The sequence below is a fragment of the Vombatus ursinus genome, unplaced genomic scaffold, assembly GCF_900497805.2.
Source record: "Vombatus ursinus unplaced genomic scaffold, bare-nosed wombat genome assembly UNPS02014768.1, whole genome shotgun sequence".
NCBI lineage: Eukaryota > Metazoa > Chordata > Mammalia > Diprotodontia > Vombatidae > Vombatus > Vombatus ursinus.
Genome location: NW_020954546.1, coordinates 8,842,324 through 9,056,318, shown reverse-complemented (window position 1 = coordinate 9,056,318; position 213,995 = coordinate 8,842,324). Strand labels below are relative to the sequence as shown.

The following is a 213,995-nucleotide window of genomic DNA, read 5'->3' as shown; positions in this document are numbered from 1 at the left end:
CCTCATGCCTGCAATGCTCTTCTTTAGCTCTGCTTCTTGGAGCTCCTGACTTCCTTCAAGGTACATCTGAGATGTCTCCTCCTTCAAGAGTGGCTTTTTGATTTCCCTTACCTATTAGGGTTCTCTTTCAAATCACTTGTATATATGCTAGGAAGGAGAGAAAATAGATTTCTATTAAAGAATTAAAAAACAGAGAGGCAGAGGTACACTACAGATGTGAAATGTTGCCTACACTCCCAGATGTTTTACTTTGTTACGAAAGACCTCTCACAGAGTGGAAACTGTAAATGTAATATGGAGCAAAACACAGCAATGAAACCTAAAAAACACTTACTGATGTGTTAGCCTGTTGAGTCCCCCCAGGAGAATGTAAGTTCCCTTAAGCCAGGAACTGTATTTGTCTTCATATTCCCAGTGCCTAGAATAGTGCCTAACACTTACCAGGCACTCAAGAAATATCTGTTGATTGATTGACGACTATAACATACTACTGATGTGAGGGCCTCCCTCATTTTGGGAACAACGCCTCTCCAGGCAGCCGAAATTCATTCTAGTTATTTGGTTGCCTGTCACACTATGGACCCACAGTGAGCTTGCAATCAATTAATGTCACACACACACACACACACACACACACACACACACATTTTTGTTGTTCAGTAGCCATCACCTAGTCTGACAGGTTTGGAGAGGGTCTTCGTTTTTATCTGGGTACAAGCCCAGGAAGAAAGCACACCACTCTCTTATCACTGTTGTTGAGTTGTTTCAGTTGTGTCTGACTCTTTGTGACCCCATTTGGGTTTTCTTTGGTTTACCATTTCCCTCTCCAGCTCCTTTTATAGATGAGGAAACTGAGACAAACGGGCTTCAGTGACTTGCCCAGGGTCACACAGCTAGCGAGTGTCTGAAGCCAGATTTGAACTCAGGAAGATGAGCCTTCCTGACTCTAGGCCCAGTGCTCTATCCACTGGGCCACCTGGCTGCCCTTCCATCTCCTTTATACATCCCGAAAGACTAATTTGGTTGATATGCCTCTAAATCAGTTTCTTTAGATGGTAATAAGCAGCAAAGTATTCACGCCCAGGCCTTATGACTCCACATCTTCTTCCATACACCATGCGGCCTGTCCGTTGATTGAATCCTTGGAAATTCACTCTCCCCAAACCTGAGGAGCACATCAAACTGGGACCAGCTTTCCTTTTCCTTTCTATCCTTAATTCTAAAATGGAGTGGTCACTTTTACCCCAGTTCTCTCCTAGTTGGTCAGAATTAAGTCAAGAACCATAGTACTCTTTGAGGTTTCCTCTACCCACTAAATAATGAAGTTATTATTATGGCTGGTCAAGAATTCATCATGACTAATGGGAAAATATGCTTAATATGAATGTATAAGTAGAGTCTATATCAGATTGCATGTTGACTTGGTGGAGGAGAGGAAGGGGGAGAAAATTTGAAACTCAAAATCTTATGGAAGCAAATGTTGAAAACTAAAAATTAATTATTTAAAAAAATAATTCACCGGCTGCTCAGCTCTTGGCAGAGGGAAAGCTCCAGAAGATGTCCGGATCATTGACGTCCTCCATGACTATTCATTCCTTGCCAGGTGTGTGACTTGTTTACCCAAATCTTCACTTGCTTTTTCTTTCTACCTAGGTGGTTTGATGACCATTTATATTTACGCAACACTTTAAGGTGTGCAAAGCACCCATCCAGTCATCACTGATCAGATGCACTTCGCCATGCTTTCCAGTGTCGGTTCCTGGATCTCCTAATGCCTGGAAACAAAGTTATTCCATTACCCCTTCTATCTAGTCCCTTTCTTTTAAAGGAAGACATATTTCATAATTATATTTCAGTCTCATTCCATTGTTTCACTGATACTTATGAAGTCAAATTTGCCTCCTTACATTAGAACTCTAGTTTACTTTTTACCTATATTTAGTGCATTTGTCCATGGGGTCTCTTCATGGATGTCTTCTTTGAATTACAGGTTTTCTCTGTTAAGTCTTCAAAGGTATCAGCTACTTTCTTTACATAAAAATCAGTCAAATGAGACACCTGATTTCTCCCTCTCCTGCCTTTTCTAGCTTAAAGCTCTCTTGATCAGATTTGGAGGAAGGCAGACAAAAATATTTTTGCTAGCATGCATTATTAGCTAAACTCTATCCCTGTTCAAGGGGCCATCATTTCTATATTTAATGCGTTCCATAGATCCAAATCCTATATTCAGATACAGCTTTTTAACCAGCTGTTCACATTGCAAATGAACCTTTCTTGTCAAAGCCCCTACTTCCAACTGATAGCAGTGATGAAAACACAAGCTATGCTCCACCATGATCTTCAGTTTCTTCCCTAGGACTTCATGACTCTTAGCAATGCTTATTAGGTTCTTTCTGGTGCTACCATTTATCACCACGTGAATCACCAGGAATGAGTCGGTGACAATCAGGTTTGCCAAGACTCAAGTGGCTCTCAATATATTCACCCTGAAGATAGCAAAAGTCTCTATTGCCTATGCCAGATAAACAAATAGTCATCTCAGTATCCCTTAGTGTTAGATCTTTCTTAGTGGATTCTTTCTCTCCTGGTGGCAAATATGGGTCTGCATTCTACACCACCATTTTCTCTGATGACCTGTGGATTATGGAGGCATTCCATTCCTTTCACCTTTCTATTGAGGGGGAAATACTCAGGTGTGCTTGTGGTATAATTATCTGATACTCAGCAACCAAAGAAACAAATGTAGGGCACTTTACATAAATCATGCAAATTCCCCTTACTATTTCTACTTGCTGGAAACATGATTTCCCAGTCATTCTTTTCAGTAGCTGTCATGATCAACTGCTATTGTAGCAAACTGCCTGCTGACAAATTGGGAGTCCCGAGAGAGACTTTATTTATGTATAGTTGATTGTACTTTCTCCAGATGATGCTAGTTTGATGGCCTGTCTTTGATTTTCATAATAAACAGTTTTCTGCCAAATTCTCTTGTAAAAGAAGCTATCCACCACAGTGGTTGTCCTTGGGAATTGGAGAAACCAATTACTACTTCTTCCCTTCTATCCCTTCCTATGGATCAGAGTTCCAGAAGGCTCCTAGATTGCTACCGAGTTAAGTAGAAAGGGGTAAGATTATTTTGATGACAACAAGTATATTACAGCTGTCCACCAACTGCCCACTAAACAGCCAGCAACTAGGACATTATGATACTAAAACTGCTCTGAATTTAATTTTTTATGAATATGTTTTTGTTGATGCCTTTTTTCTTAAATTATCATACTTTTCCTAAGTGTCTCTCCCCTCGCTCCCAGAAAGCCATCCCATATAACAAATAGTATTTTTTTAGATGGGAAAAAAAATCAGCAGAACTGATTGGTACAATGGGAAAGTCCAAAATGTGTGTAATGTAGAAAAACTGGACTTCTCACCTTCATGAAAGTGTATTGGGGAATTACTCTCTTCATTCAAGTCCTGCTTGGTTTTTGTAAGATTGTTGCACTCTTTTTTTGGGGGGGTGGGGTGAAGCAACTAGGGTTAAGCAACTTTCCTAGGGTCACACAGCTAGTAAGCGTCAAGTATTTGAGGCTTGATTTGAACTCAGGTCCTCCTGACTCCAGGGCCAGTGCTCTACCCACTGCACCATCTAGCTGCCCTGAGTTGCATTCTTTTTTATTTTAGGGTGTGTCGTTCTTTCTGTTTACATTTATGTGGTCATTGTGTATATTGTTTTCTTGGTTCTGCTGACTTCACCCTGTTTAAGTTCATGTAGTTCTTTTTATGTTTCTCTGAATTCATTACACACATCATTTCTTATAGTGCAGTAATATTTCATTACATTCATGTGCCACAATTTAACCGTTTCATAATTGATGGACATCTACTTTATTTCCCATTTTTTGCTATAACAAAAAGTGCTGCTATAAACATTTTTTGTGTATATGGGGACTTTTTTCCCCCCTTATCAATGGCTTCCTTGGATCCCAGCAATGGAGTCTCTGGTTCAAAGAGTATGGACATTTTAGTCATTTAGTTGCATAATTCCAAATTGCTTTCTAAAATGGTTGTACCATTTCATAGCTCCACTAACAGTGTATTAGTGTGCCTATCATTCCATAACATCTCCAACATTGCCATTTTTGTCAATTTGTAGGGTGTGAGGTGAAATCTCAGAGTTGTTTTGATTTGCATTTCTCTTTTATTAGTGATTTTCATGTGGCTGTGAATATTTGGCAGTTCTTCTTTTGAGAACTGTTCATAATACTGACCACTTATCTATTAGGGAATGGCATGTTTGTGTGTATGTATGTGTGCAAATATATCTACACACACATATATATACATAAATTTAGTATATATTTATATATGGGGTATTCAAGGAGGTCCTCTAGTGAGAGGGCTTGCCAAGCCTTTTCAGGGTTGCTCATCCACCTGTCACCCAACTCTCATCTGTGTTTCCAAGAAGCTGTCGTATAGCGCTTGGTCAGACATGGAAGATGCCAAGATCATCCACTGCATCTTACGCCATCACCAGTCGTCTTGACTTTTGTCTTGCCACTGGACTTGGATGACGTTGGAAGAAAGAGTGAGGCTGATGACTTTGTGTAACTCTGCCTCATTTAAATCCAATTCAAGTCATTGGTCCTCTCTGAAAACGAAGGATAAACAACAACAACTATGCTCCAGGCATTATGCTAAGTGCTTTACAATTATCATCTCATTTGTTCTTAAACAATCCTGGGAGGTACAGAGAAGGAAACTGAGGCAAAGTTTGTAGAGGTTAAGGGTCCTTAGGTGTGGCCTTCTGAGTCCAAGTTTTATAGAACAAATCTTTTTATTAAGGGGATTTCTTCTGTGAAGTTTGGGTTCAGTCAAAGGGCCACACTTGAGGACCTAGAAGGCCACATGTGGCCTCCAGGCTGCAGGTTTCCCACCCCTGGACTTACTCATGGTCACACAGCTAATCTCTGAGACTGGATTTGAACTCAGGGTCTTCCTGACTCCAGGCCCAATGGTCTATCCACTGTGCCACCTAGTTGCCTACATAGTTAGCTAGGTGTCTTAATTTCATCAGTGTGGAAGCCTTTTAGTTTCATGTAATCAAGATCACCTTTTGTATTTGCCTCTATCTCTTGTGTGATTAAGAATACATCTCCTACCCAGAGCTGTGAGAGGTATATGATCTATTTTTTTATAGCATGATCTTTAATATTAAGGTCACACATCCATTTATAATGTTTTGTGGAATATGACATAAGATGTTTGTGTAAGCCTAATTACGGCTAGATTGCTTTCTAGCTTTTCCAGCTGTTTTTATTAAATTTTTCCTAGGTAATTTGTGTTTTTCACTTTATCAAACACTGGCTTATTGAGTTTTATTGTTTTTGATTCTTCCTTGTCTAGTCTGTTCCATTGATCTATTTTTTAAAAATAAATAACTGCTTCTTTGTAAAAATAGTTTGAGGTATGGATGTGCCATTCCTACCCTTCATGTCTATTTCATCCTTTTCCCTTCATATTCTAGATTTTCTGCTTTTTTTCAAATGAATTTTATTATTTTATCAATTCTACAACATATCTCCTTGGTAATTTGATTGGTATAGCATTAAAAGTGTAAATTAGTCTTGGTAGTGCTGTCATTTTCATTCTATAGGCACAGCCTAGCCATGAGCACTAAATATTCCTCCAGTTAATCAAGTTGTGTTTTATTTAAGGAGCACTTTGTCTTTGAAGCTACATAAGTCTGTGGTCTTTGTTAGGCTGATCCCCAGATAGTCTACGCATTTTGTAGTTATTTGGAATGGGAGTTCACTATTATTGCTTTCTATGTTTTGTTACAACATAGAAACGCTGTGCATTTCTGAGGATTTATTTTGTAACCTGCAACTTTGCTGAAGCTATTGTCTCAATTAGTATTTTTGTTGATTCTCTAGAATTTTCCAAGTATACCATGATATTGTCAGCAAACAAGGATGATTTTCTCCTCTCCACCTATCTTTATGCCTTTAATTTTTTCCTCATCTTATTCCTGTTCCTACATTTCCAAAATTACATAAAATAATAGTGGGGAGAGTGGGTATCCTTGCTTCACTGCTGTATTTATGGGAATAGGTTCTAATATATCCCTATATGATGCTTGCTCTTGGTTTTAGATTGATGCTTTTTGTGATATTAACAAAAATCCCTTTATAACTATAATTTGCAGGGCTTTCAGCATAAAAGATGGTTGTACTTTGTCAAAGGCCTTTTCTGCATCCACTGAGATGGTCATGTGATTTTGGATATTTTGATTTATAACATGGTTATGTTTACTGTTTTCCCAGTGTTGAATTATCTTTGCATCTCTGACATAAATCCCTCTGATAGGCCATAATGAATGACTTCTTGGATAAATTTGTTGTAGGACTTGACAGGATTTTGTCAAAAATTCTTGAGTCAATGTTCTTTAATGATATTGACCTATAGCTTTTTTTCCCCCCATTTTATCACTCCCTGGTTTAGGTCTTAGAACTATATTTGTCTCATAAAAGGATCTGATGGCATGCATTCTTTATCAATTTTTGAAAATAATTTAATATGGGTACAAACTGTTCATTAAAAATTGATATTCTTCTGTGAATCCATTAGGATCAAGAAATTTTTTTTCTTTGGTAGTTTCTTTATATCTACATTTATTTCCTTTTCTGATACTGGGTTATGTAAGTCAATCTGATCTGATAGTATAGGTATTTTGTACTTCTGAAGGTCTTCCTGTTTCTTTTATGTTCTCAGTTTTCTTAGCATGTAACCATGCACGTGTTCTGATTATTCTGTTTATTTCTTCAGTTTTGTTGCGATTTCACCTTGCCCATTTTCTATTTGTTGATTTGATTTTCTGCTCTTCTTAATCAGATTAGCTAATGGTTTATCAATTTTATTAGTCTTTTCAAAGAACCAGCTTTCAGTTTTACTATTTCGATGTTTTGTTTCCAACTTATCTATTTCTTGTCTAATTTTTAACATTTCCTCCGTGTTTATTTTAGGTTTAATTGTTAGCCTTCTAATTTTTAAAAATGTATAGTCAGTTCATTAATTCTTTTTCTATTTTGTTAATGTATTTTGTAATGTAGGGATGTGATCTCCTCCAAGGACTACTTTAGCTGCATCCTAGAAATATCAGCACGTTGTTTCATCAATTTAATTTTCTTTTATATAGTAATTGTTTTTATGTTTTGTTCTTTAAACCCTTCATTATTTAGGATTTATTATTGACTCCACTTGGGTCTGCACCCTCTACTTGTGATCACTGAACCAATTACTATTTTTATTGCATGGTCTGTAAAGGCTACGTTAACTGTTTCTGCCTTTTTACATTTGTTTGTAATATCCCTGTGCCTTAGTTCATTGCCAATTTTTGTAAAAATTTCTGAGAAATATGCATACTTTGGTAGTCTCATTTAGAAGTCTTTTAGTTACTCCAGAAATTTTAGTTCCATATTTTCCTTTTTTGTTCTGTTCCAAAACTGAGAGGGGTACTGAAGTCTCCTATCACTACTGTGTTACTGTCTGTAACTGCACTGTATTCTTGTAAGTCATGTTTCCTTTATGAATTTGGATGCTAAGCCATTGGAATATAAAGGTTTATTACTGATTTTCCTTCCACTATGGCTTTCAGCTAACATAGTTTCCTTGTTTATCCCTATTAATTTTTCTGAATGTTTGTTTTTGTTTGGTCAACATGACTGCAACTCCTTTTTTGGATTCACTCAATGAATGACAAATTTTTTCTATCCCCTCAATTTTATTTTGTGTCTTTGTTTTTGAAACGTTTCTTGGAAGCAAGAGATTGCAGGGTTTTGTTTCCTTATGCAATCTGTTACTTTTTCATTTTATTGGATTTTTTAATCCACTTACATTTAAAATTGTTAGATTTATGTTTTCCTCCATCTGTATTGAACACTGGTGGTAGTGGGGTATTTCCAAGCTTTCCCCCCTTTTCTGCAATAAACATAGTGCTTTGTTCCCTCAGTTTACCTCAGTCTTTTTTACGGTGGCCCTATTCCCACTTTCTTCCCCTCATCTGTGATCCCCTCCTCTCACTTGTTACCCCTTTCCCATTGGAGTTACATTTATTAGTTCCTTCTTTTCTCTTGCATTTAACTGGTTATATAATTCTTTACCCTTTTTCTTCCTCTGTATATTATTGTTGTTCATTTGTTTTTCAGATGTGTCTGACTCTTCATGACCCCATTTGGGATTGTTTGCAATTTCTTTCTCCAGTTCACTTTACAGATGAGGAACCGAGGCAATCAGGATTAAGTGACTTGCCCAGGGTTACCCAGCTAGCATCTGAGGTCATATCTGAACTCAGGAAGATGAGTGTTCTTGACTCCAGTCCCATCACTCTATTCACTGCAACACCCAGCTGCCCAGTCCTCTCAGTTAGACAAGTTGATTTCCCCTTCCACTTCTCTTCTTCAATTGGTCCTGCTTGTATTTTAATTTTTTTTGCATCCCTTTAAAAAATTCCCTCCCTTCATTATCTATTCTGTCTGATTATTCTCCGATTCATGACCCTATAGTTATCTATTCCTCATACAATAAACTTTCAAGGTATCCATTCTAGGACCTTCTCTCGAGGCAGTTTCTGCCACTGCCTTGTCGTTTGTCCAATACATTCCCTTTTTTACATTTGCCTCACTCCCAGAACAATGCTGGTAATTGTAAGAGTCAAACAGGACACTGCTCTATAGTGAAGCCCTTCCCCCACAACATCCTTAAGTATGCAGCCAACCATTGATTCATGCCTGGTTATCTTTTGTCCTCATTTGCCTTAAAATCTATCTCCCTCCCCCCACCCCATCCCAGGTCCATACTTTTCTGCTTCCCCAGGTGCCAGCTGCCCTCCTTACCCTCCAGAGTTTCCAACTCCCCCCTTCTGAGGTAGGATGATCAGACTTTTCAAGCACCAAATACCCTGGACCACTCCCTGTGCAAGGAACCTATATCCTTTCACATATCATCTCTCTTCAACCATAAGATCATTCATTAGTGGAGTGCCCTTCCTACCATCAAAACAAGGTCTTCCTTTCTTCTTCTTTTCAATAACTTCTTTCTCCTTCCCCTCCCCTGAAGGCTCTTCTCTTATCGAGACCACAAGGATCACCTTCCCATCATTGCTAGCCCTTGAACTGGGGACATCACACATTCCTCTGTCCCCCTGCTCCCCTTTCCACTTTCAAGTACACTCCCATGTTGTAATATATTCCTAAAAAATATCTATTGGCCTGTAAGCTAGGAGTCAACTGGTTCTGTCCATAATACCCCAGGTCTCCCTTTTTTTGTTACTTTCACCAGACTTCCGTCTTCACCCTTGTCTTGTGTAAATTTGAAAAAGTCTCTTATCGGTCTCTGATGTCACCCTGATGGTATTGCTGTCCTTAGCTGCTGCTTTTATTCACTTCTCTTGTATTTGTTGTTTGAGGCATTCAAGAACCAAATAATTTCTTCAGGTCAGTTTTCTTTCTAAAATGTTTCAAATACTTCTTTATTGCTGAAACATCGATCTTTTCTCATTTATGGTCGAGCTCGTATTTGCAGGGTAAGTCACCCTGAATTGCATCCTGAGCTGCACTGCTCTTCACAACACATTATTCCACTCCCTCCTATGTTTTCTGATGGGTACAGAATAGAATAATCTTGAATTTCTTTTCTTGAACTTCTTTTCCTTTGTATTTGAAGATCTTTCTCCTGATCACTCACAGAATATGTTATTTCTGAAATGAATTGTTAAATTTGACCACTCTGTGTCTTAAGAACTTGCAAGCTGAGAACTAAAAAAAAAAACAAAAACAAAAAACTGGAGATGTTCTTTAAATTCTTCCAATTGGTCTCTTTTTTTTTCTATGTTTGGTTCTGGAGAATTGTCTCCTATTATTTCCTGCATTATGGTGTTGAGATTTTTTTGTCCTGTCTTGTTCTGGGAGACTTTTGGTTGTCTCTATACTTCCTGTCTTCATGATCAGTATGTTAACTGGTTGCACAGTGAGCTTATCTTCTTTTAATGTTGTTTTTGTTTCTCTCCTTCTATTCCGTCCTTCACTTTTGGACATTCCCTATCATTCTCCTTCATTTCTTTGGTGAGATTTGCCAATGCAAATGTTTCTCTATTCTACCCATTATTTTTGCTATGCAGGCCATAAATTCTGCTTTCATATTCAATTTTCTTTTGTACTCAGAACAGCATGCTCTGGTTTTAAGTTCTCCTCAAACTTCAGAGTCCTTTCTTCATCAAATGTTGGAACATTTTCCTTTGTTCCACAGTATTCATAGATGCTGGAACTCATTTCCTGGACCTGGAGGCCATTACTTTTTTCTGCTGTTAATGATTTCCTTGTTGATTTATCTGAGTATCAAGGTGCCATCTTCTCATTTTCATTTATCTTAGGTTTCTACTTCCTGCTCACCATTTGTGTTCTATATTTCCCAGTCCAAAGATCATACTACTTGGAAGAGACAACATAATTTGAAGAGGTGAGTGATTCAGCCTGGTAACCAGCTTCCTCACCTCCCAAGCAACAAACCTTTAATTCTCTTGCCTTTTTTTTTTCAATCCATATTGTCACCTTTAAAATTCCATCATCAGCCTTAGCTCATTCTGGACTTAAGTATTCCTGACACAATTCTCTGAGGATCATGCTACAATTTTATATTCATCCTCAATTATTTGCCTTTGCTTTCATCCTGTGCACATCTTTTAAAGATACTCACTTTTAAGTCCTTGATATGCATTTATCAGAATCCTTGCATAGTCTCAGGGAATTTCATTTTCCCCTTCTCAGTGGAATTTGAATGTTTTCAGAATTTCATTCTTAAAAGCTTCCTATCCCCCTTGGGATATATTCCACTTCAAAATATTTGACTATAAGAGGTTATTTTTTCTTTCTTCAAACACTTGGAAATCTGCCCAAATGACACCACCTTTGCCCTTCCGCTCTACCAAGAAATATGTGGGTGGTCATTTGCTGTCAAGATTTCCATTGTCTCTCTTTTGGCAATAATTTCTTTCTCGTTGGTCAGAAACTCCAAATAAGCTTGTTTTCCTTCCTTCTCTAGTTCACCAACTTCCAAAATAACTTTCCTAAAGCACAAATTTGTCTATATCACTCTCTGGCTCAAAAACCATCAGAGCCTGGTTAGACCAACCACTTCTAAGACCTCCACACCTTGGCCTGGCATTTAAGTACTCCACAGTCCATAACCAACATGTTTTTCTAGCTTTATTTCATATTGTTTCCTTTTGTGTTCATTCAAAATCAAGAGATTTTTTTTATTGATATATTTTAACACCACCTACATTTTCCCTTTGTTTGCTCCCTCCCAGGGAGTTATCCCATATAAGAATTTTAAAGAGGAAAAAATCCCCAGCAAATCCAATCAACATTTTGAGAAAGTCTGATGTTCCACACAAATAATATAGCTAATACGTGGATCTCCAACTCTGTGAAGGAATGGGACGTATATCTTCCTCTATCTCTCCTTTCTGCCCCATTTATTAGCTGTTTTAACCATATGCAAACCACAAATCTCTAAGCCTCACTAATAATACAAGGTTGTGAGAACCAGTTGAGAATGTAAATTATGTCTGCTGTTACTGGTGCTCTCTTCCTAGTCAAATGATCTTGAATGAATTATTTGTGCACCTGTTACATCACAGAATTTCAGCTTTAAAAGAGGCCTCTGTCACTACCAAGTCCGACAGAAACATAAAAAGGATCCTCCTGCAATATATCTGAAAAACAAAGGGTCTACCAACCTTTGCTTAATGGCTTCGAGTGACGAGGAACCTGCCAACCTTCCGGGTGACAGCCTGTTTTGCTTTTGAAAAGCTCTAAATATCAGGAAATTTCTTCTTTTATAAAGTCCAAATATGCCTGCGTGCAACTTCTCTCCGCTCCCCCATCCCTACACTTTGCTCACCTAGCGAAGTAGCTGTTGCATGTAGGAAGCCCTTACTGGGGGCTGAAGAGATCTAGCTTAAGACTGATCTTTATAAATTTTATATATATACATGTACATGTGTGTGTGTGTGTGTGTGTGTTATGAGTGTGTGTGTACACACACAGAGTACTTGTAAGTACTTGTCTCAAACATTTGAATACAAGTTCAATGTGAGTAGGAATTGTTTCATTCTTGGTATTTGTCTCTGCAGTGTTTAGCACAGAGCCTGAGACACAGAAGGTGCATAATAAATACTTGTTAACGGACTGATTCCTTAGCACTACCCTAGGCCCTCTGGGGGCTATAAAGATAGCCAAGACTTGCCTTGGCCCCAAGGAGTTTACAGTCCCACAGGGAAGACAAAATACATCCACAAACCTCTCTCAATGTATTGAGTGTTAATCATACAGTAATTTTAGCTCCTAACAATTTCCTTGGGTCAGGTTCATATACCACACGTTTCTCACGGTTTAACTGTATTTTTTAAACCAAAGATCAGGACACAGATGATAGAGAATATTTCTTTTGCAAAGTTTTTTTGAAAACACATTTTCTCTGCTTAAAGGCAGGACTGTCCTGGAAAACATGGGACCTACATATCTGTGTGGTCAGCACTCCTTTAGCTTCTATAGGAGAATTACACGGTTCCATGCAAATTGGTGCTATGGATTGGTTTACACACACATCAACCATACCCTAAAAAAGTAATACCCAAATACTACTAACTCTCTTCTCCCCGAGTCCCGTGTTCTCCTTCTACATGTTGTAGCTTCCCAAACGGAGTATGACGACCTTCTTGTGAAGACAACAAGCCTGGCCCGTCTCTGGAACTTCAATGAGGACTCTATGGAGACACTCTTCCTTCTTCAATCCCTCTGCCGAATTCTGACAATAGGTAAAATTCCTTTCACTTTTAAACTATTTATTTTTAAAGCACAATCTTTTTGCCAGTTTAGTTTTCTGGTGAAGGAAAACTTCTCAAAAGTGAAAATTTACAAGGAAAGACCACTTCTCCCTCTGGCAAATTTGTTCTGCCAGATTTTTTTTTAAACTGGGTCATTATTTCTGGCCCCCCCCCAAAAAAAATTGGAAAAGCTTGCTTCAGGCATATGTTTGTTTTTCTTCCCAGATCCTCCTGCAAAATGTCTCAAAAGGGGACTTCAGTGTTTCAGCCACAGGAGTTACTGACTATTCTCTTGTTAGGAACTTAAATTGAATTACATTTTAAAAAAAAAACAGTGATGATGATGGAAAATGGAAAACCACCACAGTAAAGCTATGTGGACCTGTCTGTCTCTTTTAAAAAACACCAAAAGGACTGCACTTCAGAGTCAAACAAGTCATCACAACTAATAAAAGAAAATTTATTGTAGCCATGTGTATTACACAGTTATGTTACACATTATCATACAAATACACTGGGAATCTTAACACACAAGGAGATCTTTTAATATTTAATATTTCCTTTGCTGAAAAGTTGTTTATTATATGTTTCCACTCATAGTGAAAGAACTTGCTTTCCTTTGGGTCAGCCATGGACCAACTGCATCCTTTCCCTCCAGATCTTAGATTTTAAAGATTCTAGAGAAAACTTCCTTTTTAATCCAAACATATGCCTGCTATTCTCAAATGCTCTAGGGGTTCACTTAACTGTCCAAACATTCCAAGTCTTTGCAAGTTAAATGACTGGTATTTGTGTTCTGAGCATGCCATGCACTGCACCAAACAGCTTTCTCCTCTTTCCCAGATGGATGAATCTCACATTCCAGCAAGACTGTTACGATCAGATGGGCCCCTCACTTAATTCTCCCTTTGGGACATACTTCACACCTTCCCTTGACTCAGAACACCAGCTGGGGCTGTCTGGGTGAGCCCTTACTTCTGACCATATAAGACACCAAGGGCTCCGAGTTTTCCTCCGGGGTCTATGCTGACCAGTTCCTCCTGACGGCTGTCAGATGCCTCTCGGTTCTGTATCGCAGATGGACGGTGGGAGGAGATCAATGGAATCTGATGTCTGCCGCGTGCCCTGGGCACCTGCTGCTGAATAAAAGCTCTTCCTCATTCGCTTGGCTTCCGTGGACTTCGCTCTTCTCATCATCTGTGTGTTCTGATGCCTCTGCTCACAGCTGAGGGGCTTCTCTGTCTTCCTCCACTGAACAAACACATGCAGGTCTATCTATCTCTGCATGATTTCTTTTTTCTGCGAAGTGAGCTCCCCAACAGATCTGTCTGAACAGGTCTGAGAGCTCGTAGAGATGGAGGGGGACCGTGACGCCTCCTTCAGTCTCCCAACCAATGCAGGAATCCTTTCCTTGGGCCTTCATCGGGAGTTTTGCCTAAGAATAAACAGCTTTCAAGCAAGTCCATCGGCACGCGCCACGCTGTAGACAGCTGCTTGCAGACAAGGTGCACGTGGCAAAAGGGTGAGCCCACGGCTGCATGCAAGGGAGCCGGTGGAGGCGCCCACACACGATGGTCCGAGCGGCTTCTGCCTTCTCCTCAGGCCCGAGGCTTCTGGCTGCTGTTAATTCCCATCCAGTTAAGTGCATGATTGGAATGTTCAAGCTTCTTCCTGCCCATGCGCCAGAGTCTTCTTGGAGAGAATGGCTGGTGCCTCCTAAGCGCCAGGCCACACCGGGGGTAGCCAGCCAGCTGTGCTTCTCCCCGGCGGCTCCGTTCTCTCCCACAGATCTGATTGCTGCAGCCAGTCAGACTCAGCTCAGGGTCCCAACAACCACGTGGGGAGGTCCCGGCAGGGCAGCTGTCTCTCCACAACAAGGCAGGTCAACGCTGCCACTGTCACCTCCACCGCAGCTTTCCACGTGTCACTTCTGGGACAATTCTTCTTGCAAGACAACAGGGGGAGCTGCCAGTAACCTCAGAGACCACTGGTGGTGCTGATTGTGCAAGCAGCCCCAGAAGCCCTGCACAAGCACTGGAGGCTCCCACGGAGGTGCAGTGGAAATAAATCAGGGCCGTCCTAGGAAAACCGGATACACTTCCAGCCATCCCAGTTTTGGGGCTCCCTTACTCTGGAGTTTTCAGATGGACCACTTAAATCCAAGTGGAAAGAGTACGCTGACCCGCTCCCTATTTCACTTAATGGACCCCAGCGCTCAGGTTGTGGTCAGCTCACATGCTTTGGCTGAGTCTTCACACCATCCTACTTTTCTGGGGGCCTCTTCAGTTTACTGCTCCTTACTTAATACTCCCATATGTTTGTTAGTGAGAAAATCAAGAAAAGGAATATTGCAGATGGCCTGGTGAATATTCATCACTGTGATTTCTCTTGGAGTCCTGTACCAAATGAATGAGAGGATGTTATGAGGAATAATTGACCCAAGTAACTCATGAACTGAATCAATGAATGTCTCAATGGAAGATGTCATCAGCCCATGTCCTCCACACGAAAGGGCTATCAGGATAACTGCAGGGAAAGCCCCAGCAACACCTGGGGAACCAGATGGGGAGCTCTGGGGACTCACTGCCACCTTCCCTCTCCAGTGCAGATCTGTTCTACACAGTCATTGGAGGAGGAAGGGGCTCCCGAAGGTGCCCAGCTGCGAGCAAGAGGCTCTCTCTGGCCTGCTCATGGCCTGCTTAGCCTTATTTATTAATCCCCAGGTGACTGAGGATAATTTGTCATGGCCCCTCGCTGAGAGGGACAAAGTCCTCTGAAAGAGGATTAGGAAGGGGACTGGACCCCAACCAGCCATTTCTCCAACCACATACTGCAAACACAGACAGGGGCTGTGTGAGCCCCTTAACCTTAAGCGGCTGGTTAGAACCCTTTCATGGGGGTGTGCAGGTGTTTTCTGTCTCACATGACATCCTAACATCCTATTCAGCTGCTTTTATTTCCATGTCTGACATCATTGTCAGAGATGACAAAGTCTCACCTGCTGTGAGATGCTGTCTGGTACCCAACAGCCAGAGCCTGTCTCAGGATGTCACTCACTAGCTGCTCTGTCGCCTGTAACAGAAGAATCCGTTATTCTTCATCCTGACCACTACTTGTGGGCCCTGTGCTACAACCCCTCCTCCAGAACTTCTGGAACAACTAAGCCTAAAGACCACAAAGTTACCAAAGGTCTGAACTTTGGATCAACAAAATGCAATAATTTCATGATTCTCGAAAATGATGCAGCAGGATGATTTTTGGGCAAATTAGCAATTTTCTTGGAAAAAATTACATATGATTACAGATAATATGTATGTACATATGGGTATGTGTGTATAAATATACATATATTCATATGTCTGTATATGTCTGTATGTATATATTTTGTGCACTGGAATACTAGATGGGTTAGATTTTAAAATGAAAAGACAAACCAATGGAAAAAAATTCTAATTAGATTATCAAGAGGCAACCCCAGTCATATTCATTATAATCTGAAATGAAAAATATACATAATTGGAAGCCATTAATCAACAAAATGGAAATCAAGAATTTAACAGGTCCCAAGATCCATTGACAGCATCTGAGATGCAGAGAAATCAAGCAAATTACCAAAAATGTGGGATGGAAATCTATAAAATGAGTGAAACAAATTCTCATCTATGAGAGGGAAAGTGCCAGAAGAAATAAAGAAGAAATAAAACCTGAGATTCCACCATCTCTAAGAAGGAAGCACTCAAGATACTCAACCTCTCAGCAAGTGGGCTGGCTGTTAAGATGGGGACAAAAGCCCTGCACAGATCCTGTCGTTAGAGAGAAGTCCAATGGTCAGGTCTGGGGTGTGAAAAGACTAGTTGCGAATGATGAGGAAAGTTTCTGGAAGAGGATGGGGAAACCCTTTCTGGGAGGGTACAGCCTCCTAGCCGCTGAGCTTTGGTTTCCTGAAGGGCCAGAAGCAGCAGGTGGTCTTTACTGGGAAAACCTACTGAGAAACTATATGAAAAACTGTCCATAGAGAAGGGAAAAAGGGGGTGCACATGCAAGGCTGCCTGTACTAAGGCGTGTGCAATATTCCCCACAGTTCCAAAATCTGAGTCCACGAGACAAAGGGACTGTCCAGGATTAGTAGATCTGAAGGACGACTGAGGAAATGAAGTTTGGAAGGGGGCCCGCTCCAAGCGGGCACTAGATTCACAGCACGGACAGCTTAGCTTAGCTGGGCTTCTGCTCACCCACCTAGGTGGGACTTTGAGGCCAGGCCCCAGCTTCTGGACAGTGGCCCTCTCCTACATGCTTGAGTAACAGTAACAATAATAATGACAATAACAACAACTAACATTTATGTAAGCATTTCACAGTTATCACTTCATTTGATCCTCACAACCACCCTGGGAGGGATGGGGCTATCACTGTTTGAAGGATACCCAAAGAAAGGTGTGATTGACTTGGGGTCAGGTCAGCTGGGGGAGCCTGTGTATCCTGTCTCTCCTGGTCCTGGGATCTTGCTGTGACATCTGGTAATGAATCGTCTCTGACTGTGTTGTGTGGGAACTCTGTGATAAGCTGTTTGCCTAACAGCCCCAACTTTAGTCTCATAACAATGCTGTCTGTATTATATTTGCTTTTATATGACCTTCAGGTAAATGTTAATATAGGAAATAACAATATATATATAAAAAAGTAAACGTGATGAACTAAATTCCTAATCTGGACCTCTTTAAAGAACGTTTTAAATGGAACTTAACTTACTGAAGACTTTCACTAGCTGTGTGACTGGGCAAGTCACTTAACCCCAATTGCTTCACCAAATAAATAAATAAATAAATGAAGGCAGCATTAGTATCACTCAGCTTTTGGGGTGTCCCAATCCTAGCTAATCTGTGATTAGCATAGAAACACAAATGTTACATCCACAGCTGGAAGGGAACCCCTCCCCTAGACACCGCCCTGTCCGCCAGGTACACTGGAGGGAACTGAGAAAGAACGGAAGGTGGAGAACCAAAGAGGGCAGGACCCCCCTGTCCTGCCACCCGAGGAGCTTCCTCATCCCCTTTTAGCCCGGGGCCCGCTCCACGCCCACCTTTAGAATCATATCTTCAACAACAGACGCATAGGTGTTCTTGTGAAGTTCCACAGGCTGGAGGGTGATGCCGATCTGAGAAGAGAGAGGAAGGAAGAAACCTCATCCACCGCAATGTAAACACTGTTCTCATTCCAAAGGAAACACAGCAGAGTGGGGAGAATCCTTTAAGAGTACTTCAATTAAAATCAATGGGAAAATTAATACAGAGAAACATCTGGGTTTTCCCCTATGTTTCAGTTTAGTCTAGGACAAGTTAAAGCCTGGCTTTTCACACTGTGGGTGTCCTGGCCACCACCTGGAATCCATCCTGGGCTCTGACAGGGGAGCCTTTGCCTATCTCACTCAGAACCGAGCCTTCACCTCACCTCCCAACGCCCAATCACAGGCAGGGTGTGGACCCCCTCTTCTAGTCCCTTTTACACGTGGTCTTTCCTCATTCGGAATGTAAATTCCTTGAAGGCCGGTTTAGGCCATCACACAAAGTGCTTAATGATGCTCTCTAACCTTTAAAGGTCACAATCTTTTATCCTTCAGGTAATGAATACGCCTTAAGTCAGACAGTGGCCTCTGACCCTTTGGAAGCCCCGGAATCAAATTCAGTGGCGCCTCAATGGCCGAGAGTGAGAGAGCCAATTCTGACCCTTGTATTTTGTCTCTGCTTTCCAGAACTCTCTGGACTGTGGGCGCTATCAGCACAGGGAGGAGATGCTGAGAAGCCGCTTCTCACCCCAGTCGGTCAGTCTCTAGAAGACTGGACGCAACAAGCACACAAGTAAGAGGAAGTATCTCATCTCCTCCTTCTACCTTTTGTGCCGTGTCACTGACAAACTCGGACGTGGGCAGGGCTTCCAAATAGAACTTCACTCCAGCCTGCTTCTCTTCCCGTTCTTTCTTGATGTTTGCTTTCAGGGGCTCGGTGACACTCAGAATGTCCACCTCCTCGTCGTTCTCTGGCTCTCTCTTCTGAAACTGCTGCAGTTCTTCCAGTCTTCGGCAGAGATCATCAGCGGTGGTGAAGGAGGATGGACACTCTAAATGAGAAGTCGGGAGTCTTACGATGGAGCAACAAGAGAAAGCGTCTTTGATACATTCATCCCCAATCGTCTAAAAGCTAAGAAAGGAAACTGAGGAAGCACGGACTAGGAGGGTTCAGCTAGAAAACCTCTCTGGTCCTTTCAAGCTTTCAGTAAACGCAACGAATGGGAGAGGAGAAAAGTCTCTAAATCTCCTCTATGAAGCACAGGGCGACAGTCTTTACTCAAATGGATTATATGCAATTCAGAACTGGCCTGCCAATAACAGGGCCAAAAGAATTCAAATGCCACTGGTTTTCCCATGTTGACTTACAGACAGCCTTAAAATTAATCATGGAGCTGGAAAGGCACCTGGAGATCCAATCCGCTCATCCCCTCACAGAGAAGAAAATTAAGATCACATAGATGGAATGACTTGTCCCAAGTTTTGTCTACTGACAGCCAGCTCAGAGAGCTTTAGCTACAGTACAATGCAAAAATCAATCAAATATATTTAGTCTTTACTCTATATTAGGCACTGTGGAGACTGTAAAGAAGTATAAGATATGGCCCGTAATTTTAAGAAGCTTATAATCATTATGACTGGGAAGACTGCTACATGTAAAAAAAAGGTAAAACAAAGCAGTACATGACAGTGATTAAGTGGTAGAACTGATGGTAAATGGCAGAGACAGTGTACAGCACAGAATTTGAAAGGAGGAAAGGATTTTATGGACTCAAGTGATCCAAAAAGGCTTTGGATAAAACCAAATCTGGAGGGACAGGCAGGAGAAATGGGAGAGATCTTCCAAGGAGAAGAAACAGTATGAGAAAGACACACAAAAAGGAAAGAATGCAGCATGTTTGGGAGCATTTCTGGGGGGAAGTGAGAGATCCAAACAGAGGACAGACAGGTCGGGGTGAGTTCTGAATGCCTGTTCAGACTTGAATTCTGCAGTCCACGGTCAAACACTGAAGCCTTCTGAGCAGGGATAATTGTGAAAGTGAGACTTCAGCAAAGTTGCCTGATGGGGACATGCAAGATGAAACAGAATCCAGGGTTCTGGGTGGCTATGACAATGAGAACAAAGGACCAGGGTAGGGAGAGACACTTTCTCTGTTAGAAAGTGGTCAGTCACTGGACAGGAAGGTGAGGGGAAAAGGAAGAGTCAAAGGTGATGTGGAAGGAAAGGAGTCAGGCAAGGAGTTAGTCTGGGAGCTGAGTATGACAATGAGTGAGATGCTCCATCTGAATGGAAATGATGAGAAAGCAGTGAGAATCGTGGGAATGGGCTCCCTGCTCCCTCCCCCCTAGCCACCATGTCTGCATTCAGCTCTTCCCTGCTGGGCTCCAACTTCTCCATCGTACTTCCCAGACATCCCCAGCCGTGCCGTGGCGAGGGCCCTTCCCACTCCCCTGTCCATGTTGTCTTCCCCTACTAGAACGTAAGCTCTCTGAGGGCTGGGGCCAGCTTATGTCTCCAGTGCTTAGTGAGCACAGTGCCTGGCACCTACCGAGGGCTTAATATGTGCTCTACTGAGTTGCCTTGTGGAAGTTCATCGTTGGACACACAGATTTCATAGTCAGAATCACAAAAAGATATGGGAGTGAGGCCATGGAGAAGATGATATGATGAAAAAACAATCCACATTTACACAGTTCTTTGAAGGGGAGAAACAATACATGAGGGTAGACTGCTGAGCCTCGCAAAGACAAAACAGGCCTACTCTTAGCCCAATATTCTTGGCCACAGTAATTCATTCACAAAGGTCATATATTAAGGCACAGACGGTGTACAATCTACTCTGCTAGGTGAAGAGGCAGCATCTCTTTACACAGGACAGGTCATACCATACTACCTTCACTTCCTTTTTCTGACAGGGTAATTAGGCTCACAGATTAAAGTTGTAGACAAAGTACTCTTAGTTTTTAGCAAAATGTATGACAAAGTCTCTCCACACTATCCCTGTGGAGGAGATGGAGATAAGGGTTAGATGCTAGTATGGTTAGCTGGATTTGGAACTAGTCGGATGACTGGCTTACAAATGTACTCATGAACTGATGAATGTCAACCTAGGTCAAGGTCTTTAAGCAGAATGCCCCGGGGACCTGTGCTTGGCCCTGTACTGTTCAACATTTTCATCAGTGACCTGGATGAAGGCAGAGATGGCATTGCTTGTCAAAATGGGCAGAGGACCAGATGCTTCCGGGATGTCCCAAACTCTGGACGAAAGAACTGAATCCAAAAAGGTATTAGAACCATGGATCAGATGAAATCAAATCAGATGAAATTTAAGCAGGACAAAATATAAAATTCTATAATTGGGTTAAAAAAAATAGTTTCTGTGAAAAAGATCTGTGAGTTTTAGAGGTCACATGCGACATCCAAGCTGAAAAAGGAAATGTTCACCTTGGTTGTGGAGAGTCTCAAGAGGAGTATCCCAAAGGAAGGAGGGAAGCAAGGCTGTCTTCTGCCTCGGTCAAGTCACAAAGAGAATACTGTTCACTTGTGGGACTACCTTTGGGGAAAGAGAAGCTGGAGGCTGTCCAGAAGAAAGCAGGTAAGGACAGTAAGATGACTAGAGAACATGCCACAAAGACCCGTCAAAGGGATGTGCAGCGTGGAGAAGAGAAGACTTGGGGAGAATCTCATAACCTCCTGAAGAATCTGAATGGCCATCACACGAGAGAAGAACGAGCACTGCTCTGCTTGGAGTCCAAAGGGCTGAGTCCAGAAAAACAGGTGGAAGATGCGGAGAGGAAAGACTTCTAAACAATTAAAGCTATCCCCAAATGGAAGCAACGGCCCTGGAAAGCGAGCGCTCCCTCACGAGGGAGGCAGGGCTTCTTGTTGGGGACGTGGCAAAAAACGAATCCCTCGCTCCGTCTGCGATGGAAGCGGCACCGCCTCCCTTCGCTAGCTCCTTACCTGGCTCACTGTCTATCTGCGTCAGTACGTCCTCGATGGAATCACCATCATTTCTCAAGCTCTCTGGGTCTGGTGGAGTGTAACCGTGGCAACGACACCAATGGACAATGTGCTTGGTTTTGAGGGGCGTCACATTGTGAAACCTGGGGTTCTTCTCCAGAATTTCTTGTAAGACTTTTCTCATTGTCATTGCTCGTTGCCACTAGGGGAAAAAAGACGGAGTTTATATTCTCCAATTCATAAACATGAGAAGACATGAAAGTTCTAAAATGGCAACTATGTTTCTGCCATTTTGGGATGGGGAAACTAGAAACCCTAATTCCATGTTAGAGAGTGAACAATCTAAGAGGCCTTTCCAAATGCGATTTTTTTTTTGTATAAGGGAAAAAAATATAATTTCATAAAGCACTCTAACCAAAGTACTGTGTAAAGAACCTCATTCTCAGCTCCAAAGAGGCAAGGTTTAGGCCAGCAGGTTGGCAGCCAGAGTTCGAAGGAGTTGCTACCTTTTCTCTCCAAACGGTTTTTAGTTATACCCTGGTGAAAGATAAAGACAAGATTACCTCTGCTGCCCTCCGTTTCCCAATGTTCCAACTATAATACTGCTCCACAGAACTTGCACAGAAACAATTGGCATCTTCACCTAGAAAGCATACCGCCAGCAAAGTCTGAATTAAGTTTTGGTTAAGACTCAAGGCAAGTTATTGATATTAGTCATTGGGAATGAATGTGCTTGTTGTAAAAAAGCACAATATGGAAAAAAATGTGCTAAGTGCAAAGGATTTAATGGACACCACTTGTATTTTAAAATCATATTGTTAGTAATAATACATATGCTGTATAATAAAAAATTAAAGAAAAAAGCCTAGAAAAGTAGGCTGTACAGAATTGAGAAGTACAATTTCACGTGTAACATGTTCTTGAAGACAGAAGTGCTCTTGCTGATGTTTAAGTTCAGAATTCAAAATTGGGGAAAAAATAATAAAGTGCCCAGATAGTCAAGAAAAAACAGAGAGAAGAGAACACAAGTGTTCAAAGGAGGATGCAGAAAAGCAAGACAGTTTTGAAACTAACACGGAGATTTTATCATGTTTTAAAAAATAAGCTGGAGGCAAGAAAGTCACTGTTCATGTACATTCTTCTTTTTCTGTTTGTCATCTATAGAAATGTCCGTGTGTTGGTGTTTTTTAAGTTCCCAATAACAAAAAATAAAAATTTTAAAGGAAAAAAAAAGATCCAAGCCAAATGTGGGTAGCTAGAGCCTGCTCCTGAGTCCCTTGGAACCACTTTACTTGATGCCACAATGAGCAGCTTAGCATGGGAAGAACGTGGCCACTGGGATGAGGCAGTGGAGGAGGCAGGCGCTGACATTCACCTGCCAGCCCCCTACAGAAATTTACTTCTGTTCAGCCGAGGAAGGAAATCTATTCAAATAAAGATATCTCCAACAAGCAAAGATAAAGAGTCTGAATTTGAGTGACCTCTGAGCTTGGACCTGGAGGGACCTACAGGGAGCTGTGAGAATGTCAGTGCCAGGAATGCCAGGAATGCAGGTCTTAGTTCAAAAGAGTCCTTCTGGACACGAGAAAAAAAGGCGACAGGAGCTGATTTCAGGAATAGGATGGCGGATTCAGTGTGTGTCTTTGACAAAAGACTGAGAGAGCTACACGTTTTCATGAAAGGAATGGGAGAGCCTCCTGCCTTGCTCCTCTAACTCCATTCCAGCTAGGCCCATGACGTTCTCTACCTGCTGCCAGATTCATCCCTATCACACCCTGCTCTGATCATTGCTCTCATCCATGGTCTTCCATTCCCCAGCGAGAAGCTCAAATACCTTAACCAGCTTCCAAGGCCTTCCACAGTCTAGCCCTAACCTATCTTTCCAGCTTTGTACTGAATGCCCTTCACATCCCTACCCTACACCAAACTGGAGACTGTCCCCCAACACACACTCCACTCTCTCATCTTTAACCACCTCTGACATACTCCCCCATCTATCTCACCTTCAACACCCATCTCCAAAGTCACCTCTCACAGTCAACCTTCCCTAACCTTGCCACACGAAAACAACCTCTCCCTCTTTCGACGTCAGGGCACTCAGCTACATTATCATGTATTTGCCACATTCTAAATGGCACTAGATTTATCTATGTACATGTTTTGTCATCACTGAGAGGCCCTTACACACCATGTTAATCTTTGCATCCTTCCAGAATCAAGCATAGCATATCGAACATAATGGCTTCATAAGCACTGGCTGAATGAATGATCCCGCCCTGTCAAACCACTGTTGTTGAGTATAGATAACTCGCAGGGTTGCCTGCCTCACAATCTAGGCCACATACTTTTAATGATTAAGGTGCTTAAGGATTTGCATAATTTGGGCCTAACACCAAGGATCACAAAGACAGGATTGTGCTTGGGGATGCAGTTCCACTTTCCAAATGTAATATATAACCAAACACAAATAAACACTAACATAAAACACTTAAAACTTCCAAATAATGAGCACAGAATCCCTTACTGCCATGTTTTTCTTTTGCTTCCAGTTTCCTCTTCAAGACCTTTCATGTCAAAGATTAGATGCCAGGAAGAAAACAATATTGTTGATAAATTTCAGAACTAGAATGCAACAATAAATGTATTTTCCCAGATCAGTGACAAAGGAAACAATAAAAGACCAGCTAGCTGCCCAAGAAACCACTCATTAGAAACACTTTTTTTCCTGACTAAATTAAAAAAACAAAACAAGAAGCCACTACTGTTAATTTAAATTACACTAACCGTGCTTAGTACAGATTCTAAAGGGAAAAAAATCATATCTTTTCAGTATCATTTACTTACCCTTTTTAGTGATTAACGGGATCTTCTTTACTATTGCTGTTAGAAGCTGTTGGGTATTTTCTAAATGTTCTATGCTACAAGGGATTAAAAAAGTAAAAGCAATAAATTCCACATACCAGCTTTAAGCCTCATTAGACAGAAGACTGTTTTTTTTTTCCTGGTAAATTACAGGAACAAGGGGCAGCTAGGTGGCATAGTGGATAGAACACTGGCCCTGGATTCAGGAGGATCTGAGTTCAAATCTGGCCTCAGATACATAACACTTAGTAGCTGTGTGACCCTGGGCAAGTCACTTAACCCCACTGCCTAGCCAAAAAAAAAAAAATTATAGGAACAAGGGGGAAAACATTCCTCTTGTCAGACCTTTTCCAAAAGCGAAGTTAATATTCTTGGGCTTCCTGTACTTTGCCGAGTGTTGGAACCCCCCGGCAGAGCAAGCCCCTGAGCATCCCACAATTTCACCTGGTCGTGATTTTCTACTGCACAGCCAGGCAACAGTGAGCGTAGAATAGCTGTTGTTACAACAGAACAAGTTCCACACCATCAGAAATGTTGGGCTCAGACGGTGGATACGCCTGGTAAGCGGGAACACACACCTCACTGGGCTGGCTGGGTTTCTAAACCAAAGCCTCCCTTTTCCTGGAGTGCTCGGTGGTTTCCAAAGCTCTTCACACAGACGGGCCCACTGTATGCTCCCCACTCCCCGGGAAGGTGGATGGACACGATATGGAAGGTCCAGAGTCAAGACACAGTTTGTCAGTCTTTCTACCATTCTAACATACTTCAGTATGCAGGGGGAGAGGAATACTTCTGGAAGGATAAATATTGAACAGCCTGTGATGCCCAAGAAGCAGAGGCGTCAGGATGACATAGATGCAGACACCTCAGTGCCACCAGGCTTCTCTTTCTGGAGCGGCCAGAGCACACTACAGGACTGGCTGAGCAACTCCATTCTAGAACATTCACAGAGTGCACAGGCTCTGGGGCGGAAAGAGACTTCAGAGAGCCTGTTGACCAGCTGTCCCCGCAGCCATTTTACAGAGGATGAAGCTGGGGACCTGAGATGTCACACAGCTCCTAACTTGGATTTCAGGAGGTAACAAACAAAATGGCAGGACCAAGTCCTAGTAGGTTATTAGTACCTGGGTGGAAGCACGAATTAAGGGCCAACCTTGAAAATAAATTAGCATTAATGAGATAATATATAAAAACGCTTTCTAAAGCCTTTAGATCTATGTAAGTGGTGGCCATTATCCTCATCATCTTATTCCTGGGGCAGGCCACTACCATGCTAGTACAAGTTGGTATTTCATATTCCACACACCAATGCACAAGGTATGACCTGCTTCTTAGAATGGAAAACATTTTTAGGATGTAAACTCGTCTTTTGTCAGCTCACTGGAAGCATCTTTGTTGTGACTCCAGTAGAGGGCAGGGTGGCAAAGAGGACGGACACAAGCTTTAGGCTATTCTTTTATTTGGCTAGGCAATGGGGTTAAGTGACTTGCCCAGAGTCACACAGCTAGTAAGTGTTATATATCTGAGGCCGGATTTGAACTCAGGTCCTCCTGAATCCAGGGCTGGTATTCTATCCACTGTGCCACCTACCTGCCCCGAGTAGGCTATTCCCACATGGTTCTGAGTCCTCCACCAAGCCTCTAAACTTTGAGGGCAACTTTGGCAACTTTTCTTGGAAAAATGTAGTTCAGAGATCGTGAGTACTTGGCATGGTAAAGCATATTTAAAAGGTCATTCTTCACAATGTGAACGGAGAGAATTGCTACTACAAAACAACTGACAGTGAATACTGCAAAATTACAGAGAACAAGACTGACCCCCAAGTCAACTCAAGACAACAGATACTTATTAAGCACTTACTGTGTGCCTGGCACTGTGCAGAGAGCTAAGAATACAAAGGCAAAAACCAACCCTGCCCTCAAGAAGCTCATACTCCTCTCCTTTGGAAAGGTTGAAGGGTCTGCTGGCATAAAAGGTTGCCAATAACTTGAGTTTTTCCAAGTACTGATTGATTTTACTGAATTTTTTTCTCTTTCTCCTTTCTTTTTAAAAAATTCTTAGTCTCAATTTTTTTTTTTTGTAATACGGGATGCCTTGTTGGGAGGGTGAGGGCAAAGAATACAAATGAGATAAAAATATACAACATTTATGTAAAAAATAAAATCCATCACCAAAAAAACTCCATTCTTACTAAATTGTTATTTAACTATGTTAGCTCTGAATGGGCAACTGTTCTGTGATAAAGACTATACAGTTTATGTGCTGACTTTTCAAGTGTAGTTTCGGGTCCACATTGAAGTATGGGGATTTGTCATTGGTTCGTTTACGAGGCCACCTGATCAAGTCTAAGTATTCAGAAGGTGGTCAATTTTTGCAGCCTAAAGTCATATGCTGCATATGTTCTACCATTTACCTGCATCATCTGCTTTAATCATAAGTCTGGGCTATCTTAGGGTTATGGATCTTGTGCAGATTTTTATTAGGATGCTTTTCTCAATCTATCATCCATTTTACTGTTTCAAACTCTGTGTTAAGACTGGCATTACACAAGTGTTAATTATTCTAAATGTCCTTCTGACTGAGCTCTGGCTTCTGGATGCCAGTAACTCTCTTAACATAGCTGGCCGTAGCTTTCTGCAGAGGACCTTTATGCTCAATGTATCTTGCCTGAAGAAAACCAAGCTATTTGTACAAACTGCCTTCATTCACTGGTTCCATCTGGCCTCCAGATTCAAGCTCCAAGCTTTTCAGTTTGGTATACATTAGTTTTACAAACGACCTTCTGGGCAATGGAGAAAGCTTCCAGGGGTGCCCAAGGTGTTGTTTAATGTGGTTTCTACACAGGGCCGTTATGACTTAATGTCACCCGTGTGCATCAAGGGATTAATAATGTTTCGGAGCAATTCCCTCTTCAGCTTGGAAACTGCACTCATCTCTTGATGACAGCCCTTAGACTATCTCCCAAAAACTGGCTATGCATTATTACTGTTAAAATCTGCAAACGCCAGTCATTCAGCAGGTTCACAGGTACAAATCTTAACCAAAGGATGAATGAATGAGGAGAAAGGCAGAGCCCAAGAGTCCGGAGCCCTAGCGGTTTGAGTCCTGGCTAACCACAGGACCTTGAGCCAGCTTCCTCATCTGTAAAATGGAGACAACGGCCCTCGTAGTACAGGGATTGCGAAGCCAGTGTATCTGAGCCCTGGAGGGCCGTTGGGTCAGTGCGAGCGCTTTTACAAAGACGTCACTGCCGTGCACAAAGCAGGCCCTTCCAAAAGCCCCCAAGAGACCCGAGCTCTCTGAGAAAGAAGAGAAAATGTTACTTGATTGCATAGCTCCCCAGTTCAGTACTTTCTTCCGTCTTCACTTCCGTCTGCACTTCCTGGGACACCAAAGTGAGACCATTTGGTCCTGGTGTTTCTGGCTCTACCTTCACTGCAAAGGGAGACAAACACCAGTCAGGGATGAGTGTCTGAGGGCCACGTGCAGGACCATGTCAGCAAACACAAAAGTCTTTTCACTTGTGGGGACTCCAGGGCCCCCCCATGGTGGGCGAGTGCCCCGCCCATAATGATGTCAGCATTGAGCAATGAACCATCAGGTAAGGCGACAAGGGGCGAGAGCGAGAAAAACCAAGGCAGGAAGACAACTAAGAGAACGCTAAACAAGCTGGCCCCACAACGACCTCCTCTAAGAAGTTAAAGGCACTGAATCCAATCACTGCAGAAACCTGGGGAGAATCAACTCTCTCTTTCTTCACCTGCTGTCCTGCCCCACGTTCCTCCCTCCCACAACCTACAGCCTGATTTTTTTGGTCTCTTGTGTGTAATGATCGGCACTTCCCGGCTAGTGATCCTGAGATCCCAGGTTACCTGCTACAGGAGGCTGGCAAGGCCTCTCCTCCCACGCTTTCTTTCATTCCCAGTGCTACCGTCAACCTCCACCAGCCCTGCTCAAGCTGATCTCTCGGCATGTCATCTACTCTGCACATTTTGCACAGAGAAGCCTTTTATAGCACCAATTTCATTATGATGTGCCCCAGCTTAAGAACTTTCAGTAGCAACTTATTACCTACCAGCAAGGAAAAGGGCAGAAACCAGTAAATGAGGAGCTATGGATACTTCTTGAAGTCTCAGAGAAGAGATTTTCCAATCAGCTCCTCCTGCCTCTCTGAGGACTGATTCTGGGACTCCCGAGCAGGAAGCAGAGGGCAGTCTGGTCCCATGCATTTCTTTGAAAGAGCTGCTCCAACCTTTCTCACTGACCACAAGGTTTCCCACCTACCTATCCTTCGATGCTCACCACAGACGAGAAGTCTCACACTTCTTGACATATCATCACGCCTTGAATTATGAGTGTCTACTGCATCTTGCCACGTGGAAGTACCACGTAGTAATGCACTTTTCTGCTGTTCTTTTTAATAAGGAAGATAAATACTTTACCTTTAGTAACAGTGGTTGAAGTAGAGCTGACAGGCGCCACGCTGGGGGCGACCACGGAGGGCATGGCAGGTGTCTTGTTGGCAGACAATGACTGAACTACTGAAAGGTGAAAGAAGAGAATAAATTGCAATGTTCAATAGCAAAAAATGGCATTATAAACACAAATCTTTTACATAAAACCCCCCTCCAATCGGAGGACTCCAGACTCCTTGCTTTGACATCTAGGCAGAGCTAGGGCCTCATCATCTGCCTGCCATCCTCCCTGTCCATAATGGCCTTGAGTTCAAGGGTAAACATCCTCCTTGGAATAACAGTCACACCTCTCCCCCATCCCCCCAACTCTGGGTAGATAATCAGCTCAGCTGTGGAGTGAGCCCTGGAGGACAGCTGACGTGACTGGGGGTCACTGATATCTGTACAATCAATCAGACCCAAGAGCTCGTGTGTGTGTGTGTGTGTGTGTGTGTGTGTGTGTGTCTGTGTGTGTGTGTGTGTGTGTGTGTGTCTGTGTCTGTCTGTCTCCAATGATTTCCTTCGCAGCTTTCAGAAGATCCCAGATCTAGAGAAAAGGATCTCAGAGGGCACCAACTCTAACCCCTTATTCCACAGCTAAGTTTTCCATTTTTTGCTCAGGCACTGCCCATCAAATATCAACCTTATGAGAAATGATGGCTGTGACACGTGGCTATCCTATGATGTCATTCAGAATTACTTTTATCTTAAAGCAACATGAATTCAGGATGAAAAAATTCTCAGATGGCAAAGAGATCATTAAAGTCCTTTCACTTGACCGAGATTTCAACAAGTTTACATGGTGGTACCAAGTTTGTTACCTGCAGCAAAGCTGGCTGGAGACAAGACTAGATAAATTAATCCACAGATAATCCAAAACCTTCCTTTGAGTAAAGACTTTAGACTTCATAACTTCCTCCCTAATTCATTTTTTTGAGCCAGAGCTGCTAACAGGGAGCTCATCACTGATCCCTTTTTCTCCTAGGCACAGAGGTGCCAACAAGAAGTAAAATGGCCAGCATGTATGAGGCTCTTCATATCTAAACTTCTTAGATGATCCACATTTTTTCCAAATGGACAAAAAACCCTGAGAATTATCTCTTTGCCAAGCAAAGCACACTGATACAGCCAACATGCAGAATCCCAGAAGCTCAGAGTTGGAACATATTTAAAATCCACATAGCCCAACTCCTCCCTGAACAGAAAGTCCTTCCAGGACACCCCCACGACTGTCCACCGAACACACGCCAGAGCTCTTCTGCCCCTCCCCAGGCAGCCCTTCCTCTCTGGGGGCTTTTTCAGGCAGCTCTACCCCCTCGTCTTCACTGCAATGGTTTGTGCTTCATTCTCAAACCCTCTCTATCCCTCTAACCATCTGTTCTCTGAACTTCCTGGAAGAGAGGGGAAAACCCTGTCTCTACCACAACCTCTGCAGCAGAACGGTGGAGAGCAGAGCCAATCCCTGCCACCCAGGCTCTTCTCAACAAGACCCAGGAAAAAGCCCTCATGTTCGAGCACACGTCCGGAGGCTTCACCTTTATTCATGGGCATCAGGATGGTCTGGATGCCTCCAGATGCAGCATTCACACTGAGTGGTTTGAGCTGGCTGGGTATAGTCAGGACAGCCTGCTGAGGACTGGACTGGTTGGAGTGGATCTTTAACAGGCCTGAAAAAAGCAGAGAAAGTTCCACATGAGGGACTGGGAATGTTCATGCTTGGACTACTGCAGTAATTGCTTGGGGGGGGGGGGTCGACTCTGCCTGCCTCAGGTCTCTCCCCACTCTAGTCAACCCTTTATTCTGCCACTGAAATGATCCTCCAAACGCACAGATCTGATCAGTTCTCTCTGTCTCTGTCTGTCTGTGTGTCTGTCTCTCTTGGCTCCTTATGGCATCCAAGAACAAATACAGAATCCTCTGCTTGGCTTCACAGTCCTTCACACCTGGCCCCTCCTCCCTTCCCAGTTTTCTTACACTTCACTTCTCAACACGTCCTCTTCCATCCAGTGACACTGGCTCCTGGCTCTTCCACAAACAAGACCCTCCATCTCTTGGCTCTGACCATTCTCTCTGGCTGTCTCCAGGCCTGGAATACTCCGACCTCCCCAGCTTCCTATAAGTCCCAATGAAAATCCCACCTCCTACAAGAAGCCTTTCCCAAGCCCGCTTTTGGGCAGCTAAGTGGCACAGAGGATGGAACACCAGGCCCGGAATTAAGAAGAATTGAGTTCAAATCCAGCCTCAGACACTTACTAGCTCTGTGACCCTGGGCAAGTCACTTAACCTCCATTTGCCTCACTTCCCTCATCTGTAAAAAATAAGGTTAATAACAGCATCTCCCTCTCAGAGCTGTTGTGAATATCAAATGAGATAATAGTTGCAAAGTGCTTGGTGTCACACCTGGTACATAGTAGGTGCTATATAGATGCTGGTTATTTTTATTTATTCTAGTGCTTTTCCTGTTAATTATTTCCTATTTATGCCATATATAGCTTGTTTGTACATATTTATTTGCTCGTTGTGAGCTCCTTAGGGGCAGAGACCATCTTCTGCCTCTTTTTGTAACCCCAGCACTTAGTACAGCATTGGGCACATAGTAGGTGCGTAACATATGCTTGATGACATCTGGCTTTGATACAACAGACACGTCAAAACCACATTCAATCAACCTTCCCTAATTAATACACACCAAGCACATAATCTGAAAATCTCCTACAGAATCAAACAAACAAGTAGTTGTTAAACACCCATGAAGCGCTAGGCATTGGGACTATACAAGGACAAAAACCCGAAACAATCCCTTCTTGCAAACGGCTTCTGTTCTAATGAGGAGACAACAAGTACGTGGGGAAATACGCACAGCACAAGCACAAAGTGAACCCAGGGGAAGAGGAGAACGGGAGTGTCGAGGGCACGGGGCAGAGAGAACAGTCTGGGGGAGGGCGGAGTAACGTCCAGTGAAGCTGCCTGGAGACCTAAGTGGGAGACAGCTTGGGTCGGGTTTGGAAAGCCCGATCCATCGGCACTGGTTGAATAAGGAAACTGCAGGCTCACATGGAAGCTGATGGAAAGTCACGGGGGTGGCAGCGTGCGGGATGGATGGGGGGCAGGAGACACGAAGAGACTGAGAGCCTGAATGAGCACAGTCGCTGTGAGTGGAGACAGGGCGTCTCACGGGAGCAGGATGTGGCACCAAGGAACCCACTAGAGAAAGGCAATCCTCCAAAGGCCAAAATTTCATGTCCTAGCGAATACACCGGGACGCAAATCAATCATCCGGCATTTCTTACGTGCCTCCTATGTACTAAGTACTAGGGCGTCAGAGACAGAAATTAGTACGGTTTTTGCCCTCGAGGGGCTCATATTCTTTGGTGTTTGGGAATGGAGATAAGGCATGGGCTGAGAAGCAACACAATTTGGGGGCTGGAAGGAAATTGAGAAATGATGAGTTCAAACTCCATATTCTCTACATGAAGAAGTTCTGGCTCAGGTTGGTTAAACAACCTGCCCAAAGTTATTGTGCAGGGCACAGTCAAGGCCAGAACACAAGTTTCCCATCACTAGGAAATGGAACCTTAAAGACACAATAAAGGACAAAGACGGGGCCTATAAAAATCAACTTTCTTACAGCCCAGATAAAGAGCTACTTGACAGCAAGGCTAGGGAGGAAAACCACTGCTCACTGAAGACAGCATCAGGAAAACAGAATTTTCTCTATGAATACTTCATCTCCACCCAGTTTGTCAGGAATCTCATATGAAGTGAGGCGTGAGCACACACGCACGCGCACACATACACACCCCCCCCACCTCTCTAAGCACATAAATACTTTTTGGTGACTGAAATTTCCAACCCATCTGTAAAATCAGTGGTTGGATGAGACAGCATCTAAGGACCCCTCTGGCGAGTCTCTTCAGCTGTCAGGGCCCGAGTTTCCTCATCTGTAAAACGGGGGCAGGGGGAGTGTTGGGACTAAAGGGTTTCTAAAGTCTCCTTTTGCTCTGTGCTGTGATGCTATGGAGCCAACCTGGGATTAGTTCACAGCAGCACTGGCGGTAGTAGCTACCGACTACTATTTCTGGAAACTCCAAAGATTTGCAGAGCTTCACAGAGAGATCTCGTTTGATCCTCACAACCCTGAGGAAGGTGTTCCCATTCTCCTTGCTTTACAGAGGAGGACACTGAGGCTCAGAAAGGTCAGCTGGTTACCCAGCTGGTAAGAGATCCATCTCGAGATGCCGGAGCATGGTGCAGACAATGACTAAATGCAGGCCGAGCAGCTGTCCGACCTCCCTGGGGGTATCACAGACTAATCCAAGTGTGTAATATCAACGATGGGGAATCGGAGGAAGCCTCATGGGAACTGGGGACGGGAAGAATGTCAGTCAGCAGGCCGAGGGGTCTGGGGGAGGGGAGCGGAAGGGCACCGTGCAGGCTGTCCAGGAAGAGGGAGCGGCACGAATGCAGAAGCCCGGAGGAGCTACCCAAGGTACGACTGGGAGAGCGAGCAGAGCCAGATTCCAGAGGGCCTTGAACATCAGAAAAGAACAATAAAACAAGCGGGAGAAGCCATTTACCCGAGACAGCGGTCTTGCCAGAGACAGGGGTCGCTGTGGACATCAGAGACGTGGTGCTGATGACAGCCGAGGCGCCGGTTCTGTTGGCTCCTGTGGGCCCTGCCGGGGCTGGAGTCACACACAGTGACTGCTGCCCACAAGCTTTCCCACCAGGTCCCACTGCTGAGCTGGAAGCTGCTCCTTCTGACTACTCATCAGCAGCACCAGGAAGAACAGAAGGTAAAGGAAGAGAACATTACCTTTCCACCTTTTAATAATTTTTATCAGAACATGAAAGGCAGTGTGGCATGGTGGCTAGAGTGGCTTCAAAACCGAGAAGACCTGGGTTCAGATCCTGCGCCCATAACATAATGTCTGAGAAAGTCCCTAAATCTTTGAGTTCACCAAGGCAGCTGTTTATGACTTCAGGAAGGTCCTTACCTGCACTGCTGGAAGGAAACTCCTCACCTGGGAATTCCCTACAGTAATGAAATCAAAGGCCCAATCCCTTTCCCCATTTGTCCCTCAGTCAAGGGACTGAAGGGAATCAAAGCCCATTTTAAATCAATGCTGTTTGCCATGTAAACTTGACCACGATGACCCTCCCTTGCCCCATTCTTTCCCCATGCAAGCACTCTGAGCATTCAGAGAAGGTAGGCTTTATCAGTCCTCTCAATAGCAGCATTAAGAAGACCAGGGAGGCATTCAGGCTCCTCCTGGAGTAGGGAATGGTAGAGGACAGAGGCAACAAGTGAGGTTATAGTTTGACCTCAAAAGACAAGACAGAAGCTTGAGGCTGTGCTAGAGAAAACTACCTTCCAGGGCCATTTCCTGAGACTTCATATCCTATGAACGAGCAGAGAAATCCCCAAACTTGAGCCCCTCATGTAGGAGAAGGTGAATTTCTAAATCATAAAGGAAAAAGTCTTCTCCACTTCAAGACCTGTACAACACGGCTCCTGACTGCCCCTTTTGGGGCTTACCACCTTGACAGGTGGGCACTGCTTCTTAAATCCACATTTCTTCTGACTTAGTTGAAACCCATTTCTACTTCTTCTGTCTTCTACGGATGTAGAGAACTGTTTAACATCATCCACATAAAAACTTTTCACACCCTTCCCTACAAACACTGAATTTTCCCCTGAATGGAATGTGTCCTACTGACCGATCTTTTGGTTCACCACACGACCCAGGCTGACCACGCTACCGTTAAATAGCTTTAGGGAAATGTTTCTTCACCTAATATTTACTAATCTCACAGCAGTACAGCTAAAACCATACATTCCTACTTTGTCGTGTTAACAAAGTCACCCATCTCAAAGCTGTCTTCCTTTGAATGATGGGGCATTCTGTAATAACAGCGCAGACTCACAACTGGAGAAAAAAAAAAAAAAAGCCCCCAAATAACCACTGCCCTTAAATCATCGACTGAGCAAAGCTACACGCACCAGCCTCAGACTATGTCAAGGGGTAGAATACCCCATGGTTTGCTTTGAGAAGGTTTAAGAGCTGTGCAAATGCCAGGGAGTCTGACGTCATTAGTCTGCGGCAAGTAAGGGGCTGTGTCACTGGGCCAACAGAGTCATCACTGGCTTTGGGAATCTGAGAGGAAGTTATTTGTAAGCTCTTGTAGCCGAGGGAGTGACAGATTCATAACTTCTGGGGATAAGCGCGATGTAAACCCTTCTGAGAGCTGCAGCATTTCAGGTTTTTGCGACTAAGGCACATCAGCTATATTTAATCCCCAGGACAACTTCTGTCTGAGCAATGTTTAGTTAGCTGTTGTCGTCCTGTTAACCCAGAATGCTCAGGAGGCCCAGTGCCATTTTCCTGCTTCCTGCACAGTTCATTTTCCCGCTACCTTGCACACCTTATAGCCAATAGAAGCACATCATGCTCAGAATTTTAAGAGTGCTATGTTGAGGGCTCAAATACTGCTATCAACGTGTCCGATTTCTCCTTGGAAGAAGTTCCATCTCAAAATAACCAAACATGGACCAAACCCATCCTATTAGAACAAGGGGGCTCTTCTTAACAAATATACATTTAGGATAATTAAGAGAAAATACTACTTGACACAAAAGTAATAACCTCAAGTCATTACTCTTGTGTGCAAGAGAATTTCTGGCTCAGATTTCATGCTGCCATTGTGATAAGAGAAAGACTCTGATGGGAAAGAAACTGGCTCAGACTTCGTGCCACAACTACAACAAGGAGAGGACATGGCCTGTCACAGCAACTGCAAAATCAAGGTTGGGAAACAAAGTCGCAGCTCCTGTTCTCAGCAGCTGGCAAGGGTCCTATCTTCCCCCATCTCATGTGTAAATCCTTATTTTCTCCTCCTGCTTTCTAAAATTCCATTTTTTCTATGATGCTTCCCCAGTCACATCCTACAAGACTGATGAAGCTGATGCTCTGGGCTCTCTGACTCGAGAGCTGTGCATGTTCAGGACATGCTCCCTCACTCTCGCCATCGCCAGGGCACCAAGGTGAGCAGTCATTCACAAAAAAGGCCATCTCAGTTAGGCAGTGCCGGGGCTCATTCTCCAAGCACAAACCAGAACTGGCTACAGGTGCTATCTGGGCACGCTTGCCTTTCTCACCATAATGTTGTCTCCTCTGCTCTTAAAACGCTCAGCCCATAAACGAACACCTGAAAATAAGGTAAGAAGGCCAAAGCAAAGGGAAGGGGACGAAAGCAGGAATGGTCATGGAGTCCTGAGGGGCTGTCTGTCTCCACTGTGCCCTTGGGAGGGAGGCCACCCTCTGTAGTGCTCTGAGGCAGCAGACGGGATGGCCGCCATGTTGCTCTCACTGTGAATTTTGCCCAAAGTCCCGTGATCATTCTCCTTGCCATCTCAGTGCTCCTTACCTGCTGTACAACTCCATTGGCAGAGAGAGAGACAGCTGGGGAGGTGGCAGTAGTGATCACGCCACCTGCAACTCTCAGAACGGTGGTCCCGGGCTTGGAGAGTGGGGCGGTGGCCGGCACAGACTTCAAGGAGCCATCAGATATTTTCATCACAGACGCCTGCCCACCAGGGTTTGCCTGTACAAAGAAATCATGTGTAAATAATGACGATGCAGTGGTTAGCAGGTGCCTCAATTACATTTATACGGTAGCTTGAGAACTAGAGCAGCCCAAGGATAATCATGGCCTGAGCTACATGAATATAAGACGGGCAGTTGGGTAGGGGTCCGTGTACTCTTGCAGCAAAGTCACAGTTAAAAGCTTCTTAACCTGACAATGTGTTGGTGCCAATAATTTAGGGCGTGTGAATAAATGCAGGTGGAAACCAGAATTTGGAAGCACAAATCAACTGTGTTTTTAAGGATGCAGGCTAATCTGTCTTAAAAAAGCAGCTCACAATACATGTCCTATTTTTCCCCAGCGTGGAAATTCTTTCCACTATATAATGGATGTAACTCCAACAATTCCTCTGTTCCTTACAGACTTAGAGAACTGCCTGGGGTCCTGAGCAGCCGGTTAGAAGGCTCACCCACAGTCACAAAGCCAGCACAGTGTGCAGACTTGAAGCTGGATCTCCTGCACCCCATGGCAGGCCTTGTATTCACTACTCCAAGCTGCCTCTCCTCCTAGTTTCACATGGATCAAATGAAGAACACTCAGGGACAAATACAACTGAACGAAATAGTGAAAGCACACACGTGCTTCACGCGTTCTGATTCTAAAGAACAGGTGAAGGTTGATCGGGTGTGTTCAGTGATTGGAGAGTGGGCTGGAAGAGCTATGGCGCCTCCCGGCACGCTGAAGACCCAGCAAACGCTTGACAGATTACTTCACACAAAACATTAGTTGCTATTTATGTGATTTACGCACTTGACGAGTCATCAGTCACTCTGTACTGGACAAAATTCCACTTCCTCATCTTGGCCCTTGAATCCTGGCCTCAGTGCTCTGCAGAGGCCTCCCTCTGTGTCAGGAAAGCCCCCTTTTCCTCACCTCTGCTTTGCAGGATCCCTACAAATCACGCTGAGAGGCAGTGCAGCAGTGAACAGAATGAGTCCCACGGCTGACCCTTATTAGCCATGGAGCGTGGGCAAGTTCCTGATTTCTCTGAACCTCAGTTTCCCCACATGTAAATCAGGGATGTGATAACAGCACTGGCCTGGCAACACTGGGGTGAGAGTTGAATGAAATCCAGTATTAGGCAGAGCCAACGTCTCCTGCTGGTAGGAGAGGAGACACAGGCAGCCTCCTACAAAGCCCAGCTCCAGGGCCCACATCCTGCCCAAGGCCCTTCTGGACCCCTCCTGTTCTCAGGGCTCCCTAAGGCATAGTTCTCACACATGTTGTCTGATGTACCGTCTGCCACCAGGGCCACAAAGCAGCTTTCTGGAGGTGGAGACCGTTTGGTTTTGTCTTTGTATGTGCAGTTCACACAGGAGGGATCAAATAAGACCCTAAGACCATGTGAAGAAAAGTCGCCCATAAGGTGTGCATTCACTATCTCCGACTTCAAGAAGAAGCCATGAAAAAACCAAGGGCTGCCTCATCTCTTCTAGGAGACACCTAAAAATCCCTTTACCTAGTCAAGTGCTCTCTGCTCTATTTTCTTAGAAAGAGGCAATAGTTCTCCTTGTCAATATTTACTGTTGGATAAAACTGTTGGACGTGTAGAGGACATAGGATAGCGGTCTCCTGGGAGAACGGTATAATGTTCTTCAGAAGGATCGAGTCAAAGACGGAAGGAAAGGAGGAAAGAAGGGAGGCAGGCAGGGAGGGAGGGAGGGAAGAAAGAATTGAAAGAAAGGACGAGAACCTGGGGAGAGGGAGCAGGGAGCACAGGCATGTTACCTGGGTGAACAAAGCTGTTTTTTGCCCAGATATGACTTTTAATGCTTGCTGTCCTTGAGTGGAGGATGCACTGACTCCCAAATTGCCCTGAACCACGGATCCAGTCGCTAACTGCTTTCCTGAACTCTGAGGGGATGGCTGGCCAACCAAAAATGTGCCCTGGAGACAAAAAAGGAAAAGTCAAAAGATCGGAGTCACTAGCACCTATCCTTAAGTCACAAAAGGAGGCTCTGTTATAGGAAACAGAGCTTTCTTTAGATTCCAAAATTCCATCAGCACTGAAATGTAAAGCTCCCCAGCACAGTGCATCACTCACAATATTTAGAAAACAAACATCAAGTGAGCCAGCTAAAATACCTCAATCTTACCCAGATGATTGCTCCAGGTGATTCTGAGAGACAACAGGACGGTGGAGGAGTGGGCGTCTGCCCCCTTCTGGTCCCCAACCACATTCTCTCCCACCCTCTTCCCAGATAATGAGCTAATGACTTTGCTATATGCTAATGCTGAAGGCCACAAAAACATTATAGCAAGGGTCTCTAAGAGACAACAAAAATGCTTGTTTGCTTTTCCTAGTGTACAGTTATCACTTCCACAGCTCAAGGGATGCAGGATTTCCTCTGCCATCCAGCAGCTCCTCCATGTTCGTAACTTGCTATGGATAAAAAATGCCTCCTGTAGTGACAACCTGATGATAGCCAGCTGGACTGGCCTTTTCCACTGAGACACATAATCTGTTACTCAAAGTCTCTCCAGCTTCAGAAACCCTGACAAAGTTGGCATTACACTGGAAAGACTTGGAAAACTCAACATGGTTCCTACACCAGTTAGACGGCATCAGAATATAACTTAAGTGGAGGATGTAGGATTCAGTCTCCTTGAAATACCAAGCTGTATCAGCTGATGCAGTACAGTTTTTAAATCCATAAGGTTTTGAGACAGTAGGATGAAAACTTTTATTTCAAAGTAAAATTGTAATATTTTCTTGTAACTGTTTGCATCTAAAAAGTGTATCTCCACACTTAGAAGAATTTATATTAAGTTATGGTAAAATTACTTAAAAATTTGTGTGTCAATACAAATGAGATGGTTGGTCCTTGCAGTGTTAAAAATACTTTTGTAAGGGGTGCCATGAAAAAATCTATTTTCAGTCAGACCCTTATTTAATTCCCAAAATTAAAGTTAAATGAAATTTAATTAAGTCTTAAAATAAAATTTTCTGTACAACAACAACAAAAAATCAAAAGACAGAACAGATTGGGGAAAGTATTTATAGAAGACATAAGAGATAAAAAACAACTTGACAATTAAAATACATAGAGAGCAATAGAACATTTACAATGGCAACATTCAATCCTCAAAGGATGAGAACAATTTTCAACTAAGAAATAAATTCTTAATAATTAGCTGAAAAGATGCTCAACCTCACTAGTAATATTGACATGAAAATTAAAACAACTTTGAGGTACAACCTCACACTCATTAAAATGGCAACAAAAAAATTAATAGCAATAAAACCAAGTGTTAGAAGGATAGGAGAGAAAGAAGTAGATGAACAGGCATCCTGTTCATTGCTGGTAGGTACAAATTAGTAGGATCTTTTTAGAAAGTAACTTAGCATTTAGTATGCAATCCAAGTTACAAAACAATCTGATCATCTTATCAGAAACTGGAAACTCATAGTTGTCCAACCAGAGGGGAATAGTGAAACCAACTGTGACCCAGGATTACAGTGTTACTAAAATCAATAATTATTTAGAACATAAAAAAAATCTGAGAAGAGCTTTACAAAATCACATAAAGTGAGAAAAGCAGAACCAGAAGCACCAGGCACACACAACAGATATAAACTAAACAAAAATGAACAAAAACCCAATGGAGATTTGCAGGGAAGAGCTACGGAAAAGCTACCAGAGTCTCTCACAGGTCTTGGGTTGGAAGGACCTTATGTTGATATTTAATGCTAGGTTTACAATAGATTTTTTTTTTAAATGTAGAAGATAGCATCTGACCAGATGGGTAGATCCTCTGTGGAGCACAGCTATGGGCTCGGAGGAAGGGAGGATCCCTATTAAGGAGATGTAAAACAGACCTTCCAATGCTGCTCAATTCTATGTGTACATGACCATTTGATGGGTCAAGTGACACCTGCCCCAACCTCCCAAATACAGCACTGGCTGGAGATACAGAGATGTGAACCCTGGCTCCCAATGGCAGTGTTCTAGAGGAAGTCAACTGTACCTAAAGGCAGATCCTAAATAAGCCCCCCAACTTTGTAGTCTCCAAGGAACTTCAAAAGAGCAGAAATGAAGGACCCAAACCTGCGGAGTCTGCTTGAGGATGTAGGATGTGTAGGTCACATGCGGGGACACCCCTCCTGGGGTTGCACCCTGCGTTCCGGCACCCCCACTGCTGCCTCCAGCTGCGGAAGCTCCTCCCTGGAGGTCTAGAACACAAAGAGGCGCCATCATCCCACATGTCCTCTGAGTCCCCTCTCCCGCCCAAGTAGACTTGATTTTTTCCAGACTGACATCCACTCTCCTGAGCCTCTTCATTATCTACCTGATAAGGAAGTGAATGGACAAATTCCAAACACGGCAGAGACACATCTGAAAAGCTCTTTGTGCCTTGGGATGGGAGAGCAGGGAAGGAAAACTAGATATTGGCATTTTCCAGCCAAGAATATGACTGCTCTCCCTCAAGTATCTTACCATTCAGACAAATTAATGGTCACCAAATCTGGGGCCATCCAACATCCTCAGAGAATGCCTCTTGGATTTTACGGAAACTCAGAGATTGTGTTCTTCCTATTTGCCTTTCCCTCCCTCGACTAAATTCAGAATTTTTTTGCATTTACAATAATTGCAAATGCCCATTCTTTTCCAGACCTCTCTTCCCAATTCCTATACCTCAGCTTTTGGCTTCTGTTTCTCCTCTCCAGGAACAGACTTTTCTGACCCATATCCCATTATCTCTCCTCCCAATAACAGAAGTTTCCAGTCCTGGGGGCTCTGGCAACCGATCAAGAGCAGATTCCTAGAGATTTAGGAGGGCATTCTGGGAAGATGGTGAGATAAGACACGAAATACTGGGCTCTCCAAATTTCCCCAACAAACAAGACAAAACATTGCCTCAAAGTGAACTTAGAGTGGTAAAAAATAATAGAGTCTGGGTAAAGCAGTTATTCTCCTAAGATAACTTGGGAGGACCTCAGAAAGACCAGAGGCCTGGCCCTGGTGAAGCGCAAACACCTCCAGGCCAACTCTGCCCTGGGGGCAGCCTCGCCACAGTGTTGGGGTTAGAGCCTCTGGCTTTGTCCAGCTGTGCTGACCAGACCCAGTTCTGGGCTGCAGTTGTGGACTAGCAGGAGCGAGCAGACACCAGGAGAGTGCAGTGGACGAGGGGAGGGAACCCTGTAGGCTGTGGGCATTTGTCGGAGAGCAGAGTCCAGGGCAGAGGAGTAAGCTAAAGTTTGCGGCCGCAGGAAGGATGGCAGAGAGCGAGAGCATCTTCAGTAACAGCATGGCTGGGGTCCTGGCTGTGGCTCAGGGGCAGAGCAGGGCAGGCCCCCAGACAGAGCTCAGAAAACAACTGTAAGAAAAACCTGAAGCTCGAGGCATCACTCCCCACCCCACAACATCTCCCCACCTTGGGACTAGAACCTGACTATAACAATTAGCTGCTTAAGAAAAAATGAGTGAGCAAAGGAGAAAGAACTCAACCATAAATAGTTACTATGGGGATAGAGGAGATCCGGGTTCATACTCAAAAGAGAGTGAAATTTAAAAAGCTACTTCTACTTCAATGAAAAATGTCAAATGGTCACATGCCCAAAAAGAGTTCTTGGAAGAGCTTAAAAAGGACTTTAAAAATCAAATAAAAAACATTGAGGAAAAATCAGGGAAAAAATAAGAACCATCCAAGAAAATCAAGAAAACTGTGAAAAGAGTCAACCAACTAGAAAAAGAAATCAAGAAACTTAAGAAAATAACCCCTTTAAAACTAAAATTAGGCAAGAGGAAGCTAATGATGTTATAAGACACCAAGAAATAATAAAACAAAATCAAAAGAATAAAAAAATAGAAGAGAATGTGAAACGTTTCACTAGAAAAACACACTGATCTGGAGAACAGATCAAGGAGAAGCAACATAAGAATTGTTGGACTACCTGAAGGCTATGATCAAAAAAGACTAGATATGATATTACATGAAATCATTAAGGAAAATTGCTCTGAAATTCTAGAATGAGAGGGTAAAACAGAAATAGAAAAAACCCACTGATCACCATCTGAAAGCAGTCCCAAGATGAAAACTCACAGGAATATTATAAACAAGTTTCAAAGCTCCCAGGTCAAGGAGAAGATACTACAAGCAACAAGAAAAACACAATTTAAATACTATGGAGCTACAGTCAGGATGATGCAAAATCTAACAGCTTCTATATTAAAAGACTGAAGGGCTTAGAAGACATTTTAAGAGCAAAGGAGCTGGGGTTGCAACCAAAAACAACTTACCCAGAAAAGCTGACTATAATCCTGAACAAAAAAAAAAAGAGGACATTTAATGAACTGAAAGACTTTCAGTATTTATGACAAAAAGACCAGAATTCAATGGAAAATTAGACACAGAAGATCTAGGAGAAACATAAGGTTAACGCTAAAGACCAATTATAAGGAATTAAATAAGGTCAAATTGTTTACTTCTTATATGAGAAAACGTTATCTGCACTCTTAAGAATGTTACCATTACTTGAGTAGTTTAAAAGAGCATACACACATAGAGAGCTTGGGGCAGAGTTAAGTATGATGGGATGATTCTAACAAATAAAATTGGGTAGGGAAAGGTAAAACAGAAATTACCTCATGCAAACTAGGTGGGAATGGAAGAACTGTTACAGAGGAAGCAGGCAGGGGTGGGGGGCTGGTAATACTGCAATCTTATTTTTACTGGAACTGGGGTGAAGAGAGAATACCATCTAGAAGGGTATAAAAAGTCTTCTAAATTTATAAAGCAACAGAAGGGTGAAGGGACAGAATAAGGGAGGGACTTTTAGAAGGGTCTGCAGACCAAGAAGCAGGAGAGAAGGCCTCTGAGAAGAGTGGGTGGATTAAAGAACAGGAGTGTAAGAGTTGAGCATAAGGGAGGGATTCTTAAAAAAGGTGTGGGTTAGGGAGGTAGTGGTTAGAAGTAAATTAGACTTGTGTAGAGGATAGGGTAAAAAAGAGGGTAAGAAGGGTAACAGTATGGAAAAATGGGATGGAGAGAGACACACAAATAGTTATTATAACTTTGAATGTAAATGGAATGAACTCACCCATCAAATGGAAAGGGATAGCAGAATGGATTAAAAATCAGAATCCCACAATATGTTGTTTACAAGAAACATATTTCAAAATGAGAGCTATACAAAGAGTTAAAAATAAAGGGCTGGAGTAGAATGTATTATGCTTCAGCCGATGTAAAAAAAGCAGGGATAGCAATCATGAGCTCAGACAAAGTTAAAGCTAAAATAGATTTAATTAAAAAAGATAAACAGGGAAACTACATTATGATAAAAGGTACCACAGAAAATGAAGCAATATCAATACTAAAGCTATATTCACCAAATGCTATAGCATCAAAATTTTTAAAGAAAAAGTTAAACGAATAACAGGTGGAAATAGTAGTATTATAATAGTGGGGGACCCTAACCTTCTCCTCTCAAAATTAGATAAATCAAACCAAAAAAATAAATATGAAAGAAGTCAAGGATGTGAACAGAATTTTCGAAAAGCTAGATATACACATATATGGAAAAAAATGAATGGGAATAGAAAGGAATACACCTTCTTCTCAGTGGTACATGGTATTTTTACAAAAACTGACCATATATTAGGGCATAAAAACTTTATAGTTAAATGCAGAAAAACAAAAATATTAAATGCAAGCTTTTCAGATCAAAATGCGATAAAAATTATATTCAATAAGGGACCACGGAAACACAGATTAAAAACTAAGTGGAGACTAAACAACCTAAACTTAAAGAATGAGTGGGTTAAAGAACAAATCATTGATTGTTAAAGAACAATCAATAATTTCATTAAAGAGAATGATAATAATGAAACAACATATCAAAACCAATAAGATGCAGCAAAAGCAGTAATAAAAGTAGAAAATGTGTGTCTCTAAATGCTTATATCAATAAAACAGATAAAGACAGACAAATGAATTGGGTATGTAATTAAAAAAACTAGAAAAAGAACAAATCAATAATCTCCAATTAAGCACCAAATTGAAAATCTTAAAAATTAAAGGTAAGAGTAATAAAATTGAGAAGAAAACCACTGAATTAATAAATAAAACTAGGAGTTGGTTTTATGGGGGAAAAAATAGATAAGCCATGGGTTAATAGGACAACAAAGAGACAGAGAATGAGAAGAAAACCAAATCACTAGTATTAAAAATGAAAATGTGAATATACCACTAATAAAGATGAAATCAAAGCAATTACACGGAGTTATTTTGCCCAATTACATGTCAATAAATCAAACAATTTAAGTGAAATGGAAGAATATTTAAAAAAATATAGACTGCCTAGATTAACAGAGGAGGAAATGGAATATCTAAATAAAACCTATTTTAGAAAAAGGAACAGAACAGGTCATAAATGAGCTTACTAAGAAAAAATGATCAGTACCAGAAGGATCTACAAGAGAATCCCACCAAATATTCAAAGATCAACTAACTCCAATATTAAATAAATTATTTGGAATAACAGATAAAGGAGTCCTGCCACACTCCCTTTATAAAATGAATATAGTACTAATGCCAAATCAGGAAGAGCCAAAACAGAGAAAGAAAATTAAAGACTAATTTCATTAATGAATATGGATGCAAAAATCCTAAATAAAATATTAGCTAGGAGACTACAACAATATTATAAATATTATATATTGTGACAAAGTGAGATTCATACCAGTAATGCAGGGAATAAGGAAAACTAATAACATAATTGAGTCTATCAATAACAAAGTAACAAAAATTATATAATTATATCAATAGATACAGAGAAAGCTTTTGATAAAATACAACACTCATTCCTTTTAAAAACACTTGAAAGCACAGGTATAAAGAGATTATTCCTTAAAATGATAAGTAGCATCTACCTAAAACCATCAGCAAGCATTATTTGTAAGGGGGATAAGCTAGAAGCCTTCCTAGTGAGATCAGGAGTGATCACTGTCATTAATATTATTCAATATTGTATTGGAAATCCTAGCAATAACAATGAGAAGAAAAAAGAAATTGAAGGAATCAGAATGGGCAATGAGGTAACAAAACAATCTGATATGATTATATACGTGCAAAATCCTAAAGATTCAACTAAATAGTGGAAACAAAAAGCAAAGTAGCAGGATAAAAAGTAAACCCACATAAATCATCAGCATTTCTATATCACCAACAAAACCCTGCAAGAAAAGATAGTAAGAAATACTCCATTTAAAATAACTGCAGACAGTATAAAATACCTGGAGTATAAACTGCCAAAACAAACCCAGGAACTACATGAACATAATTATAAAACACTTTTTATATAAATAAAATTATATTTAAATAATTGGAGAAATATTAATTGTGCATGGGTAGGCAGAACCAATATAATAAAAATGATAATTTTACCTAAACTAATCCGTTTATTCAATGCCATTCCAATTAAATTACCCAAAAATTATTTTACTGAGCTAGGAAAAATAACAACAAAGTTCATTTGGAAGAACAAAGATCAAGCATATCAAAGGAACTGATAAAAAATGTAAAGGAAGAGGTTTAGCAGTACTCGATATTTATACTCTATGGCATTAACTATCAAAACTATCTGGTACTGGGCTAAAAATAGAAAGGTAGATCAGTGGAACAGAGCAGACATACACATACACAGTAGCAAATGATTATAGTAACCCTGCGTTTGGCAAATGTAATGTTTTAAGCTTTTGGGATAAGAATTCATTATTTGGTAGAAATTATTGGGGAAGGTGAAAGCAGTCTGGCAGAAACTGGGCATAGAAGATAAAATCAAAATGGACACATGACCTAGATACAAAGGGAGATATCACAAGGAAATGAGAAGAACATGGATCATACTGCCTATCAGGCTTATGGACAGGAGAACAATTTATGAATAAGCAAGAGATAGAGAGCATTGTGAAATGTAAAATGGATAATTACATTAAATTAAAAAGGTTTTGTACAAATAAAACCAATGTAGCCAAGATCAGAAGGAAAGCAGAAAAGTGGGAAAAAAATTTTATTGACAGTTTCTCAGATAAATGTCTCATATACCAACTACATAAACAATTCTGTCATTTACAATATGAGCCTTTACCCAATTGATAAACTGTCAAAGGATATGGCAGTTTTTCAATGAAGAAATCAAAACTATATAGAGTCAAATGACAAAATATTCTAAATCATTATTGATTAGAGAAATGCAAATTAAAAACAACTTTGTGATATCATTTTACACCTATCAGATTGGCTAAAACAAAAGAAGACGATATAGACAAAGTGGGACACCAATTCACTGTTGGTGGATCCGTAAACTGATACAACCATTTTAGAGAGCAATCTGGAATTATGCCAAAAGAGTTACTAAACTGCTTATACCCTTTGACCCAATAATACCACTATTCGGTCTGTTTCTTAAGGCAATTAGGGGAAAAGGAAAAGAACTTATATGTTCTAAAATTTTTATAGCAGCTCTATTTGTGGTGGCAAAGAACTGGAAATTGAGGGGATGCCTGTCAATTGGAGAATGGCTGAACAAGTTGTGGTATATGGTTGTGATGGAATAATATTGTGCTATAAGAAATGATGAACAGGCTGACTTCAGAAAAACCTGGTAAGACTTGTATGGTCTGATGCTGAGTGAAGTGAGCAGAACCAGGAGAATGTTGTGCACAATAACAGCCACATTGAGCGATGACTAATATTGATAAACTTAACCCTTCTCAGCAATACACGGATCTAAGACATCTCCAAAGGCCTCGTGATGGAAAATGCTACCCAAAAGAAGAAAGAACTATGGGGTTTGAATGCAGATCAAAGCATACTATTTGCTATTTTTTTTCTTCTGTTGTATTTTGTTTCCTCTTTCTGGTGGTTCCTCCTATTGGTTCTATTTCTTACTTACAACATCACTAATGTGAAAATATGTTTAATAGGAATGTATATGTATAGCCTGTATCAGATTATGCACTGTCTTGGGGAGGGAGGTGGGAAGAGAAGGGGAGAAAAATTTAAAACTCAAAAGCTTATGGAAGTGATTGTTGATAATTCAAAATAAACTAATTAAAAAAAAACCCATAGTGCCTTGCAAAAGTGCATGCTCAATAAATATTGGCTTAATGGTTTTTAAGATTTTTATTTTTTAATTGACACATAATGATAAAATTTCATATATTATCTCAAAGAAAAAAAAGAAATGATGAGTTGGTGGTTTTCGAAAAACATGGAAAGACTTGCATGAAATAATGAAGAGTGAAACGAGCAGAATCAAGAAAACATTGTACACATTAATAGCAATACTGTTCTAAGAACAACTTTGAACAACTAAGTCATTTTGAGCATTATAAATACTCAAATCAAGTACAAAGGAGCTATGAAGATCCTATAAAGTACACACACACACACAACTGTGTCTAATGGAAGCCTTTTCTAAGGCAGGGTGAGGGTAGAAAGAGGAAAAAAAAAACAGCATGAAATGGAAATTCATGGTTTTACATTGAATCCTCTTTTTAAGTTGTGCTGAGTACATGGAATTTTTTTTGTCATTATGTATTTAAGTTAGGAATAAATTTTACAAAAATTTTTAAAAAGAGATTTAACTAGATTTCAATTATACTGGTGTTCACACAACAGAAGAAAACGCCAGGTAGGGAGAGTGTAAATCCTCCACTTTAGAGCCACTACCTCCACAGACTAAATATACACACTATTAGTTGATAAAGTGTCATCTCTTAGGACCTATGAAGATGACCATTAAATTCAGATCTCACACTACAGGCTTTTCTTCCTACGTCCCACCCATTTGGCTGATTTTCTACAGTGAACCTAAGATGACCACCTAGAGTTTTTGTTTAGACTTCGCCCAGAATGCCCTTCCCTACCTATAGGCACTGGCACATTTCAGCCCACCTGGCTTGTCATGGACAAGGGAGGAAAGAGCCCTGTTCCCCACCCAGGGCAGCCAGTCCACATGGGTGGGCTGTGTGCAGGGGCAGAGAACAAATAAGCTTCACCCAGGATAATACCACCCACAGGCAGCTTGGCTCACAGTGGCCCCTAAAGGGATGTAAGGAACAGCACTAAGCAGTGATCTTGGGAAATGTCTGACATTTATCTTGGAGCTTGTATGAAAGCAAGAAGGGATACAGGATTGGGGTGATGGAAGAGTAACAGAGGATACAGGATTGGGGACAGTGGAAACTGTGGTACATGGACAATGCTAAGACTTATCTCAGATGCAGGGGTATGCCATTGTGTCAGGAGGGACTGACTTCTGATTAACAGTCATAATTCTAGGTTGGGAGGGAGGTAGCGAGCTTTTCTTATCTTTTCCTTCTTAGTGTCACCTGAAATTAATGATTCCTCCCAGGCCCCAAGCTCTGCCACTGGAATATACCCAAAGTATCTGATTTTGTTTCTTCATCCTTAGTGACACAAAAATATTATTTAGAACGAGCACGTTTTTCTGGTATCAGAAGAGACAAAAATTAGAAAGAGAAAAAGCAGCCGAGCTGAGACCCTCAGAAAGGATACCCGAGGAGGCTTCCCCTCGTGCTTGTCCCACACCACTTGACCATGAAAATGGATTTCCTGCTGGATGCACACTATGGAGAAGCTCCCCCTAGCAGATCAGAACTGCTGCCCGCCTCTTAAGTCTGATCCATTCACTTCCCAGACCCCTAGATGAACAGGCCCAGTACCCCAACAACAAGATTCAAAGACAGACTCACTAGCATTGTGTGTGGCTCGCAGGATGGCCCCTTGAGGGATGAGCAGAAGTTTTCCTTTTCCAGAAGGGTTCTTGCTGTTTGTTGTGAGGTACAGTTTGGTGCCAGGAGGTAAATTTGCCAAGTTGGCCAGATTGGTGGCAGGCAGCTGCAAAGTAGCCATCACTGAAATGACAGAGAAAAGCAGGTGGTGATGAAACACTGAAAACAGAAACATCGGTAATAAATAAAACCTATTTTAATTGAATGACCAGTGGAAACAGGTGACTATAAATGGTGGCCATTATTTATTTAATGTCTGTGACTACAGTACTGGTGCCAGAGTCAACACTGATTATATATAGATAGATATAGACAGAAAAATTACACACATACACACACACACACACACTGCATATATAGTGGGAAAGGACAAGGGAGAAGAGAAGGAAGAGAGAGAGATGACAGAGAATGGATAAACTCTTGCTAACACAGAGCTCCAAGCCCATCTAGGGGCTGTATGCATTTTCAGACCTGAGAATCTTGAAAAGTGCTCTGATGTTATGCTTGGGCACATGGCCAAGTTTCCTGTCCAACACAATGGAGCCTCCAGTTGACTCTCTTTTTCAGAGCTGAATTCCTCATTGTCTTGGGTCAGCGAAGAGGAATGTTTATTTTGGTTCAAACCAAGGAAAATACTGTTCAATCAAGATCCATCCTCTAGACCAACAGACCACATCCGGGCAATAAAGAGCGAAGTCACAAGGACCGTGAACTCTCACTTTCCAAGTCTCACACCGCTGTTGGAGCTGCTGCGTGTGCCCTCTGGCTCCAACTCTAGAGGCCGCTATAAAGCCCGTCGATGAGCAGCAGTCAGTGCACCATGAACCTCCTCGAAGAAAAGCTCAGTCCTGCATGGTGCATTTGACAACTCCACTCCTGGCATCAGGAGGAGTCACACCACGGCATGGGGATCCTGGGGAAGCTACCTATCTTTTTACAGGAAATGCGGACAGTGCTAACTGTTCAGAGTATGGTTTACCAGGGAGCCAAGAGACCTCATAACCTCATAACCCAAAGGAAAAAAAAATTGCACAAAAAGGCAAAATATGTGTTAAGGCATATCAGAGTGATAAGTTACTAAGAATCACAGATTTCTAGTGATAGAAGAGGGAATTCAATTCAAACCTATCTTAAGACACCAGGCTAGATGGGACACAAATTCTGCCCTCAGGAAGCGAACATTCTACTGAAGTAGACACACAAATACAGCATATATACAAAATAAATGCACAGTGCCTGGGAGCAGAGGGCACAAATGACTGGGGAGACCAAGAAAGACCCTTGGAAGCAATGGCACTTGGGCTCAGACTGGAAGAGAGCTGGGGTGCCAAGAGGAAGAGCCAAGGGATAGAGTAAAGAGAAAGGAAGAGATCGTATTAAGGTCGTCACTGGATTAGGGACGGGGTGGGGTAAATGAGGGAAGAATTGATGATGTCCAAGTGTGCAAACTTGGGAGACTAGAAAAATGGAGGTACCGTTGGCAGAAACAGGCAAAGAAAGAGGGTAGTTTTAGGGAGAAAAATAATGAGCTGTTTTGGACATGAGACACCCAGAGGATGGTTGGAGGTATAAGACTGAAGCTTGGGAGAGATGTGGAGGCTGGATATGTACATTTGGGAGTTACCTGTCTAGAGATGATGGTTGAATACATGGGAGCTGATGAAATCACCACGTGAATATAGGCAAAGAAAAGGTAGGAAAGGGCACTGGGCAGAGCCTTGGGGTACACCCACACTTAAGGGTCAGGAAATGGACAATGGACCTGTAAAGGAGAAAGAGTAGTATCCATCTGAGCAGAAGGAAAAGAACTACAAGAGAGCAGTGACACCAAAAAAAAAGAGGGAGAGGAAGTATCCACAAGGAAGGAGCCGTGGGCAACAGAGCCACACTTCAAAAGGCTGAGAATTAAGAAAAGCCCACTGGATCTAACAATAAAGAACTCGCTGGTGACTTTGGAAAGGGCAGTTTTCATCTAGTGGGGATGGAAGTCAGACTGCTGAGGATTTAGAAATGAGTGGTGAGTGGGAGATGAAAAAGTGGAGGCCAAAAGTGCAGCCAATTTCTTCTACTGAGCCTGGCTGTGACCAGGAGAAGGTGTAGGATAATGGCCTAGGAACATGGTAGGGTCAAGTGAACATTGTCCAGGATGGGTGAAACCTGGGCATGTTTGTAGGCAACAGAGAGCAAGCAGATAAGGAGAGACTGAAAACTAAGGGAAGAGAATAAGTTCAAAGAGGAGAGAGAACAGAGGCTGGTGTTAGCAAGATGGCGAAACACTTCTTCCTCTGAGAAAGGATGGTAGATGTGACACCAAGGTGTTCTGAAGTGGGAGCTTTCAATGAAAGGCTAAAAGGTTTCCAGCGAAGTATGAGTCAAGGTCCTTTAGTGAAAGGGAGGGGATGATGGACGCAGTGGGGCAGTGGGCATGGCTTAAGAAGGGAAGAAGTTGGAAAGAACCACATTGGAAGAACACTAATGAGGAAAGGGTAAAAGGATTTCTGTATAGCATGAAGGGCCCATTTGGGATTGGATCACATCAGCCTGGAGTGGACCCAGACTCGGGGCTATGTGACTTCCTGTTGAATATGGCATTCAACAGGATGTAAGCAGGATTGGTGGCAATAGCGGGAGTAATTCAGGGATAGGGGCTGGTCACGGAACTCAAGGGTTGAAGACTGTCTACAGCTGAACTGGATAAATAAAGACGAAGGGAGTAAAGCGAAATCCAAACAGGGATGATGGGTTGGGAGGGAAGACAATGGATTGAGGATGAGTGAAAGGTAGATGGACAAGAGGGTTTAGTCAGAAAGGGCAATGTGCTAAGCTCTTCATCTGGGGACAAGCTGCTCTCTCTGCCACAAGTCTCTCCACACTCCAGGCCTTCCTCTGCTCAGCTGTTAAACTGATTTTCCTGAAGTGCAAATTTGACCATGTCACCCTTGTATTCAAACAACTCCAATGGCTCCCTGTTACCTCCAGGATCCAATCTAAAATCCTCTGGCTTTCAGAGCCCTCCCTACCTTTCCAGGCCTTGTACACTGTACTCTTCAGTGACACCGGCCTCCATCTCCCACTTTCAGGTGTTTCACTCACTGTGCCCCCCAAACCTGGAACTCTCATCCTCCTCATTTCTGCTTTCTGACTTCCCTGGCTTCTTCAAGCCTCAGCTAAAACCCTACCTTCTAGGAGAAGCCTTTATGCTAGCATCTTATCTGTTGGTTATCTCCAATCTGTCTATACACTGTTGTTTATATGTTGTCTTCTCCATCGGACTGTGAGCTCCTTGAAGGCAGGGACTGTCTTTTATCCTTCTTTGTATCCCCAGAGCTCAGGACAGTGCATGGCACATAGCAGGTGCTTAATACATGTTTGCTGAGTGATTGATGGGTCAAGCTGCTGGGAGAGGGGAGGAATGGGACCCAGGGCACAAGGCAAAGGGTCATGGCTCCAGCAGAGCCTTGGCTAAAGAGGAGGGAATGGCAGCGGAGGGAAGATGCTTCAGTGAGAGCTCCTGTTTTCTCGACAAAGCAGGAATTAAGGCACTCAGATAAGCTGTGGGGACGGCGCTGCAGTCCTTGTTGAGGGCAGTGTCCGTCAAGGTGTACGGGAGACCAGGTAAGAGAAAGAGAACTCCCTGGAGCGATTCTATACCTCAGGAAGCATATTAAAAGCCAACAGGGGATGGGACTGATGGGGTATGAGGGTCAGAAATCCAGAGTAGAGGGAGGCCACTGCAGAGCTGACCTTCTCAAATATAGTGAGGAAAATGAGACCAAAATGGGATGAAATGCTGGAAGGCCTAGCAGCTCCAGTGAGGATGATGAACAGAATTAAGAGCAATGAGGCAGAGGGAGAGGTGGAAGGTAGGAGGTTTTAACCAAGAGAGAGGAATTGCAGAGCTCAAAATAATGCAAGTGGCACAGCTGGGGTGTCGGTGAGGTTCAAGGTGTGGCCATCCCTATGGCTGACAGCGAGAGTGAATAAGCAGGTCACAGCCCTCAAGTCTGATGACCTGGCTGCCCAGGGCGCTCAAGGGGACAGCAACACGAATGTCGACATCCACCCTTGTGAAGCATGGGCTGTGATGTTGAAGAGCTTGTTCAGAAAGTAGGCAGAATAAGGGTAGCAAAAGCACTCAGGGTCCAGACACTACAATGGGAGGAAAGGATCCAGGATATCTGGCCCCGCATGGCTAGGGGGCATGAGGAAAGGAGAAATCAGTATTAGAGAAGATGGGCAGGATGCCAGTGCCATCTTAAGAAAGCTGGGTTTCTGTGAGCCCAGAAGTCCGAAGGCGGCGTCCAGGAGGAAGTCTCAATGGCAAAATGGAAGTTATAAAGATGAAAGGATGAGAGGGATACGTGAAAGGTCAGGCAGGAAGAAGAGGTTTTCACTTTGGCTTCCCAGGGACCAGGGGAGTAGGAGACGGGAGTCTGCTCACCACAGAAAAGCGAAGCAGCAGGACCAGTGTCCATATGGATGGTCACCTGCTGAAGGAGGCCACCAGTCCTGGACAGTCCAGGCTGGAGGCCTTCTCTGTACAGCATAATCCTGGGTCAAGGACACTGCAGTATGAAGGATCCCTCCAGTACTAGGCAGCGAGGGGGCCTCCACTTGTTACTGCCCCTCCACAACCAGCTTTCTCCGACTGAGGGCAGCGGCACGGATAGCACTGCCTATCACCCGTCTGGCCCAGGGCAGGAAGAGCAGGCTGAAGGCAATGATGGGGCTCCAGGGGGGGCAGAGGAGGGTAGTGGCTGCCAGGGCCCCGGGGGTATTCGTGTCAGAAGCATCCCACTCAGTAGGGGCGGCTCTCGCAGGGATGGACACATGAAGGTACTATTTCCTGAGGTAGTCATTCCCAGGAGCGACAGAGAACAAAGCCCAAGCTGCCGCTGCAAATAGGAGCTGGGAAGAGAGAGTATGGCAGCCTTCAAAGGGGCCCCTGAGAGGAGCTGGTCCTGGACTCCCTGCCCTGGCTTGAGGCTGGGGGAAGATGGCCTCAGCCCTTCTCAGCAGGGGCAGCGCCCCTCTCATTTGAACAGATAAAGACCCTGACAGAAGAGGCCTACTCAGCACAAGGCTGTGGCAGAGCTAAGACAGAGGCCCAGCTTTCTTGACTCCCCACGGGTCACCCTTTCCACCATACCACCTTCTATAGAAAGCCCAGCTGGATAATGATACATTTTTTTTTTTAAATGATCTAACTAGAACCTGAGTTTGGAATGACTCTTAGGAGAGGTGTTAGAAAAACTGAGAATTATGCTTCATACTATTAAGTATGATTTTTAGTAGTCCTGCAAGATGTTATTTTTAAAAACCTGAAGTAAACTTTAACTCTTTCTGTAGCATTCTCCACAAATTATTACTGGGCCAGATAAAGTGAATGCCTTTCAACACGCCTCCAATGCCGTCAGATCATCAGGATACACAGCATTTATTACCAATATGGATGTCATGCAGAATTTTACTCCTTGATTATGAGCGACGGCACGGCTGTACCTTCCCCACGAGGCTTCCTAATCTGGCCAACGACGTCATTACCTGAGCCCTGGGATCCACTTTTTGGGGTCCCAGTGGAAGTGACCTGAGCCTTGGTTAAGGTCTGCACAGGCTGAGCAACGATGGTTCCGCCACCTCCACTCACAATCGCTTTGGCAACTCCTTGGGTCACAACTTGCTTTGGAGCAACGGCCTTGGCAACGGCGGAGCTGGCCTTGGCCACCAGGATCTGCCCACCACTGATCGCCATGGCCTGCTTCACTGTGGACTGCAAAGCAGACCCGACTGGCACACCAACCACCTGCATAAAAGAAAGCAGACGTCACCTGGGCCCCTTCTGGGCCTCTGCTAAAGCCCAGACCTCTCAGAGTGAGCTATTAGTGTATGCAAGTGATTCTTCATGGCTCAGACTATTCCCACAGGAACAATAACAAGAAAATCAGGTACCTTAAGCACATGCCATGGATCAGTCACCCAAGAGCAAAATGGCTAGCTGCTGTGGCAATACACATTCTTGGCACAGGGATTCAGAATGGTATTTGGGTTAGATGTCAACTATCTGTAAGACTGCTTACAACTGGCCCTGATTTCTTTTTCTTTTTCCACTGAAAAGCCTGGGATATTTAGTAACTTCTATGGACAGAATGAGATCAACGGCATGACCTCATCCCAGAAAAAGTGAAAGTCGGATGGCATCCAGTAAGCTAGGTAGTATGAGTGTTCCCAAACATCTTCAGGTAGATCAATTTTCAGACTGTTTCATTTCTTGTATGCGTATCCCCAGTGCTCAACACAGCCTTTGGCACACAGTAGGCACTTAGCTGCTTGTTGACTGACTGACTGATTAGTAGGTGTGGAAGAGAAATAAATTAAAGGCTTCCCACACTTGGAATATTAGCTTGGCAGGGATACTATTCGTAACTCTAATCAACATTAATATAAAACTAGTGGGGGCTTATAAGGTGCTGTATAGAGTGCAGTACAGGATTCAAATGACCCGACTACACAGAATGTAAAATCTAAAAAAAAGGCAATGATGACGAGGACAGACTAGGACAGAAAGACAGTCTGTTGGTGAGTACCAAAATGAACACACTAATTCAGATAAACGTCTATGGGACAAGTCAGAGAACAATCTAAATTTCGCCACATTTTTACCTCTGTTTTATAACCTGAGTGAGCATGCATTTCTTCCCTCTTCTAGCATTTGAAATACGGATGGACATTGAGGAAAAAGACCCAAATTTGCTTCTGAATAGCAGCACACTCACTGCTGCATCATTTGGCTTCTCACATAGAATTGAAACCAAGAAAATAAATATTTTGTCTGGATCTCTGCTTGTCTTGCTATCCTGGTCAAATATCAAAAGGTTTCCCCTCCTTCTCCATGTCTATTAGTCCCTGAATTGGATTTCGCTAATTAAAAAATAATGATGCTAAAAATATAGTTTTTAAATAATTCTCTAGAATGCACATGGTACCTAGAACTGGAATACCTGGCAAGTAATGGAAACAATCTAAGGCTAAATGCTCTCAGGGAATCACCTGGGGTAGAGACAAAGAACCACGAGCCTCAGTGAACTTTGTAGAGAGGAAGGATACGATCTATTTATCATGTGTTTATGGTCTGCTGTTGGTGCTTCTTCTCCTAGCAATACATACATTTCTCCTAAAATCTACACATGTAGAAAACTGCCAAAACCAAGAGCTTTCAAATACCAGAAGAGGTTTAAGTGAAAACGGAGAGCTGTGAGTCCCCTGTCTTCATCTGAGGAGGGGAATCCAGGTTCAGGGAAGCAGGGCTTTGGTTCGGAGGCAAAGGTGACATTTTCTCCTTCTGCCTCAAACTATTTCAGGGCCCCCAGTAGTGCCCTGCTTTTAATCCTGACCTCAGACTGACACGTGTCTTTACGACCAGGTCTCTGGCTGTAGGTTCTCCTGCCTTTCTGGGGTACCCCAATCTTCACAGCAATTGTCAGCTACTCCTCATAATCACTGTTAACAAAACTAGGAAGAGTCCCATGGACGCAATGCCTCAGTGACATGATCTGACTGATCCCAGGGAGGCAGTAAGAGCACTTGATTTGTGACATTCAGAGGTGGGTTCACAGGAGGGCTCACAGGGAGTCACTGACTTGCCCCAGGTCACCCACTGGCAGCCAGGAAATGTGCCCGGGCTCATCTGATTCCCAGTCGGGTGGGTTTTCGGTTGGCTCATACAGTGCAACGACTGCCCTACCCCTTCCTCTAACAAACCCTGGAGGGATGTTGCTTGTACCTTTGGTGACTGAGCAGTCCCGTCTCCTGCAGCCATGACCTGTTTCTGCGGGGACACAGCTATCATGTGACCCCCTTTCACCGTCACATACTGGGGAAGAGGCGGCTGGGAGGGGGCTCCTGAGGTGGGCATGTGGGGGGCTTCTCCAGGCTCCTGCTTGATGATCACCTTGTAACAAACACAAGCACACTAAATAAAGCACTCCATTGTGGAGACATTCTATCTGCTGAGGTTAACAAATTAATGAAATGTGGTCTGCAAGAAAAGGCAAAAAGCTACCTGGAGAAAGCTCACGTTGGACACAAGTGTACAGAAATAAAGCATTCACCCTGTGAATATGCAAACAAAATCCCTTCACCTACTTCCTTGCATCTGTGAGGGTTCAGGCATTCTAAGGGTCACATTTTAGAAAGGACTCTGTGACAAGCAGAGCAAGTCCAAGGAAGGACAACCAGCATGGGAAATGTGATGCCCAAGGGCCTGCTCAAAGACCATGGAGAAGAATGACTTGCTGAAACATGAGGGCTGCCTTTGAGGATAAGAGAGTCCGTCATATGGACTAGGAATCACACTTGGGGGGGTGGGGAGGGCACTCGAATTGAGAGCAAGGACAAAAAGCTACAGACAGATTTCTGCTTGAGCTAAAGCTGGCCCCAAGGGGAGCGAGCTACCCCAACATTCCAAGTGGGTTTCTTTTCACCTACCTGTGAGTGTGTTAGACGGGCCTCCCTGCTCAGGTCCTAGACCCTGGGATAGAAAGGGATCAGCACCAGAACACCCACATCTCCTTTCTTTACCATAGAGACACAAGACAGGAAAAGGGAGGGCGCCCACCCTCAGGGTACTCCAGACAAAATCCTGACACTGAACCTCACTTCCCAAGGAGCTGAGTGAAAGGTGGCACATTACCCCAGCCAACACTGAGCTAGCCGACCACGGGCAGAGACCTACAACAAACACTCACCTTGGTGAAAGCTCCGAGGCCTCCGGTGACAGGTTTAGGGCTCTGCACCTTGGAGTGACTCCCAATCGGGCAAAGAGGAGGCATAGACGCAAACAAGGAGTCCTCCTGCTGGGTAGGCAATTGGACACGTCACATAATTAGGCAACCCCAAAACCAGGAGTCGATCTGATTCAATTCCAACAACCTGCACTGAGTTACTGAGGTTATACCATCCTGGAAATCTGAGAAATTCAACCTGAAGACCAGCTGCTCAAGAATATTCTCTGGAGGCGCAGCTGGAGCCGAGATTTAACACTATTTAGGAGTCAAAAGTAAACAGGAGACACAACTGGATGTCCTCTATTAATAGATTTCCTTTTAAACATCATTCAGAGCTTGGTTTGGAAACCACTGACTTAGAAAATATTTTACTAAGCACGGTAAATTTTTTTTTCTTTTGAAGATTAAGACAGTTTTTCAATGACTGCAAATAAAACAAAAAATATTGACTTTCTGAAGCTGCATAGTTTTTTTTACTGTATTATTTTTATATAAGCTTTTCTAATTTGTAGTCATCTCATTTTTTAATTAATAATTTTTTTACACCAGTCATTTCTTTTATTTTTTTTTTTGGCTAGGCAATGGGGTTAAGTGACTTGCCCAGGGTCACACAGTTAGTAAGTGTCAAGTGTCTGAGGCCAGATTTGAACTCAGATCCTACTGACTCCAGGGCCGGTGCTCTATCCACTGCGTCACCCAGTTGCCCCCTACACCAGTCATTTCTGACATACACTTGTACCTCCATTTCCTCTCCCCTCCAGAACTGAACCTTCTCTTGTTTTTGTTTTTTAACTTTCTAAAAATATTTTATTTGTTTTAATCAGTCAAGATCTTCCTTCTCATCATCACCCTCCTCCAAACTGGGAACAAAAGAAAAATAAAACCCATTATAAACACGGACAGTATAGTCAATCAAAACAAATGTCCACACTGGCCTGTCCAAAACAAACATATGTCATTCTGCGTTCTTAACCCTTCACCCCTCTATCAGGAGGCGGAGAGCTGCTTCTTCATTACTCCATCATTAGTCCTGTTCGTCATCATGCTGATGAGAGTTCAGCACAACAGTTGTCTCTAAATTTACACTAAATGCAAATTTTGAAACTTAAAACACAAAATGCACCTGTCCAACACAGTTAATTTGGAAACATAAAACCTGACATGTGAAGGAACCTCAGGCCTTCTAGCTCCACCCAGAGCTAAGCAGGTATCACATGGACAGCCTCCCTAAGAGATAGTCATTCCAGTACTGTTTTAAGGATGTTTGTATTAACTGCGATACTACAAAACTACAAAACAGAGATAAAAGGCATCTAAGCCAGCTCTTTCTATAAGAAAAATATGCTAACACCCAAAGGAGGGAAAAATCAGGCATAAAAAGAAAATTATTAACTAATATCATTAGTAATTAAAGTAAAAATATTGAATTAAACATCAAAGATATAAGTGACCTATTTTAAAAACTTATTCACTATGGAGTTCTAACATGACTGTAGGAATAGCTCAATATTCAATCAACAAAACATTTAATAAACACTTTCTATGTGCCAAGCACTTTTATTAGAAAGTCTGTAAACATAACAAAAATAATATAAATCACGATCATATCAACTGATGTAAAAAAAACCCTTTGAAAACAATACTAATTTATGTTAAACACATTAAAAGACATAGGAATTAAGGAATCTTTTAATATGATAAACAGCATCAATCTGAAACCAAGTACTAACATCATGTCTAAGAGAGGAACATTAAAATCCTATCCAACAAGAACTACAGTCACTACTATCAATTGATTTCATTCTAGAAATGCTAGAAATAGCAGTAAGACAAGAAAATAAATGGAAGGAAGATTAGGCAAAGAAGAGAAAAATGGTCTCTGCTGGCAAACGATATGATGGTTTATTTATATAACACCAGATCCAATAAAAAATTAAGAGACAAAATTAATTGCAGTAAAGTGGCAGGTTATAAAATAAAGCTGAAGGAAATAGGGATATTTCGCCTACAACACAGGGGCATTATTTATTATTTCAGAATACCACAGTAAAGATGGGTGAAGGGAAAATTTTGGCTAAGCATAAACAAGTAATTTCTTTTCTTTTTTAAATTTAAAAAAAATTTTTATTTTTAGTTTTCAACATTCACTTCCGTAAGATTTTGAGTTTTAAATTTTCTCCCCTTTCCAAGGCAGTGTGCAATTTGATATAAGCTGTACCTATACATTTATATTAAACCTGTTTTCACATTAGTCATGTTGTAAAGAAGAATGAGAACCAATAGAAGATACCACGAGAAAGAAGAAACAACCACCAAAAAAGAGAGCAAAGAGTCAAGCAAGGAGTTTTGAACAAGCTAAAGCTCCTCCACAGCAGGGCAGGTGTGCTACCTGCAGAAGCGACAGAGCTCCCTGTTAACAGAAGAATTTAAGCAGAGACTTGATGGCCAATCAAGATCAAGGAATCCTCGATCCAGAGCTGGGAAAATCCTCGCAAGCCCTCTAGAAGTCCCTCGTTTTACAGATGAAGAAACTGAGACACGGGAAATTAAGGTCACCCAGAGAGTAAATGGCAGTGCCAGGATTTATAGGCAGGTTTTCATAATGTAGCAATCCTCTCATTGAAGGATACTGTCAGGTATCTGACAGAATTTATACAGTCAACTGAAAAGACACACTTTCAACCGTTCCACAAGCATGTATTAAGTGTCTACTATGTGCCAGGCACTGGACAGCCAACATCCAAAGTGAAATGGCCCCTGCCCTCAGGAAGCTAACATTCTACTGGGAGAGACAATACGTCTGCGTGAACTTGCTAACTTTTGAAAACAGACACACACGAGCATCCAAAGAGGGTGTTACCTTGACTGTCGAAGTGACGAAGCTACTTCCGTGGATCTTAGGAATGGGAGACCCTGTTCCGTGGGCAGTCTGAGAAGCACTGGACGACTTGCTGGTGGGGCTTCCTGGGAAAGAAGAGAGCAGATTGAAGCCTAAGGCACACAACATGAGATCTTCAAGTATCTGACATTTTCTCTCCCTCTACCCCATTCCTAATGATTCAAGCAAAGCTGAAAAAGAAAGGATTTCCAAACTACTGTGGAAAAAAAGTGTTTCAGCTCCCCAAACCGCTCCCTTCACCAAACCACAATGACCTAGAGAGGGAGATAAAGGGATAAGAGAGTAAGAAGAGAACAAGTGGACAGGAGGTACTCTGAGGTGACTCTCAAGCATGGTTTTTAAAACAATCCACTGAAATGCAATTCAATAAACGATAATTAGGTATCTGTCCCCTGGGGGACCACATATTTCTCAATCTGCTGCTGTCATTCAAAGCCTTCTGGGAACCCTTGTAGAATTGCTCTCAGCACCAATTACAGTCAGGCTCGTTACATGGTGGGGTACACTTCAGTCTGACCCCAAACACCTGGAAGTTCGCTTCTTGCTCCTGTGATGGCGCCCCTTCCTAGGCCTGCAGCGGTGTAAGCAAAAAAGACAAGCGCCTCAGCAGCTTGGCCGCTGCCTTTATCCAGCACACCTGGCTCCCAACGACTTTACTTCAGAAAAAATAAAATCCGACTTCAAATAAAGATGACCTACCATTGAGAAGAGTCAAAGAGATGAAACGTGAGCTCTGAAAAGGGATTCCCAAAGAGATTTCCAGTAATGGTAGTGTCTGTGGAATCAGTATATAGTCTCCCAAAGGGACTGCTTTGAAAGGAACAAATCATTTTTCTAGGCAGGCATGTCCTACCCAATGTTGTTGACTGATTACACAACATCACAACCCTAGCTGGAAGAGGACTGCTGAGAACATTCAGTTTCCTGGCAACAATATTATGGCAGGTTCTGGAGCAGCCACGATTCAGACTATGAAGGTTGTCAATGGGTCGTTACAGAAACCTGAGACCACGTGGAATGTCCCCAAAGCCCGAGTGCCGTTTGAAGTTACGCAAGCTTAAGTGTACTCAGACTCCTGGGAGGCTCCAGCTGGCACCGCAGCATTGTGGGAAGGGACAGCATCAGGGCTCTCTGGCCTTGGCCAGTGATTCTGTCTCTATATCCATATAGGACTGTGACTAGAAGATCTTGACAGCGGTCTCCAGCTCCAGATCTCAGAGAGCCAACAAGGCCCTGGAGAAAAGAACAGAGGCTTTCAGCAAGAGAGGGCAGCAAGCCGGGAGTGGGGAGGAGCAGCTCAGCTCCCGCTGGGAGAGTTGTCTGGTGCAACGAAGCAGGGAGGATGAAAAAGCCAGGGATAGACTGGAAGGGAAATGGGGAGAGGGGATCCCTCCTTTCTCTTTAGGGATCCCCTAATTCTCAGTTTAGAAGTCTATCACATGAGTCCAGGCATTCTTTTCCACGACTGAAGAAGGTACACCTTCCTCAAGGAACACCGCCATGAAACAAACAGAGCCTTGGAAAACATCTGGGGGGAGGGGTGGAGGTGAAGCTGCGGTGGAATCCCAAGCCATCCTCTCTTCTTCAAGACACCGAGAAACAGAGAGATTCAGTTTGAGTCAACAGACATTGCGTGACTAACAGGTCTACAAGTCAAGTAGAATTCACTCATCTAAAAGTTCAACATTTTTTATTGTCTCTAGATTTCTACTCTTCTCAAAGCAGTGAGATGGAGCGTTAACATCTGCTTCTGTTCTTAATGTGTGATGGGAGTGCTGCAGCCCTGACTCTGACTATGAAAGGCTGCAGAGGTCACTGGGAACCCACTGATTTCAAACCCTCACTTGTAAATGGGCATCTGATGGTCGCTTCCTCTCTGACCATTCAAGTTACAGCAACACAAGTTCATGGCAGGCACACCAACTATTCCCTCCCAAGCCCCACAAAAACACTACCAGGCTCTTCTGAATGACCACAATTAGAGGCAGGCTCCTGCTGCAGGCCGTGCTCCAGCAGGTAAGCCATCCGTATGGGTTCCCAAATTCACCGAGGTCTCCTTGGCCTCTGCAGCTGCACAGGAAGTGAAAGCAGAAGGCTGCATGTGTGAAGCGTCCTTGCGATGCCGGGGAAGGGGACTTCCAACCTCGAGTAAGGAAGAAGCAGGGACGATGAACCAAGACACGAACGGGAACGGTTAGAGCCGAGCATCTCTCAGGGGCTGGAGGACTCCGGAGAGGTGTGCTTAGGATGTACACACGATGTTACCTCGAAGCGATGCTGGTCAAGGCCATGCTCTGGGGTGCACGGTGAACGAAATTCTGAACGGCTCGAGAGTGTCTCATACTTTGTATTCTTTGAGCTGGGCCTTCTATTTTGTTTTCACTCTCCTGCCTTGTAACAATGGGCACGACAAGTCTTTCTTACTGAAATTCAGGTAAAGATGTCATCAATGAAAACTCATTTAAAGATGAGGAATCGAATAAGGAATAAAAACATACTAGGCTGTGACTCACAAACAAGTCATTACAGGCCTGGGGAATCAGCACGTGGCCCTCTAGGTCCTCAAGCGCAGCCCTTTGACTGAGTCCAAACTTCAGAGAGCAGGCCTCGGGCAGCAGGTTCCTCACCCTCCTTGGACTCTAAGCTCCCTGAGGACAGGCCATGGCCTTGCTCATCTTGGTGCCCCGTCGCCTGCCCAGTCTGGTCCTGTGATTTCATCGGTGTGGGGCACTACCCGAGTGATGACTCTTTACCAACATAATCTCATTACACCAGCTTACACCAGGGCAGCAAGACTCCAAGTGCTCCCGGCCCCCCGCTAGTACATGCTGGCGGCAGGACTTCACCTTCCTGACTCCAAGGGGCCTCCGCCACACCACAGGGTTTCCCACCTTGCATATCACAGGTCCTTGATAAAGACAGTTTAAACTCAATCATCATCATTATGACTCCAGGGTGTTCTCATTCTGGTCATCATTTAACATTTGCAGGATTTTTGCCCACTGGTCTAAGCAGCATTTTCCTAACATCGCCAGCTTCTTCAGGGATAGACTTAAAATTCTGAAACGCTCACGATTTCTGGAGCACTGAGAGAGAAGCACTCAAGTGTTCTGAGGTAAAAGGACAACGTGAGTGAGACCAACTTCTTGTCGGGTTTCTTGAGGAGGGTAAAGAGAAATGTGCCTTTTAATCTTCCAGGACGTAGGGCAAAGCCTCTGAGGCATGACGATACACCTGAAATGGTGGCTTTCTGCAGCCCGTTCTCAGACACTATCTCCTCCTGCTTCTGCTGTACCTCCTTCCCACGCTTCTGTCCGAAGGTAACATTTTCTGGCCCCCACTAGATTTCTAGTGACCAGTTCATGCCAAGGCTTCAACTTTAACAGAACAAATAAAGCGTACCATAAGTTATTTGAACCAAATCATACCACACACCTGCACTGGGAGCTGTGGCTCCAATGACCTGCCCAGGCTTGTCCGGGAGAACGTAAGGATTATTAATAACAGAGTTGACGGTCCCTTGCTTCATGTGAACTGGAGTGGAAGGTGGGGTCCGAGGTAAAGGAGATGGACTCGGAGTAGAGATTGGGGAACCTTTATTAATGAAAAAGAGGGAAATAAAATGCTTATGTCTAAGCCTTCTACAATGCCTGAGAGAGGCAAAATCCAACAGCTGCACAGGAAGAGGGCTGCCAAGAAAGGGACGGAGACCCGAAAACCTAGCAGCAACACTGTCATGAGCACGTGGGCCGCAGGGACCAGCATGCCTCCCTCTACACCTAACCGCCAGGGACTGCTGCCTCCTGACACCAGCAGGTGATTCTGGCCCTTTTCTATCTGATGAAATCGAAGTGCTAGAAGGTCAGTGGGACCTCAAAGAGCCTGAGATACCTCACTTCAATGAACTAGGAAAAAGGTGTGCATCTCTTATCAAGCCAATCTACACTTGAGCGAGCGACTGCAAACATTCAGACTGCTAACTGCAGCACCGCGCAATGGTGTGGGAGAGAGTACAACTGTCCTTCATGGGAGCAAATCATTAGCGTTTACTGACATACCACTAATACCCCTAAGTTTCCTTGGATTTATCTTCCAAGAATTTTTCTCAACTTCATACCTGTACTTCCAGCTCAGCACCAATCTCAGAGGTAACCAGTTTTTAATTTATTGCCTGCCATTTGAAATCACACTTCCTTCCTCCTTTTAGGTAACCTAAATTCCCTAAACTCTTTCAGAATTTAAGGGAAAGTCCCTTGGTCTAAGATGTCTAGGCTAATTTAAATAAGTTCCCTCTACTTTCCATCATTTTCTAGCCATAGAACTCTACCATATAACATATAATACATAAATCAACCAACCCCTTTAAGCCTTCAGCTTCCCAGGCTCAGAGTCACCTCAGAGTGGTCCACGAGGAATCTTCTGTACCCCTTTAGCCTCAGAATTATCCCATCCCAGGACCGTCTCCAGGCTTTATGGCCTGCTTAAACGGAGAGCCAGAAAATGCACACTCTTAAGCGTAGGCACAGACCCATGCTGGATGTTTAGTGACTGTCAATGTGAGGAAGCGATGGAGTCGGCAACTTTTCCGTCTTAATGAAAATTAAGCCAGAAGGACTAAGAGATAAACTTCACTGACTACATGAGACTGAGTATATAATATAATAATATATTTATGTATAAATTATATATATATGAAATAATGTAAAAATAAATATAAATAATATAAATTACTTCCCCTTCCTGGGCCTCAGTCTCCTCATCTGTACATAAGGACAGATTAGATGACCCTTGAGGTCCTTCCCACGGTCCATGACATTAAGAGCAAAATGGCAGCATGGAACTGTGGGCAAAGCCGGCCTCAAAGCCACAAAGATCCAGGTTCTAGTCCAGCCTCAGCCACATCCTGGCACTGTGTGACCCTCTCGAGGCCCAAGGCCACACTCAGCCAAAGAGAAGGTGCTGGCCTTGCATTGCCAGGAGGCGTTTCTTCAACCTGTGTTACCAATTTCAATGAAATCCTAGGTTAAGTCCCTATAGATTGGGCCATTTTTAAACGAAATCAAGAGACATTTAACAATCTTTCACTGTTTAAAGCTTTCAATTATTCACTGGAAAGGGAAAAAGAATTAAGCTCAACACAGATGTGTGAACTCACCAACGTGGATGCTCCTTCCACCAGACTGCAGCACTGAGAGCACTGCCCAGCCGAACAGCAGGCCCTTAATAAATGCCTGCTGACTCTACACAGCCCCTCCAGGCCTGTCCTTCCCAGGTAACTCTTGCCACGTCTGCCCATCAATTTGCCCTCAGGTATTTCTCCAGGATTGGGGGGGGGTTTCACTTTCTCCTGATATTCTAAGGACACCCTCAAGCACCGGGGCTCTCCACCTGCTACTGCTTACTCATCTTCTCTCCCCATCATACTTTATTTCCTTGGCACACTTTCAGCTGGTTCTCTGTTGACCTTCCTAATTTATCATGTACCATACCCTGCTCCTCCTGAGCCCGAGCACCTACTCTGCCCTCTGTGGGACACTCACTTTCTGTGGAGACAATGACGTTTGGGGACTAAAGACACACACGACCTCTAGTAGAATACTGGTGGGGAAAAGAAACCCCCAACAGAACTTGGAGATCATAAAGGAACTCTGCAATTTCTCCAAGGCCACTCATCTCAGCTGCCTCTTGTGTTCAATCCCCGATCCAACTCACTGTTCATTTGCGCTGAAGTCCAAGTTAAATCAACAAGCATTTACATGTTAAACACTACTAAGTACCAAACACTGTGCCAGGGCTAGGGATACCAAGAAAAGCAAAAATCAGTCCCTGCCCTCAAGGAGCTCACAGTCGAATGGGGAAGACAACATGCAAGCAGTTATGTAAAAACAAGATCCCCACAGGATAAATGAACATCATCTCTGATGGACAAATAAGTTATACATCTAATGCACACTACAATCTGAAAACAGCCACTCATTCTTTAGCCACTTCCCTCGTCCTGTGCGGAAGCTTGGGTCAATACTGTTGAGTGGTCCTGGGTCCCCCCGAGGAGGCTCCCTCAGGTTTGACACATCAGCTCTATGCCTGGGACCTCACCCCGACAGCCCGGAGCATCTGTCTCTGTTTCGTGCCTCATCTGGTATCTCCAATCAAGAAGTCGTCCCAATTCTATATCCCTCTGAGTGATGCTCCCTAGAGCCTGGGTCTCCTCTATACACACTCAGCTCAAGCCAACTGCTTTTCCCCTCTTTATTTTCTATGGTACCATTTCTATTTCCTCTACAACCACATCTAACACCGGGATGTAAATGGTCCAAATATTTTGGACTTAATGTTCTTGACGGGTTTTTTTTTAAAGTCCAGTAAAATTTTTTGCTGATCTTTCCCATTTGTCCCTAAATGCCTCTGGGATAACTTTGCTTAGCTGGTTCTCTCAACAATGTTTCTTTAAACTGGTCTTATTTTCTGTTGCTTCTCTTTTTTGAGGTTATAGGGCTCATAATCCTCAACTGTGTTTCTCAATGAGCTTTCACAAATTTTAAAATCTGTATATTCAACCATTTTCAATCTGGTGTTACCAGTGACTATCGTATCCACCAGTTGTCAGGTAGGTTAGGTGGTGGCACACTAAAAGACTTTTGAAGCTCTTTGTTTTCATCACTATTTTACAATGTTTTAAATTTCTGCATGAAATTATTTGTCTATATCTATGTCCTTACTTCTAACTATATCCTAATTTCCAACAATAACTTGCCTGACAACAAGACCTGAGTTGTTTCAACTACATCCCATATAGCTTTTCTCCTTTTTCTCCTATCTTTCTCCTTTTTTCTCCTCTTTCTCCTATCTTTGCACTAATTTTGGTCTTTGCTCTAACAAGTCTGTGGTCACTAAAAACTGATTCAGTAATGACTCATACATCAGTAATGAGTTATTTCCTATTTGTTAAAATATAGCCAGCTTCATGTTCATGATGCTATTCCCCTACTGATTCTTTACTTAAGAAAGTACCAGAGATATCTAGGCACACGGCTTCTAGGGAAGTCTTTGGTCTCTGGTTCCTAAAACCCTATTTTCCAATATAGTTTCTGCTGTCCTCACCTACTCCTATCCTTGCACTGAAGTCATTAACAAAGTACAAGCTAATATCATTTGGAGGGCCCAGTTCTTCCCAGAAGTCTGTACTCCTTCATTCTAAGCTAGATTATTTTCAAAGTCGTCTTTTTGCAAGTACTGAAATACGAGTTGACCAAATGGCCCATGACATGATGTTTCTTGTGGCCTTAGGGCACGTGTTAAAAAATATTCACCCAACTGCGTTATTTACTAAGGCTAACCTATGAGGCATTCTTCTTAGACAAAACTTCCTTCTTTCTTCTAGCTTCACTCACAAAAGAGGTTCTTAACCAAGGGTCCGTGAACTTGTTTTTAAAAATTACTTTGATAACTGTATTTCAACTGTACTGTGTTTTATTTTATGCATTTAAGAAAATACGATTTTATGTAAGATGAATGTATGTATAGTCGAAGGAAAGGAAAGGATAAAGATACTATTTCTTTACTACAAAATGTTGTCTCTGCAGTGGATTGTTTTCTGATATTTTGCCTTTAGGGGAGTCACAAATAAAAGCTTTTTGAAATTTAAAAAAAAAAAGAAAATATGATTATGATAAGGGGCCTATAGGCTTCACCAGACTGCCAAAGGTTCCAAGACATGACAAAGATAAAAGAATCCTGAGCCACAGCAAGAATGTCAAGAACGACAGCATCCAGCGCATCCAGGGTCGTTTCAATTGCTGGTCACAAGTACCTCACATTTAGAAGGCCGGCAGCTATTTGAAAGTTCAGCCAGTCTAAAAACGGTGATTTTTCGCACCCTCTGCCCCTTTTCCACCACCTTGCCACTGTCACGACAGAAACGGGAGGGAGATGCAGAGGACCAAAAGCCATTTTATACTCTCTGTTTCGCAGGCCGTCACGGCCCAGGGAGTCACGACCCAAAGTGCCTAGGCCAAAGGTGAGAAACGTCTTTATGTTTAGTGAGCCTGGTCTATTGTGGGACCACCCTTGAAGTCCGCCCAGACTGGTGTAACTTGGTAAAGTTGGTACTCTGCTGGCTGAGCTTTTGAGAACTCAGTCATTACCACACCAGGAGAAACCAGCAGGCAGAACTTTGTGAATGAAAAGAGCTCTTCTGGAGAAATCACTGCCTCCAGGACCAAATACAAAGTCCTCTGCTGGCCATTTAAAGTCCTTCATAACCCGGCTCCCTCCTACCTTTCCAGTCTTACACCTTCCTCCCCTCGCTGACTGTCCCCAAGGTTTGGACATCTCTCCTCCCTCACTTGGACCTCCCGATGGCCTGAAAGTCTCAGCTAAGATCCCACCCTCCACAAAAAGCCTTTCCCAGTCTTCCTCGATATTGGCGTCCTCCCTCTGAGATTCTAATTTATTCTGTATATATCTTCCTGGCAGATAGCTGTTTGCACGTTGTCTCTGCCCACTAGACTGTGAACTCCCTGAGGGCAGTAACTGTGTTGCCATTTTTGTCTCCCTGTATATAGCACAGTGCCTGGCACACACTAGGGGCTTAATAAATGCTTGGTGACTTGCCTCCAGAGAGTATTTTTGCCATCATCTCAACCATCTATCCAAATAAGCAACGGCTCTGTACTATTATAAAGTAACAAAATCACAGTTGTGAATTTCACTTCTTCTCTTTCTGCTTACATTTGAACTGAGGTCCTAATTAGTACTAAAACAGTCAAAATGTGGGAGAAATAATCTTTGGGAAAATAAGCCCCTCCACAACAGAGATGACTAAATCAGCCAGCCCTCACACGTAAATAGAAGTTGGTAGAACATCAAACTAAAATCACTCTTTCCTCTCAGTGGCCGTTGATAACTACACAGAAAACAATTTTTCAGATGGCTTCTCCCAACCTGCCCACAGCCTAGAGAAGCACAGCAGCCTAACCAAAAGACAACTGGACCTGAATGAGATGACATGAGTTCAAGGCCTACTTCCACCTCTCGACACTGACCTTCGTGTTCCTCATTCTGTAAAACTGGGTTAATAGTTAATAATACTGATCTCAGAGGGCTGCTATGAAGAGACCAGTGTCAACCCAAAATGCAGTATGAATGCAAGGTGCTGTTATCACCACCACCAGCACCACCGCTGCTGCCATCGCCAGCATCATCATCAACAACACGACCTCTGGCCTACCTGAGACAATTTTGCAGCTCATAGTGATCGGCTGAAAAGATTTTCCAGGAGACTCAGGATTTGGAACTTGACCTTGCGGCACAATTTTGCAACTGGCTGCTATTGGCTGGAATGCTGAATTACCATGAGAGCCAAAGGTTACCCTCTGCGATGATACCAATTTTGTGGGTGTACGTTCCACTGAGGATGGCAAAGAGTAAAATGCTGTGGGTCTGTCAGCTTCAGTTTTTGCTTGAAAACCTGAATAAAACATGAAATCATGATACATAACACGAAATAATGATACACAGTGCCTCACCACCTAACCAAGAAGAAAAGGATGAGTCACATAAATAAAACACCACAAATTTCCTGTCAGCTTGTGCTCCCTTTAAGATATTTGCTAGCAGTAAATGAAAGAAGCAATTTTTTCCAGTTGCTACTAAAAGGTATTATTTTCATGGAAAAACCAGTGAATGTTCTGGAGAACTGAAAACAAAACATACCTTTGTCACGGCAGAGAACTGAGGGACTGCTAAGACAAAATATTGTCTATACTGCCAGATGCGGTTACAGTGGCAGGTATTTTTACTTGTTTTCTTAGTTAAAAAAAAAAGGTTCACTCTAGAAGGGGGAGGTGAGATACGTGATGTAAAAACAAAGGGAATAAATGAAACATTTTAAAAAGTTATTATTCTGAGGGAGTAAAGAGTTAACTAGAGCTAACTGCATATTCTACTCGACACACAAGAAATCAAATTAACTGCAACCCACATGCACGGCACAAAGTCACTCTCTTCTGTTTTGATTTTTGCTGAAAAACTGCTCCAATTCAGTAGGCAACGTAACATCAAGAGAAAATATTCATTCACACTTCAAAGACTTCAGCCAACATCCATAAAGTAACCACTCCATGAAAGGCACTGTGCCAGATACTAGACATACACAAAGAATGAAATCAGTTCCTGCTCATGAGGAGCTCCTTGGGAACATGGACTGCCTCACTTTTGTAGCCCTCATGTGTGGCATAGGGCCTGGCACACAATAAGTGCTTAATAAATGCTTGTTTGATTGCTTACAATCTATTCTAATAACTTAGCTTTTAACCAACCATATCTGATACATCACTCGTTAAAAAAGTCTAACAGAGGAGGAGTGATATCTGGAGAATAAAATTAAATGGTAAGAGAGGATTATACTGAGAGAAGGAGAAAGGGAGAGGTAGAATGGGTTAAATTATCTCACAAAAAACAGAAAAGGCTCTTAAGGTGGAAGAGAAATGGGGGAAAGTGAGAGGGAATGAGTGAATCTTATTCTCATCAGATTTGGCTTAAGGAGGGAATAACATACACACTCAATTGGGTATGGAAATCTGTCTTACCCTATAGGAAAATAGGGGGGAAGGGGACAAGAGAGCAGGAGGATGATAGAAAGGAAGGCAGATTGGGAGAGGGAGTAATCAGAAGCAAACACTTCTGAGGAAGGACAGGGTCAAAAGAAAGAATAGAATGGAGGGCAGAATAGGATTAAGGGTAATAGAGTTAGTTTTTCACAACATGACTACTATGGAAGTGTTTTGCGTAACTGCACATGTACAACCTGTATTGAGTTGCTTGCCTTTTCAACGAGGGTGAGTGGGGAGGGAAGAAGGGAGAAAATTTGGAACCCAAAGTTTTAAAAACACATGTTCAAAAAAAAAAAGTTTTCACATGCAACTGGGAAATAAGAAGTACAGGAAATGGGGTACAGAAATCTATCCTGCCCTACAGGAAAATAGAAGGGGAAGGGGATAAGAGAAGGGGGGGAGAGACAGAAGGAAAGGCAGACTAGGGGAAGGGGTATTCAGAATACATGCCATCTTGGGGTAGGGTGAGGGTCGAGATGGGGTGAAAATTTGGAACTCAAAATCTTGAGGAAGTGAATGTTGAAAATCAAAAATAAATAAATTTAAAATATATATACATATCCAACACACACACACAAAACGTCTAACAAAAAAGACAAAGAGTCAAATAATGTCCAAGCATCCACACTAAATTAAACCAAAGGCTGTAGAAGGTGCAGCGTTCTTAAGAAGAGATGCATGGAGGGATGCTCTGTGCCACACCTGTGCTGCCTAGAGGGATGTTATGTGTCACACCTGTGCCGATGTTAAAACTTCAGAACCTTGATGAAGTTAAGCCCGGCTCAAAGAGGAGTGAAAGACCTGACCCAAAGCCAGGGCTCTCCTCTGTGGCCTGGAGACACCATTCCCACTCTGGGGTGGCACAGCATTCTAGACAGCAGAGGCAAGACCTTGACCTGGCCCAGAGCACAATCAGCATGGAATTGGACACAGAAACCCTTCGCAGACATGGGATGGGCTCTTCTTTTCCCTTTTGGGCAGCAACAAAGGAGGACATCCTGCTGGACCATACAGAATGGCACTGGGGGTCAGTTTCCTGGGACCCCCCGGCAGATCTGATTCTCAGCACACTGGTCTGCCGGAAATGAAGACTCCAATGGGGCAGAACTTGCAAAGAACTCAGCCGAAGCCCTCTCCACTGAGCTGCGTGACACCTCCACTGAGATGGAAGGAGGCAGCAGGAAGTGGGGGAGAGGGAAAAAGTGGTCCTTGTCTGCCAGGAGCCAGACCCTTGTCACCCCTGAAGGGCTCTGAGCCACCTGAATGATCTTCTGAGCTTGTGTGTGTGTGTGCGCACGCGCACAAGTGACCTGCCCTGCTCTCCTCCCTTGGCATTTTGTATGAGGCTAAGCTGGATGTCACTTCATTGGGTGCAGATCAGGCCTCTGGCACTGCAAATGTGTAAGAAAAAGGCCTTCCTGATACCTGTTTGAAATGCCACCCATTAACCACTCAAGAGTCTGAATGTCCTAGATATAATACTGATGAAGACACTTCATCCGTCCATTGAAAAACTACCTAATAAACACAAATTCTACATGAAGTATGCTAGACACTGGAAGAAATTCTGATAAAGAAGACCTAATTGTTGCCCTCACAGAGATCACAATCTAGCAGGGTTGACAGTCAGTGCACAACTGTCAGGAACCTATACTTTTATTACTATTTCGAGGATTGTGATTTCTCCAGGCAGAGATGGGTAAGTTCACAAATAGTTCAGTTTGCCTACACTGGGTTATACATGGAAGGACACGGACGGGGGAAGGGGGGGATGGTTTAGCAGTCAACCAAGGACCAGGCTATGGAGGATAAGGAGTTTGGTGTTTATCAGGGGGATGCAAGAAGAGAAATGGCACGACTAGATTCATGCTTGGCAGATGAATCCGTGAGTGTCTAAACCAGGGGAAATGCTCCAGCAGAAGCAGTCGGCAAGGAGGCAACAGCACCCAGAAGAACACACATTACATTACCTTTCTCCACAGCAACATCAGGCATAGGCTCATGTGAAGGTTTTCTAGGAGAAGCAGCTTTCACTGGGGCTGGCATGGGCAAAGGCAAAGATGAAGGGGCATCGGAGACATCGGACTCTGAGGACTGAGGATAAAGGTGGTCTTCTCCAAGGGAATGCCGATGGAGCTCAACATCCACCACCTGGAAGACATGAAAACATGTGCTCAGATCACTCACCAACAACCTAAAAGGTACCAGGGCCTGCCTGAGAATGTGGCGCGCTAGACCTGCGAAGTGACAGATGCTAGGCCCATGATTGGAAGGGGTGGCAATGAGACCTCTTTTTAGAGGGCACCAGGTCTGTATCCACAAAGCTACCCACCTGCATGTCTCACATGCAAAAGGGGAGGCCTACCCTTGAAACACGGCTTCCCATCCCAGAGTGACTCCTGAGACTGGAAAGGAAGCTTCCATGCCATCTGATTCAGGGTGTTGCCATCAGAAACATCATACCTATGTCGTCCAGCAGTTAAGAATTTATGACTTCAGTGAAACGTGGACCACATCTCATTGGCATGGGCACTTTCTTAATAGAGTGGTACAAATGAACCCATAAAGAATTAACAACAACAAATATCTGCATAGTGCTTTAAGGCTTGCAATGAAAGATAAAAGTTTTTCATAAACTTAAAATGAAGTTACACAAATACCAATGCTATACTAGGTTCTCCACAAAACATTACTGAAAATATTAGACTACTCAAGTAGAAACGATGCTTTTTATTCATTAACTTCAAACAGAAGTAATGATTTCGCCTAACAGTATTTTTTATTATTTTATCCCACTCAAACATTTTTATGAACACTGTCATAGATTTTTTGTAACATTTTAGTATTCACATCACCTGAGATAATAAAACTGAGTCACAGAGACGTCTAAGTTCCTGTTGTTCAATGATCGGTTCTGGATGAAGTCCATAAATAGGACTTCAGCTTTTTAGACTCCCAAAAATTTCAATGCCAATTTCTACGTTACAAGCTATTGGGCTCTGAGAAGGGAATACTGTCAGACAGTTAGCTCAGCAGAACACATTACTAATATGACATCCAGAAGTTTGATTGCTACGTGGTCCCAGTTATCCTTACAAAGAGAAAAATTCCAGACCATAATCAGACTAGACCCCTCCATGTAATCTCAATTACTCATGTCACGTGCTTGTGACTGGTCATAAAGAAAACTACACTGTCTCTTATATATATATCCATACACAAACACATACACACACTATACACACACATGAATGAATTCAAGAAACCAGTCCCCACTACTGGAAAAAATAACTCAGAGCATCCCACTACTACAAATGGGTCAATAGCATCTTACCTGACTCTTAAGGGCCACTGGTATTAAGGGACAGAAGAGAGCTTCCAGTCTAAGATTCTGACCTTATCACTATGCAAACTGCAGCTCAGGGAGGTAGTATGCCCAAGTTAGCGTGGGATAAGCTGCAGAGCCAGGATTCAAAAACTAGCACCATCTTTTAATTTTTTTCCTATTTCAATATTAGGATACTACCCTGCTCATCAGCCCAGTGATATTTTCCTAAATAAAAATGGATTCAGCTTTCCTTCTGCAGTTGTTAGAGCAACTGCTTTAGTAAGCAGTGCCTTTTAGAGGACTGTATCATATCACAAATGCAAAAGCAACAAGAACATGACATTCAATCCACTCACTCACAACTATACAGAACATTTTAGGAAAGAGCGTACCGTCTCAGCACCTAGAGTCTGCAGGCCAGTGTAAGTTCTGTCCAGCTATGGGGAGAGAAAAAAACAGAAGTCATTTATGTCAAGTGCCCAGGGACCCATAAACTTCAGAAAACATCCAGTACTCTCGAGAGCAGGCCTCCACACACAACAGTCTAGGGATATTTAAAAGTCTGCCGGCAGGAAACCCATGACATGCAGTAAAAACACTCCTTTTCTGCTCAGAGGATTGGGAAATATGGCAAATGGTGGGAACATTCTGTTACTATCTTCTTAATCCTTCAAGGATCTGAGCCTTTATTTGTGTTGGTACTCCATTTATGACTTTGGACGTGGTCTTCAGGAACTACTATGGCTGAAAGATTCCTATTCCCATAGCCCATGAGGGCTAAGCCTCACAAACCTTAGTCAGGCTGGTATTGGCTGTCAACAGCCCACACGCAAGGCAACCCTAGGTCAATGGGACCAGCCTTAGTTGGTGCTGTGGATACGGTCTTTTTTTTCTTTTTTATTTAATATTTTCCTTCCCAATGATATACAAAAACAATTTTTAACATTCATTTCTTAAAATTTTGAGTTCCAAATTCTCTCCCTTCCTCACTCCTCTCCCCCCACTTTAAAAAGACAAGCAATTTGATATAGGTTATATGTGCGTAGTCATGCAAAACATATTTCCATATTAGGCATGTTTTAAAAGAAAGCATAAACAGCCCCCCCCCCCAAAAAAAAAGAAAAAGGAAAAAGGAAAAGAAAGAAAAGCTTAAAAAAAAAGTATGCTTCAATCTTCATTCAGACTCCATCAGTTCTTTTTTTTGGATGTTGATGCATTTTTCATCCTAAGTCCTTCAAAACTGTCTTGGTTCAGTGCATTGCTGAGAATAGATAAGTCATTCACAGTCAATCATCATACACTGTTTCTGTTAGTGTGTACAATGGTCTCCTGGTTCTGCTCATTTCACTTTGCATCAGTTCATACAAATCTTTTCAGGTTCTTCTGAGGCCATACTGCTTGTCATTTCTTACAGCAAAACAGCATTCCATCATAATCATATAACATAACTTGTTCAGCCATTCCCCAGTTGATGGGCACCCTCTCAATTTCCAATTCTTTGCCACCAGAAAAGAGCTGCTATGTATATTTTCATACATATAAACCCTTTTCCTTTTTTTTTTTTTAAATCTCTTTGGGATACAGACCTAGTAGTGGTACTGCTGGGTCAAAGGGTATGCATGATTTTATAGGCCTTTAGGTGTAATTCCAAATTGCTCTCCAGAATGGTTGGATCAGTTTGCAACTTCACCAATAGTGCATGAGTGTCTCAATTTCCCCACATCCCCTCCAACATCCGTCATTTTCTTTTCTGACATAGCCAAACTGATAGGTGTGCAGTGGCACTTCAGAGATTCTCTAATTAGTAGTGATTTAGAGCATTTTTTCATGACTATAGATAGCTTTGATTACTTTCTCTGAAGACTGCCTGTTCATGTCCTTTGACCATTTATCAACTGGGGAATGACCTGTGTTTCTCATAAATTTGACCGAGTTCTCATATTTGAGAAATGAGGCCTTTATCAGAGAAACCTGCTGTAAAATTTTGCTGAGTTATGATTACTGTGTATTTCCCTCCATCCTATTTTTCCCCATTTATGCTACTCTCTCTCTCTCATCCTCTCAAAAGTCTTTTGCTTCTGATTACCACCTCATCCAATCTGCCCTCCCTTCTATCAGCACCGCCCCCCCTTCTCTTATCCCCTTTCCCTCCTACATCCTTGAAGGGTAAGAATGATTTCTATACCCAAGTGAGTGTGTATGTCATTGGCTCTTTGAGTCAATTCCAATGAGAGTAGGGTTCAAGCCCTGTTCCCCAGCTCCTCTCTTTCTCTCCAATGTAAAAGCTCTTTCATGACTCTTTTGCTCCATGTAGTTTCATTTCTTGAAATACAGCACTGGAGGTCCCGACTTTGGAGCTACTTGACCATGCCTTAAACCCAAATCATTCTGCTGTCATTGACTGGCCAACAATAGGTCTCAGCCCAATGCCTCACTTGGTCACTGTTTGGGTTCCCATGGCTCAGAGTGAGTGTAAATTGCAATTGTTTCTGTTCTGGCCAGAAACCCTGAGGGTCTTCCCCTCTCACATTGATTTTTTTTTTTTTGGCTATGTAAAAGAGGCCATCCTTTGCCTCATTTCTTACCTAGCCTTACTCACTGAATGGACATTGCCTCAGACAAAATGAGACCTGGAAAAGACCTTAGCTTAAAAAAGGCAAGGTCTCCCACTGCACTGGGGGCCACCTCCAGTTCTCCTGATCTATATTTTGCCCCTACACCCAGATGGCTCCTGAGGAGCACAGCCCTGCCTCACTTAAATCTAATTTATTTGCAAGTCATGACATCACCTTCCTGATGTCATTGGTCCTCTTCAAGGACAAATAACAATGTGAAATAATTTACCTCCCCTTTCCCTCTTCTCCCAGTTTATTCCTTTCTCACCCCTTAATTTTATTTTGTAAGATATCATCCCATCATATTCAACTCATATCCATGCCCTCTATTTATGTACACTCCTTCTAAATGCCCTAATAAATAATACAGTTCTTAGGAATTACAAATATCATCTTCCAATTTAGGAATGTAAACAGTTTGACCTTATTGAAGCCCTTGTGATTTCTTTCCTGTTTACCTTTTTATGCTTTTCTTGAATCTTGTATTTGAAGGATAAACTTTCTATTCAGCTCTGGTCTTTTCATCAGGAATGCTCAAAAGTCCTCTGTTTCATCGAATGTCCATTTTTTCCCCGTGAAGGATTATATTCAGTTTTGCTGGGTAGGTGATTCTTGGTTGTAATCCTAGCTTCTTTGCCCTCCAGGATATCATATTCCAAGCCCTCTGATCCTTCAAAGTAGAAACTGCTAAATTGTGTTATCCTGACTGTGGTTCCATGATATTCTAACTGTTTCTTTCTGGATACTTCAATACTTTCTCCTTGACCTGCGAGCTCTGGAATTGGCTATACTACTCTTAGGAGTTTTCATTTTGGTATTTTTTAAATTTTTTTTTTTTTTAGGCAATTGGGGTTAAGTGACTTGCCCAAGGTCACACAGCTAGTAAGTGTCAAGTGTTTGGTCTGAGGCCGGATTTGAACTCAGCTCCTCCTGACTTCAGGGCTGGTGCTCTATCCACTGCGCCACCTAGTTGACCCACTTTGGGATCTTTTTTAGGAGGTGACCAGTGGATTCTTTTCATTTCTATTTTGCCCTCTGGTTCTAAAATATCAGAGCAGTTTTCCTTGATAATTTCTTGAAAGATGATCTCCAGGCTCTTTTTTTCACCATGGCTTTCAGGTAGTCCAATTATTCTTTAAAAAATTATCTATTTCTTATTTATTTTCCAGGTCAGTTGTTTCTCCAATGAGATATTTCAAATTTTCTTCTATTTTTAAAAATTCTTTTGATTCTGTTTTATTGTTTCTTGATGTCCCAGGGAGTCATTAGCTTCCATTTGCTCAATTCTAATTTTTAAGGATTATTTTTTCCCATGAGCTTTTATACCTCCTTTTCCATTGGGCCAATTCTACTTTTTAAGATAAGTTCTTCTCTTCAGTGGATGTTTGTGCCTCTTTTACCATATTGATAATCTGTTTTTTAAGACACTATTTTCTTCAGGTTTTTTTTTATGCCTCTTTTACTAGGTTATTGACTCTTTCTTCATGATTTTCTTGCATCACTGTCATTTCCTTTCCCATTTTTTCCTCTACCTCTCTTATTTGATTTTTAAACTCCTTTTTGAGCTCTTCCAGGAATTCTTTTTGGGTCTGAGACCAATTCCTATTTTTCTTTGAGGCTCTAGATGTAGTACTTTTGACTGTTGTCTTCTCAGTTTGTGTTTTGATTTTCCCTGTCACTAGAGTAACTTTCTATGATCAGGTTCTTTTTTTGTTGTTAGCTCATTTTTCCAGCCTATTTATAGAATTTTAATTTTATGCTAAAATTCAACTCTGCTTCTGGGGTAGAAGGGGCACTGTCCCAAGCTTCAGGTTTCTTGTACAGCTGTTTTCAGAGCTAGTTGGGGGGGCAGGGAGGAAGGGGGTGAGGCTATTGAGAGTGACTTCTGCCCTAAAACTACGGCCCCACTCCCCCTGCGCCACAACGTCTGGTGTGCTAATCGCTCCTCCTGTCCCCGGGACTATAACCCAGATCCGCATATAGGCAATGCAACAGAGACCTGCGCCCAGTGCCAGTAAAGGAAGCCCTGTAATCTCCTTCTGGCAGGCTAACACCTCCCCCTGCCCCCCCAGAGCTAGCCTAGAGCTCCAGAAGCCGCCCCCCCAGGCCTGCTGCTGGCTTGCCGGGGCACAGCTTGTGTTAGACTGTGCTCTAATCACACCTCAGTGAGAGAGACCTTTTCTTCTGACGTTCTAGGTTGTCTGGGCTGGAAAAACTGTTCTACCCCAACCTTTTGTGGGTTCTGCTGCTCCAGCACTTGTTTTGAGGCATTATTTTAAAGTCATTGGGAGAGGAACATGGGAGAGCTCAGGCAAGTCCTTGCTTTTTCTCCGCCATCGTGGCTCAGTCAGCAAACTTTCCTTCAAACTCCTCTTTTACCTCCTCTCTCATAAGTCCTTGCTTCCAAGAATGAACAGAAGGATCATCCCTGCATCTTTAGGAAGACTGAATCAAATTTCCCAGGCCTCCCCTGAACACAGCCTTTGAAAACCCACGGTCACCTCCACTAAATACTAAAGTATGAGGGTAGGAAAGTATAAATTGAGGAAAACTAATAAACCACCTGTGAAAGTGCTTGCTGTAGTCCAACATCAACGAGAATAACAAATTATTCTTTAGGTAACTGGCAAAGTGATCGTTTATTACCTTTTCTCATATGTGTAATATGTTTCCCTACAGTCACTTGTTCATCCAAGGGCACTGCTTCTTTGAAATAAATCAACTAGAAAGTAATCAAGATAATCCCTGGCGCTTCTGAAGGGGAGCACCTGGGAGGCCACATCTGCACTGTCTTTCCTCCCGATCTTTCCTATTAAACTGCCCAGTTTACAACAATGCGGAATGATTCAAGGACTCCAAACATCCAAATTCCCTTATAATCATGCACATCACCATAGAAGAAGAATTTACCAAACACCTGCTATTGTAAAGCAGGGTGTTAGGAACTGTGAGGGAACATAAAGACACATAAGGCATAGTCCCTGACTTGAAGAGAATCAATCAATCAACTGACAAATTTTTATTAAGCCCCTATTCCATACCAGGCACTGTACCAAGTGCTAGGGACAGAAAGACAAAAATGAACAGTCTCTCCCCTAAAGGGACTAGTCTCACCTACGGCAGTAATAAGGACGTTCCTAAGAGGGGAAGATCTGGAATGAAAAAGAATGCGTTCAATCCAGACAGAAAGTTTAAGACGTCGATGACATCCACTGTGAAATGTCCAACAGACAACTGAAGATGCAAGACTGGAGGTCAGGAGAGAGATAAGGGCTGGATAAATAGATCTGAGAATCAGAAGAGAAATGATAACTGAATGCAACAGTGCTGATGAAATCACCAAACAAAACAGCACAGAGGAGGAAATGAAGAGGGCTCAAGAGAGAGTCCTGAGGAAACCCATCATCAGCTGAGGCAACCTGGATGAAGATCCAGCAAATGAGACTGAGAAGGAGAGGTCAGGGAGAGGGGAGGAGAACGAGATGTTCAAAGAAAAGAAGGGGATCAACGGTGTCAAAGGTTGCAGCAAGATCAAGAGTAAGAACTGAGAAAGATCACCAGACTGAGAATCAGGAGAACTTTCAGAGCTTCAAAGAGAATGTTAAGAGAGCGGTTTCATCAGACGCTGGACTACAGAAGTGAAGAAGAAGGTGAGAGGAAAGGAAGCAGAAACACTGTAGACAAGCTTCTCAAGGGGGCTAGCCACAAAAAGGAGAGGTACAGGATTATGGCTCAGGGATGGAAAAAGCATGAGGGTATTCTGAGGCCAGGAGAGACACAGGCATGTTTGTAGAGAGTGGGGAAGGAGCCTTTAGATGGGGAGAAACTGAAGATAAGTGAGAAGGTGGAGAAGGGGGAGGATGAAATGGAATGGGGTCACCTGTGCCCGTAGAGAGGTTTGCTTTGGCCAGGGGAATGACCACCTCTTCTTGTGAGATAAGGGTGACAGAGAAGGTCGCTGCATAAGGCATCCGAATGAGATGAGATGAGATGAGGAGGGGATAACAGGAAGTGGTCTCAATTATTTCAGTGAATGAGGCCCTCCTCAAAGTCCTGACTGAGAGAGAAAAGGGCTTGTTCTAACAGTATTACAAGTATTTTTCTTTTCTCTTCTGTGTGTTATTCTCCTTCCATTACTGCCCTTAAATGCTGTCAGGGTGACTTTGCCAAGATCCACTGCTACTCTGCCTTATACATGACTATCGCTCAGAACTGTCCATACAAACAAGTTTAAGTTCTAACTGGTGTTGCCTTTGCTGGCCATCTTCGGCCTGTGCTGGCAGCTAAGTTAAGTGTTTGCTGACTAAGGTGCTTTCTGGGCTCTTGCAGCCTCTCTGCTGTGACAATTAATTAAAACTGGTTATGCTCCAAAACCTCCTGGTGGAGATCTGCAATGACCATCCACCCTGGAAAGACCAAGTGGATGGAAAATGTTTATTACCCAGATTACAACACGCACTGGTCCAGACAGTATTATAGATCCAGTGAGAAGGGCCCAGAGTAAAAAGGAGGATAATGGACTACATTTCCTTCAGCAAAACGAAAAGCTCCTTTAATGATCCCAGCTTCCCAGGAAAACAAAGGTCAATCTTTTTAATATCAACATTCTACCAATTTTGCTGCTATATGGCAGCAAGACTGGAAACAGACAAGCCTCTAGAGTACTAGAAATGATTTAATGATGAAAATCTCAAATAGAGATAGAGCAGATCATGGTGGGTAAGATTAGATTGAAACATAAAACCAACGAGGAATTCCAAAGATGAGCAGCAGTAAAAGAAGTCATCAAGTTAGTATATGACAAGAAGAGAAGAAGGGAGGGTTATGTGGTGAGGTGAAGGATGACAGGTATGGACAGCCAGAGTACCTGTGAGATCAGGAGAAAGCAAGGAAGGCCTCGAGCATCGTGGGTGGACAAAGTCACACCAAACAGGCAGGCAAAGATGATTCAGATCCACTAAAATATCTGCATGTGACACTTACTGATATATTGATATATTAATATATTTATATATTTACAGCATCAAGTGACCATGCGCTTCTCTATTTAGGTTTAAAGAATAGCACCTTGAGAAAGCAATTTAAAATACCAAGATACCAATGCCTATCTCTAACTTAGTAAAGACATGCCTCAACGGGGCTGTGACAGCATTCTCTAAGGCTGACAGCTGTGAATGCTATAAGAAAGGAAGGAGTTCCAGATATGCATGCTCCAAAGAAAATATCCACCCTGGTCACAACCAAGGAGAGAAGAATAAGTTAATTCTAAATTTATGAAAATTTATTCAGTGGAAAATGTGCATGATATCAACCTATGAAAGGCAAGTGGGGAAAGACTTCACTTATAAGGCTCAAATTATGCTACCCTTTGCATTTAGGAAAATGCCCCTTTCAGAGCCCTCATGACACACAGACTAGGTAGGACTTCTCACCTTAAATGAACATAAGCATAAGAATGATTTAAATGCCCTGCCCAAAGTCACATGACTAGCAGGCCTTTCTACTAGATACAGGCTATTTCCAAGAGTTCTGTTCTTTGAGAATTCACACCAATTCTCTGGAGCCACTTACCCGGGCTCCACCATGCCAGCTATAACCCAAGTGGTCTTCCTTTCTGCTTCCACAGCTCAGATGCAGGGACCCTACCGTCCTCAAGAACCTTTCACCCACCTCCTCCCGCCATGCCCATTCTTCTTCACCATAAAGCATGTCTGGGAGTACAAATGGTGCCCACAAGCTGTTTCGGGTAGCGTCATTCCCATACAATACCTTCAGGTTATGGATGATATCTATCCGCTTGTTCTGGTTGTCCTTAAAGTGAACTTGAACTCTGACTGGAAATTCACCCCAACCTCTCCTGGTCAGGTGGAAAGGAGGCTCTCTAGAGAAAAGCAGACACAGAGATTTCACCCAGACTCTTTCCTTCCTTCCTCATGAAGTAGACTGATAAACATTTCCCAATGAGAATTCTCTTAAGTCAATTGATTATTGCTGAGTTTTGCTAAAGTTAACAGGAGACAAATACGGAGTTAAATGAAATTTACATTTGGTGTCTAAGTTCAAATAAATATGGAGTTAACAACCTAAAATATTTCTACTGACACGTAAATTAAATCTTAGGTATTTTAAAAACTGAAGTTAATGATTCAGGTTTTCCAGCAGCATTTGCTTGTTGATCATATAGGAATCTCAGGTAGCATACCAACAGCTAAGCTCATGTTTACAGACAGTCTAAAAAATAAAAACTGCTTCTTAGCAACCCCTGCTTCCTTTGCCACAGTCACTACAGCAGAAGAAAGGGCCAGGTGATGGGGATGGACTGAGGGCTTTGGGCACTTTTCTTTGTTTAATGAGTTGCTGTCGCCAAAGAGGTCATCACCAAGCAGATAATCTAATGGGTACTGAGCTCTCCGTATTACAGCAGGCTGTTCCTCAGATAGCAGACATGGTTTGTTGCTGAGACTATACTTGAAAGGAAGAAAAATCATGGAAAAGAACCCAGTTGGGTGGGCCCTTCCCCTTTGATGGATTTATGGGACGACAGAGATGAGTCACAAAGGGTGGTTAGGCATGAACAAACTGGAATTTACATCTCCGGAAGGAGTACCCATATTAATGAGGTCACAAATTTACTGCAAGATTAGAGAAATACAAGATAAGGGGAAGAATGCCTTTAAAACACAAATGTAAATTCCTGACCAAGGAAGAGGAAAATATGTCCGAGTTGTGAGGAGATAATCCTTAATATCAAAGAAACATAAAATTTTGAGTTCTAGTTGAGAAGAGTTAGGTAGGCTCCAGCAAGCATGACCGAAAGTAAAGGACAGAACCCAAAAGCATATACAGCCTCACAAATACCAGGACAGCACATGTGAAGCACAAGGCAAGAAGACAGAGCCTACCACTAGGGCAAACTACTATCATCAACACTATTAAGACTAAAAAGGAAAACTGCTGAAAAATAAAATATCCAGTACATTTCAATAAAAAGAACAGGGCCTGCATTACAGACCAGAGAAAAGAGGAGATTCTCCAGGCAGGCAAAACCAGCAAAGACACCAGCAAAAGTACCGAAGGAATTGGCTAAAAGTCAGCACGGTTTCAAGCAGCAGCTGGAAAAGCAAACTTGGAGCTAAACAATAACAACAACAACAAAAACTCCAATCAGTCCTCCAGTGATGAGAACAGAGACTCTAGGGAGTGGATCAACTGGGAACCAGGGCATGGAAACAGTATGAATCAACCAAGTGGAGGGAGCCCAGGAGCTAAAAAAGAATCATGACACAGGCTCCTGTCCGTGGTGCTAAGTAATGTCAACACTACTAGTAATCGATCTCAACAGAAGAGAGTTTGGATCTAGGAAGCCGGTCACACTATCATGAAGTTTACTTGTATTCTCAACTGTCTGCATGCACTAGACCTTTACAGAGAAATGAAGGTAACGGTCAGGCCCCAGGGGTGGGGTTTTATATGGGAGACATAACCTCACATCTTAGAGATCCGTCAGCTGACATTGCTTAGGAACATTTTCCGTCAGAGACTTTTCAGTCAAGTGTCTATTTATATTCATGGATGCCTTTATTTGACAATAAAAAGCTGGTTCCTATCAACTACACTGCTAAATTTCCCATAAAAGTTAAAGAGAAACAATGGCCAAGAGAGTCAGGCTAGGGACATTCTGTTAAAAACAGATGAGTGACTTTAATAGCCCCAGAACAAGTCCCACTATGAAGGCAGGGCCTGGACAAGGCAGCAGCCAGGAAGAAAGCTTGGGAAGGCAACACCGTGGTAGAAGAGTTTTATTTCCAAAACATTTTTCCACCTGTGATCTCATTTGGGAGGAAGCATGCCCACAGCAGAAAGACCAAGGAAGACTCAAGTTGAAGCTCTGCCCCTTCTGTGGCCTTGGGCAAGTCACTCAGTGGCAACTCTGAGATCCAAATTAGAGACAAATTACTGATGTGCATGGGTATAAGAAATGTCCACACCAGCCCTTCCTGATGCTGAGGGATCCTCACAACATCCCTGTGAGGTGAGAAGGACGAGGACAAAAACTCTCACTGACTTCAGACCAAGGCACAGAGAAGGTAACACAGATGCTCAAAATGAAGGGCGAAGCCTGACTCCCAGGCCTGGCGCTTCCTTCCCCAAGCCCTCTGAGTCTCTGCCAAGACAAGGTTTGGGCTCCGTGAGGCAAAGCTAATTGATGCCGCAGACAGTCCAGGTAGGGGCAGCAAAGCCAGGTCCATTCAGAACAACTTTGCCAACTGGCCAGTGGAGGTGGGGAAAGGGCCAAGTCTTCTAGAGGATTCACTATTTCCAGAGAAGCCTCAGATTTGCCAAACGGGTAAACGCAGAGAAGAGCCCCCTAAGGAGAACATCAGTGTCAGCCTACAAACCCTGAGGCAAGAATACACTCCGCTCTCAAGAAGATTCTCTGAGTTAGGGCCAAAGAGAACCAGAGCAGACATTTACGAGTTGCTGGTGAGCAGGTCCCCCCAAACTATCCCAGGCCAGCTTCAGTGGTTCCAGATAAAGGAAGCAGCCTCAATTCGAGGGTTCTCCTGATCAGTCCAGAATGCACCGAGCTACCTTGGCATAGTATAGCACCAATGTGAAAGTTGGGAAAGGGCATGGGATGGGTAAGAGTAGAATTTAGAAGGGGGGTGTCATCAGAAACTGTCAAACAAAGATGGACAGAGAGCACACCTGGCAATTCTGTCAAATGCGAAAAAGACTTCACAAGAAAACCACCCGACTCTGCCCGCTCCAGCAGGCACGACATGATTCCAAGCAGTGTGAAAGCAAATCTGTGCTTCTGATCCAGACATACGATTAACATCAGCCTTTCTTATGGCTGCAACAGCCCCCTGTTAGTCAGATTCCCATCATATAACTGGACTGTGAACTATGGTTACATTTAAAATCAGAGCTCAGGAGAGGGATTCCAAGTCAGACATCAAGAAAACGGGATTAAATAGAGAAAGTATGGGGAAAATGAGCACAGTTGTCTGTGTGAGCGTGTTTGCGTGAGAGATCCATCCTGTGGCATGGCCACTACTGCAGTGAGAAGCACAATCAAACGTCCCAAGAACGACCACCAGAAGCTGCTAAGAACAAAGCTCCTGTCAGCTAGGATGCGCGAAGGCCTTCCTTTCGCTTTTGCCCAATCAGAGACGCTCACATTTTGAAAAGCTGCCCCTTAGCCCCCTCTGGAGTGAGGGCTGGATTCTCCACTTCTATCAACCTCAGGCACATCTGGATGCTGGTGCAGCCCCACTCACCCCCAGACAGTGTCCATGGGGCACAGGAATCCATGACGAGTGGCACGCACTCCTGAAGCTAGCTCAGCTTCAAACTTCTGCCTTCCCCTCTCCCTCTTCTCTTGCTACCTTTCCCATCTGATCTTATTGGGTCAATAGAGTTCTTCCCCTAGAGCAAAGCTTCTCAACCTACTTAACCCACTCTTTGGTGGCGGGCTGGCAAAGCCTTCTGGGAACTTTGTTTTTAAACAGATAAAACAAATGACAAAGACAATGTTGTCAAATAGTTAAAAAATAAAAACAGCCCCCCAACAAAAAAAAACCTCAATCAAACTGAGAGATCCAAATTCTAAAAAACAGAAACAGGAACAAACAAGCTCCTAGGCCCCAGAGAAAGCACTTCTGCTACTCTATGTTTTAGAATCCCAGGGGTGGAGAATCTGCAGCCCTGAGGCCACGTGTGGCCCTCTAGGTCCTTGGGTGCGGCCTTTTGGCTGAGTCCAAGTTTTACAGAAATAAATCCTCTTATTAAGGAGATGTGTTCTGTGAAGTTTGGATTCAGGCAAAGGGCTGCACTTGAGGACCTAGAGGGCGACGTGTGGCCTTAAGGCCGCCAGTCTCCCACCCCTGCTCTAGACCTTCTGCACAGAAGTCTTCTATTTTTCTTGATTTTCTTTCTTCTCTCCTTTTCCTAATTTTCCATTCCAGTGGTTTATTCCTAATTACAACAGACCTTAAAATAACTCTTCTTCTTTTTTTTTTTTTCCTGTTGGGCAATGGGGGTTAAGTGACTTGCCCAGGGTCACACAGCTAGTAGGTGTTATGTGTCTGAGGCTGGATTTGAACTCAGGTCCTCCTGAATCCAGGGCCAGTGCTCTATCCACTGCAACACCTAGCTGCCCCTAAAATGACTCTTCTTACTGTTAAGTATTATTATTTGAAGTTTAGTTACAAAAGTTTTACTTGCCGCAGCACTATTTTTCCAAAATTTCCATTTCAATGCTTAAGGAGAGAGATCTAATAAAAGTTCATTATTTTTACTGAGAACATGCAAGCTAAACATTCTGAAACAAAGATAAACTTTACAACAACTGGGAATTCAGAAAAATGCTGACACAATTAGTGTTTATACTATTTTCTTAGCACAGACAAGGCAAGAGAGCATCGGCTTAACTGCTAGGATCTTGGACATTTAGCCAAAGCTACTTCTTCAGCACCAAAAGAAAAAACATTTTAAGTTCTCTCCTCAAATCAAATTGTCTTTTTTAATCACTAACACAGTTTTGTGAGAGTTCCGGCACTAACAGCTAATGAACCATTCAAGACTTCCTTAACAGAAGCCTGCAGGAAACAGCGAAGCTCACTGAGTGAGGTGACAAGGGGACTTCAGCACACAGGCCTCCCCTTAGTCAGCAGCACCATCACTGTCACCGTCACACAGGTCTGGGGCCTAGCACAAAGTCAGTTACAAGAGCAAGGGCAGGTTAGGTCTGGGAACTGCCCCAGGGAGAAAGCCTACCCCTTCCACCTCCCTCCTGGTGCTAAACCCTGTGGCAAAGCCCACATCACACTGCCCTAGTTACAACTCTGCTACTTATATAAAGGTGTCTGGCAAAAATAGGGACCTGAAACTATTAATCTGGCAAAGAGCTAGATCCCTGAGAAGTGCTTCTAATGTAAGACATTATGGTCAGCACGTTTCTCTTCCATTTCAAGATAATAGAGTATAGTAGAAAGACCTCTAGAATAGGTATCCCATTCAAGCCCCAGCTCTACCACTAACAAGCTGTGTGAATTTGGGCAAATTACTTAATCTTCCTCTGCCTCGGTTTCTTCATGTGTAAAAAGTGGCTGGGTTAGATGACCTTTAAAGTTCCCTCTGCTTCCGCAATTTTATTAAATGTTTAATGCTCCATTACATAACAGGATAACTTCCATCGGCCACCAGCTGCTCTGTTGGGTTTCCACATCACCCCCAGCACCATCGTCCCCCTACTCTAGGAAGCCTCTGGTGGCTGTGGGGACTGTCTTTCTCATTTGCATCCCCGGCGCTTAGCCCAGTGCCTGGCCCATCGTAACAGCTTACTACATGTTTATTGTGTGACATTCTGCTCACCGAACTTCCACCAGGTCATTTGGTTTATAGCTGGGATGCAGAAAGAACCACACTTTCTTCACAAAGTGATTGATGCTGGGCTCTCTCCGGGAGCCCCGCACATACACCATCCACTTGTGAGTTGACTGGTCATTGTCTTCTCTTTTATCAGGCGGAATGTACCTAGCGAGAAAAACAAAATTGAGTTGTTACTTTTCAGAAGACATGCTCAAAACTACTTACTCTCAGCCGTTTTCAGGAAAGTTGGGGTTCAAGAATCTTCCAAAGCTGCATCAGTGGAATAAACACAACAAAACTCATTCAGTTTCTTCTTTCCAGAAAGAAGTCTGGATGTCTACAGAACAAGCTTACGGTTAAGGTAAAAAAAAAATGTCAGCATGTATTTTTAGTTAATAATAATAAAAAAAAATTCCATAAATTGCTTTGCCGCCAGGGTACACAGGTGACAAAATTAAGAGTTATCCTTTATCATGGAATGGAGAACTACCAGCCACGGACTAAATCTCATCCAGACCTTGTTCCTCTCCATCCCTAGAACACCACGATCCTGATCACTATTGATGTAAATAAAACAGCAACAATACCTAGCTTTGAGGGTTACAGAGTATTTTACATATATTATCTCATTTGATTCTCACAACAACCTTGTGAGGTAGTTCCATTATTATCTCCATTTTACAATTGAAGAAACTGAGGCGGAAGTTCAGTGACTTGCCTAGGATCACACAGTTTACTCTAAGTAGATGAGGCAAGATTCAAATCAAGTAGGTGGTGAAACGGAGAGTCAGGAAAACCCAAGTTCATTTCCAGCCCTGGACACACGATAGCTCTGTCTGCCTCAGTTTTCTCAACTGTAAAACGGGGATCATGAGAGCAACTACCCCCCAGGGTTGTTGTGAGCATCAAGTGAGATCCCATGTGTAAAGTGTTTAGTACAATTCCTAGCACACAGTAGGCATTTAACAAATGTTGGTGTCCTTCTTTTGACTCCTGACTCCATGTCCCAACACTGTTAACCTAGCTGCCTCAATTTCTACTGCCAGTAATCTACTTTGGTTATCCTATGCAGAATGAAGGCCCTATCAATGTAAGGATTAAAAGAGTTAAAAGGCTATGGACAATGTGGTTAACCAACAAATCAAAATTTCAAAGGATACTACATAACAGTTTAAATAACGTAAAGTACCATAGTAATATAGGAATGGGCTATCCTAGGATATAGGTGAAAATTGGATCTCTTTGAAAGGAAAAAATGTGTAAGTAAATGTGGAAAATCAATTACATAGAATTACTGCTATTTTATTTGGGAGGAAGCTATATCTTTTTCAAAAAACAAATAAGTTGCAAGAACTTAAAAAGAAAGCCAGGAAAGGGATGAAATTCAGAGTGACAAACAAAAATGGAAAGCCGATTTTTTTTTCCCTAGCAATAGCCTTGAGGAAGAAGCAGGCAAATCAGAGGAGGCATCCAGGGAGACAAGTATATGATTAGTGACCTTGGCAGAAACGGGGCCACAATCACAGGACAGCATGAGATCACCGTGTTCTAGAAACATTCTTTTCCCCCAGAGGAGCTCAGCCCCCACTGCCTGAGGGTGTAACCCTGAGCGCCACACTGAAAAATAATATATATGAGGAGTAAACACATGTGCATGAGCTGCAACGAATACTTATAGGCCTTACCTAGGGCTCTACCTAAAGGGGAGAACTGGGGAGCAGGGCCCAGAATCCGGCAAAATTTTTTAAAAAAGTGTTTTGTAACTGTGTTCATATAGTTCCTGGGTTTGTTTTGGCAGGTAGACTACCAAATATTTTATAATGTCTACAGTAACTTTACATGGAATTTTTCTTTCTATCTCTTGCTGTTGGGCTTTGTTAATAAAACAGAAATGTCGATGATTTGTGTGGGTTTATTTTATATACTGCCACTCCGCTAAATTTGTTTATTATTTCAAGTAATTTTTTTACTTGATTCTCTAAGTATACCATCATATCATCTGCAAAGAGTAATAACTTTGTTTCTTCTTTGCCTATTCTAATTTCTTCAATTTCTTTTTCTTCTCTTATTGCTAAAACTAACATTGCTAAAACTAACTATGCTTTTTCTGCCATCTATTGAGACAATCACATGATTTCTGTTAGTTTTGTTGTTGATATGGCCAATCATGCTGATAGTTTTCCTAATACTGAACTAGCCCTGCATTCCTGGTATACATCCTACCTGGTCATAGTATATTATCCTCAAGATAAGCTGCTGTAATCTCTTTGCTAATATTTTATTTAAAATTTCTAACATTTACATTCATTAGAGAATCTATAATTTTAGGGTCTATAATTTGCTTTCTGTTTTGACTCTTCCCGGTTTAGACAACAGCACTATACTTGTATCATAAAAAGAATTTGGTAGGACTCCTTCTTTGCCTATTTTCCCAAATAGTGTATATAGTATTGGAATTAATTATTCTTTAAATGTTTGACAGAATTCACTTTTAAATCCATCTGGCCCTGGAGATTTTTTTCTCAGGAAGCTCACTGATGGCTTGCTCAGTTTATTTTTTCTGAAATGGGGTTAAGTATTTTATTTCCTCTTCCATTAATCTAGATAATTTACATTTTTGTAAAGATTCATCTATTTCACTAAGATTATCAAATTTATTGGCATACAGTTGGGCAAAACAGCTCTTAAATATTGTTTTAATTTCCTCTTTGCTGGTTGTGAATTCACCCTTTATGCCCACACACTCCACATTCACAGAAAGCACACACATTAAAGAAGAGAAGGAAAATTCTCTCTTTGCCCCTTCACTACCAGCTGGCCAGCTAGGAGTTGACTTGCACAGATCTGTACACCAGATTTATCTGGCAATCTCTCAGGCATGAGGACTCCTAGAGTTCCCTCCCCCCAAGACAGTCATTATGAAGGGATAGAATCTGGGGTCCTGACGATTATGAGGAAATAACACGTGAGAATTTAATCAAGTACCAACTCGAGTCTATGTTGGCTTCCTCACAGTGCTAGAAATTAGTATCTCTTTCACGGGCAAAACCCAAAGTCACAAAGTTTTAAGTTGTGTGAAGAAAGTAGAGATCAAGGCACATCAGAGCGTCTTCTCCACTGTCCTCCAAACAAGACCAGGAACAAAAGCCTATATCCATAACCACACATTTGAGTGGTTAAAGCTGTGAAATATGTCGATTCCTATTTTGTTTTGAAATTTTTAGTCAATGGATTCTTAATCTTCTTCAACAAATCTAATGAAATATCTGCAATGTCTAAGGTTGTGGTAAGCATGCACTGGTGTTACAATTACCCCAACAAAATGGTCACCCTCTGGGGAGGGGGAAAAACAACATGGAGGCAGAGGAGTAAATACAAAAACTCTATAGTGTAATTCCAAGAGGGATGAGCTGAGCTGGGCTTTGGGACACCAGGGATTCCAAAGGCAGCAGACAGGAGGAAGGAGTGCATTCAAGGCAGGGAATCTTAACTTCAAGGTCAAGTTGACACTTTATGTGAGATCATGGTGAGCACAATTAGCTAGCTGCTAATTACAATTTTTGCAAAAGTTTAACTTCAGAGATGGGTCACTGTAGAACTCCCAATCCAGAATGTGTCTTTCCACAAAGGAAAAATAAACAGTTGTGCTGACTCTGGTAAATCACGGGAGCCTCTCTGAGGTTCAATTCTGCATCTTTAAAATGGAAAGGTGGGGGCTGGACTGGATGGTCTCTAAAGCTCCTTCCAGTCCACAGATAATAGAAACATAAGACGCAGAACACCTACAGCGACAGTCCAGTTTCATTAGCTCCTTTTCTAGGAGAAGACCCAGCAGGGTCCTGTGACTTGTCAGGTGGCAGAGCTAGGATTCCCATACAGACCATCGAAGTGCACAGCCCGCTCTCCTTCCACTCTCCTGTGCACCCTTCAAATGGTACCCACTTCTTGATCATCACTGGCATCATGCCCCATTTATGGAGTACTCAAGTGTCAGAAAGCATTTTCTTGAGAGCCAGTTAATGTAAGAACACTTGTGCCCCTTTTACAGATGAGGAAAGAGGTTCAGAGGGATTTGAGTGACTTTCCTATTATCATTCAGTATCGGCACTAGAATTCTCACCCACTTCTCCTGAGCCCAAGTACATCACTCTTCCCACTAAAGTGGGAGAGATCATCTTTCTATTCCTCATTATCTCTGAAATGTGCTGGCTTGGTAAAATGGGGAGACACAGTCCATGGGAAAATAAGCAGATATTTCCGATCCTGTATTTAAATTGTTGAGGGACCTGTGGCTACCCAGGCCAATTGTCCACTCACAGACAGGAGAGAATCTGTTACTTCCTTTGCTTTTTATTGCTTATGCAGAAATGTATGCAGCATATAGCTAAATGTTATGTATGCCCTGAAGGCCTGTTACCTGGGAGTCAGGAGACCAGGGTTCCAGTCACCATTTTGTCCTATCTAGTTGGGAGGCTTGACTAAATCACCCTCCGTACTTCAGTCTCCACTTCAATTGTCAAAAAAGTTTCCCCAGCGCCATCCTTCTACAACTCAGATTGCATTATTTCTACTCCAGCCTTAGTAAGTGCAAACCAAAGACTAAAAATGGGATGGAAACAAAAGCTTCTGGGTCCAGCTGCATACTCACTTCGACACATTGCCAACTACTATGGTTTTCTTCACAAAAAGTCGTGAAACTTCTTCTGAAGTGAGATCAGAATTCTGCTGGTTTGTTTTCCGGGAACTGGCTCCACCACTGGGGTCCTGAAAGAATCCACAACAGCTACTAAGTGATGTCCAACACTGTCAGAAAGGGCAGGAGTGTAGGAGAAGCACCTCTGTAGAGCGCATTCCAAAAAACTCGCTCTCTAAGGTAGAAAGGGGTATGGCGGCAAACACTCTTCTGCTAATCGGAACAGAAGGCAACCTTTCTTTCCCCGCCCCCCAATTTTTTTTAAAAGTAGCATTTGTCAGGTCTCCAGGTCCAATCAATCCCTGCATGCAGTGGGCCTAGCACAACGCCTTATATCTGAAAAAATGCTCAGGAGCTGAACTGAAGAACATATTAAAGTAAATGAGCAGCAAATAATACACTTGAGACTCAATGGTATGGCTGAAATATTTGGGTTTGATAAAACAGTTTTCCTCCTGTGAAATTAAAATATTTGCTCGCTCTCATTACTCTGCTGTAAGGAGATCTTTTCCATTGGCCAAATGTTCCAGATAATCAAGATCATTTGGTCTTCTAGCATCATTTGACTATGTAACTCTTTAAAAGACATCTTCATTAAGACCCATGAAAATCTGAAACCTATTTTCATAAATGTTGTTCCTCAAATGAGAGAACTGACTATTTCAATTTCCATTGCGGTTCTTAACCTTTTTGTGTTACAGAACCCCACTGGAAGTCAGGTAAAATCTAGGAACGCTTTCTCAGAATGTTTCCAAAAAAAATGAAGTTAGAGCTTAGTGAAAAGAAAGATGCGATTTTTTTCCCATCCAAGTCCATAGACCCCTAAAATCTATCCACGGCTCCCTTCTGGGTCTGTGGATTTCAGATTATGAACCTCTGATCAAGAGTGTAGAAATCATAGCATGCAACTGGCAACAATTATGAATTTGTTTTTAAAATAAACTCTACAGACAGGCAAGTGGTATAACAGGAAGAACACTGGATTCAAGAGGCCCTGGTTCCCATTTCATCATTACCCTTTATGAGCTGTGTGATCTTGGTAAGTCACCAAGTTCAATTTTGTCATTTAGAAAATAGAAATAATACTTTGCCCTCCTGACCTCCCAAGCTGGTTGTGAGGATTTGTTGGGATCATTTACACAAGAGCACTTTGCAAACTATCCAGTACAGGGCAAGACATAATGACAGAAAATCAACCCCCATGAATCACTGACAGGACTTCCCTGAGTGCAGGCTGAAGGCTGCAGTGGCCCCCATCAGGCCCACCGGGCAGCGCCTCAGCCTGGGCCAGAGCCCCGGACACAGCTGCCACATGTCCCAGTCCCACACACCTGGCCCACAGCAAGGAGCATCACGGGGCTTGGGTCTTTCCCTTTTTAGACCTAGGACTCTGTACTTTTAAGCAGCTAAAATGCCTAAATCTATTAAAAGAAACATCTTGCATCATTTGATTCCTAGAAATCTGGGACATGGAAAGGATTGCCCAGTTCATCTGTTATTGCCCTACTCTTTTGTCCCCCAAACCACCCTTTAATCTTAACCTTACCCGCACTGTATTTCTGCCAGGCCTCAGAGGCTCCATACTGTTGGACAATCTCTCCTCCAGGTCCAGGTTGCTGCTATTGTCTTTGTCAGATAAGAAGTCATTGTGTTGAGATAAAGAATCACTTTCTGAATAGTTAAGAGATGGCGTTTCTGATCTCTGATTAGCAGGAGATGATGACCTTGATGGCGATTCCAAAAATTTCTTGATAGCAGGATGATTAAAAACCATGGTGTCACAGGTCTTTGATCCCTGCGAAAGCAAAACAAAACAAAACAAAAAAGCAAAGAAACAAAAAACCCCAGATACTTTTAACTAGGTCCAAGAAATTAAGTACGTTTGAACATCTTCTAACGAACAGCAACACCAGAACAAAGTATACAAGAACAATTTTAACCCACTTTCATAAAATCTGACAGCACTAAGCAGAAAGACATGGGAATATATATTAGGGAACGTGTCCTTGCCACCATGAGTTCCACAGATACATTAAAATCTTTGTGTACAAGTTTTTAACTATTGGCCAGTTCTTTGTGCTGTCAGCTGGAGCTAAGGGACTTTAAGCCAGAAACTTCGGCATTGTCCCCAGCCATTTGAGCATCAAATTATATTCTCAACGCACAGGAAACTGACTGGATTTTTCAAACGTCAGTTTCTTCAAGGCAGCACTGGGGATGGCATCCTCCCCTGTACATCAAGGTCATAATGAATGACACAAGCCTGGAGTTCACTTGGTCAATGCTCACCCTCACCAAGACCCTTCCCTCATCCCCAGGGCCACTCTTGTAGTGGCAGTGGGGGAAGGCAGGTAAAGTCATGTTTATCTTAACTGAACTAAAGCTGGTTTTCCTCAACACAAATGTGAGGACATTCAGATAATCAAAATGACAATCTAAAAGGAATTCTTCTCTTTCAGCGGAATCCTGTTTCCTTGGCAACAAACCCATAAAAATAAAATTTCCATAAATAGTGTTAAGAAAAAAAAAAAGAAGAAAAGGAGAGGAGACTTATTATTTCACAATAGAAAAGTTTCCAGAACTCTAAGTGGGAGCCAGAGATTCTTGTTCTATTGCTTCTTTGTCAAAAACACACTTAAGGCTTGCAAACGGGGCCGAGCTGTCAGAACCAAAAGCGTCATTCCTAGGAGTCTGAGTTCATCAAGGAAACACTTGTTTCAGAAGCCAACTGCTCTTATACCCCACTAATGTCTCCTAAGAGGGCAATGAACAAGAGAGGCCCGACCCAGAGGAGACGGGAGGTGAGAAGCTTCTATAAAGGATGGGGTCTAGACTGGGATGAAGTCTGAGTGCACATTCACTACATGAAGTCAGGAGAAAGATTCAAGAGAAATGAGGCCCCTTCTTCCCAAAGAGGGCTATTCTCAACTTGGTGTTTCCATACCGAGCAGGACTGTTGACACAGACGATGCACATAACAAACAGGTGGTTGAATGAGGCTGAGTGAAGCTCTTCCTGGGTCTCCCAAGCACTCAGCCCACGGCCTGCCAAATAGTGAGGGCTAAATCGACCCTTGCGGACGGATGGAAGTAAGCCACAGCTCCACTTAGGAGACCAAAAGGTCCCAACTTTAAAGCCAAAAATGACCACACAATCCAGGGAACACCAGAAGGCAAAACTCAAAGGTTCTCTAGGTGGGGCGGGGGCAGGGAGTTTACCTCCGAAGCTTTGAAAAGACCAGCAGAAGCGTAGTAGTTTGCCACTATGCAAGCTCGAAGTTTATCCATCATTCTCCGGGCCTCAATCAGTCGCTAAAAATAAATTTTAAATGTTTATTTCTTTAAAAAGAGCAACAAACAACATTGAACTTTCCACTCCACCCCTAATGAGAAGCACTCGTGATTGATACCTGATCTATGACTTCAATTTCATGCTCCTTGTTCTTCATTTCAACAGCAAACTGCTCCTTAATAATCGTTTCGATCTTCTGCACAGCAGCATCTCGAGCTGTCCACAGAACAAAACCAGAACAACAGTGAAACAATTCTGCTTTCTCAAAGATCCTTGGATCCAACTCCGAAAGCACCAAGACGACGGCTCTGCAGGAGACGTTTCTGAGCCATCACTCAAGAAAAGGGAGAGATGGCAAGAAGGGAAGCACACCTGACCGGACAGGTAAAGAGCAGTGGTTCAGGTTGGTGGTGGGCAGACTAACATCCTTGGACAGATTTTCTTTTCAGCTAGAATTTCTTTTTAAAATGCAACTAGGATTGTTCTCTTTTCACCTGGATTTAGAGGACAGTGTTTTGAGTACCTAAATTCTGCCAGTTCAATGACTGTATTAATCTGTTGGATTTTACAATCCCTTCTCTCCCTTCTTCTAAAAGTATTCCATGACATCTATTTTTAAATCAAATTAAGTTAAGATAAATTATTTTGTGATCTGGGGAAGCAAATTTTGCAATATCAATTCAGATATTATGCAAACTGGGATGATGCAAAACTCTAGTTGAGATCATTACTCTAAATCAGCTGTTCTCAATTATCTAGGCAACCTTCAACAAGTTAATCTTTCTGGGTCTCAGCATTCTCCCTCTGTAAAAATCAGGGAAGGGACTGGATATTGCTAGCTAAGGTCCATTTCAATTAAGATTTTAGGATTACAGTTACCTGGAAGCCACAGAATGCCTGCCTTGATGCTAAGATTTCCTCTGGCCTGGCAGATTCCATTCCTGGCACAACTTCCCACATCTGCATCCCACCTCCCCACGTTACCCTATTATTTGACTGTCACTTAAGGTCTGAGCCTCAGTTTCCTCCCCTGTAAAATGAGGGAACTGGACAGACCACTAAGATTCCATCCACCTCGAAGCCTTCAGCCTACAGCGAAGCATTCCTTGGCCGGTTTCTCTTAGGGAAGCGTCTGTGTCAGTTTTCCCCAAACCCAAGTCTAGTGAGGTGAGGATGAAAGCTGGAGTTCGTTCTACACGTAGAAGTTCCAGTGACCCCGAGAGCTCTACCTGAATCCTCCATGGCTCGATGCCGTTTGTTTGGGGGCGCCACAGAAATGTCCTCATAGTCGGGGTCATTTTCTTTGAGCGTTCGTTTGATTCCGGACATGATGACCTGCAGCTGCTCCTTGCTGTGCAGAAAGAGAACGGAAAACGCTGCCTTTCAGAACATTCCCAAAAAGAAGGCCGAACAACTGGCCCAGCCAGCTTTCACAGTGCTCTCTAACAGAAAGCCCACTGCCCTTGCCCTCCACAAGGGTCTCCAGTCAGTGCACCGCTTTCCAAAGACCACTTCCCCACGCCTAGAACACAGTCTCGTGCAGTTCCAAGGGGGAGCAAAGACTGGCAGATACTTCTCAGTGAATGCTCAGACCCCACACGGAAAAGAAGCAGGTGGCACAGACAAGCCTATCTCTGCCTTCAAACGAGCCTGAGGACGCCCACAATCAACAGGAACTGGCTCCATCTTTCCTTATTCCAGACTTCAGAAGCAGCTGGAGTCTCTTCTGAGCTCTTCTGAACAACTGCGGAATGCCAGGGGGAAAGAAAGAAAGAGGGAGAAAGAACAGAATTGGGGAGGGAGGAGAGAAGCAAGCATTCCGGGATTCCCTGGTAGTGTTTTTAATTTCTATCTGCTTTGCACTAAATACTTAAGATGCATCTGGTTTTAGGTGCCTGCTAGAACTGAAAGGGAGGGGAGGGGAAGAGCAGAGCGGCCTTCACAGTAGGTCAGGATAGAGAACCTCAGCTGGGTCACTGAGGAACTCACTCCCCACAACTACTGTTTCAAACCTTTCCCTCTCTCCAGAGTTCCCCAAATGCCACCTTTACAGTGGCTGTAAACGGCTCGAGGGCAGGGGCTGTTTCTTTTGGTTTTGTACCCCCAGGGCTTAAGCACAGTGCAAGGCCCAGAGTGAGCACTCTTCCCTCCTCCTCCATCCCTCCCTTCCTTCCTCTAGCCACTGCTTGCCTTAGACATGCCATATCCCCTACGAGAACCTGAATCTCTGTGTCATGGCATTAGAGATTTAGAGCTGGAAGAGATTTTAGAATCCATCAAGTCAACTCTTGTCCTATTTTTTGAAGATAAGGAAACTGAGGCACAGAGAGGTTAAATGACTTGCCACACAACTACTAGGTATTAGAGGCACTATCCGAACCCAGGTCCTGCCGACTACAAATTCAATGTCTTTTCTACCACCCCAGGGCCCGGCACATCATAGGAGCTAAACAAACAAATGTTCTCTAACTGGTGAGTTCTACTTCTGCCATTTCACACAAAAACCTTTAAAACACACGAAAATAGCTACCCTGTTCTTTGTTCTCTTTTCCCAGCCAAGTATCTCCAGTTTTGTCAGCGGTACGGCTCCTCTCTCTGCTTGGCATGTGCTACCCTGCCTGGGTCCCTCCCAGTATAAACTCCCTCCTCTAATCTCCCCACTAAGCCTTACTGACCCCACCTCCTCCAAACTCTTCTCCCATCTGACTGGAGGGCCGGAGGAGCAAACTCGGCCCAAAAGGGCAGAAACGAACTTTCAACAACTCGCTCCACTTTGCATCTTCTGTCCTACCAGGTTTTAACTGCAGGAAACAAAATGCCCCCCAAACTGGGTACCACCTGGTGTGGCCCCCCCCTCCCCCAACCACTCTCCCACCTCCTTCTGTACACGTCTCCCCACTTTAGATAGGACACTCCTGAAGGGCAGGAACTGTGTTTTTATTCATTGTACACCTAGAACTTAGCACAGTGCCAAGCACACAGTAAGGACTTAATAAATGTTTATTGGGTTGGATGTCTTCTGCATGGCTTCAGATCACTCTTGCCTCTGGACAAGCATAAGTTTTACCCATGTTCCACATAAAGAATGCACTCGAACTTCCAGGTCAAGTGACCAATAAGATGGAAGACCAGACATTGTTTCCTATCCTCTCACCCCTCAAGCCTCTCCCAAATGGGCATTATGCACAAGAGATAAAGCACTTTCGGTTGTTTTATCCCATGGTTTAGGACAGAGGGCTCAAACACAAGGCCTTCAAAACTTCCCAGTACTTAGAATCAGATTAAACTGTTACCTGGGAAATGTTTAACAAAATAAATAAAAATACAAGATAACACAGATAACGTTAATTTGTGGTTTTCTAAGTCAGTATGTCGCTACAGGGATTCACTTCTATTTGAATTTGACAAGAATCCAAAACAGGGTAAAAATCCAACGAACTAACAGAAAGCTAATCTCTCACATCTAAACTTCTCCACTGCCCACCAGGCTCCAGCAACAGGATTACATAAACCTGTCCACAGGCTTGCAACAGAACTCAATTCTACTCCTCCCTCTTCCAGCCACAACCCCAAAGGCAGAAGCTTATCCTGGCTAACACAACAGCATGGGAGTGCTCTGTGATGCAACAAACCTCAGCCCGAGATAAGAAACAGGGAACTGGAGAAGGACACGCGTATGTCTGTTTGGCACTTCATTAAGCCTGAGTCAGACGACTGACAGCCAGCTGAGTTCACTGTCTAATGAGAAGTCTCTTAGGGCAAAGACTGAAGCCAGGACGTATGGTGCCTAGCATGGTAAGAGCTTGAGATAGCCGACCTGGAGTCCTCAAGAAAACCACAATCAAATGAGCAGTCAGAAAGTGAGCGATAAGGGAAAATAAGAAAAAAAGACTGTGGGGCAGCTAGGTGGTGCAGTGGATAGAGTGCTGGTCCTGGAGTCAAGAAGTTCAAATCTAGCTTCAGATACCTACTAGCTGTGTGACCCTGGGCAAATTATCTGCAAAACAGGGATAATAATGGCACCCACTTCCCAGAACTATTCTAAAGATCAAATGAAATACTACTTGTAGAGTGCTTAGCACAGCACCTGGCACATTTTAAGAGGTATATAAATGTTATTATTATTATTATTACATTGCTCCTAAGAAGGGTGCTGGGCTTTCCATGGAAATCATTAGTTAGCAAGTAAACACAATTAGAAGAGATGAGACCAGGTGGTTTGAACAGTATTCTCACTCAGCTATTTATTTTACTCTAGCATAGTCCCAGGACCCTTTCTATCTTCTTATACCTCCCCATGCTCCCCATACTCTGCAATCCAGTGACACTGGCTTCTATGCTCTTCCTCACACAAAACACTGGGCATTTCACTGGCTGTCCCCATGCCTTACATTCTCTCTCTTCTTCTACCAGCCCTCCTGACATCCTTGGCTTCTTTCAGGTTCCAGCTGAAGTCCCATCTTCTACAAGAAGTCTTTACTGATCTTCTTTGAGGCTAACACCTTCCTTCTCTCCTTTATCTCCAATTTATCCTGTGTGTGTGTGTGTATATATATATATATATGTATATATCTTGCTTGTACACAGTTATTTTCATGTTTTCTCCCCCACTAGAGTGTGAGCTCCTGAAGAACAAGGACTATCCTTCACCTTTCTTTATATCCCCAGTGCTTAGCGTAGTGGCTACTTAGCATAGTAGGTGCTTAATAAAGGCTAAATGACTGGCTGACAGGGATTACTGCTATTAATGCACACATCTCATTCTTCTACAAGATTGTAATCTCTTTGAGTGCAGAAAAATGTGTCTCTGTGTGTGTGTGTGTGTGTGTGTGTGTGTGTATCCCTTGCACCTCAAACAGGGCCTACTCGACAATTAATATGGTCACAGAAATGAAAAGTGCCATGGTCACTCAGTCCTTGAGGGGAGATCGATATAAAGTGGCCACATCTTCGCACTGCCTCCAGAATCCTACCTAAGCTCTTTCTCTACTTTTGTTCACAAGCTGAAGCACAAATTTTCTCCCACCTTCAGTAATGAAACATCTTGGGTGTGACTGCTCCCCCCTTCTCTTACTTGTAGAGCTCAGGGTGAAACGGATCACAGTCATTAATAGTGAGTCACTAGTTGATACAAAGGACTCAAGGAGATTAACTGATGTGTCTGAGTACAGACACTTCTCCCTTTACGGTGGACCATTCTCCAGACCTCTATGTAAAGGGATTTTTACACACTGTAAATTTGCCCAGGAAGGTAAGGAAGGGAGAGAAGGAAGCAGGAAAGGGATCCAGACCCATGGCCACTAGCTGCCACATGGTTCAGGGACACATGGGGGCCAGGGGCAGAGAAGCGAAAGCAGGGGCTTGCAGCAGAACGGTGTCTCTTCTGCTTTCACTTAGAGAGTTTATTGATGTGAGAGGCCGACGAGTGCTGATGAAAGGGGCAGGAGCAGAAAGAGAGCACAGTAAAGTTAACAGTGCTTTTTTGGAATGTGGATTTCTTTCAGAATTCTTTTAAGTAAAGTCAAATCTCTGTAATGCAAATTTACCTAAGCAAGAACTGTATGTACTGTCTTGTCCAGTCTTTTATACAAGAAATCCATGGTGGGCAACTTCCTGATGGGAAGTACCTGTGAACCTAGCTCTCCTCATTCTTAAAACAGGGATAAAATCATCTAGATAGAGCAGGGGCCTGGAAGGAAGACCCGAATGCAAATTAGTTCTCAGACACTAACTGTGTGCCTCTGGGCAAGATACTAAAAGGACCCACCTTAGAGGGTGGTTGTAAGGGTTAGATGAGATTTGAAAAGTGCTCAGCACAGTGCCTGACGCAGTAAACAGATGCTCCATAAATGCCTGTCCCCTTGCCCCCTTCCCCACTCCTTACCCAAACTACCTCACATGGTAAGAAAGCCAGGATCTGCAGACATCTAGACGTCAAACATGAATTTAACATTTGATCCCAGAGGTACTGATGAAGTTTACTGAGTGGAGTGGCGGAGGGACCAGGCTAGAGCGGGCATGGGAAATGGCATGATCATACCTGAAGTGTAGAAAAATCACCTGGGCAGCCTGTGGAGGATGAAATGGAATAGAGAGAGGTCTGAAATAGAGAGACCAGCTGGTGGACTACTGCAGTCATCTCAGTGCAAAGTGATAAACTGGAGAGTTGAGGGGGAGGAAATGGTCATGTCAGTGGAGAAGAGACTCAATGTTAGAGATTCTGCGAAAGGAGGATTGACAACTAAGAGGGACAAGCTGTTCAGAGTTAAGCCACAGCCTGGAACTCAAGAGAACCAGTCATTCTGCTGCTGTGGAGTGTGGAGAAGCCCCAAGATAGTTCCTGTAAACAATCGCTAACAAGCCCTTAGAAACACCAGGCAAAACACAAACACACGGAAAGAGCCGGCAGCAACAACTCTCACCCCAAACATCTTCCCCTGTAGTGGATGCCACAAAAGTGGGAAATAACTACCCTGGAGCCTCCGGTAGCACTGTCCTGGGGCCACTCCTTAGATAAAGTCAACTTACAGCAACCTGGAGCCACTTCTTCTCCTGCCCTCTTATTATCTGATCTCTACCTGAAAGATTCACCTGGCACTCGAGTCTCACTTGGAACCACAGACTCGGGCGAATTTGCATTAACACCTCCTCCCCATTAGTGTCCATCTACACCACCTGTGAGTGAGAAGGCCCAAGAAGCCAAGCTCAACCACTGCACAGTTCTAAAACTGGCCCTTCTTCTTTCCCATTTGCCCGACAGCTGACTTTATTTTTCATCAAACATAGTTCCTCTTTAGCCCATTGGAAAGCCTGTGACAGAGAGATACAGCACTTCATCACATCCATCCTCTCACTGATGTGGTATGAGCCTACAGGTTACAAATGATACTTTCTCATTCTGTACTATTCTTGTCCATACAACAGAGTAACAGTTCAATTAGGGGCAGCGAGGCGGCGCAGTGAATAGAGCACGGGCCCTGGAGTCAGAAGGACCTGAGTTCAAATCCGGCCTCAGACATATAACACTCACTAGCTCTGTGACTCTGGGAAAGTCACTTAACCCCAATTTCCTCACCAAAAAAAAAAAAAATTATAAGTATCTATATTAAAAATCTGGGTCTGTTTCTTTGGCGCATCCTCTGCCAATAGTTTTTACCCTCCCTTTCATCAAGAAAGCAAAGATCTGTTGATATTTCTACCTCATCAAAAGCCTCTCTCAGCTTAGATACTTAATTTAATGATGAGTTCTTTCTCTGCTACCTCTCACCTCTTCCAACTTGCTGTTGGCCTGTCTGCTTAAAATCCCTGCCTCTTCTCACATAATGACAACCTGGCTTTTTGACCCTTGACTTACCAATGGGCTGAAACTGCTGTCTCTAAGGTACCAACACAGCTGACCTACCTACCAAATCCAAAGGCCTTTGCTTGGTCCTCATTCTCTCTTTGGAGAACCCTATCATCCCTCCTCTGAGGCAATTCTCCCTTAACTTCAGTGTCACTCACTGCCCTCTCTTACTTTCTTCCCCTCCCCAAATGACTACTCCTTTCTCCATCTCCTTTACTGGATAATCATCCATATCTAGGTCCCTCAGAATGTGTGTCCTTCCAGGTCTCCAACTTGGGCTCTTCTCTCTCTACCATCTCCCTTGGTGAGCTCATCTGCTCCCAAGGGTTGAAGTGTCCTCTCCATGGTGATGATTCCCTAAACTATCTATTCGGCCATCATCTTTCTCCTCAACTCCAGCCCCCGGTGATATCAACTGCCTCCTAGACATCTCTTCCTGAACGTCCTGAAGGCATTTCAAGTTCAATGTTCATCTCCCCCTTAAACTAGCCTCTCTCCTCCAGAAAATCCCTCATTTCTGTTAAGTACACAAGTTCACATCCTCAGTACTATCTGTGTCTCTTCCCTCTCCTCCAATCAGTCAAGTCTTGCCGATGCCACCTCCGCATCTTTCATCCTTTTCTCTCTATTCCTATGGCCACAACCCTGGTTCAGATCCTCATAACCGAGACCACTGCACCTGCTCCTAAGTGGCCTCCAGACTTTGAGGGTCTCGCCTCTCCAATTCATAATCCAGAGCTGCCAAGATAAAGCTGGCTTCCTAAAGCCGGCTCCAAAATCTTCAATGGCTCCTTTCAGCCATGGCCTCCATGACCTGGATCTCACCTATCTCTCTAGGTTTGTTTTTATTATTCCCCTTCAAGCGTACTTCAGACAAACGAAAGCTGTTCCCCAAATTCAGCATTCTATTTACCTCTTGACCACATGCATTCACACCAACTGTCTTGAGGCAGCTGGTGTTTCAGTGGTTAGAGAGCTGGACCTGGGGTCAGGACGACTAAGTCTTAAGAGGAGTTGGGGGGGGGGGAGGCAGAGAGACTTGCCTACGGTCACATAACTACTCTATGTCACAGGCCAGACTGGAATTCAGTTCTTCCTAATCCCATGCCTGGCTTTTAACCCATCACGCCACTCCCAAATTGTTCTTGTACTATAGTCGACTTGGTAGCGGGATTTACAGACTGACCCAGTCTGGTGACCCTGGGCGAGGCACTTGTGCTCTCAGTGATCTAGATGGCACCCCTCTAGGAGGAGATGGAGCAGCTGTGCCTGGGAGGTCTTTAGGTCAATCCTTTTCCTTAACAGTGTTCTTTCCTGGACAGCAGGGAGTGTTTTGTTTTCATCTTTGTATGTAGCCTGCTGCCCCCTTCAAAGCATGAGCTTATTTCCTCCCATGGCCCTCAGTGAAGAAACAGAATAAGAAGCCTCTTCCACACGACAGTTTTTCAAACTCTTGCTGAAAGCTACATCGCCCACCCAAGTCTTCCTGTCTCCAGGCTAAAATGCATCCAGTTCTTCCCCCATATGGCAAGCTCTTAAGGCCTTTCCCATCTCACTGATGTACTTCTTGAACCATGGCCAAGATTCCAGTTGTGGTCAGCCCAAGGCATAAGCCAGCAGGACCAGCACCTGCCCAGCCTGGACACTCAACCTCTCAATGCGGCCTAAAATGGCCGTTTGGGTGGCTATATCCCAAGTCTGGAGGGAGCATACCATCAATGAAATGACAAATCCTTCTCGGTAACAAAGTATACAAGAGTGACCCACATTAAACTTTCAGGCCATTTTTTTCTTAGAAAAAAATGTCCCAAGCCATGAGTCCCCCCCTGAACTTGTGAAGGTGATTTTCTTGAATCCAATTTAAACACTTTACATTCATCACTACTAAATATAACCCAACATTATAATATGTCAGCTGTCCCTTCCAGTTTTCTGGGATCTTCAAATAGGATAAGTATTCCCGAGAAACCTCCCTGCTACTTCAATAAGTTGGGTTCCCAAGCCACATACTGAAATCCTGAGATGCTCAGAGTCTGATCATTAGATACAAGGAAGACCACTCCAATAGATCTAAGAGGCACCTCAGTAAGTAAAAGAACACCCTCAACTCCTACTCCACAAGGGCCAACTAAAAGTCACAAAGCTCTCTGATGACTAAAGTGTCACTTTGTCTTTCCTTTTCAAGTCAACGATGTGAGAGGAAGGCAGCATTTTTTTTTTGACAGCACTTTTAACAAACATTTAAAAAGCCTCTGGGGAGATGTCTGGCAAGTCCATCATAAGACATGGACTTACAGCTCCTCAGCCTCCCTTCACTCAAAACCGAGGAGGTAGAGTGAGAGACAAACAAAAAACGAATGCGAATAAAAAAAAAAGAATGTAGAAGAGCTCCCCATCAGCTTATCACCCTCAAATGCACATTGTGTGTAGGGGTCATGTAATGAGACCCAGGAATAAAGGAGAGACAAGCTCAGGGGTGCTTGTGAGTACCCCTCTATTACTAAGAGCAAGAAGATAGTCTCAAGTACACAAGACAGATCTTCTATGGAGGATTTATGGAACAATTTCCCTCCTTTTACAGTCAAACACCTAAAAAAAAAAATCTATCTACACCGATTGCCTTCACCTTTTCACCTCTGCCTTACTTCTTAACCCTTTTCAAATTGGCTTCCAAGGCCACCGCTGAATGGAAGGGGCTCTCTCCAAGGGCACCAGTGATCTCTCAAGTGTTAAGTCCAATGACCTTTCCTCAGCCCTAAACCACCTTGACTTCCCTGCCATGTCTGACACCGTCGACCACTACCTCCTTTTTCATCTTTCCTCCTTGGGTTTTTGTGACACTACCTGTATAACTGATTCTTCTCAATTTCTTTGAAAGGAATATCATCTATAGCCTATCCTCCTTATGTGAGTTTGTGTATGTGTATGTATACACACACACAAATATACGTGTATATATGTATATGTGTGTATTTTATTCACATATATATGCATATGTATATATTATATTGTATTATGTTATACTAATCTCAGGGCTCTGCCTGGGCCCTTTCCTCTTATCTCTATACTCTAGCTAGGTGACCTCATGAGTCCTTGCACAGGTTCAAGTACCTCTGTAAATGAATCACAAATTTACATGTCCATCCCTCATCTCTTTTCAGAGCTCTGGCCACGCATTTCCAAATGCCTGCAGGACACTTGCACCTTGATGTCCTCTAAGCATAAATTCAACATGTCCAAAACAGAACTTATTGTCTTTTTCTCAAAACACACCCTCCCCCAGGTTGAGGGTGGCACTATTCTTCCAGGCACCCAAATCTGCACCATTGGGGTCATCCTTGACTTTTCCCTTCTTCCAGCCCCCAATCCAATCAGGTGGCAAATCCGGTTGACTGCACTCCACCATCTCACCCATCTCTCCCCTGCTCTCTACTCCAGCTTCTCATCTAGATAACTGAAATACTCTTCTAACTAGTTTCTTTCCTAGTATTCACTCTACCCCTATCCCCAGTCCAGCCTCCAAAGCTGCCAGACAGATATTCCTCAAGCACAGGGCTGCCCATGGCCACTCCCCTGCCTAAAAAGCTTCAGCTGCCTTTAGCAGAAAAGCCCAACTCCTCTGTCTGCCACTGAAAGCCCTTCACAATCTGACTGCACGCTCTACCCTCTAGCCCAACCTTTGCTACTGTTCCTCACATCTCTCATCTCTGTGCCTTTGCCTAGGCTGTTACACATACCTAGAATGCACTCCTCCTTCACGGTTACCTCTCAGAAACCCTAGCTTCCCTCAAAGCTGAACCCAAGTGTTCCTACAGGAGGCCTTTCCTGCTCCCCCAAATAGTCACTTGGTCTATATTTTGCATTTACATGTACATGTTATTTCTCCCTAATTGAATGTAAGCTCCTTGAGGGCAGGCGCCATTTCATTTTTGTCTTTATGCCCCCTGTACCTAGCATGCCTGGCACAAAGGAGATGCCTAATAAATTCGTGCTGACTGAGGAAACAAAGACAAGCATGGCATTGTAAGAAAATCAAAAGGATCACAGATGCAGACCCTAGAAGCCCTGTAACCCAGGCCCATCAAGCTCCCAGCGCAGAGACACTGGCTTGTCACGGTCACTCAAGTGTCCCAAGCAGGCTCTGAATGTCTTCTCCGGTACCAGCTGCTGGCCATTCATAATAACCTCAAGCTGAGTTCTGGAAGGTTAAGGAGTGTCGTTCTCAGCACTACATCCACCTCCCTCATTCTTTCGCTCTTCTGTCACTGGTGATGTGGAAGCAGAGAAGACTGCAAAGGCCAGGGAACATTTTAAAAGCTTTGGCTTCCTTTGTCGCTATGGTCAAAGAACTCATCACCTACTAGCCAGGGTGATAATAGTGCAAATCTCCCTACTCAGGAAGGCTGGTCATTCAAGGGTCAAGCTCACCCTCCAAGCCGCTCTGGCACGGTAGAACCTGCTGGAGCTTGGGAAATCCGGGCACAACCTGACCAGCATAAGGAATGAGTGCTACCGGCAGGGACAATCCTGATGAGGGCAAGCCAGTAAATAAGAATGTGAGAATATAAGAATAGATTTGTAAAGTGCTTAGCACTGTTCCTAACATGTAGCAGGTATTTCCTTCCTGACTGATATATATGCATATACATGTCTGGATACACTTGAATATACACATGTAAGACCAAAAACCATTTCTCAATAGCTAAGTAGTCAAAAGATGTGAACAGTTCTCAAAAGACAAATTGCAAACTGCTAACAACCATGTGAAAGAATGCTGGAAATCACAAATAAGGGAAAGCCAAATTAAAACAACCCTGAGATTTTACTTTACACTCAGCAAATTGGCAAAGATGACAAAAGACAGGAAAAGGCAATTGTGAAGGGGTTGGGGCACACCAGTGCACTGCTGGTGGAGCTGTGCATCAGTGCAATTATTTTGGAAAGCAATTTGGAATTGTGCAAAGAAAACTACTAAACTGTTTCTACCTTGAGACTGAGAGATTCCACTCCTAGGTATATACACACCTCCCCCAGGAAGTCACTGGGGAAAAGAAAAAAAGTCCCCCCCCCACACCAACTATTGATAGCTGCCCCCTTTTCTAGGGACAAAGAACTGGGAGCGAGCGCTTTCCCATCCTGTGAGGAACAGGTAAACAAACTGCAGCCCACGAGAGTGATGAAATATGCCTGTACTCTGAGGAACAACAGAGATGAAAAAATACTGAGAAGCCTGGAAAGACTTATGTGAACCGATATACAGTGAAGCAAGCAGAGCCAAGGAAACAAAGACAAAACGATCATAACAATGTCAATGAAAAAATAACCACAAATCAACTGAAAGTGAATGTTACAAAATTACAAAGAATAAAAATGACCCCAAAGAAGAGATATAAAAGGACACCTCGCCCTCACGCCTTTGCAATGGTGGGAAGTCCAAGGGTGTGGGACGTTACATGTTATTTTCAGACTTCTTTGATACATTGATTGCTTTTGATTATCTTTCTTCCTCTTTTTCTTTCAAAAAAAAAAATAGTCTCGTAAATCACATAGGATGACTCTCTGGGAAAGGGGAAGGGAAAGGATATGGGGGAAATTTAAGTAATGTAAAAACAAAAGATGTCAATGATAATTAGAAACAAAACAAAACATAAGAATAAAAAAGTTTTATAAATATTACCAAAAATGTCTATCTAAAACCAAGAGTAAGTATTACTTATAATGGCAAAATGGGAAAAGCTTTTCCAATAACATCATGGATATTATGGGTAGGAAAGCCCTCCACTTCTACTATCCAACATCATTAGAAATACCAGCTGCAGTAATAATGAAAAGAAATTAATGAATAAGCACAGCAAAGAGGAGGCAAAATGGTCACAAAGTGCAGACAATATAGTTTGCTTAGTGAACCCTACAAAAAATTGAGACATCATCTTTGGCTACATAGAAGGGTACAAAATAAATCCACAAAAATTATCAGCATTTCTGTATCTTACTAACAAACCACAGGAAGAAAAAATAGGGAGATTCCATTTCGACGAGTAATCATGTGCACTAAATATCGAGAATTTAACCTAAGACACAAAAGAACAATTTAAAAACAGTTTTGAGGTCAGCTAGGTGGTGCAGTGGAAAGAGCACCAGCCATGAAGTCAGGAGGACCCGAGTTCAAATCCAGCCTCAGACCAAACACTTGACACTTACTAGTTGTGTGACCTTGGGCAAGTCACTTAACCCCAATCGCCTAAAAAATAAAAAAATAAAAAAGCTAACAGTTTTGCCAAAAATAAAAGATAACTTACATAACTGGAAAGACTTTCAATTTCCATGGCTTTGCCACACCAATACAGTAAAGGTAATAACACAACAAAAACTAAAGATTTCATGGTAGGCCAGTCAAACTGTCAAAGGTATACTTTACAGCATTTGACAAAATAATAACAAAATTCATTTAGAGGAATAAAAAGTCAAGAATATAAAGGGACATAATGGATAAAAGTTCGGAAGAAACAGGGGCTAGTACTTCTAGATTTTATACCCTACAAACAGGAGTTATCAAAACCATCTAATACTGTATAAAAACAGGGATGATCAGTAAAAGAGATGACATAAACCAAGACTTGGCAGTTGAAATCTATGCAGTGTTCAAAAAATTCGACACCACCAACTACTAGGGAAGGGGCTAATTCACAAGCCCTGCTGGGAGAACTGAAAAGCAGGTTGGATGTCCTCTCCCTAAAAAAGAGAGGTTAAAATCAACAGCTTGTAAATTACCTAAATATGAAAACTTGCTTGATTAAAAAAAAAAAATTAGAGAATGGAAGCTTACATTGTTTACAAATGTGGACAATCTTAATTATGTAAGATTCAAAAGCTTTCACACCAATAAATACAATGCTGCTGGAATCAGAAGAAAATACAGATTGGAAAGAAACTTTGAATTAAAGTTCCCTAATAAATTTAATTTATTAAATTTACGTGAAATTGACACAGATACTATAGGCAATTTTCAAAATAAGATATACAAACTCTCAATAACCACCTAAAAAATATCCCAAATCACTAATAAAAGAAATTCCAAATTAAAAAGGCCCCCTTCGGTGCTACCGGATGCCCATCATATTCACAAAGATGATTAAGTGGGAACTTATTACTGGAGAAGCTGTGGGAGACGGACGGCTACCCTAATTTACTGCTTGAAGGAGTAATAGATGGCTTCAGTCATTTTGGGAAAAACTGGAATTATGGCAGGTATGTAATTGAATTGTTTATACCATTGTCTCAGAAATACCATCACTACAACTATAGTCTAAGGAAATTATTGACAAGAAAAAGGAGTGGAAAAGAACAAGTATTTATTGAGCACCTACTAGGTGCCAGGCACTGCGTTAAGTGTTTTACATATGTTATCTTATTCACAGCTCAGAACAACCCTGTGAGGACTTTTATTATTTTATTCTAGACCCTGGGAGGGTGCTATTATTTTCTCCATTTTACAGTTGAGGAAACTGAGGCAAGCAGAGATTAAGTGACTTGCCCAGGGTGTCACAGCTGGTAAGTGCCTGAGGCAGGATCTGAACTCATTACCTGCTGACTCCAGCTCAGCACTCTCTCCACTGCCCCAATAAGGAATTCTGAGAAGCTTGGGAATACTGGAAGGAACTGACATAAAGCTAAATCAACAGAACCAAAAGAACAAGAACCAGTCTGGGTACAATAATGTCACTAAAAGGAAACCAAACCCCACGTCCCTGAAAACCAATTGGAGATCCAGAGATCTGACAAGATCAAGAGACCAGACAAGGACACGCGGCCCCTTAGGAGGACCAGAAGAACATTACACACAATAATGAGAGTATAAAGTCAACACTGAGAGGCCCCAAAATTCTGGTCCAATACAGATTGATGGTTTAAAAAACCTTTCAAGATCAAAACAAAAAAGACACCCAAGGTCTCCAACACCTGTGATTGGTGGTGTGTCCTTAGATGACGAGATAAGTTCAGTTTCAGGAATAGGTCATGGTGGAGATGTCCCCAGGGCAACTAAAGATGACAGGCTGGGACTCAGGTGATGGGGCAGACACTGACCTGGGATTCATCTGCATCAGGGCAAGAGCTGTAGTCACCAGAGGAAAGGAGACTGCCAAGGAATAGCATTTAGACAAAGGAGAAGGCCGAGGACAGCGGAGAGAGAAGGAACAGCTGTCAGGAGAACCCGGGTGCCCAGAATCTCTGAAGCCAAAAGGCAAAGAGCATCCAGAAGAAGAGTATGGACAAGAGAACCAACAGGAACCAATGTTTCAGGAAGGTTAAAAAAAAAAAAAAAAGACAAGAAGGTCAACTGAGTAAGTGGGACCTGAGGGAAGACATGGGCAGGTGAGGTCGGAGGGAGCGGTCGGAAATGAAAGGACAAATGCAGACAGTTTTTTCAAGAAGAGATTATTCATAGCACGACTAGATGGTATAGGGAGGTTTCCTTAAGATTGGGAAGACCTGATTATATCGAGTTCTACTCTAAAAATTTTTTAATCTAAAATTTTCAAATAAATATTTGCTGACCATCGCACTATTCTTCTGTTACTTATCTCTTAAATTTCAGCATCTATGTAGATACATAGATATGTAAACAAAATATAATATACTGTATAATTTGTTATTTATATGTATTATATATGATATTCTGTGTCTGTTTAATATTATATATGGTATGTATATACATTCATAAACACACACACACACACACACACACACACACACACACACACACACACACACACATATATATCTCTCTGCACACACATACATACACACATGTATAAAATCTCCTCATCTAAATAAGTTTTGAGTCCAGGGGCCCTATCTTGATGCTTCTTTGAATCCCCTCCTGGGCAGCCCAACCATGAATATTCAAAGTGGTCACTTAGGAAATATCAGTTGAATGACAAAAAATGCAGACTTTTAGGTACAGAATTCTACAGAAACTTAACCAAGACATAACAATGTCTAGGATAACCAAGCCCTGCTTATGATGCAGTTTGGCCTGTATTAAGGTCTTGAGAAATCAAGGATTTCCTGAGCATTTATTCCTTGCTGATGAGAGGCAGCCTGGAACCCTAGGTAGAGGGTGAGAGCTGGCCCCCTAGCCAGCCTGAATTGAAGGCTCACCTCCAACCCATCCTGGCTGGGGGACCCTAAGCAAGTCGCTTCACCTCTGGACAACTCGACCACACTAGATGTTGCAGAGAAGGTTCAACCTATGTAAGTAGAGGGAATTTCCTCACCAGCGAGTTCCCTCCATCAGCGTTCAGTCCCTCTTGCTAGTGTGGACACACTGCTAAGTACATGAGCTACAACAAGAAAAACCTTGCACGGTAGAAAAGAGTTCCTCACTTTGTGTGTGTCACAGACCCCATGGACTTCTCAGAACGTTTTCAAACACCTAAAACAAAACACACAGGCCTAAAAGGAAACCAGTTACATTGAAATAAAGATGTCATTTTTTTTTTCTGTCCAAGTTCTCTGACTCTTTCAGACCTGAAATCTAGCAAGAGATCCCCTTGAAAATCCCAGGTTAAAAACCCCTGCTCTAAGAGTTCATGACCCAGTTAGCCATGATTAAAAAAACAAACAAAACAATCTAAGAAGGGGTAAGTGAAGTGATAATTATGAGCTCCTGAACGCTGGAAGACCTGGACCTTAAAGGATGAGTGAAATGTGGCTAAGAAGAGAGTAGGGGTCCCACTTGGTCAGCGTACAGGGTAGTAAGGGGGGGCAGGTGAGGCCAGCCACAGCAGCACCCCAGGTGCCAATCTACCTGCCCCCAGGGTGCCCACCCCCAATGCTCCCTCAAGTGTCCCAGCAGACAAAAAGTCCATACAGACCTTACCTTCCAGGGGCTGAGTCTTTCCCAAGACATAAATATTTAGAGTAAATACAAGAGCCCTTCCCCCCTCCCACTCTGGGGAATTGGGAAGACCTCGGGACTAGGGATCATGTGCTCAGAGGGACCCCATCTAGGCCAGTTCCCCTCATTTTACGATTGAGGAAACTGAGGCCCAGGGCAGATTTGCCTGGGACTCACAGCTAATGGGTGTGGTGGGATTCGAATTCAGACTTCCCTGGGTTCAAATACAGCGCTCCATGCGTGCTGCCTCACCTCCTCCACTGTAAAAAGAGGGGGTTGATCCAGATGGCCTCAACTCCCTTCCAGCTCTAATAACAAAATCAATAATAAGAATAAAAAATAATCATGATAGCTGCCATTGACATAGCTCTTAAAGGGCAGCTAAGGGCTTTACAAATACAATCTCATGGACTCTCACAACCACCCTGGGAAGTACCAAAGAGGAAACTGAGGCAGGCAGTTTCAGTGACATCTGCTCAAGGTCACAAGACTAGTAAATGCCCGAGTCGAATTTGAATTTAAGTCTTCCTGATAAAGTGTGAACACACCAACAGGAGCACCCCCATGCGAGCAGTCTTTTGCCCTTTGACCTCCCCCAGACCTAGCCCCCTCCCTGGGCCTCAGTTTCCCCATCAGTAAAAGGAGAAGGTGGAACTCGATGGGATCCCTACAGGCTCGGGCTAGAGACAAAGACAAGAACGCCTGCCCTCGGGGAGCTTACCTTCTATGGGGCAGGGGGAGGGGTCACAGGACCAAGCGCACGCACGTTCCCTAAGACACACAAATACCGGGATCTCCCGCCCCCAGCCCCGCCTCCCGAGGAGGGGGAGGGGCGCCCGCCACGCACGCGCACACGCCTGCCCTCCTCCTCCGCCCGGACAATGGCTCCCGCGGGAGGGCGCGCGCGCGCACATGAGCTGGAGCAAGCGCCGCCGCCCCCCGCGCACGCGCAGAAGCCAAAGCAAGAGCACGCGTCACTTTGCCCCCCCTCCTGCCCCCCGCGCACGCACCCCCTCGCCCCCTCCCTATCCCGTCCTCACGACCCCCGGGCCTGGGCCCCGGGCTCCCGCGCGCTCTCCCCACACGGGACACTTACGCTCCGACGAGTCTGGGGCCAGAAGCCTGCAGCCGGAGCCGGTAGACGCAGGGCGGGGAGCCTGCCTAGACCACGCCCCGCCACGAGGCCCCCCGCTCGGCGCGGCGCCCGACGGGAAACGGACTGCGCCGCTTGGCCCGGCCGGCCCGGCCCAGCCCGCTTCGGACGTCACGCACGCGGAGGGGCGCGCGCTCGGCGGCGGCGTCGGAGGCGCTCGCGCCCCCCAGGGGGCGGGGCCGGACCGGGAGGAGGTGCGAGGAGCGGGGGGGGGGATGGGCAGAGCTGGGAGAGTGTGAGCGAGAGCTGCGCCTGTCAGGGCCCGGTAGGGGGCACTGCAGCGCGAGTCCGGGACCCCTTTGGGGCCTAGGGACAATAGGCCCTCGTTTTGCATTGGAGGAAACTGAGGCCCAAAGTCCACACCAGCGTGCATCTTTTAAGCGCCTGCTGCATGCGGGGCGCGGCGCTCAGCCCCGTCCTCTAGGAGCTCACAGTACAATGCATGAAGCCTTTATTAAGCACCTACTGTGTGCCAGGCACCGTGCTTTGCTTTGCGCGAAGGATGCAAAGGAATCCTTCCCTCAAGGAGCCTGCAGTCCAGTAGCTGACAATAGCCCAGCAACTGCGCACAAACCAGATGCAGTCAGTGCAAAAGGGGGAGGGGGCATCAGCAAATGCAAGGTGGTGACCCCGGCGGATGGGAAAGGCCTCGAGCAGAAGGCGGGGCTTGCAGCGGGACCCTCTACTGCAACCCCTCTGCAGCATCCCTTCTGCCCCCTGGACCGTGTCCCCAAAGAGAGGGGCGCCAGGCCACCCAAAGGGACCCGAGTCTAGCCTCTGTTTCCTCCCAAGGGATTGGCCTCCGAAGCCTTTTCCCATTCTCCACGTCTAGTCTAAGCCCCCTCTTGTCTTTCATCTGCCTGTTAGAATGGAAGCTCCTTGAAGGCAAGGGCTGTTTCAGCTAAGTCTGGGGCTTAGCACGTCCCTGGCTCCTAGTACAAGCCTTAATAGATGCTTATTAACAGGCTGACTTCCTCCAAAGCTCCACCTGAAGCCTCTCCTGATGCCCTAGCTATCACATACATTGTATGTGATATAATTGTGTACAATGATACAATATATCACATTGGTCTTTGAATCCATAGTGCCTGGCACTGGGTGCCTGGAACACAGGAGGTGCATAATAAATGCTGGTTGATTGACTTTGCAAGGTCACAGAGTATCACAGCTTGAGGTCGGGGATTCCAAGGTTCAGTACAAGGAAGGCCTGGGCACCGTAAGACAGGACACACAGCCTAAGACAAGGTCAGCAGGGAAAAAGTAAAGCCGGCCAGTAAGGGTGGTCAGGGAGAACAGAAACAGGGCTGCAGGGGTTTCCTATAGAAGGAGGCAGCAAACCCCGGTAAAGACTGATGGATTTTTTGAGGGTTCTTACCTGGACCAAGGGTTGGGAGGAGGATTGAGGAGCCTCGCCCAGAGGCCTGGAGAATATCGAAGTCCTTACACATCAGAAGTGTCAGGGTCAGGATTCAAACCCAGCGGTAGATTTAGAGCTGGAAAGGATCTTAGAGACCGCCTAGTCCAAACCTCTCATTTTACATTTGTGGAAATGGGCTCCGAGAGGGCGCAAGGTCTTCCCCAGCAGGCACATGCAGTCAATAGCACAGATGGGGTTTGAATCCAGGTTCTGTGGTTCCAGGATCTGTCCACTGCCCTACTAGGGCTCACTCGGTGAATTACCCAATGCCCCAGTTGACAGATGTCCAGTTAGACCTCAGTTACTGGCACGCAGTCCAGAACCGTGGACCTGGACTCAGAACCAGCTTAACTGTGTGTTTAGCGATGGGCAAATCCAGTTCTTCATCCAGCTTAGTATCAGGGGCTTCCCTGGGCCTGTTGCTATCCCAGAACCCAGCCAGGAGGGCCAGAAGGCAGAAAGACCCACCATCACCATGGACTCTCCCTTGTTCCTTTCCCCCTTTGCCCACTATCAAGAACCCATCCTGTCTGCCTGCTTCAGTGGTTCACCTGGGAGCTGGGAGCCAACAGCTGTATCCCTTTGAGGGAGATGGAGACTTACCCTCTGCCTCTAGCCTGGTCCTCGAGGCCTTACTTTCTGCCCCACAGACTCCCAGCACTCACTTCCCTGCTTGCTGCTCTATGGCTGAACTTTGCTTTATGTCCTGGCTCTCCCCTCCCCACCCCCCACCCCCATCGGTATGTGAGCCACCCAATAGACAATGGAATTTTACTCTTGGGGCTGGGCCAAATGCATCAGAGTTGAGATCCAATAACTCTCCCTCTCCTCCTACTTCCTAAAATGTCAAACCTGCCAACCTCCAGATCCATTTAGCTTTTTCTATGCTCAGACTCCCAGAGCCCTCAGGCTTCCCAAAGCTACTCAGGTAAACACTAGCCTCCCCTCAAATTCCAAAAATACCTCTTCATTCTCTCCCCCTCTTCTCCTATCAAGACTTTCATTCCTTCAGTGCTGAAGCTGATAGGAAAGAAATCTGTGTAATAATTCATCCAGAAGTGTGAACAAACCAATAGGAGCATCCCTTTCCAAGTAGTGTTTTGTCCTTTGACCCAAATAAAAAGATAGTTTGTAAGATAGATAAAACATGTTTTTGCACAGGAAAACTTCTGAAAACCACTTGGCTAGTCTGGACTGGCCCATCCATATTCTAATGTGAGAACCTGGAAGGCCTCTGGTTAGAGAGGTGGGGGGACTGATCTGGGGGTGCTAAGCCTTGCAGGTTACCAGCTGCCTAGACATAAAGCCTCACTTAGCATCTCCATCCTGCTGAACTGTGTCTGATAACCAGCTGCCACCCAAGAGTCATAGAATAACATGCCTACAAAACACCCAGTTCTCCTACAGGGTAGCTTGGCTATGCAGCAGATGGAACCCAGCCATCTCAATACTCAAGAATAGTTCGGATGTGCCGTGGGGTCACTGCCCCATTTCCTCCTCCTCCTGTTATGGCCTGAAGATCACACCACTGTAGATCTCGCCTTCTCTCTCCAGTCCCTAAGAGCTAGCTGCACCTTTCACTCTAGACCACTCTTCCTTCGCCCATCCCACAGGCACCTTCTTAGCTTCTCCATGCGAGTCGAAATTCATCACTAAGAAAGTCCTGTTGCTTTTAATGTCAGTGGCTGGTCTGCCTCTTCTGTGAAAACCACCTAAGCCTCCAAAGCAGCCGCAACAGACTAGGACCCCTACAAACCACATCTTCCTCCCCAAGGTCGGGGAGCAAGGGGTCAGATGTGGCTTCTTAGGAAAACAGGTTCAGAGACAGTGCTGGAACGAACCTCCAACTCCCGCAAGGCCACAGCCTAGTACCTCTCAGGGGCTCTTAAGTGGCAGATGTGGGATTTGAAGTGAGATCCTCAGAATCCTGAGTCTTTCCACTGCACCATGTTGCCCCCCCTTATACGAGTCTGCTAACCTTAAGTGTCATGAGAATGCTGTCAACCTCAAATGCAATGAAATTGAAATTCTGTATATTTCAGTCTTGGAATGTCTGTTGAGATAGAAAGAAAAAAAAAGGTGACTGTCATAAAGACAGATGTAAATGGAAAGGTGTTGGTCGCCATGGAGTTGGAAAAAAAGAAATGGAAAAGTCAGATTTTTGACCCTGAACCTCAAGCAAAAGGGGAGGAAACTTACAGCCTCGAGGCCACGCATATACAGTCTTCTAGGTCCTTGGTTGCGGCCTTTTGGCCAAGTCCAAGTTTCACAGAACAAATCATTTTATTAAGGAGATTTGTTCTGTGAAGTTTGGATACAGCTAAAGGGCCAAACTTGAGAACCTAGAGGGTCCCTTGTGGCCTGGAGCCCACAGGGTGGGTTCCCCAGACCTGCTCTAGCATCCGCAGGGGCTCTGGGTGGCTGATACAAAGATCCAGGCCACCTGACACTTCAGTTCTCTCAGTGGAAAAAGGTGACTCACCGTCAACTTGGTGAATTCAGCTAGCCCGAATTCCAACCAACCCTCCTCTTCCTTTTCTGTGTTTGCCAAGGAGCCCTTTGGTCTTAATTTGGTTAAATAGGCTTCCTCCCCACTCCCCCAGGAAGAAAATGAGCCATGGAGTGACTCAGCAAGAACAGTTGGTCTACTTAGAAACGTTTTGGAGGATTTTGAGCTAGGGGTGACCCCACGTATCACAAAGGAGCAAACGGAGGCCCAGAGTAGAAATGGTCACAAATTAAGTACCAGCTGGGATTCAAACCAGGTCTCTTGACTCCAAATCCATTGCTCTTTTATTATACTATAGCTGAATAAATGAAAAAACATTTGTTATACAACACATCTTGGATAGCTAGGGAAGAAAGAGAGAAAGAGAAAGGAGAGAAGGAAGAAAGGGGAAAGAAAAAAGAAAAGACAAGGAAGGAAAGGAGGAAGGGAGGGAGGGAGGGAAGAGAGGAAGGAAGGGAAGGAAAGGAAGGAAAGAAAGAAGGAGAAGACAAACCCTGCTCTCAATTAGGGGAGACACAAAAAATGAATGGATGGCCAGGCCCCACAGTCCCTGCACTAGGTCAGATGACAGCCCTGGGTCTGGAGGATGTAGGCACAGGCTGGATGGTGAGGTCTGGTAGACCACCGAGGCAGTGGCAAGCCTGATCCACCATCTTCCTATAGGGAACAGAACTGGGGATTCAACGTCTCCTTGTAGTTTGGTTCTGAGCTGCTGGGAGCTGGGGAAGAAGAAAGGGCACAGAGAAAGCCCGGACAAGCAATTCCATCATTTATCCCTATTTGCTCAGTAATAATGTCTGTGCTTTGCACACATTGGGATCTTCAATTTTTGCTGAATTTGAATTTGCCTGTACTCAAATCATCCCTTTTATGTCCACAAATAACAGCTGGGCTCCCACACAGGCAACATTCTTTAAATTGGGGGGCTGCTTCTGCCTTGGGTTAACTGACCCTTGGCTGACCCTTTGACCAAGTCCCTTCAGCCCCAAATTCAACATGATTTGGCGTTGTTGACTCTTACTGGCAAAGGGGCCATCGTCTCTTTCGGATTTGCTTTTATTTTGCAGAATATCAAGCACAAACGTATCTGTTTTAGCAATATACATATTAATTGATTCTTCTGAGTCAGGAAGAGGGGTGGAGAGCGCAGAAATTACCCCCAAAATCAATCACTGCTTGACAAATTGCTTCCCAAAATACTTGACGTTTGAGGGAGACATCTCAAGAATGGGGTCAATGAAGCCAGAGCCTTTACTTACTTCACAAGGTTTGGACGCTTTCTCTGCAGAGCAGGGCACAGCCCACTACAACTTGTTATTTTTTTAATATCTTCTGATTTCAGTGTGATTTCATCCTGCTCATTTGATACTTTATTGATTTGATTGTTTTTGTTTTATTTTTCGGGTTAGGCAACTGGGACTGAGTGACTTGCCAACAGCTAGGAAACGTGTCCGAGAGTCCGAATTTGAACTCAGGTCCTGCTGACTCCAGGGCCAATGCTCTATCCACTGCGCCACCTAGCTGCCCCAGCCCATTACATCTTAGTCAGCTGACTGAGCACAGTCCCTAGTGATTCGTAAGCCTGTAATAAAAGGCCTGTTTCCTGCTTCTCTTAATAGATGGGAACAGATAGGTGGCATGGAGAGATTAGATTTGGAGCCAGAATGACTGGTTTCAAATCCAGACATAGTAAATGCCTGTGTGACCCTCGGCAAGTCCCTCAATTTTTTTCAACCTCCATTTCCTCATCAGTAAAATGGGAATAGAATTTTGCATCTACCTCACAGGGATGTTGGGGCTGGTCCGAAATGGTTCCTCAGGAGCCAATGCTCCAAACTTTTCCAGCTTAGCCAACCGTTTCAGCATTCAGGCTCAGCTAATACAGCAGGGTCACCTCTATAAACCTAGGGGAAGTTCCCTCCTGTTTCCCATTACACACATCAGGGGCATTTAGGTATCAGAAAAAAGGGATTGGAAAGGCATGATACACACAACCCATAATTTAACCCAGAACATTTAAATGATTGTAAGCTCCCAAGTTTAAAATACCAATTTTTCTTCCAGAATATTTTCTAAGAGTAAGCAAATTATGTAATTTCCCCAAACCATTCTCCTGTGCTTTCATATCTCATGTCTGCTCTGAATAGTTGTTTGTTCTAAATGTATGCTAAAGATGCAGTTAAATATTAAATTTAAACATGTAGGTTAGAGAAAGGACAAAGGATTACTTCACAAATAACCCATCACTCACAATGCATTTGGACACCACACCTGGTTTCAATGATCCAGTTTGTGAACCCTCCTCCCTCGACCCCAAAGGATCTGGTGTTAGAGGCTTTCCTGCAAGACAGTATAGTGTGGGCTATTCTAATCTTCCCTTTTCTAGACTTATCACAGAATCCATATTGTAAAGAACCTCAGAGGCCAGAGACCTTGGCCATCCGTTTATTCGATAGTTATTTCTAGTGAAGAAAAACTTACGGCAAACACAAGTTAAAAGATAAAATTTATTAGGTACATTACATTTTTTTGAATTTGAAGAAAACTTTGCAAGTACATTTAAATAGAACACAAGTACTGATGGGCTACAACAGAACCTTAAAGACACTGAAATACAAGGTCATCTTTGTCAACGTGGAGTCAACCTGGAGCTCTGAACTGACAACAGAAAAGGCCGTCACTGCTCCAGATGCCCGGCAAGGCTGCACTTGTGTCTAATTGGATAACTTGTTTTTTACCAGTTAACCCCTAAAAAAGGATTAGCTCAACTGTTTTTAATTTTCTGTAAATAAATTGAGAAAAATCAACAGTTTTTAAGAAAGAAGAAAAGAAAAACTCTGGTGAAAGGCGGTGCTAACGTACAGCGGGATGGCAAAAAGAAAATTAGTGGATGTAATTTCTTGATATGCAAGGATAACCTCTACGTATTTCAAATGAAGTTTATCAGGTCAGGAGGCTATCTGAGTGTCGTAATAAGCACCTTGGTCTGAAGATAGAAGAGAAATAACCACCCATGACATTCTGCCAAGTAATTGTTACAGCACTACTTCATACACAATTGAAGGAATCCCTGGGACTAAGATGCAACCAACTAAAACTATGGAAAATGCAGGATACGAAGGGAAATCAATCATAAGCCTCAGGCCACAGCTGCAAAGAAATAAATTATCATCATTTAAAGTGTTCTCATCTTCTCCCATCTTGCCTAGCATTCACCACACAAAATTAAAATGTGGGGAACCTCGTTTGCACTACAGGAAACAAATATGACATTTACCTAAAGCGATAATTCTGTAGCTTGCGAGTATAGTTATTTGGGTTTGGAAAAAAACCTAGGAAACATTAGGCACATCCAGCAAATTCAGGCACAATTCTCTCTGAAACACAAAAATTCAATTCAAACAGACATTTATTAAGCGCCTACTATGTGCAAGGCACTGTGCTAGGTGTTGGGGACACATAGACATGAAAATGACAAAGTCCCTGCCCTCGTGGGGCTTACAGTCTCTTTGGAACAAGAATGCAAAATAAGTTACTACACACTTGTGACCGTCATCTTCATCATCTATCACTCTGATCATCCTGAGCACTAGAGTATCTAGGTAATCACACAAAATGGAAAACATTCATACCAAAAAAAAAAAATCCCCGCACTTCAAAATATTGTCTAAAGTATGATGAAAAAAAGATAAGCTATTCTCCTAGTTTTTTGGAATTATTGATGGATTCACACTCTCCTGGCTCATGTGGTCTCTGGCACCTAGCATTCCAAAGTAACATAGTTCAGTTAGTCCAAACTGCTGTCTTTGGGCCAAACTGCCCCTATGTTAATTACAGTACCTACTAAATTCATTTATTTAACTAAAAGACTAATGAGGTGAGTGAACATGAACTTGGTTTCCAACGACTTGGCTTAAAATATTTTTAAACTAACATGTTCCTAAAGGCTAACAGAGATTGAGCAATGTTAACTCCTGGTAAAGATGCAACTGGCTCCTTGCCTTTGCACAAAGGCTGACCTAAGGCAGCCTTGAACAGACATCCAAGAGTCTTGTTAGAATGAACAGACAGCAGATTATCTTCCCCTTCAAGAAAACTGTCTGAGGTCAAAGATGCCTCTTGAACAGAGGAGCCTCGAGATGCTTCCTTACACACACCCCACACCATTCAGCCTCTACTTTTCTCATGAGTTAGTACAAAACAAAAACATGGGCCCAGTCCTTAGCCTGGGCCCTCACAGCAAATTTTTATTGCCTATTGTCATTTCCAGACAATATAAAAAACCTGGTATGCAGACGGCCAAAAGTAAAAGAACTTTTGTCATCATTTCCTGAGTTTCACTGGGCACTTGACAGTCGAACTAGATGGGGGAACTAGACGGTGATCGCTAGTAAAATAGAATGCACCAGTCAAGAAAGCATTTTCTTTCTTTTAAGAGGAAAGAATGAATGATAAGCCACTATCAAGGTGAAGCCGCTTTTCCCAATCTGCCTCAAAGCCTAGAATTACAACTTTCTGAGAGTAACTAACTAGTGACAGAAGCCCAAATTTGAAGAAAAGGGAACAAATTAATTTCCTCCCCAAGTATTTTTCTTTCTTGAAAACAAAGTAAAAAAAAAAAACCCTCCAAATTCTTGTGACATATCTGAATTTTTAAACTTTTCCAGGCTTCTGGAGATCCAAAAGGCTGCCACTCTATGCCCATTCAAAGGGGAACAGGGGATTCCTGAAAATGGAGAAGGAGCCATCAGTGGTGCCAGGCAGTCAGACACCCTCAACAAGGGCTAATGGTTCTCTTTAGTGGGACAAAGCCCAGAAGTGTCTCTGCCGCTGTAACACCAAGAGAAGAGAGCCTAGCATTTAAAGGGTCTTTTCTCTACTGATACAGAAAACAAATTCACTGGATTCCTTCCTCCCCTAGTGTAGCACAACTGAATAAGCAGAACACAGCACTCACTCACTCTGATCATTCCTCCTCTTGACTGATTTGACCTTGCAGATGTAAACCTCAAAGTGGCTCTTTGTTATAAAGATGGTCATGACCTTCCTTTCACATGTACATGGAAGATAATTTCAAACTTGCCCTTGGCAAGTAAAAAAATGCTCTAAGAGGTACATGAATTCTCTTCCATTTTATTTAACTGGGGTCCACACAAAATTCTCCTGCCTTTAACCATGACAGATGGCTAAGAATGATTCTTCATGTACAAGCGTGTGTGTGTGTGTGTGTGTGTGTGTGTGTCCCCACATGAACAACAGACATGAAACCCTTTAACAGCACAATGACAGCATGAATGCAATTTCTGCTATTAACCTAAGTGGCACTTTGAATGTCTACACCAAATAGGGGGCAATTCTCCATAGCTGATTGGTTTCACTGAGGATGACCCATAATTCTAGGACATTTCAAAGAATTAGTTGGGTACCTCTAGCTCAAAAATAACAACTTCATCTAAATTCACTGGGATAAAAAAAACACCAATTCTTGGTGGTCTTTTAGTTGCTAGTTGGAAGTTTCAGGCATTGATCAAGGAGAAAGAAATCACATACTGGGAGGAGCTTGAACCTCTACCTGTAAGATGCACATCTTGTTCCTTAGAATGTCTCGAGTCGGCACACAGAAAGGTTTAAAAATGAATGCACAATAACAAAACCCAAGTAAACAGGTTATACGTAAAAGACAAAGAAGCTAGACCACATAAGTCATTTATCTGGAGAAAAACATTTCTGTATCAAGTGCCTTTATTTACAGATGGGCACCAATTTACAAATACACATAACAATGCAAATGAATCCCTGTATTGCTACCTTGGATAATATTATGTACAAAAGAAATTATACAGCAGTTTAGTACAAGCACAAATTCTTTGCTATGATGAGGGTACATTTATCCCCTAATTTCGACTTAAATGTTTCCTGTTTAAACTCTGGCTAAGAGACTGTTTCACACTTAATTTTTCTAATGTTCCTGGGTGCCTTTTTCAAAGCCTCTTGTGATCTGAGAAGCATCCTAGAGATTTCCAGGGAAGGGTCTCTTTGTTTGGTTGGTCTTTGCTCTAATACATTTGCAGGATTTCCTTTGCATAGCAAGAAGATGCACAGGATTCAGTTTCTAGCTAAGTATGAAAGAGCAGGTAGTGGAAAGCAAATGTTTGCACCCTCCTAAAATAAGTGAAACAGTCCTGCATTCTATGCTTCCTGATAATAGCTCTATGGGTAGCATGGATGGAACATAGCTCCATAGCATTTCAAGTTTGTGGAGCTATGTTACATTGACATAGAAATAAAAAAGAATCACTTGTAACGAGATCCTTAGATGTGCCCCAGAAATGTAATGCAACCACCTCTCCTTCAATGAAAGCTAGTGGGAGATTAATGAAGAAGTGCTGGAGAACGGACCTGGTTTTGGGGGAAGATGACATTTCTGACTGGTGGTGGGTAGAAAGGATACATAAAGATGACACTGACCTTTAAATCAAGGTGAAAGGTCCTCATTTTTTTTTTTTTATAAATTCATTATGAAAACATGACCCACTGTCATGGGTGGTCCCTGAATGTGAATTCTAAAAAGAGGCTTTCCCCTTCACGGGAGTGGCAATACTTTGAAGCTAGTGAAGATTCCACTGAGATCCCTGGACTCCCCCATCCAGAAGCTGGATCCCCACCAAATGAAGGCACCCATTTGTGAGATGAAAGCAGTTCTTGACCACGTGGGCCCCATTCAGGGAAATGAGCAGCTTCTCTGGCTTCCAGGGTCTCTCCCAGGGCTAGAAACAGTTAGTCCAACCCAAGAGCCACTTACTAGGCCTCTCCTTGATGTGAGGCTATTTTCCTTTCAAGGGTTTCATACTCTCCAAACCAATTGGCTTGTGTTTTCTGGCCTTCAGGGATTACTCCTATGAGTCTCCCCAAATTACCTTTTTCAAAAGAGAGCAGTATTTGATCACAATCGCCATGGCGATGCATCTCAGGCATTTATCAAACTGAACCAATCACCAAACTTTCATCCATAAGAGAAAAATTCCATTAATAAAACTTTTCATTTTAAAACCTACTTTCTTGTGATGTAAGTTTTTTTTTTTTTTGAAAGAAAGGTTTAAGCATCGAGTGAGCCAATGTAGCCAAGCTGAACAAGGAAGCCCTAGCTAGCTTCCTCTAGAATGAATGTCACAACTAGGCACACACAGTCTAGGGAGAACAGACTTACAAGGCAGAGACTATTCACAAACAGTGCACAGCTGTGCAGGAAGGTGGGCAGCACGTGCCACAGTCTACACAGCCCTACCCACACCTATAAAGGTCACCTCCCCCGACGGCCTCAATGGGACAAGAGCGGAAGCAACATCAGATCATTATTACCACCAGTCAGAAAGAGTCCTAACAGCTAGTAAGGCTTTGGACATTTTACTATTTACAATTTGGAGACGGGCACTGGCCCAGGTCAGGGAGGCACAGGAACTCTCTTGTTTGCATATAACATGTAAAAACCAAAAACCAAAAACCTCGAGGGTCTGTTTGGGGCCCTTAGAAACATTTCCATTTGTGGTGAAAGTGACGGCGGCGGCAGCTTCTCAGCTTTACAGTTTAAAGCACTTCTCGTTGTATCTGTGAATAGTCACGCAGCCATGATAGGACACTGGCCGCGGCATGGCGGCCACCCCAGTGATAATACTAGTGGCAGGATCGTAACATAGAATCGTGTCTGTTGCTTCTCCATTTTCTCGTCTTCCACCCAGGATATAGATTTTGCCATTACACACAGACATACCGCAGTTTTCCTGTTTAATCAAGTATGTGAAGAAAAAAATTAATTATTTGAGTAGTTGGAGCTGGAAGCAGAAGTATGCCATAAATAATAACAATAATGAGTACTTGTACAGTAATTTCAGGTTTGCAAAGCACTCTACAATTACCCGCTCATTCTCCTGAGAACTTAAGTGCTGTTATTATTATCCCCATTTTACAAATAAGGAAACTGAAGGCAAAAGAAGTTAAGTGAGCACCTAGGCTCATACAGCTAGTAAGCAAATGAGGCTGGATTTGAACTCAGGTCTTTCTGACACTGGGCCCATCACTCTGTGCACTCTGGCCCCTCTGAGCCATCACTGTGCTACATGATTACTAAATACCTGATAAAAACGCTATGATCTATGGCAATTCTCTAATAGATGTTTATAATATGCAATTCACATATATATATATATATATATAATGGATAATATACAACATATAATTTGTTTGTGTTCCAAACAAGGTTTAAAAGTTAAGTTGCTACATTTTAGTCTCAAAGATTAAGCTGAACTTTAATCAATATAGCTTCTGGATGTATAAAAAGGAAGTGGCACTATATTATAGAATCTACTGGAGAGACATACTCATTAGCAAACCAGATTTCTATTCCTGAGCAAGACAATTAAAATTACTATACGACACTGGACAAGTTATTACTTTATCGGCACAAATTTAAGGCTATCACTTTCTTCCTCAAAAGAGGTTAACTGTCTATTTAAAATATTAAAAAGAAAAATGACTTGTAAATGAATTCGGATCATTACATCGTAGTCTACATGGCCAATTTCATTATATGATGAAATTGCTAAATTTATATATAGTAAATGCCAAATGCCAGCTAGATCATGATGGAAAGGAGTTCACTGTAACATGCTTTTCCTTCTTGTGACTTCCAGTCTGTAAAAACTGTAGATGAGGACAAGCAGCTAACTCTATAGCAAATAAACAAGCAAAAAAGAAATGCTCTGAGAGAGAAGGAAAAGAAGGAGGCATCCAGAGAAGCCCTTCGCCCTTATTAAAGTCTTTCTTCCTTTAAGCTTTTGGACTTCTGGCAAGCTATATTACCGTGGTGTCTTTAGGCAGTTTAGGGGTGTGTGTGTGTGTGTGTGTGTGTGTGTGTATGCGTGAACGTGAGAACTAACATTTATACAGCACTTATTATGCACAAGGCACTGTGCTAAGTGCTTAAAATATTATTGCATTGGATTCTCAACAACTCTGGGAGATAGGTGCTATTATAACCCCCTTTTACAGCTATGGAAACTGAGGCAGACAGTGATTAAGTGACTTACCCAGTTAGACAATGTCTAAGGTTGGATTTAAATTCAAATCTTCCTGAGGCCCTGTATTCTATATCTGGTACCACGTAGTGACCTCTACATACAAGTAAATCGTGTGTGTGTGTATATATGTGAGTACACACATGCATGCATATATACACGTACATACACAGATACATGTATTTGGTGGGAACAGCTGTGACATTTAACACAGTGAAAGCAAGGCCAGAGGCCCTGGAAGGGGACACACTGCTTTGTGACCCCAAGCCTACAGGTTCACCGTTCATCATTACCAAGATGGCCCGAGAGTGGCCAGGAGGCCAGTGTGGGATGAACTCCCCCAAGATGCCCTCTCTGTCACGCTGTGGGTGGGCTGGGACATCCAAGAGGCTTTAGAAGAATCGTTTCAGCTGGATTTCATATTCCTCACAAAGAGATTTTACTTGAGTGGCCATCTTTCTTGGTTTCAGTTTCCTAACTAAGAATCTGGGTGCTAATAAGTGTTCCCTGTAGGCCTAAGATTCTGAGGATCAGTGACATAAAGACTCAGTGGTCTAGGCCCCTCAGAAGAAAAGAACTAGAATCCAATCAAGCTGTTTAAAGTGCCTCATTCTTCCTTGATTTACCCAAATTATGCCACTGCTTATTACCTTTTCATGTTACAGAGCTATGAGGAATTATCTTTTATCAAGCAAAGGCATTTAGTAATTATACTTTATCCCATAAGACTAATTAAAATCATAGCCTACCATCTACCTCAACATTCTATAGAAAGATTTTCAGGGTTCAAAGTACATACTTTTGAAGGCCTTAAATCACTGGTACCCTAAGATACAGTTTAAAGAGTCTGTGAAATAAGATGGTACCACCCCTCTTTCTCCCACTGTCTGAAATAATTCATCTTCCTTTAAAGTGCCTACATTAGCTTTTAGACCCAAGAAATTTACCCACAACGGCCCCTTACTATTATCACCGTGTTGGTGTGAACATTTGACTAGAATACAAATTAAAAGTTGTTTTCAACCTAAGACAAACCATTGTTACTGGACACATTTGCCACATGGGGGGTAGGGAGGGAGTGAGAAGGCCCTATGTGAAAGAGAGGAAGAAGCCTGGTGGTTGGGTGTAGCCAAGAAAATCTGGGTTAGAGGAAGGACTGGTGGAAGAGGGGTGCCAAGGAGGCCGCGGGGCTGAGCAAGGAGAGCCTATGGGGAATGCCAGGGGAGGGAGCAGGGCTCAGTGGGCTTAGAGTAATCACACTACAGTGAAGGTTTCAAGAAGTAGAGTGGGGATGAGGAGCAGGGTAGGTCCTCTACACATGACTTCTGACCCAACCACTGGGCCAAGGCTATCCAGGGTGTGCCTGTGTACAGTGAGCCTCCAAATCACTTTCAGGTCATTAGAACTCAAGGTGTTGGGGAACACCAACTTCCATAACAAGAAAACGACAGAAACTGAAAGCTGTGCATCATCACAGCCACACTGGGGCCCAAGAAGAGCCCTAAGAAGGCGGCCCTGCCTCTGTTACCAGCAGAGGATGGTGGCCGAGGAGCATAGGGCGCATCATCAGAGATCACGTTCTCAGAGACCCCAGTTATTTTTGCTGAATGCTCTGGGCTGTCAGGGATGGCTCAGGGTTGGGGGTGGGGGGGGGAGAAGGAGAAGGGAGGATACATTAGCAATATAAATAATGTAAAAACAAAGATAACAATAAAAGTGTATTGCAAAAATAATAACCAGTTCTTCAGCAAAAAAAAATTAGTCTTAAAAATACAGGCACCATATCCAACTTATATCCGGGCAGTCTATGTAAGTCTGGTGCCCAGCACCTAGAGTTTCCCCCCCAAAGCAATAAGGATGGAGAGGGGGGGAGAAAGGGGGGTAGGAAGGAAAGCAGGAAAGGAAGGAGGAAGGGAGTGAGGAAAGGAGGGAGGAAGGAAGGAGGGGAGAGAAGGAGGAAGGGAGGGAGGGAGGAAAGAGAGGAAGGAGAGGAAAGTAGGAAGGAGAGGGAGGAAGGAAGAAAGGAAGGGGAGAGAGAGAGAGAAAGACAGAAAGAGAGAGAGAGAGAGGGAGGGAGGGAGGGAGGAGAGGGAGGAAAAGGGCTTCTTTGAAGGGGTGAGTCCTTGACCTCCAGGCTATGTGTATTTTTATCTAAGAAAGGGCAGGACTTTTTAATAAAACCCTAGAGAAACAGTCATAACCATATTGACATTCACAGTGTTTTAAGGTTTACAGAGCAATTTACCTTCCTTCTTATTTGAGCTCCCCAACCACACTAAGACAGGCACAGTGGAACTTCTTTTTCCTCACTCGGGGTGGGGGGAGGTAATAAAGTATTATTTCTCCCATTTTAGAGAAAAAGGAACTGAGGTTTAGAGAGGTGACATTACAATATTACTTGTGTTCAAAGACATGTACATAATAATGGCTGAAGGGAAGAGACAAACCCAGGTCTGTCCTGACTCCAAATCCGGTGCCGGAAAAGCAAGTTACAAGTTAATGCCCATGTTTTGGCTGATTTTAAGTAGTATATTTTATCCAGATGGTAAGAAGTACAAACAGAGTTTGGTTAAGTTCTCATGCATGGAAAAAATCTAGTGGACAAGACAGGAGATGCAGACTGAATAATAAAAAGGATTGAGGACATGGTTAAGAATGCTAATTAACAGAAGTCAAATGGAGGGGTCTCCAGAAAAGGGCTTTTAGGCTCTATCACTGGCCCTTGACTACTGAATATTTCTACCAATGACTTGCACAAAACCACAGATGGAAAGGATAGCTAATGCACTGGACAACGAAATTGGGAAATGAAGGTATCACAGGCTAGAATGTGAAGCTAAGCTGAAATTTAATAGGAAAAAAATGAGCTGCACTTGAGTTCCCCCAACAAATACTAGTACAGTGCCAGGGAAAGATGGCTAAAAGTTATTTCGTGGAAAAAAGTGTGAGGGACAGACCTGGTGGTGAGCAAGCTCCATGAGTCAGTGCAGTGACGGGACAATCCAATTAGCTGCATGACCCAGAGGGCAGCAGCCACAGGACTGAGAGCCATTTCACATTTTCATCCTTTTTATGGGCTGCAATTAAATGAAAATAGTCCCTTTTGGCATCAACTACAGAGATGCCTGTGGTCCTCCCAGGGCATGCACTTGGGATGTGATGGAAAGGTTCTGGAAGCTGGTCAACCTTGACATTACTCACTTGAGTCGCCCGTGGAAAGGAAAAAGGTGCCAGCACCAAAAGGAACTGAGAAAGCCTTACAGAGGCTGGCTAAGACCTCAGGGGTAGGAGGGGGCATCTCTGCTGACTGACGGGGGGTGGGGGGTATTCCATAGGAGAATGGCAAATCTGGGAGGCAAACAGCTGGCCAACATGTTTTGTGAGAATAAGGTTTGGATTCAACCTCTATTCAGTCACCAAAGTGATTTCCCTAAAACATAAGGTCCACCATGTCACGTCCTACTCAATAAAGCCCCATGACTCCCTCTGACCTCCAAGAACAAACACAAAAATCCTCGGCTTGGCAGAAAGCCCTTCATAACCCGGCCCCCTTCTACTTTTTCAGGCTCCTTACGCCCCACTCCCCAATACATGCCCTTGGACCCAGTGGCACCGGCCTCCTGGCTGTTCCACCAGCAAGGCCTGAGCTCCATCTCGAGCTCTGGCATTCTGTCTGGCCGTCCCCCATGCCCCGGAAGCTCTTCTTCCTCTACTCTACCTTCTGACCTCTCTGGCTTCCTTTAAGTCCCAACTAAAATCTCCCCTTCTACAAGAAGCCTTCCCAATCTCTCTCCACTGCAGTGCCTTCCCTCTGTAATTGTTTACCAGTTTATCCTATAGAGAGCTTGTTTGTACCTGTGTTTCCTTGTTGTCTCCCTCATTAGATTGTGAGCTCCTTGAGGGCAGGGCCCATCTTTTGCTTCTTTTTGTATCCCCGGTGTTTAGCACAGTGCCTGGCACTCAGTAGGTACCTGATGAATTCTTACTGACTGCCAGAAAAGATGGGCTCTTGCCAAGAGACAACACATGCTTGACAAAACTCAGTAAGAACAGATTTGTGCTGAGTCTTACAAATCTCACCAAGAAGGAGGTGAGGCTTGTCCCTTGCCTGCCCACACAGATCTGCCAAAGTCAAGCACGGCAGCAGAGAGAAGGCCCCGTAAATCGCAGGAGACAACATTCAAGGAGAGAGTCAGCGAGAGAATTCAGATCCTATACGTGAACAGACAAGAAGCGCAGCATAAAAAGGTAAATTAGAAATCCTAATGCAAGGAGGACCCTGCGACATTGTCCATAACTGGAGAAAGGCTTTGGACAGGATAATCGTTATGTTAGACCTGATTCTAAACAAAAAGGAGAAACTTGTTCCTGAAGAAGAAACAGGAAGCACAGAGGCAAGTGATCGTTTTGTGATGAGAGAGGAGTCCCAGGGAAAACCGGATATTAAGCCTAGATATTAGGAGGAGAAATTTCAAAGAATTAAGAGAAAGCCTAAGTAGGACTATTCTTCAAACAGACTATTTTTCAGGGAAAGCGCTGCTAAAAAATGATGCTCTGAAAGCAAAAAAGGGAAGTAAATCATTCTGATGAGCTGGAAAAGGGCCTAATACGATTGTGCAGAAAGCTTATCAAGCAATGCAAATTTGGAAAGAACCCATACAGAGGCTGGAAGCAAGGGCAAGTGTTAAGGGATAAATCTGGGCCTATAAGAAGGATCACGTCTAACATAAGCTGAAGCAGAAGCTGAATGCCAACTATACCACAGAAGGGAGCTCCTTAGTTACGTGAGGAGAAGAGCATAAAAGAAGGGATTGGCTGCGACTTGGCGGGAGATAGCCACAAGGCCTAAGTGGCCGGAAGAGTCTCGGGGGTAGGTATCATTGCCCTGGCGGGAGGTCATCAATGGCCAGGGCTCATCTCCTCCTCCTTGCTGCAGCATTACACACAATATCATTCCTTATGAGACTCTCAGCCACTGCACCTCCAGAGCCCACAGCTCTCCTCTTCAAGAAAAGCAAGCCTTATCTCTTTTTCTTAGCTCCAAACATTCAGGGGTCCTTCCAGGTGAATAGAAGATAGAGCATCAGGTTTAGGGTTGGGAAGACCTGACTTCAGATCTGGCCCCAGAGGCTTACTAGCTGTGTGACCCTGGGCAAATCATTTCATCTCAGCCTGCTTCAGTTTCCTCAACTGTAAAATGAGAAAAATAACAACACTTCTCTCCCAGGATGGCTGCAAGGATCAAATGAGATAATCTACGTAAAGTACTTAGCACAGGGTGTAAACGAATAAATGAAAAAGGATTTTTATTACTCCTAGGGCTCTGGGGCATGCGCTAGTGGCAAGGAAGGTGGGCCCTTTTCTGAAGAGAGTGCCCTCCAATGACGGATGATGGGGCCTGGGCCCAATCTTTCACTCTCCAACCTCCTGACACAGGTCAAGATTACCTTCCGCCATCTGACACCCTTTTTCTTCTGGTCCTCCTCTCTTCTGTTTTTGCTACCGAAATCCTCCTGGATCCCCTTCCCTTTCCATCCATGAGCTTCTCCTCTGCACACAGGGAGCAGTCACACCCTCACTCCTCTGCCTGCTGTCCTCCTGACTCTCCAGAGTCTCCCTTCCAGGCCACGAAATCCTCCTCCCTGGAATCTCAGGCCCCCTGGACTTCCTCCACGGCAGGGGCCCTCTCCTTCTGTGGCCTCTCTGATTGGCTGGTTCCTCCCAGAACCTCTGATTTAAGGGGGACACCAACAGTAGCCACGCCTGGATTCCTCTCCAGATTGCACTCCTACCTCTGGATTTTCTCCACCACGCCCCTGTGCCTGGTGCCTTCATTCTGTCCTGCACTCCGACCTCCATCCTCCACCCCAAATCTCTTTCATGCGTTGTCTTTTCCCCTTAGAATAGAAGCTCCTTGTGTGAAGGAACTGTCTTTCTTTCTGCTTTGTAGCCCCAGAGCCTGGCACAGAACCTGACACATAGTAGTCTCATCAGTCAGTAAACATTTATTAAGCAACTACTATGTGCTAGGCACTGTGATAAGTGCTAGGGACACAAAAGGAGACAAAGAGAAAGTCCTCACCCTCAAGAAGCTTACAATCTAACAGGCTGGAGACAACAAGCAAACAAATATATACAAACAGGATAAACAGAAAATAATCAATCAGGAGAGGGAAAGCACTGGAATTAAGAGGCCTTGGGGAAGGCTTCCTATAGAAAGTGGGATTTTAGTGGGGCCTTAAAGAAAGCCAGAAAGGTGGAATTGAGGAAGAAGAGCATCCCAGGCAGGGGAGTCAGAGAGAATGGCCAGCGGGGAGAGATGGAGGGTCTGGTTCATGGAACAGCCAGGAGATCAATGTCAATGGAATGTCAAAGAATACGTGCTGGGGAGTGGGGGGGGGCTAGGTTATGAAGGGCTTTGCATGCCAAACACAGCATTTTGTATTTGATTCTGGAGGCAACAGAGAGTCACTGGAGTTTACTGAGCAAGGGGTGACATGACTGGACTTGTCTTTGGGCAAATCCCTTTAGTGGCTGAATGGAGGATGGACTGGAGGGAGGAGGGACTAGAGGCAGGCACAGCCACCAGCAGGTGACGGGGGTCTGCATTCAGGGTAGAACAATGTGAGAGAAGAGAAGGGGGTATTAGAGAAATGCTGAAGAGATGACATTGAACAGCCCTGGCAACAGCTTGCACCTGGGGCACGAGGAAGAATGAAGGCTCCAGAGTGGCTCCTAGGCTGGGAGGCTGAAGACTGGGAGGATGGTGTCGTCCTCCACAGTGACAGTGAAGGTAGGAGGGGGAGGGTTTAGGGGAAAGAGAACGAATTCTGTTTTGGATTTCATGAGTTTAAGATGTCTACTGGTCAGCCTGCTAGAGAAGCCTGAAAGGCAGCTAGAAATGTGAGAGTGGAGATCAACAGAGACTGGGAAGAGACAGGGAGATCTGAGAAATATCAGCAGAGATGGTAATTAGAGCCAGGGAAGCTGATGAGATCACCAAGTAAAGCAGTGCAGAGGGAAGAGAGAAAAGGGCCCAGGAAAGATCTGATGGAGCCCAATGGTTAGAGGGTGTGATCTAAGGGAAGATCCAGCAAAGCAAACAGAAGGAGTCGTCAGAGAGGCAGGAGGAGAACTAGGAAAGTCTGGAGCCACAGGCCTAGAGATGCTTTTGTTGTTCAGTCATGTCTGACTCTGTGACTGCCACAGACCACAGCACGTCTAAAGGGCTTGTTTTTTATGTCTTTTTTTTTTAAAGCGTTTGAATACTGTCCATGGGTTTTCTCGGCAAAGATACTGGAACGGTTTGCCATTTCCTTTTTCAGTTTTATGTAGGTTAAGTGATTTGCTCAAGGTTGCACAGCCAGTAAATGTCTGAGGTCACATTTGAACTCAGGTCCTCTTGACTCCAGGCCCAGGGCTCTGTGCAACTGTACCACCTAGCAGCCCTAAAGAGAAGCTTAATAAATGCTTTAATAATAAACTCTTTAACTCATGATGGAAAATGCTATCCACATCCAGAGAAAGAATTATGGAGTCTGAATGTAGAGTAAAGAATACTATTTTCACTTTTTTTGGTGGCTTTTCCTTTTTGTTCTTTTTCTTCTTTCACAACACAACTAATGTGGAAATACGATTAATATGATTATACATGTATAACCTATATCAGATCGCTTACCGTCTTGAGAAGTGAGGATGAGAGGGAGGGAGAAAAAATTTGTAACTCCAAATCTTATAAAAATCTTATAAAAAATGAATGTTGAAAACTATCTTTACATGTAATAGGAAAAAAATAAAACCCTATTTATCAAAAATAAATAAAAACAAGCTTTTAAAAAATGCTTATTGACTGCCTCATTTGGCCATAGCAGAAACAGACATTACCTATTCAATGCTGGGCACCACAAAATTTCCCCTACTGCATGAAAGTGAGATCCGGAAGTTTTGCTGTTCTTGGTTGCAGCTCCCACAGAGAAAATGCTGCTGCAAAATCAAAGTAGCTGACATTTCTACAGAGCCCTGAAGTTTTATAAAAGCATCTGCCTCATAACCCCTCGTGGAACCTCAGGAGGTCAAATCCAACAATCCAAGTCAGACCCAAACCCAGGCTTCCTGATCCCAAAACTAGGCCTTTCTTCATGATACCAAAACATTTTTCAAGCCCTAGAATATGGCAGAGCCTACAAGAACCAGTAATAATCAACAACCACACAAGAAAAATCACAATGAGGAATGTCTACTGTCCAGGTTTTGGTAATTAATACAGATGCCTAGAGAAACTGCAGAATCCCTAAACACACATATCCTGGATAGACACTATATGAATGATGACCTAGGCCTAGGGATAAATAAGAGAAATAAGTTAAATTGCTTTTGAAAAAAGGAGATTTTTTTTTTTAGGCAATTGGGGTTAAATGACTTGTCCACGGTCACACAGCTAGTACGTATCAAGTGTTTGGTCTAAGGCCGGATTTGAACTGAGGTCCTCCTGACTTCAGGGCCGGTGCTCTAGCTGCCCCCTGGAGTAGATATTTTTAATAACTCTAGCTTCTCCATGAAACATACACCCGTTTTTAATACTCCCTTCCCATGATACTATATAGCTCTGAGTCAAAGACTACTAGAATCCTTGAAAAATTAAAGTTGTAAGTCCTCCAAAGGGCAATGAGGAGCAAAAGGGAGAGGGCACAGCATATTACCAGTTAAAAACTGGGCAAGAGAGATTGTAGAAAGGATGCCAAGAGAAAAATGGTTAACCAGAAAGGAAGTGTGCTGGTCTACCAGAAGAGGGGATGAAAGTATCCATGTAACTGTCTTGACTCTGGTGTATACATTTCAAAGTTCCTAAGCAGTTTGAAACTTTGATCAGAAACACCATCACTTCATTAAAGATCCATTTTTCCCTTGTAAAATTATTCTGAGTCTTGCAGGGTAAGTTATCCTTGGTTACAAGACTTAAATTTTTGGGAAACTGTATTCCAAGACTTTCTTTCCTAGACAGTGGCTGCTGCCAAGACTTGTGTGATTCCGACTATGGATCTGATGCATTGATTCCTTCTGATGGCTTACAGTATCCTTCTTTGATATGGAAGCTCTGGATTTTGGCTATGACACTCACGAGTTTTCAATATGGATTTCTTTCCGGAGATAACTGGAGGATTCTGTTTTCACTTTGCCCTCTGGTTCTAATAGATTTGAGAAGTTTTCATTTAAGATTTCTTAAGATAGGTATGTAGGTTTTCTGGGTTTTGGGGAGGCACAGAGTTGGAGGGAAGTCTAATCATTTTTAAATGAGTTGTCCTCAACTTATTTCCTAGGTTAGCTGTTTTTGGTAATAGTAATAATAATAGTTAATATTTTACAGTGGTTACTATGTGCCTGACACTATGCTGAGTGCTTTACAATTATTATCCCATATGATCCTCAAAACAACCCTTAGAAGTAGGTGCTGTCATGATCCACATTTTACAGATGAGGAAACTGAGGGGAGACAGTGATTTAGTGACTTGCCCAGGGTCACATAGCTAGGAAGTGTCTGAAGTTGGATTTGAACTCAGGTCTTTCTGATTCCAGGCCTGGAGTTCTATCCACTGCACCTCTTTGCTGCTAGTAGGTATACTGGGAAATATTTTGAACATAATTCAAATTTTGAGTTTGTTTCTGCACAATCTCCTTCTCAAGAAATACCAAGATAACTCATAAAACTGTCCTGCTTCATAACAACTCACAAGCTGTCACTGTTCTGATGCCCACTTCTACAAGCAAACTTTAAGGTTTTATCATAGCAAAATGGCCTATTTTTGGTATAACTTGGTGCAGAAGAAGCTGAGAGTGGAGAAGGGTTGGTCCACATCATCTGCTCCGTCCTGTATCCCCTTCAGCCAGGACCTCTAGTCCAAGGGCCAGAGTTGGCCTGTCCAGCCCCAGGTCAAGCCAGGCAACTGCCCAAGGCTAAGGAGGGGCCACTTTCTATTGGAGTATGACTGTATTTCTTCAACTATTTAACAGGCATGAACCGGTTTTTTAAAATTTATATATTTTTATACATAGTATTATTATATTTTATATATATTTTTACATATTATTTATAATAAACTGCTAGTATTAAGTTCCTACCTTTTTTAATGGGTCACCGATGCAATTTTTCAGTGTTGTTGCCCTAAGCTCATTTCTCCCAAAGTTCTGTGGTTTTTACTGCATGATTTTACATAACTTGGCGCTTTCTGGAACTCCAATGAGTTACAATGGAGCTGCCTGTGCTATTATGTTCCCTTAAGTTTCTCTTCTTAAAGGGCATCATTCCTGATTCATTCAGCTGTTCCCCACAGGACAGGGTCCCCCCTCCTCCCTCCACTCTGCTTCCAAACCAGTCCAAGGGTGACAGGGGATTCCCGATGAGGACATGGGAGACCCCTACAGCTCCCTGGCACTTAACAATGTTAGCACTGCCAATTACAACCCCCATGTCTTTTTCACAGACACCCCAAAGAGAAACATGTGAGAGCAGATGTCTTAGGAAAGAATTTGGAAGAAAGGCACATTCTGGAATCAAGATGAGGAAGAAGAACCAGCAAATGAGGTGTGGGACAAACGGTCAGAAAGGAAAGAAGTACACGAGTATTATCAGGCCACAAGTCTGGGGGAGAATGAGTTTCAAGAAGGGGTAGCAGAAATCAGAGGCATGAGAAGGATATCTGGCAGTAAGAGCACAGCGAGAGGTGGGATGGCAGCCCTGGGGAGGGAGGGCAAGAGCTTGGTTGCTGCTGGGTTTGTTTTTAAAGAGAGGGGAAACCTAAGCATGCTTGTGTTCAGAAGAAAAGGAACCAAAACAAAAAGGAAGATGCTTGAGTTCAAAGAGGATGCGGTGGGAATTGATGGAGCAGGCGTTCCTGACCTGGGGACTACAGACCCTGAAAGGGTAAGTTATTTCCCCTGGGGTTCTGGCTACCACCGAAGGGGTCCAGGGCCCCAAATGGACAGAGACCCTTCGGGATAGGGCAAGGGTCCCAGAGGAGCAAAGGGCAAAAGGGAATGGCATCAGAGCAAGGGCTCAATCATGGCACTTGGTACCTCTAGTCGAGAGGAAAAGGAAGTGAGCACACTTCTCCAATCAGAAAGGCTGAAGGAGTTCCAGCAGACCTGCTTGTAGGAGGCTCTGCTCTGCAGTGCGCAGTCAATGGTGTATTCCATGTACTAATAAGTTCTTACCTGACGGCTGAATGTGTTCTGTACATGCATCCAATAATCTTCAACTGGGTCATAACAGTAGATGGTCTTGGTGAGCCCACCAGCGACATAGATCAGGTTATTTAAGGACACAGCTGTTATGCATCTCTTGGCAATCGGGATCGTGGCACGAAGTAACCAAGAGTTAGTTTCAGGGTCATAAGACTGAACCTGGAAAGGTATGGAAACACATTTAATTAGGTCCCTGAGCCCCAGATTTAAAAAAAAAAAAAAAAAAAAGCTTTCATAAGAAGCACTCACAGATATGAACTCTTGGCTTCTTTAACAAGAAAAGAAAATTTCAGAGAGTCACATAGTTTAAGACATCTGAATAATATACTATTTGTCCATCTGGAATGAAATGTCAGAACTTACTTAAAAGCATACCAAGATTTTTGAGACACCCTGTATATACAGTCTCTCAGGATAATACTGAAGATTACCAATTAGAAATGCTGCCAGAGAGTTGTACAGAACTGATTCGCTGTCACACATTCCTTTTTCTTTGTAAATAGAAATGCTCATTTTGTGTGTGTATGTATGTGTGTGTGTGTGTGTGTGTGTGTGTGTGTGAGAACAACAGTAAGACCTGTCACATGTATTGTAATGTATAATTTTTTCACAAAATTAGCATTTGAAAATCTTTCAAAACCAGTTTTCTTAAGAAACTATAAGACACTCAACTTTCAAATCTGCCACTATTCAGAAAAACCCTGCTTTCTAGAGATCGCTAAAGGCAGACAGCAGTTTTGTCCAGGTCAGACGACTACGATGCCTAGATGAACAATGTTGACTCTACTACAGTTATATTGTATTCAACTAACAATTCTTTCCTCCAAAGTGGCAGTTCCCATAAATATCATTTGGCTCTTGCTCAACCTGACTGCTGACAGATACTTTCTGCCAGGAGAAGCACGTAGTTTTCCAAAGTATCCGGTTACTCGTCCAAGTTTCTTTTGCCGTTTCTTCCCCTTCTAAAATTCCTTGGAGTACTTACTCTACAGGGTATTTGCTCCCTTGTCTGCAAACCATACGGCTCTGTTAAACAGCCAACCTGTTTCTTGAAGACAGATTTTGGATTTTGTGAGCGCTACAGAAAAACTCCAGTAACATTTTTTAAAAGGATATTTGCATAGCCCCACGCCAAAAAGTCTGACCAAGTTGTGACTAGCAAACTGTTGGAGATGGAAGGGAAAACACTTATCCCCCCCTCCTCCAAGTTATGTTGGAGGAATCCTCTGGGCAGAATTTAAGGAACAGGACATGGATAAGAGGTACACAGCAAGCCAAAGACAGGAAGGGTTACGTTGAAACCACAGACCCGTCGCAGTCACCAAGCTAATTACTGGCTCATTTTAGAAAGGAGTAATTCCATTAACAGAATACCAGACAATATTAAAAATGTTTCCTGTTAAGAATTTAGTTGATAATCACTTTGTATTAATGTTCAATTGATCTATTGATCTAGCTGACTCAGCAGTTTTAGTTAAGAAGAACCCAAAGGCTTGCTTACCTTATCTGAGCAAGTGTTATCGTCAGGCCCTCCACCAATCACAAACAACTTGCCGACGCAGCTGGCCACCGCCGGGGAGCTCACGGCTTCCTTAAGGGGCGCCACTTCAGTCCAGCGGTTTGAAAATGAATCGTAACACTCGACACTGCTGAGTCTGTTCTGACCATCGTAGCCTCCAACAACATAGACCTGTGTTTACAATCCACAGATATTAGCTACGTCTGTCTGATATCGAGTTCAACCAAAGGCCGCTATTCCAATTAGTTGCATATAATCAATCACTTTTTCCCCTTGGAAAGCTCTCAATAATGATGGAAGGCCAATCATTACAGGAAGTTTAGCTTAAATATTTAAATTAAAAGTCACTTCATGTGATTTTAAGATGCTTTGTCAATATCTTTTGTTTTTCTATCACCTCCACGTCTATCACTTCCCTACTAGTCAAATGAATTTTCTTGTATCCTCTGAACCATGCACAGTACCTAGCACACAGCAATGACTTGCTAAATTCTCAATTTGAAAATCTAGCACTTCTGAGATAAAACTGAGGGCCCCCCTCCCCCATCCTATGGCATTTCAAGCCTTCATAATCTGGCACCTTTCAGCTTTATTTCACATTAACCTCCTCCTCCATGCATTCTACGTTCCCCCAAAACCTCTATTTGCCCAAGCTGCCCCTTTGCCTGAAATTTCCTCCCTCCTCAACTCTTCACCCAACAAAGACTCTTCTCTTTCCTACAAGGCTCAGCTCAGCTACCACTTTATCCCAGAAGTCTTCCCTAATTCACCAAGTGATTAATATTCTTTTCCTCCTGAAACACACTTGTATTTACTTATTTTTACAAATGCTGTCTCTCCATGTAGACCCTAAGCTCCTTGGGGGTGAGAACTCCAGTTTACTCTTTTTGTCTTCTATCTCCTGAGCTTACTTATCACAGTGCCTGACACAGAGCAGGTGCTTCCTAAGTGTTGAAAGTAAATTTAAATTGTTTTGGTTGGGGGAGAGGGCAATGTAATTTGACTACTAGTACGTATGAATCTGTTATGAATAACATTCATAGGCAAATATCCCACACTGCTGAAGAAAGCTCCTAATAAATAAAAAAGCACCAGAAAAGATTACTTGAGGTATAGACCCATCTCTGACTACTTTTCATCAAGACAAGCCGTTCAGACCTCAAGGAAATGCATAGGGAGAAAGAGAGAGCTCGTCAACTTTGGGTTACAACAATCATTAGAGGGCTCTGGCCAGGGCCACTGGATCCTAGGGTACTCTCAAGGCAACTCATCCTATTGTAAACTCCTTAGAGCAGGGTCAGGATGGTTATTTTTCTTGGTATTTCTAGTGCCTAGCACCCTGCAGAGAAAGGACTTAATGAATAAGCAGAACTGAGAGATCATCCTGAAATATTTTAAGAATAATGATGATGATGATGATGATGATAACAAAATGCTGTCTCAAGAGAAAGAAGGCTTCCACACACAGAAGGCCTCCCAGAAGTGTACAGAACCATCAGTGAGTCCCAGAACCAAACACGGTGTCAATCTAGTATCCATTGTCACCGTCCCTACACCCTTGAGGCCTTGGGTTCCTCCTCAGTAAAACAGGGATGGGGCCAGCCCTAAAGATCCTCATAGGCACTATGTGATTCTGGTATCATTTTCAAGCTTTCGAAGACTTGAGTTCTAGAGGAATGCACTCTAGTCAAATGAGTTTATGCCGAAACCCATCTCCACATACAGAACTCCACCAATGCCTCCATCGTGCCAGCCTCCACATCCTTACCTATGATCTACCATGTACAATCACATAGGCTCCACTGACCACCTTGACTCCTAGAACTGTCCTATGCTGGGTCTGCTCTGACTCTTACATCTCTCTTGAAGCATAATCAACAGAACTATTACTGAATAGTCAGCTGGGGTCATTATTTTGGTGCCGTGCAGCAAATATTCACCAAAGAAACTGCTCTTACCTTACCAAGAAGGACAGCCATCTTGTGACGCCATCTGCCCTTATTGAGAGAGGCAACTCTGATCCAAATGTTAAGCTGTGAGTTATAAATCCAGACATCACGGCTGTTGATTCTTCCCCCTTTAAAAAGACACAAACATAGAACAACCAATTGCCCTTTTGGACAGGGAGCATCGCTCAAGGGCTGTGAGGGCCCTCAGCTGCCATCTGCTCCAAACCTCACTTTAAACATGAGGGGATTGAGGCCCAAGACCTGGAAGAAAGCTGGCCCAAGTCACCCAGGTAGGAACTGAACCAAGGTCCTCTGGCCCAAGCCAAGAAAAGCTCTTTCCACCATACCAAGCTTCCACGCTTCAATTCTGTAAGTAATATACCTACAGAAAATTAATTCTTTAAGTTCTGATCACCCCAACTGCCATATAACACTGGAATGTTTGCCCACCGCTTCCTATTTTACTTGGCTTCCAGTCAAGGTGCCTGAAATTCTTAGTAGTCAACTTACTGATTTAGCCATGGCTAAAATGCAAGTATAACTGGAAGGCCTAATTAAATATATAGTATTAATATTAATATATAACAGAAAATATTAATACATAAGCACTTACTAACATGGATATATCTATCAAATAGTTTCAGTTATCTAAGTTAAAAGGGGAAACAGCTGAAATGTGAAATATGATATAAGAGATGGAGACAACATTAACTACTTTGTCAAATCCCAGAAAAATCTCTAAGGGGAGAAACCCTTTGGAATTCTGAAGGACATAGTTGTGGAATACACAAAAGAAGGTACTAATTTCCCATAGGAGGTATTACACTCACGTAATCTTAAGACTGAAATAACTTCAGATTCAAAAAGAAATTCAATAAATTCACAGGTGGGCAAGTTGTAACAAGTTATTATTAAGGCTGATGTCATGAAAGGAAAAGGACACTCTCAGATCACAGACGCATAGCTTTAGAGATGGAAGGACTACGAGGTCATCTAGGCCAACGTTTTACAGATGATGAAGCCAAGAGGCACAAAGAGATTATTTGTCCAAGGTCATTATTACTCTAAGATAATATTCTCTCATATGTTAGAAAGCCTTGGAGAGCAAAGGAAAAGAATATGAGAAAAATCAAATGTCCTGAAAACAAACTCTCCCAAGTACGTTCTTCACTCTCAATTCCTGATGTGGATAAAGATCAGATCTAATGATCAATAGCAATTTCAATACATCTTCCAATATATTTAGCGTTTTACTATGAGAAAGAGGAGGTGTCATAATTTAGAGCAAAAATAGGTGACAATTTAAAGGTAAAATATAACGTTTTCGGCTGGAAAAAAATCCAGCCAAAATCACTTCTCCTATCTAATAATATTTAATTTTAGAATAATAATTTAACATTTTGTTTTTTTGTTAAAATCGAAATGGCTCCACTAAAGGCATACAAACTCAATGACAATGGAAACTGTCCTAATTATAAATTGGAGGTGATTTCACTGCTACAGGGACTCCCAGGGAAGGAAACATCCTCTACCCATGAAAGTCGGAAGCATTTCTGCTTCTAACGGTCTTAAAGGGTTGCCTGGAGCCCAGGGTCATTCAGCCAGCATGTGACAGAGACAGACCTGGACTCTGGGTTTCCTTGACTCCAAACTGGTTTTCTAACTACTACCTGTCTCGCTTCTCAAGTATAAAATACATACCACCAAGCTAAAGTTGCAAAAAGGCCGAGCAAAGTACTTCATTTCCAAATCACTGCCCTTACAAAACTAAGAAGAAACCTCCCAAGCCTGCCAGGAGCGCCAACTTCCCTGGGTCTCACGTGCTCAAGCACAGAGTGCGGTGTGCCTCCACTCCTCCCCAGCACCACCATCCGCCTCAGAGGGGAGAGGGTTTAGCTGCTCAGCAGCAGAGAGAGGATCCTCTGTGGAATCTTGCTTCACTTTCATGGGTGTACCTACACAAGAGCTTTTTGAAGCTAATGTAGACAGAAGCTACTGTTATTTCAAGTACATTAAATCAAGTATAAAAAAGTCATGTTTCTGGTCATTCTGAAAAAACTGCCAATCCTTGAGCAAGATTTGACCCTTTGTTTTTAGTGGCTAAGAGGGATAAAAGACAGAGCGTACAAAGACAAAGACTGCAAACAGAAGTAGAAGCTTTAAAAAGGATTAAAATTTCATTTTTCTAGTTTTCAGAACAATTCCAGAAAACAAGACGCAACAAAAAAAGCTCGATGTCATAGGTATTCTCTATTACTTTTAATTTTCCTACTGACATCTGTTTTTACACCATCTTTGTTTCCTGACAGATCCCAATCCACACTAGAACCCAGAGCCATCCTTTATAACAAAAAAGGGTGAGAAAAAAAGCAGGTCAGCCAAACTAACTAACACATTGATCTTCCCCTTCTTCCTGACAGAGACGCAAGCATCTCCTCCTACAGGAAGCCTTCCCTGATCATCCCCAGCTGCCAGTGGCCTCTTCTCTACCTTTGTCTGCAGGTAAGCTGGCAAATAGCATACAACAACGTGGACATGACTTACATATGCATAGACAAATATAGAGACTGTATTATTGTATATATTATTGTCTCTCCCTCATTTCAATGTAAATTCTGGGAGAGTGAGGATTATCTCCTTTTCTGTATCTGCACCCTCAATGCCTAGCACACTGTCATATATGCTTGCTGTTGACAGAACAAGTCTGACAGCATATGCAGTGTTTCATACCCAGTCTCCCACCTCTATAAAGAGAGGGAGGGAACCTCATTTTAGGCACCTCGATATGACTCTGAAAAGAAGGTAAGGAAAGATTTGTTGATTACACAAAATTTTAAAATGTTCTGCAGAAGCACATTTAGAGGAATCCTCTAACAAATCTTTTTATAAAGTAATGTCTTTTGTAAAGCAAAGAATCTCCCCTTAATTCATGTTTTATACAACGGAGTTGATTTTTTTCTAAAAACCCAGTTTATCTTGGTTATGGAAACACTGGTGTTCATGAATGCTCTCAGCATGGGGCTGACACCATCTTTAATGATGCAAATATTTTTACCTGAGACAAGAATGTCATTCCTCAGAGCACACACTGCATATTCGGACTTGGTAAATTCTGGCAGCTTGGCCAAAGACTTCCACTCGCCAGTAACAGGGTCATAGCACTCAGTGTAGGGAAGATTAAAGCCCCCAACTCGCTCACACCCTCCGACGACCACAATCACCTCCGAGAAGCCGGTTGATCTAAAAGGATGTTAAAAGGGGACACAAGGAACAATCGTGATTGACAAGCAACAGTAAAATGTGATTTAATCTACCTTCAAGTCTGAACACGTACTCCCTAAGTTAGTGGACACACACTTATTTGACTGCTGAATGCTAGATGTGAGACACAACGCAGAATTAAGGTAGAATCAGGGATGCTCATTTTTCCACTGAAAATCACCCAGCATGCTTTAGACCTGAAAGTTTAGAAATGCCGAAAAGAAACATGAAGCAGGTGGGCCACTGGAAATATTCAGTCAATTTCAAATCCAAGAGGGCAGTGACCTAGATGGACATTGTATCTTTCCTGAAAGTCAACATAAACCGTGAGGAGATGCACTTGCTTCACTGGGGTAAAAAAGGATGTGTCTTGATTAGTGGGTGAGTGAAAACTTAAGAGTGACTGTCAAACCAAGCAGGAGCCTCAGATCATGCCTCCTCCCCATCCCATCTAGATTTCTTTCTTTCTTTTCTTTTTTTGCTGAGGCAATTGGGGTTAAGTGACTTGCCCAGGGTCACACAGCTAGTAAGTGTCATGTGTCTGAGGCTGGATTTGAACTCAGGTCCTCCTCCTGACTCCAAGGCCAGAGCTTTATCTACTGCACCACCTAGCTACCCTCGAAAGACGGGAAAGGTAAGGGAAGCTAGGTTATGAAGGACTTTTTTTTGTTTGTTTTTTGGTGAGGCAATCGGATTTAAGTGACCTGCCCAGGGTCACACAGCTAGTGTCAAGTCTGAGGCTAGACCATCCAGATTTCTACCAACACCCGAGGCCTAGCCAGCAGAGGATTCTGGCCACCTGACTGGTGTTGTTCTAGTAACAATAACCAGATTAAGCCTAGCCCACTCTCTATCACTAGACTGTGGTCAGCCCAAGACCATTTCCTTATACATATCAAACCTCTTTCTCCCCATTACTAGCAATTTGTACCACTAGTGCCTAGCACAGTGCCTACCACAACGTAGGTCTTGAATATGCCTCTTCATTCACTGATTACTGGGGAAAAACATCATCTACTGATTTTCCTAGAGTCTGAGATGGGGTCAGTGAAGGGAAGAAATAGTGACCACCATTTCTGAACATTTTCAAAAATCCCTTAACAAAGCTCCAAAGCACCGGCTTGGGGGGTAGATGGGGGAGCTACACAACAACGACCATGGGACCACAGGACCAGAAGCTGTGCTTTGTCAACGTCAATGAAAAACCAAAGGTAGAGAATGAAATCTAGGCAGAAATGGATCCTCTGCAGGCTCACAGATTTAGAGCTGGAAGAGACCAGAAGGACCATGTAGTTCACCTACTCATTCAGAAGAAGAAACTGAGGCCCGAAGAGATTAAACGACCCCCTAACAGAATTCCAGTGCAGGTCCTCGGGCTCCGAGTCCACTGTGCTCTCACTCTAGCCTAACATGGAGTCGTCATGTCATTGGGATGGCGATGGAGATGGTCTAATGGCGGACTAGCTAACTTAACCCCAGGGATCCAGACAGAGACGCCTATGAGGCTTTTTTGTAGAGAAGGGAGAATCTAGAACAAAATCTCCAAATCTGCTGAGGACTTGGGCAACAGGTGACAGTGACCAACTACCCCAAGTTCTCACTAGACCACACCTCACCAGAAAGTTGAGGCGTAATGGGGGCAATTGTTAGGCAACTAATTCAGGGAAAAGGACCCCAAAATGTCCTCACAATGGGTCTGGGTCATTCTCAGAGGTGTTACAGACATTTCCTAAAAATACCAGGCCAAGGACTTCCTTTGTCTCAAAGGCCAAGCAACACCAGAGGTTACTTGTAAGGGTCTTGCAAACAAAGCAGCAAATACAGCCTTAGTCTCATGGAAAATCCCTGCACACCCCAAGAAGACAGGCCACAGCACAAAAGGCACAGAGAAGGTCAACTACCAATGATCAAGGTCAGAACGAGTTTCCAGGAGGGGCAATGTGGCGTCACAGCCAGCACCCTGGGCTGAGCGTCAGGAGCTCGGGAGCAAGCTGGGAAGGCTGCGCCTCTGAGCTGTAGGCAAGCTTCTAAGAGGATAGTATAACTTAGAGACGGGTTGTGATCTGTGTCCCATGAGTTCCCACACCACAAAATCATTGCTGCCTGTCACCTTAACACCAACAAGGGGAAACCTAAGGGCCCTAGGACCTCCTGAAGGTCTTACCTATTCCTGGGAGCTCCATCTCACACAGTTTTCTGTATGTGCAACATCCCCACCTGGACAGATGGGGGTTGGGACCTTAGTTCAATCAATCAATAAACATTTATTAAGCACCTACTACACGCCAAGGACAGTGCTAAGGGCTGGAGACACAAAAAGAGGTAAAAGGAACTCATAATCTAAATGGAGGTGGGGGGGGACAAGAAGCAAACAAACATACATAAAGCAAGTACGTTCTCGTGCTTTGTATGTGTGTATAATATATGATAAATAGGAAATTATTAACAGAGGGAAGGCTCTGGAATTAAAAGGGGCCAGGGAAGGCTTCCTTTAGAAGGCTGAATTTTAATTAGGACTTAAAGAAAGCCAGGGAGATCTGCAGTCAGAGGGGTGGAGGGAAAGCATCGAAGGCATGGGGGACAGCCAGAGAGAAATGTCCAGAGCCGACAGATGGAAGGTCTTGTGCATGGACCCACCAGGAGGCTGGTTTCACTGGATCAAAGTGTTGGGAAGGTATAAACTTTGAAAAGTGGTATGAGGCAGGTTTAAAGTGCTTTAAATGCCAAAAAGGGCATTTTGGATTTGCTTCCAGAGGAAAAGGGGAATTACGAAGTTTACTGAGGGGAGAAGGGTAGCATGATTGGGTCTGCACCTTAGGAAAATCACTGGTGGCTGATGGACTGGAGTGGGGAGACACTGGGGGCAGAAAGACCCTCCCAGTAACTACTGCAATAGTCCTGTGGTGAGGTGATGAGAGCTGCACCAAAGTGGAAATATGGTCAGAGCAGAGAAGTGGGCCTAGAGGAGGTGAAACAGACAGGACCAAGCAAAGACAGGAGATGGGGGGTGAGAAAGAATGAGGAGTCTAGGACATCTCCTGGGTTGTGAGCCTGAGAAGACAGTGGCAAGATGGTGGTTCATTCATTTATTCATTCATTCACTCATCCATTGAGATAAAATAATTTGTACATTACACAAATAGTATATGGCAGAAGAGGATGTGAATGCAAATCTTGACGGAAACCTGGAGAAGGAAATGGCAAACCACTCCAGTATCTTTGCCAAGAAAACTCCAAATGGGGTCACGAAGAGTTGGACACAACTGAAATGAATGAACTTTTTTGAACTTGACTGAAACAAGGGAAGGTAATGTATTCCTACCCAAACTGTGGGGTAGGGGGCATTCTGACCCCTAGAAAAGAGAAGGAGCTTCACTGCTCCAAAATAGTAGGTGAGAGTGGTTTGTTTGAGATTTAGTCGGTCAGCAACAACTTTTGAGGGCACCATAACCTTTATTGGTGGTTAACAGGAAACTCCCTCAACTTCCTAAAAGTTGGGGTACTAAATACAGACCTCCAAAAATGAGAGCATGAGTTATCCTCTGGGTTTCCCCAGTTTTTTTCCTTCCCCAGTAGTTAATGTCCAGGCTGAAGGAAACTACAAGTGGGTAGCTCCCTAGTGGAACTCAAAGCACCAATGATGATATAATAATTAATCAAAGAAAGAGGGACCCTGACCGTAACTCTCTGAAAGTGAATTTAGCTCTCTCTACGTCCATCACACTATCCTTTATTTTTATGCTGAATAATCTTGCACTTTCTTATCTTCATCTGCCTCCTGCAGGTTTGGGGGAATACAGGAGAGGGTGGGATACTATGGTTTATGTTTACGGGCTATAGTTTATGGACTCAAATTTCCCTTTCCAGTTACCTGGGCAGGAGATGTCTGCAATGACCTTAAACCAAGACCTGTGGAGGCTCACAGGGCTGTAAGCGACTCAGGACTGCCAAGCAGGCAAATCACCCCCCTATGCCATCATGGCAAACTACAGACAAGGACAGTGAGGAATTCTATCATATTATACAGGACTGTGTTTCTACGGGTGCTTTCAGCTGATTGCTAGATAAATAGTAAGATGCATTACCAGCACAAAGCAGGGGTTGGAGAGGACAGGAAAAAGAGTATACAAATCATTTCACAACTCCACCAGCAATGCATTAGTGTTCCAATTTTCCTATATCTTCTCTGACATTTCTCATTTTCCTGTTTTGTCATGTTGGCCAATCTGACAGATGTGATATGATACCTCAGAGTTGTTTTGATTTGCATGTCTCTAATCAATAGTGATACGCTGACTTTTAAGTTACAAGTTGCCCAATTTTAAATCTTCTGGATCTTCTTTCCTGGGGTGGAGGCATAATACAGTTGTATGTATTCCTACTGACCAGGTGGCCATCATGTGAAAAACCAGTGCAATTTAACAGAGACATAGGTGTTAGTTGTGTTACCCCCTTTCCTTTGACTTGAGTGATTTGTATGTGAGAGTCTCCACAGCTTAGAAGTAAAAGGAATTCATTATACATGCCCTGCTGTTTTTGTGATGTAGAGACTGTGTAATTTATTTTTAAATGTTTCCTCCATTCAGCTAACACTTTTTTTAAAAAAACTTTTTGCTGATATCTTTTGTTCTTACATCACCTTTATTTCTCAATAGACTCCCCTTCTCCCCACATCCCCCACTACTCCTTCCCTGCCCTGAGAGAAATCCTTAAAAGAAAAAAAAAAAAGTCCAGGAAAACAAACCAACATAATCACTCAAGTCAAAGGAAAGGAGGTAACACAACTGACACCTATGTTTCTGTTAAATTGCACTGGTTTTTCACATGATGGCCACCTGGTCAGTAGGAATATATACAACTGTATTATGCCTCCACCCCAGGAAAGAAGATCCAGAAGATTTAAAATTGGGCAACTTGCAACTTAAAAGTCAACGTATCACTATTGATTAGAGAAATGCAAATCAAAACAACTCTGAGGTACCACATCACATCTGTCAGATTGGCCAACATGACAAAACAGGAAAATGGTAAATGTTGGAGAAGATATAGGAAAATTGGAACACTAATGCATTGCTGGTGGAGTTGTGAAATGATCCAATCATTTTGGAGAGCAATTTGGAACTATGCCCAAAGGGCTATTAAAATGTGTATACTCTTTGACCGTTATCACTTCAAGGGCTGTATCCCAAAGAGATCATACAAATGGGAAAAGAACCCACATGTACAAATATTTATAGCAGCTCTTTCTGTGGTGGCAAAGAATGGGAAATTGAGGGACTGCCCATCAACTGGGGAATGGCTGAACAAATTGTGGTATATGAATGTAATGGAATATTATTGTGCTATAAGAAATGATGAGCAGATAGACTTCAGAAAAACCTGGAAAGACTCCTATGGACTGATGCCAAGTGAAGTGAGCAGAACCAGCAGAATGTTATACATAGTAATAGCCACATTATATGATGACGAACGTTGATAGACTTAAAATGGCTAAGACATCTCCAAAGGTCTCATGATGGAAAATGCTCTCCATATCCAAAGAAAGAACTATGGAGTTTGAATGCAGATCAGAGCTTACTATTTGCTATTTTTTTCTTCTGCTGTGTTTTGTTTTCTCTTTCTTGTGGTTCCTCCTATTGGTTCTAATTCTTCCTTACAACACTAATACGAAAATATGTTTAATAGAAATATATATGAATAGCCTATATCAGATTGTGCACCATCCTGGGGAGGGAGGTGGGGAGGGAGGGGGAGAAAAATGTTAAAACTCAAAAACTTATGGAAGTGATTGTTGATAAATTAAAATAAATTAATAAAAAGAAAAAAAGTCAATGTAATTGAAGATTAGATGTCCCAATTATTCCTACCCCTCCTCCTGGCCTGATATGGAGTTAGGTCAGCTCAAGCTAGAGAAAGAAAAGCAATCACTGTGATAGCAAGTAATAGGGATGAGCTTGTAATGCCCTTGTGGGCACATCTTCCTCTTGCCACACTCTAGTAAGTGTGGGAAGGCCACCAATCAATCCTAACCTTTAGAGGCCCTCCTATCCCAGACTGACAAGCAGATCCTATGCCTCTGAGCAAGCAAGAGTGGGAGGGAAGGGAGCCTGGAAATCCTTTCCTCCTTCTATTATTAATCATCTGACTGCTATAGCGATGCTCCTGCCCAAAGCTGGAGAGAATGTGGTTGGGGGGGTGGGGGGGCTGCTACTGTTCTGATCTCCAGGCTTATCAGAGCTCTATAAGTTCTTATTTCCTTCTATTCTGTTTTCAATTTAAAGCTTTTGTAATCAGATCTCAAACCTTCAGGCCAATGTTTGTACCAGCCTTGGCTGAGTACATTCCATTTCTTACCAAGTGACATCATTCAACTGAACAAGTGATTAAATACTAATGATACACAAGGTGGCATTGGGCAATCCAGAGAAGAAACAAGATAGAGTCCCTTGTCCACCAAAGATTCTTGTTTGCAATCTCCTAGCAAGGAAGAGACAGCTGTACAGATGATGCTTCCTCAGCTACACCAAACCCCACCCATGGGCAAGGTTCAAGGTAGGCTGCATGAACCAGGTGAGAGCCTCATAGCCACCTGTGATTCGTCTCCCTGCTCCCCGTCTCCTCCCCCTGCATTCCAGCATCTTCCCAAAGCACTTGATTATGACTCTCCTGTGCTCAAAAATCTTCCGTGGCCCCCAAATTCCTTTAGGATGAAATACAAAGCCCTCACTGACAGTCTCTTCAGCCCCCCACCACCTGGCTCCCACCTCCTTTCCATGATTTCTCTGATGTCACTCCCCCCCCAATCTTTGATGCAGCCAAACTAGATACTGGCCTCCTTGAGAGCCCACCTCCCACGTCCACGCCTTCCTCTGCTTCTTGGAATCCTTAGTTCCACTATACATAGTAACAGCAACATCGTGAGATGATCAATTATGACAGACTTAGCTCTTCTCAGTAATACAATGATCCAAGACAATTCAAAAAGACTCATGATGGAAAATGCTGCCCACATCCAGAGAAACAACAATAGAGTCTAAATGCAGATCGAAGCAGGCTATTTTCACTTTTCTGTTTTTTGCTTTCTCTTTCTCATGGTTTTTTCCTTTTGTTCTGATTCTTCTTTCACAACGTGACTACTGTGGAAATATGTTTAATATCACTGCACATGCACAGTTTATATCAGACTACTTGCTGTCTTGGGGAGGGAGGAGGGAAGGGAGAGAGGGCTCCCTGTCTGGGTGTGCGTGTCCGGAGGGGCTGGTGGTGAGAAAGGGCTGACTGGATGGCGCCCACCACCCAGATGGAGGCTGGACAGGACATGACATCTTAGTAGAGGTGTAGGGAGAGGGAGGAGAAAAAGAAGATCCCCTAACAAAAGCCAGTGCTGCCATCCGCAGAAACAGAGACGTGGAGGGAGGGGGACACATGATTTTAGGGGGAAGGGGGCAAGTTCCAAAGTCTGAGCTGATGCCAAGAGTATCCAAATGGAGGCAGTTCAAGGTATGAACTAGACCCAAGAAAGAGATGAGACCTTTGGAGTCGTGAGCATCATGGTGGTAACTAAAGCCATGAGGGTAAGCCAGCCAGGCTTGGACAGAGAACCAAGAAACCCCAAGGGAATGTGTCCAAATGTGGAGGGAAGAAGAGGGTTGACAAATGAGTAGAGGCTGAGCAAGGAAGCGAAGTGGCTGAGTTGAACACCTGTATGAAAAGAAAACCTAATTCTGGTGCAATTCTCCTCTCTCCATGGAGGATTCTCAGGCCTGTTCTTCCCATCCAGCCCTGTCTCCAGCACCAACTGCCTGGCAGGTGTGTTCTATCCAATGTCCCACAGGAACCACAAATTCAGCTGGCCCAAACAGAACTTTTTCTCTTTCTCCCCAAACTCCAGTGGTCCACGTTTAAAACCTGAGTTATCTTCAACTCATCTCACACATCCAGCCAAGCGCCAAGCCTAGAGACCCCACCACTTCCACAAAATGCCTCTCCAACCTGGCATCCCCTTCTCTCCACCCAGTGCCCAGTTCTGGTCCTCGCTACTCTCATCTGGACGATGACAAAAACGTAACTGCACTTAATGCCTAAAGCCTCTCCCCACTCCAATCCATATTCCACACAGGGGCCAAGTGAATACTTCTAAAGCATATCTGACTGTGCTACTCCTCTCCTCAAAATGCCCCATAGCTCCCTGCCACCTCCTGGCCTTAGCTATGGCAGGAGGATGAATCCAGGATCCCCTGCCTCCAGGTCTAGCCCTCTCTCCACCAAGCCGACAGCACTTTTGAGGATCGAGCATTCAGACTTTGGCACACTTCAGAAACTTACCAGAAAGCTTTACTTTTAAAGTTATTAAAAGACTGTTTATTCTATAAATGGTCTTTGCAATTCATAAGCTCTGTGAAACACCAAACAAAGGCTAGAAGGATGCAGCAGCCACAGAGAAAGGCCTTCTCATGTCAGGAGGGTGTGGAGGGAAACTTTTCAACATGAAATTTATACACTGAAAATGCCCCAATTCCTTCCTTTGTTCTCTACAAAAAGCCAGAGTCCCAGCAAGAGGAGAATCAATGGGAGGCTTTGAGATGCTGCTTGGCATGGATGAGACTTCCCAGGAGGAAGATGATGGAATTCCTCGAGATGAAGACGGGGCAGCATAAAGTGCTGGCCTCAGAGTGGAGAGAGATGCCAGTTGGAGTCCCATCTTCCACACCTAACAAGCCCCTGAGCCTCAATTTACTTACCTGCAAAATGCAAATAACAGCATCTCTACGACCTCCCCAAAGGGCTTTGTAACCATACAGCATTCTAGAGGCATCAGCTATTTTTACTGAAGGCGAGAGATCTGAGTGCTGGTCTTAGCCCCAAGGGACTGTGTGTCCTTGGACAAGTAACTGACCTGCTCTGGTCCCTTTTCATCCCCTGTAAAATGAGGGGCCTAAATGAGGGGACCCCTCAGGTCCCTTCCAGTTCTACAACTTTGATTCTAGGGAATGACAGTGATGCAAAGAAGGAGAAGAGCAGAGAGAAGAGTCAATTAAATGCACAGAAGAGAGAAGAGCCCATAGATGAGAAGGCAATGTGGGCACTACCACGGTGAACTCAACGCACATTCAAAAGGATAGGCCAAATTCGGTGAAGGCACATTTCCATGTACAATCAGCACCATCCAGGCTTCTTTGTGTAAGCAAATACTCATGTTTGTTGAAGATTTTCTGGTTCAAAGTTCAAAAAAATTAAAAAGGAAAAATCATTCCAATGAAAGCACATAGGGTGCAGCAAAGTGGGCCATCCAAAGAAAATGAAACAATGGGACCCTCCCCAAAGCCCTGCAGGACCCCCGGCCAGGGAACTCTGGGAGCAAAGTCTCCTCCCACATGGTCTGAGTTAGACCGGATGCCCCAAGGCCTCTTCCATTTCCGAGATTCTGGAACTCCAGGACTTCCTTTCTCCAACCATTAGGTGGCAAACCCAGGTCAGGCGAGCGGCCTGCTTCCCAGGGCTGCACCCCCACGCAGCCTAATGCACTTTCAGCAGAGTCACATAGGTCCAATTATTCTAACTCAGTAACAATCTACTACAGAAGTCGTCTGCTCATCTCAGAAAAATAGGATCTCTCTCATTAATAAAACAGGCACATTTCACTTTACACAAGAGATGCATGTAGTCTTTCAAAGTTCTGCAAAATGGGTTTCTATAAATCAAATTGTATTTTGAATGCACTAAGGAAGCTGGCTTTTAAGGCATGGGTGGGGAACCCTCGGTCTTGACCTGACCTCCCCAATGATCAAGGGGAGCCACAGATAATCACAACAAAGCCTCTGTTCTGGCCAGACTGGCCTGTGGTCACTTAGCACTCCTCATTCTAGCCTCTACTTCTTTGCACCGGCAGTCCCCTGCGCCTGCACACACTCCCTCCTTAGCTTTGCCAATTAAGAATCCTCAGCTTCCCTCAAGGCTCAGTTCAGAGGTCACCTCCTATGGGGAAGCCTTTCTGATCTCTCTAATTCAGAGGTCTGGAATCTATGAACGTGGTTTTTAAATATTTTGTTAACTGTCTTTTGGAATAATTGGTTTCCTTTGTGATCCTTGGTATTTTATTGTCTGCATTTATGTATTTATTTATGTGTTTATTTACTTATTTACTGGTGAGGCAGTTGGGATTAAGTGACTTGCCCAGGGTCACACAGCTAGTGAGTATCGTGTGTCTGAGGTCAGATTTGAACTCAGGTCCTCCTGACTCCAGGGCAGGTGCTCTATCCACTGTGCCACTTAGCTGCCCCATATTGTCTGCATTTAAAAACACGATTTTGAGAAGGGATGCACGGGCCTCTGCAGACAATGGCCACAGGGGGCCAGGGAACCCACCAAAAGATAAAGACCCTTGCTTTCCTCTCCTTTGAATTATTTTGCATTCACTTCTCTGTTTGTGCCTTTATCTACAGAGCAAATACTTTCATTTCATCTTTGTATCTCCAAGGCCTAGTATACAAGAAGAGCTCAATAAATCCTCGTCTGACTGAATTAAACTGGCATGATGATCTATGTGCATGGAAAGGCTTTCCCACACCCCAGATTCTTCTCTCTTGTCCTGCAGGGAATTCCACAGGGTTGGTATCACACTCCCTGAAGGCCTGTTATGGGCTGACCCTGATGTCAGGCGGTGATGTCAGCCCTGGCCAGCTGCAAGGATGTCACAGCTTCGACAAGGTGGGAAAGGTCATGAACTGGGGATGGTCAACCCTATCCCTCAGCCTCTGACCATTTATTCGGATGATGTTAGTTCAACAGGGCATCTGCCTCCAGGATGAAATTGCAAATCCTGTTTCACTTTTAAAAGCCTACATAATCTGGTCCCAATCCAGTCTCCACGCTTCTTCCACTTGACCCTCCCTCCACACTCTCCTGACCCAGGGCCTCACACATGGCATGCCATCTCCTGATGCCAGGTCCTGGCTGTGCTCCATGCCTGGAACACTCTCTCTCCTCATCTTCACCGCCTGACTTTCCCAGCTAAAATCCCACCTTCCACCAGAAGTCCTTCCCATCTCCCTGAATGCTCAGGCCTTCCCTTTGCTGGTTATCTCCAGTTCCTCAGACTGAGGAGGAACTTTACTCCTAACTCTGCTCTGTACCCCTAGTGCTCAGCATAGTGCCTGGCACATAGCAGGGGCTTAATCAATGCTATGTCATAAGTTGTTTTCCCAGGCTCCTCTTCCCCCAACTTGTCCCCCAGATCTCCTATCCTGTTCCCCTACACCTTTACTGCATCATATAGAGCTGAAAACTTCTGTTTGCCTCAGTTTCTTCCTCTGTAAAATGGGAATCATAAGAGCACTTCCCTCCCAGGGTTGTTGGGAGGATAAAAGGAGATCACATTTGTAAAAGCACTTAGCACAGTGCCTGGCACACAGGAGGCACTATTCTCAATGTTAGCTATGATGATGATAAATTTTCGAAGCAGGTGTAAATGGGGGCTTAGGGCGCCTGCCCCAGACCATCTAAACTGGAGACCCCAGGTAGGCCACAGTGGGGCAGCTGGACCTGCTTCTGGGATCGACATCTGATGTTCTCTACCGCAGAAAAAAGGTTCTCTGGTTCTGCTCTCTACCTTTTATAAAAACCTACTATAACGAGAAATCGCCAAATGCTCTATTTGTTTGCTTGTTTTCTGCTGCCCACTAGAAATGGAAAAAAGCACTGAACATATCAAGATTCTAATCTGCACAAATGACTCTTCCTACCAGCTCTCAGAATCCAAGGATAACAGATCTATGCTGGAAGGGACCTGAGAGGCCATCTCATCCATCCCCTCATTTTACCGAGAAAGACGCTGAGACCCCGAGAAATGAAGTGACTTAGACTTTTTTGAATCAAGGCCTAGGGCTGGAAGGGGTCTCCACGTCCCTGTTCTAAGTTTCCTCACTCAGCGACCCGGCCAAAGTCATCCCAGCTCTAACGTCAGAAGCGGGACTGACTTTACGGCTTTGAAAAGCTGCTCACCTTCGAGGCCTCGTCCTTGGTGACATCATCTCATTTCCCAGGATGTGGTACCGTCTGGCTTCGTGCAGTAACTGGTAACAGTCAGGAGAATTCTGGATTAACTGGTCCACTTCAACGGTCTGCACAAAGTAGTTGGGATGTAGGAGAGGCAGTCTCACGTGGGTCAGAAGCTCCTGCAATAACGGCCTTCTCAGGTCAACTGCCCGATACACCCAACGCATGACAGCTTCAAAGACCATCTCTTCCTTGCCAATCACCAGTTCATCGCTGCCGATGTAATCGATGAGCTCGTCTTTGCCAAGCTCCAGGAATTCTTCGTGCTGGGACACATCCTCAAAAGTCTGCAGAGCAAAATTTCTGCACTTGGTGAACAGTGTCTTCAGGGAGTGCGTGTCAGCAAAGCGCTGAATCCCAAGGCAGTTGCAAGGGTCCAGTTGTTCCTCCAAGAACTTGGCACAGGCATCACGCAGGGTGCTGATCTGAAAGAGACTTGATGTCTCAAAGAGGTACTGGACATTCTCGGTAGTGATCTTGACCTTTCCAGTATACACGTACTGCAGAAAGCAGTCCATGGCTTCAGCCAAAATGCCGTTGATCTCCACCAGCATCTCGCGGCTCTCTCGATGGTCATTACAAAACATGGCTCGGAAGTAGCTGCTACAGGCTGAGAGGACGGCCCGGTGGCACGGGAACTCCTTCCCTTCCACACAGATGATGACGTCTGTAAACAAGCGACTATCTCGGAATTCATTAAAGATCTGGAGTATGTTTTCAGCATGGGAAGATCCTGAAGAAAAGTCGAAAAACTCATGGCCTGTGAGCGACTTGGGGTCCATTTCAAACACTTTACGCTTAACAGCCGGGGAATCACGCACCCCAAGATCCTCTCTGTTCAGTCTGCGGCCCAGGATTAGTACCATGGTTACATCGGCTGGCTAGATCCTTGTGAGAAAGGGCCTGCTAAGGATCTTCCTTCCTTCCTAAAAGTGAAAGAAAAAACAAAAAAGCAACATTTCTGAATGGCAAAAAAGCAGCTAATAATTTCATTTTTTAAAATGAAGAGCTTCAATACTCGGCCATAAATAATAACAGATATGGATGCTACACTCAAAAATGACCACGTTGTGAGGACCAGACCAGTCCTCACCTGAGGCTGTGAACTTTCCTACATTAAATCGCACTGGGTTATTGTCCTGCCACTCAAGTCCACTCAGATGCCTTCGTGTCCCACCGTTCTCTAGGACTATGCTAACAGAGCACAGCACAGAGTAGAGCATGATCTGCCAAACTGGAAAGGCTTTCAACACGAGCCGGATGACGGACGGGCATCCAAGGAGCAGGTGAGCCGAGATTAAAGAAGACTGTCCGTGGAATAGCTTCCAGGGTCCACTCGGTGCCACGTCCTCCACAGACAGCTCTGCCCGATCCCTCTTAGCCACTGGCACTCCGTCCCTCCCCCCTGAAATTACAGGATCACAGATTTAGGGCTGGAAGGGCCCTGACAAGTCATCAATAGCCCTTCATGTAACAGATAAGGAAACTAAGGCATCGAGGGGCTACATGACTTTATACAGTTCTCATGTATTTTCTATTTATTTATTATCTGTGTGTTTTATAAATAGGTTTTCCCCTATTATAATATATGCTCCCTGAGGGCAACGTACATTTCACTTTTGTCTCTGTGTTGCCAGGGCCTATCTAGCACAGTGCTTGGCACACATCAGGTGACTAATAACTGCTCACTGAACTTAAGGATGGCCACCAGGTATTGCATTTTTTTTTTTTGATGGAGCCAACTCTTTAAGTCATCTCAGGTGTGGAAAATTCACCATCCTGTGTCGTTCGGAGGGAGCACACACACTGAAAAAATTCTACAATGAACAAGACACTGATCCCTAGTGAGAGCACAAATCCCCCTCGTTTTGCCTGTCCTCCCTCAGAGGCACAGCCACATGGCAGTCAGAAAGCTGACTGTGGGAGTCCAGAGGACCTGGGTTCGAGCCCTGTCTCTGACACCGGTGGGACCCAAGGCTAGTCACTTCCCCCTCACTCCTCTAGGCTGCAGAGGAAGGGCTGCTCTGAATTGAGAAACAGTTTCTTGTCGGCAAATTCCACAAGTCCCATTCCATTTTTTCCTTTCGTTCCAATCTTATCTCCTTCAATCTCATTCTTCCTTTCGGAAACAAAACTCATTCACTTCCTTCCCCCTAAAGTCCCCTATCTTCCAAACTTTCTATTTCTGAGGACAGCCCTGCTGTCTTTGGTGGGGGGTGCTTTCATCTGGAAAGTGTCCTTCCAAGTTGCTATGGGTAGGGTCAACTAAGTCAAAGTTCTTCGGAGGATGTCTATGTTACCATCCTGTCCAAAGCATCTCACTTATTTCTAAAAGAAATAAAACTGGCGATTTCCTAAAACGACCTTTCATTTAGTCTATATATCCTTACGCACAAGGTCCTTGAGGATAGGGATTGCCTCATCCATGAATCTGTATTATCAGTGCCGGACACCTAACAGTGACTTAATAAAGGCTTGTTGACTGGTTTGCCTTTCTCCCTTCTCCCTGAAAAAATCAGTGACTCAAGGTCTGACCTTCCTCAATTCCACTGTCAACTTGCTCATCCACCCTTACCTCTAATGTCCCGAGCAACTGCTGTGCACCTCTGGTCCTGACCACTAAGTCAGCGTGGTTCCCTAATTTACCAATGAGGGGAGTAGCCAAGAAGACCTCAAAGCTGTGACTTTATAAACATAGCTCCACTAAAGTCCCTGCCTTCGAGGGGCTTACAATTTAGCTAGGGAGTCCTTCCATTCTCTCTTGTCTTTCTCATGCAAATGGCTCTGGGCAGAAACACCACACTCGGTGGTCCTGGGTTCTAAGGAATACCTGCAATTTACTCTAACGACCAAAACACGTCCAGATTTTCTTCTTCATTTCTAGCTGCCTCCTCCTCCTATTCACCATTACCTGTTGTTCTCTAGCAGAGCTCAGAAGACTCTGGGTGCTTTTAAGTGGATATAATGAAGACTAAAAAGAATTATTCTTTGTTTTTGGAGTTCCTAACCTTAATTTCCCTTACACGAAAAGGGAGAGAGAGGAAAGATTAATTTCAGTTCTACAAAGTTATTAACAAATGGGCAGTAAAGGGCCTGAGCAGGATGGCAACACAGACCCCAGTGCCAGCTACTCTCTGCCCTCCTTGTGAGAATCCACTTCAAACAAGTGGCAAAGCTGAGCCTACCTCACAGATCTGGCCCATAGGCTTGGAGACCTACCAGTGGGTCCCCCCATCTACTAGTGGAACTCGTAGGGATCACAGATCCAGAGAGGGAAGGAAACTCAGAGGCCATCTTGTCCAACCCCCTCATTTGACAAGGAAACGTCCATGGGCCTCAGTTTCCCAACTGTAAAATGAAGGGTTGGACTGGACAGCCTCCGTGGTCCTTTCCAGCTCTAATGCCAGGATCCTATGAACCTGCTCTAACTGGGGCAAAGAATATCAGAGGATAACTCCTCATCTTTGCACTGTTCACTACAAAGAGAAAAGAGCCCAATATGTTGTAAACCTGCCCAGTTAAAAGTTTGGGAGACGCTTTCATCGCCATAGTAACTGAAAAAAAACAGCTCAGCCATTAACAGCAACGTTCAAAGGGTTCAGAGGGGAAAATAGGTCAATCCAAATTTTAACCAAGTAAAACAAATCTGGGTTAAAGTAGAAACTTTCTTTTCAGATCTTTAAAGTTTGACCTTTTTTTCAATAAATATATCTCTTTATCAGGGACAAAAAGGAAAGCAACTTAACTTCAACAAACAGGGGAAAAAGACTACATACCCCACTCTACCCGCCCCCCCCCCTCCATTCTAAATATTTGAAAGACTAATTCTCAAATTTACATTTAGAGACAGGCACATTGTTTCAGATGTAATGATATTTGAAACTGCTGAATTTTCTGAATTTAAGAAAATATGTGATAGGAGGATGGGGTTAAGATAGCATTGTATATTATTCTCAGAAAAGGAAATCAGGGAAGTATGAGGAAAGAATATTTAGGTGAAGGAGAGAGGAGAAGAAAGAGAAGTAATTTCTGTCGATGATATACAACAGACCACCTAGCAAAGGGGTTACCTTGGGATCTAAGGGCCTGTTTTTAAAATTCTTTTGATGATTGTGTTTCAATAATAATTGTTTTCCCCTGTAATCCTATGTATTTTATCCTAATAATCAGATTTCAGGGTGAGTCTCAAAACATTATTTTGAACAAGATCTTCACCAGAGTGACAGAGGGGTCCATGAAATAAAAAAAGATTAAGAACTCTTGACCTAGAAGAAAAAAGGAAATTTATGGGAAGTTTTTGGAAGTTAACCCAGAGGCATGATATAATGGTGATGGGGGAATTCTAATTATCCCAACATCTGCTAGTGCTCTCTTGACCACCAAAAGAACCTTCAAAAGGTGGACAAATCAATAAAGGAAAATACTATTATGGATCTGGTTCTCACAAATGGGGAACTGGTTTCTAAAGCAGAAATGCTGGGAACCCTGGGGGCAAGTGACCACTTCATTCTAGAGTTTGCAAGAAAGGAGAGGATATCAATGCAGAGTGACACACACCCTGGATTTGGGTATAGGTTTCAAAGCAGATTTCAAGGAAAGATGGATAAAACCTTATGGAAGGAAGAAAATGTTACAGCCCAGAAAGGGAAAGAAATTCTGAACCCACACCAGGAAACAACTCCAGTGATGGGAAAAAATGGGATTGGTCTAAAGAGATTAAAGTAGATACAAAGGGAACTTAACAATGAAGTTAGATTTTATAATGAAATGCACAGAAGACACAAACAAAGCCAGGTAACAAAAAATGAATGTTAAGAGTTGTGGCACAGTCCTATAAAAATACCCTCAGGAATGCGAATTCTCACAGAACGCAAGCTAAAGCTAGCAAGAGAAGCTAAAGATAGAGCTTTGTTTTGTTTAAAAAAGCTTCATGAAAAGATCAAAGAAAGGCTAGCACCTTTGCTCAGCACGGCTGGAATGATCATCACTGGTGACCGAGAGACCAGCTGTCCAAAAATGGAATGGGCAGTGAGTCAGGAGGTGGGGCGTCCCCCTCCGTGGCCATTTTCCAGCTCAGAGGCTCAAGCACCATTTGCTGGGTCTGTTATATTGGGGCCTCTTTCTTCTTCAGCCTGGATCGGCTAGATGGCTGCTCACCTCCCAAATCAAATTACAATGAGAATATATCACATCATTTTGACAGAAAAGCAGAAATATCACCAAACAAGACTGCCTATATCTGTGACCCAGGGCTAGATATCATTATGCAACTTTTTTTCCATTAAAACTTTTTTTTTCATGTAACAAAAACTTTTCCTTCCTAGCCCCTCCAAATAAACCCCAAAGGCTCTGTAAGAAAAAACTGGCATTCATCCAGAACATTTGGTCTCATTCTGTACCCTCCATCTACCAGTTTTCACTTAGGAAGTGAGTTGTGGCCTCCATCCTCAGTCCTCTGGAATCAGGGCTGGGCATTACATTTTGTGATTTCACAATAATGCTGCCCTAAGATCCAAATTTCTCTAGATTAATGACAACTCCCTCCATCTGTTATAGTTTTTTAAAATTTCCTTTTTGTGTTTTGTTACTTGCTTAGATGACAACTGTGGGCTATTTCCCTCCTTTCTGCACAAAAGGTAAGGAAACAAGGTGTATTGATCTAGCGGTGGTTCATGTCAGAGCTGTCAAAGACGTTATTCTACTTCCCTTTTGAGCCTGGGTCTTCCTGTCATTCCTAGGCTGAAGATGCCACAGCCAGCCACAGCCCAACCCCTCAACCCCACTACAGGATGGACCAGGGAGCTCTGATCTTCCCTATTTCCCATCTGAGCAGCCTGCTGGTCCCCTGCTACCCCACAAGGTCAGGTCTTACAGACAGAAGCTCCCTCAACCTTCTCAGAAGCAGAGATTATGGGTGTGTGTGCACCACCATGCCTGGCTTGGCAAAGATTTTCAAGAAGAACGCTAAAAAAAATCCAGACTTGACTCAAGTTCTAAAAATAGAAAACGGCAGGTATATTTAAATCATCGGAAAGACATGTATATTTATCTTCTAAATGTACTCAAATAAATCATAGCAATGGGTGGTCCATATGACACATTTAGAAAGTCAAGCAATATGAAGACTGAAACAATGAACTCAATACCAGGAGGAAGTCTGGTCACCCCAAGGGATGATCTGAACTTTCACCAAAATCTCCAGCCCCACAATTAATCAGTGAGGATTTTAGTACCAGCACGAGCCCAGTGCTAAACAAAAGCCAGTCCTGCTCTCAGGGAGCTTATATCAGCCAGGAGGGACACACTGTGTCTTCACATACACAAATAACTATAATGCCAAGTGATACAGAAGAGAGGGATGGGCTGGGTGCAAGGTTACTGACTGGAGCCTCGAGGAACATTTAATGAAGGAGTGGGACAGTGCAGGGCATAGGGGTGATGGTCAGCAGTCCAGTCTGGCCACAATGTAGTGGATACATACGGGGAGCAGAGATAAAAGGACTGCATGAGATACGGTGGAATTACTCAATCAAGTTATCAATCAAATGTGTAAAACAGGTGTCAACCATTCTTGGACATCCTGAATGAACCAAAAAAAGATCTTGATCATTGTGGAGTCAGTGAAATGCTTTGAGCCACTGGATAAAATGAGCTAAGCCATACATGGGAACTGGATTGGGATTAGTTAGGGGGAATCAGTCATGTCTTGTGGGCTTCTGACAAATCAGTAAATCAGTTTAGAATGTAGGCTTCTAGTAGCAGGACAGTGTGATGGGCGAAGCAGCTCCAGCCAGGCCAGTGAGGGGGAACTGAGGTGAGGAGAGAATCATCTCTACCTCCTCCTCCCCTGTGACCTGAGAAAAGTATTATAACCTTCACAGAGTCAAAAGTTTTGAACTTCCCACAAGCGATGGTAGCAATGTCCCAGGAGGAAAAGAAGGGGAAGCGGGGGGAGGAGGAGGAGGAAGAGAAGCAGCAGCACGGACAGCCTGCAGACAGGCAACTTCAGGACTCTATACAAAGGCTCATCAGCTCTGGAGCCCAACAGAACCCCCCACACACCAAGGGGGGACTTCACGGGGTCACAAGAAGAAGGACAATGGGGATTCTCATCTTGGATGTCTGTAGAATCCAACAGTCTGAGCCAGCTCAAATAAATAATGCTGACAATAGGATTTCAAAAGCAAATGGAAGAAATCACTTTAAAATTCAACAGCAGGAACTTAAGACAGAAAAAACAAATGAGTAAGAATAAAAAGTCATATTATTAAAGAGAATGTAAAAATGCCTTTCTTTGACACCTTTAAAAACAGAAGTCATTTTTCTAAAATACCCGAGATGAAACCTACTCAGGCAAAGGAGATGACAGAAATTTCCTTGATGACAAAATTTAGAAGTTATCCATTTTATAAATACCTTTATTAGCATTCACTGCAAAGCCACACAGCCAAAATATCTGTGGTATTTTTCTTCACCTAAAATGAAACAACAGAGAAATCAGCTGCTGTAACCACCACATCATGCTTTGTTGTTGTTGTTCAGTCATTTTCAGTCACGTCTGACTCTTCCTGGCCCCATTCGGGGTTTTCTTGGCAGAGATACTGGAGCGGTTTGCCATTTCCTTCTCCAGCTCATTTGACAGATGAGGAAACTGAGGCAAACAGGGTGAAGGGACTTGCCCAGGGTCCCACAGTTACTAAGTGTCTGAGGCCAAATTTTAACTCAGGTCTTCCTGATTCCAGGCCTGGCACTCAATGCACTATATCAAGGCTACTTGGCATCATTTCCTGAAAGTGTCTGTTACATGCCAAGTCAGATAAAGCTAAAAATATTTTGAGTAATACAATCACAAACCAACTCTTTATACTTATGGTTGGAATGACACTGCTAGACTACTGCTCGCTCCAAATCAATCCCATCATTCTTGGTTGTCTCAAACATGAGTTCAGTTTCAGTACCTTCCAAAAGGTACCTTTATTTTACAACAGTTTAGCCCTGAGGTAAGATTTCTTAAGCCGGAGATAAATGAATTATATTCAATGTCAATAATAACCAGGAGTGCTGCTGCGATGAGGTACTCTTCAGTTCTGAGGCACCCAAAGCTTCTCTACTGGATGCACCAGAACATATCCAGGACCCTCCCTCTCCTCCTTCCCCAATATCTCATATCCTTTTGGCCTATACTCACACAGAATATAATGATATAGGATATACGCTCATGTAGGAACTCCCACAATGCCAGATAAGCTCCTGGAGGGCAGAAACTAGCTGTCTCTTCATCCCTGCTTCTGTGGCCCCAAGCCTTCATAGAGGGCCTCCACTCAGCAGGGGCTTAATAAACGCTTGCTGACAGACTAAAGAATCTGTAATTTTACTGGCCCAGGGACTCTGTCCAGGGACCAGGTTCTTACTCCTCTACAATTTGGCCAATGGCCTTTAGGAGAGGCTGAGGCCCCAAAGCTCTGGTGACAAGCTTCCATTTCATGCTGAAATACTGAGGCAGAAATGGCTTGAGGCGGGAAGCCCTCAGCTTACGTCCTTCCTCTGCCAGATGCTGTCTCTGTCACCCTGGCCAGGTCTCTTGACAATTCCCTAAGATCTGCACCAGTGAAGGGAGTGTCCCCCCACTGCCAGTCCAAACCAAACCAAACTACCCAAATCAACCACACTCCAGAGAGTTCTGGTTTTTTCTGGGTGGGCACACCTCCAAGGACATATGATTGCAACTCCTCCAGGCAGGCCTTCTCAGGGGCCTTCCATCACTCACCAGTAGGTAGCCAGGACAGGGCGGGACAACCCCCCCCCCCCAAAACACCACAAATCCATGAGACTTGTCCATGCACTACAGATGGATTCAACACAACAGAAATGAATGTGCATGTGGAAGCCTAAGCAAGTGCCAAGGTTCAGAATCCAAACAGAGGCTTGCGTATTTATTAAAGTGCAGCAAAGAAAGGAGAAATAGAAATCTCCACCTAAAAAGGAGTGACAGAGGAAAAAGGCAAAAGCAGCATTCTTTCTGCCTGGGAGCTGCTGGACCATGAAGAGAGGAGGGTCTGCTCATCTCCAAAGGCCCCAAATGCACAAGCAATTTCTCAGTGCAGAGCACACTGAGTGGGGTCTGTCTTGACTCCCGAGCACACACAGGGAGTCCAACTTGGGGAGAAAACAATAAATTATGTCAGCTTAGCAGTGGGGAGGACTTCGTCCTGGAAACATCCAGGGCCTCCTGCACACTCTGGGTCCAGTGTTTCTGCAAAACATGGCAACTCAAAAAGATAAGTTCAGGAGGCCCCTTCGTGCGCGCGCACACACACACACACACACACACACATACACACTCTCTCTCTCTCTCTTCTCTCTCTCTATGTAGATGTAAGCATGTATGTCTCCCTCCCTCCCCAAATGGAAGCTGCTTCAGAGGACAACTTGTTTCATTCTTGGTCCTCACATTCTCTAGGCCACGGTGCAGTGCCTGGCACACAGCAGGAGCTTAATGGACTTGCTGACCGATGGAGTCCATGACCAGGAGCACACCTGAAGTCTCTGCAGTGCAGTAGCATTGGCTAGGATTTATGACCTGGGATTTATGATTTATGTCACCTCCATATCATGATGTTCCCTTGGAGTTTCTGTGAATAATTTTTCTAAATTTGAAAAAAAAATGGAAATTATTACAATTCAAATACTTATTTAGAAATTAGTATTTCACTCGATCAAAAATACTAACAATTTATGTGCAATGCCAAATTTAAAATTCAATTAAGTGTTTTTATTTTCAGATGGGCCCACTAAATACCTCTTAAATGTGCATTACTCAAACTCCTCTATATTGTGTAACTGTTTTAATAAATTACAGAAAATCTCAATGAGAACCTAGAACAACTCTGGGGAAAAAAAGCCAATCTTCAGCTTAATTAGATTTGCTATCAAATATCTCCCAAGTATGGTGATGGTTATCATACATTCACACACATTTACTTGCTTTAGGTTGGTGATATACAGACATGGCATTAAACCATTTGGAGAAGATAATTCATTCAGCTTAATCCCTCCCCACCCTGCTAGATCAGCAAGCCTTTGGGGGAAGGCAGAAAACGCTTAGAGAAAAGAACAGCATCTTGGATCAGGCACAAGAGGCTCAGACGTCTCAAAGCCATTGGTTTCTAAGCCAAGAATCTATGAATAGAACATTCGTTACGCACTGAATCTTTGAGGTTCAAATGTAGGACATTCTAAGGCGTTTCTGCCAAGAGTTCAGATCTATACCAGCGACAATGTGTGTGTGTGTGTGTGAGTGTGAGAGAGAGAGAAAGAGAGAGAGAGAGAGAGAGAGTGTGTGTGTGTGTGTGTGTGTGTGTGTGTGTGTGTGTGTGTGCGCCTAGGAATACATAAATATGCATATTGTTCTCTGGTTTTGAGGGCTGAGGCTAGGAACAATCTAGGTCTGCCCCCTCACCGTCCCACAGGCCAATCTAATTCTGGCCTGACCAAGAGGGAGACTGGAGTTAGCTGAAGACTCATCTCCCAGTTCAGAAGCATCAGGGTCATTCCAGGGATTCCGTTTTAGGGCAGCTCTTAGATCTGCCAAAGTTAAAACCCCACCAGCTTCCCTGCCTGGGCATTCTCCCTCTTCTCCTGGCTGGGTCAGGACTAGAGCAGATGCAGACTGTGGTGGCGCCTCATCTGCCTGGAGCTCTGACGTGAAGAAGATATGGGGCCAGCTGGAAATGGCACTTCCAGGTCTGGCCTGACCAAGAATGGCCCCACAGCAGCAGTGACTGAGAAGCAGCAAAGGGCAAGGCACCAGAGCACTTAGCACACAGCACCAGAGAGGAAACATTCCTAGGTTGATTTTTTTCTTAACTGTAGTGTGAAAGTCTTCAGTGTGCAGGGCCCTTTACATACATGCTCTCACAACAAGCCTATTAGGAAGGTCAAAATTTAACTGATTTGCTGATGATCACAAAGTGACGGGTCAGAGGTACAATTCAAACACAGATCTTTTCTGACCCTTCCTGCCAAGTCCAACACTATCCACTAGGCCAGACTGCCTTATCTTACTGCACTAGGCTAAAACTGAAATGCAAAGGAGACATGTCCACACAAGGCAAGGACTGCATGGTATCCATCAGAAGGGCATACCATAACTCCATCTCCTTCTAGACGCAGGAAAGATGGCACCTGGAGGGTAACTGCTCCTCCACTCATTTTAATGCTCTTGGGTCCCACACCATGGAGAAAGGGCTCCATACTGGGACCTATCAAGAGTCTGGTTAGGAGCTGTGGCCAGAGACTGAGCAAAGGCTGGGCCAGCTCACTGCCTCAGGCCCTTGTCCCCACTGGTCGGCCATCCTGCTCCAAGCCCCCCTTCCTCTGCCAGTGATCTGGTGACTGTTACCTCCAGTCCTACCCCAGTGGCTCCCTGAGAGTCCCAGGATCAAACATAAAATCTCATTTGGCTTTTGAGCCTTTCATAACCTGGCCACTTTCTGATGTTCCGGTACCCTAAGATCCAGGGACAATGGGCTCTTTTGCTGTCCTATGAACAAGTCGCTCCTTCTCCAGACTCCCTGATGAGGAAAACATTCCCTCCTCTCCACCTCTGCCTCCTGCCTTTCCTGAAGCCTCAGCTAAAATCCCACCATCTGCAAGAGGCCTTGGCCGGTCCTGCTTAATGCTGATGCCTTCCCTCTGAGTCACGGCCATTTCATTCTGAACAGATCTTATACAGAGCTGTTGTCTCCAACTTTAGGTTGTGAAGTCTTTGAAGGTAGGCGCTGTTTTTCAAATGCCAATTGCAACATAAAATTATTTTTACTTAAACAACTAGAAGGAAAATGCCATTAAAGCTCGAAATATGCCAAGCTGAATAATTCTATCTGCCTGTGATCCCCCTCTGATTCCTTCCTGCCTAGATCGCAGTCCAGACACTGAAGGGTCTCTTCTGCTTTGGGGCGGCCCTCCCAGAAGTGGATGCAAACTAACCCAGGGAGCTCCTGGATCTGTTCGAGGGCTGTTCTGGAAGAGTGTGGCTAATCCCAAGCCCAGTCCAAGGTATAACCAGGTCATTGACTTTTTCCTTCCATTTGAATCTATAACTGTTTAAATTTTTAGTACAATTAGAGGTAATGGCTAAGTTGTTAGTAGGCTATTGATTTTCAAGTTTTTTAAAAAATATAATTAGTTGACAATGTATATTTAAATTATCTTTGTTGTTGTGAGCTATTACTGTTTAAAGTTAAGTTCATGCAACTCTGAAGGACTTATGAAAAATGCTCTCTATTCCCAGACAAAGAACTGATGGTGTCTGAACACAGATTGAAGCAGACTTTTTTGACTTTTTTTTTTTTAGTTTTTTTGTGTCTAGGTTTTCTTTCACAACATTTTGCATGACTACACATGTATTGAATTGCTTGCCTTCTCAATGAGGGGGCCTGGGGAAGGAGGACAGGAGAGAATTTGGAACTCAAAGTTTTAAAAAGGAATGTTAAAAAATTATTTTTATATGTCACTGGGGAAAAATAAAATCCTAAATAATTTTTAAAAATGCAAAACAACTGCAAGAACTGAAAAAAAAGGAATGCTGTACAACAGTCTAATAAATCCTCAGTAAGTAAGCACGGACCTCAGAAAAGCCTGGTACCCAGAGGGGCTGCTACTGATTCCCTTAGAGTGGGACAGGTTTTCTTGAGGCTGAAAGAACTATAAACCCATTTTTTTAAAAAGCAGCTGCTGACGTTGCTGTGAAAATAAAATCGATGTCATGGCAAAACAATACAAAGACTGGAGTAGTAAAGATTGGAAAAAGGTGATGCTGACATTCACTTATTCATTCAAGACCATATTAAAAAAAAATCCAACACTGTCAGAAAGAATTCCAGATTAGCCTTAAAATTAAAAAAAATATATTTTAGGCAATTGTTTCAAATGGTCAAACTGGATAGGGTCTTTCCTTATATCCTAATTGTTAGAGTATTCTCTAAAAATTACCTTATATCCTTCAAAATACAATTTAAATATGTATAGAATACAAATATATTATGTATATTATACAATACATACATATGAAAAAGTGTACACGTATAGGACACGATATATTGTCAATGTATGTTATACATGTATTATATGTGTATACATATTAGATATGTATATATAAATGACATAAAGCTAAGTTCATGGACAAAAACTTTATAATACATGTAATTATTTTGAAAATAAATTTAAAATTTAAGGATGACCCTAAATAATAATGTATCACCTAAAAATAACAGTGATTTTTATTTAGTCAATAAAAACTTCAGAGATACTCAGAATAAAGCTTTAAAAAAAAAAAAAGCAGAGGGCCCCCGTGATTTCATTGGTATACAGAGAACTTCCCAGTGGGTGAGAAAATAATAAGGAGGTGGATTTATACTGGATGGGCAACTTAAAGAGTCTTAGACAAAGAGCTGCCTGGAGCACTTACTCACAGGGTGAGAGATAAGGGGACTTGGCCAGGATCTCATAGCCAGGGTGTGTGTTAAGCCCAGGTCTTCTTGACTCTGAAGCCAGCCTGCTACCCACCACTCCTTGTGGCCTCTCAATAAAGCTTTATTAACCATAAATAATTATTTATTGGGGGGGGGGATGAAAGCTTTGGATGATGAATTTTGGTCCAATTTTGAATTTTAAAAAATCAACCGATTTGGCTATAGCGTTCTCAGGGCTGGAAAAGTCCATTAGTTTTAGATGTCTAAGGCTGGCAAACTAGCACAGTCACTAGCTGCTTATAGCACAAAATTCTTTTTTAAAAAACAACAAAAGGATATGGCAGTTGGTGGGGCAGTGGATTGAGCACCGGCCCTGGAGTTAGGAGGACCTGAGTTCAAACACAGCCTCAAACACTTGACACTAGCTGTGTGACCTTGGGCAAGTCACTTAACCCCAACTGCGTCACCAAATAGAAAAAAAAACACATTGAAAAATAAGAGGTAAACTGTCCCCAAAAGTGGCAGCGGTAAGAGAATTAAAAAAAAGTCCCATATATAACATTAGGGGCAGCTAGGTGGCACAGTGGATAGAGCACAGGCCCTGGGGTCAGGAGCACCTGAGTTCAGATTCACCTCAGATACTTCACACTTACTAGCTGTGTGACCCAGAGCAAGTCACTTAACCACTGCCTAGCCAAAAAATAAGAAATAAAAACAACGACAAAAGGAATGGGTTAAGGAGGGAAATTTTACATATATATATATATAAAACACACACACACGTATATATGTATTTATGTTACGTATGTATGTATGTAGGTATGCTTGTGTAAAAGTTACTAAATTCAGAAAGAAACAAGAGGGCAAGGGGATAGGCCGGCAGGAGAAGACAAGGGAGGGATTCTTAGAGGAGTGGGCAGATTAAAGAACAGAAGGGCAAGGGAATGGGTAGAAGCAAAGCAGAGGACTGAGGAGATATAGGGTGAGAAGGATAGCAAGGGAAAATAGGAAGGTGGAAAATACACAACAAGTAATTGTAGCTTAGAATGTGAATAGGACAAATTTACACATAAAAAAGAAAAGGACAGCTGACTAAAAATTTTAATTCAACAATACGTTGCTTTCAGGAAAAATAAAAATGAGAGAAACACACAAAGATAAAATAAAGGGCAGGAGTAGAATTTATTATGTAAAAAAAGCAGGGATATAATCACATTCTCAGACAAAGTTAAAGTTAAAATAGACTTAATCAAAAGTTAAAAAAACCCAAAACTACACTGTGTCAGCAATAATATTCAATATAGCTTTAGACCATTTAAAATATCTAGACAGTATAAAATACCTGATTGTATACCCCTCAAAACAGACACAGGAACCATATGAACATAAACAAAAAACACTTTTTATACAAATAAACTAAAGTCTAAATAATTGAAGTAATATTTTTTGTTTATGGGTAGGTAAAGCCAATATAATTTTTAAATGACAATTTTACCTAACTAACCTAAAGTCATCCCAATTAATAAAAAAATTATTTTACTGAGGAAAAAAATAACAAAATCCACATGAAAAAACAAAAGGTCAGGAACTTCAAAGAAACCAGGAGAAAAGATGTAAAGGAAGCAGATTCAGCAGGATCAGACCTTAAACTACATTATATAAGGCAGAGCACTGCTGAAGAGGGATAATTTCTATTATTTTAAATTAAAAATTTCTTGTACAAATAAAACCTACGTAGCCAAGAACAGAAGGAATGCAGAAAATTGGGGGAAAACTTTCACAGACAATCTCTCAGAGAGGATATGATTGGGTCAGAGTATTTGTGGTGAGGGAAATGATGAGCTGGCTGATTTAGAAAACCATGGAAAGACTTGGACCCGTGAAGGAGGATTCTATCACTTTCAGAGAAACATGACAAGTGGAAACAAGCATAGTATGGGCCTTACATATATATATGTGTGTGTATATATATATATGCATACATATATATGTATATATATATGCATATGAGTGTATGTGTGCAAGTTTACAGATATCTATGTATATATGTGTACATACATGTATGCGTGTATTCACACATATATGTCTATGTTATCTCCACACTTAATTGTAGCCTTCTTTGGGGGAGGGGGAAGGGGGAAATAGAGTCAAAAGTGCACAGCAGGGAAGAAAAGAAAACCAACAAGGAAGAAGCAGAGAGGAGCCGGGCAGCTCTGAAAACACCACGTGACATTTATTAAATAGGTTTTCATGAAACGGAAATTCATTGTTTTCTCTTGAATCCTCTCCTATGGGCTGCTGTGTACATGGCGATGTATTGTTTTTTTCTTTTCTCATTTTGTATTTAAGTTTAAAATAAAGAATAATTTAAAAAAAATCCCCAGGAAACGTGCGTGCGCAGCAGCAGCACCAGGGCCGGGATGCGGCCGCCTTGGCAGGACGTGGGTTCAAAGCCCGGCTGTGGGCAGCGGCCCTCTCCCGTCACCACCACGGCCCGTCCCCCCGTGACCGCGCCAGGGCCTCGTGGACGCACAAAACACCAGGAAGCTGAACAAGTCGGGGGGCGCGGGGGCGGCCGCCGCTGCCAGCTTGTATACAGCAGGCGCCTCCTACCCGAAGGAGGAGGGGCCGAGCGCGAGGCCCCGGACCCCCGGGGGGAGGGGCAGGGGCGGCCACGACCCGTCGCAGGAGACCGGTTTTCCCTTTACTCGTTTAAAAGTCGCTTCCTCGTTGCCCCTTCCCGCGGGGTAGCCGCAGGTGTAGACATGCCGCGCTCCCTCCCCCCCACCCCGCAGGAGCCGGGGTCAAAGGGTCACGGTCCTCCCCGGGCCCGGGGCTCCTGTCCGCTCTCTCTATAGCCGGTGCCCGCACATAAAAGGAAACTGAGGCCCAGGGGGTGACGCCCCCGAAGATCTAGGACCTGGAACCCGCGCCCCGCTTCGCCCAGGAGCGGAGAAGACACTTACCCCGGGGCACCCAGGCCATAAGCGGCAGGCTCAGGATTCGAACTCCGGTCCAGAGACTCGAAGCTCGGCCGTGCCCGGCCCCAAGGGTGGCCAAGCGATCGCTCTGGCCCCGAGCCCTGCGCCCGTCCCCGCGGGACAGCCTCAGCAGGCCCGGGCACCCGAGGGGGGGCGGGGTCACGGGCGGGTCACGGCCATTCCGGGCCCGCGGCGCCCCCGCCCTCTCCCGCGCGCGCGCGCCGCTACCCTAGGTAACTGACTGCCGCGACAACAGGGGGAGGGGCGAGCGCGCGCGCGTCCTCCAGGTCACCTTCATGGGGGCGGGCGAAGGGGCAAGAGGAGGAGGGAGCACCCTAGAGACAGGCCATCCAATCAGATCGCGGAAGCTGCTCGCCGCCCCGCCCACCAGCCTCCGGAGCAACCAATCCCCGACACGCTAACCAGGTACCCGCAGGACATGTAAAGATAGCGGAGCCCGGACCTCTAGAAACAACGGCCAGGAATGGAAAAAAGGCGGGGCTTCGGGAGTCACCGCCCCCTCCCCCCACCGCCGCGGGACCGAGGTTCCCGAGGCTGGCCTCAGCGCCGGCCGCCGTAAACAAAGGCCGGGAGAAGGGGGAGGGGGTCACGATCAGGCGATGGGGCGCCGCACGTTTCGCAATCGCGCAGGGAGCAGAATTCCGGGCGAGGGACCCCCGACCCGGGCCCGGACCTGGGCTAAACTCTGGATAGGGCGCGAGGAACTCGGACCCCGATCCTTGTCTCCAGCTCCCCGGCGAGAGGCAGGGTCCGGGTGTGGGCTCCGCTCGTCGGAGGGCAGTATCGCTTTCGAACCACGCACGCACTCTGCGCACCCCGGCTCCGCGTTCCGGCTGGCGCTGCAGCCGGCCCCCTCCCCGCCCTGCCGGCCCCGCGGCCCCGCTCCCTGCTCCCCACCGGCTGCGGCCGCTCTCTCCCCCACCTCCAGACGGATCGCGGAGTCACGGACCCCGGCTACCTCTCCGGCACAGCGGCCCACCGCGGACCCGGCGACAGCGTTCCCCTAGCCCCGTCTGGCGAGCGCGGTCTCGCGCCTGTCTTCCTCCTCCCAGCGGCGTCTCCAGCCTCCTTGCTCGGAGGCTCTAGCTCACAACAAAGGAGGCACGTGATCCGCCCGAGTCAAAACACGGCGTGTCGGCGCCAGCTGGCCAATGAGAGGCCGCGCCGGGAGCCCCGTGGCATGCTAGGAAGTGTAGTTGCCGCTCTTTCCTGCCCTTCTGCGGGAGTCCCCGGCGAGGCCACGCCCCTCGCGGGGAGGAGGAGCGTAGGAAGGAGAGGGGGAGGGGAGATGACGTGTCACCTGGCCGGTCTCGCACGCCTGCCTGGAACATGAAGTTCTGGAGAGAATTACATGTAAAGCCCTTGGGCAACCTTAAAGCGCTCTCTGAATGTTAGCTCTTATTATTGTTGAGGCCTCCGCTTCCCAGTCGGTAAAGTGGAGATGATAACAACACCTTCCTGAAAGGGTTGTTACAAGCGTCCAATCCTTGTAAAGCCCTTGGCAAAGTTCGCCAGCATTAATTAAACACCTACTGTGTGCCAGGCACTGTAAAAAGCCCCTGCCTTCAAAACACTGTCTAATGGGGTGCGTCAGTCAAAAAGCATTTATTAAGCGCCCACTCTGTGCCAGGCACTGCTCTAAGCGCTAGGAATAGGAAAAAATGCAAAAGAGGCTCCCACTGTCTAACTGCAGAGGCAACCTGCAAACAGCTGTGTACAAACAAGATATAGACTGGGTACATTGGGGATAACCGAGGAAAGGCACTAAGGGGAATTGGGAAAGGCTTCCTATAGAAGGTGGATTTCAGCTGGGACTTGAGGAAAGGGAGGAGGCAGAGATGAGGAGGTTGATGGGGGCACAGCCATTGCAAAGGCCCTGAGTGGGGAAATGGAGCGTGTCTGCTACAAGGAACTAAGAGTGCTTTATGCATATCTATTAGCTTGCCTGATCTCAGTGCTAGCCCCTATTTGCCCGGGGCCACACAGGCAGTAAGTGCCTCTGGGCGGATTCTCATTCAGGTCTTGAACCTGTTCCAGAGCTCTCTCTGCATTTGCATGCTCAAGTCTTGTAGCTCTTGCAAAAGTCTGCTCCATGCCAAGATGGTATCTCCAGGACATTCCCAGAATAACTACATATCTGGAGTCTTCAAAAACGCTTGAAAAGCCGGGCGGGACTGCTAAAGAGTCACATCAGAAGAGCTGTTTGGTGGCAGTCCAAGCCTCCAATGCCTTGTGGCTCCAGGCGCCTGCAGCCCTCGCTCCCAGCTCTGGGCTCGTCCGGGCTTGCGGGGCAGCTGGTGGATCCGAGGTTCTGGAGACTGGTGAGCTGCCCTTCGTCTGCCTTTGATCCATTCTGTGGCCCGCCTTTTGTGGTTGTTCAGTCGTGGCAGACTCTCCCTGACCCCATTTGGGGTTTTCTTGACAGAGATACTGGAGTGGTTCGCCATTTCCTTCTCCAGATCATTTGACATATATGAAAACTGAGGCAAACAGGGTGAAGTGACTTGCCCAGGGTCACACAGCTAGAAAGTATCTGAGGTTGGATTTGAATTCAGGTCTTCCTGAGGCCAGGCCGGGTCCTCTATCCACTGTGCCACCTAGCTGCATTGGGAGTGAACCTCCCAATCACTGTACAATGCTTTAAGGTTTGCAAAGCACTTTACAGATACTATCTCATTCAATGCTCACCACACCATTGGGAAATAGGTCCTGCTATTATCCGCATTTTCCAGATGAGGAAACTGAATCCAAGAGATGAAGCGTCCTGAGCAGAACCACACTGCGAGAAGAATTAAATTCAGGTCTTTCTGACTCCGAGTCCTGCGTGTTATCTCACCAACTTGCTGCACCCTAAAGTACTGTATATATGTTAGTTATTATTATTCAAAGAAAACTAGTAACCCTTTACCTCTAAGCAGAATCAAGTCAGGAAACATTTAATAAGCATCTACTATGTGCCAGTCATCATGCTAAGCATCAGACAACTTCCGGGTAAGACGTACCTATATATGTGTATATATGTGTGTATATCCCCACACACACTCGGGGTAAATTGGCTGTCATCTCAGAGTTAAGAGAGATTTAAAAGAAGGTAATCCATGAGGAGGAGCCAAGGGGGAGAAAATTGCAGGCATTGAGGACAGTCAGTAAAAAGGTACAGAATCACATACTACATAGGAAGGATGAAGACTGAAAGATAGAAAAGGCCCATGTTAGGAAGGACCTTTGAAAGTCAAACATTTTATATTTGATCCTAGAGATAATAGGGAGGTGCTGAAATTTATTAAGGACGTTAACAAAAACAAAAATCAAAAACCAAAAGCTATAACAAACTACACTTAAGATAAATGGAAAAAATTCTTAGCTCTTGATACCAAGCCCTAGAACCACCCTAGGACACTACTGTTTGAAATTTGGCCTTTTCTTTTCTTCCTACCTTGCTCAGTGCCCTGGGTGAGAGACCTCACTCCCTTATGGTGACTAACCAGTATACTTCCTAAATTTGCATTTCTTCAGTTTAGACCATAGTAGTTTTAATAAATATCCCAATGAACACAAAGCAGCACTGGTATATAAAATTCTCTCAGTTTTTACTTCTGAATTTCTCCCACTTTTCCATGTAAATGGCGGGATGGGATGGGGCAGGACCAATCTATGGTGCAGAGGCAAGGTCTTTGTTTCTGCTAATTACTCCATGAATTCCTAGCCTTTCCATACACAAATAAATGCTTCCATTTTCATACTTAAAGTCTGTAAAGGGCAGGGTTTGAAAGGAACTTTGCACTACCCCATACCAAGAATAAAAAAGAGTCCTAGTTAATGGATTTTCTCCGTATACTTTCCAGCAAATTTATCCTTGTCATCTGTAAATTGAGTGTTGGAGGCCCCAGCCTTCTTTGTATGACAAAAATCTACAGAAATTGGATAGGATTAAACAACCTTCCCAGAAATAACCTAGGCAGCAATGTAATCTGGAGATCTTGTACTGAGATGAAGATATCAGGAAGTTTGGATTTAAAATAAAAATCCTCACTTGGCAGGAGGTGACCCAGACATGGCAACTCAGATGGGAGGGCAGATGATCTGTGGGGGGGTCTACAACAGAGAACAAGAATTGACCAGTGTCTGTGTCACAAGTACTGATGGGACCTTGGCTGTACATGATCAGTCTTTAAAAAAACAAAAACAAGGGGGGCAGCTAGGTGGCACAGTGGATAGAGCATCGGCCCTGAAGTCAGGAGGACCTGAGTTCAAAACCGGCCTCAGACCAAACACTTGACACTTAGTAGCTGTGTGACCCTGGGCAAGTCACTTAACCCCAATTGCCTCACAAAAAAAACCCAAAAACAAAAACAAAAAACAGAAGTATCTCTAGAAATAGAGATAGCATGCAGGAGTGGATAGAGATCTGGCTTCAGAGGTGAGGAGACCTGGGTTCTAGTTCATCCCATGACACATAGCATCTGTGCGACTCTACAAATCCCGTGACTTCTCTGTTCTCTAGGCAGCTCTTTAAGACTGTGAACTGGGGAGGTGGGGGGGTGGAGGTGGGGAGGGGGAATGGCACTGACCAGCATTGGAGCTGAGGGTTTCCTCATACAAGAGTTCCCTGTGTCAATGAAATCACAGGTTCAGTCCTTATTCTTGTGCCTAGAAATATTCATGGAACCACAGTATCATTTTTCAATTGGCTGGGACCTTAGAGACCATGTGTTCAACCCTCTTCACCTTAAAAAACAGGAAATTAAGGCTATAGTGGGGACAGCTAGGTGGTGCAGTGGATAGAGTACCAGGCCTGGAGTCAGGAGTTCAAATCTAGCCTCAGACACTTATCAGCTGTGTGACCCTGGGCAAGTCACTTCATTCACCCTGTATGCCTCAGTTTCCTCATCTGTCAAATGAGCTGGAGAATGAAATGGCAAATCACTCCAGTATCTTTTCCAAGAAAATTCCAAATGGGGTCACGAAGAGTTGGACACAATTGAAAATGATTGAAGAACAACAGCAACAACAAGGTTATGGTAGTTAAGTCTTGCCCGAGGTCTCCACAGACAGGATTTGAATCCAGGTCTTCTGACTTCCAAGCAATCTATTTCCTACCGACTACCCCCAGCATAGGCTCTCTAAAGTGGAAAGGACAGATATTGAGAGTTACCTAGCCCCATCAGTCCAACACAGGAATCTCTTTGGAGCAAGGAGTCTTAAAATTTTGGGGGGTCATGGTCCCCTTTGACAGCATTCTGGTGAAGCCTGTGAACCCCTTCTCAGGATCATGTCTTTAATGCATGAAATAGAATACTTAGGATTACAAAGGAAACCAACTGTATTGAAATAGAATCATCAGAATATTAAAGAACAAGTTCACAACTACCAGCTCAAGAACCCAGGCAGGCTCTCGAATCTGGCCCACTGGGAGAGCAGTCTTGTCAGTAACATCGAATGCCTTTGGCTTTCATTCCCTGCATTCAACAAAGTTTGGGTTTTTGCTCGGCTGGTTTTTGTTGTGGTTTTTGTTTAGGTTTGGAGGTCGGCTTGCTGGGGGTATTCCACAGTGGAATAGGAGCTGTTTGAAAGACTTGGCTCAAGAGAAGTCATGAACGAATCACTGACTGCAAACTCTATGTGGAAGTCCCCAGGGAGCCATCCCTGGCTCCTGTGTTTGCCAGTATTTGATCATTGCCTTGAATAAAGGCAGAGGTGTCATATTTTTCTTTTTTTTTATCAATTTTTATTGATATTTCTTGTTTATGACATCACCATAGTTATCCCGAGCATTCTTCTTCCTGCTGCCCCGCCCTTTCCGCAAGAGCCATCCCATATAACAAATAGTATATTTTAGAGAGGAAAAAAAGTCAGCATGATTGATCAATACATTAAAAAAAGCCCCAAACTATGTGCAGTGTGTTACACCTGTGGACCTTCCGTCTCCACAACAGGGGAGTTTGGGAGTGTCTTTTCATCTCCCTTCACTGGAGTCCTGTTTGATTTGTATAGTTTTGTGACTTTCAGTTTTGATTTTTTTGGTGTGTGATTGTTGTCATAGTCTTTAACATTGTTCTTTCCATTTCCATCATTGTAGTCATTGTGTACATTGTTTTCTTGGCTTTGCTGAATTCACTCTGCATCAGTTCATATAGCTCTCCCCATGCTTCTCTGTATCCATCGCACACTCTGTATCCATCATTTCTTACAGCACAGGAATATTCCACTACATTCATGGACCACAATTTGCTTGCTTAGCCATTCCCTGACTGATGGGCATCTACTTTGTTTCCAATTCTTCACTAGCACAAAATGTGCTGCTATAAATATTTTGGAGTATATTGGGACTTTCTTCTCATCGACAGCTTTCTTCAGGCACCAGGATGGCTTGTGTAGATAACTGGGTAGACAACTTATAGCCAGGAGGAATTTTTAACATGTTGGATGGCAGCAACTAGAACCATGGGCCAAAATTAATTAATCGTAAAGCCTTGGTCTGACTATATCACCTCCCTGCTCAGGAAACTCCAGTGACTTCTTCTTTCCGCCCCCAGTCTGGCATTTCTAACCTTTCAGATTCTGGCTCCAACTTATCTTTCCAAAATAATTATTGTGACATTGCAGCCAAAGTGGCCCCTTGCTCTTCCCTGGACATGACACTCCATTTCCTATCTCCATACGTTTGCATAGGCTGACCCCCATGCCTGAAATGCTCTTCCTCGTCACCTCTCTCTCACAGTTTCCCAGCTCAGGTGCCACCTCCACCACGTGGCCTTTCCTAATCCTTCCACTTGTTAGCATTCTTCTCTCTTACCTCCAAACTGCGTTATATTTTCTTATTGTCATTTTTTCTTTATTTATGCCTGTTTTCCTATAATAGAATGTAAGCTCCCTGAGAACAGAAACTCGTTTAATTTTCTTTGCATCCCCAGTGTCCAACATATAGTAGGCACTTAATAAATGCTTGATGAATTCAATTTAATTGAATAAGATGAAAATTAATTAGGTTAAACGTAAAATCCTACACAAAATCAAATATAGTACTATGGGACAGGAAGGTGTGGCTAGACAACAGTTTGCAAAGAAACAGACCTGGCAGCTTCAGTGAAATACAATCTCAATGAGTCGACACCATGAAGTGGCAGCTGAAAAAGGGAATGCAATCTTGGACCACTTGAAGGGACAAACAACGTCTGGAAAGTGGGTGGAGATCAGCTCAACTCAACGAACATTTCTTAGATTCAAGATACATGTATGTACAAGGCACTGTGAATTAGGAACTGGTCATGGAAAGACAAAAACAAGGCCTATCCTCAGAGAATTTATATTCTGTCGAGAGAGAAATCTCGTACAAAATAATAAAGTTCTTGCTACCAAAATGGCTGCCATCTTGCTACCGTGACTGAAGTGGGAGCTAGGATATCAAGTTTGGATGACCTTGTTAGAAACGGGCATGTTTATAGGCTGAGTAAGTTTAGGAGGAGAGAAGAGGAAGAAAAGCCGAATTTGATGGAGGACATGGAGAAAATGGAGATGAGGCCAGCCAACGTTATGAGGGTAGGGTGATGCCAGGAGAGCATCGGGCTCTGGCTCAGGACAGAGCACAGTGGCATCATCACAGCCCTCCTTTGGGGGGGCCTTTTGCTGGAAGGGCAAAGACCAAAGAGAACACACTAAGTATCTTCAAGTTCTTGAACTCTGTTTTGTAGAAGAGGGATCCGTACTGGGCTCCAGAAGGCAGAACCAGGAACTTGGAACAATGGGTGGAAGTTACATGGAGGCCACTTTTGGCTCAATGTTCTAATAATTAAAGCTGTTCCAAAGGGGAATCGGCTTCCTAGGGAGGCAATGAGCTCGTTGTCTCTGGAGGCTGGATGGTCCTCTGCTGTAGGAGGGGTGAGTCCTTTTTAGTAATGGTGTCAACAGATGCTTTCTGAGGTTCCTTCACACTCTGAGATTCTGGGATATGGCCCTTTAATATTTACAAAGCATTTGCGTCACAATGCTCCTCGAAGGAAATCAATCAGCCAGCTAATAAATCCACAAGTATTTATTAAATGCCTACTGTGTACCAGGCACTGTGCTAAGCTCTGAGACTGTTGTTATTCAGTCGTATTCATCTCTTCACGACTCATTTGGGGTTTTCTTGGCAAAGATACTGGAGTGGTTTGCCATTTCCTTCTCCAGCTTATTTTACAGATGAGGAGACTGAGGCAAATGGGGCTAAATGACTTGCCCAGGGTCACAGAGCAAATAAGTATCTGAGGCCAGATTTGAACTCAGAAAGAAGACTCTTCCTGACTCTAGGCCTGGTGCTCTATCCACTGTGCCACCTAGCTGCCCAGGCTCTGCCCAGGGAGACAAAAGCAAAAATGAAACAGTCCCTGCCCTCAAGAAGCTTCCATTCCATTAGGTTGTTTGTGAGTTTTATTATTCCAGTTTTACAGATGGGGAAACTGAAATTCCAAGAAGTAAACCCAAGGCCACATGACCAATAAATGTCAGAGGCAGATTCAAATCCAGGTTGTCTAATGCAGAATCCAGAACTCTTCCCCCCAGACTGCTTGATCTTTCCATCAAACATTCAAATAATAGATATTTCCTGAGTTCCTACTATGTGCTCAGCACTATGCAAGGTGCTGGGATAAAGTTAATACAAGAGATGTGTAGACAGTCCCCACTTTTATGGGACTTGGGGTCCTGAAGAACAGTACAGCAGAATAGAGTTAAATGCCAAGTGGTCTTTGACTCCTTCGCTATCATCCCTCACATCCAATCAGTTAGTCCTCAAGCCCTATTCACTCTTTCTTCTCAATATCCTTCTCATCCACCCCCTTTTTTTCCTTTCCTCTTATTTCCACTTTAGGTCATCTTTTCTCTTTCTTTTATTTTTTGCCTTAAATTGAACTATTATTACAAGAGTTTCCTAATGGATCTCTTTGCTTCTCTCCACTGCAATTCACCCTTAATTACACCCCAATGTTTTGGGTCTTTTTTTGCTCTGGGCCTGTCATTTCATTGACATAGGCAGCTCTCATAAGAGGAAGCGTCCTCTGCCATTGGTGACCAATAACTGTTCTGTACTTGTGGTCTTAAAGGCCTAACTGAGATTATTGAAAGACTGGCTTTCCCAGGAGCATACAATCAATATTTATTGGAAGCAGCACTTGAATTCAGATCTCCCTGACACCGAGGCCACAGTTCTATCCAATGCATCACACTTTCTTGTAACACTGATTGCATTATTTCAGTAGGTCAATTTTCCTAAAGTATTCCTTCTCCAAAAGCTTCCCAGGGCATGCTTTTAAATACAGGAAAGCCCAAATTCCTGGCATTCAAAACTCTCAATCGTCTAAAGCTCCCTTTCTAGCCATACTCACCAAATGTAGAATTTTGGAGCTAGAAGGGACTTGAGAGCTAGATAATTTGGTTTGACTCCTCTTGTATCCCAGACAGAGAAAAAGGCCCAGAGAGAAGACAAGACTTGTTCAAAATCACCTAGCTGAGCTAGTGCTGAAACTTGGGTCTCCTATCTGAGTATGACGGTCTTTCCAGAACAAAATTTCTTGAACCCTACAATGTAGCTTGACTCTCCTACACGCTATCCCCTGAACACCAAGCTCATTCTCACGTCTGTACCTTGGCCTTACTCCTCCATTTATCTGAATCCCACTCATCCTTTAAGGTTCAGTTCAATTACCAACTCCCTCCTCATTTATCCAACTCACAGAGATCTCCACTTTCTATAAATTCTTAGCCTACACTATTTGCACCAGTTAGGTCTTGTATTATTATCTGGCACTACAATTTACCTTTTGCATTTAAACTTTTATGTGCATATTTTTCTCTCTCCAAATTCATTTTAAGCTACCTAAAGTCTGGTATCAAGTGCTATGGCTCTTTGTATTTCCCACAGAACTAAGATTAAGACCACAAATAGTAGGCACTCATAAATATTTGTTGAATGAACAAGTCAATCAAGTACTGACATTTGCCAGGCTTGTTATCCCCACTTAATAGCTTGTAGCTATTAATCCCCAAGGGATGCCACCAGCTCCCCTTAAAAGAATTAGGTTCCTATGGCTTCAACATGTTGAAATTTTATTTACAAATAAAAGAAAGAGAAAGGACTCTCAGGTGAACCTAAGAATCAAGAGATTTTCCCTCCTACAGGCTGTATTCCACCAGGGACATGTACAATTCTTTTGTCTATCCCTGAGTGAGGCCCTGGGAAGTGACCACGACTCAGGTGTGCTCTATATCAGTGCCCTGCAGCCACATTGTTCTTTTGCCAGCAGCTCTCTGCTATCTAGGGCTTTGCTTCCTGTTGCCATTTCACGTGGCATTTATCTTTTGTTATCAACTCTCCTCTATTTCTCATTCCTCATTCCTGGAATGTGTTATAGGTTCTTTTCCTTGCTATCACTGTCCCCCATCCCCAGCACCTGGTGCTAGTTACCTCCAGAGTCTAATTGAAGGGCAGCAGCAATTTCATACTATTGGGGAATTCCCACCACCCTCAAAAATCAATAAACATTTATTAAACAGCTACTACTTGCCAGGCACTGTGCTAAGTACTGGGCATACAAAAGAAGCAAAAGATAATCCAGTCCTCAAGGACCTTGCAGTCTAATGGGGGAGACAACATGCAAACAAGTATACACAAAACAAGCTGTATATAGGATACACAGGAAATAATTAACAGAAGGAAGGCACTAGAATTAAATGGGGTTGGGGAAGGCTTCCCATAGAAAGTGGGATTTTATTTGGAACTTAAGTAAGGGAAGTTAGTAATCACAACAAAGGAAGGAGAACATTCGGGACACGAGGAACAGCCAGAGAGAACATCCCTTGACAAGAGATGGAGTGTCTGGTTTGTGCAACAGCCAGGAGACCACGGTCATCCGATCCAAACATACATATTGGGGAGCAAGGTGTGAGAAGACTGGAAAGGTAAGAGGGGGCTTTGAATGCCAACCACAGCATTTTGTATTTGATCCTGGAAGGGACGGGGAGTCATTGGGGTTTACTGAATAGGGGAGTGATGTTATCAGATCTGTGTTTTAGGAAAATTGCGTTAGTGACTTAATGGAGGATGGAATGGAGCAGGCAAAGACTTGAGGCGGGCAGGCCGGCCAGCAGCTTTTGCCATAGTCCAGATGTGAGGTGTCTGTACCAGGGGCTTAGCGGCATCAGAGGAAAGTAGGGGGCGTATTCGAGAGCTGCTGCAGAGGCGAAATCAATAGGCCTTGGCAACAGTTTGGATATGGGGGGAGTGAGGGGAGGAGAGAGATAGTGAGGAGTCCAGGATGATGCGTAGGCAAGCCCAGGGGACTGGGAGGATGGTGTTGTCCCCTACAGAAATAGGGAAGGTAGAAAGGGAGGAGAGTTTAGGGGGAAAGAAAATGAATTCTGTTTTGGACGTGTTGAGTTCAAGATGTCTACTGGGCATCCAGTTCAAGATGTCTGAAAGGCCACTGGAAGATGCAAGATTGGAGTTCAGCAGAGAGATAGGGGCAGGATAAGTAGATTTGAGGATCATCAGCATCGAGATGGTGGGAGCTTATGAGGTCATCATCAGTGAAGTCACAGATCGTGCCCCTATCCCCATCCCTATCATCACTGTCTCGTTCTTTACCCAAAAGCAAATTATGGTTTTCCCATGTGTGACTACCTTTCTCTTGGTCTGCCCAAATGGGTACCTGTTGCCTATTCTAAATTGGTTTTGATAATCTCTAGTCATTTAAGCTTTTCCTTTATTTTACCTGGAACAGCTGCCATGTCACTTTGCAGATATTTCCAAATCATGCCATCTGTGCCCTGGGGTCAACCTCCCCATCCCTCTCCCACTGTAACTTGGACTCTGCCCCTGGAATGCTAGACTCTGATAGCTGAGTATTCACATTACATTGCTCAGAACCAGGTCTTTTCCCAGATTGTTTTCGATGTATGTTGCTGTACATGTACCATCACCATCCTTTCTGGCTCTCCTCTATGTAGTTCCTTCCCCATTAGAATGCAAGCTCTTTGAGGGCAGCCCTATCTTGCTTGCTTGTGCAGTATCTGGCACATAAGAAGTGCTTAATTGATGCTTTTCATTTGCTCATTTGTTTGTTTGTTCTTTTATTGACTCCTATCTTCTCTATCACCCATTGAATATGGCTCTCACCCATATCCTCTCCTTCAACTGAATCTTTTAGGGTTTAGAAAGACATTTCTCTCTATTTGTCTTTCCCTCTCCTCTTTTCATTTGGGGCAGCTGGGAAAGTTACTCCAGGCTGCTTCCTGAAATAACTCTGAAAGGGATAATCGAGGGACAGAGCCCATCTCTTGGCATAAATGCCTGGACTGAGAGTCTCCTAATATATAAAATTTATGAAGCAGACTACAAGTAAGGAGGCAATGTGGTATAGGGGAAAGAGTATGGACCTTGGAGTCAGAGAAACTGGGTTCAAATACTACCTCCAACACTGTCACTTTGGAAAAATCCCTTAATCTCTTTGGGCCTCAGTTTCCTCTTCTATAAGGGGGCTGGGCTAAATGGCACCTTTGAGCCAAGAATAGTGCTTCAGAGGAGAGAGAATCATGGAAGACAAGAATAGTCAGGAAAGGCTTCCTGGAACAGGTGGGACTTGAAATAAGCTTATTGGGAGGTAGGAGGCCCCACTGAAAACAAAAATCTAAAAATACGTAGGCTTTGTCCTGAAGTCCTTTTCCAACACTTACTCATAGCATGCAGGCGATCCTGAGTTCTTGAAGCCCGCGTCAGCAGAGAGCAAGCTGTGGCAAGCCCTCACCAGCTGGAAAGGCCCAGTTGTCGTCCAAGGACCAGCCTCACTCATTTTAGAGAGACTCATCACCAGTCTGGCCTCGAGGGGATCATTCTTTAGCCTCAGCAGCTCTAAAAGAAGAACATGGGGTCACAGAGGGTTAGTATCCAATCGGAGGAGTGTGTCTGCTGACCAAATCACAGATACTTGAAGCAGAGAAACATAATATTTAACAGGACTGGTTATTTGTTTAACCCAAGGAGAAGCCCTTCTAGTAAAGGGCGTGGTAATTATGCTCCTTTATTGTCAGGCTACAGCCTACAGGATTTACTGCCACACCAACATCCACATGACAATGAAGCTGAATAATAAATATTCCAAACAACATGTTTTCCATCAGAAAGATGTCAGAAGAAAAGAAAGGGCTGAGTTGCCACCTTTCTGTATTTTTCTTAGGCATTCCCAGGCTTCGCATCACCAGCTCTCTGTAACATGCAGATGTGAATGGAATTCTGAATGATCCTATAATCTAATGTGCTGCTCGGAAGCCCAGCTCTGGGTTTGCACAGATTGGATTCAATCTTGGCAAGCTTCTCACAATTTACTCCCTTTGGCTCATGTTTCCACCTAACAATTCCCCTGGGAACAGCAGAATACAGCTCCCATCTAGGTTGTTAGAGAACAAGGTAAAAGGACCACCATTTCCCAGGCAGACACTCAAGTTAATAAAGCATTGATTTTAGAGCAGGCTTTATTTCACCTGATGAAAAATGCAAAAGACATCTGAGCTCATAAATCGTCAACGCAACGTTCTCCTTCCCTCTCCGGTGAGGTCTACCTGACGCAGAGTGACACAGTCCTTCAGACTCATAGTGCTGAGGATCAACCAACCAATCTAAACATTTCGGAAGCAGCTGCTCTGTGCCAGGCACTTTGTCCCTCAAGGTCAAGTCTTCAGCAAGACCTGCCCATTTTCTCTGCCTGGTCGTGGAGGCCAAGATCCAGCTGGGTTGGTGCCTCCATATTGCTGTTTCTTGGCTCTGGTTCTCGGTCCAATACCTTCCACTTCTCTCCAGGAGGCTTAGTCAGGAATTCCTTTCCCGTCTCCCCCTCTCCCCGCCATTGTTTTTATGTTTGGTTGATTCCTTTTTCTTTTTTATTACTATCATTTCTGGATTTATCCTGTTCTGCCCCAACTCTCACCTTTCCTTCAGACAAAGAAAAACGGTTACACAAAACCAGTGATGCAATGGCCATGCCTGATAGCATCTGGAACATGACTTAACTATAGCTTGTCCCCTCTCCATTAGAGAGAGAGTGGGGCGTTTCTTGTCTCTTCTCCCGGGCCCAGACTAGTCATTATAATGATATAGCTTCATTTTGTTGTGGTTGTTTTCACTTATTTACATTCCTGTAGTCACTGCACGTGTTGTTCTACTACTGCTCACTTCACTTTGTATCCGTTCACAGCAGTCTTACCCTGTTTTTCTGAATTCTTTGTATTTACCATGTCTTAGATAACACTAGCATTCCATCGTATTTACGTACTGCATGTTCAGCCAGTCCCTAGTCAATGAGCGCCCACTTTGTTCCCAACACTTTTCTACAACCTCTGGGTCGAGGAATATGAACAGTGTGTTCACTTTTCTTGAATGATTCCAACTTGTTTTCCAGAGTGGATGGATCGATTCACAGCTCCTTCAACAATGTATGTGTTTATCTTTCTGTAGCCCCTCTAAGGGTCTATCTCCATCTTTGACCATGTTCGCCAATTTGGTGGATGTGAGATAAAACTTCAGAGTTGTTTAATTTTAATTTTTCTTTTTGTTGGTGATGTGAAGCGTGTTTTCATATGGTTATCAAGAGTTTCTAATTCTTCTTTTGAAAAATGTTTGTTCATGTCCTTTGACCATGACCAGGAATTCTTACAGCTCTCCCTCCATCTGCTGCCATATCTTGGGCCATGTGGTTTCCTCCTCTCATCAGACCCCACATTCTTCCTTTCCTGGAGCTATATGATGCCCTGGCGGGTGTTGCAGGGCCATGCAGCCTTCCCTGGAGGAAACTCTAGTCTTTATGTGACCTTCTGGTTTCTCTTTGTCATGTTTCTTTCTGTTCTCTCCAAATCTATATCTGTTTTTCCTGTCAAATGAGATAATATTTATAAAATGCTGGGCACGTAGCAGGCACTTAATAAATGCTTGTTCCCCGACTCCCAACTTTCCCGTAAAGGTCACCTCTAAGAATGTGGTTCAGGTGTAAATTAGCCCAAGTAGTCAGCCATGACTAGATCAATCATCTCTAAATGCCACTGACTTAATCCGTCATTCATAGTGTGGGGCTTGGTGAGTCAATGAATAAGCAGAGCAAAGGCATTGCTTATATCCCACTGGGCAAGTGGAGGCAGCCTAGTACAGGGGAAAGGGAAAGGGACTTAGAGTCAGAAAACCTGGGTTCAAATTCCACCTCTTCCTCTTATAACTTGTGTGACTTTAAGCTGGTCATTTAACTTTTCTGGGCTTCAGTAGCCTTTGAGACAGTTTCTGAGGTTCCCTCTACCTCCAGATGTATGATCCAAATCAGTGTCTAATAACAATGCGTGATCACAAATCAGCGGGGAAATAATATCCCAGGTCCCTCCTGGTCCCGCGCACTACATGGAAGGCCAATTTTTTACAGAGATTCAGTTCATAAGGCAGCTAACTAATCTGGCTTAAAGAGCCCAATTACTTCAGAAGCTTTCCTTGTGTTTATGCTCACTTCTGACACTGTGAATAATTACTCGGTCTTCCTTGGTGTGGCAAATACTGTTTCGGGGTCCCCCGTAGGCTCGATCACCTCACGGGATGCAGGAAGCTCAATCACGGTATCGTTGTAATTGTTTATGAAATCCTGCACAACTTTCTTTTTTTACCAAAGGACCATTGATTCAAAGCTAGAAAGGACCATCTGGTCCAACTTCCTCTTTTTGCCAATGAGGAAACTGAGGCTCCCAGAAGTTAAGTGACGTAGGATTTTGAGATGTTATCTCTAGAGCAGGAAGGAAGCTGAGGGGCCATCTAGCCCTCCCATGCCTTCTCCTCATTTTGTAGATGAGAAAACTGAGGCTCTGAAGGGTTAGGTGACCTGCCTAAGGTCTCATAAGTAGTAAGGATCAGAAGCAGGATTTGTACCTAGGTCTTCTAATACCAGAATTAGTGTTCTCACTACTGTATCATTGCTGCCTCCTATAATCATCTCCAGTTTCCTCAGAGGTAGTTAATGTCTTTCTGCCATTTTGTTGCTAGATCCTTATACAAATACAGTCTTCAGGCCCTGCTTCAAGTAAGTCTTCAGCCTTAACTGTGACAGCAAAGGAATCAGAAGAGTGGAGATTCTCATTAGTGAACACATGATAATAATGAGAGGCCTGTAAGAAGGTTCAATGCCTGCTAATTCTGCCATAGTGGGAAGACCACTAGGTTGGGAATCAGGAGACTTGGGTTATGGTCTAGGCTCTGCCACTAATTTGACTAACTTTTAACAAGTCCTTTCTTTGAGCCCTGCTTTCTTCATCCGTCTTTCCTTATTTGGGTCTATCTGGCCGTGGAAGTTATCCAAATTCTCTTTGAGCTCACTGGAGCCTTATTCTTTTTAACTCTTCCACGGAAGAGTAAACCAACCATTTATTCATTCATGTGTTAAATCTCCAATCCTCTTGATCTATATCTGGCCACTGGACTCAGATGATTCCAGAGAAGAGAGTGAGGCTGGTGACTTTCCACAGCTCTCCCTCACTTAAATCCAATTCACTTGCAAGTCATGGCATCACCTTCCTGATGTCATCGGTCCTCTTCAAGAACAAAGGACAAATGACAACAACATATATGTACAAGGAATGCATAATTCTGGAGTCCTAGCTTTACCCTCTACTACCCATGTAATCCCAGCAACTCACCTCCCCTTTCATCCATAAAATGAGGGTGATTGCTAAGGTCCTTCCCAGCTCTGGATTCTTTGATTTGGGAGGGACGTTCCAAGCAGGGAGAGTAACATGAGTGAAGTCATGGAATGGGAGTGAGCCGGGGAGGCGTGAAGGGCAGTGACGACCAGCTTGGCTGGAGCAAAGTGTTGTACATAGAGGAGTGATAAAAAATAAAGTCGGTTGCATAATGTCTAGTAAAGCTGGTGAGGCCTTAAATGCCCAGTCGGGAGGTTAGGTTTGATGTACAAGGAAATGGGGAGCTGTTGTATATCCATGAAAGGCAATGCAAGTGGCGGTGGCCTTGGAGTCAGGAAGACTTGAGGTCCAATCTTGCCTCTGGAACTCACCAGCTGTGTGACCATAGATAAGTCACTTCACATCTGAGCCTCAGTTTCCTCATGTTTCAAATAGGGGTAGGGTGGATTAGATGGCCTCTCAGGTCCCTTCCAGCTCAGATCCTGTGCTCTTTACTTTCCCCCCAATAATGCAGCTTTTTTGATAACAGGAAGGACATCATTTTTGTCCAAGGAGCCACAAACATGTTCTTGCCAGCTGTGTCTGTTCTGGCTTGCAGCCCACAAGGGTTATGAGTGCTTCACTGTAGTAGGAGCACCTGCCTTTGGGGACCACTGGATCTGGGCACACCTCCCTTGTGGAAAACTTCTTTCTGGATGACTTGCAGCCTTAGCACTTAGAAGACAAAGAACTCCAAGGCTTCTCTGCCTTTCTAGACTAAGTCAGTGCAGGATGTGGAGATCATTATTTATCAAAATAACAAAAGAGCTTTGGTAAATCCTGATTTCTCAACCCCGCCCTTCACTCCCCCTCCAAATTTAGACCGTCAGATTTGGAAAGGGACCTCAAAGATCCCTTTTGTTATTGGTCAGTCATTTTTCAGTCATGTCTGACTCTTTGTGACCCCATTTGGGATTTTCTTGGCAGGATATTGGAGTGGTTTGGCCATTTGCTTCTCCAGCTCATTTTACAGATGAGGAAACCGAGGCAAGCGGGGATAAGTGATTTGCCCAGGGTCACACAGTTAGAGTCTAAGGCCAAATTTGAACTCAGGTCTTCCTGACTGCAGGCCTAGCACTGCCTTAGATCTCCTGGTGATGAACCAATTGAGTACTGGTGAGAAAAGGACTTTTCTGAGAACTCACAGCTAGGTGGGGCCTGGGACAGGGAGCAGACCTGTGTTTTCATGGGTATGGGGAAACACCTTGTTCCCACGCAGGTCAGCACCTTCTCTGTAACTGACTGGCTTGGAGAGATGCCCAGAGCAGAGAGAGGTTACACGACTCTCTCTGGGTCACACAGCCAGTGTGGGTTGGAGCAAGGGGGGCACTTGGACCCAGGTCTTCCCGACTTTAAGGCCAGCTCTTTATCCAATATGCTCCGCTACCTCTCTCTTCTCCTGAGGATCTACTGGCCTTCTGAAATACCGCGTAAAGATGAGGGAAGGTTAACAGTGCTGGGGACGTCTACCAAATGGTTCCCAAAACCATGGCGCAGGGAAGTGAAGTAGTGTTTAAAGACCTTGGAGTTTTCATAAATTTGAATGGCGCCATTTATTCATTTTTGTTTCCTCCCTGGTTTTTTTTTTTCCTTTTTTTCTTTTGTTCTCAATGGTGTCACAAAGATGCTCACTCACACATCAAGTTAGTTCTTGTTTCCTGTGTGGTTGAAAGGTCATGAGAGCCCTTTCTTCACTCAGACTAGGCTCGAGGAGCTTCCTTCTAACTTAGCTAAGCTTCCTGTTATCAACAGCCCCTGTGGCCCATCGTCCACATTACCCTGGTTCTCAGTAAGAAGGTCCTGTCCTTTATTACGATCCAGACAGAGCCAGACATGTCTGTCTGCTGCTGCCGATTCCACGTTCCTTGGGTCTCTATCTAGTTGAAATTCTTGGCCCTCCCTGAACTAAGTTGCCACACTGGAGCTGAATGTTACCACACCATCTCACTCTGTTCTTGTTTTCAATTACTTAAATGTTTTCTGAACATTCTTAATACTTCAGGCACATGACTACCATATTCCTCTAGACAGACACTAGTTTCTTATTATAATAGACATCCATTATATCGGGAAGAAGAGAGAAGTATTTTCCAGAAGCAAAACATGAGAATAGTTCTTCAGTAGAACAGGCTTTTAAAGAGGCTGTGGCAAGTGTGGAGAAAATGAATTCCATACGGTAGATTTATACATAGAGCAGAACAGAGATAAGGGGCACCTTAGGCCATGTTTTTATATTATGCCTCTTTGTGTTTGAAAATTGTGACTCCCTTCTGTGTGACTGCTCACTTTAGGCTTTGAGTCTTTATCATGTAACACTGGCCCTAGACACGGCCCTTTGGTTGTGCGGCTCAACGGCTGCCTTCCTCTTCTGTCCTTACAGAAGGACTGTGTGCTACTACGTTAATTATCCAGCAAAAGAATTTAATTGGCCAGGCACAATATATGAATTGACCATGAGGCAATGAGTGTACTATGTGAGCCACTCTTCAGTATTCACAAATTACTCTCTCTGGTACATGCAAAAAGTAGCCCTTTTGGGGCAGCTAGGTGGTGCAGTGGATAGAGCACCGGCCCTGAAGTCAGGAGGACCTGAGTTCAAATCTGGCCTCAGACCAAACACTTGACACTTACTAGCTGTGTGACCCTGGGCAAGTCACTTAACCCCAATTGCCTTAAAAAAAAAAAAGTAGTCCTTTCCTAAGAGGCTACACTGTTCCTGTTGGTCTCTAGAGAGTGATTAGCTTGAAAGAGCCTAGGCTATTTCCTAATACTCTATTTAACATAATGCATTTATGCTCTGAGTAAGTTCTTATAACATCTCTTCCTAGATTCTGGGATTTTGGTACAGTGGGATAGCATTAGTAGAATGCTTGAACACTGTAAGTAGATATCAAAGGTAAGACTCGAACCCTGGTCTTCCCAATGTGTAGGCTAATTCTCTATCCACTACGCCACACTGTCTCTTACCTTGTTGATGAGTGATATTAAATCTTAGGTTCTTCTCCAAGGGGTGAGTTGTTGTTTTCCTTCAGTCTGTCCTTCAAACTGGAGGAGGTATGTATGATGGGTAATGGAGAAGGAAGCCTTCACATTGAGGGTCACACACAGTGTGGGACAAAATTATGTGATTAACTAGAGATCATGATTGGAGGTGAGGTGAGCAACAAAGTCTTGGGGTAAACACACAAGTGGCCTTCTAGCCCTGGCCACAGCAATGCTACTTGTAGTAGGCCTTGTTTCAAGTTTCTCTTTCAAGTTCTTGTTTCAAGTTCTGCTGGAGGATCAGGTCATGCTGGTCAAATCAGTTGAACCCAGAGTTGTTGAGGAATGGAGGAACCTGGGTAGCATCCAGTCTGAGGAGCCTGAGGTGAAGGAATGAAGATGAGTTGAGCCTGGAGAAGGCTCAGGGGGAAGTGAGAATTCCCTCCAAGTATCTGAAGGTCTGTTATATGGAGGAGTGATGAGACTTTTTTCTATTTGGCCCCAGAGGCAGAGCCGGCAGAAATGGTGGGAGGGTTGGAGGTTGCAATGGAACCAATTTAGTTTTGATTTCAGGAAATAGTTTCTAACAGTTGGAGCTGTCTGGAAGTGGAATGGGTGGCCTGAAGAGGTGGCAGACTTGCCCTTCTTGGAGGGCGTCAAGAAGCTGGATGACTACTTATCAACATGTTGGATGGGGGAGGGGTTCTTTTTGTGAATGGTTTGTACTAGACATGTGCTGAGGTCCCATGGGATACTGTGTGTCCTTCCATTCTAACTCTTAAAGGTTTGCATTCTTGAGTGACTGGTTGTGGTCCTGCTGGTGTGACCCCCTGGCTGCAGGTATGGTAGAGACTGCACCTGTGATTTCCTAGGTATGGGAATTCCTCTTACCAATGCAGGGAGTCATCTCCCCTGCAAGTTATCATCTTAGAGAGCTGCCTAGAGGTGATTTGATTGGACCAGGGTCATGCAGTTTGAACTGAAGCCTTCCTGGCTGTGAGGTCAGCTCTCTCCACTCTGTCACATTGCCTCTCAGTTTCAGGCATGGACTACTCCTTTGGTGGCAGTTCTGTGACCAGGCTTAGCTTCTCTCTGTTTGTCCAGTAGTTCTGCTATGACCTGATGAGACCCTAGATGAGCCGCGGTTTTTTGTAAAAGGCTGAGAGAGAGAGAGAAAGAGAGACAGAGAGACAGATGGAGACAGAGGCAGAGACAGACAGACAGACAGAGACACAGAGAAACAGACAGAGAGACAGACAGAAAGACAGAGAGAGAGAGAGAGGGAAGAAAACAAATGCAGTCTGAGTTCTCAAAATTCTTCCTCTAGCCTCCTTCCTCTTTTTCTGAGACATCAACCCTGTGTCAACAAGGGAGGGTCCCGTTAAAGTTTTTGCGAAGTGATATGGCCCAAAGTCCTTTGGGACAGGGGCTGTTGATCTCATTATAGCATTTCCTTCAGCCCAGTAGTATTGTTCAGAGGCAAGCAGGAGAACATTGGCCTAGAAGTTGGCTGACCTGGGTTTGTGTTCTAGTTTTGCCATTAACTCCTTATGCAACTTTGGGCCAGTCCTTAGCCTCTCTGGGCTTCCATTTGCTTCTCTATCAAGGGAGAGGATAGGACTTGATAAGCTCTGAAATCTCTTTCACTCTAACATTATAGGATTCTAGTAGGTTCTCACCAAATGCTTTCTAAAAGAACGGAGATGAGGACTAGAGCTGTGACTTCCCTGGTATGGAGAATCCCCCAGTGTGAGGGAACTCCCAGGGGAGGAAACCCTATCCCAGTGCAAGCCATTTTATGGAGAATTTAGAAAGTTGCCAGAGCATCGAGAGATGGAGTGATCAGAATCACACGGCCTGGATGTATCAGAAGCAAGATTTAAAGCCATCCTTTCCAGTGTCAAGCTCAGCTCTCCACCTACTCTTCCACGCCTCTTTTTAACTCAAATAAACATATCAATGAATGAATATATTCTCACTGCAAGTAAAATGGAACTAAGTTTAGAAATTAGAAAAAAATCCCTTTAATAGCTTTAGAAAATTATTTATATGTGTGAATACATAATTTAATCATGGCCAGATCTGTATGCATTATGCATAATTTTTTGATATGAAGGAATTTCCTGAGATTGTAACATTTAGTTTGTCAGATTTGAGCTAGAGGGGAAAAAAACAATTCCAGCTGGGAAAGGAATCACCCACTTCTCATCCACCCTTTGACCCAGGCCACACAGTAGGCCCCAATCCTGTCCCCTACTCTGAGTTCCCTGTTGCAGCCTAGAGGCCATCTCCCCAAAGAGTGAATGGGGGAAGCAGCAGGAGCTGAGCATCTGGGACACCATGAGAGGCAACAGAGGTCGGGGCAGCCATGTACACCTGGACATAAAAACACATGTGCACCTGTGGGGAGCTGAGTGGGGCAAACCAAGAGGAGTCTTGGCCAGATTTGATCCCCATTTTTCCTCTCTACCAAACGCCTGCATCCTGACCCTATGACATTGAATGAACCAGTTTATGGAAGGCACTTTCCAGACCTCGGGGTGCTATGTGAATGGGAGCCAATATACTTCTTAAATCATTCTGGCTCTGCTATGTCGTGATGGGAGCCACATTTCCTAGGAGCCTGCCATCAGACCAGGCTAGTGCAGCCCCTCCCCCACACAAGTTAGGCCAGTTCTTTTCCTTAGGACTTACTTAAACTCTCCTTGGCACTCAGTTGACTTAAAGACTGGCTCAGGTTATTAATGGGCTTTCCATTGATCTCCAGCCCTCTCTCTGAGGTTGCTGACTGTGGACCCTCAGGACAACCCATACCTAGAAATCTAACTCAGCTGAATCATTGGGGGGCCTCACAGAATTTCCTGGTTGAATGACCTTCCTCTGCTATGATTAAGTCGGTCTCCTTTTGTTAAACGTTGAAGTGTCCCATTGCATTCCAATATTAGACCCTAACCACCAGGGGATCAGACTGAGGCAGACCCAGCCTACAGCATACGTTGCTGTGGTTGTGGTTCTGCCTGTAATGATGCTCTGGCTAAAGGATATTTGTGGGGGGTTATGTGTAATATTGAGATCTGTTATTTTAGGTTAGTTAGGGTCTTTTGTTTACTCTTAGTTCTTAGCTATTTCACGGGCTCCGTCCAGACATAAATGACTTTTGGTTCCATTTGACAAATCCAGTGGTGTGTTGCCGTTGTCAGCCTTCACAATTGCTTCATGAAGTGAAGTCCGATTGTTCCAGAAGCATTTCTTTACATTTTTAACCCCTTTAACGTGTACCCTGACAATATCTACCAATTCTCTTTCCCCTTACTGATATGGAAGTATTAGTATTTCTGTGACTACCTTGGGGTGATTAGCACTGTGTTTCATTAACGTCATAAAGGTTTTTGTTTGGACACTTTTCAGAAGGGTTGCTGTCTATTTTATGAGGCCAAAGGTATATGTTAAGCCTGGAAATGCATAGATGTTAATTGTTTTTCCTCCTTCCTTTTCCTTCTCCTTCCTCCTTTCATCTTTCTTCTTGTTCTCCTCCTCTTCTTCCTGTTTCTCCTTTCCTTCTTCTTCCTTCTCCTTTTCTCTCTTCTCTTCCTTCTCCTCCTCTGTCTTTTTCTTCTTCTCCCTCTTCTTTTCCCTCTCCTTCTCCTTCTCTGTCTTCTCCTTTTCCTTCTTTGTTTTTGTCTTCTTCCCTCACTTTTCACTATTTTCCCAAGACTTTTGGATCCTGCCTTTGATTGTGCTTCTACTCTACCTCTACTAATTTACCCCCACAACCTGGATCATAGTGACTAAATTGTCTTGGTCATAAGATGCTTTTGGCCCTTACTTGTGTAGCAAATTCCTAGTTGTGTCATTTCGCTGTTTTCCCGATCTAGGAAAAGTGTACTTATCACTTTGGACCTTGCCTGACCTGAACCCATGGGATGGTCAGATGAAACAGGACAAGAATGCTAGTAACACCTTTCCAAAGAGTGCTCCAAGACATTTATTTGTTTTTAATGAAAGAGAATTAAAATGTATTTTGTTTGGAGTTTTTGAGGGGGAGGGAAGAGATTTTTGCCACATCCACTGAGCTAATTGGAGTGTCGAAAATCCTGGGTGCATATTCACTGAATGGACAAATTCGGTCATTGGAACTCAATGGTCATGAGGCCAAGATCAAGGAATCAGTCCCTAAACAGGGCAGCTAGCTTCATACAGGATTCCTCAGCCATGAACTTCACTTCTAATTCCATCCAGTCTTCTTGCACATCTAAGAGATTGGGTAAGACACTGTAGATAACTCAATGAAAACTTTCTGGTGTTCAAGAAACAATTCTTAGCACATCCTATTCTTTTGATAGGGTCAGTTGCCACACCCATCCATGAAGTAAAGCACATTTATTCATAAAATCTGAATGAGAAATCACAGGAGAGGTGTTTGTTTTCTTCGATTATTTGGACATTTTTCTGATTCTGAAAGGAAATCTCTTTGCACTCAGCTCACAAAGGCAATCTGCTATGATCTAATGCAGAGTATTGGCCTGGAGAGTTAAGAGATCTGGGCTCTAGTCCCAGTACTGCTATAAACTATCTGTGTGACTAGGAACCCTTATCTGGGTCTCAGTTCTCTCATTTATAAAATAGTTGGACTTGATCATTTATATGGTTTATTCCAGTCCTAATCAACCAATAAGAATTTAATTAGCACCTATCACTAATAGTCTATGACATGATAGATAATTAGGTATGTTATGATCTAGTTAGCAATAGATTTGTCAAGTCACCTAGCCCAGGCAACCACATCTTAGTGCACAGAAAGAACTAGCAGGTATGATTGCTCTGTGACAAACTTGTCTCACATGACCATTTGCCAGCCCTCAAGACAAACCATGGTTCTGACTGTTCTCTTGATGGGAACAGGACAGTCCATGGGATGACCTCCAGGAAGAGGTCTGCCAAGGGAGGAGAATGGATGAAGAAAATTTCCAGCTCCTCGGGTGCCCCTTATTGTGGGATTTGCATAATCCTACCTTGGTGCCTTGCACGGGGCCTAATTCTGTAACAGATTTCATTGTGGTTGTTATTCTGAATGGAAGTCCTCACCCCAACCCTCCGCTGGACTCCAGTTTTACACTAAATGAATATTTAATCCAACAATCACTACATTTTATACTAGAAAGACAACTAACACAGTAGTTTATGAGTTCTTAGTGCTTTAAGAAAGTTAACCTAATGATTAGCCTTGGGGTTATTGAGGTGGGGAAGGGGCTTTCTGTCTCTCTTGTCATCTGTTACCTACTGATTTTTGTCAGCCTCAGTTGCCTTCATGTATCGAGTCTCTGTCCCATGTCTGTATCTGTTAATATGTGTATATACAGCTAAAAGACAAATAAGACCTTAGGATGAAGGCTTAGAGGGTGCACAGAGGAGGTGGCCCAGTCTGCCCTGACCTCTCAGCCAAAGTGTCCATAGATTGGCATTCCAGCGTATGCCTTATCTCCTGGATACTACGTTTTATAGCCTCCCTATAGAATCATAGCCTTTTCATGCTGTATTAAAAAAATACTTTTAAAAAAAAGAAAGTTATGGAGAACAGGTGAGGTATTATGCAGGATTGGAAAAGGGCAAATGTCCTAATTCTTTTTTAAAAAGAGAAAGAAAATGGAGTTTGCCAACTATTGATCAACTTCAATACCTGGAAAAATTTAAGAATGTATTATTAAGGGGCAGCTTAGTGGTGCAGTGGATAGAGCTCTAGCCTTGGAGTCAGGAGGACCTGAATTCAAATCTAGCCTCAGACACTTGACACTTACTGGCTGTGTGACCCTGGGCAAGTCACTTAACCCCGATTGCCTCACCAAAAAGTGTATTATATGAAGAGATGGTCAAGAAGATGGTCTAGAAGAGGAAGCAATTTCTGTCAAAGAGAAATTAGCATGGCTTCGTCACACACAATTCATGCCAGACTAACCCTTAATTCCTTTATTTTTTTTTGACTGGAGCTAACCTGGCAGATCAGGGGAAGGCTGTAGGCATACATACTTTCCCTAGATTCTGACAGAGCATTTGAAAAGCTTTCGTGCTATTCTTGTGGAAAATTGCAGGCAAGATAATGGTATAATTAGTTGGATTTGGAACCTGTTGAAAGTCTGGGGCAAAGAACAGCAGCAGTAATGTCCTAGGGATCCTTGGCATACTCATGCTGTTTAATATTCTGATTAATGACTTGGATAAAGGTGTAGGTAGCACACTTTAAAAATTTGCATATGATACAAACCCGGCAGGAACAGAAATGTGTTAATACACTGGAGTCAGGATACAAAAAGATTTTTACAAGCTGGAACATTGGGTTGAGACGAAATGTCATAGGGATAAATGTAAAGTACTACCCTTGGGTTCAAAAAATCACCTTCACAAGTACAAGATGGGAGATATGTAGTTAGATTGGGTTGTTAGAAGGAGATCTGAAGGTGTTAGTGGACTGCAAGCTAAGCATGAGTCAGTAGTGTGATGAGTGCTAGTGAAAGCTGATGTGGCTGCATTAAGAGGCATAGTCTCCAAGCCGAGGGTGATGGTATTTTTGTCAGACTATATCTGGAATATTGTGGGAAACCCATTTTAGGAAAGCCATTGGTAAGTTGTAGAGTGTGCATAGGTGGGCAGCTAGGATGATGAAGGGTCTTGCATTCATGCCACATAGGGATCAACTGAAGTAACTAGCATGTTTAGCTTGGAGAAGAGAAAATATGGCCAGGGAGCAGAGAGAGGGTATCCGTCTTCACGTATTTGAAGGCCTAGAGCATGGGAGATGGATTTAACTTGTTCTGTTCAGCCCCTAGATGGTAGGAATACTGCAGGAGCAATGGGTAGAAGTTTCAGAAGTAAGTAAGAAACCTAGCAGGATGACCTGTGGGAGCTGTCCAAAAATGGCACAGGCTGCCGTTGGAGGCTGGGCTTCCTCTTCACTTGAGGTCTTTAAGCCGAGGATGGTTACCCATTTGTCAGGCATGTTGTAGAGGAAATCGTTCTCCTTATATGGATTGCACTAGATGGCCTCTGGGTTCCCTGCCAACTCTGAAATTCAGTGATTCTGCTGCATGATCCTTTCCACAGGAGCGGGGAAAACTCATTTGGGCTATTTTTAAAGATTTTTAAAAATTATTGGCCAAGTGCTGGAAATCAGTCTGACTCTACTTTAAACATCCAGCCTGGGCTCTGGCTCATCGTGGCCCAATGTCCCCAGTCCCCACAGTCAGTCTGGGTAGCAGTGATCAGTGTGATAAAGTGCAAGGTTCTGCCACTACCACCAGCACCACAGACAGACGGATTCCTCTTGACCCGGCTTGTTGTCAGCATTGCAGGCTCATGCCTGACATTTCTGGAAAGCCGAGTGGATTCTATTACTGGGGCCTCAGAATGTTCTCCTCATGGCAGCAAAACTATATTTAGGTGCTTTGCCAGATGACCCTTGGACGATCTTTATCTTAAAGGACACCTGTCATCCGAGTCTGTCGTCAGAGTCATCTGAGGCACCAGGAGGTGAAGTGACTTGTCCAGAGTCTCAAAGCCAGTCAAGGTTAGAGGTAGAGTTTGACCTTAGATCTGGCTGACTTTAAGGCAAGTTTATTACCTATTATGCCATGGTAGGATGTGTATAGATAACCTACATTAAAGTCTTTCCCAATGCCTCATCCCAGGTAGATGGGTTACTTAGGGTTCTTGAAGACCCAGTCAACAGAGTGCATGCCTTAGCAGGTCCAATCCATTTGAAGAGGCTTTGAGAATGGTCTGGGAGATGGGAGGTTCACCCCCAAAGCCTGGCCACCAGGTGAAGAACTCCTTTTGGTCTTGGCAAATCATGAACGCCCATCTAATAAGACTTGGAGACTTGGCAAAAATAGCCTATGTCTGCCTCAGTCTCCTCATCTGTAAAATGAAGATAATAATGGCACTTTCCTCCCAGTGTTGTTGTGAGGAGCAAATGAGATAATATTTACAAAGCATTTGATAAACTTTAAAGTGCCAGATAAATGCTCACTATTATTACTGTTAACAAGGATAAAACAACCATTTAAAAAGCATTGGGACAGGTGTGATATGTACGTAGGAAATGTGTGTGAATAGACACGCTCATCATCTTGCCATTTTTACTTCCATAACACCACTCACTGTTTTCTTTCACAACATGACTAATATGGAAATGTTGTGCATGACTAAACATGTATAACCTATATGGAGCTGCTGGTTTCCTCAATGGGGGGGAAGGGAGGACGGGAGAGAATTTGAAACTCAAAGTTTTAAAAGTGAATGTTAAAAACTATTTTTACATGTAACTGGGGAAAAATAAAATACTAAATATAACATCTGTCACATCTTACCCCTTTTATTCATATCACCCCTAGCTTCATTTTGGGCCTCATCAACTCTTGCCTACAGAATTCTAAAAGTCTCCTAATTCGGGGTTTTTAACTTGGGGGTCCGTGAGCTTGTTTTTATTTTAGTATTTTCTGACTATCTTTCAATAGCATTGGGTTCCTTTGTAATTCTACATGTTGAATTTTATGTATTCAAAAGCATTTTTCAGAGAAGGGGCCCACAAGCTGCACCAGACTGCCAAAGGGGGGGCTGTGGCACAAAAAGATCAAGACCCCCGGTCTTAACTAGGCTCCCTGCCTCTTCTCTGGGTCCATCCTCCACCCTGCTGTCAAGTGGCTGTCTTTCCGTGTAGATCAGACCGTGTGACTCGCCATGAATGGTGCTTGTGGTCCAGGCCACACCAAAGCTCAGAGCATTCCAAGGGCACAAAGTCCTTGGAGAAGGAGGCATAAAAAAGTAAGTCAATGTTTGTGACTAGGAGTGATAGAAGGTCAAGGTTCAGGGCTACCCTTGAAGTGCAATGTGTGTGGCTGATGGGATGACTGGGGGAAGAATCCTTCCCCACCCCCAAGTTTTCCATAATAGCCTTTTCCTTCAGGAAGCTGCACCCCTCACACTCCTCCCCAGGAAGCCCTTGCCCACCGTCTCCCTCCCCTCCCCCCCACACTTGATTTATAAATAGGTATAGCATACAGCCCTTCCTTTGGCAAACAATGCCGCTGCAATTCCTGCTGACCCCAAGCTGAGCCCCTGTCTATAAATAGCTCCCTACTCACATCCTTTTGAGGACAGGTACTGGTGAGCAGAGGGACATCTGAGACAGTGTTGACTTGGCCAGTGCATATTCCCGTGCATTCACTCTACAAATATTTATCATCTTGACCTAGAAAATCGACCCAAGCACCTCAATACCTGAATATGCCATGCTGTTGACATCACTGCCATTAAGGATGGTGGCCCCATTATGGAGCTGTTCATGTTTCTGTAGGGGGGAGGGACCAAGGGAGCAAGCATTTCCAGAGCGCCTACTATGTGCGGGGTGCTGTGCTAAGGGTTTCACAAATATAATCTCATTTGATCCTCGCAGCCCCAGGAGGTAGGTGCTAATGGGGCTTTACAATCTGTAATTTGTGATTTCCTCACAATAACCCAGTGACGAAGTATCACATGCAGATGTCATGTACCCTGAGAGTGAAGAAAGGCTGCGTTGAACACTGGGGGAGACACAAAGTTTAACAAAACCCTTCTCTTTGCCTCTCCTCTCTTCCCTTCCTCCTCTTCCTACCTCTGGTTCAGCCCTCTGAGGCCAAACAGAACCAAAAGAATCCCTTCTCCACGTGACATCTCTTCAATGCTTGAAGACGGCTCCTGACCCCACTCCTGACCCCAAAGTCTTCTTTTCTCTAGGCGAAACACGCCCCGCTCTTTCTGCTGCACCTCACAGACCTTGGACTCGAGGCCCTGTGCTCTCCGAGTTGCCTCTTCTGGACACTCCTCAGCTCAAACAATGTCCTTCTCAAACCATGGCACCTAGGACTGAACACAATACTCCCTATGAGGTCTGAAGAGGGCAGAGCAGAGTGGGAGGTTCAGCTCTCTATTCCTAGGAGCTCTGCCCCTCTTAATCACTCAGTTCTTGTAGTGATGCTACATGGGCATGTATAATGGAGCGATGCAATCTCAGAATATTTAAACTTGTGAGAGGGAATGGAACAGCATTTATGAAGCACCTACTATGTGCCAGGCACTGTGCTATCATTGTACCACTTAGCTCTTCCAGAGGGCAATGGGGAGAGTAGGCCCAAATACTTGAATGGTATTGAGTTCCTCTATGTGGGTGTGGCTTCCAGTGATGTGGCTTACTGGCCATCAATGCTTCCTGCCCACCCTGTATGCTCGTGCCCTCCTATCAGTTCTCCATCAAAGAACTTCCTTGCCCTCTGCTTGTGTGATGAGGACCCCAGTGGAGCACCCCGGATGTCCAGCTGTCATCCTTCTCTCTCACCACGTGATCAGCCATCTTCTCTTCCTGCCATGCATTTCCTAATGCTGTCATTTGCTCCTGTTCTTCTATTCTCATTGGTTACAGGTTGCAACCTCCTGCTCAAACCTGTCACGCCCTCCATTGTCCTTTCCATGATATTCATTTTGAGTTCCTTTGAGACTGCTGTGTTCTATTTCTTCCAGCCATTGGTAGAATACTGAAACAAAGAAAAAAAAATGTGTACATACACATGTATACATACACACGTGTGTGTGTGTGTGTGTGTGTGTGCGTGGCCAAGAGTAAAAACTCCATTGGGTAAAAGGAGGAGATAGACCAAATGAACAAGCAATATACAGTAACTGTATGATAATTACATGTCTGCAGGGACTCATAATTTTAAGTGCACCTAAGAAAGATGAAATGGATCGGGGGTCTTCACGTTCTTTGGGTCACGGACCCCTCTGTCAGTCTGGTGAAGACTATGGACTTTTTCTCAGAATCATGTTTTTAAATTCATAAAATAAAATACATGAGATAATAGAGGAATCCAGTTATATTGAAATACAGGATTAAAAGATTTTTTAAAAACAAGTTCGCAGCCCTCAGGCTAAGAACTCTTGCAAATTAATTCTAATTAACTAGAAGCACTGCTTTTCAAAAGAATTTGATCATAAGATTCCTGTAAAGAGAACTGGAACTGGCTAGGGGCTAATTTGTACCAAAAAGATAAGGACTGCAGGATACTTGTGTGAGCTGGTTATGTAGATCCCTGCAAAGAACGATGAAACCGAGCTGGGCTTGAAATGCACATTGCCTCCCTTCCTGAGCAAACTCCACGCGAAGTGCCCAATCAAGATGGGCCAAATGAGATAATCTATGTTGCCAGAGCCGGGTCCATCTCTGTGGACGCTCCCTCCTCTGATGCAGATTGCAACCTCTGCACTTGAGGGTGGGGGAGGCACTTAGTAGCTAGTTGCTGAGAGTTGTTACAATTAAAAATATTTACCTGGTGACCAGTCATGTGGCTTGTTTGCATTTGACTAGGCTAATCCTCAGATATCAATATTCGTGATTAAATATGTAATTAAATTAAATTAAATTAAATTAAAAGAGATTAAATATGTGTAGATGTGTGTGTATATATGTGTGTGTGTGTATGTGTGTATAGTTAGTAGCATCCAGAATTCAAACTCACATCTTTGTACTCTAGATTGGGTATCTTATCTACTCTTTAGGGTCAAACTTTTAAAAAATAATTTCCACGATATTAATTTTTGACTCTTTTGTGTCATTTTTCTTCCTATTTACATTGCTGTAACCACTGTGTCTATTGTGTTCCTGGCTCTACTTATTTCACTTTGTATCCATCCATATAAGTCTTCCCAGGCTTCTCTAAACTGCTCATGTTAATTTCTTATAATCTAATCGGCTAGGTGGTGCAGTGGATAGAGCACTCAGGAAGACCTGAGTTCAAATTCCCCCTCAGACACTTACTAGCTGTGTGACCCTGAGCAGATTACTTAACCTGTCTGCCTCAGTTTCCTCATTTGTAAAATGAGGGAGTTTGATTGGATGGTGTCTTCCAGCTCTCACTCTGGGTTCCTATGATCCTACTTGCATGTACCATAATTTGTTCAGTCATTTCCCAATTGCCAATAGATTAAATTCAACAAACATTTATTAAATGCCTACTGTATGCAGAACTGTGTGCTAGTTTCTGGAAGAAATCAAAACTTTGGGTAAGACATGATCCCTGCCTCATGGAGCTCATAATACAGGAGTGGAGCACGATCCACTCACAAGTAACAAAAATTTTAAAAACTTTTGAGCAGACCTGTGATTTCCCTGACATAGGGAGCCCCTAACAAAATTCCTTTCACCGATTCAGATCAATGATTGTTGTCCTGCTTGAAGTCTTGAGAGGTGCTTGGGGCATCGAGAGGTTAAGTGACTTGCCCAGAGTCGCAAAGCCAGGATTTACCTGGTTTTCTTGAGCCAGAGAAAGAGAATTCTTGCTACCTACTACACTACACTGTCTCATAACTCAAAATAATGCATAATAAATACGGAAGAAAAGTGGAAACGAAAGAGCTTAACCTGGGAGGGGTTAATGAAGGCTGTTGGGGGTAAGGGGTGCTGTGGCATTTGAGGTGCATTGAATTGTATGGGTCAGCAGGCAGGGTCCGAGCTGGGGTGTGTATGTAAGGAAATAACACTGAATGAACTCTCTTCCTTTCTAACTTCACACCCCTGCTATTTAATTTGATGACACCCAAACACAGTCTTCATGTGCAGCTGAATACAGAAGGGAGTAAAAGGCAGAACCAATCATTAGTCTGGACTGGAAGCCATAGGCAAATCAGCGCAGGTCATACTACACTCTTTTGGGGGCAGCATGGTTTTGACTGGGTGGAGTCTGATTGCAACACACACACACACACACACACACACACACACACACACATACACATGATCCTGACATCAGACACCCTCCCATGCAGAGAAGGGCCCAGGTACATCTGCTCGGGGGAAGCTTTCCATCTTTTCTGACTCATTGTCTCCACCCAGATAATCTAGAGCTTCACTGTCTGACATCACTCGTGGATTGTCTCTTCTCTTGGCCCAGGGTTCAAAAGGTTGGAAGGGTGGGTAGCTTTATTTATAGGTCAAACAACACAAATAAGACCCAACAGAGCACTTGGAAAATAATAACACCTACACGGTGAGCCAGCCACTCTCCCTCCGAGGCCCTGCCCAGGGAGAGTTTCTGGCCAGCGGCACTATCCCTCGGCACCCGTTTCCTGGTGGGTAAGATGAAGCTCTCGGTTATTCATTAACAGCATTCCTTTGAGAGGCAGGTCTCTTTCTCCGAGCCTCCCAGTAGATGAGGGTGGGGGTGGGGGAGTCAATACTACCTTTCTCCCTGTCCTTGGTCTTCCACCATCCTTTGGAGGACCTCTCCACCTGTAGCTCTCCAGTAGATGGTGGTGGTCCTCTTCTGCACATCTTAGCTGAGTATGAGGACAGTCATTTAGACAGGAGGTATAGTCCAGAGATGCTATCTTGGCCGAAACACTCGGCCTAAATGCAGTGTGAAATGGTGAGAATGCCTCTAGATTAGTCTCTTGTATCCCAGTTGTGCTGACTTCTGGCTTCATGATGGTGTACCCAATGAGCAGGAACCTACCTTTTCACATCTTCCAAGTGGATCTCCAGCCACCCTACTAAGTCAGAATGTAGTCTAATGGGGAAGGTGTCACAGAAATGACTAGGTTCAGAGGAGAAGGCACCAGCCAGGAGTTAGGGGAGAAGAGGGGAGTGGAGCATGGTGGGAAAGGACTTCTACACAAGGAGGGATTTGAGTTGAATCTGGAAGGCTGGCAACTTGAGAGGCAGAGGTGAGGAAAGGTTCTGTAACTTCCAAGGGGTTATGCAGCCAATGGGTCAGAGATAGAACTTGAACCTGACTCTGAGGTCAGTTCTTTCTCAAGCACGAAATGTTCCTCACTTATTAAGTAGCCCCTAAAAAATCATGATTCCTAGTGCACTGAACTCTACCTCCTAGCCCCAAGTGTTGGCTAATTTTTATGTTTTCAACCAAGAACTAGAAAAAGTCTTTGAAAGCCTCATGCCCAAGGAGACTAGTGTTAACCAGACCTGGCTATTATGTCAGGGGGGCTAGTTGCTTCTTAAATTACCTTCCGGGTGCATGCCCAACAGTTGGATTGAAATGAATCAGCCCTGATCGACCAATTTCAGGGAGAACGAAGTGGAGTACACATGGTAGCTACCTGGGTGACCTTGGGCAAATCATTACAGACCTCCGTTTCCTCATCTGTAAAATGAAAGAGTTTAAACTGGATGACCGCTTAAGACTGGGGTTGGACTGGGTGATTAAAGTCTCCTCCATATATATCTATATCTATCTATCTATATATAGAGAGATATATATAGATAGATATATAATCTTATTCTGTTCTGTGATGGTGAAGATGACCTATTGAACTCCTAAGGTATCCATTAACAAATTGCCCACGCCTTCTCCATCTTGGATTGGGTTTCAGACCATGTGCCAGATTTTAGAAGTGCAGCTTTAGAATTCCTGGGACAGATCATATTCCTGCAGAGCATTGATGTGAAACCTCAGAATGTCAGTACGATCCCAAAATGCCGCTTACCCACCAATTTCATTGCTTTGGGGGACTCCCGTAGTTTTCCCCACCCTTGTCCTCCTGACTGATTTATTCTGGAAGAATTGCCATTCCAGGGAGCCTCTTCTACCTAATCAATAAGTCTTCAATCTTCTGAAACTCGGGTTCACATCTGTCCCTGCATTGGGGGATCTTTTCTGTGGTAATACTTGTGATAGCTTTTCTCCAGCCTAGACAGAAATTCCCCTGTGATTCCTAAGGGCATTCTTACACAAAGCTGATCTCCCATGATTTATTTATGTCATATGAGAAAAGAACTGTTGACCAGCAAGTCTGTGGTTAAGGTCTAGAAATACCATTTGGAGGGGGCCACACACAGAGGTTATACAGACTAACCACAAAGGTTTTGCCAGCCTAGACAATGATAACTAATCATAATCACTGGCATTTAAGGTTTGCACTCACTTTACAAATATTGTGTCATTTGACTCTCACAACAACCCTAGGAGGTAGGTGCAATTATCACTTCCATTTTATAGTTGTGGAAACTGAGACAGAGGTTAAGTGTCCTGCCCAGGGTCTAGTCTGGTCTCAGTCACAGCTAGTGCCTGAGACTGGATTTGAAGTCAGGTTTTCCTGATTCTAGGCCCCAGACTATCCATTGAGTCACCTAGCTGCCTAAAAGATAGTAGGTGGTACCTTTGAATTCAAGTCTTGTTGAATTTGAAGTCAACCCTCTCTCTATTCAGGGCAACTACATAGCCTCTTATATATGATTTATAAACAAGGGAATTTTGGGTTGGGGGTTTAGGGGTGGAGGGAACACAACAATATAGGCCACATTTTGAAGTTGTGTGTCTCCTTACAGGGACCATGTTTGTCTTCTTTACATCTTTCCCGTTTTGATACACGTAGATCTGCCAGACCTTTTTATCGTGCAAAATTTAATGCCTAGACTGATTACGTCCCCTTTGAAAATGAATGCTCCTTCTTACAAACCAGAGTTTGTAAGATCTTGCTGGGTTCCTCTAACCGCAGTGGGTTCTGGGAAATTTCTAAAGCTGGTCACACTGGTCTGGCTCCAGCACCCCTCCCCTGCCCTGCTCTCGAAATTCGTTATTTAACTTCTCTCTTGAAAACAAACCAGTTGAAGTGGAAAGGTACAATTTCATTAAAAAATAAACATCACACGGCACAAGGCATTTCCCCTAAATCTTCAGCTAAACTTGAGCATGAAACATCTCCTTTGTACAGTGAATTCCCCATACTCCTCATTTTCCCCACCTTCCTCAGTCCATCAGGCCACTCTCTAGTCCTCTCTAGGCTATGTGGGGCCCCAGTTTCCCCCTTCCCTACTTCCAAATCTAGATATGTGTATTGCCTTTCCCATAGTAAGCACTTAATGTTTTTCATCCATCCATTCACCCATCCATCTATCCATCCATCCATCCATTCATTCACATGTGTTGCTTTCCCCTGTTAGAGTATAAGGTCTGTGAGGGCAGGGACTGTTTTTCTTTTTGTATTTGTATCCCCAGTACTTAGCACAGTGCCTGACGCGTAGTAAACACTCAATAAATGCTTCTTGCTTGACTATTGATTCTATCCTTTATGGGAGGGAGTTTGGAGCACATTCTGCTCACTCTACCCAACTAGGACCTTTCCCTCGTAGCTACCTGGGAACTTAGGATGAGCTCTCCTCTGAGGCTCCTGTATCTCCCACCCTGTACTTTAGATATGTCTTCCTCAGGCTTTCATTCCTTGAGAAACTATTGCTTATTGGTCAAGGTATTTCCCTGGACTAGTTGCTGGCTCGAACGTTGGACTTATTGTCAGGAAGTCCAAAGTTCAAATCCAACCTGACACTTGGCTACATGACCGTGGGCACATCACTTAATGTCTCTGAGCCTCACTTTCCTCATCTGTAAAGTGAGGATATTAATACCACCTCATTCCCAAGGTTGTATGAGGACAAAATAAGATAATATCTGTAAAGTGCTTTGAAAACCTTAAAGCACTATATAAATGGTGGCTATTATTATTATCATTATATACTTTATATATGGGGCAGCCAGCTGGTGCAGAGGATAAAGTTCTAGTCTTGGATTCAGAAAGACTCATCTTCCTGAGTTCAAATCTGACCTCAGACACTTACTGCCTATGTGACCCTGGGCAAGTCACTTAACCCTGTTTGTCTCAGTTTCCTCATCTGTAAAATGAGTTAAAGAAGGAAATGGCAAGCCACTCCAATATCTTTGCCAAGAAAATCCCGGATGGGGTCATAAAGACTTGGATGTGACTAAAATAATTGCACAATGGAGTTTATGTATCAATGCTTAATAAACGCTATTCATTCATTTAGGAGTAAAACCTAAGCTCTTTCTGGCATATAACCCCACCCTGCCCCCATTCAGTGGATCCCATGTATCTACTGCAGAGAGGATGGGCTGACTATGGGGTATGGAGGTCCAAGAGGGTGCGCAGCCACTTTGACTTTCATTCATTCAGCACGACTTACTAATTACATACTTTGTGTACAACGCTGTGCTGGGTCCTAAGGGAGACACAAAATTTAGGTAACACATGGCCCCTGCCGTCATGGAGCTCAATAGTCTAAGAGCAGAGAAAGACAAGTACAAAAAACCCAGCCAGCTAACAAAATGCCCTGGAGGTCTCAAGAGTTACGAAGAATTGCAGAATCCTGGAATTTCAGAGTTGGGAAGGACCTCGGGGACCTAGTGCAATTCACTCTGAGCCAGCCTGGCTTCTACAGCATTCACTACCCAGCCTTTGCGCCCAGACTCCGGAGGAGGAGCCCCCCCACCTCCTGCAGCAGCCCACATCTCCATCAGGCCGCTCTCCCTGGGAGAAAGCTTCTTCAACATCCAGGCTAGAGTTGCTGCTCTGGGACTGCCCCTCACTGCTCCTGGCTCTGCCCCTGGGGGCCACACAGAACAAGTCAAATCCCTCTCCTCTAGGACCCTCCTTTGAGTTCTTGACCACACTGTCCTGTCCCCTCCTCACCCTACTCTTGTAGGGCTCAGCGCCTTAGACCAGTCCTGGAGGCCCTTCACCATCGCTGGCCTCTCTCCTCTCAAAGTGCTCAGGTTTATCGGTGCCTTCCCAAAGTGTGGGCCCAGCACTGAGCCTGGCACTCTCAGTGTGACTGACCAGGGCAGTCTAATCGTACTAATCCCTGTTACCAAGACAGCCAACGCGCCAGTGGTTTTAGCCGGTCTGTGCGGGAGTGAGCCGGCTGGTTGTCCTTCCTCTTCTGTGCTCTAGGCTTTATTATAAAGGAGCAGGTGGTGTTTGTGTTGTTAGTGGCCTTCTGGCCTTCCCCACGGCTGTCCCCGAGGTAGTGTTCTGGTTCAGGGGCAGGCCCACCTTGCACATTTTCCATCATCTGCTGTAACTATTCTCCCCCCAGCACAAAAGAACGACAGATGTACAGTGATGTTTGGTCTCTCTTTCTTAACAGTGTGTGTTGTTTTTTAAAACCTAGCTCTCCACTGAGGTCCTTCTCTGATGCCTGTGGAAGTCCCCATGGGTTCTATTAAAAATTTATTAATGCCTTTTGTTTTTACATAATACTAATTTCTGGAAATACCCTCCTCCCTTTCCCGCCCTAGGAAACCCTCCCTCTTGACAAGGAAAAACAGTCAGGCAGAACACCTGATCCAGAGACCAGGTGCTTACAAGATTCTGCCCCAGTCATCTCTCTGAAGTGAGGAGAAAGGAATGTTTCATGGGGTCCTAGAAGTGGAGCTGGAAGGAACCCTCAGAGGCCATCTAACCCAACCTTCTCATTTTACAGATGAGGAAACTGAGGCTGAGGGAAGTAAAGTGACTTTTCCAAGGTCATACAGGTAGATTTAAACCCAGCTCTTCTGATGCCTGAGACGGCACTCTCAATACTGGTCCCACAGATGCCTGGAAAGTGGGAAGAAGGAGAAGAAGAGGGAAAGGGAAGAAAGGGAGGAGAGAGGAAGAGGGAGAGAAGATTCCCCCAGCTCTTGCTCACTTGGCACCTGATACCCCAAAGCAGTCACTGTACCATTGCTGGGTTGTTTTTTTGGGGGGGGGGTTTGTTTTTTTTTATTGATTCTCCCAGACCATATGGGTTTTCTCTTAATACTTTCTTAATTCCTCAGAATTAGACTTCCTTTTGGTAATCTTTTAATGTACATTGTTGTAGTGATTATATACATACATATATATATATTCTGACTTACCTGTATCAGTTCATGGTAATTTTCCCTTATTTTTCTCAATCCCTTGTACCTGTCATTTCTTAAAGTACCTATATTCTATTATATTCCTATGTAACAATTGGTTCAGTCATTCCCCAAGCAATGGGCACCCACTTTATTTCCAGTTCTTTGCTACCACAAAAATGCTGCTATGTATATTTTGGTCTGCATTGATTCTTCATTTCTGTATTTGACCTTCTTGGAGTGTGTGTGCATTTTTAAATTATATATATATATACACACACACACACACACACACACACACACACATATATACATATATACGAGTGTATGTGTATATACATACATGTGTATTTTACACAAAAGTGTACATATCTACACAATGTATATGTGCTTATATAACTGGGTATGTATATACACATGGGTGTCTTCATACATATGTGTATGTACATA

General features: G+C 43.8%; 2 protein-coding genes across 17 annotated transcripts; both read right to left on the bottom strand.

Annotated features, from left to right (window-relative positions):
• Positions 1–13,319: 13,319 nt before the first annotated feature.
• On the bottom strand, positions 13,320–117,665 carry YEATS2 (YEATS domain containing 2). 7 transcript variants are annotated; one of them, XM_027861803.1, is made up of 31 exons: positions 117,648–117,665; positions 98,458–98,579; positions 97,347–97,444; positions 97,156–97,248; positions 95,484–95,732; positions 93,893–94,008; positions 89,248–89,409; positions 83,638–83,749; positions 75,646–75,690; positions 73,896–74,076; positions 70,542–70,781; positions 64,748–64,906; positions 61,274–61,377; positions 58,375–58,482; positions 57,411–57,578; positions 55,175–55,433; positions 49,592–49,753; positions 40,919–41,043; positions 38,598–38,756; positions 36,651–36,827; positions 33,800–33,986; positions 30,758–30,889; positions 29,211–29,309; positions 28,092–28,203; positions 24,751–24,824; positions 22,470–22,549; positions 21,907–22,108; positions 18,768–18,994; positions 17,961–18,035; positions 15,879–15,952; positions 13,320–15,276 (listed from the first exon to the last, which is right to left on the bottom strand). In XM_027861803.1, exons 2-31 carry the CDS (start codon positions 98,555–98,557, stop codon positions 15,168–15,170), a joined length of 4,188 nt encoding a protein of 1,395 aa, XP_027717604.1. In that variant the 5' UTR covers positions 98,558–98,579; positions 117,648–117,665; the 3' UTR covers positions 13,320–15,167. The 7 variants fall into 7 exon arrangements, with proteins under 7 accessions (XP_027717604.1, XP_027717602.1, XP_027717601.1 ...); XM_027861801.1 differs by lacking the exon at positions 117,648–117,665 and adding an exon at positions 117,003–117,620; XM_027861800.1 differs by lacking the exon at positions 117,648–117,665 and adding an exon at positions 115,571–115,659.
• A 4,377-nt stretch (positions 117,666–122,042) lies between these two features.
• On the bottom strand, positions 122,043–176,181 carry KLHL24 (kelch like family member 24). Of its 10 annotated transcripts, none has more exons than XM_027861629.1 (9): positions 176,042–176,181; positions 166,062–166,120; positions 163,603–163,802; positions 158,592–159,571; positions 146,386–146,570; positions 143,340–143,458; positions 141,364–141,552; positions 139,833–140,021; positions 122,043–127,331 (listed from the first exon to the last, which is right to left on the bottom strand). In XM_027861629.1, exons 4-9 carry the CDS (start codon positions 159,509–159,511, stop codon positions 127,131–127,133), a joined length of 1,803 nt encoding a protein of 600 aa, XP_027717430.1. In that variant the 5' UTR covers positions 159,512–159,571; positions 163,603–163,802; positions 166,062–166,120; positions 176,042–176,181; the 3' UTR covers positions 122,043–127,130. The 10 variants fall into 10 exon arrangements, with proteins under 10 accessions (XP_027717430.1, XP_027717433.1, XP_027717427.1 ...); XM_027861632.1 differs by having other exon boundaries at positions 176,069–176,181; XM_027861626.1 differs by lacking the exon at positions 163,603–163,802.
• Positions 176,182–213,995: the final 37,814 nt, after the last annotated feature.

Coding starts and splice junctions, on each gene's coding strand:
- YEATS2 (XM_027861803.1), bottom strand. CDS start 98,557: ATGTCCGGAATCAAACGAACGCTCAAAGAAAATGACCCCGACTATGAG. Junction 97,445..98,457: donor TCGAGCCATGGAGGATTCAG/GTAGAGCTCTCG, acceptor TTCTGTGGACAG/CTCGAGATGCTGCTGTGCAG. Junction 36,828..38,597: donor AAACAGCTTTGTTCACCCAG/GTAACATGCCTG, acceptor TTCTTTGTACAG/GCAAACCCTGGTGGGCAGGC.
- KLHL24 (XM_027861629.1), bottom strand. CDS start 159,511: ATGGTACTAATCCTGGGCCGCAGACTGAACAGAGAGGATCTTGGGGTG. Junction 141,553..143,339: donor TGGCTGTCCTTCTTGGTAAG/GTAAGAGCAGTT, acceptor TTGTAAACACAG/GTCTATGTTGTTGGAGGCTA. Junction 140,022..141,363: donor ATAACACTTGCTCAGATAAG/GTAAGCAAGCCT, acceptor ATACCTTTCCAG/GTTCAGTCTTATGACCCTGA.